We start from the raw sequence: 278,486 nt of genomic DNA, 5'->3' as shown, positions 1-278,486 counted from the left end.
GTTCATTTTTAATGTCATGCTCACTGCTTAGATTAAAAGAAATGTCATCTTTTAAAGTGACCCTGTCAAGTTTCTGACCACTAGGGGTGCTATGGAGCGATCTGAATCCCTCATACAGGGATGCGATACATATTCCTGCCATAGGTTTCAAGTTACTGATGTTTTTAGGTGTCAAGGAAACACACTTGTGGTGAGAAACAAACAGAACTTAAATTGTAGTAGGTCAGACGTCGACAGGGATCATAACTCGTAAACTGTACACTTTGCACTTTACTGCAGTATATGTGACATTGTTCATGGTGAAATCTGGTGAGACCTGGCAGATCTACGTTTCCGTTCTGTAGTATGCATGCAGGATTTTTTTTAATGTAGAAAATGTTTTAATTTACATGAATAAAACGAGTTTGCAAACATAATTCTGGGTGTTTTAAATGTATAAGAAGTGCTTTGTGTCTGACTCTCCTGTGTCCAGCTTTAGTAAATCTGCACATGTCGATCAACCTCCGTCAAGGATTGTTTTCATCAGTGTTTGTTGATTGTTTGCAGGTTTACACAAAATCAGAACTGTTCGTAGTTGGCGAGCGACTCACGTTAAAGTCGGCTTCTAGCAGTTGTCAGGCAGTGTTCATGTGTTTTTGGAGGCGTGAAGGCGGATGGGAGCAAGTGGGATGTAATGAAAGTGAAGCCTGCTCTTGCTTCATTTTCCAGGATCACCAACCCTAGTTTTAACAAAACTTTCTGCAGTTTTATGTTTGGGTCTAGTTTGAAGTTGACACAAGACATAAATCGGCGTGAACTCCTTCTGTACTTGCACATCTTGGCTGTATTAAGTTGCTTTTTCCTGGAGGAGGAGATTATGTCGCTTTTCCTGGTTAACAACTGTCGTCTACCAAAAAAATAAAACCAGTCTGAGAGCAAAAGCCTAAACAAACAGGGTGTGTTCCAAAACTCCAGCCTTTAACACCCGAGGGCAGATTTACAGCATCGGCATCAACATTGTTTCCTCTAAGATAAACCGAGAGCCCCTTTATCCCGGGGATGGAACCAGCACACAAGGGGTCTGTGCACAGGGGGGGTTTCAACAGTTATGCTTTTTTTTACAGACATTTATTCGTTCCCTGCTCCTTCAACCATCTGCACCTTATAACTTACTATTATTAAATCTGCATTGATGCTACAGCTCACAGCTTGTGATGTCCTGAACGTCAGCATCCTGCTTTAAAATACAGAGCTGACACGCGGAGGAAATAACAGACGTGTGTGTGTTTGAGTAAACGTCTCAGTGTGTGCTTCTCTGTGTGTTTTTGACGAGTATATAGAAGCCAGTCTTTTTGACAGACGTCTACTTTTTCGAAATCGACTTGGCAGTTTTAAAACTCTCGGTAACCTTTACAGGTGCGAGAGCTCAGACCTGCCAGTCAGTCAAGCCTCAAAACACAACACAGAGGAAACACACATAAACAGGGAAAAGTGAGACTTGGTGAAAGTCCAGTTCCTGAAGAGTCTCACTAATCTTGAGATCCTGTATATTTTATTTATTCCTGTACCTTCGCTCGTTCAGACACGAGGAACACGAGATGTTTTGTCGGCATCCTGTCAGGCTGCAGGAGAGAAAGACTTGAAAGATTCACCAGATTCTCAAATAATAATCATCTGATGAACATGAGTGATACGAGCCCTGCGGTCCCTCCTGAGGGGCCGTCTGCCGTCGTATGATTCATCCCAGTTGTCTCCTAACAGAACACATCACACACCACAAAATGACTTTGTTAACAGCTTGATTGTAGACTCTGTACTTACAGGGGGTTGGCGGTTAATTCGCTCTCGGTGCAATCCAATTAAAATGTAAATTAAAACTGCACAGACTAATGACATACAGTTTATTTTTTAGTTATTTAGTTATAAACTGAACTGTGGTGCTCTCATAAAAGTTTGCCTTCCACACTGAGGGAAATGAAACATTCAAAGTGACCAGATTGGACTTTGAGTGATTCCCCTCGAAAGTGCCAGATTTAAAACATGGTGGTTTGGATGGATTACACACGAGCGAGAAAGATCCCGAACATAGTGTCCACATGTTCCTGAACTTTTGTTTTCTTCAGTCGGTCTGTTATCTTTTCAAACATGGCCAAGAGAAATTCATTTCAGGGCTGATAATTTGGTTAGAACTGACGCCTCGCGGGCGTAAAGTTCCTGGTTCAAATCCCAGTTTGGTTGGACTCTCTGTGTTGGGTTTGCATGTTCTTGTTTGTGTTTGCGTGGGTCTTCCAGATACTCCAGCTTCCACCCAACGTCTAGATAGATAGAAACTTACTTAATTTATTCCCAGAAACAAATTAAGTTATGATAGTCAGGTATATAAAAATATAGTAAAATACACAAAAAGAGAAAAGAAACTACACAAAGTGCGGTGGGTGCAATGTACACTCTTAAGATACGACAGAATGAGTGATGAAATAACTAAGAAAGTCCTGATACTGGTGTGTAAAGAATAGTGGTGATAACATACTGTTTAAATTATAATAATGCTTCATACTATTAATAATGTACAGTGAAATGGGTTATAAAAATAACAGTATAATATTATGATAGTTACAGCAGTAATAGTACAGTGCCAGCTTCCTGGCGGCTGGCTGCAGTATAGCTCATAAACCCTGCCTCCTCCATGTTAGTGGATGGGGACATGGATGAACCTTAAAAAGTGAAATTAGGCTGCAAATGCATTTTTTTCTCAAAGATAGGTTCTGTCATTTTAGTTATGGCTCTTATCGCACAGATGTGATTCTTTAGATACAGTCTATGTTTTACACAACTTTGAATTAGCCTGACCATAGTGACTTTGTTACATTACTACTATCTATTATAGTAGGATCCTAAAGCAGCTTCTCCAGTGCTTATAAAAAAAAAAAATTAAAAAAAAGCATCAGAGGAATCATATTCCCGTCGTCTGCTGATATTCAAGTTTGGATGAGTTCGTCACCCACTCCACATTTATCCTTCAACTCGGAAGTTGGAAATCTTCCTCCTCCCCCAGATGTTTTATTGCTCTTTTCTTTTATTCCCTCTCTTCCACGTCCCCAATTATCCTCAGGTGACAGTGTGTTCACCGGAGCCCGTTCCCTCCTTCACAGCCCTTCACAGGGAAAGTGGTTCCCAAAGAGACTTTCTCCTGAAAGGGTGATCACAACATCAATAAAGAGCCTCCACTTCTGTGCAGACGTCTCGTCGTCGGCAGGAATGCTGCAGACAGGTTTAATCCTCAAGTGAAAATGAAGCACGTCACCTGCTCGCTGTCGTATGTAAATCTAAGGGATGGGGAGAAGCCTCTATTTTAGTCCGGTTAAAGAAAACACCACGGGGAGTTCAGGAGAGAGGGAGAGAGACATTTATTCTACATGATTTTAGGTAGTGAGGGAGGGGATTCAGTAACTGAGGGTCCACGCAGACAGGGAGGAGAAGGAACCTCTTGATGTGCTGGCATGTTGGATATGAGGTAACTCACAGCACGTGATGGACGGGGTTTCCTTCTAACCACGCTCAAGCTGCCACATACACACACATGTCGTTTGTGGCGTTTACTTGTTTTCCGCTCCAGAGACGTGGAACAGTTAACCTTTTAGAATCTGTCGATGTATTTAAGGTTAAACTGAAAACCGACATGTTCTCTCAGGCTTTTCACCGTCACCTTTCATCCTATTTATTCGAGTAGTGCAGGGTCAGTTCCAAACCGGCCTGTGGTGATGCTGGTTGTGGTTTTCTTGTAACCACAAGAATCTTTTATTTTGAAAAAGGAAAATAGGAGAATAGTTGATTGTTTCAATTTCTTCCGACATTGATTTGTGTGCACTTTAATTTTTACTTTGCCAATAAACAGTTTTCTTAAATATGGTTCTTCCCCAACTGTGCAAATTAGACACTAAAGTCAATAATGTGACTAACATTTGGACGCATGTGCTGATTATGTAAGACTGATTGTGTTTGTGAGCGTATAGAAGGGATAGAAAACCAAAGCCAGAGGGAGTTGTTACCTCCAGATATAGATTCATGTTTTCAGTAGATATTCAGTGATCAAAATAAAGCGACGTTAACAACCAATCTGCCTCGTGTTTCCTTTCCTTTCCAATTTGATCCTCACAGGAGAACACTGGCTCTCATTTCATATTCACTTCAACGATTTGTTTGAGATAACTACGTCTCTCTCCCCCGCTCCTGTCTTTGTAATAGTAATTCTCTCAAATCCCCCTCAAGCAAATGAATTTCAATTGGTTTTATGTGGTCATTCAGCTGAGTATGACACGAGGAGCAGCTAAATGGAAAAGAGTCTCTGCTGAGACTTGTGCTTGTGTAGAGTCGCCCAAATTGAGATGAGCAAATTGCTCCTGAACATTTCCTGATTCCTCTATCCCCGCAGAGGGAGACGAGGTTCGTGTGTCTCGTGGAAAAGGCAATTGTGACTTTATAAACCATTAAAACTGTGATGTAGCAGAATGTAAAATGTATTTGACACATATTATCTGGGAAAGTATCATAATTTAACTGCATTGAACAACTGGTGCAGCTTCTCAAACCAGCTTCAATGGGTCTATGTATCACTGCTGATGATAGGTTTATATGTGTGTGTGTGTGTGTGTGTATATATACATGATACGTGTAAGAAATAATTTATACTGTATATGCTTCGTTATGTCTAATTAGTTCTTGATTCTGACTAATTTGTCTTTTTACTTGATTATTGTCTGATGATTTGGTGAATTCAAATTTTATTTGTGTGTTTTTCATGTTTATTTTTTGTATATTTGCCAAATCATTTTGTATTTATTTGTTTGGTTCATTTTTATTTTTTATTTAAGTTAACAGGCCTTTTTGTATAAACCTGTGGCTTCATTGCCCTTTTAATCACATATAGTTTGATTTAAATTAATAGTATTATGCTGTTGTATGTGTTGCTAATACAATCTAACTGTCAGTCTAACCACCAGACCTCTTGAAATAATAACAAATAATAATAATTGAAATATATTACACAAAACATATTTATAATTAAAAGATATTTTGGACATAGTAATTCCATATGAAGTCTTGTTTTCTTCGAAAAGTGCAGAATCTCCCTGTGCAGTGGAAATGAGCTGTGATGAATTCGCAGTGGCCCTGTTTACTGAGGTCGCTCCACGTCTGACTTTGATAAGGTGTCGACCTCAAACTGCTCAGAAGCAACAGCACAAGATTTATGTTGATCTGAAGAGCTCCCAGACACAGAGTGTGTGGTGTTAAGTGGTCAAAAGAGACACGTCTGCATCAATCTACAGTGAAAGGGTCAGTCGCCCGCTGCCCGGTGCGGTTTAACCCTCTTTGTTGTCATAGCCACATCCATTTGTTCAAAATGTCAACGTGGAAACATAAAGAGCAAGGGGGCAGAAGATGCAGATGAAAAGTGTTGCAGAAGGAAAATGATAAATATTGTGTATACAGTGTGTGGCTGTGATGACTAATACACACGATGCGTAGAACGTTCCTGAGACATTCTATACATTGATGATTCTAACACGGTTTCACTTCAGTTGCACATAATATCATTTACAGGAGACACTTATAGATTTAGTTGCTATGTTTCATTTGAAGCTGCTACTGTTGTTGCTACAGACATGTCTCCATGGTTCTAGTCTTAAGGATTTTAACTTAGCTCCTGTAACGATGAATGAGAACCGCGATTGGAGATCGGATCAGAAACACAACAAGATTCAAGCTTCTGTAAAACAAAAACATCACATTTCTAAACACATGCATGAAGAATTTTTATTTTACCAAAACATAAATAATAGAAGTAGCCTCAGAATTTAAACAAACTCAGGGCTTATAGATTATAGAGGGGAAATACTGATCTATGTAATCTCTGAAGTATAAAATTCTAATTATATACATACAAACGTACCAATGTGAATGAGTTGCCATTTAAATCCTGTTATTCTGAGGTTTAAACATTGATGTAATCTGTAAATTTAATTAGAAAAGCCTCATTTGTATTTTTTGAAAAGAGAAGAAAAATAATTGGAAGCTACAAAGAGATGCACAAAACAAAATTCTAGCTAATTTCATGCAGGAGCCCTTTCACCCCTGTTATTTGTTGCCCTCTGGGTAATTTCAAGCACTGCAGTTCCTCTCATGCCCTGCAGTGGTCCTCGCTTTACGCCTCATCATCACCTGACCTCCACACTCACCTGGGCACCTTGTTTGGAAAGTAGCTGCTCTCAGTTCCCTGATCATCTCCTCAGTAAAGGAGATGCCTGCTTTCCGTCAGTCACCAGAGAGACAGTTTAACCTCAGCACTGCTGTTCGTTCCTGCCTTTTTAAACCTGAAAATACTTTGTATGACTTTTAGTTTGACCCCCCCTCATAGTACAGGTTGTCTGCTCTCATTTTCTCCCTCTTACACAACCACACGTTATCATCCCGAAGCTGAAGAATTATGAAAACACAAGTGCAGCAGGCCCTTTTGACTATTATACTAATTTCAGCTGTTATTTCTAGGGCATGTGAGCAATAACTTTTTTCCTCACTGTCACCTGACGAGTGCCTGGCAGAGAAAAGTATTCAATTTAAACAGGAAACATCAAGGCAGCCCCACAAGGCCTCTGAAGGGAACGCTGTGGGAGGATCGCTGCACTGAGGAATTCGTTTTTCTCCAGTTTTTATTCAGCTCTCTTCAGAGGAAGCCTGCATCACTTTCAGTTATTTCAGCTGCTCGTGGAACAGCGTGCTGATTCTGGGGTCTTTCAGGACCACTCACATCAGCACCTACCACTGTTCAAATGACTGATACTTAGCACTCTGATGTAAATGAGCCTCATTTTAACTTCTGTGTGAAAAACCCCCCTGAGAACTGAAGGAAAGGACAGAAGGAAGTCTGACAGACCTCCTGAACTGGAACCATTGTCGGTAATTTGTTGGAATAATTTTACACAGATTATAGGTTGGTTCAGGTCTTTATGAAGATCGTTATTTTCTCTTAAGGTGTCATGTTCATTTTATATTCAAACTAAAAGACTTTCCCCTCATAAAACCACATTTAAATTCACCAGATTCAGATCAAATTGCACACACTAATAAATACAAGTCCCATAAACATGTCTAACATGAATTATTCTCTGAGAAATGTTGAAAAACACCCAATCTCACTATGTTAAGGAAAAGGAAAAGGGTCATACCCGACTTCTACACATTCTCGAACATAATGAATAATCCTTGTATGTTTGAAGGTCTTCTACACTTGTTTGATGATAAGTTAAAAACCACCAGCAAATTTTAGGGACACACCATCAATTGTGGGCCTTTGCATCATTGGGGCTTTTCAGTCTTTTCCTCACAGGCTTCCCTCTGCTAAGCCTGGCCCACCACAGGCTGATCAGACCTGGGTGTGAGTCCCTAACATCTTGGGGCCCAGTTGGGGTCTTCCCTCCTGATCCTCAGCGATTGGCAGCAGCGTTCCACAGTCCGGATGTTTCTGGGATAGTCTGGAGCCGGGCTTGTCCATGGATTCCAAGATCTTTAAGCAACCTGATGGTGGATGCTGCAGCAAAACCCCTGCAGCCAAACCTCCACAGGGTGGACTAGTGCTCTCCAGCCTCGTTGTTCTGCTTCAGAAAACCATGGGGATAATTTGTGAGGGGGACTGTAAACCACCGGCCGACATCAACCCGCTCCTGGTCAGTGGAGGAGGCCCCCTCTGTCCTGAGGGTCCTCGTTCCCCTGCTTGGACAAATGGAATGATAATCTGGAGGGCAAGGTATTAGTATCAGTTCTATTTGTTTCCATTGTTGTTGCCATGCATTTCAGTGCCTATCCTCCATGTGTACCTTCCAAAACAGAGCCACAGTTCTTCTCCTTTCACGCAGAAGGAGACAAACCTCTCGCTGCTAAAAACAAACGAGCACATGGAGCAGACCTCACTAAACTCTCCTCCTCCATGTCTCTGCCTGCTTTCATCAAGCCGCCGCAGAGAGAGATGTCAGCAGCGGAAAACATGGAAGGAAAGGCAGAAAACCAGAGGAAATAGTAGGGGAAGCAGCAGGAGAGGGGAAGCACGAGCCTAATAATCAGTCGGAGACAGGTGGAGCAAGATGGCGCAGTTGAGAAACAAGAAGACGGAGAGGAGAGGAAGAAGAGAGATGAATCATATTTGAAGTCACAAACATGAGCCACATGGGCTGAACAGCCTGAGCATTTTGATTTCCCTCCAATTCCAGCCGTCAATCTCGCTGTTCTTTTTGTGGAGAGATCCTGGCTCTGGGAAGTGACAGAATCTGAGTGTGAGAGTGAAGCACAGGGCTGATTAGTTCAAATGTGTTGGAGGAGGCAGTCAAACAGTTTTGTTTTTTTTCTCACATATATTGGGATTAGTTTGATGAAGAATCGTTAGAGTGGGATGTACTTGGCACTTTCACGATCCTCGAATCTGTGTTTGTGTGTGTGCAGTGATTAATGCAAAGACGTTGATGGACGACGCACTCGCACGTCTTTATACTTGTAGATTCTTGGTTTCTTAAAGCCATTTTTGAAAAGTATGCATCACAACTCTGTCTTTCATTTCTGTTAAAGCTTTTACTTATATTTTATACTGCGGAACTTCTAATAAATAATATGCTCTCATTGGCTGCTTTTGAATTGACTATAAAATTAAAAGTGGCACATTCAACCCTGAATGGATGGATGGATGGATGAAGGGATGGATGGATGGAGAGATGGATGGATGGATGGATGGAGAGATGGATGGATGGATGGAGGGATGGATGGATGGAGAGATGGATGGATGGATGGAGGGATGGATGATGGATGGAGAATGATGGAGAGATGGATGGATGGATGAAGGGATGGATGGATGGAGAGATGGATGGATGGATGGAGAGTTGGATGGATGCAGTGAGGAATGCAGCACTGAGGAAGAAACTTTGAACGTATATATCCCTCTAAGCTGCGAACTCCTTCAAAATAGAAAACATTGAACTCCAGTAAAGCTGCAGATCCCTGGAGAGAGATACAGCTTTGTTAACAAAAGTTATCCAGAGAAAAGTAGTTCATGAAAAATATTCACCAAGATTTGCAGGTGCATTTGCAGTGTTAAAAAAAAAACTGAGTATATTCCTGTGCAATATCACTAAAATGATAAAAGACTTAAAGCAATGTAATCTTAAACATTGTATTATGTAGGTTTGTATGTGCTTCAGGACATTTTAGGCCATTTTTGTAGTTATGTATAAATTTAAGGTATTTAAACGTCTCTAGAGTATTTACATTTCATGCAACTTCTTCTCCATTACATCTCAGAGGAAAATATCATATAAATACATTTTAATCCACTTAAATTATCTGACAGTGTTACTTACTTCTAAGATTATGATTTATAATTTTGTATCCTAGTAAAAACCAATCAATAAAATATTTGATATTGCTATATATCTGCCCAATGCACACAATCCTATTATCCTATTCCATCTTGAAATAAGTTAGAAATGAATCTGTGATTTGAAAAAATAAAGCCATCCGGAAAAATACAATTTTTAATACAGCTTTCAATTAAGCTTTTTGTTTACTTTTGAGATTGAGATGATATATTTAACATTATTGGAGTATAATGCTACACTTTACCTATTAACCTACATAAAAAAACAAGAAGAAAAGCACATAGAAATCAGTCCTGAAGATTGTTAAGATGACCTTCAAGTCCCGTCGTGCTGTTGAGGAGTCGACACAAGTCTATGAACGAGCTCAGTCGTGAGCGTGATGGAGAAAATCCTGTTGATTTTTCCCACGGTTCGGACCATTATCTCTCGACGTCGGCATCGATCTGTGTCCTTGGCTGCAGTCAAATTCATTAAGAGACGTAAGTGGGAAAAAAAATAAACTCAGGGAAAATAGTTCATAACGCACACAATCCTGTTTGAGGTATTGTTTTCCATTTGCTTGTCAGGGTCAGTGGATTACACAGGGATAATGTGTGGTTCTTTAACGCATGCGTGTACACACTTTCACATGCACACAAACACACAGACATGTATTCGTATGCCAATCAAAGTCTTTCTGAGAAAACAAAAAAGAAATCGACATTTTTTTTTGTCACTCACGCTTTTAAGGATCAAATCTACATCATCAGAAGATGACCTTGATTATTTCCCTGTTCTTCCAATGCTTTGAGTTTTGTTACCTACTTTGGACTTTTGATTCCGTGTTTTGCTGCTCATCTGCCTTGTTGAACATCTATTTATGTTCATGACCTTATTCTACAAGTACAATGTTTGACCTTTGACCTTTGGCCATTCACTAAGTTACCTGAGATCTTAACCCACAACCTCAAACGGTCCTCTGTAGTAACATCATTGTGCTGAGCTCAGCAGCTTCATATATACTGTACAGATAAGAGAGATATACATCTTCTCACGTAATTCTTGGCAAGAAAGCAAATAAACGTATTTCCCAAATTGCAAAAATTATTCTTTTAAAAGCAGAGGAAGCTTGAGCAGAGTTAGTCAAACATATCTATGAAATCCCGAGACCAGCTACAACACATTATTCCTAATTTTGCAACTTGAGACGGCTAAAGACCTGATGATTCCTCCCAGGATCACAACTTACACAGTTTGGCAGCTCTTCAGGAAGTAAATCTGATCATTTCTGCAAATAAAAAACCTGCTGTTACAGATGTTGAAGATATTATATCACGTGCAGGTGCATGCATCTGTGTCCTGTCTGTCTGTGAGTGTGTTAAGTTTCACATTGTGTGTTTGTATCCACATGGTCACATTGTGAGCTGAAGAGGTGAATGTGCATATTTGCATGAAATTGAAGGGGAGGGAACAGCACCAATGAGAAACATCATTTTTCACACACTTGCTTTTGCTTAAATCAGCATGTAAAATGCAGATATGGCAAAAAAAACACATTACCCACTGAGCCGTGGAATTTATATTAACTTGTGATTTCTGCTTATTTTATGAAAATGTACATGTAGTGAATAAACTTGTTATCTGTCCCTTTTCTCTCCGGTTCTCCATCATCACTTGACTTAGTTTTCTGTATGTACACATAATTACTTTCTCTACTGTGTTAATGATTGCATGTAGTATTTGTATTTTGTGTTTCAAGAAATACAGAGTAATCGGTGGTACTTTATTTCATTTCCACAGAGGAAATATTTAATATAATTTAATGAAAATGATATCATGGAACATCGGGAAGTTAAATGAACCAACTTTTTGCACAAAGACACACACATGGTTTTCCTTTTGCAACTGTTCATGTATTTAAATCCTCCTTTTCTATCCTCTTTGCAAACACACACACACACTCACACACTTTGCCTTAACCTGCAGAAACACACACACACACACACGCTTTATGTTCCTGAAGTAACGAAACACATTTAGTGCAGCACTGAGGGTTTTGTAAATTAGGTTGAGAAATCATTACTGGAAGTCTAAGCATGGCAGCGATATTAATCTGCTTTATATAACACACTGCAGACTCACTGTGGGAAGCTCCTCACCTCAGCACTCCGAATGGGATTGTGGATCGATTGAATCTCCATCTAAGATATTAAAGAGGGCTAAAGCACCGTCACCTGGGAGCGTTTCCCCGTCTCGATCGGCCTCTCCTGAGAGCCGGGTTATCTTCACGGCCCTCTAATATCTTGGCTGGTGCTAATAAGTGAGCTGCTGACAGAAACTTGTTAGAGACGGCAGCTTTGCGACTGTTAGTTCATTGTAAATCCTCCGTTTTGTAGACCAGCGTCACTGATGATGACGAGTCTGAAGATAGAATCCTGGACATTCCAAGGTCAGACATGTGCTTGTGCTTTTTTAGCTGTGTTTGCCTTGTGAGCACAGTTGCTCACCTACTGGCTATATGTACTATACATGTGTACATTTACATGTTAAAGGAGTATTCCACCAGAGGGCACCCTGCTGAACTCAAACCATAGACTGTATGTAAAGATGGACGACGTGTGTTCATTTAGCATCAACTAGCTTAATTAAAACCAAACTTACCAGAAACATAAATACAAATATCAGTAATATAAGAACTACCTTCAAATGACAGAAACCACCTTTGAGAAAAACATAGACTTTAACTTTTTCATTTGGTCCATGTCTCACCTGCGAACGGGAAGGAGCTGGTATTTATGACCTGTACTGCAGCCAGCCACCAGGAGGCGACTGAGACGCTTTAGCTTCACTTTCATTTCATTCACCGTCATCTCGTCCAACTTTATAAACAGTCTCATGACTAAAACTGAATAGAACCTAAGGATTTGCGTTCTGAAAATAGAAAACACTTCTGAGATCATGGTATGAGTTGTAGTATGTGAGGCCCTTAAATCAAAGGCTAGATGGTGAGTATCTGCCCCGAGTGTTAAATTCCGGGGTCGTGGACATCCGACACACCAAACGGACACTGGTTATCGTTATACTCTCAATAAGATCTACAGGCAGCAGTTATATGGACGCCATAAACCTCCAGGATAATAACTGTGTGGGGAAAAAGCTAAATGTCACTTCATTTGGCTGCAAACATGTTTTCCATCTTGGCCCAGACCAAGGTTCAGTTCTTCAGTTATTACTTCAGGTTCATTTTCACGCATTGAAATGTGTCCATTAGTTTGTTAAACACAGAGAAATGTGGACGCTTCAGTGTCATTATTTCACTTTTTACCACTGCGTTGAAAGTTAGGACAACTGCTCAGGCCTCAGTCTGTTTCGAGTCACAACACGGAGGCACTTTTAGAGCACAAGCGTTCGCTGTGACCACGGCTTTGCAAAGGACCACACTTTAATATGACAGCAGCTTTCACGCTTATATCGAACAAACCAAAGAGGAAAAGTCTTTAGATCAGTAAAAACTCAGATCTTATCTAAAACTCAGATCCTAAACTTTCATCTTTAAGTAGTGCTTCGGTTAATTACTTGAACTCAGTTGTTGACTGTTGCACAAAGCCCTGATATTTCCAGGCTGGATTTAAATCTTCAAACTTCCGCAGCATGAGAAGAGCCTGGAGTCTGTGGAGAACGTGGATCCAGTCTGAGTTTGTGCTGTTTGTCTTTTTCCTTTTTGTCTTTCTCCGCTTGGCTCTCCCACACACGCCTGTTTCCCCCCCTTTTCCCTCGATGACCTGCTGTGCATATATCCACCCCCCCTCTCCAGAATTATACTGAAGTCCATCCGCTGTGTTCGGCCGTCCGAAAACCAGGCAGAGGGACATCTTTAATTGGCCCAGAAATAGCCGAGGAGACCAGGCTGGATAAGGAGGGGCAAGAAATGGAGGAGGAGGATTTAGCACCAGTGTTCATTTGTATCAGGGATGTAGATGTGCGTTGCTAATACACTAACACGTTATCAATCAAGGTCGCAAATAAATTAGAGGTGCTGCTACTATTTAAAAATGATTATGAAAAGTGAAATATATTTTTTTACTTCACAATCATCTAATTAATCACATATTTTTAACGACCTTTCAGCAAAAACACAGTCACCGAACCTTCCCCTGTTTAGCTTGTTTGAATGTTTTCAAGGACTTTTCTTTGACCTTGATTATTCCGGGAGTATCAGACCTTGTCTATCGCTGGATTTTGATTTTAAAATGTATAAGTTGAGCTACGTGACTCCATCGGAACCACTGGCACCAGTTAGTTTCCGTCTGTGGGGTAAAGGCTGAATGAGGAGTGACTGGTTGGTTGACTCGTCCAACGGCCGCTTCACTAACGAACTAACGGGATCTCGGAGCGACTGAATACCAGACCAGCCGATTAACTACCTGGCTGATGAAATGATCACACATTATCCCGCTGTCAATTTATCCAATCTCGTCTCATGAGCTCATTATTCGGCTAATTTGTTAGCTGCTGCAGACAACCTCTGAAACTACGTACGTCTAATTAGAGAGACAAATGCTACCTGAAGTCTCTTAACAAAGACTGATGAGCACTTTGTCTCCTAATGCTGCGATTGCATGCGTACGGCCACATCCATGCATACACTGTCTGTGTTTGTTTCTCTGTTGTTTGGACCAGTTAAAAACTAAAATGTCAAGGTTTTGTGAGTTTCAGCTGCAACTTATTGTCTTTCTGTTTGACTCTTTTTGATTCACATCTGAATATTCCCAGTATTGTTCCCAATGTGAAACTGGTTTCTGGCAAAGTTCATGCTTAAAAAAGACACAGAATCAAATACTGTTGGTAACAGCTTGAATTAAAGAAAGAATATATAAAAGCTTCTGAGGTTGTGTGTTTGTGTTCTGCTCTAACCTTTTGTGTTTCACTGTACTGATTTCCTACTTAACTCAGAAACACAAGTACCCTCTGTGTCCCCGAGGTACTTCAGTGCGCAGGAGTGCAGACACACACACACACACACATCACACACATCACACACACACACACACACACCAGACAAAATGTCCTGTCCCAGGAGTGTATGTTTCCTGTTGAGTGGGATTACACGAAGCGGTAACCATGCCTCCATATGGAATCCCACCCCCTTCTTTCCCTCACACACACAAACACAAACACACACACACACACACACACACACACACACACACAATCACATGCACACACACATGCATGCACACATACACACACACACACACACACAAAATACCATTCACTGAATATTCATAGCAAGCTGTTGCACCCCTGGTCTCAGCCCAAATCTGTGTGAGTTTGTGTGTGTGTGTGTGTGTGTGTGTGTTGTGTGTGTGTGTGTGTGTGTGTGTGTGTGTGTGTGTGTGTGTGTGTGGTGTGTGTGTGTGTGTGTGTGTGTACGTGTGTTAGAGAGAGAGAAATAAATAAATAAACAGGTAAACTCTCATTCCCCTAATTTCACCCCACTGCCCCTTTATTTGTCTTTCGTTCTCTCACCAACACACATGACAGAACCACATGTGCACACTCTCACACAACTAGAATAGAGGGTTGCGTTCCCTCGTGTGTGTTTATCATGTTAAACACAACAAATGTTCTGCTATTTTAATTTATTTACTCATGTGTGTCTTTCTCTTTCACACACACAAAATAATAGGAGACGGATACAAACACACAAAAAAGCAGATGAGGCGGACTGAAGAAGAAGAAAAAAGAAAGCTCAGTATGTCTGTAAATTATAGAACGTCTTTCTGTGTGTGTCTGTGTTTGTGTATTTGTATGTGTGTGGCATGAGACAGTCCAGTTGGCTTCAGGTGGCAGCTTGCCTGCCACAGCTGTGGAGGTTTAACGGCTCTTACCGGAAGATTACCGCCTCAGTCTGAGCCCGGCGAGCGGCCTTGTCGGCGGCGAACGTGTCACGATGGCAGGCGGGTGACAGAACGGCCTGACTTACTCCAGTAAACATTCACTGAAATCACTGAAACAAATAACTTCCTCCAAATAAGTGTAGGGGAATAAAGAAGTTTCACCACAACCAACTTCTTTGACTCTTTGTCATAAGTTAAGGTGGCGTGTGGAACGTTTATATGTGTTTACTACAATATGTTTACTACTGGGACATTTTTGACATTAAAGATATAGCAACACAGTTGATGGAGGTGAACACTGGTGCCAAAGAGGATCTTCTCTTTACGTTCCTGCATCTGTAGGTACGAAGCATCAGTGTAGTGCTGTGACTCCTGATGACACATCCACCTCCTAACACAAGCCACACCTGAGAATTCTGCACTCAGTGGAATTTGATGCAAGACCTTTATTAGAAATGTGCTGAACACCATAGTTTATAGATATTTTATGAGTAAAAATACTCGATTATGAAAGAAAAACACAGTTAGCCAGTAAACCATTCGTCTGTTTTTTCCTTACACTGGTTGTTTTGGTCACTTCTAATGGATCATAAATATTCATTGCTGTTTGCTGCGTAACATGAATAAAACTTTAATACTTTACCTCGTCCGTAAACATGATTTGCACCTGAGTCGTGTCGGTAACATTTTGGTGGTGAAGACAACAACTCCCATGATCCCTCGTTGCTATATGACATCATCAAACTAGGTTTTTTGTCATTGTTTTGATTGGGAGACCCCTGGTGGCCTAAGTTACATATTGTACATTTACATATACACTTACCTTTGCAATTAAGATAAATTAGAATTATCACCTATAGAACAAAATAATCAAAGTGTTTAAATTCTTTATATTGAAAAGAGTTGAATTATTTTTATTCTTTCATAAGACATTAGCACAAACTTCCCACTGCTCTCCTCCTTCTTAAGTTGGGAGCAGGGCTGGTTTGATACTCGGGTGATGGCGACGACGAGTCAGTGCTGCCGAGCCTGAAGCTGCATCTGTTTGGGCCGGACACCCGGCAGCAGCAGCAGCAGGGACAACTGATTCACTATGAATAGCTGTCTCCATAATGGCAGGTCACCGTAATGCTGATGATAGCTGAGTGACTTTTAGGCTTGATCCCAAATCGGAATTTGTCTCAGTGAGAAACAGACACAGAGAGAGGAATGTATGTTACATGATTCTGTTGTGTCACTGCGGACAAATTGGTAGATGGTGGTGGAAGCTGGGGTTCAGACACAACTTCACATTAAACACACATATACACCGAAACCATCAGATGTAGTTACAAACAAATGAAACACACACATTGATTTTCACATTCAGTCCCTAAATTATGCTTCTGAGAATACTATACCCTGAAGAAACTGCTCTGTCACTACACACACACAAACACACAAACACACACAAACACATACACGCCAAATTGGACTTAAAAAAGCTAACTCTTTAATACTTTATATTTGTGGGTACACTTTGACCCCTATTTCTGTTTCGGCAAACTTTTATCTGATGATACAAACTACTTCCAACTTCCCTTTGACTTACACTATTAACGTCGTAGGATATTCAGCTCCTAATTGTTTCCTTTTGACTGAATCAATACAGACATTCATTAAATAAAAATGAATTAACATTTGAACCAACTTTTTTCAATTACCAAAGTATGAAAAGCTTAAAAATGTTTCAGGTGGAAAACTAAGCAAACAAAGCAACAGACACTAACAGAACATCTGGTGCCTGGCACTTTTATATGGCTGCCTGACGAGGCGTGACCAGACGCCACGGTAACGACAGAGACCAACACCTCGTTAGGCCCTCGTTAAGCTCATTAAAGCCCCGCTCATTATGTTTTCTGCTAATGAGGCTGCTTGGAGGTGACTGAGCCGTGGAGGGATGTGGGAATGTGTCGTGCGGCTTCCAAATGGAACATGGCCTCGGAAGGAGAGAGAGAGGGGGATGAGAAACAGGAAGTCAACGGAGGGTGAGAGGAAGGGACATGAAGTTAGAGGAAGAAGGAAGGATGAGGAAACTGTGAATGAAAAGGAAGAGGGAAGGAGAATGTAATTTGGGTTTTTGGTCCTTTTGAACCTTGAACTAATGCTGTCAAGGTCTTGTCTTGTATTTTCTGTTAAAGACGTGATGAAGAAAATTGTTCCACACAGATGTTTCATGAGAGATGGTTGAATTTCTTCTCAGTTTATTACAACATAGATGTGTCAACAAAGAAGATTTCTGCTCTAATGTAATAATAATAACTTTATTTAAAAGTATTTAAAAGTTATAAAGTCCATTACAAGAGCAGCAAATTAAAACAGACAGCAAAAATGAAAGAAATCGCAAATATTAAAAGACAATATTCATTTAAAAGAACTCTAAAAGACCTAAAATATGAAAAAAAACGTAAAAGATTCTTGCTCTAATATAACTTTCAAATAAAAATATTTTTGTGCCATATGGCAGGGAGCAGATAACAGTCTAAGTCATGTCAAGATTATAATTCTACTAAGAATGGAGACATTCAAATGTAATATATTACAATTCTTCAAGGTCTCTCATCCTCAATATGAAAGTATTGTTTTTTGTCTGATGGTGAACAAACTATATGAACATGAACAAAAAAGTTAAACTTACAGTATGTCAGACTGTTAATATAAGAAAAGTTAATATATTAATAACTCTGTGGATAATAGTTCTCATAAAGAGGCTTCTGCTTTTATTTCTCATGATATACTGAACTGCACTGATACAATAAGAAAGCAAAAGCATCAACACTGTGAGGTTTTGTGTTTGGAATCAAATAATTTGTTGAATTAAACCAAAGCTATGAAAGCATTCGTGTATTAATGATAAACTCACTCTCTTTGTCTTAAACCTTATTTTAAAACCAGAGTAGACAAATAAAATATCTGCTGCTCTTCATTATTTCTCACTTTATTTATTTTGTCCCTGTCAGGACCCTGTAGAAAGGTGACTCAGGTTTTCCAGTGATCTGATTGGTCGGTAGCTGTTTGGGCCGTTAAGCGTCACAGCGTGAGTTACCATGGTGATCTACCTCAGCAGGAAGTGACCTGAAAACTCGGAGTTGAACCCGAAGTATCGCGATAACAACAAGGAAACACCTGTACGAGGGAACAGCGTGTGAACAGGTGACTGACAGGAACCTGCTCTTCACTGACGAGACGGGTTTAGATCAAAGGTCCGTGTTTCTCCTGCACGTGAGAGTCGTCCATCACCTTCCTCTTCCTCCTCAGACAGCTGTGGCTCTTCATCTTCATTTCACAGCTCCCAGTCCCTGGTGGGACATCGTCTGTGGCTGACATGAAGCTACAACAAGGGCAAGTGTTGTCTTTTCCTTTCTAGCTTTTCTTTTCTGTGCTGTGATGAAACGATGACAGCTGATGGTTGTTGCAGGCACTGTGTGTGTGTGTGTGTGTGTGTGTGTGTGTGTGTGTGTGTGTGTGTGTGTGTGTGTGTGTGTGTGTGTGTGTGTGTGTGTGTGTGTGTGTGTGTGTGTGTGTGTGATGGAAACTGTGGCATCGTTGTAGGGTCATCAGGTTTGGTTCATTTATTAAAGATAAGATAAGATACAACTTTATTGATTAAAATATAGACAGTAAAAATATAAAAAGGCATAACTGTTTGTTATTATCGTGTATGTTATGTCATAATTAAAAGGAGATATTGTGATATGCTGAGGACACTAATGTAAGGTGGCTAAGACACTCAGCAAATTTAGAAAACAAGTGCAAATAGAAAAAGCACGTGCAAATTAAGAATACCACGTAATCAATTTGACGACACGTGCACTGCAAAAAGTCACAAAAGCCCAAAAAGTGATGAACCCGGCTGTAGTTCAGTTCTTTGTGACGTTGCATTGAACTACAGCAGGTTCATCACTTTTTTAGGTCCCCTGGAAACCGTTGTCATTTTCGCAATTTGCACGCGTTTCTTTCTATTTGCATGTGTTTTCTTCATTTGCAGTGCGTTGAGCTCCCTCAGCCACCGTACTAATGTGCAAAAGGATATTTTCCTGTAAGAAATAGTGCCAGTCCTATTAAAAGACTGACATGAGAAAAAGCAGTGCAGTATTTCATTCTTCATTGCGGATGGTGTTGTAGAGTCTGGCAGCAGTGGGAATGAGGGACCTGAGGAAGCGTTCCTTCTTGCAGTCTGCTGCTCAAAGAGCGGCTCAGCGCCCCCACAGTGTCGTGTAGGGGGTGAGACACCCACTTCCTCAGTGGAATCCAGAGGGCAGTCCGAGAGCGAGCTGGCTCTCCTAGCCACTTTATTTAGTCTTTTTCTGTCCCTGTGCAGCCTCAGCCCCGGCTGATGAGGGCGTAGAAAACTGCATAAGCCACCACAGTGTCGTAACAGGTCCTTAATAGTGTCCTGCACCCTCAGAAAGACCTCAGTCTCCTCTTGTACAGGACGTCTGTGTTAGAGGAACAGTATTTGGGAGAACTTCAGTTTTTGTTGTGGTTTAGTTGCCGATATGGGTTTCTGTTGTTTACCTGCTGCGTTTGAACATGATCCAGTTTATGTAACTGGCCGAAGGGGAATATACTTCTGTTACAGGCTGTGAATGGGCTGCAGTTTTTTGGGGTTTAAAAAGACTCTGTGAGCTGTTTTGCTGTCTCTTTGATTATTGTTGGTGTTTTTGCTAAAATGAACTTACATGCTGGACCATGTGACTTGACACAACAGGTGTTGGCAGAATAATGCGTCTGCACACCTAAGTGGAAGAGAGCCATTTGCTATATTTGCTATTTTTCTTATAATAAGTATTCATTCATAGTATTGGTTCAAGATGGAACAAAAAAAAAACCTCGACATAAAATACACTAGATTTACAGCAGTAAATTACGAAGCAATTGAAGGAATAAATCAAGATCAAGAAAGACAATAGACCAGTGATTAATCTCGGCAGCTCATCTTAATGGGCTGTGCTAAACAGAAATCATCTATTGATTACACTGCTTCACCAAGGGATGACTTGCAATTGTCAGGAGAGAAGGATAATCTCCATTTCCATTGTGTTCTTTTTCCAAAGTCCTGCTAAGCAGCCATTGTTCTCTTCTGGATTCAGAATGTCAACATTGTCCAAGATCCTCTTTGAATAATTTCCGTACAACAATTGGAGGATAACAAGATTCATCAGCATTGCACAGTGATACATAATCACACAGTAACAAAGTGTTTTGTCTGTGCTGCCAAACAATTGTGTCATGTTTTTAGATATTTCTATTGTGAGGCCTTTTTTGTTTGTGGCGAGTATTAAATTCTGATGAAAACTTACAGAGGTGACGTTGGTGTACATATAAACAGTCGTGCACAAAACTATAAGCAAGTGTCGTGTTGGTCATTTTCATCATCCTCTCCACATGCAAACAAACCACAGGAGCAGAGCCTCAACTACTTTCTGTCTCAGCACAGCACCGTGGTTGTTGATTGCTTTGTATATTAAATTCCTCCACCCCGAGATCTGACGTCCATACAAAACTCAGAAAAGCACTAAATTGTCATATTCAAGAAGCTGAAATCAACGAATGTCAGACACGTTTCAGCTTAACCTTGAATTTCAGATTTGTTTATGATCATCCTCTGGTTTTAGTAGTAGGTATAGTTCTAACTGACTGGACTGAGATATATATATATATATATATATATATATATATATATATATATATATATATATATATATATATATTCACTCTTGGTATATAGGACATCTCAGATTGTGGGTCGAGTGAGTGTAAACAATGACACCCTGGTAAAGACCACTTTCAGTATGTGAGCCGGTGAAGAATCATAAAATCATATATCGAGGAGGTAAACATGGCAAAAGTAAATGTGGACGATTTGATACAGCGGAGAAATTCATCATGCGTCATTTTTCAAAAGGATAAAAAAAATTGAGTTTTGCAGCAGAGATGACACAAAAGGTCTGGTTGTCCTCCAGCGTTTGTGCCAAGTGCTTTGTGGGTAACCATGTGCATACATAGAGAGTTGTGTGTTTGTGCTTCGTTATGTGCATAAATGTGTGTTTCTGTGTGTGTGTGTTTGCCTGCACCTGTGGCATGGGCAAACTGTTTTCATCGGCGGTTATGTGTATCTAAGTGTGTTTTTTGTGTGTGCGCGCCTATGTGTGGGTGAAGCTGAACAAATAAAGCTAGTTTCCTCTTTGATTGTGTTCACAGTGTCAAGCACTCAGTCTGTAATTAGCACACAGACAGCCATCTGTCCAAACAACCAGCTCCAAACAACTCCTGTCCTGCTCACTCTCACTGCTACCCCAGCATCCATCCATCACTAACTCTCTTATTTGCTCACTCGTCTCTCCATCTGCCTGTCTGACTCTATCTATCTGTGTACCTCCATCTCAGTCTGTCTCCTCGACCTTTTTTTTTTTATAGTTTGCTCAATTTCCGACTCCACCTGCCCGTCGTCGTCTTCTTCTTATTTCTCATTTTCCATCTTTCTCTGTTTGTACTGAAAAAGTCTGGACAATTTTATCCAAAACCCTGAACCGTAACGTAGAGGCTCGATCTGTTCCTGTCTGGTGACGGTTCAGTATGCTCCACGGAACTCGGAGGAACTCGCCAAACTGAGACGGGCTGGCGGTAATATAACACAGTGGCATTTATGACTCAGAAGAGTAGTGATGGCAGAGGAGTGAAAACACATTCATGTGGGTTTTTTTCACCATCAGCAATAATAATTTTTCATAAACCCACATCAAACAACATGCTTGCACCACTTATCAACAGTATCAATAGCAGTCGTAAGTCATTCTACAGAACACGCATTATGAGTAAGAGGCTTCCTTAACTTCTAAAGTCTGTGGAGATTGCTTTAAATCATTTTTCAGGAAATGCTGTCGGCACATAGAGACTTCTGTTCCCACCAGTTAATCACCTCGGTCCCATGCTGCAGCAGTCAGCAGAAACATGTCCAGGTATTAGCACTTGTACTTAGTTATTCTAGGTTCAACCCAGAGTGTTTAAGCACGTGATTTGTTACTACATAAAGGGGAATTAAACACTAAGCGCTGCAGCTACCAACAGTTCACAGCTATATACTGAGTAGTTATATACATACAAGCCCAGGCTGTTTGTCTTATTATGATACATAGCGCCCCCTAGCGGCCTTAGTATTATAATAGTATAATATTGGCGGGAACAAAGAGGAGCTGTAGATTGACCAAGAATTAAGAGGAGGTTGGTGATTGAGGGTCAACAAAGCATGGGAGAGCGTCCTCTCGCCCGTTAGCAAACCATCTGTACTGGTGTCTCTCAGCTCGGGGTTGGTTTAATTTTAACATAAACGGACAGAAACTAAACCAGAACACTTTGAGGGTCATCAAGGAATTGAACTATTGGGCAGCACACTTCACTTTGCCCTTCTCTGTCTCTTTATCCTTTCTGCCGTCTTTCTGGTTTCTTGATATATAATAAAACGCCAGAAAAATTAGCCGTGTTTGCAGGGACATTTGTCTCGTCCCACTAATGGACAGGTTCGGGTGAATTGTAGTGGGATTGAGAATTATCTGTGCTCTGGCGTGGGTTTTCAGTAAGCGGGCGGGGGGCCGACAGTCGTATCATTGAAACTCCGAATCATGGAGGTCTCCAGGCCTCCCTGGAGTGCACTTCATGGCATGCTGCACCTATTGTGCACTTGTTTCAACTTGTGTCTTACTTTGTATATCAGTTGGGGGTTTCTAAAAATTGTTTTCAAATAGCATAAGTTCATAAATCATTACTTTGAAATACACACACTTATATATTATTCTGGGATTGCTCTACATTGTTATGGCTTAACTTGAAAACGGTCCAAAGATGCGTATTTGTCAAGTTATTCTAGCTGAAAATTATATAAAGAAAACTCCTCTATGCTTTGCAGCCAACTATGTTCACACTGAGCCACTTTGGATCTTTTATTTTTGTAATACTCATTGTCGTACTTTCTTATCAACAAGATGCATGACTTATAGAAATCAACGTTTCTGATTTATGAGGTATTAAAAAGTGTATATCGCCCATGTATGACTAGCATATGTCTGGAAGAGTAGTTTTTATATGGAGTTGGTATCTTGAACCATATTTATCTATATTTATATGATTATTTTATGGGTTCGTTTATAAATTTTTTCCTCCCCTTGTTTCTGTGGCTTTGTTTCCTTACAGATGTAGAAGAAGATTTTGATTGATTATAGCCGGAGTTTGATACAAGCTGAAACCCAATTTGCTGTAATCTTCCTCACAATTGTATTCTAATGACTTCAAATTAGAAAACAGCCTTTTTAACAAGTCTTTAATTTTTCAAGGGCTTCTCAGTTGCACAGAACACATCATTCTGGGATTGTTACAGCAGTTTAATACATCTACAGTCGGTGCATTCAGAACTCATGTGAGTCACTTTATGTTATTGTAGAAGAAATTTAAATGTCAGTGTGAGAAAACAAAAGTCTTGTTAGAATAACATTGAGTTGCAGCAGTCGCTTGCTTATGCACAGGATAAATGATCCAATATGACAATATCCTTAATTCAGTGTGGTGTGGCCAAATTGGCATCGCCGAGTGTGTGTGTGTTTGTGTGTGTTTGTGCTCCTGTGGGACACAATCACAGGGAAATGAGTGTAATTAAGTTGCCAGTCGCGCCGGGCTTCTGTCGAGAATTAATATTTTATGTGTGTGTGTGTCTGTGTGTAAGAAGAGATATTAGCATCTTCCTGATGAGTCACCTCCCACCACCCCCCCCAACAGGTGGCAAACACTGAGGCCCCCTGGGTAATGTGGCCAGCAAATTGGATGTTTGTTTGAATCACTAGTCTGTGTGTGTGTGTGTGTGTGTGTGTGTGTGTTTGCCTTCGGATAGGTGACATCTATCTAACTGACTGTTTATATCTGTGATAGGTTGAAATGTGTAATTGTCTCTGTTAGTTCATCAGTTCCCCTTTTATCAAATATCTCTGTTTTTTAAATTAGGTGTGTATATATGTGTCCATCATTCTAAAGGGTTGATTACAAAACACACAAAGAAAGCTGTACTCATTCTAAATACTCCATAATTATTGTCAATATTGCCGTAATTGTCACAGAGAAACCACCAACACTTTAATTTTTCGGCATAGAAATTGTCAAACTATGTATTTTTCTGTAGTTTATCAAAAGAATGATCCCAATGTGAACTTCTTATATTCCAGACGTTCAATAGTTTCACACAGCTGCACCACTGTAGGTCTTGCAAGCTTTAAGTTCTGCTCTTATTCTGAAGATCTCGAGTCAGTTTAAGATCATTCAGATAGAGATCAATCTGCAAACATTCAGGCAATTACGCGACTCATCCTCCGCTCCAAACACTCAAAGCTCATTAACAAGGATTAGAGCATGACTGAATGAAGCATGGTTCTGCAACCGCACGGCTTATTACCGCCGTGTATTCTTCCTGCTGGAAATCAACAGTAAACACCAATCGACAACTTTGCAAGTGGTGTCTCATGCAGGTCGAGTCCATGCTGACGTCTCAGTGAAGGGAGGAATCGTCAATCATATTGTACATGCTATTTATAATGACATGTGCCCAAAGACAATTCTTCACTGTTCACAGACATCATTCTGTGAGGCTGGACACTGTTGTGCTGTCGTCACAATCAAGTCTTCACAATTTAAAGTTACTCAATCTTTTCATTGATAGATTTTTAGTATTTGCAGTGTAATATTGTGTAATATTTCTTTGGTGTTACTCTTGGACTTAATAGCACAGAGGGGTTGCTGATATTCTGCCAGTAAACAAAATGTAAGAAATTCACACAATGGTTGGTGGAGCTGCCAGAACGGAGGCCACCGTGCTCCTGGGAACTTTCATTTGAGCTGAAGTTTTTTGGAGCCTTCCCCAGATCTGTGCCTCTTGTTTTGATATGCATGGTCCAATCAAGCTTGTAGAAATGTGCGTTAAATTTAAGATTTCATAGCAGAGGGTCTAAATACTTATGACTATGTGAAAATTCAGTTTCTCCAATGCATAAATTTCCCCAAAAAATCTGTTATTGCTTTATTATCATGGGGTATTGTGTAGATTGATTTAGGGGAAAAGGAATTATAAAAAAATCAAGCACAAGGTATAATGTAAAAAAAAAGTGAAAGGGCGTAAATGCAGTTACCATATATATCAGCTTCTCTAACAATGGCACTTTCTTGGATTGCATCTTAATCTGCGCACACTCTCTCTCTCACCTCACACTCACACTCACTCACACACACACACACACACACACACACATTTAAAAGACAGTTAAAGACAGACAGACAGAGAAGCATTAAGATAAACAGACGTGGATTGAAATCAAACACACATAAAGTTCATGGTGAATATCAACATTTGTTGACAGCAGGGCCTTTGTGCATTTTCTTCAGCATTAGGCAGAGAAATGTCTGTAAAATGGTATCATGAATCTGCAGGGATTGTTCATTGAAGTGGTGAAAAGCTTCTTATAGTGGCGCGCTGCTCCCACTCTCTGTGGTGCCGTCAGGAGCTGACAATAAAAATGCAGAAAGAAAGCAGGGTGCATTTGAGCTGCACTGACATTCATTTCCGAGAGGTGGCCTGGCGCTTGGAGACCTCCTCTCTAAAAGGTTGTGACTCTGGTTTGGAGCCAAGTCATGTGGTCGGGTCGATTTAACAGCCCTTCATTAGTTACTTTAAATTCCTCACACGCCGGTGTTTCATCCTCACAGGTGTTTCTGCCTCACCTTACGTTACCTCTTCTCTGCGCTGAGTGGGAGACAACAGACTAAGCATGATTGACAACCCTTTTTGTACCAGGGAGGATGGGACTCTTTGCATCTTTACCTTTCCCATTTACATACCACTTACCAGCACCTGAATATAAGTGGTGAATAATTTCAGACTGTCGGAGCAGTAGTGGAAAATGCTTTGAATTTAATGCAGCGGACACGAAGGAGGACTTCATCAAAACATCGTAATGGGCTCTCATAAATGCACGCATACAATAAATAGGTTTAAAAGATAAAGAAAAATCATTGGAAGAAGGTTTGATTTGTAATGTAATGGAATATTCGGAAATCAAAATAGTTAAAATTTCAAGTCTATGGGTTTTCAAAGGTTGAATGATTGGCTTACGGAATAAGCGTTGCAGTGGGTGTCAGAGCTGTGAGTTAAAAATCACTCTATGGACGTTATTCAAAATTATAACATGTCAGTGTCTAAATTGTCACGAGAAACATGAAGTTTATGTTACCTCCAGAAAGATGCCTGTGTATGCATAGTGATAATAAAAGGAGTAACTCAAACCAAAGTTGAGTTGTAGATGTAATCAAAGTAAAAGTGCAAATAAAGGAGGTGACAAGTGCATCAGTGGAAACCCCAGAACTGTCAGAAACGGGGTGTGTGTAAACCTGCCATATTGAAACTGTTATACTGTAGATCCTGTGATAATCTGTGAAAACCAGATGTCAACACGGAGTTTGATTGCTGGAAACAAGCCCCTGATTTTGTGTATATGTTGACGACAACAAATAGGGATGTTGAGGGCATTTGTTGTCATGGTTACAACAATAACATGTGGTTAGGACTGTGGAAGGGTCATGGATAAAAGATGTCGATCGTCAGTTTCACATTAGAAATGAACAGAAGTCACCTGTGTGAAAGTCCTGTGCTTTTCCAGCCCACCCACCTCCACCTAACACAGATGACTACATCACCTGACTCTCTCCTTTGCGCCTGTCGTAATTACTAGAGCAGCTAAAGGTCGCCTAACTCTAAAAGTAATTATAGGTCATAATCAGGTGCTTGCATGGACAACCTGTGGGGGTCATTTTATAGAGGAGGACCTTTCCTATTAAACAGCAAATGTGAGAGATGACGAGGTCTAAAAGCTGCACTTTGTGGGGCTAAAACGTGCAAAAACACTAGTTTGGACCATCACATTAAGAATGAAGAGTTTTGTAACGTATAATCTTGTTGCATATTAACGAAAATACATTTGTGAGTACATGTTAAATGAGAGTTTTGTGTATTTTTTCCTTACACCCCATCATTACTATTGCACTCCTCTCCCCTGGATGCCTGGTCACTCAACGGACCCGGGGGGGTCACCTCATTCTTCTCTGCTCCGGCCTCACAGTGGTGAAACCAAACTCACTGAAGTCAGGATGGCAGAGTCACTGGCCATTTTCTGCCAGAGGCTGGGAACCCACCTTTGCACTCGGGGCGCGGTGAGTTGTTTGTTTGTGAGCGATGCACCTTCTGTTGATGCCGTCGAGCTTCAGTTCCTACAAAGAGTTTGAGTTGCATTATGAGCATTCACACTTGCAATTGGTTTAAATAGGCTGATATTTGAATGTTATTGATTAGGACTGCAGAGGAGGAACCGGCATCGACTTTAAGGTGCAAGTGCATGGATGGAGCATTAGTCGGAGCATATATGGGGAAATTATGGGCTACGGACACCAAGCCATCAATCAGTTTGTCCTGTTTTCACAGCTCGGACTTGAAACTGTGAAAATCATCCCTTAACTGTGAGTAAGCAAGTTTGTAGTAAATGGGAAACTTAAGATGCCAAGTAATCCAATGATCGGTAAAAGAATGGCTTAAAACATTAAAAAGCTGAGAAGATCATTAGAAAGATCAACAAAAATATATTTTAGATTTCAGGTAAACAACTCATGGTATATCCTTTAAGATTGGACCGTGGCTCCAGCAGGGGGTGTAGCTGAGGGCGGTGACTGTGACATTATGACATCACAATGTTGCAGAATTCCTGACGCCTCATTTAAGGAGCTGTTTCTGAATATGTGCATACCTCCATTGAATGAATAATTTCATACTTTCACAGTTTTTATATAAAACCTAAATCTGCTTTATTATTTAGAAAAACATGGAAACCTCACTTTCTCCAATACGGGAGGAAGTCCTGTTGCAGTTCTGTGTGTGAGCATGAAGTATTGTTTTGGGGACCTTTGTGTGCCACTGAATATTTTCCAGGCCTCGGCTCACAGACCTTGGTCGGGGCAGAAATAACTTGGACTCAGTTTATGTACAGAAAATAAATCCATCTCTCACTCTTGCTCTGTTCTGCTATCTCCCACCTCCCGTCTCCTCCCTCCTCCTCCTCCTCTGTCCCTCCTCTTGATCTTTCTTCTCCCTTACCAGCCTCCTCTCCATTGTTTCGTGATCCCCCTCTCCCACTATATTCCCCCTGTCGTCCTCCTTTCATCCCTCCTTCTCTCGCCCTCCACTCTCTCTCACAGTAATTGATAGCACCCAACGCTGTTATTTCATCCAAAGGGCCCTGTAAACAAAATTGTCTCTGACAGAACCAATATGGAAATCTCCAGCAGTGGGGCCATGAGTTATGGTGTGTGTGTGTGTGTGTGTGTGTGTGTGTGTGTGTGTGTGTGTGTGTGTGTGTGTGTGTGTGTGTGTGTGTGTGTGTGTGTGTGTGTGTGTGTGTGTGTGTGTGTGTGTGCACTTGCCAGCAAGACTGGAGGATGCTACTCAGTTCTGCGTAATAAACCCGAGAGCAGCTAGTCATTAAGTTGTGTGGTTGTGTGCGTGTATAAGAGAGAGAGAGTGAAAATGTGGCTTTGTGTGTGTGATAGGAAGGGGTCAAGGCCAAATTGACATCAAATGGTCTAAATTAGCCCCACTTGTCTCCATTGATTTACGCTGGGCAAGTAAATTGCATCCGTAGCGGCAGAAGTGGGGAGGGGCGGGGTGGTGGTGGTGGGGTTTCTGTGTAATTGATCTCAGGCCGCTGCTGGTGTGTGTGATCGCGGTGACAGAGGCTGTACAGGAGATCCGGAAGAGGAGCGTGTTGTCATCATGGCTGCAACATTTACATCTAACCTTCTGCTCCCATCGCTGCTCGGTACACGGACACCAGGCGATCTCTGGACACACCTAAGATGTTATTCACCTTTTAAACTCATTTTTAGCCACACAATAAATTTTAAGATTAATTAACAAGGCAAAGAAAGAAAAGAGGGCGTTTTTAAGGTTTTGGGTGGAAATTCTATAAACTGCAGCACAAAGGTTTATTTCATATATTGTAAATATTCAGTGCACATTGACAAGAAAGGTTAAAAGCAAGAACTAAACATGAATGAAATTAACATAATCTGCTTCCTCCACAATAACGGAGGTGTATTACTTATTCCAGTGTGTCTGTTTGCTGTTTAAAATTTCTTCACATGTACATTTTCTTATAAAGCTCATTAAAGGCAAAAATGGTGACCAAAACTGAAGAAGGGTGAGAGGAAGACAGGAAGGAGATGGGCAGAGGAAGAGTAGAAGTTGAAGGAGGAGGGGGAAGTATAGAATAAAGAAGAAAATAATGAAACAAAGAAATAAACCAACCCTAAGATGTCTGGTTGTGTTCTTGGCTGTGTGTCTACAGAAGTCAGTGGAACTCGGTCTTACATGTGTGTGTGCAGTATATATGTTAATGTAACAATTTGTGCTTCTATGACTGTTCATGGTGTGTGTGTGTGTGTGTGTGTGAAGATAAGTGTTAACCCTCCAGCTATATGTGTTCATCTGTGATATCTTTGATAGAAGTATGAGTGCACTTGTGTTTTTTTTATTTGTGTATATGTGTGAGCAGTTGTTTGTCTACCTCCGCTACACACACACACACACACACACACACACATACCGCAGCTCTGATTTACTGTTCCTGACAGTGGTCTTGCTGTGCGTTAATACGGCAACAGAAACCAGTTGGAGTGAGACAGAAAGGCGTCCCCTGTCAGTGACTCAATACACTATGACAGCATGTGTACACACACCACACACACACACACACACACACACACACACACACACACACACACACACACACACACACGCACACACAGTAGGCCATGATTTACACAAAGACTCAAGCTGTCTCCCAAAACTTTGCGCACAGACGTCCCTCCTCACAGTCTGGCTGGGCATAAGCTATCAGACATGATCAACGCACATACACACACGAGCGCGCAAACACACATGGACACACAAACGCACACGACTGCACACTGTAAGCCTGAGCAGTTCTCCTCACCAGCCTTAATTGGATTCTAATGTATTCAGTTTGCTCCACTGAGCAAAGCGATGGCTATGGTTTTCCAACTGCAGGGAGAGACGGGCAGAGGGAGCGAGGGAGAGAAAGTGAGCTGAAAAGAGAGAGGGAGGGAGGAAATTACAAGTAAATAGGGAGGTTTGTCAGTGGCGCTTATCTTCCTCCAGCCTCTGAGTGGAGTGTATGGTCTGAACAAGCTGTCGACAGAATTTCTACAAGAGACATTTGACCCGAGAGAGAGAGAGAGAGAGAGGAGCTCTGCCTGTATCGCTCGCCCCTCTGTCGCCGCCGTTTCTCCCAGCACTCGAATAGAAGGAGGAAAGACGAAGCCACTGCGGCAAACAAACCTCAGCCGCTCACGCACAAGCACTGTTTTGACCGTGAACGTCCAAGGAGCACGATGAGTGTCCTCGCTCAGTCCCGTTGCTCTTCTGTCCCCCTGTGCTTTGAAATGAATGTGGTGTACGTACACTCTGCTGGAGTTAACTATGAGCTCCAGTCAGTGGGATGAAGTATCACAATTAGTTTTCTGAGGGAAGTGGAGTTGCACAGATGCTTCATGATGTTCATGGACTTCTGATGGATACTTTTATCTAAAGCAGTCAGCTCAAATGCATTTGTATGACAGTGTACTACTACAAGTGGAAGTTTAATATCTAAACACACATTAACCCTGTTTTTCTTTATTCATTCTTAGTATGAGGGGAGGAGACAAACAGCTAAACAGCCATGTTTTCTCAGGCTTTGATTCTCATTGTTATTCACTTTTTAGCTTTTTTAACTCCATGTGGTTGTTATTGCACAGCACTTCGGTCAACTCTGGAAGTTTTAATTAGTTTTATAGATAAACTTAATTGACTTGACTCCACTGGAGCTATTCTGTTCTACACTTCCTCTGCCCTTGTCCATATGCCGAATTTAAATATCTGCAATAAGCTAATATTGAGCAAAATGTCTATCTCACTGTTGGAGAGCTGTGGAAGGTGAAGGGCCGAGATTAGTTTGAGGAGTTTGGAGAAAGAACAACAACTTGTATTCTCTGTGTGAAGATGATGTGATTTCATTCTCCGGATTCTATGAAAGCTTTGAGTTTTTTGGCCCAGTTCTTTCGGTTCTGTCCCTGTGCACAGATCATTGGTTCCTGATCAAGAGGAAGCATGTCATATCTGGTGGGCGTGTTGAGTTGTTAAGTTTGGAGTCTTGGGGGAGTCTTTTCCTTCCAGTTGATTGTCTATGGTCCCAAATATCAAGCTATGAAAAACGGTAAACACATTAAGTTGATATCAGCTGCTGCCAAATGAACCATCTGGCTGAGCAGTAAGAATCGGGTGGGGGGTGGGCTGCGTGGACCCCGTGGCAGGTTCTTACAGGACTGCTGACGGCTCGGCTCAGGGTGGAGCACACTTATTATAAGATGGTGGACAAGCTGGTGGCTTTCTGCCTTAAAAGGGCTGAAGGGGGACTATTATGCTCAGTGGGGGGCGATGAATATCAGGTTTTCTTATTTTTAACTGGTCAGTCTGTAGTGTTGGTCTCTTGTTTCTATTTTCTTCTTTGGCAAGTGTATGACACACAGCCATACAGACAAAGAGGCTTGTAAAATCAATACTTTTACTAGGACTTTTATTTTGATATCCCTTAACTTGCGTCTCTGGTTGTCTTACTTCCTGTTTCTGTGATTGTTTGCCCCTCCCTGACACCTGTGTCCAGTTGCCCCCCTACTCCTTCTTCACTTCCCTGCAGTACTGTTGAGTTGGGTCTTGCCTTCAAGACCCATCTAATGGAGACGCTGTAAGTCTTTTTCTTCACATTAGATATTCTGCCTTTGTCCCCTCAACACTTTCTCATGCTCAGCCCCAGTCGGACCTGCTCTGCTTCCTGAGCTCTAAACCCGGAATCACAAGTATTTTTTTACGGCCGTGATAACAACTTTAAGATTAAATACTGTCAATGAATTCAAAGTAAGGAGGGGAATTATGGGCACACACAGCTCTTATATTTTTGGATTTTTAATTTCATAAATCAGTGTCTCTGTGTCTCCTGAGGAAGTTCAAAAAACAAGTCGGCTTCTCACTCACATTTATGTTCACCTGCATGTAGGCACATAACTACAGTGAAGGTTTGTATTCGTCATCAGTTCTTCAGGGGATCTGACTTTGACATTTAAACGCTCGTATAATGAGGGAACTCTGTAGTATTGAAAAACGACTTGACTTTTTCCCCTTCAGCTCTCTCACTACTCCTGGAGTCAATGCATTGTAAAGGCAGCAGTGGCGGAGGAAGTACTCGAAAACTTATTACTGACAAATGTATTCAAGTAAAAGTACCAAAATAACCTTTCTACCTGACAAAAAGTAAGTACTTGCTTTAAAATATACTATATAAGTGTGAAAAGTAAAAGTACTCACTCAGTGTGTTCCTATTCCTTAATGGTGCTGGTCCACTCCTTCATTATGGCTGAGTCTCGGCCATAGAAGGCGGGGTCTAATGTTACCTGCTCGCTGTGATTGGATCAGTACATCAATTCCCCACTTGTTATTGATTAGGTTTAAAAAGTATTAAAACTTTTACTAAAGAAGCTAAATGTACCACTGGAAAAGAGATGTTATCGAGGGAAACCTAAGAAACTGTCGTCTGCACCACTTCAAGTCATCACTTAAAATGTTGACTTTTTATTTTCATCTTCCAAACTCTCAAGACTTGAGCCCTGTCAGACACACCTTCAAATTAGAGCAGCATTTTAAAAATAGGAAACCAAGACAAAGTTCAGCAAGTCCGACAAACACGCCATAAAAAGTGGGACTTGTATATTTAAGGAACTGAGCTTGTGTGGGACTCATCCTGTCTGTGGTCAGCAACGAGCATCTCAGAGCATATTCTTCATTTATCCCATAACATCCATTACAGGTTGTATTTGAAGTTACTCCTCAAAATGACACATGAACAACTTCCTTTTAGTGATGTAATGAAGAATATGCTGCTCCCAGGCTTCCTTTGATAGTGACAAATTACAGAAACTTTCGTCGAGGCTAAAAAATATTTGGAACAAATGTCTGGGATGTCGATATTTATAAAAACAGCAGAATTTTCTTCTCATACTTTGATAATGTAATTTTTTCTGCCTCTAGATACGAGGAGAATTATCTGCAATTCTTCTTATTCTGTGTCAAATTTCCTCTCAACAGCCAGTGGGGCCTCATTGGTATACAGATGCTGTATTTGGACAAATATTACTTTTTTACTGCATGCTTGCTGAACTAATACCTCGCTTTGGCTGAAGCCCCAAGACGAATAGATCAGTTTAAATAAATAAATAAATAAAAAAAGATCTTTCAAGCTTAAGTCACGGGGAACGCTGCGGCTGGCTGAAGGAAAAAGCCATTGAGTGGAAATTAGAATAATAATTTAAAATGTTGCTGATTTGGTTCTGCTTCGTAACGTTGCGGACGGATGGCAGTTGCCCGGACTTTATGGAGGTGTAGTCGGCGTGTGACTGAAATGTGTTTTTTTGTGGGGGTGAGTGGAGGAGGAAAAGGAGCGTGCAGGCTCAGCTGAGTTCACGTGGTGGAATTACAGTGAGAAGAAGAAAGGAATTGACAGAAGAATAAAGAAAAGGATAGATGCACCAAGGAAGGAGGAAACTGGTAATTAGGGACAGATGAGGGATGAATGGATGGAGAGGTGTTCTGTGCATGCCATCACCTCAGTGTCGCTTCTTTGTGACACTAGGGGGTGCTGTCGCTCCTTCTTAGCCTCTTGTGGAGACCCTGGCGTCAGACAGACAGACAGACAGACAGGCGGTGAGGCAGAGGGGCTCACGTCGCATCTCCGGAAACCCTCCATCCCTCCCTCCATCCCTCCATCCCTCCATCCCCCCATCCAGTGACTGATTTGCAATTCAATAAGTCACAATGTCATCTCTTTAGCTTTTACACATTTAGCTGACAAAGGGAAGCAGGCGTGCTGCCTTATGAAATATAGTCCCAAAGAACACACACACACACACACACACACACAGACACACACGTCCTATCAATAGAAAGTGAATGAGTTTTATTACAAGGTGCATCACATCATATTGCAGTTGTACAAGCTGTCACACACCACTGAGTGTGTGTGTGTGTGTGTGTGTGTGTGTGTTTGTGTGTGTGTGTGTGTGTGTGTGTGTAAAGTTGGTGTCTATCGATTACAGAGAGAACAGGTGTAGTGTGTGTCTTTGTATGAATAATGCAGAGAGAGGCTTTGCAAAGATAAACGACATGTGAATGTGCGCACACACACACACACACACACACACCAACCACACGGAGATGTTGGCCTCATTTTACAGCAAATCTTATTTTAAACTTTGAATTTTATTTCAAATCAAGTTTTTTTTTCTCCTGCAGTGCAAACTGAACTATCCATGAAATCAGTTTCTGACGTGAAGGCTTTTTGTTTTCAGTCATTGGTTTTCAATATCCCACATTGGCCTCAGTTTAGATTTTGTTTTTGTGATTTTGTTAATTTCACATTCTTTAAAAATTGCATAGTTGCACAGCTGCTATAGTTGTGTGTTGTATTCTTCTCTAACAGTGAATGAAAGTTTAATAAAATCCGCATAAATAAATCTGAAATTATGAAAGAATTTTTTGTTTTTTTTAAAAGACCAAATAAATTCCTGGACACTTCATTGGCTGCTCAACTGACACTCAAATCCTCAAGTCCCGCCCCCACTCTCCACCCTCCTCAGCCCCACAGCCTCCGCTGCTCTTCCTCCTCCTCCTCTTCCTCCTCCTCCTCCTCCTCTGCCGGCTGGTGCAAGTGTCAGACCTCCTCCTCCTCGGTCCTCTCCTCCCTCCATCCCGCGGACGAGTGGATACAGCCTCTCAAGTTGAGCCCAGACGCGCACATACCTGGCACAGCGAGAGGAGAGACAAGAGAGGCAGGACGGAGAAGAAGAGGAGAAGAGGAGACGGACGGAGCTGCTGCTGCCTTGCGCCTGGAATTTGGATTTTATCCTGAGCCTCAAGTGACAGTTTTTACTCGGGTTGTGTCTCCGAAGTGGACTTTTTGATTCCCCCGGAGGAGCCCTCGGTCCGCTCCGCTGCTTTGGCTTTAAACTTTGGAAGAAAGAAAAGTGCGTTTGAAGGAGAGACACTCGAGTTTCCCCTCAGCCCGAGTCGTCCCGTTTGGATACATTACGCAGAGAGGAGCGCACGGGAGGACGCAGTTGGGGGAACCGCTTCACTCCCCAGCTCTGGTTTGAAGGAGACACACCGCAGACTTTTTTGTTTGTGGTTTAGGTGGGATTAAAAAATCCAGAAGCCACCCTACACTGGAAATGCCCAAAGGAGGAGGGGGGGGGGCTTCTTCTTCTTCATCTTTATTACTGACTCCAGGAGGATTTATAGTTTCACTCCAAAGCTAATCTGCGCGGTGTGTTAGGTCAGCGGGAGCGCGCAGTTCGGTCAAAATGAGATTATTGATGGCACCGACGCGGTAGTGATCTCTCTGGGGAACAGAAGAGGAAAGAGATAAAATATTTAAACACCCCCCTTTATCCATTTTGTGAACAGTCCCGGAGGTTTTAGTTTTTTATTATTTTTTTTTAACCGACAAAGGGATGGAGATGGTTCGGAGACGGCGATGCGCACCGGTGGGATGTCGCCTCTGGAAGACGGTGCTGCTGCTTTTCCTGTGGAAAGGTAAGAGATGCGGATGCCGGCGCTAACTTGTCGCCAGATTTAGACATTGTCACTTCGTTGAATTTTGGGTTATAGAAAAAAATATAGTTTCTTTTTTGTTTTATCCCTTCAAACGCATCATATTGGAAAAAAGCTTTGAGTTGTAGTTGTTGTGTTGTGTTCTTGGCTCGTTTGTGCACTTTGCATTCGGGTGCATGTTGGGAATGTGTCTGCAACAGATGAAGGAACTCGGTTTTATCCAGGATGTGACCGTGCACATTCATCCCAAAAAGTGCCAAACTGCAGCCGGGTTGCATGTGACGCTTTGAGACATCCAGGAGATGTCTGTGCCAGCTGGTGATCACACGCTGCAGCTTGTGCTTTCCAGTAAATTCAAATGAAGCAAGTGGCATTTATTTAAAAGCCAAACGACGATCGATTAGTTCATATTCACCTTGACACCTCTTGCATCCGTGGCATGCGCGTGGAATAATAAGTAATTGACTGAGCCGCAGCTCGGATGACACGCGCGTACTAACCGGTGCCATTTGAGACGCGAGGACCGAGGCTGACCCACCCGCGTGCCCGGCTGAGGTCTCCGGGGAAGAGACCTGGTGGCAGCCCGTCTCCCCCACAGTTGGAACAGAGAGGAAATGAACGAGTGTGTGCTCATGTGGCACCGTCTGCGCGCGTGGAATCCGATTTAGAGATGAGTGTCCCCGCACAGCTGAAAAAGGTGACGTGAAGGATGTTTGAAAAATGATGTTGCGTGACCTTTATAAATGGAAGGAAATCCGTTTGTGTACTTATACCCCGTTGAAATTCTGGGGTGGAGCAGGATCTGAACCCAGTAATCTAGAGATTTTCATCCAATATTTCAAAATAAAAGGATTGGGTTCATTTATCAAATTAAGGTTGCTAAAGGCTGGGTTTCACAATATAAAGCAAAATAAGAGCGAAAAAAGACTTTTCCCTGAACTTTATGATATTAATTTCCGGCAGCAGCAGCAGAGACCTTGACACAAATGAGGCAGCGGCTTTTGTTCACATGTGAACATTCACCAACCCCTGGCCCCTATTGTGTGACAAGTTCTCCGTTTGAACTGTGACAGATGTGAACTGTATGACAAACTGTGTCAACTCCCCCGTCTACCTGATACTCACTTCTCCTTCACCTCTCCAGTTGCTCCCTCAGTCTGTGTCTCATCTGTCTGTCGCACTCCTCTTCTCCTGCTCAGCCTATTAAAAAGAAGGGAAGCAGCATATGCTCCAAAAAAATCTAACTACATGTCAAATTTGGGATTTTACCCCAAACGTATCTAATGTATAAATTTATTTCATACAAGACACCTGAAAACACATCAACCAATGAAAGTATATACGAAAAGGAAATAATGAATGCACGGTTCCGTCCCATAGGGAGTCATCAATTCTCATTATTCCATATGGGCTGACACGACACAGCAGCACTACTGAATGCCAGCTAGAGGCCAGTGTTCAGTGCAGCAACGGACGTACATCAGCTCTGTATCGCTTTTCATCACACGCTGGATTCTGTGCTGTAACAACATCATCTAACCTCATACTTTCTCTCTAGATTGTAGTCGTTAACATTGTTGATCTCTCTTCTGTCGCTCATTGGTCTGTTTTAGCTTGTTAGTCGTTCTCAGACCAGTATCACCTCAATGTGTAAAGACTGAATCGAAGAGTCTTCTTGTCCAGCAAAAGGAGATGACTCTTCAGCCGTGTCTGTTGCCTTCAACCTTTTTTCTTTTTCCATCTATTACTCTCGGTACAGCGCAAACTTCTGCCAAGGTCTGACAGTCCCCTTAAATTCAATCAAGCTGCACCAAATTGCACGGACTCAAGTTATCACTCAATGTGTCTTCTCATCAAGATCCATGAATTATTTCCTAGGAAATTGGGGATAATGTAAGAAAATCTCGTAATGTTGATATGTTAGAAACATCTGCCCCTTTGTCCGGTTCTATGCTAAATTTGAAAGGGTTCTTTCTTGGTCTATGTCCCATAATTCCACCAGGTTTCCTGACAATCTGATCAATAGTTTGTGCGTAATCCGGACAGGGGTGAAAACCTCCTTGTCCGAGGTAGAAAAGCTTCTTTTAGCCTTAACCTTCACGTTCTGCCTCAGTGAGTTGGCTCGCTATAGGTACAACCTGATTCTAACTGGTAACTGGTTCTCGCTCTTTGTGTTTGAAGATGATCTGCTGCACATTTGACACAAAAAGGACCCAAAACGTGTTTGACTAGATCAGGGGGCGGCTGGGGCCGCCTCTGTCACCCAGGCCTAATGGCCCCTGTGGTTGAGGTACAGCCTCACTGGTTTCCCTAAATCAAGTAACTGAAGCAAAAGTATTTTAAGATTGTTTTGAGATTTCTTTTTTTAGTCGAGTTGAAGATCTCTCCGACAGTATACGTCCACCTATGAGAGGCAGAGGCTTCCTTACAGACCTGAATTGTGTGTGAATCCTCTCTAGAACATAATTTAATCAGTCATACAAGCTCAACTGAAGCTACGTTACAATTTGCTTTTATTCCCTGATTATTATTGTGTGCACATGGCCATGCACTGTCAGGCTCAGTTGAATTCAGGTCGGGTAACGCCACCACCCACCTACTCCCGGGAGAAAAGAGGAAGAGGAAGCATACGATGAAGAGGGCTGACAGATATTTGGGGGTTTAAAGCTGAGTGCAGTTTGTTGCCTCAGTTTTCCACACACATGACAGTCCTTCAGCATTAGTATCACACTCCCGTGAGTGCCTTCTGTGTCTGTGTGCACGCTTCTGTGTGTGTGTGTGTGTGTGTATTTTAATCAGCTCCGATCACTCACGGCCCGCTGAGCAGTTAGTCGCTGCGTTGTGCGCTCGGGAGCGCGGTGGTCGCTGTGGCCGCGCCGCACGGCACACCAACAGGAGACCAGAGAGGAAGGGGCGAACAGAGAAACAGCTGTGCCCGGTGAAACGGCTGAGTAACCAAAAGATGAAAGCATCCAAGCTTCTCTCCTCTCCTCCTCTTCTGGGACAGGGACTGTGTATTTTTCGTGTGTGACGGTGCATATTGCTGCTGTTTCACTGTCCCCTCTGCAGTTACGATGGCCAGTAGCATCTCTCTCCCCCTTGCTCTGTGTCATGCTGCGTTTCATTCACCTCAGAAGTTGCAGCTGGAAATGACGTCACACCTGAGTTGACAATAAGTTGGGCTCTTTTTCTTTCCTGGTGGGGAAAGTGTGGTTTGCTGCTGCCAGATTTACCACAGGTGGTTATAATGCAATGAAATCCGACTTTGGGGGGGGGGGGCATCATAGTTGAAATGTACGCGGAACGAACAATACTCACTCTCATGCATGGGGAATGTGTTGGTGTTTGTGCTGACGTCTGTAATCAGACAGGAACTTTCTTCTGGTGCATGTCAACATGTCTGACTCCAGCCTCAGAAAACCCCCACCATAAAACCTTTGCCCATTTCAAAAGTGTGGTGTGAATGCGTTGATCTCAGTCATGAGGAGATCTCTGGGCTGTGCTCATTAGGTCCTACTTGTTTCTGATTGGCTGGCTACTGTTATCTAAAATTTGTACTACAGGAACTCTCGGTCAACAGTTTCGCAGCCGTTGCAAATCAAAGCACATGCGCTGGCATTTACATAAAATGAAACAGATTATCTCGGTGTTCAGTAGGCCACTTAACTGCCTTCAGGTTTGTTGAGGTTGCCCTCCTTTTTTTTTCAGTGCTTTGTGTGTTTCAGTGTGTACTTGTGCGTTTCAGTGTGTCTTTTTTATGACCTGACTTTCACAGATGACAACAAACTGCTCCTTTTTCATCTGTCGTTGCCGGAATAGCCATGTGGTGGAGGTTGTGCTTTATGTGTCAAAGAGATGGGTCTTGCTCTGCTCTAAGTGTGTGTGTGTGTGTGTGTGTGTGTGTGTGTGTGTGTGTGTGTGTGTGTGTGTGTGTGTGTGTGTGGGGGGGGTGTGCGTGCGTTGTCTCTACCTGTTTACTCAAGTGTGTTTTGAACTACACTGTTAACCTGTCGCAGAATGTCAGCTCTATGCACCATTACTCGTGCAATACAGAGCATTAATAATTACTGATGTAAAATCACTGACACAAGAACGCATGCACGCACACATGCACGCACACGCGCACACACACGCACGCATTCACACACTCACACTCATAACGGTCTCGCACACACTGCTCTCTCCCCCCTCTCTCTTTCCTGTCTTATTGTTGGTTTCATTCACTGGCTCGCTGACTCACTCGGGCAAAAACTCTTATGCTTGCACACACATACACACACACACTCACAGACACCTACACAATACACAACCCATTTAAACACACATGCACACAGAGGGAGCCTATTAACTAAAAATAAGTCTAGGACTATAACATTTAATTTAACTGTAATTTTAAACATTTCCGTCTGATTGCAAGAGGAAATGCGCACTGAGTGACGTGAACACGTGAGGCAGCTAAATACCATGCTGTCCAAAAATCACACCCCTTCAAGTGTGAACCTTTTTCTCTCTGCCTCTGTCACACACAAGCACACTCTTCTGGTCTTTTTGTCACGGGGACAGTGAGAGGCCAGAGCACAGAGAGAGTGGAGAAGGTCACAGAGACACCGAGGTACAGAAGTGGGTGGACTGGAACAAGTGGACATGAAACACTCTTCACTGCCTACCTCCCTTTTCCCCCTGTCATGAAATTTTCTGCTTTTTTCACAGTATTGATTTTTGAGTTTATTGTATGTTATGGATCTTGTGTGGTCACAGTGAGGCCACCTGGTTTTTTGAAAAAGAAACTGAAATGACCTGAATGTCCACCACCACCGCACAGCTCTATGGCCACCAGTGCAAACTGGGTGAGAGGCGTGGGTGTCATAGACTGGACACAAAGATGGACGACATGTCTCCACCCTGCTCCCCACTATCAAGAAATTAAGCAAAAATATCCTCTATATGAAAGCTGCCATCTTTCGCATTTGCAACCAGACGCTGTGCAGTAGTTATCGGGGAGTAGAGCAAGGTCCCGACAATACACACCCCCGACCAGTAACTAGTCAGTCCGAGCTGTCAATCATGAGGTTTTTCCCCGTTTATATGACATCAAATTAATAATTAAAATCAAACTTACCGGAAAAACTTACCTCAGTGTGATGAGAACTACCTTTTTGAGACATTTATTTGACTTCTGCTTTGACTTTGGTTCATGTCCCATCCACCAACATGAAGGACTAATACACTATACTGCAGCCAGCTATAGGTGGCGATTGAGACTATGCTAGTCTATGGTAGGTAGACTATACAGATATGAATGTGGCCAGCCTGTCTGTAAAACTTCACTTTAAATTTCATATACATCTTTTTTTAGAGCTGAACATTAACAAAACTGCAAATTAACAATATTCTGTTGATTTCAAATAGAAAAACTTGACACATACTTGTTGAATGTTTTCTCCGGGATTTTAAAAACCGTTGTTCTCTTTCATCTGAGTTGTCAGCACAGCTGTGTCCTTATCATCCACATTTTCCTTCACCTCTCATGAGAACCTCGTCCATCTCACAGGGCCAATAATTTCCAACACGGTGTGGAAAAATACATTGGTTTTTGCCAGCTGGCAATTTTAAGCGTGTTTCATCTTGTCATTTTTCCAAAGTGAAAAGAAAGCACAGATCATCTTAGTGTATCTGGTTTACAGTTGGAGCGCAGGTCTCGTGAGTTGTAGTTTTCTTGTCCCTTTGAGCTCCGTTATTATTACAACTTTTTTCATTGGTTAATGAACCTGTTTAGGTCATTTAGAATATATCCTTATTTTCTCTTTACTGTATCTGTCATGAAAACCTCTAAGTTCCTCCTCTGATGAAATGATTGGTTTCCCATGCTAATCGATGGGCAGAATGTGTGTGTGTGTGTGTGTGTGTGTGTGTGTGTGTGTGTGTGTGTGTGTGTGTGTGTGTGTGTGTGTGTGTGTGTGTGTGTGTGTGTGTGTGTGTGTGTGTGTGTGTGTGTGTGTGTGTGTGTGTGTGTGTGTTTGCATACTGTGACATAAACCCTCGACTCGCTGTATAGCCTTTACCTACACAGACACACACCTCCACACTCAAGGAGCTGGATGATGAGAAAAAGAATTGGCTCTCGTGGATGGAGAGATTGAAGAGGGGATGGATGGGGTGGTTGGAGGAGTATGTTTGTGTGAGATTTTCTCCTCCCTTGAGAGTCTATTCATTCTCTGTGTCTCGTCCTCTTATCAGTAAATCTTATCGAGACAGATCCTGTTTGCTGCAGGGCTCGGACAGATTTACACTGACACACACACTAACTCACATATTCTCTCTCTCTAAAGTACACATTATGAATGCAACAGAAGAGCGTGTTAGGAGTGAGCCGCAATGTAATTATTTACTATGCACACCTTTGTCAAGGCGGCCATTTTGACATGAACGAGCAGGTAAACACATGTTTAAATCCACCTTTTTATTCACATTGTGTTTTGGCCCCTCGTCCACATGCAAATGCTGATTTAAATCCCTTAAAAGGAGGTTTTTACAAATGTTTTCCTTCTGATGGACAGATGTCAATGACAACATAACCAAAAAACTTTGCTTATATCATATTTTTGACACAATTTATCCGATTACGTCAGCTTTTAATTTTCTGAACTCCGATTACATCGGAAACCCGACAGGTTCATCTCCTGTCTGCTTCTCTTTACCTTGTAATGACGGCCACTGCAACTCCTCTGGACCTTGAGTGTAATGAGGAGCGAGTATTAGAAGTGAACATGTTTGAGTTCATTTCTATGAACGGTTTGTCAAGGAGAGCGATGAGGGCCAGAGCTCTGACTCTCCAAAGACTCATTTTACAATCAGAAAAGCCTTGCTGTGCTCTAAGAACCTGATTGAAGACTTTAATTCAGTCAGGAACAGAGAATTCAAGTGTTCTTCTCTGTGTGATACTTCATCATATGAAGTTAAAAGTGAGGAGTGTGAATTCAAGGTTGGGTGAACATGTAGTAGTTGATGTGTGTCAAGGTTTATAACTGATTCAAATGGCCACACTCAGGAGCTGAGAGAGAAATCTGCCAATCATAGCCTCCTTCTTCGCGTATCGCTCTACCTCCCTGATCGCTCTTCAATAACGATCTCCTTTCCATTTTCCTACTGCACCAGATTATTAGATGGTCTCACTCAAAAGCCTTTTTATCCGCCCCCCCCTCCTCATCACTTCCTCTGTTGGATTGGTAGGGGTCGTCTGGTTCTGCACTCTCTGAAACCAAGACGCTGACTTTCAAAACCTCTTAATACAGTGACTGTCCAGCAGGGCCGATGTCAGAGATGAGTCTGGGCTTGAATCTCTTGTTTTCATTCTTCATGCAACAGTTTCTGTCACTTTACACGTGTACAACAGAGTGAAAAGTCACGATTATCTGTCAGAAGAGATCGTCTGCGCACCTCATTCCTCTTCCGCTGCCTCTTCATTCCCCAACTATAAACAGGTTTTGCCCTCAAACGTGTTCACACAACACTTTGTCCAAATCCAGCCTTTATTTTGTGGATTCAGTGATGAATCATACGAAATGTCACAGACCTTCAGACGGCAAAAGCAAAGGACAATCAGTTACACACCTCCTCCAGGATTGAGGTCAGATAGTACACACCAGAGGAGGCTTCTCTTCAGGAGAGTCAGAGTTTTGAGAAGAATGGAATGTGTCTTTGGTTTTTTTAGCGTTTCCTGTTCATTAATCAAATTTATGCATTTCCTTTGTTTTGCAGGTTTAGTTTGCTTCAGACATCTGTTTTATAAACTCAACATTAGATTCTTGCTGTTTACATGTGCTGCTAATAATAGAATCTACGCTCAACTGATTAGTCTTAATGGTTGTGAATAACCCAACTTCTTTGGCACAAGCATGTGTGCGTGTGTGCGTGCGTGCGTGCGTGCATGTGTGAGAGCCTCCATTTCTCTGTATATACTCTGTGACCATGAAGCGGTTGGGGTTCAAAGGCCTGTCGAGAGGTTTAAGGGTCTTGCTAATGAGCAAGTCATTTTCCCTCAGATTAGCCTGAATAGGCGGACTAATTTTGTGTGTGTGTGTGTGTGTGTGTGTGTGTGTGTGTGTGTGTGTGTGACTGCTGCTGTCGGTCTCCAAGGCACGTCAAGGGGTTTAAGGTTGAGCTCATGAGCAACGCATCTCCCCCTTCCATTAGCTCCACTTGGCTGGTTGGACACACACTGTGTGTTTGTGTGTGTGTGTTTCAGCGAGGAGCTGAATGGTCCAATCATTAACACCATGACTCCGTGACTCAGAGGAGACTGAAAACTGATTAACATTAGGTGTTGTTTTTCACATTTAATTGTGATTTAATTCAATTTATTGGTGGGGTGTGCAGTACTAATGTGTGTGTGTGTGTGTGTGTGTGTGTGTCTGTCTGTGTGTGTGTGTGTGTGTGTGTGTGTGTGTGTGTGTGTGTGTGTGTGTGTGTGTGTGTGTGTGTGTGTGTGTGTGTGTGTGTGTGTGTGTGTGTGTGTGTGTGTGTGTAAAAGGTTTAAAAGCTAATCTATAACAGTTGCATATGGCTGGTAGGAAAGTCCGCCTTTTTCTATATTCAGACATGACCTCCGGGTGAAATCCGGAGAATTGGTTATGGACTTTACCCGCAGTCTGCCTTTCACACATGCACACCACAGCGGGGGTTCTCTGCACAGACGCAACAGCAACAGCATCGAATCCTCTGCGTAATTCAGGCCAGAGGTGGAACAGCCGGGTGCAGGCGGCAGATAAAGGAAATGACGCATTAATCACGTGATCACGTCGCAGGTGTCGGCTCTTATCACCACAAACTCTCTAGCCATCTTCATCGGTGTCTTCTATGTGAAAGTCTTATATTTGTTTTCTTTTTATCATTTTTGTGCCTGTCACGGGTAAAAAGTGTCATCAACCCCCCACTCGCTTCAATTGGATTTGTTTCCGAAAGTTTACTTCTATGTGATATTAATTTCGATATATAATTGCACAAGACTTTATTTATATTCATGCTCCAACTCAAATGTTAAACAAATTTTCTTATATTCGTTCCGTAAAAACCAGTCTGGTAAAAATGTCTTTCAAAAGCACAAGTTATAGATTCTTAATTCTGCGTACAAGTGGATAATTTCTTATTTGTTTACGACACATGCGCTGATATCATTTCTTTCTGTAATTTATTTGATACCTACCCCCAGAAAACAAAAGTGATGGTAAATGTCTAAATGCAAGTCTCAGCCGCTTCAGAGTCTCCTCTGTGCCTCCGCTCTCCTCCCCTGCGTTAATGTCTGACTGATAAGATATTTGTTTTTCCTCATCAAAGAGGTAATATTTAACTGCCAGTCCACTGACGTTTTCTTCCTGATGGCTGATAGTTAATTTAATTCTTTCATCACAACATATTTTCTCTCTGTCAAACGTCTGAGCAGCAGTAATAGAGGTTTAATGGGCCAGTACTTAGCAGACACACCAGATAAAGAGACTCTTTTCTTTTGTCTTCCTCGCTCGTTTCCATTTCCTCTTTGCATTCTTTTCCCTCTCTGGCTTTATTGTGACATTTTTGCTGATTTAATCATTCCCACACTGTCATCACTCTTTCACTTAATCTCACCCTTTTTCTCTGCTCGTCTTCCTTTGTCACATTCTTCTTTTTTAGTTTCTCGCTAAAGTGCATATTCTGTCCTCACTATTCTCGTCCCCATATTTTTCTCACTCTATATTTTTTTATCTCCTGTCATCATGTCTTCCATCTTTCTTTTCGTTTCTCAAAAAATTAGATATTTCTCTCTTCTGAGCCCCCATCTTTATCACATTTTCCCCCTCTCGCTGTGTCTTGTCAATATTTTTCCACCTGTCATCTCCTTTTCTTTCCCCTCTTGCCCCCTTGCCCTCCCTCTCCATCTCTCCATCTCTCCCTCTCTTAGCAGCTCTTAACCAGTCCTTTGAGAGTGTGCGAGCTGCTCAGCCTAAATGATTTTCTATTACCGCCGCCTGTTAACAGCGCTCCATTTGATCAAGCTAATGAAATTGAAAACTTTCATCTAAGCCAAATTGATTTCAAACCTGAAACCACACGCGGGTAAATGATAGAAAAGGGGGAGAAAGCGAGAGAGAGCGTTGTGTTAGTGGAGCGCGACATTCACTTTAGACGCACACAGAAATCACTTAGACTGTCTGTCGTTTTATTCTTGTCCTTGGGAGACGGAAGGAGGAGAAGGCCTCGTCTTCCGCTGTGGACTTCAGCATAACACTGGGGCACTATGGGGGACCCCCCCCCCCCCATTGCCACTGGGTATTTCACACACTGGAGATAATCACCATCAGCAGTGAGGCACCAGATAAAGCGCACACCGAGATTTGTTTGGTTTGGAAATGTACTTAATAATGCTTCAACACTGTTTTTAGATATGTGTGTCTGTAGAATAACAACTGACATGTGTGCGTCTTTCCTGACCTGTGTGTAACGGTAATGTCCAGATATTTCCGTAGTGTTTTATATTTTTCCTGCTTGTGCTTGTTTGTGGCTCGAGGTCCGTGAGCCGTGAATCTTGGGCTCAGAGCTGCTGCGAACACTTGATGGCATTAGCTACAGTCTGAGAGAGAGCGAGGGAGAGAGAATAGAAACAGTGGAGGAGAGAGAGTAGCAGAGGGAGACATTAAAAGGCCAGACCAGGCCACGATCCGGGCGCCGTGAAAAAATGGGATCAAGAGATGGAGAGAGTGAGGGAGAGGAAGAGATGAAAAGGGGATGAAAAAAGTGGCAGTGTGAAATGAGACTTTGGGCAGCAGAAGGAATAGGGAGAGATTGGACAGAGATGAGAGGAAGCACAAAACAGAAAAAGGGGGAAGAGGTATAGAAGGAAGGAGAGAGGGAGAAGTGAAGAACGAATTACAGACCATGAGAGGGAATGGACGGAATGGAGGGAAAAGAGCGATCAAGATGAACCGATTTGGGAAAACAAAGGGAGGGGGACGGGTATTTGGTGAAGGAAAAAGCTGGAGCACGAGGGTTAGCAACAGCGAGAGATTTCACATTTCATTCTGTGTTGCTCTTAGCCTGTAGGCCAGCATTAAATTGGAGATTTCCACTATTTACAAAGCTCCCAGTGGCTTCAGGACTCCATCTACATAATGTTTAACATGCTAGACTTGGCTGCGCTCTGTCCGTCAAAAGAAAACGGTGTAAGGAGTTTGGGCATCTTTCCCCGAGGCCTTCCAAGAGGCCAGGGAGGGGGGAGGCTTCGATGCTGTGAAGGCTGAACTCAACCAACAGTAACTGAATAGAAAACATATATAAAATAAAACAGCAGTGTTTGCCTGTTTTGTTTATTGAAGGAACTGGTTTAAAGTTTTTATCTTCTTCTTCTGGAGATAGAAAAATAAAAACGTACGATGTCGTCTCTGTGAGATTTGGCATCGGGCTGCGCTTCAGAAGTGAACGACTAAAGCTGCATCTGTCGTGGAGTCACAGCCCGGTGATTACAGAGAGTGACTCACCAACGGAGACTGTACCCGGCGATTACTGCTCATTCACACGCTAACTTCCTCTGCCTTTGTGTCGAGAACAAGTTTGACCTTTTTCCTCTGTGAGTAATGTGAGTAAATGGTCTGATTATTTTTATCCTCTGCGATGCCTTTGATAAATATTAGAAACGTAATGACATGAAGCCAGTTTTCATAAATGTAGGAAGGATCTAATAAGCTGATCTCTTTCGCCGATATTCGGGGTAATTTGAGCGACTCCTCTATTTTTGAATATTTGGTAAATAAAACGCAATTAATTTCTTGCTCTGACTTTGTTTACTAAACTTGCTAAAGTGGATTTGATACATTTTTTCTCCTTGTGTTTTAATTTTGTACCTCTTTCTATCATGGACACTAATTAGATTTTAACTAAACTTATTGAGTTTGATAATCAAATACGTGATGGAGCTTTTCTTCTTTCATTAAGTCTCTTACCTTTCATTTAGTCGGAGGATCTTATAGGTCACACTCGCATGTCACTCAGTATAAATCCAGATATAATATCTAGATAAGATAGATCTCCATAACTAACAGCCTGTGTTTCATCGTCAATCGGTCTCACTCAGTCGAACTGTTGGGATGTACAACGTGAGTTACTTTGGATGAGTTAGTGTTTTGCATTATTTTCCAATGTTTGTTCAAGTGTTGTTCGGGATGGGGTGAAACGTCATGATTGACCTTGATGCCGCAGATCCACATGATGAAGTGGAGTAATGGAGAATATCAAATGCAGCCCTTGATAGATGTATTCAATCACCTGCTCCCTGTTTGCTTGCATTCTAATGTAACATGAGAATATTAGAAACCTTTAACAGACCCTTGAACTTTCCCTGTGAAGGGGCCATTGTACCTCCCTTGTGAGAAGTGCTCTTGAAAAGCTGCACTCGACCAGCACAGCGCTCTCAGCATTCCTCCCATGTGTTGTCTGCAGGCTCTATGCAAAATATAGATAAATACCAAGTTTCTAATTATAAAGTGTGTAACATATAAATGAGTGGCCTACATGCAGTGGTGCTCAGTTTCATGAAAGATCAGGTTTAAGTCGTGTTGACTAATAACTCAGGTCTGACTTCTTCATTTTGAAACACATATTTTTCCATTGAACATCATACATGAGGGAAGCAAATCCAGTGCAATGTTTGTGTTTGTTTTTTCAATACATTATCAGCCACATTAACAATCAAGGTCTTACGTTCTCTTTTGTCCCATAGTGTGTGTGTGTGCAGGGAACGACACAGTGTTAGCATGTATGCGTTTCCTCACCAAATCTACATGCGTGTGCGTGTCTTCTTTAAACCAGCCTCGCTGCGTGCTCACTGTCTTTTCAGGACTTTCAGACTCCACTCTTTGTTAAAGAGGGAGGCAGCGATTAGCTAACCTCTTAACGAACCCCACTAATGAACCCTGAGGGCAGCTCGGAGACGGCCTCGGCACGCCACGATAATTAGACTGGCAAATAAGAGCTCGTTATGCAAAGGAGTTGGAGTTAATCTGCATATCTTTACCTGAGACACTTACCGTACACTGACAAATGTTTACCCAAAGGCAGAGAGGAGGAAAAGCAGGGGGGGTGGGGGAGAAAGGTTGAGGGAAGACGAAGGAGTTGAATAAAGTTTCTCGTACAAGTTATTGTTTACATGTTGTATGTTTAAACCTGTTGAATCTACCTGTGTAATTCTCTCACATACACCCCAGTCTCAGCCCTTCTAGCCACTGATTGGCCGGTTCAGCTACATGTGAGTCGGGAGATGAGTAAAACACAACCACAGCTGAGGCTGAAGGTTAAATGCCATTAAGTTGTGTAGTTATTTGGTCATTCATCAACCTGATGGTCGGACCAGATGAAATCAGGGGGTTCGTCAAAGTTCATCCTGAAGGGTAAGAAGAATTAAATCTCATATGAATCATTACGTTTAGAAGAATAAAATGATGAATTTTAATCCAAACGTTATTATAAGAATCTGGAATAAAGAACAATAATAGTTCCACTACATCAGGCACTCTGCCAGACACACAGTATTTTAGACCACTGATGGTAAGAGTCTAATATTAGCAAAGTTGCCTCCCAGTACATTTGGGATTGTTTTTGCCTCTTCATAGAATCTGCAGTGACTAGATGGAAAAATGACAATAAAATGATCGGGATTTGGCAACGCGTCGTGGCTGTTTGACACTCGCCGCACTTTGCAGCAGTCGTTTACGAGGCTGGACTGAAACTTTCGCTTTTTTTAATGGACGGGCACATCACCAGTCCAAACTCCACCCTGTCCTTTCCGGCGATTACATATGGTGTGCTGTGAAGCGCGAGAGACCGGTCGTGATTGGTTCTTGGCTGAAGCGCGTATCGTCCCTGGCAGTGGTCTCCGGGGTTGATGGGTTTGACCTCTGCATGGCAGCAGGGCTCCTGATGGATCGCTCACTGCAGCCAACACACCCAGTGGTCTGCCGTGGATATAGATACAGTGTACGGTGTTGTGTGAGCCGTGCCGTCTGCCTGTGTGCAGTGAAATTTTACATGAGTAATTTGAGTGTGTGTGTGTATGTGTGTGTGTGTCATCTGATACTAACTGGCTGTGTTATGAGCAATCAGTCTATTCATGGCAGTAGGTCAGAGAATAAACACTTTTGAGGACTGTGGTCTGTGAGATAGCCCATTAGGTGTGTGTGTGTTTGTGTTTGTGTGTGTGTGTGTGAGAGAGGATGAGTTGCTGGATTTGAGTGTGTGTCTGTTTGGCTCATTAGTGCAGTGATTCAGAGCTGATTATTTATCGTCATGTTGCCCAGCCTGCTGAGTTGTGGCATCGTCAGCAGCCATCTTTATTACACACACACACACATACACACAAACAAACACACATACACACTGAGAGAGACACACACACGCTGAGAGAGGGCTACAGGAGTTGTAGAAGGTATTACATATCCCCCTGTGCTTTGTACATGCACACACACAGAGTCATGAACACACACACACCTTTATACCTTACCTTAAACCCTTTATGCCTAAACACAAACACACTTCCCATTGCACACAGATGCACACACACTCTCTCCAACCAGCACACACACACACACCCACTCCCTGCCTCTCTCTCCCTCTCCTCTACCCCTGACTTTGTCCCTGTGACCTTGGGCGAGCGCGCTTCCAGTGGCTGCTGCTGAGATCTCTGCATAGGGGGTTGGAGGGCGGATGGAGAAAGGCTTGGCCGGGCATCACACAACTTTCGTCCCTCTATCCATCCGTCCGTTTGGCTGATAAATGAGAGAAAACTTTTCCCTCCTCTGTTGACAGATGGCTGTGGAGGTTCCGGTGGGGGGGGGCCTCATGAGGAGTTAATTTATAATGAAGCTCCTCGTTGGATTCCAGCGCCGTAATCATCATCATTTATTCTCAAATTGTGCCTAAATGCAGTTTTCAAAAAGTGACTTTGACTGATCATAGACGAAGCAGCAGTCAGACTTTTAAATTTTTACCATGTGCCCGTTGAAATGATGTCGCGTTTAAGCCCCGTCCTCGTGAAAGAATATTACGGTTACTCGATATTATAAAGTTTTCAAGAAGTTTTTTACTTATCAATCATCAGTCTATCAAATGTAGCACAGACGGGAACAGAACACCAAATGATTTGGGCCGTCTTGGAACATATTCTCAAGTCAAAAGTGTTTTTAAATATTCTATTACACAAAAATTGGTGACAACAAGAACAGAAGAAATCAATAGAGTTAATTTTTGGGGTAATTTCAATTGGAATTAAATCATCGCTGGGAGAACGCAACTGCTTTGTTAGAGTTTCCTGTGGTTCCACCTTTTGGACGAGCTGGCACCATAAAGCTTGCATCGGCACTGGAAATGATTGGAACCAGTTCTAGGTTAGTTGATGGAAAAGGGCAAATGGAAACAAAATTGTATCGACCCAGCTGTCATTGGCTTTTTGAAACATTTATTGTGATTTTGATTTATGGAGACCCTTCAGTTTTTGTGATTGATATCTTATATTAAGTCTTTACATTTTGTATTTATTGTGCATCTCTAATGTTCAGCTAGAGTTTGTGTGGCTGTGGTTTGTGTGGATACTGCTCTTTACCACACGTTTTGATGCTATAAGGCGATTAAGAAGATTTTCAGCCACATGGAAGCCACAAGCCTCATTTTGTTATTTCCGTAAATTTAATGTTTATGATGTATTGATTTAGAAAAACACATACAGCAGCTCACACGTGTGTGTGTGTGTGTGTGTGTGTGTGTGTGTGTGTGTGTGTGTGTGTGTGTGTGTGTGTGTGTGTGTGTGTGTGTGTGTGTGTGTGTGTGTGTGTGTGTGTGTGTGTGTGTGTGTGTGTGCCAGTATCAGTCCCCAGTCGCCGCCTATCAGCCCACACAGCTGATGGCTGCCATTTTGAGGAACAGCTGACATTTGCCTTCACTCTCCATCACATACATTAGTGGGCGTAGGCCTCTGACATTTCTGACTGTGTCTGTGTGTGTGTGTGTGTGTGTGTGTGTGTGTGTGTGTGTGTGAGATGAGTTAATTGTGCGTGCCCCCTGACATTTTATGGGATGCTAATGGTATTCATTGCCGTGGCAGCTGGAGGGGAGGTGGACATTGTTGTCTGTGTGTAAATGGTGCCCGTCGCTCACCTGTAGGCGTGTGCACGTATATCGGCTGAGGCAACTGCGACACCATCGTATGTGTGCAACTGTGTGTATGTTTTGTCTCCACCATATGTGTGTTTGCACTTTACTGGTGTTTTTACCTCTGGGTGTGTAAGTGAGTGTGTATGTGCATGCAGTGTGCATGGGTGTGGGCAGTCAGTGGCCTCATGTCCTTGCGTGCACGTATGTGTGTCTGTGTGTTTGTGTGTGTGTGTCTGGAGGGCTGGGAGATGAAGCCGCCTGTTTTTTTCTGATAAGGACTCCCACCTCCACCTCTCTATCACTCTACTGTTCTATCTCTCTCCTCCCCATCCTCCATCTGGAACTGTAGCAACACCACTGTGTCCTCTTCTCTCCTTGTATTGCTCTACTTACCACATTTTCTTTTTTTCCATCTGTCTTCTTCTGTCCTGCGTTGTGGACACTCTTGTTTAGGCCACGTTGTGAAACTATTCACTTCAAGCACTTTAAGTTTCCTCCTTAGCCAAAACAAATGTTCTCATTTGAGGGTATGAAACACTTTAAATGCTTTTTAAATCACCAGACATCTAATAGAACTTTCATTACATCCAAAGTGTTTTGTAATGCATTTATCTCTTTCTGCTTTTTCTTAATTTTTCCAGCCCTGCACTTTATCTCTCGTTCACTTCTGTGTTTTGATCCAGACTTTTTTCAAAATGCACTTCTTCTCGCACCTGTTGAGGAGAAGTCACCGGGAAAAGAACCATCTCTGCTGGCCACGCTAATACATGTGACATAAAACTGAGCTAACAGTGTTAAAAAGTGCCTCTCACGGTGAAATGCTCCACCATCTGGTTTCCTCTGCTGTTAAAGGACATAAAATGGCTCTAATTGCCATATTGTCACACTTTGCTGATCTCAAGGAGGAATGTGATTCTCGTTTTCCCGTCAGAGGTCCAGATCAGCTGTAGCAGCAGCTGATAAGGGTTCAGTCAGAGACCTCAGTCAAACAGGTGGGTGTGTGAACCGTCTCAACCACGACCCTCCCCTCTAAAGAAGGTCTCCGTGCTCGCTCTTCCATCCTGTTAATAACTGTACATCATACATGTAGGCAGAGCGGCGAGGGATTAGCCTCTAAGTGGTTCTCAGCAGGAAACCAGGCAGAGCTCGAGGCTTTGTGCTCTGATCTCGCTCTTTCTACAATCTCCACTCTTTAGCCCCCTTTCCACTGGTGAAAAAACCCCCATTAACGCACACTGACATTTGGCTTTTGTCTGCAGTGGGAACGGATGCAGACGGAATTCATTCCCGGGTCAAATGACTCTGAAATAGACACAGGTTCTAATCAACCCAGGCTCAGATTGGCAGGGATGGAAACGTCTTTACTTTGGAGTTATTACTTTAAGAGATATTTTTGGATATCAGTTGACTCTCTGCTCATCGCTGGAGGAGAAGAACATCCCTCCGTCTGCACCTCCCCTCTTTCATCCTCTGCCTCCTGCCCTGCAAACACTTATCCTTCTTCTCTTTACCTAGTTTGTTCACTGTTTTAACTGTTATTCCTTCTTATTCATGTGCAATCCATCACTGTGACCTTCTGCTTCCTCTCATTTTCTCATTTCTTTCTTTCTTTCTTTAGTGCTCTCTCTTTCTTTCTCTCACATCTATTTTTTGTTTCCTCGAGTCTCTCCTCCTCCTCTTTCTCCCAGCTGGCTGTTTTAGAGCTGTTTGCCATCTGATGATCCTATGAGAGGTAATTAAAGCCTAAATCACAGACTGTAGGTGTGTGTGTGTGTGTGTGTGTGTGTGTGTGTGTGTGTGTGTGTGTGTGTGTGTGTGTGTGTGTGTGTGTGTGTGTGTGTGTGTGTGTGGAAATTGATTAATTTCATAACACTTGTCTCCAGGCTAGCTAGAAAACTTTTGGGACACTTCCCAAACCCAAAGCTCCACAACCATCACACACTAATTCCATCAAGTGAGCCGGAGCTCATCGTTATCCTGTCAAATTAAGTCCTGCTAACTTTTTACTATTACATATTACTCCCACTTATTACTTCTTAGTGTATGTGGGCACTGATACTAATAATAAAGTCTTAACGTCTGTACCTGTATCAGTTCTTCTTTTTACCAGTTAATCAGCTATAAGGGTTTTCAAACTGTCTCCTCTCTCCTGTTGAGGATACTTATATATGGATTTAAGATGAAACTGCACTTTACATGACACAATGAGAGGTTTGCTAATAAAAGAGAATTCAGTGATATCACGTGTTATTTTTGAGATATGACCTACAAGCGGCCATTTCTGCCAAGAGCGCCTCTGGTAATAATATCACTTTACTACAAGCAGCAGTTGAGTTATTTTTAAATGATATCGTTAACTGGAAACTATAAACACCCTAAAGTACTGTAGCGTCTATACTGCAGAACGCCTCCAATAACTCAGCTGTACTTACGAAAATTGGCCTCAAGCTGCACGTAGGCTACGTCCATTTCTCGTGTATTGCTGTCGTCTATTCTTCTATGACTGTGTCTTTCTATTCGTCTGTCTCTCTTCTCTTTATTTATCCATCTGTATCTCTCTTTCTCTTCCTGCTCTCTCTTGTCTCCCACTTGTTTTCTTGTTTACTCACACGCTTGTCTTTCTGTCATTAGTTCCATTTCAGCCACACCCACACAGCTCCTCTCCTCATTCATCACTCCCCATAGCTGGTTTCCTCTCTGTGTGTGTGTGTGTGTGTGTGTGCGTGTGTGTGTGTGTGTTTGTGTGTGTGTGCGTGCGTGTGTCTGTTTGTGTGTCTGAGAGAGAAACAATGAGTCAGATTAAGACAATGTGTCTGTATTTCTTCTCGCCTCTTGTGTTTCATCTGCTTTATGGGCATTTTATGTTTACTCAGAGATGAGAATGAGTGAGGAAGAAAAGCAGAGAGACAATCACATTAAGCGTGTTTCCCCCATAGGCTGCCCGATGAACTCCGAATGTAAAATTCATTCACTTCTACATTATTTACTCCGAGTTGACACAAGTTGAACACAAGTTAACAAGCTAATTAACTCCTGTTTTGCACCTTATTTTAACTCTCATTCTTTATTGGTTGAATGAGCATTTTCAGCAGCGCTGCACTTGACATTTATCCAATTTCACGTGTTCACACCTGGGAGCAGCCCAGTACAACCAGCCTGTTTGGCTGCTCACCACTGAGCTGCTCCACTGGAACAACTGGGGGTTAAATGCTCCGCTGAAGGAGTTGTCACTGGTAATTGTTCAAAGAGGTAAAGACTGTTTACTCAAGTCAGGTTTTTTTTTTTTTTATAGCTGCTGCTGATTTTCAACAAGCTGATCTCTGCTCACGATCAACTTGCCTCTAAACATGTGGCTCCCTTTCTTACTCTGGATAAAATTACATTTAGATTTTATATAGCAAACCTTCCCTCCCCATCATATAAACACTATTATGGCCTGTACAGGGATCAAACACGTGACCTTGGCCTTATTAGTACCACACTCTAACCAGCTGAGCTAAACGGACATATACGTATATACTGTATTTAGGTTAGAGGAGGACATAGTTTATCTGCTGTTGGATCCAGATTTATTTTTGTGCAACTACTTTTAATTTTAGTGAGAAAGCTGTGTTGATAGATAAGTGATGATACAAATATTATGAGTCCGACATAATTGAGGAATTGGAAGACATAGTGTTTATTAACTGTTGTTTCCCAACACCACAGATGATGCTTTTTAAAGTAAATCTGAAGGAAGCTAATATCAGTGGGAGCGTCTACCCAATGAAAACAGCTCTTCTGGTTTGTTTGTTTCATTTCTTTTCTTTTACTATGAGCCAAGATCGGTGTTTAATAATTAAAAAAATTCTCCTTTCAAAGAATGATGGGAAATCTCATCACTAGCATCATGTTACGTGCACTGTCGGAAAAAAAATGCGATGCAACCAAGCGTCCAGCGTGTTGTACAGTTGAGTCCAAGAACTGTTTTGCCAAGACATTAATGTGCTACTTGGTCTCATCCACAATACAGAACCCAGTGCCCAGACTTTGCTTCTCTGCACAAGACAACAACAACAACACACAGACAAAAGCACAACACCCATCCAACTCTGTGAGGGACACAGAGAAAGTGGGTTACACTTGTCATACGGCCGGCTGAGTCAGTGGCTTCTTTCAAATCCAAGCTTAAACTGCACCTTTATCACATTGACTCTGCTCATTTCATCTGATTATGGTTTTCATTCACTTTGTGTTTTGCCACGTTAACTTTTTATGTGATTCATTTAGAGCTTTTTTTCTCTTATGGCTGTGTTGTAGCTGTGTTTCTCTGTTTGTTGATTGCTATGTAAAGCACTTTGTATGTTTGTTTCAGTAAGTGCTGCATAAATAATGATAATTATAGTCATCATTATTGTATTGAAACATTTAGATTGGGCTTTGAATATGCTTGATGATGTCAGTGATGCTGCTTGAGGTTTTTCGTCAATTCAGAGAAAAAAAATATTGAAAATCTATCTCAATTGTGGTTTAAAAATATAAAAAAAAAAGGTTAAAGTTTTAACGATTCACAAAATAGTGGAAACCATCAGCTGCAATTTGCAAAGCCCGAAGTTGGCCTCAGTTAAAAATCAATAAGAAATCGACTTCCGATGCATTGTGGGAGAAGAGAGGAGAAGAGGGAGGAAGAGGAAGGAATACTTTTATTTAAAGTGCAGAAAAGAGCACATGCTTCCATTTGAAAAATAAGTCAACGACAGAGAAAAGTCAGATATGAGAGACAGGGAGAGGTGAATATCAGAGATTTGGGTTTATTAATTGGGGTTCCTGTACTTTCTGACAGTGGTTGAAGATTGTATCTACCAGAAGAGAGAAGAATCCAATTGTACGAAATCATGTCTCAGAATGAGAGTGGGAGCAGACTGAGAAACGGTGGAAGAAATCGGAGAAGTGAATGGACATGGCAAGGAGTTAGAGGATGAGATGGCTCAGTGAAAAGACAAGGGGACATAAAAAGGAAGAGGGAAAGAGGAAGGGACAAGATGATGATGGAGAAATAGAAGTGGAAGTCTGCAGTGATTCAGTCTTTATCAAAAAACTCTCCTATACAAACACTACCTGTCCTTTTCCCTCTCATGACTTAGTGTTCTATGTAAGTGCCTCCACACATATGTCATCTTTACGTATATTGCAATTGCTGATGTTGTTGCATATTGGCCTTAACGCACACATCCCAGCAGCTCTGCAGGAGGGGAGGCCCAATATTTCCAGTACAATAACACAAAGGATCTCAGGCTCTGTATGAATTAAGCTCCATTAAATACTTTTCACATTATGTTATAGCATTTTCAGAGGCAGTATTAGTTTGATAAGAATAGTTCCAAATGTTGTGCACACACTGTTCGTAAAGTTCTTGCTCCTCCATTGTACCAGGTGTACTCGATGTAGCCACAGCTATTAAATTATTTCTAACTATATGTGTGAGTGTCACAAGTGCTTTAACAGGAGAGGATTGAGAGGAGAGATGACGAGTCGGGCTCGGTAAAGTTTCACTCTCTCCTCAGACTTAAACAGATTTCAGGCTACAGCAGGTTTGAAACTTTCCTGCCACCAGAGTAAAGTCAGCTGACTTCAAATGACAAGACTCAAAGCTATTCAGTCAGAAATGAATAACTTGTAAAACACTCACTAAAAATCAAACCAGGCAGACCTGACTGAGTTGATGTAAATCAACAAGGCGAGACTCAGCTACAGAAACAGATGGAAACACTGACAGGAAAACGAACTGGAGGTTTCTGTGGGGCTGTGTGAACCATGGTGTTCACTACAGAGAGCTCATGATCCCTGCAGTGCTCCCAGGTTCAGCACTCTGGACAGCGACCTGTAGTTAAATCAAGTAAAACTTTCTATATTTAAAAGTAATTGACAACATCTATAAGAATAAAGACAGATTTAACTACATAAACTAAAATTGCTGCTCTATGCCCTGCTGAAAACAGTTGGAGGTTAAATATGAGGTATATGTACAGTTCAGTAACTTCATCATCTTAAAATGTATCACTTCCATTCAATCTTTACACTTAAATACTTTAGCTCAGCCTCCTTCCTTTTATTAGGCTCCCTATTATTTTGGACTCTCTTAAACAACAGGCGTTTGACTTCATGTTTTCTGTGCCACCGTTTTCATTATTCTGAACCACTTTGCGACTTTAAGAGGTATTTCTGCCTGCGTTACTTTCTAACTGAACTGAGATCAGAAACTCTCTTTGCATACGGTTCAATTTTACATGAACTCTTCTTCAAACCACCTTATTTGTTTGTTGTTACATATTGAAATGGACTGTTATGGTTGAGCAAAATCATCTCCGCATATAGTGACTTCATCGTGGCACGGTACTTGTTGCTAAAGCTGCAAAACCATAAATGCAGGTTAGTGTTTGTGCAACCTTTAGTGATGGTGCATAATTTGCCTAATGTGTCTGTGGCTGCGGGAGGCAGCAACTCGGAGGGGGGGCAGACGAAGAGGAGGCTAAAGTTAGAATGAGAAAAGGGAAGGAGGAGTGCGAGGACCGGAAGGAAGTGTGAGTGAGATTAAGTGAGGGTAAAAAAAAATCTGGAGATACACTCGAGAATTGTGCGAGCGATATTAGCCAGGGTGAAAGTGAGGACAAGTACTTTTTCTTTAAAGCCTTCTGTCGTTTACTTGGCAGAGAGGCTCCTCTGATTGTTCCAGTTTGGCAGAATCACTTTGTACTCGAGCTCACTTTTTCCGCTCTCTCTCCAAGTTAATGTGGAAAAAATAAAAGAGCACTTAGTGGCTGAAATTTACGACCAGACAAGAAAACACCTTTTTTCTAAGATTCTGTGCATAGAGAGGTAGTGCCAACCGATATAGTATTACATAATTAATGTAATAAATATGAATATGATGCCTGAATTTAGCTGTACTTGCAGACTTGTGCTTCCAATCCAAATGAGTTCAGCGCCAGGATAGAGATTCTGCTCATTGAGTTTCAGATGGCGACGGCGGACCTACACTTAGATTTGGCATGTGGCACATTGCCATCTCAGCCACTCTGCTATTTTAGAGCTGGAATCACCAGACCTTTGAAAAGTTGCAGGACTAAGTGGTGGCGTCTGAGATATGGTTTGTTGTTGGACGTGAAATGTGAATTAAGGGGCTACAAATTAAAGGTAGGGTTGGTAATTTGTGTCTGAAACACTTTTTATTTCATTTATTGAAATTCTCTTCATGTCCTGATATATAAATAATAAATGAAGTCATCTGAAAGATAAGAAAAGAAGCCAGTGAGGGCTGTAATATACACGACCAATCATTTCATTAAGCAGGAACACTGTACCTGTCTGTCACTAACCGACCTGCCTGCCCGTGCTCTCACTGCGTCCTCACCTGAAGACACAGACAACGTTGAAGCAGAGAGACGATTGATTTACTTTGAGATCTCTATGTATTTTTTATTTATTTATATTTTTCTATGATGTTTCTCTAATTGCTGCGCTCTCGTGTTCTTCTTGTCCAACAGTTGTTGTCCACTTGACCTTGAAATACAACTGCTTATTTGAAATTCACTTTTAAATCAACACATGAACGTGACACATTTAAAATAATCTTACGTGTCTTAATCAAATAATGCGTCTGCAGACTTACGACTCTGTGTATGACTGTGTGTACTTTTGACCTCTGTGGTGATTAACATGTTGTGTCTGTACTCACAGAGGGGTGGTGATACCGTGTGTGTGTGTGTGTGTGTGTGTGGGACCATCGCAGGGCGCTCTGCTGAGAGAACAGCTGTCAAGGGAGGGGTGCTGGTAATGACGGCCATGTATCACTGTGTATGTGTGTGTTTGTTCACATGCATCTACTGTATGTGTGTCAGTCTGGAAAGAGTAACGTGTTTGTGAGCTGCTGTGTGTGTGTGTGTGTCTTTTGGTAGCCTTGAGTCTGACAGTCTGTCAGAAAAGCTTCCTAATTGTGGTTAAAAGATGGCAGGCCAGAGTCAGTCTAATTTGTCATTCACCTCGTACACACACAGACACACACACCACAGTAGCCTATGTGTTTTGGCAGGTTTCTTATAGCTGTTATCAGGCAGAAGACTGGTGTCTGAGGTGTCTGTGTTATATAGAAACACACTATATGTATGTAAATGAGTAGTTATGAGGGCAATTTCACTGGTTTTCTATTTTATTCTGCACACAAAAAAACATGAAGAGAAGAGAAAGGGGAAAAGATAGAAGTGGAAAGGGATGGTGAGACGTGCATAAAGAAAATAGGAGACAGGATGAGAATAAAAAGGGAAGAAGAAGAATGAAGGTAAAAGGGATGTAAGAGGAGACGGTATATAAATGTAAAAGGGATTGTTAAAGAAGACAATAAAGGACAGAGACGAAAATAGGTGGAAGAAGAGGTAGGAGAGAAAGGGAAAGGGTTGAAATAAGAAAGAAAGGGATGAAGGGAGGTTGGAAGAAAGGAGACTCGTATGTGAGAGGCAGAGAGATTTGAGCACAAAAAGAAAAATGAACAATAAAAAGAATAAAAAAGGGTTTTTCTAACTCTTCACTTTCACTCTTTTGTTCTCCTGCCATCCCTTCGTTTCGCTGATTAATTTCTCCTTGTTTGGTTATTACACACACACACACACACACACACACACACACACACACACACACACACACACACACACACACACACACACACCTGAACATGTTTATGGCTTCAGGTGCAGTGATGGCCAGTTTGTGTCTGAGGGTCATCGCTCCACCATGGGTCAAGATTAAAGGATTTCCTTGCAGGAGAGTTGCTCGTGCCCTGGCAGGGAGCGGTGAGAGAGGGAGAGGTTTATGGAAGAGTTACTTTAAAGTCCAGACACTGGAGGGATCCACAGGCCTGTCTGGTACCTGCTGGGGACGGCTAACTCGAGCTGGGCGATAACTAATATCGTGATATTTTTTGGGATATATCACGATACACGCTTTCTCGATATTTTGAAATCTCTAAATCCCTGTTTAAATGTTAGATTTAACCCTTTGATGCACGACACAACACCAGTATGATGATTCAAGTAGACCAGTCTATTTAGTTAATAGTTATTCAGTAAAATGTAACTTACTTTTCATTTAAAACCAGGAAGCTGTACTGAGCTTTTAACAAATATAAAATAAATAATGGCATGTAGGCCTTCCTCCTGTTGACTAGTTCTCAAAGACCCTTAACAAAAACAGCTCAAAGCAAACTCAAAGTGCATTCAACAAGAATCCTTGAGAAAGAGATTTCAAAACCATATAACTAAAGTGCACTTTTTCTGCTTGATCGTGTTTGTAACAAGCGATTATTTTATGAATAAAAATAGCATTGTGTGCAAACCACAGAGGCAGAAGTCCAGGCGTCTGTCCACCCTTTCCGATGAGGAACGGCACACACAGATACTTTTATGCCAAGTTTTTCAGGTTTGGGAACATTTCCTCGTGGTCCTTCCACCACTGCAGGGGATCTGATTCACTGTCGGCACCGACAGACCGCAAGCGGGCAGACAACTCTGTTTTCATCAGCTCTGTGAGTGATGCTGCGGCTGTGGCAGAGGATGTTGTCGCCTTTTTTAAGAAACTTCCGAAGGGTTTTCTTGTTTGGTGGCTCTGATACTGTTGCTGCCTCATGAGGCTGTGAAGCAGCTGACCCCGCTGGGCCCCGGTCACACAGCATCGCCTCCGGCTCCTTCTCCAATATGACTCCGCACTTGATTTCCTTCACCTTTTCTGCAGTAATGTATGTTGTCTTGAACCTGGGATCCACTAACGAAGCCATGTCTAGCAGGGCGTCGGTGGCAGGGTCAGCAGCAGCAGCTCACTCAATGCGGGCGTCTTTCTAGCTTCTCTCTGAAAATAAAAAGAAACTTTTCAAATGTTTTAATAATATGTTGGAAAGAAATCCAACAATTCAGTCACTCGGCCTCAAAACACATTTGGAAATTGTTTTTTTAAAATATATTTTCAGACTGATTTTGAATCCACTTAAACCCAATCTTTTTCTGGCAATATATGCTTTACATATTTTATATAGTTAATACATGCATTGTGTGTCTGTGAATGGCTCATATCGGCCGATGTTTATTCGTCAACCGATAAAATGGACGAGCTCTAACAAGGTAATTTAAAACATTTGCATGCAGCATCATCTCTTTTCAGAATTGTGCACTTTCTGGATCATTTAGAGACTTCTACTGTCAACGGTTTTCATTTGTGTTTGAATTGTACAGTAACAGCCAGATATTGTTTCTGAAAACGACACTCTGCTGTTTATCTTTTATTGCATCTTTTAATATCCATAAAAATAAATAGTCCCTTTTAAATCTGAGTAATGAGGTTGCAGATGAGAGGAGTGTTCCCTACTTGCCTGTTTAAAGCAGGTTGTCATAAGAGAAGACGAGTTCTGCTGTGCTCCCACTTTGAGCAGCCAACATCTGAACCTCTCCAGAGCAGCTTTAAGATGATGCCGCTGAAAGAGCCACAAGATAACAATTTTGAGAATATTCCCATCATGCACCTTATTTTTACAGCTCTTTGGGGATTTACTTGGCAACCTTTTCTCTAAACGTCTCCATCACCCTGTGGTGGATTAAGAGTATAAGGACTATAAGTGAAAAGTGAGCTGGAAGAAGAGCAAGCGATGCCTGTGCAAGAGAGGAGCATGAAGACAGCAGCTGTTCTGGGCAGAGGAGGAAAGAAGTGGAGAGAGAGAGATGGATGAGAAAGGAAGAGAAGAATCTGGTGATGTCAGTCATAGAGGGAATGCCCTGAGGTCGGAAAGAGAGAAGCCAGACAGGGAGAAGAGGTACGAGTGTGTGTGTTGAGCTGAAGATGTCTGTCACTTTTTTTTCCTGCGAGTGTGAGGTTGTGTGTTAGAGGATTGTGGTGCAGGCTATGCCATTGGAGTATTGTGGTTGTGTGTCTTTGCATTTGTGTGTGTGTGTGTGTTTGCGAGAGACCAGGAGAACTGCTGGATATGCCAGTGGACTGTGGTACTTTGCCACCAAAGGAGGTTTACTAATCCCCTGTGTGTGTGTGTGTGTGTGTGTGTGTGTGTGTGTGTGTGTGTGTGTGTGTGTGTGTGTGTGTGTGTGTGTGTGTGTGTGTGTGTGTGTGTGTGTGTGTGTGTGTGTGTGTGTGTGTGTGTGTGTGTGTGTGAGTGAGAGAGACAGGCAGCACTGTAGGGCTTCACCTTGGCAGAGGTATTTAATCTTTTTCATCCTCTCCACAGGCTGTGGGGAGGACCACACACACACACACACACACACACACACACACACACACACACACACACACACACACACACACACACACAGAGTGTAAACACACACATGCATATAACTGCTTTGTAGAATAAACACTATTTTGCATAGCATGATGTACATATAGTCACTCGTCCACACACACTTTTACACACACACACGTACTTCTATCTTAGTGAGGCATTCCTTAGCCCCTTACCTTAACCTTAACCATCCAAACTAAATGCCTTAACCCTAACCCTAATGTAAACCCTTATTCTAACTCTAACCCTTAAACCGAGTACCCCTTAACAGTCCATTGAAAAAGTGAGGACCGGGCAAAATCACCCCACCGTTACAAAAAATATCTTCAGTTTTTAGGGTCTATGCTTAAAATGGTCCTCACAAAGATATAAGTACAGGAACACACACACACACACACACACACACACACACACACACACACACACACACACACACAGTGTCTAACAGTCTACTGGTTTGTAACTTAACATGCTCCCTCGGCTGTCTCTATGTCTGTGAATCATCGTCTCTGACTCACACAGCAAGACACCGGAATTCAAACTGGCATTAACTACATATGTAATGTGAGCTGGGAAATTTGTATCTGGTAGAAAAACGTCTCCCTGGTTGTTTTGTTTTTTTCTTCACATTTTATCAAACTGCCCTCCGGTTGTGTTTTAGTAAACGGATTCACAGATGTAGCCTTTGTAGAAACCCCACAGTTCTCTGGATGCTGGCTGACTTTACCACAACAGTAAAATCCTTTTATTGTTGTTGTTTGGTCTGGTATTCAGTTTAGAAGCAGTGGTTTTAAAATGTGTTTAAATTGCTCCCAGCTATGGTGCATTCGGGTGCTTAAAGATTGTGCTGATGTAACAGTTCTTCATCTAAATGTCTGTCTCTCCCCTATTTAATCAAAGTAACGTAATGCCTGACTCTGCTTTAACTTTCTGACTAAACAACATATTATGAAAGAAAAAGGCACAGTCAGTTGATTTGTCTTTTCCACTTTTATCACAAATATTCACTGCCATGTGCCGCGTAACTGACGAAATCTGTAGCACGTTACCTCATCCGTGAAGATGACTTGTGTCTGAGTCATGTCAGGTAGATTTTCCATCTGCGATGGTAGTGAAGACAACAACTCCCATGATCCCACGCTGCTTCACGGTGTCGTCAAACTAGGTCTTTTGTCAGTGTTTTGATTAAAAGACCCCTGGCAGCCGAAAAAAGAGTTTAAACACAACCAAAAAATAATCGGTGGGACAAGTTTTATAATTGACTTTGCACTTTTCTCCCCAACAACTTTTTGGTAATCGGCAAATAGTGTCCCAGGTTAATAGTAAATTCCTCACGTATATATAAATGCATGACCAACATTCTCCTGGAATATTGTGCATTACCAAAGGACACATCTGTCATGTCCTCTGGATGCAGGGAAAATGAAGCTGCATTTGTTGGCCACAGTTGAAGGACTTCTGAAATGAGACGGGTCATTTTTGGACCATTATGACACTTCCTGTCTGGAAACAACCCCAGTGTTATAGCGTTATTATGGGCTGGTTAGTAATTACAGCTGTTTCTTGCCATTTCATCACAAGCTTGTTCCTTAACCATGGAGCCACAGGTTTCTCTACAGCTCAAATGAATTGGTTTCTTTTTCACACTCTAACATTGATATTTTTGTCACTTTACCCATGAACATTCACACACACTACACATTTCTTTACTGCATCACATCCCACTGTGGCATATACTGTATGACAGTAGGTATAACATCTAGTGTTTGACAAAGAACGTAGAAAATGTGGATTTGTAATTTGTCTGCTGGTTCAGTTTCGGTGAATAATTCTATAAACATGTTGAAACCCATGAAAGTGTCTTGGGAGTGTCTTTTATTTCTGCAAATGCATTTCTGTGCAAGTGCAAAAACCTTGTTGTTGTTTTTGGACTATTTTGACCAAACACCATCTTAAAGGTGAACATGAGTCAGGTGCTTCAAGACAGTGAGGCTCCTCTGTGGTCATGAAAGAATACTGATGGACATGTAACTGTGTGTGTGTGTGTGTGTGTGTGTGTGTGTGTGTGTGTGTGTGTGTGTGTGTGTGTGTGTGTGTGTGTGTGTGTGTGTGTGTGTGTGTGTGTGTGTGTGTGTGAGAGAGTGTGTGTGACCAACCAACATGCTCATAATGTGTCACTTCTTGGATTACTGCTGAAGGTCGGTGTGTGTGAGTGACTTTAAGATGACATGATACTGCAAAGACGCTTAGGCTGGGATTCTGTCTCATATTCACACACATCAAGATTATTCCCAGATACTCAGAGTCTTGTCATCTCTCAGCGCTGGCAGATCATTTTCTGTATTTCTCGCCAAAAAACATAATCAGAAAACTTTGATTCTTCAACTTTTCACTTCTCAAATGAAATCTGGATTGCTTGGTTTCACAGGCCACTGCTGCATCCATTTAACTCCTTGAACTGCTACTAAGTGCAATGCTGAATTCCTCCCTGCTCACTGGTAATCTAGATCCTCTGCAGACTGAATGGATGTACTTTGCCACACAAAAGCAGAAAGTATCCACATTTCTACTTTTGAAATCCACCCGTTTGAGTGCCGTCCTCCTTCCACCACACTTCCACCACATTTCCTGGAGATATCGAGGCTGCGTTGTCAAACCGCCTCCATTCAAGGCAGAGTGCGATAAGTGCGTAGCGCATTTGGCCTTGGGTTCACAACGAAGAAGGTCACACAACGTTTGCCTTTGTTTCTTCACGTTGAAACTGAGGCTGCTGGTCACTACAACCACTCTTTCATAGGAGACTTCCTGAACAAGGTCATTGTCTGAAGGGTGAAAGCTCTGAAAGAAGAAAACACTTCTGAAGGATGGAACTCTCCTGCAGAAGAAAGCTACCAGAAGATGCATGAAACCATGGGGCAAACAAAAGTGTTTGATAATAAGCTTTTTGCAGATTAAAAACATTGTTTTAGTCCAAACAAAACCAAGATGTCCTATTAACAATAACCAATGAACATTTATTGCTTAATCTTTAAATAATAAGATCATAAAAGTCCTTAAATAAGAGTCTTGAATATGGATTTAGTTAACCGACAAAAATAGGTTTCTGCGAGGGATTTACAGGAGTAAACATACAAATTCAGTAAAATGGATATTCACAAGATATTACAGGCAGACCTGTAATACAGTTGGGATGAAAATGCTAAAATGTTAACAATTACTATATACAAAAAGAACAACAGTCACTTATATCTAATTGTTGATTAAGTTGAAAGAGGATGCAATACAATATGTTTCTGGCTGTAGTGTCTTTATATCATCTTCCTGGAAAGTTTGTTTTTAAGCAGTTATTCTCTGTGGCCTCAGGTAGTGTCTGACTGGGTATATTAAGTATGTAGCTGATAAAAATAATCCTGGTCAAAGTGGAGGATTGAGCTTGTTTTTCTGTTGAATCATATAAGGACAGGTGCTTCCATTCTTTTTTTCCAGCCCATTTATATAAATGGAGTAGGATAAATAACAAAGCATTCCTGTCTCCTGGAAACTGTCTTTCTTTGAAAGAACTGAGCTGCAACAGCAAATATGTTTTTCTAGCAAATGTGATTGCTGGCTGGATTATGTTCAGAGGCAACATATTTCTGAACCAATCGAGTAAAGGCTGCTGCACACTGGAGGATAATCGGGCCGATGTTGGACCTGATTTGCCCCTTTCCGACATTCGCGCGGGGGTGGGTGGGGGGGGGTGGCGTTCCTGACTGGAGGTCACTCTGTTGATTATCTGCCCGAATAGTCCTGATGTGTGTGGGGGTTTACAAAATAACCAGGCTCCACACTCCAGTTCAGACGGTGGCGGTAATGCACCTAAAGGTCAACTGCCATAAAAAAACAGAACGATAATAAGAAGATATCACGAGTTTCTGTGACATTTCAAGTCTCTGGAGTCGCTACTGTGAAAATCGTTTCCCACAATCGGCACGTGTGTTGTCTGACGTTCAGGCCAAATTGTCCAGTGTGTGTGTTCAGAAGGTTATAAGATTTAAAATGGGTTAAATCTGTCATAATGCCTGTGGTCTCCCACGTTTTTTAAAACCGGTCAAGAGTTTAAAATAGTGTGCGGCAGACATAACTGCAGCAGAGTCAGCAGGAGGTGGATGGTGCGTGTACAGAGAACATGAGACCAGGGAAAAGTGCTCTGATGAAGATTAGAGAAAGATTGTGGTTTTGGTAAAATATATATGAACGTGTGTCTGAAGTCACTGTGGACAGTTTTATTTATAAATCATTTTTCTGTCTTATTTTTATTCAAGAACGTGGTCTTTTCAGTTTGAGAGCAGGACTTATTGATTTTAAGTTGTTTTGTAATGTTTGTTGTAATTTTAGTTTGTAATGCTTTCACTCAAAACCCTGCGCTCACACTCAAACAGCCCCTGCTTGTGTTTGGATTCGCTCTGCTTACACTCAAACTGTTCTGTGCTCCAGCTTCAGCTCTTCTCCTCACGCTGTCTCCGTGCATGCATGAAAAGTCTCAGATTAGTTTTTGTGCAACAAGTTTGTCATAATTCCTCAACCAATAGAACAGTGTTGACAAATTAAATTATCCTCATTATAAATATTTCCTGCTGCATTGGAATGTCTCAAATGAGATTTGAAGAAATTTATTCATGAGATAAATCAACATTTCCAGCAAATATTAACTGGTTAACCCACCTGGCTGTGGGGTCATTTCTTCAGTTACTATAATATGAATTCTCATCTTGTCCTCCTCTTCATTGTTCTCTCTCTCTCTCTCTCTCCCTCTCTGCTCGGCATCTTTGTCTAATTTTCTCTTCCACTTTTATTAAATTCACCCACTTCTTTCTCACTCTCTCCCTTTCCTTATCTTAATGCCCCTTTCCCTCAGCCCAGGTTTAACAAGTGGGTGTTTGAGAAAGATTAAAAGGTGATTAAGACCACAGTGGACGTGGTTTGGGCGTCAGTCTGCGTTATCAAAGCTGGCCTTCTTGTCTCCTCCTGTCTTCCCTGCTGCGTTTTCTTCTTCCTTCTCATCACTGTTGTTGTTCTCTGTCATCCTCCCCTGTCTTTGCTCATTTCCTTTCCTCTCTTCTTCTCTTCAGTCCCTCTTTTCATTTGGTCTCATTTCCTCTTTTCTCGTTGCCTCCTGTCCTCTGCTTTTCTTTCATCTCTTCTTTTTCTCCTCTCCCCTCCTTTATAGCTCCTCTCTTTCATAATTTCCTCTCAAGCGAGAGGAAAGAGTGGAGGCACAGCCTGTTTATATCTCAGCATGATGAGCTGTGGTTGATGCTGCTGCTCTTCACTTTTGTCTTTCGAAAGCTAATACTGTGAAGTCACTTTGCAAGTAAAACCCAAAGTGCAGAAGAAACAGGTTGGATTGTTTGATTCTTACTCACTAATCACTGTTGTCTTAGGCAGCGCTGAGCCCTTGACACTGTGATGGCCTCTGTCCAACACTGTGTTGAGGAGGAAAATGTTGCTGACTTGGCACATTCAGGTGAAAGCCATCACCTGAATGAATTGTACCAAGGTGCAATCAACCATTTTTAACAGGTTTCCAGCATTTTAGTGCGACAGTAGCCGAACGGCTAATCTAACTGTGATTCCAGGGTTTTGTTGAAACGGATGGGGAGGGAGTCGGCCAAAAATGGAAGCCAATGAAAGGATAATCCCAGCAACAGACCTCCCTGAATAAGAGCGTTTGATCAAGATCATTAGGATTTAGCAGAGCACTCTCACTGGTGTCTACAGTAATAGACGGCCCTGTACTTCTGTGTCAATGTTAAGGGGTAAACTCTGATCCATGTATATGCAAAATATTTATAGGCTAAAAACCTGGTGTAAATGACGCTGTTTCGAGTGGAATTTGATTGATACAGTTTCTTTTGATGAACGGTGAGCAAAGAAAGCTCCACTCGCTGACAAACTCGTTGAGGTGTTCAGAAGAGAATTGGGTCCTGAGAGAGGGACAGATACGTGAATGCAAACACTGAGCAACTTATCTCCAAGCAAAATGCAGATAGAGACAGAAAGTCAGACGGTGGGAGACAGACAGAATCAGATAGGCTCGGAAAGAAATGGCGTGACAGACGCAGGCGAGAGCAACCAAAGCAAAATAAAACAGTTTATAGGAGACAGGAATTCAAGAGGCGTGAGATAAATGAAAAGAGAGAGACCTAATCACTGAGGCATGTTTCTAATGTGTCCTGTATATACAGTGTGCGTGTGTGTGTGTGTGCGTGCGTGTGCGTGTGCGCGCGTGTGTGTGTGTTAAAGTGTGATGGACTGTTGGTGCGTGTGTCCATGCATGTGTTCACATGTATATTTTTAGCTGAGATGATGAAGCTCAGTGCATCTGGTACCCCTAGCCCTAGGGAGGCCAGAACACACACACACACACACACACACACACACACACACACACACACACACACACACACACACACACACACACACACAGTCTTATTTTATTTTTGTCACTTTCCATTTCATCCATTTGTCAAAAACACACACTTGCATACACTCACTAATGGGTAGCCTACACACTTAGATTGATATAATTACACATACGCAAACCACACAATCACTTTCACAAGATCACACATGCACTAGTATTCTCTCTATCACACACACACACACACACACACACACACACACACACACACACACACACACACACACACACACACACACACACACACACACTGTGTCCTGGCTTCACCGTGACAATGCTCTCTAAAGGTGGAGAAGCCTCCCTCTCTCTTTTTTATCCTTTAATTTAGTTTCTGTCGGTCGCCTTTTCATCCGTTGCTCTTTGTTTCTGTCGGCCACTGTTGCTCTTCCTTCTCCTTGTGAGAATACACACAAGTTTGCTTCAAGATCACCTTCACGATTCAGTGCATCATGCATCGGTCCTGTGTAGATCAGCAGATTTCCTAACACAGTCTGCAATCTACAAGTTTTTAGACTGTGGGAAGAAGCTGAAGTTCTCGGATACAACCCACACAAACTTGGGGAAAGCATGTAAATTCCTATCCAGTCAATAATCAAACCAAAGAATGAAAATATAATTGACTTGATGTGAAGAGATTGATATCTTGTCTTTTGCCGAAGGCAGCAATCGTCGCTGTCATTCAAAGCCCTGAAATAAGTATCTGTTCTGTGGTGGTTCTTTCTTTTCTTAATGAACAAGGCATTGTATGTATTTTAACAATCTAGGTAGCACTCAATATAAGTTGAAGGTTTTTCCGATTTACTTCAATAGAGTCGTATTCTTTTTGACTCCAGCATCAACCACCTATGCTTAAAAAGAATATGTCAAAGCACTTCAAGCCGAGAAATGTTTACTTTTCATTTTGCACCGTGGAAAAGTTCCGCCGGTGTCTTTGGAACAAGTTAGACTTTTGGCAAGTTTTTCCCCCAAAAAGACCTTCATGCTTTGATCATAAATACTTGTTAAGCAGGAAGAGACTTGACGCACAACTTTGTGACACTTCAGTGTTTCTCCTCCGTTTCTTATTTTCCTTGAAATAAATCTAAAGAATCCGCACAGCTCTAGTTTACCAGCTACAGCACATTGCCATAAAACCTACATCCTTACACAACATATATCCACCACGCATGTTTATCTCAGTCATGCCAACAAGAAAGGGTGAAGAGAATAAACGGCTCCTTGTATTGCAAAGGAGCAGCAGAGTTCTCCATCTTCATAGAAATATTGTGCACCATCTCAAAGTTTCTCCTCGAGTGACTCCTTCCCTTCCTCTCCTCCTTCTCTTGCCCTTCCACCCCCTCGTTGTCCCTCCTCTCCCTCAGCTTCTCTCAGTTTTAGCTGTTAGCATCGTCCCAAAGGGCGGCGCTGAGTGAGACATGGGAAGAGGAGGTGGTGCTGCTTGGGGGTGTAAAAGCAAACTGTCCCAGAGTGGTCCACACACACACACACACACACACACACACACACACACACACACACACACACACACACACACACACACACACACACACACACACACATGCACACACTTAACCACATACACACACATTTGCTGATTACACTCCTTTCCCCATTGTGCGGTGGGTCAGTTGGTGTTTTAATGGAACTCTGTGGTGACCTTCACATCACAGCTCTCTGAAGTGGCACCTTGGGGGGGTGAACTTCTTCTTTAAGGAACAGAAAATAGAGTCGAGTAGAAATGTGATTTTTAAGAAAGATGTGACAACGCTGTTTAAGACGGTGACTGTGAGGAATAACCAGTTATAACAGCATGTGCTCTGAGGGCTGTCTGGTGACGTGACCGCTCTACAGATGAGTGATGGAAGCTGCCAGATACTTTTACACGACGTGGTAAATTTACTGCATTTATGTTGCACTTTTCTGGATCTTATCGACAACTCGACCCCTTTTTACGCCACAAGTCCCATTCACCCATTCACACACTCATTCACAGGAACAGCCATCGGGGGCAGTTCATGGGGTTCAGTGACTTGGCCAAGGACACTTGCACTAAGACTGGATCAAACCACTCAATGACCTCTGATACAGCAGACATGCAGCAGAACAACAACAACAAAGTCAAATCAATTTAAGTTATATATCCTTATATCACAAATACATACAATTCTTTTGTCTTCATTACGTATAATATATAAATCTGGACAGACATGGATGCAAACTGTGACTTGATTCAATCACAAGGCGGTAATTCTTGTCTTGTCGCCAATAAACCACCTACAGGCTGTGGTTTGGCAACGCCAGCTCATTAAACTCTCTCAGATCTGTGGCACAAAATGAACTGCATGTCGCTGACAGCTCCGCGTCACGTAACCGACCTGCCAGCAAGTATCCGTCCATCGACTTCGCCCACTTCTCCTTCCACATCCTCTTTTCCATTCCTCCTTCCATTCATCATTTGTCCATCCTCGCACCCATCCACACATTTCTATCTTTAATTTACTTCCTCTTTTCAAACCTTTATTGGTTCTTGTGAGTACTTGTATAGGAGCGTATACGAGTGTGTTATTTTTAACCAACACAAGCTCTCATCTGTGTTTAATGGTTTTATACTGCAGAGTACTTAACCGAATAAAAGCCTGTTTAAAGTAAGTGGTGTAAACACTAAACACTTAAACGCTAGAGGTAATAGGCTGAGTACTAAACTGTCTAGGTACAGGAACAAAAACCACACAGGCATGAATCATCACATTACGTTGTTGTGCACTAGTCTCTGAAGTCAACGTATATAGTTCGATTCAGCAGAGCTTAAACACACCCACCTTATTTCACACCTCATCCTGAACTCTCAGAAAGTGTTACCACGTTTGTTAGCGAATCTGTCAGAGATGGTGTATATTCAATATGAACACTAAGCAATAAGGGTGGCTGTCACTTCCAAAAATCAAGTTTGAATGTATTAGAATATCCCCCCCCATCCCTGCGGACGCAGTCAGACCAGGCCTAACAGTCGACTTTGCTCCACTCATCTGTGCTGCCTCCTCCGCTGCCTCATTTTGGTGGAAAGCAAACTCATCAGCACATGGATTTGTTGTCATTGGAGATTAAGGCTGTTGCATGTTTCAAAGTCGACAAACAACCTCACCTTTGTTTGTTACTTTGACGTCTATGGTGAAAAACTCAACACTCGTCCTTACTTTGGTTCTCAGATGCTTCGGTGTCCTGATTGTCTGCTCAGGACGGCCCTGCTTGTTAGGGTTGTTCATTTTATCAGCAAAACGGTCTGTTGCGCTTCCAGACTGTATATATATTTTTTATTTAAGCAAATCATTAAAGCTCAAATAAGAATAGACCTCGCCACGTTCATAAGAATGTTCACATTTCAAAAAATAAAGTGACAGCGTTAGTGTGCGTGCATGGACACGTGTCGACCATCCGATGAATCCATATACTATACATCCAAGTGGTTGAGTCCAGTTGACCTGTTTTTAGCACTTGGATATACAATGACCTGGATGACTGAGAATCTCCACAGACTCTACTCTCATGCAGTTGCGCGTGTGTGCGCGTGTGTGTGTGTGTGTGTGCGTGTGTGCGTGCGTGTGCGTGTGGATATCCAAACATTTGCCTCCAGTTTTTCTTTGCCTGCATGTGTTGTGCTTCTCGTCTGTGTGTGTCGGTGTGTTCATGTTTGTCAGTCTGTTCCGATGAATGTCTCAGCTGGCAAAGCAGAGCAACATCACAGATGAGTCAGACAGGGCTCAGCTCCTCTTGACAGAGGGAGAGGAGACGGGGGTGAGGAGGGAGGGAGCGAGGGAGAGAAATCGCTCAACAGGATGCTGCCCTAAAAAGGCAATCATCAGTGACTTTTCAATTTGTGTGTTTTTCTTTTTTCTTTTTTCTGAAAGGCATTAATGAGCCCAGAGGTGTCGTACTAACAAAACATACTCCAGATTGAAAAAGATCTCTAAAGATATAATATCCACCAAAATTCTTCAGGAGGGACACACACTTGGATGTTGTTTTCAATACATGCAAATTCCTATCAGCCATTCGCCTTTTCCACACTAACGCAGATATTTAGCAAAACTTTTCCTCTGTGTTCGAGCCTCTTGTCCACTTACTCACTAAAACAGATTTTTTTACAAACTCTATTCTTCGTAAAACAGAAAACAAATATTTACAGTAGTGTAGATGAGGATTTAGAAAAATCCCACTTTTGCATTATGCAGCTTAACTCCGGCTGCACTTTGGCTTTATGCCTCTGAGATTGTGCGTCATACATAAAAATATACTGAAAGATGCAAGAGTTTCTTTAAAAAATACCAGCTTGCTCCTGAAGCCAGATGTGGAAGTCTCTTGTTGACTGCACTAATGGAGAGCAGACATGGAATACAATGCGACGGAGCTCGATAATGACTAGTACCTGATGTCAAGGACTTACTTTTTGCATAAAGGCTAAAATAATGTACTAAAATAACAGAATATGTAAATAAATGCCCTCAAGAGTATTCACTGCCTCGGTCAGCCATCCTTACTGCAAGTGCTGATTATTATGCAACCAAAAAATTACAAAACAAAATGCTAAGAAAAAGGAAAAAACGCTTTAAAGTGAAGGGCAAAATTGCTTTGTCCTGTTGACAGAGCTCTGAGGGGAATCCATACACAAAGCTTCCCACCTACGAGAACACACACTGAGTCCAATTTGACCAAATACGTGTGATTTCTCTCTTTCTCAGCTCCACCATCCTTATCCCAGTGCGCCTCCTCCCCAAAGATACATGACATCAGATCCTGGAGGGGGTGCCGGGTCCAATCTGGACCTCATAGTGTGTGTGTCTGTGTGTGAGAGTGAAGGTGGGGGAAGGTATCTGGGGAGGAAGGGGAAGTTTGTCCTCATATCTTCAATGGAAGACGAGAGGGAGCTGCAGATAAAAACACAAATGAATCACTATGGTTTCTGTGGCATCCAAATAATTACATCTCATAAGACAGTACACAAATACATTAGACAAATACACATCCTGATGTAACAGTTGTACTTTTACTTTATGCTGGCAGAGGAGCGCTGCTCTTTATGGAGGCTTAGAGAAAAATCACTGGAAATTGGATAGTAACATGATTGTGTTTGTATCATATTGATGGACAGGATAAATACATGAATAACACAGAAGCCTAGACACACATTTTCACAATTTATAATCGGTCTGGTGGATTAATGTGTATTTTATCAAAGGTGACACTAATGTTTCCAGCAGGGACTTTTAAAAAGTTTAAATGGATCCAATTTCCCTTCAGTCTTTGAAATGAGATGACTCCTAAAGGCTTTTGTAAAACAGGGTTCCCTCAGGAGAAGATATATCTTTATATTTAACTCTTAAATCACCATGTAAAGGCAGAGATTTGGTCAAAATCTCAGGAAATTAACAGAATAAAAACTATAATGAGGTTTTTACAGCATCTGCTTTTGCACAAACTGAATTGTGTGATTTATTTTAATCATTATATCGTTACAGGCTCCTTCATTGGAAACTTTGGTTCAGTTCATGTAAACGCTGACTCTAATTGTTGGCCAATGAATGTGAGTAAACAACTCTGAGGTTAAAGTTCGGTCTACACTGGCCAAGGATCAGTGATGTTGGTTCTGAGGGTTGATTGTGGCGTGGAGCTCAGTCTGATTTAGATGCTAAGTGAGCGGCAGTGGTTCAGATTGCAGGGTTGTTGCAGTGGAAGCGGCTCACCTGACAGAGAGCAGAGCACTTTGACAAATTATATAGGCTGCATTGTCTTGTGTTTCCGCAACATACTGCATCACATGTGAATATAGAAGAAAAGTATAGGCTTCAGTTGTCTCTATCGGATCAGAAGATTTTAGTTTATAGTTATTTCACTGTATTTCAGATCACTACGTCGGCTCTTTGAGTTCAAAGGTGAGTCAAGGTATTTTTAACCAAAAGACGGTGGTTACACTGGGAATCATCCAGGTATGACATCTTTTAAGTAACCAGGTAAAAAAGTTGCATAGTGCTGCTCTAACACACATGTGCAGGTAACTTTTCTCAGATAATGAAAGACAAATGTGATTATTCCTTATACAAACTCTTAATGGTTACTTTACTTTGTCAGGATTGGAGGTTGATATAAGTTGAGGTTGAAAGGAAACACTGGAAATAGATATTTGTGTTTGTTTGTTTGTTAGTTTTTTTTCATTGTATTGACAGTTTGTGTGTGTGTTGAGTTGGAGATGTGCTATAATTGGATGGAGCGTTTGATTCACGGTGGCGAGATGTTTCAGAGGAACTCCCTTTCATCTTTTCATCACTCATCTCTCTCCTCCTTTATTTTCTCTGTCATTCTCATTGTTTTCTCTCACTGTGTTTCTCCCCTCACTCCCCGCCTCCCTTCATTCTCCCCCATCTGCCTTCTCTCTCTCTCTCTCTTTCCCTCCTTGATGCTCTCTCTCTCTCTCTCTCTCTCTCTCTCTCTCTCTCTCTCTCTCTCTCTCTCTCTCTCTCTCTCTCTCTCTCTCTCTCTCTCTCTCTCTCTCTCTCTCTTCTCCATCTTATTCTCCCTTCTCTTTCCCACCTCCGTCTCTCTGTTTGCAGCTTGCCTATCTGCATGTCTGTGTTTTGGCTGTGTGGGCGAGATCCTGTCAAAACCTGCTGTGTGTGCGTGTGCGTGCGTGCGTGCGTGCGTGCGTGCGTGCGTGCGTGCGTGTGTGTACCTCAACAAATGTGTCGGCGTGCGTTTTCATTACTTGTGTATCTGTCGGTCTGTTGGTTGTGTGTGTCTGAGTTGTGGTGGTGGTGGTGGTGTGTGTGTTTGCCGTTGGTAAGTGTGTCAGCATGCATTTGTTCTCAGGTTGTGTTTTTGTGTGAATTCAGTGTGTTTTCATTTCTGCCTTGGCCTGTCGGGCTTCAACAACAAAAAAAATCATTTATTTTCTAAAACTGCTTTTTTTCTCGTTTGGATGAGAGAGAGGAAAAAAGGAGCAGAATAAAGTCATCTTGTTTGATCGATTCCTATCCCAAAGCTCAGCTTTGATTTTACCACGCTTAATCAATGCATCCTTACATGCGTGTGCACACTCACACCCACACACACACATACACAAAGCAAACAGCTTTGAGATTTTCTTAGCTGCGGGTTCAGCTTTTCAGACAGAGACGAGTCAAGAATGTGGCGTCAAGTGCCTCCTCACCCCGCTCCTGTTTCCTCCTCTTCACCGCCGTGAAAAACTTTCTAAGAAGCACTTTTTATATGTCATAACAAAGCTTTGCTCTTGAAGACTTCATGAGAATTTATTTTATTATATATCCACACATTTCCAGCAGGGAGTCTTGTATTTTAAATTGCTCTGTCTCAATCTTTTATGCTCCTAAAAATGATTGGATAATGACTAATGCTACCTTGTTGGATTAATTAATGTGGAATTGGCGCAGCAGTTTTGGTGTTTTAGCTTTTTCATTTCCTTTTTACTGAGAAAATCATTCTGAGAAGCAGAACAACAAGTAGTGGTTCGTGTCCACACTGCTTTACTCCATAAATGTCAGTTTAAAAATCTACCCAAGTGCGAAATTAATGAACAGGAGGTTGTACGCTTGTGCTTGTAGTGTGTGCACAGTGCTGTGTGTGTGTGTGTGTGTGCATGTTTGCCATTGTCCACTAATTGATCAGACAGGGTAAGCATCCGTCTTGGTAAAGAATCTCAATAGGGAACTATGTGGGGGAGTTTCTTATACATATTAAATGTTGGGTCAGTAATTTGTGTGTGACATTGGTGCTCTGACTGTAAATCTTGTGTTTCTCGCTGTGGGTCGGCGGAACAGAGTCGACACTCTCGGCGCTGACAGCCCTCAGTGAGTATATTCTAACCAAACGTGGCCATTTGTTTCTGTCTGCACTCGAAAAACCCATGAGCAGCCATGTTCTGCTCGCAGCTGCCATCTTTAATAAGGGCTGTAGTCACTCATACATATCTGCTTGTCAGTATCACTCAGGGAAGCCGCACACATACAGTCTGCACACCGCATATAATAGCCAACACTTGGATAATTGTTTAAAGATGAGCTGTGTCTGCTCCGATCCTTATGTCCCCGTATGTCAACATAAATGAACGGTACTTTGCTGATATTGTCATGGCAACTGAGCGTGGTACAGTCACTGAGTGGGATACGACCAGTGTCTCGGTGAACAGTGTGATGCTAGAGGTAAAGATGCTGCTGCTGCAAGAGTCCTTTCATTAAATTATTCTGAACTGCAGCTGCACTTTAGTCTCGCCACAAAGCGCATCGGGAGGAATCCGATGTTTCTCTTTCTGAAGCTGCTGTAACCTCCAGGAAGGGATGTGGTGAAGTGCTCTCCAGGGACGCACTCAGAAATGGTGTTTAACCAAACGAAGGTGGTTCTGCACTGAAGGAAACATTTGTCCAGAGCACTGAGACAGCCCTTAGAAATAGCAGCCTCTTTCTTCCTGTGAGGGATGGCAGCGTTTTCCAACCGCAACCAACACTTGACATTGGTTTTGCAAGAGCAAATTAACACCTCAAAATATTGTTCATTAATTGTAATTTTTTTTAAGGGGCAGAGTTAAATCAGAGGATAATTATCACTCCACTGGTTTCCCTCATGCTCTTCTTGTTTGCTTCCTTGTTTTTTGGAAACATTGTTGTGCTTCAGTGCTAAAGTTGCAGTTGCTGCATTTAAAGAGTTTAAGATTCAGCCCAACTCATTTCCCCCCCTTTTGTCTTCAACATCAAGTCACTAGCAACCGATGTAGAAAACAGAAAAACAGTCAGTGAAGGTTTCCTGCTCTTCATCAGATTTATTCACACATCACCAACTTTAAAATCTGCACCAAAAGTAAAACACTAAGCAAAAACGGAGAAATACTATATTTTTTTTAACTTTTGACTATCAGAGACGTGTTGAATACAATATTCTTTTGAATTACATTACAACGGAAGGTACTCATGAAGTTTCTGCTCCTCCATTTTTACAAAACTTAGGTGCACAAAAAAATGCAGCAGTCTGGTTTAGTACCAGCACTAACTTCACTGCCTCAAATTTACTGTTGAATAAAAACAACATAGGGACAGACTAAAATAAAGTTGTGGAAACCATTTTAATTTTAGTAGAATTCATTACAGAGCAGTTGTATTCCATTGTATTCCAATTTTCACAAAATATAAAAGTTCATGGATGCTTTAAAAGTAGTTAGAAATAAACTTTTATGCTGATTTGTGGACAAAACCAGCAACTTTACGTATTGCAGTCAATCCTCAGCAGTCGGTTTGGACCCTTCTCTGCAGCATCGAGTATTCAGTAAGAAAAGTTGAAGACGGAGCTGCGGCTGACCCAGGAGAGAAGCTGTGTGGGGGGGGGGATTCTAGTCCACTGGGGAAACTGACGCATGGGACCTGAGCCACTATCTTTAGACACAGAAGTCCCACTTTAAACAGTGCGCAGGTCGAACAGCTGCTACAGCTCGACCACGTCCTGGAGAGAGGCAACTCCGGTTGGGCTCTTTGTTTTTCTCCCAAAAAAGATGGTCCGTGAAGGACATTTAGTTTAGTGCTACCTTATTTAATTCAGCTCTTTAAAGGCCAGCTTGTCTCGAGTGCAGAACAGATGCATTAGGGCTAATTCTACAAAGGTTAGGGCAGTTTGCGCAGCAACGCATACAGTATGTCCTGAAATTAAAATGACTTAGCTCTCGTCCTCCCCTCTCCTCTCCGAGCAGAATAAGTGGCCACGCTCTCACATCAAAGCATCCAGTGAGAGGATGCATTTCACAAACAACAAACCTTGCAACCTTCTCTCCACCTCTCATCCCTCTTTTTCCTCTCCCGCTCTCATCGGGCTCTCATCTCCTCCACGTGCTTCGCTCACCCACTTTTTGTTCTCTGATAATGTCACCAAAGCTCTTATCCTTTCTCCATCATCCCTTTTTCTGTCTGAAGCCGTCACCACTCTCTCACTCATCTCTCTGTTCATTCTCTCTCCATCCATCCGTTCATCCATCCATCCGTTCATAGTTAAACTTGTATTTCTCATGACTTGAATGACATAAGATTTAAAAACATTTGAGGAATTGATCCCCATTTATTTCACTTGTATTGGATTTGGCTGCAACGCCGTTTACCCCTGAAACTCCAAAAGTGCTTTGTGGTCTCAAACACTTCACCCAAGCACAGTGGTGAGTAGTTCTTGTTCATTCATTTCCTCCATCCAAACAAAACACGCCGACGTCAGACACACACCCATCTACAAACCAATCAACATCGAGTATCGGTACATGCAGCCCACGTAGGCGATGATGTTATGCAAAATTCTTTAGGGCGCTCTCTAAATAACAATTTTAAATCTTACAATTTACAACGTCAAACACCATGTTTACACAACCCGGTCAGACTTATCTCTTTCAACGATAAACATCTAACATGTTCAACAAAGTGCGTTAAGTTGTGGCCGTGTCATCTTCGAGATAAGGGCCAGAGAGAAATGAGAAAAAGAAAAGCAGGATAATGGAAAATGTGATGAGAGGAAACAGAGAAAAAGCCTTGTTCACTCTTTCTTTCTAAATCTCTGAGATAATTGTGCTCAGACATATTAGCATACTCAAGTCAGACTTTGCAACACAAGAGCCAGCGTTTAAAGACAGAGGAGGAGACGGAGATGTGGTATCTGATTGTGAGAGATTAGAGAAAAAGGGACGGAGATGGAATGAAAAACAAGGAGGCAGAAAATGGGGAGTGAAAAAAGTGACACCTGGAAAGGAATGTAAATTTTGAGATTAGGAGAAAATGAAATATGAAGGAAACATGACAAAATAAATTTGTCTTTGATATGAGGACAGACGGAGGAAGAGGACGCAGCATTTAGGAAAAGGCAGGAAGAAATGGGATCCAATTATGAATGACTCTGAGTTTGTCAATTCAAGGACCTGAATGGACAGAGAAATGCTGAGCGGACGGTTTTCACTCAGAATGATGGGGCGAGTTGGTTGGTGGGGAGAGAAAGAGGACAAAATGAAAATGGTGCAAGAGGAAGAATGAGAGTCAGTCACTGAAGAGGAGATGGTGACGGGGGGGTTGGAAGAGATGGATAGCATAGTGAGAGGAGCGAAAGAGAAAAGAGGAACAAGTCAGAGATGTGTCCAACGATTTCTGAAAGACTTTAGGTGTGGAGATGAGAAAGGAAGTAGCACTTTTATTATCGAAAATAAATAATAAAATGGGAAACGTATGAATGATAACAAACTTTTAATGGAGCATCTACATGATGACTCAAGAAGCAGGTTCCTATGCTTTTCTTTAGAAAGGCACATCACCCTTCAATTTGCTGGAAATATGATTACGCATTTACAAACGGTACACATGTCCATAACATAAATTGCTGCACTTCCTGCTGTGAGATTGCAATTTCTGTCTGTGACGCCTATTCAATCCATGCTAGTTAATCCAAAAATGGCCATGACTGTCAATTGGTATTTTAAGAAAGCTACACAAATTGCTCTTCCTTATTCAAACCTCTTCTTTCCGATGCTTTCAAACTGCATTAACTGCTCCTCTAAGGGGAAGAGATTACGGGTACAACTTCCTTTGTTTACCACAATATTTCAGAAGCAGCACTTTGCCTTTTCCTCAAAAGATGAAAACTGGCACTGAAATAGACTGAATAAGAAACAAGGAATTCATGTTCAGAACCAGCACAAATGACAGTTGGGAAGCAGCAGAGAAATATCACCATTTACAAAGATTACGGACGTGTTACTGGTGTGATTTTGATTATGCAATCCTGTTACACACTACATTTGTGTTTGCATAAAAGTAGTTCATGGAAACACAGCACAGATTCACACTTGTTCGTGCCACCTGTTTGAAATGTTGCTTAGATTCCTGCAGACTATTTGATGGCAAAATGACCAAAGAGAAGCAAAGACGGAGAGAATGGGAGGCAGCAGCGTAGAAGGGATGTGGGAGGAAATGCTGTCTGAATCTACTCTTGCAGAAAAAGAGGGCTCCGTCGAGGAAAAAGCAAGGGAATAGAGGAACTGATTAAAACCATCTGAGAGAGAGAGAGAGAGAAAGAAAGAAAGACAGCGTGAGAAATACAAGAAGCTGGCACGAGACCATGGTGGGGGAGCGGACAGAACTCACATTGATCTGTAAAGAAAATGAGGGACGGACGAGTTGTGAGGAAAAGGCCCATGTAATGTGTCGGAGGTACGGACAAGGTGACCATTCAAGCATCACCGCCGCCGCAGACATTATTGGATCACTGGATTTTTTAACAAGTAATAAGGCAGCTGAACCTGGAGAGAAATGGAGCAGAGAGGCCAACACACAGAGATTTTCATGCTTGGCTTGCAGCCGTTCATTAGGAAGGTTCATGTAGTATGATGCAGGACAGACAGACGGGGGGGGCCTTAAGACTCAGTGAATAGGAAACTGTTCCAAATATAATGTTGGTAAAAGTGCAAATGTATATTCACACAATAAAACATTTGCATTTAACCTTTATCTGGTATGAAATATTCATGGAGGGGCTTCAAGGGTCACATGGAGGGGATGTTATCTGATTTCTTAAATTAGACTTTGAAATAGTGAAAATGTGTTTTGGACAAATTCGTTGCCAAATATTTATTTTGTTTAACAATGTTTCCTCGTGGCTAGAATAAATAAGTAATGAATAAATTAATAAAATATAAAAATTCAGCTGATCAGTGATAATTATGTTAATTAAAACAAGACAAAATTATTCGTTGATGACCTATTTTTCAAAACTAGCACAAGGCTACAACTAAATAAAGTGAACTGTGAAAACAATAACTGTGAAAAAATCTATTACTCTTTACAATAATGTGAAAGACACATCTATTACTCTCTGCATGCATCTGTGGCAGCGCACACTGGTATCTGCTGTAAAAATCAATTTTGAGAACGACTCGCCGCACAGTTCACTTCTGTGATGTTAGATCTGAACAACTGGACGAGATTAGATAAGAGTGGTTGTGTTCAAAAAGAGTTTTCAAATGTGGCTTCACTGAGGTGAGCTGAGTGACATGGGCACGTGGCGTGAGACGTCTGTAACCACGGTAACCGCACACAAAGATGGTCACCATTGTTTACATTGAATGCATTTTGAAGAGAATTCAAGAAAATGAGACCAACACGTCAGAAACTACACCAAAGTTACAATTTCCCCTTAGTATTAAATAGCATTGTAGCTTCAGGTGTATGACAGGATTCCATACGATCACTTAGTATAACATTGAAGTCATTTTAAACATTTAGATCAGGAGAGAGACACATTTTGGTCTGGAGAACAGTGTGAATGTTTGACCAGAGCAGCTGAACAACACTCGCTGTTGCTGCATCACTTCTGATGGACAGGAGCCGACTTTAAGCTCGAGGCCAGTGTTAGATCTAATCTACTGTAGATGACTACAGGCTCTTGATCCACTCCACTTCCAGTTACTGCACCTGAGATGAGGCAGACTTGACGAAGAGAGTGAAATGACAACATGGCAGCGGTTCTTTGGTCTGGACATCGGTGCATTATCAAAAACACAGCACACTCACTGTCAAGAATAAAAGTGAAATACATGAAACTAATGAAGTAAGCACTGAGGCAATCCTCAACCTTGTAGTTCATTGTTGATCCCACCGTGCACTATACAAAGTAACACTGGTAAAACATTTAACCACCATCAGACAATGTAATGCTGAACAAAGTGTATCTGCGGTTGTACGTCTGTAGTGAGTCTATTCCTCTTTCACCCTCATTCTTATTGTCTCATTATTTTATCTGACATTTCTTCAAAATTCCGTCTTTTTGAGCTCCTCTCCTGTGACAACAGTAATCCTTGGCTTTTTGTCAAGATTTTCTCTGTGGTTCATTTTTGCAGTTAAGACACCAGGAGACGCTAAGAACTCGTTTTCACTCGTCATTAATTTATTCTCCCTTTGCAGCAGAACCTGTTACAGCAGCTCTCAGAGATTTCTGCAGGTTAAACTGGACCAAAACACTTTTAAAAGTCCAGTGTGTAGGATTTAGGTGAAAGGGATCTATCTATTTACAGAAATTGAATATAAAATAATCTTTGTGACTGCTCTTCTAGTCTTAACTTGAATTTTCCATGTTAACGGCCAGAACAGTAATCTGTCTTTTGGTCAAGCGCGAGAGAAAACTCTGCACAGTTTTTCCGTTTGTTCCCTCAAGTCTTGCTTTAGGGAATTAACCTATGTTTTACAGTCGTGGGGAAAAGCCTGCATGTTGAAATCAGTGATAAACAATGTCTTCTAGTGATGGAGCAAGTTACTGGCTGCATATGTTTCAGCTGCTGTTGTGTTGAATCTGTGATTTGACCAACTGAGTCTGTGATTATTTGTCTCTGGTCAAATATCCGTGACCTCTCCTCTCCCCTCCTCCTCCGTCGTACAGTATGATGGCTGTTTCCTGGTTGTGGTCTGTTAAACTCCTCTTTTTGCTGCTAGCCAAGTGGGAGTCGGGTTCTTTGTCCAGGGACACAGCTCTAGGACATCACAACAGTACACACTCTCAATCTGTCTCACACTCTCTTTACTTAACTCTCTCAAGTTCAAGTATCTCTCATATCTCTGGCTGTTGCCATATTTTTTTTGCTTTTCCCCCCTGTTTTTTTCCCTCTCTCTCTCTCTCCACTTTCTACTTCTCCTCTAAACAAGGACAGAAGTGGCAGCTGGCAGAAAGATGAACAAAGCAAACAGATGAAGCGCAGTAATGGAAAAGAGACGAGGGGGATAAAAGCACATATGAAGTGGGAGGCTAAAAGACGAAACCGGTGAATTATGGTGGATAAAGTGGTCAATAGAGTGCAAACCGTTGTCAGGGCCAAATATTTGCTTCCACCAGATCTGTATAATTATGTGGATCTGCACCAAACTCTAGAAAACCAAAGATCTCAACACCATAAAAACGATCAATACATTATTTTCAAATAAATAAAACCCTATTCCCCCACCATGTTATTAAAGCAAATCGGTTCCGGATCTTTCTGTTGAAAACATAGCATGTTTGTTGGAGGCGACGCGTGTGGTGAAATAGTGTGAAGGGACGACCGCAGAAAGAAGGACAATAGAATATTAGAAGAAAACAGAGAGGTAGAGTTAAGAGGAAAAGAGAACAAGTGGTAAAAAAGTGTTTGAATGGGACGGCTATAAATAGATCCAGCCAGTATGCTTATGAGTCAGTGGGCTCACATTGTATTTATCTACAAGTGTGTATATCCCTCTCTCTCTCTTGCTTTCTGTCTGTGTGTGTGTGTGTGTGTGTGTGTGTGTGTGTGTGTGTGTGTGTGTGTGTGTGTGTGTGTGTGTGTGTGTGTGTGTGTGTGTGTGTGTAAAGGGTGCACATAGAGATGAGATGAGAAGCCTTTAGGAACCATATTAGCAAGTGCCTAGAAAGCCAAGTGGCAGCTTTTATAAAAAACGCACAGACACACACACACACACACACACACACACACAGCGTCCAGACACACTTGCACCCATTAAGCACGCAAGTCAGCTTTAATCACACAGCACTATGGTGTGTGTTTGCTTAATGTTGATAATAACGTCCCCCTCCTCAGTAATAGATCTGTCATTTAGCACAATTAAAGGAACACACACACACTCGCATACATACACTTTGAAGAAGATTTTCTGTATTATATTCCCATAATACACACACACACACACACACACACACACACACATGCACATGCACAAACACACACGGTGAAAAGCCGCATCAATGTGCCATTATCAAGTCATCACGTTTCCAATTTGAGGAGTATGTTTGCAGCGCTGTCACATTTCCTTTTAATTGGCATCGTCAAATTACACACAGTGACACATGCACACACTCACACGCACATTTTCCCTTTGAATTGTGAAAATGTAATGCTTGTATTAAGGATTAGGTCACAAGCTGTCACATTTCCTCCCCAGTTATAATTAAGGGTTATGTAATACAATACTCCCAGACACACTGCGCGGCTCACACACTCATAACCACGTGCACACGAGGGCACGCGCACCCACACGTTTACACAAACCCATGCACATGAACGCACCCGGGAATGGACGTGCTCGTGCAAACCGCACACAAACACACACGTACATGTTGAATAGAGGGAGCGGATGTAATGTACGCTGCTTCTGGGCAAGAGAAGCTTGTGAATTATTGAGATGACGCCCTGAAACAAGTGATCACACACAGCCTTTGCGCACAAACAAAAAACACACACACACATGTACTGTAATAGTAATGGATGCGCGTCCTGGCCTTTTAACACTAGTGAAACAAGCCTCCAGGTAGCGGGGGTGACACAGGCAGTGATGCTGGAATTTCAAATGCACTCATTTACTGTATGAATAATAACATCTTGCCCTCGAGCCGTACAAGTGGGAATTTAGCAAGAATAATCCATTAAAAAAGGCCATGTCATAATCATCTCATGTTCTATGAAGGCACATAATTTGACACATGCAGTACATCACACACACACAAGCATCCCACTAAGACCATAAGTGCCTCGAGCACAGTTACTTCACTTTACCAGTTTGTGACGATCAGCCCAAAACTTTTATTTTCCTGAGACATTAAGTCACAAAGTAATTGTTTCCATTATATGTGAATATGAAAACGTAAAACAGCAAACCTAAATCTAAACCTATAAAAATTGGCAAAAGATTAAACCGGTTAAGTACAAGTGTTTGACTAACGGCAGAAATTCGGCTACTGTGATTTAATTTTTTAGAACTTCAGACAAACTATCAGGCGCCAAATCTATAAGATGGCATTTTTCACAGTAACTGTAAATGTATGATGACAGATAGAATCTTATACATTTCAGAGCTACAGAGCAATTTCAAAAATTTTTTAGAACGGAACTGTTTGTCTTTGATGAACTTTTTCATTTGTTCACACTGTGAATCATCCGTCTATCATTTTACATTTAAACAAGACGTCTTATGTTCATATCCCCCGAATTACACACATGTTAGGTATCGTGACGTCATGTGACATCGTAATGATTCTGAAGCAGCAGTTGGTCGACTGACGAGGGGTTTCACGAACTATAGGAGCATAAACACCTTTATAACACACAAGAGGAAACACAAACTGAATAAACAAAATAAAAGTGTCTTTTGGTTGCTGAGATATTGCAGCAGTGGTGGTTTGCAGATCAGAGTGTGATAAATTAACGCTGTGGCCTCGATAGTCGCAGTGTAACTAACAGTCGTGCATAATGACAGCTGCTCTGATGCTGTTGAAGAACCTTGGCGCTACAACACAGGCGGGGAAATTGCACCTCTTTGTTGCCGGTCTTCTCACAGGTCTAATGAGCGGTGGAGCAGCCACGAGTATCTGTACGCAAACAGATGTATCCATTTATGTTTAACTGTGGGAGTGAAAATGGGCCTGAGGTGCATGTGCGCCCATTTCCACAATGATTCAGATTTATAAAGCAGAACCAGGCGTATACACGTGGCTTTATAAATCTGACAAAAACATAATTCCTCTGCATATTTCTGTGTGTACGCATATACACACAGTTTTAATGGTGATCTGCAGAGAGATTTATGCATCTGGCCCCGGTGCATGAGCAACTGATACTGAGAGCTCTACCGATTGCTACCAAGCCAATGGGAGCTTTTCAGAACCAGACAATCTTTGCTATCGGTCTTATTTCCTTCTTTTGATTTTATAGAAGTATCAAAATCAACATTGTCACATGTAAATACACTTGTTTTAAAGTTAAGAAATAAAATGCAGTGTGGTGCAGAGGTCATGTGGGTTAAGCGGATGAATGGCTTTTGACTTTATTCTAAGCTGTAGGTGTAAGAGAGGAAGGTGTAAAAGTCAAAGAAAAAGGAGTAAGAAAGAGAAAATGAGCGAAAAAACAACCAGGAATTGTCGTAAAATTATACAGAGACACATTTTATAAGAAGCAATCATATCAAGGGCCAATGATGCAGCAGTTTGGGGCTCACCTTCATCACTGTTCTGCCCATATTCAACTGATCGGTGCAAAAATGTCAAATTCCTCAAACTTGTATTGAAGTGTGACTCTTAATGTTTCTGAGACACACAGGGCAGCCTCTACATCTCCCTGTTCATCGCAGTGAGATCTTTGAGAGTGGAGCCAAAGATGGATGGGTGTGAAGATAAATAGATAACTTGGCTTTCAGACAGCGGGGCGAGGGGAGACAGAAATGTGGGGTTTGGGAACGAGGGGGGGGGAAAGAGAGATAGATGGACAAATAAATGGGATTTCAGTCGAGATCCAAGCCATGGGAATATGAAGGAACGGAAGAAAAAAAGATGGAATGAGACAGACATGGAAATAGAAGGAGACACGGACAGATAGATGATAATGGGGTTTTCGCCTGGTTCAAAACCACGGCACTGACAGTGAGAGAGAGAGAGACAGTGAGAGAGAAAGATGGATATGGATAGATAGATGATAATGGGATTTCTGCCGAGTTGTAAGCCATGGGACTAAGCTTCACGTTTGTTGTGTACTGACTGACTGAAAGCTGCTTATGGTGCAATACACTGCGCTAAGCCCAATGCTACATTAGTTATTTACAGTAAGCCTGCATATCATTGTGCCACCGCAGTGTAATAAGTAATCTGACATGTGATGCAGAATTGATAAACTTTTACGGCTTCCGTCAAATCTTCTGCATCATCTGATATCACATCTAATATCTGAAACACATTCATAGGCGTGAGTCTCCCACACATGCACGCTCTGATCCTTCATATGTAAACAACCTTCTTACCGACTTACTGACTTACTTTCCCCTGTTTGCATTTTTACGTGTGTTTTATTTGGAGGTAGAACCAAAGGTAATCCAATGAAAATCTGTCCGTCAAACAAAAAACATCCTGTAAGTCATTCTAATGAGAAACTTTCCACAGGTAACGACTTAATATCTCACAATAATGGATCTAATGGTTTGTAATAACAAGCCTAGGCCAAAATATTAAATACATTTCCCATTTCTGAGAAACTAATTCATTACTTTGACAGAGTTTGGTGTGATAATGACTTACAGGAGTTTTTTGGCTTCCATATTTTTCTCCCAAGGTGTGGAATGAAACTATTTTTGACTGTAAATGACCTTCCACTCGCTCACTATATGTGCACACACGCACACACACACACACACACACACACACACACACACACACACACACACACACACACACACACACACACACACACACACACACACACACACACAGGCTCACATTGTTTTTGTGTTTGTGTCCTACTAGTCCTATTCATATTCTGTTACTCTGTGAGGTCACAGGCAAGGCAAAGAGGTCTTCACTTACACACACACACACACACACACACTCGGAAAGGCAGAATCTTTGTTCGTTCCAGAATTCATGGCTTGTGTGTGTGTGTGATCTGTAGAGGTCACAAGGACGGCCAATATCAACACTCCAGGAGGACGGCCACACACACAGTCCTGCAGCTGTAACCATTAAAGAGCTCTACTTCAAAATGTATTCAACTTGTATTAATTGAGTTATCGTAGCCCTGCTTTGATGGGGGATGCAAGTTCATCACCACTGACACACACACACACACACAGAGTAGTTTTTAGTTTACATGAGGGACAGTAAAACACTGAGAGCGACGACTCTTCCCGTCTCTGTCTGCCTCTCCACAAAAGAGAAATAAATTGCTTTTGAATCATTTAGCAGAAACAATGGCAAACCTTCCCTTTCTGTCTCTCCTCTCTCAGATCCTTGCTGTTAATAATTTAACATTATCTCTGTGTGTGTGTGTGTGTGTGTGTGTGTGTGTGTGTGTGTGTGTGTGTGTGTGTGTGTGTGTGTGTGTGTGTGTGTGTGTGTGTGTACAGTACATCTGCGTCTGCGTGTGTGTGTGTGTGTATTTGCGAGGCGCTCGCTTACTGTCACTGATCGAGTTATAAAGCAGATTTTTAAGTTGATGAAAGGATCTGTTTTTCTGCGCGTCTGTTCTGTTTAAAGTCGGTGAAAGTAAAATGTTGTGAATAATTGATGCGGATGATTTCAGATATTCATACATGAGACGGACCCGCTGTCACCTTCCAGAGAAGATTTGTTTTGATAAAGTCAAAATAATAACTTTCCTCTGTAAGCCTCAAAAACACAGTTCTCACCTCTGCAGAGGAGGTTATGGTTTCATCGCTGTTTGTCTGTTTGTCAGCAGGAAACGACTGAAACGCTTTTATTGAAAGTTGGAGGAAGGGTGGGGTTTGTTCCAGGGAAGAACCCGATAGCTTTGGGAGTGGGTTTGATTATGTGGGCAGATCCAGGATTTCTTTTCACTTTCTTTAACATTGTGATATAACGCTCTAGGTTTGGTGGAGGTTTGCACTCTCTGAATGCCTTTCTAGTTGTATAGGGTCATTTTTTATTTTTATTAAAGGAGAAAATCAGGCTGGTTTATAAGCATTATGCCGATATATATTGAACCTTTGGTATATTGCTGAAAACTATATTGTAATAATTTTTTGTTTTGATGCTCAGCCTCATCAACAAGTAGGATTGAAACATTTTGATCTAGTCAATCTTTTAAAAATGTTGTCCCTTGTTGAAAAGTGAGCCTGGTCCAACTAACTTTGCCTCACCTGAACTTCTGCATCGTCCAAATGGAGTCAGGTCTTAAGTGAACAAATGTTCAGGCTAAATGGTTCAGACACAAGGAAACTTGAATTGAATTGGATTAAACAAGGAGAAATACTATATCCAACTTCCACACACACACACACACACACACACACACACACACACACACACACACACACACACACACACACACACACACACACACACACACACACACACACACGCTTTAATTTGTTGTTGGCAGTCTCACGTTACCTTAATTAATCGTAGCTAGTTTCCTGTGTCCGACAACAAAAGGGCTCATATCTTATCAGACATCATGTTGCTTCCGAACATCTGATCACTTACAAACACACTGTATATGTACCGTGTGTGTATTTGTGTGCTCGGGTCCTTGTGTTAGTGCCTCTTTGCATGGGTGTGAGTATGTGTTGTTGTTGTGACAGCATCTGACTGTTTATTTGTGTTTATTTCTTTATTTTGCCCCTGCGTGCAGGAATGTGTTTCTGTTAAATGTGCGTGTGTGCATGTGCGTGAAAGGAAAGTTACAGGTTTACCAGCTTGCTGTCGCGAGATAGGGCAGGATTACTTGGGAGCGGAGCAGGGGAAGGAGGAGAGCAAAGGCATGAGGTGTGACAGGAGCTGAAATAAAGAAACAAAGAGATAGACGGCGCAGCAGCGAGTGGGAGGAAGTAAAGTTGAAACTAAAGTTATCGAGACATTAGAAACTAAATAAGACGCTGAAGAGAGAACCCTGAAAAGGGGAAGAGTAAGAGGGAGACGCGGGTCGAGGCAGGTGAAAGTGGCATGTTATCCTCAGAAGATGCCTAATGTGGGATAAAACATGAAAGTGGAACTCTGCAGTGATGCTCACCTCAGGAAATATAGCTGAACAGTAGATAACAGCTGAGGAAGTGCTCATCTTGTTTCCTAAAGCTGATATAATCAAGAGGCAGAGTGTGGTCTCTAGCTTAGCTCTTATTTAATGAACTCCATGTAACCAACACTGAGGTGTGGCTGTGAATTAGATTATCGGTGTTTACACACGGCCTGTGTCGCATCTTCAGAGTCACTTTTGGACTCACTGTAATTAGGACGAGTGACAGGAAAGTGGTAGCGTGTAACAAAAAACCTGCTCCTCTCCGCTGAAACGAAAAAACAAGGGGGGAGGAAGTGGTTGTGCATCAGCCCTGGGCACGCACGACACAGTGGGCGCACATTAAACAACTGACCCATGGTTTGCTTGAAAAAAATACAGGAGTAACAGTTTTCTAAGTGAGTTCCAATGTGGTGTGTTGCTTTTAAGAATTCAGCTCCAACTGTAAATATTATCCTGAATATTTGGAAGAGGAAGAAGATTCAGATCAAACAAATTTAAAGTTCATCAAAAGTACAACACAAACATTCTTGATTCCCTGGCCACAAATTTGAGCAAATGAAAACATGTGTACACAAATTGTACACAAACTTAAAGTGACCAAGCGTTTCAGACAGAGGCTGAAAGAGGAGCTGCAGCAATGGACGGCACAAATTACAATTATGAACCTGAACATGAGCAGAATATGTTTCCTTTGGCAAAAACCATGTGATCCACCATACTTTGAATATCATCGTCTGCTGTGATGTAACTTAGAAATATCTCTTCAAGTATAAAATTCAAAAGTCTGTTGCTGCAAAAGGTCAACGTTAATATATGGAGATATTAAATGGATAGAAACTCTGCTCTGAAGAGAAATATGGATAACTGAATCACATGTGACATATCGACCACTCGGCTTCTCTCTCTGTAATATCATGGATTTTCTCATGGCTTCACACAGAATCCTTCTCTTCTCTTGCAGAACATTTAGGTTATATTAGCATGAATGGATTTGAATAAGGTTATTTAGATTTTTTCAGTTTTTAGGATTTTTCAATTAGACACGTTGGCCTTCCTCTGTGCCAGTATCAGTTTGCAGTCACACTCCATCACTCACTCTGCTCCAGTATGAATATCGTTGGGAAGAGCAGCAGAGAAGGGCGTTATTAAAATAGGGTTTATTTTTTTATTTTTAAGCCTTTGGGTTAATAATGTTTGTTTATATTTGGCTCCAAACTGGCGTCTGTCTGGGTGAAATGAATGCACAGGGAAGCAATAAAGGTGGAGACGGCTGGTTTCCTGAGCATTATGCTAATCACCCATCACTTATACATTCAACACAATGCCACTGTCTGCTCAATGTCACCCCCCCCCCAACACACACACACACACATACACAAGCTCGCTGTGTCTATTGTACCTCAATGTCTCAATATTTATCTCTATTTCTGTTTGTCCTTCATTTATTTATCATTTATTGTAATACAACCGTTTTTGAGTGTCAATCCATTTAACCAATAGGTTTATCAGTCATACTGCAGCACATAACTGAGAGGTCACCTCACCACTCAGTCTTGAGACAGTTGTTTTATTATTGAGATTATTAATATCACTAAATAAAGAATGTGTTCCCAAATCATTTTCAAGTAAAAGCAAATAGTTTGTTAGTCTGATCAATAATCCAGCATTAACAAGACTCAAACACCTGCTGTGATATCCAGCGAGTCTCACTTCTCAAGAGATTTCAGGCACCTGGCAGACACACACACACACACACACACACACACACACACACACACACACACACACACACACACACACACACACACACACACACACACACACACACACACACACACACACACACACACACACACTCAGAGTTACACTTACTATCCAAACAGCTGTTTCCTGGATGTGACAACATCACACCTGCAGGTGAGACACACAGGTGACAAGTGAGAGTGATCTCTGTCTCTGAAGAGGTGAGATTGTAGAAAGAGCATCGTGCGATTGGAACGTGCACTTTGTTAATGCACTTGTGGCTGTGAGGGTATGAAGTTGTGTTTGTCTCCATGTTTGCACCTTTATTTTTGATTGTGTGTTTTTGTCTTGGAGGAGTAGGTTAGCTTTTTTTTATATGAAGAGTCTTAACCTGCAGCAGCAGTTTTCCAGTTGTGCGTGTTGCTCATCTACATGTCACAGTGTCTGATTGTATCAGTGTAAAATACATTCACACACAGCCAGTGTCAGACAGGATTACAATGTTTTGGCACATCCTCACTTTACTAAGACCTTTATCGGCTTCCTTTAAAAAAAAAAAATATATAGTTTTTATAAAAATGTATCACATCACTGTACAATCCCACAGCTTCATAAATGATTGGCTTAAATATTTGAACAGTGTAAAGGTCAAAGATGCAGATGTTGCTCAGTAAACACCTGCTCTAGTTAACTGCTGTAACCACGCAGCGATGCAGCAGCCCTGTGTTGTTCTGTTAGCGTATGGCACTGTATATGCATTAATGTGAATGTCTGTGTGCTGACTACACTAAAGCACAAGTGGCACCCCATCCTTCACACTGACCTCCCCCCAGCACACACACACACATGCACACCCCTCTGTGTAAGCACCAACTGTCTCTATAATGAAGTTTAATGAGTGTAATGCTGGGCCAACACGGAGAGGGCGGGGGGGGGGTTGGCATAAGGTACAACAGCATTAGCTGCCTGAGACTCAAAAAAATGGTCGTGTATACAGGAAATAATAAAGTTTGCAAACTACAGCACCTCATGAAACTGTGTCTCTCGGCCTTGCAGCAGATATTAGTGGGAGGAAACTATAAATTGCAGCAGAAGTAGATGATATCAGCTGAAGCAACCGAAAAGTTATTTACATCCCTTTATGAAACATTACTGCAATACAATTAAGACTTTCTTTGAACTCGGTTACCGTACGATTTTACAGACAGGTTCATAATTAGTTACGTCTCATTCAATAATGTCTAATGTCACCATCAATCTCGGCAATGGGCAGAACGGTCCCCCCTGGGTTGACATTGCACAATCAGCAGTGCACCAATAACAATATCTTAGTCAGCTAAATTACTGAAAGGTGAGCGCCACGACGGGGCGCTTGCTTTTCATGTGTTTCTGCACAGTGGTACAAGAACGGAAGAGGAGGATGAAGAATCCACGCAGTAGCGTTCTGCCACAACCTACAGTAATACAAATGAGCCTCAATTAACCAGTTAATTAAAAACCATGTGTAACATACAAGGTGATTGTATTCAAAGGTTTACATTTAGTAGTCTCAGTGATAATACAAGCGTTTGTTTTCAGAGCTAGTCCCACTGCTTGCTCTTCAAAAGTGAAAATGTAGGTGAGAGAAAACCCAGGAGCAATAAATAAAAAGGAAAATAATAAACTGCAAAAGGGCAAATTCATGCAAAGATCCACAAAACACAGAACAACTGACTGGGTTAGCACACTACTGGAGTCGAGCAGAGCTGAGTCCAAAATGCCACCGGTGTGGCAGCAACAAGCTCCAGTCGAGCGGCTGGAAAAAACATTGCAAGTTTTCGAAATTGGCTTCGACTTTAGGAAGGGACGACAAAAGCTGCATCTATTTCATATCATATCAGCCAGTGACAGACGACAGAGGTCACGATTTGTATTCCAGCCCATGATGTTTTGAATAAATGCATAGGTATGACTTCTTTAAGTGTGTGTGTGTGTGCGTGAGTGTGTGAGTCAGTCAATCCCTCTGAATGATTGAGGCACAACGACAGGTAGCAACGATGGAGATGGATGAATTACTCGATTGAGAGACTGTTAACTAATTTCTGTCAAACTGGTCGACCTCAGATAATGAGTTCATTTAAACTTATTAAAAATATTATTATGTTTGCAGAGTTAACTCTAAAGTAGCTTGAGGAGGAAGCGATCATGTTTTCCAGTTCACTGCTCTCAGATTTTTGGCCAGCAGGGCATCGTGTCTGCGTGTTTCAACCTGAGGGACAGGACAATGACAGCGTGTCCTGAAACACTGTTTTAATCATTAATGATTATGATAATTATTTAACCCATCATTTGCCACAATGGAGGTTTTTCTGTTCCATTGTGATATGATCTGTGTTGTTATGTGCACTGAAAACTGCTTTAAAAACAGGATTTGTTTGGAACAATAGGAGTTTGTTCAGGTTTGTCTACACACAATCCCTGTTGAGGGATAGAGATTAAGAGAAACAGGTGTGAGACAAAGCCAGCAAGATGTGCAGTGTGAGACAAAAAACAAAAGAAGGATAAAAACGAGAAATGTTATTCATATCCTTCTTTTCACCAGTCCTGGTTGGCGGCTGCTTCAGGGGCCTGCAAGGTCCATTTTTGCATACCTGCCCTCAAAAACCTCAATAATCAGACAGAACTCATGGCCTCCTTGTCCTCCTTGTCCGCCTTGTCCTCCCGTTGTGGTGGTTGAGTTGTGGAAAAGTATCGCCGCAGCACCTGCATGTGCTCCTGCAGCGATCAGTGTGTTTCCTCAGCGAAGACGTGCCTAGCTTGTGGCCATCAAAAGCTCTGTGGCAGTTATTTGAGAGGAGGAGAAGAGGAATCCCTGTGGCATTCAGGTGACGCTTCGTAGAAGTTGGTTTAGCTTTTTGATGCCCACCTGCGTGTTTTTAGATTTTTGCCCGTACCATTTATATCAATAAATGTTTACACATTGCAAAACTTTTTGCAAGTTACACAGTGTGTGGCAGCTTGTGACTTCGGCCAATGAGGTTATGTTTTTGTGTTGATTGTCTGTTGGTTAGCAGGGCTACACAAAACCTACCGGACAGATTACCACAAACCTTAGTAGAGGGGTACGATATGGTTGAGGAAAGAAAGCTGCCGATTGGGGAACAAATCCAGGACATTTTTAAACTTAGTTTAACTTAGTGAGATGAAAAATGTTTTTTGATTTTGAAGCGTAATTCATCGATCTTGATTTAAAAAAAATAATACAAGGTGCAGCTCCAAAGAAACTGAGTGCCCTTGTCGTGGTTGATATTCGGAGATATCTTCTCTCATTCTTCTCTGTTTTCATTCTCTCCATCCGTCCCCTTTCTCCATCTGTTTCTTGTCCAACAGTGAGCTCACATCTTTGCCTACAGGCTCCAGCGACTGGCCGAGTCCGGTCTTGAGCCAGCCACTTACACAGTTTCATCTCCGCACACATACCATCTTCAAATGATGTTTGGCTTCCTCCCAGGGTGGCTGGTGCAGCAGGCAGACTTATTTACAGCCACATCTCACCAGCACCTGGTGGGTGTTAGCTTCCAACCTCGACGGCTGATTAACATCACAAAGTGGGGCTCAGAAACTTGTGTAATAATAAAAAGTGTGTCGTGAGTGTTTGTTTCAAATTCTCACCTATTGTTCCTACAGCCTTAGAAACCTTTTTCCTTTTGTATCAAATCAAAACCGCTCATGCTGAGAGAGAAATGAGTTGTTTAGATTTGCTTTGGTAGGAACACATCACAAAATAAAGTACAAAGCCACATCATCATCATTTAACACATCACACCTCCTCACTCAAGAGGAGAATATTAGTTGCTCATTGTGGTTTAACTGCATTATTTCACATAGAAAGCTAATTACTGTGCAGATAAATGAGTGTTTTTATTGATGAATGCATGGATTTTCCTATGTCCCAGACCACAGTTGGTCAATGTTCGCAGTCCATGTCAGCACAATGTAAAAAATCAACCTGCAGAAACCTTGAACCTGTTTGAATAGAGCATTTGTCTCACTTTATAAATCAACCGTAAAACATATATATATATATATATATATATGGAAGACTAGAATGCTACTCCTCCAAATCCACTGGATCAGAATTTAGTTTTAGACCTGCCCCAAAATTCACAAACTGAAAGATGTTAGTGAAGTGAAAATGATTCCCTGGGAAAATTGGGAAAAATAATAGACTCCTGGATCTGCCCCTTTTTACAGATCCGTGCAAAACAAGTAATGGATTCTTTCTTCGCTCATGTCCCATCCTTCCACCAGGTTTTGTGGCAATCCGTTTAGCTGACCAAAAAACAAACAGACAGGAGTGAAAACATAACCTCCTCGATGGAGCTAATAACGCAGCTGAACCTGGGAATCTGCTGCTAAATAATCTACTTTTTTTGTGGAAAAAAGCTACAAAACACACATCTTTCTATCTTCACGGTTCATGACACAGCTATAAAACTATAATCTAGAAAATATTGGAGCCAATATAAACTATAGAGAATCTGCTCCACAGAAAATACATGCCAGAAACCAGTCTGGTCCTTTATATCCCTTGCTCTATCTTTTATAGTTGACCCCGTGATAACTTGTGACCTCGGTCTGTACCGTCCCTCTCTTATAGCTCTCCGTCCGCAGCTGTACAAATGCTGCACCTCATATTCAGAAGGTTGACCTTAGAATCTCAATCTGACGCTCATTTTATGGCTTTTCTGCTTTATGGGGACTGTTATGAGAAATATTGGGATCAGATGAATAGAGGGAGAGGGGGAAGACGAGAGTGAAAGACGAGGGGGGTGGGGCTCAGAGAGAGGCGGGTTGATGAGAGGACTGAAAGTCAAATGGTGGTGAGGACACAATATGTCCCGGTCATAAAAATTCCCCAATGAAAAACCTCATCTCTGACTTTTAATGAATTTATTTATGTTTTATTTGATATTGCTGTGAGTTATAACTGCTGCAGAGGTTATGACCGTTTATGTCACTTCAGTGTTTCTCCAATACATCTTTTTACAGTGTGCTGTCTGTAATAATTTGTTGGAAAGTTGCCTTTTTTCATGATTATAAGTGACCCTGTTAATACAAATATGAAGCTCTCAAAGTTGTCACGTGCATCATTCAGCTAATTATATCCATTGCCTGTATTTTCACTTATGCAGTAAACAAGAGCCGATAAGAATTGTAGTAAGTAAACTGTACAAGTGAGAAAATGCGACATGTAACATTGGGACATTTAAACATCTGCCTTTCTAAGAAATAAAGGCAGATGTTGACTTGAAAATGTGAGACTAGGAGACCAAGAGGGACGAGCAGTGAGACAGATGGTCACCAGGAGACAGGCTAATGTGAAATGTTAGTTCACACCTCTGCTTAAAGAAGTCGCACATTGACGCAGCTGCGTGTTTGATAGATGACCTTCGAGGAAGTGATGATGAAGACTGAAGTGTGAACATGCGATGTGTGTGTGTGTGTGTGTCGTGCGTGCGTGCGTGCGTGCGGCGTGCGTCGTGCGTGCGCATGATCTCACAAGAGTAAAAAGGTGAGAACAGTGAGGATTCATCATCAGCTCTATAAAGGTTTATTTTAACGTTAGGGCTGATTAAATGTTGTCGACGTTAGAGGACTGTGTGTGTGTGTGTGCCTGTGACCTGACCTTCTCCGACACCCTCCCGTTGCACACACGCTTACAAAATGTCGAAGTTGAACAAGGGAACAATTAGCACTAATGATTTTCACCCAAAAGTGCAGAATCTATCAATAAAAAAAGGAACACAAGGTTTAAATTGACTTTGAGTGTGTGTGTGTGTGTGTGTGTGTGTGTGTGGATGGGTGTGGATGTTTTCACTTGCATTTGCGTGAGTGGGTGTGTTCCAGATGCCGCGATAAAAATACCTGCACTTGTCAGACTTAATTAAGTTTGTGTTCATGTGGCATCTGCGGCAATCGATAGCAATAAGACGGAGAATGTGGCTGATAAACAGGGAGTGAGAGACTGATGACAGCAGAGGGAGGCGAGACAGAGAGGGACGAGTGCAGATAAAGAGCGGAAGACCGATAAGGAGTCGCAGACAAACAGAGCTAAGAGATGCCGACAAAACTGAGAATGAATGAGATAAAAAGTGACGGAGATACAGGCTGAATGGAATGAATGAATGGAGAGAGAGAGAGAGAGAGAGAGAGAGAGAGAGAGAGAGAGAGAGAGAGAGAGAGAGAGAGTGTGCGCCTGTCAACTGTTTGATAATCCTTCTCTCATTAGTGCATCAATCAGATTACTCACACCAGATTCTGGCAATTAGCTGTTGAACATTAATCAGATTGGCCTAACCAGATTAGAGTTGTAAACAGATTAGAGAGGGATTACTACAGCATTCTGTACAATCCTGGGAATTCTTTCACTCTGTATTGTACTGAGCTGCAGTGTCTGGTCTTGTCTTCAGAGTCTAAAGGCTGCTGCTGCACACTAGAATATAATCGGGCTGATTTTAGACTCGATTTGCTCCTTCCAACAATCAGCTGGGCGTTTCCGACTGGAGGTCAGTCAGTGCAGATTATCTGAGTTTACAAAATAATCGTAATTCTACAGATTGACTCGGAGCCTCCCCGATCGCGAGGCGGCTCCAACAGAAACTCGCAATAGCAAATGAGAGCGAGCTGACCGGGAAGCGTCACCAACCAGATGTTGCGTACAGCTGCAACTTAAAACAATAATAATAATACATTTTCAACTCACGCTGTTGTTGATGTCTAAGCCAATGCTCAACACTCCAGTTCAGAAGGTGGCAGTAATGAACCTAAACGTTGTTTGCCAACCGCCACTTTCTTTTTCACTGTTTGAAAGCAAATTGCTGTTTGTGTTTTGTGTGACGACATGTTCAACTTGTGTGTAGCGCATTGATTCACTTAGACACTTGCACACACTGTTTAGTCAGCAGCAGAAATTATGTGCGTATTCATTTACATATAGAGCAGGGAGGTCACAGGAGACACATTCATTGTAATGCCGGTAGTGAACAGACAAATTTGGAGCGGTCCACTTGTGATTGAATTTCTCAAGACGGAGTTTAATACCAGGGCTGAACAAGAGCAAGGTGTTTGAGATAAAGAGATACAGCTGCACGTTGTTCCATGAAAACTAAAGAATATTATAAATTCAGTCAAATCAAATTTAGGTAACCTTGGGTTGTAGACTCTGACCAGCCCCAACCCCATTTAGCCGACTGACTGATTGGAACAATACTGGAACGTCAAATTAAAAAAATGTGCTTGCTTCTGTTACTGTAAAGTAGCTTCATCAATGTTAAGGCAACACTTAAGTGTTCTTCAACCTTTTAAAAAGAGCCTCATAATAACAGCCTTTAGGAGCGCTGGCATTTTGTCTAGGCGGAAATCAATGGCTGCAATTAGAAGGTCGATGCTGAATGGTCTTTACTGTAACAACATGTAACATTATTGATGTAATTATAATACTTTAAACGTAACCTGCATAGTTTTCATTGCAAATTGCATTTTGTCCCAACAAACACGCCCAGTGAAAATGCAGCATTAACGGTATTTATAATTTCTCAAATGCTTTGAAATTATCCTTGATTGCATTTGCTTCTTCGTCCTTTTCGACTGACACATGCTAAATGTCAATATGGATAACCATGTGGTGTAGTGTGTAGGATGTGCATCAAAACATTGCTCTTGAGTTACACTAGTGGCAAAAATCTCCACAGGGTACCTTTACGATTGGTGCTAGATGAGTATGTCCTATTCCGAAGTACCCACAACCATTTACGAACATTTACACACCTTTGAAGTACTTGAGACACGTAGGCATGGACACACACACTCATCACATCTAATTTACGCGTGTTTTTTTTTCCTTTCCCCTCCCTTAACTTGGTTTTCTGGTTCCATCCTTGTCTCTTCACTTCTTCCCTCAGCTCTTCTCTTTACATTTATCTCCATTAGCTCATGTCTTTTCCTCCCCTGTTTGCTCTCCTCACTCATCCTCCTCTCCTCCTGCACTTCCTTGTCCTCCCCTCCCCTGCCCATCTCTTGCTTGCCGTCCTCCCGTCATGCTTGTCCATCCTTCACTGTCCTGCCTCCTTTCTCTCTCTGACTTTACTTTTCTCCTTCTTTCTGTCATGACCTATTCTCCTCGAAAGAAGCACATCTTACACATCATCATCCACCATTTTCTCCTCTTTCCTCCCTACCTCACTTTCTGTTGGTCCATTGAGTCAGTTGAAGTTCCTTTAGCTCCTTCATAAGCAGATTTTTACAAGTTGGCTGCGGACCACTGAAGGATAGAATTGAAAGGCACCAAGGCCCGATGGTCTTATCCCTTCCATCCAGGAGATCCTGACCCAACACACACACAGAGGCTTTTCTTCACCGCTCTGGTCTAACTTTATTTTTAAAATTCTCAAATATTCACATATCGGTTTATGATCTTCATGCCGTTCATGTGCCCTGTGGGATCAAACATGTGACACACTCAAAACTGTTTCTGATGCACGCTCCCGGCAAACTTTCATTCAGCAACACAACATCGATGTGTTAACTTTTGCTGCACGCTACTCCTCCATATCTGCCCGTGCTGCTCGACTTCCTTTCTGACGTCTTCCCTTTTTTTTGTGTCACTCTCAGTGGAATGGTGAATTTCTCTTTACACTTCCTTGCATCTGCTGCCACAAAAACACACACTTGCACACACACACACACACACACACACTCCGACATAAATCACTGTCAAAAAAATTCACATCCACAATTCCCAACATCCTTTTCCTGCCATCGTATCCTTCCATCATTGGATCTTTCAGTCAGTCAATTGGGGCTCCATTCTCTAACCCTGCAAAAGAAAATCTATTTAAATTGTAGAGAGGTGATATTTAATTTTGGAAAAGGGGGAAAATAAATGGTCTAGAAAAGTATTTTGCAAACTGTAAAAAAATAGGCACTCTCCCACTAACAGTCCTGGATCTGGACCCAAATTGAAACGGTTCTTCCCTGAGGCTTATCACATCCTTCCACCAAGTTTCGCGGTCATCCATCCATGAGTTTTTGCACAAAACATAGCCTCCTTGGTGGAGGTAATAAGACTCAAATTGTGTCTGTCAGCCCTTGGAATTGTTACAAAAACCCAGCGTGATAGGAGTCATCTTGTGATGTCACTGATGTCAGGCCATCGTCAAAATCACTGATGATGACATGTCTCCTTGTCTGCTGGTTAAATTACCTCTATGGAAAGGTGCATTGACAAAAAAACAGAGTGAAACAGAATGAGAGAGGATAAAGACGGAGTGGAGGTAATACGGAGCGGCATGGAGGGAGAGATTGAGAAAAAGAGGCAGACGGATAGAAAGAGAAAGGGGGATATTGGGTCCGAGCAAGTTGGGCTGGGGGTGTTGGTGGCAGAGGAGAGACGGTGGTCCGACCATATCTGGGGAAATGTGACTCCGCTGACCCGATGACGGGGACATCAATCAACAAGTGGTGCGTGGATGTGTGTGGGTGTGGGAGTATTGGGGATTATTCTACCAGGGGGAGAGAAAACTTGGTAAACACCCCATGGACAAGGACAAACTCAGAGATAACTTAATCACAATTACAAAAACTGCTACAACGGTTTGCCTTGTTAGGGCGAATTCCAATTAGCAGGATTAGTCGGCGATTAACGAGGCCCGGCAGTCACCACATTGATATGCAAGACTTTAAGGCAAAATCCAACAACTTAGAGTTTTAAAGAAAACTGTTGAAGAAATGGTCCAAAAAAAGGCCAGGAACACCTTGTGTTTTAAACATTATGTCAAAACCATGGTCTTCAAAGTTTTTAAGATACGATACGATAATCCTTTATTAAGCTTTATTGAGCTTGAATGATGATCCTGTGACACAGGGCGTTTTCACATCTGAAAGTCGGGAGCATGGTCCAAACCAAGGTTAATGTCTTGGTTATATTGTTTACATTTGATCCAGTTACTTTTAGTTTCACATTGATATTTAGGGAGATGACTAAAGACTTGTATGACATCGTATCTCCTCGTTATCGCCTACGTAAACTGCGTCCACCTGTAACTATACTCTACTGTTGAAAGGTTGGCTTTGGCTTTTTGTCAGTTTTATTTTTTGAATATAGTGCATAAAAAAAGGTGGCTGTCTGTTTGAATGTAGAAAATTACTTAATAAATTTGGTTGCTTTTGTTAGAGGCTAAGATTGCAAGGAATTCTGCGACCCACTTATTTTATTGTTTAAATCTGTTTCTTATTGTATTGGACTGAGACCACCTCTTTGTGTTGGACAAAATTGGACCCCCCCCCCCTCCACAGTCTCGACTAATTAATCCAATATAACATTTTCTTGTAACCAGTGTTTTGGAGGGTTACTGCACAAAGTTTCATAATAATGTAATGTTTTTTTAATTGGCTTTGTCCAGCCCCTCTTCAGCTAATTGACATCAATCTACTTTAAATCTCTGCCAGTTGTGTTTTCAACCAAAACACGGAAAGCTTTTAAGAGACTGGCTCAATTGACTGGTCACCCAAAATGTCTTGAAACATCCCAGAGTTAGTGGTGGAAACCACTTTACTTACTTTGGCCTCAGAAATTCAGTGATACATCTGTCTAAGCTCTAGCACACAGCCATTGATAAACATCCTCCAGAGATGAATTGACATTTATGTCACCTTTAATATTGTTACAATTTTAACATTAAGTAAACATAGATGGTGCAAATTGAGGGATGGAGACAGACAGAGAGAAAAGGCAGAGAGGAGGAGAGAGAGACCGAATCCACCAAAGTAAACTCATTGCTCGTGATGAATGCTCTGCTCCGAAATAGAAACCTCATTCCTCTCCTGCTCTTCATCCTCTCTCACCCTGTTATCACTCCTCCTCACCAGTCCTCCCTTACTTTTTTCCACATCTCACACCATCTCAGTCCATATATCTGTCTTTATGCATCTCTCTCTCTCTCTCTCTCTCTCTCTCTCTCTCTCTCTCTCTCTCTCTCTCTCTCTCTCTCTCTCTCTCGTGGTGGTGGTGGTGGTGTGCCATCTGTGTGATCAATGGAATTCATTCTTTCCAGAAAATTCACCCGTGATGGATTTTTCTCTTTTTGTACCGAGACTATGATTCTAATTCCTTTTTTGTGTGGAGGGGATGTAATTTGCGCCTTTGGCTCAACAGTTGCCTCAAGAAAAAAGAAGTTTGCATGTAAGCAATGTTGTGTTCGATGCTGCGATGCAATACTTCAGTTTCAAGCTTATTAAAGGAAGTAATTGTTGTGTATTCCAAGATATATATTTGTGTTCCCCTTCAGTTATGACTGTTCAAAGTAGATAATAAAAGACGTTTTATGGCTTTAGTATTTGTTTTTCAAAGGGTTCAACCTGACTCATGCAGGACAACAATGATGGCAATCATCATACAGCTGTTAAAATACATTGTGTAATATAGTTTTTTTAAATACACTGCTCAGTATCGGTATCTTACTGATCAGTATCAGTAAGTCCAAGTATTGGAATCTGTATCAGGAATGTAAAACAGCTATCGGAACATCCTTAGCAACACAACTTAAATGTAAAATGCAGTTGAAATGAAATGGAACTATGGATTTCGTGCGTAGACACATTTGTGTTTAAATTCATCTTTCTGTGTAATGATTTCCTGTTGCAGACAATGGCAGCACAGCGTGTCTTTCACTGAGTTTGTCAAAAATCACTCACTAGCAGACAGATACTCGACTCTGATATGAAAGATAACGACAATTGTGTGTGTGTGTGTGTGTGTGTGTGTGTGTGTGTGTGTGTGTGTGTGTGTGTGTGTGTGTGTGTGTGTGTGTGTGTGTGTGTGTGTGTGTGTGTGTGTGTGTGTGTGTGTGTGTGTGTGTGTGTGCGCGCGCATGGCTATGTAATTAAATGAAAAAAAAAATCTGTGTCAATATTTAACAAACACAATATCAAGCAGCACTGATACCATTATCACATCTTGGTATCTCTCCCTCTCTTGTACCCATCTGGCTTTGCTTGTCGCTGTCTTTCCTATCTCTTTCTTCCTGTCCTACACGCTCCACTGTGTTCTGATTATTGGCTGTTTGTGTGGGTGTGTTTGTGTGTTTGTTTTTGTGTGTCTGCGTGAAATAGAGCAGGATGTGCATTTTTTGGGGGGGGGATCACAGATGGGCTTTGTCAAATCTCTGTACATCTGGCGTTGTTCCTGTTACAATTCTCACACACTCACCCACACGTGTATGTACAGTATGGGATATAATTTCCCTCGGTCATCATCACATTTACACATGAAGCACTTGTGCACGACACAGACTCACCAGAGCAGTCATAGATTTTACACACTTATAGTTTTGCTCTCTCTCACACGTGCACACATTGTGCAGCAGGACACAGCGGGTACGGACGCCTGTTGTGGTTGGTGGTTGCCAAAGTAATCATGCCAGGGAATCTGGACCATGCCAGGTTTAATGGCAGCCAATGGCACACCACTATTAAAATGCCAGATTTCAAAGGGCGAAGCCTGACTTGTTGTATAGCGCCACCCATCGAGCGGAGATTGGCGTGACTTGCATGTCTGAGAAATATGTTTTGTATTCGCGCTTCTTCACAGATTATAAACAGTTGCATTTACTAATTATGTGATTTCCAGATGATGCTGTTACAAAAAAATGTACAATGTCAAAAGTGGAAGCTTCAAGGTTTAACCGCAAGTTAATCAAAGATCAAACAAAATATTACACATTTTAAACAATGATAATGGATAAAGATATAAAAAACGGATATAAAAGTATAAAATAAAAACATATTTTTCCTATTTGTATCATATGATGTTAATTATTACATCCAAGGGTCAACATTTGCCTGCATGAGCGAGCTCTACCCGTGTGTGTGCTTGTCTCTGTGTGTTAGTGTGTGTTAGTGTGTCAGCTGTTCGAGGTCCCTGTCCAGGATCGGGACATATGCTTCAAAAGACTCCCGTGGACTCACACAGACACACACACACATGCAGGCCTTTGCAACCCAAAGACGCCCCTGAAAAAAGAAAAAGAAAAACTCAGCTAACTGACTTTAATGGTCGGATGTGGGATTTTGTTTTTAAATGTTGGCACTAAATTAATAACTTTTATACAGTGTTTTATTTTATAAAAATCACTGATGAAGTCAAAGATGCTATAGCCTATATTTGAAGGACCGATAAATTAGATTTTTCTTATTGTGAAAGTTTTCTTGTGACAAGCACACAATACTCTAAATAAACATAGTTTAAACATAGAAAAAGTTCATTTCCTTCAGCATTTCTCTTTAGCAGGTAGACACGTGATCTTGTGTAATATAAAAATCTCCAATCATTCATATTGTTCATAGAATTTATTTTTCATATTTTCCCCTTTTTTCCATTTTTATCTCACTTTCTTTTGTTTTCATATTTCTCTGCTTCATTCTTTTTTTCCTTTATTCCAATTCTCTCCCTCTTTCCCTCTCTCTCTCGCTCTTTTTCTCAGCTGTCTCATTCACTCTTATCTTATCCCTACGTGCCCACACACCATAACCAAACCAGCCTGCTTATTCATGTTGCACAGAGGTATCACTTTATTTCTCTGCTATTATTTTTTTGTGAAGTCGCCTCAGTATGACTCGCCCCAGACAGCGCTTTGCTGTCCCACCCTCATTATATTTTCACACTCTGCTGCCCTACGACACACACACACACACACACACACACACACACACACACACACACACACACACACACACACACACACACACACACACACACACAAACCCCTCTGTATTTGTGTCTTTTCTTTGTCCCACTGGTCCAAATCTACTCCTCTATCCTCATCCTTTTGTAATGACAAATGCTAATTTATAATTACTGTGGTATTTTTTGTTTTGTATTTTACAGCACATTGTTTCAAATATCTACATTACAGTTGAATTTAAGAACAAATAAACAGATTATATATCCTATAGGGCACCAAACAAATGTATATAAAGGTTATATCTGGTAGACAAGGTTAAATATGAAGTCTTTTGCTGGAAAGTTAAATGGTCACGACTGAATTATGAGCAATCAAAGCAAAAATGTATCACAGAAACACGGAATGCATATTAAGGGAAATAGGACGTTTAATAACCAGTGAGCAAACAACCCAACAACTGTAACTTTACTCTGATGGAAATGTTGCTAAATCCTGATTGGTTCCATTTTAGCCACTTCAAACCAGTTGCTTAGCATATGGGAACAAATATAAAAGTGTAAAATAACCAGAAACATAATAACTAATAGAGTAATAATATAGTGTTAATATAGAATTACATCACTATAACTGAAGCTGAATAAGAAAATAAGTTTTCAGGACTTTTACAAATATTACTTTTTTCTATCAAAAGTACCACTCTCATTGAACTGTACTCACCTCACCTCATGTCAGCATTCAGTTCTAAGTCACATAAGTGATCTTTGTGGTTGTTCTGTACCTTGCACAATATAAAGCTGCCAACACAAGCTGTGGGTTTGAGTGATGGAGGATCAGAACTCCCTCCCATCACAGCACAGTCAGTGAAACCCTGGGTCCTCTTTGGAAATGAGAGACTGAACCATAACCCCCAGTAAATCCCAGGCTTCAAGATCCCAGTGTTTTTGAAATGCCTGGTATACAACTCAATGTAAATTTATGGAATTAAACTACCGAAGAGCAATATATCCTTTTGGATGTATGCATGTGTGGTGTAATGCTAAGATTACAAAAAAAGTGACGCATTATTGTCGAGCCTCTTGAGTGTATGAGACTTGTGTTCACAACACGGGGCCGATGTGTTTATGCGCATGTGGGGAAACCGTTAAAACACAGTGTGCTGTGGTGTATGTTGTGTCAGCGGGTTGTAATCCATGTGTGAATTTATGTGGAAAAGCTGATAGATATGAGCATGTGTTTAAATCATGGTGTTATACCATGAAAATGCATTTCACAAGTCAATGAGTCTGAGATTTACACGCTGCTGTCGTGATTTTAATTGATGATTAGCTGCATTGTGTCTGTTATCAGTTTTTATGAATGGATGCTTTTATTATCGTAACACAGCTAATCATTTTCTTTATTTCCTCCCCTGCCGTCCATCTGTCTCTGTTCCATCTTTCTTTCCTCTATTCAGTGTCCGACAGCCCAGCAGGAGCAGCAGGCGGCGGACCAGGGGGAGGGTCCGACTCATCCCAGCCCCGCTTCTCATCCTCGCTCCCCACATACCTCCCCGTCCAATGCCAGCTAAGTGGTGCTGACTCCGCCTTCTTCCTGCGGGAAGCCAATCAGGAGGTGATGCGAAACGGCAGCCTGTCGTTGCGGACCGAGCCCTTCTTCCTCCACCAGCTGGAGCCAGGCGTCGCCGCCCCGCACGCCCTGCCCAGCGTCAACTGCAGCTACGGAAACCTGAGCATTGAGCAGCCAATCCCAGTGGAGCTGCTGCAGGGTCCACCGCAGCACGTGCTACCGTCAACCAACCAGGTGACCCTGAACTGGAAGGTCAAAGGTCAAGTGGTGGTGCCCAGAGTAGGGTCAACCCGGCCCTGGATACAGGTATTGGCAGTTTTAACGTCACCTTAATCTTCTAATGCAATAAAACGCGTACTTTATATGCAAACCCCATAAAAGAAGCAGGATCCAAATCAAAGAAACATTAAAAGATTCCATCTGTAAGTTAATGTTTGTCTTTCTGCTCATGGAACCACTTTGACAAGTGAAGGAAAAGATAAAGACATTGTGACAGGAAGTTCTTTTTTCCCACGTAAACCCTCAATATGATCTGAAATGTGTTTGTTTTGTTCTTAGGTTCTGTTTTACTTAGTAGGGCGGCGTTGGGATGAGCCTGACCCGCCTCCTCCATCCCTCCTGCCATGTGTCAGAGCTGTGGCCGTCCGGGACACCAGCGAAGCAGCACCATCGGCTGGCTGCCGGCTCGTGGGACCATCTGGCATCTGTGTTGTCCGTCTGGAGATTCCCCCAGCTTGGTTTACACCACCGCAAGTGAGAAAGAGACCTCCTGAGGTGACTCTACCATCAGTGGATGTGTATTACTCGATCGTACCACTAGAAGGGGCTGATCAAGAGTGTCCCTTCATCGTCAACGAGCCATGGAGAAGCCCAAGTGCCAACGTTGGGCCTCTCGGAGGCCTGGGCATGGGCCTTGGGGGGCAGTGGAGCCCCCTAGTGGATGGGGGTCTTCAAGACATGTTGAAAGCTGGTTCTGTTGTAATGACCACGGGTCCAGTTTCTGCCAAAGGACAAAGACTGAGACTGGATGAAAACGTGGAGGTTCTGGTGCCACCCAGCCCGGTTCGGCTCGGCAAGACGGTGGCGTTTGGTGTCTACATGAAGACGGAGTCCCACACGGAGCAGTTTACACTGAGGTAGGAACACAAGCATTTTCTTTGGTTTCTCTCTGATTCTTATTTCTATCATAACCACTCGGTCCTTTCCTGCTCACCCACACTCTCTCGTCTCAACACTGCCGTCACCTTTGTATACTGAGCCTCTTTCAGGAGCCAGCAGTGCAAAAAAAACTCATGAATATTCGTGACTGATCCAAAGAGAATCGAGGGAAGGAAAGGGTGACTTAAAGGGACTGAGGTTTGAGGAATGTGAGAGAAAAGGCATAAAATCCGAGGCTCAGTCTGGCATGGACTTCCCTCCTGTGTGATCCGATCACAAGTGGACAGCTATAAGTGCATCAGATCACACGTTGCATTAGCATGCGTATCCACGTGCATCTCCAGTGACCACGTGTAATCAGATCTCACGTCCCCCGCTCCATATGCAAATAAACACATAAATCATTTGTGTTTGCAAAGACCAAATGTATTGTTGTTTTTAGCCTGTCGGACTTTGACAGAGGGGGCTGTTGTCGAGAGAGAGAGAGAGAGAGAGAGAGAGAGAGAGAGAGAGAGAGAGAGAGAGAGAGAGGCAAGGAAATGCTGATCAAATCAATGTGCTGCTCACACTGAAGGAATTTCATATTCATTTCAAATAGTAAAACGAAAAATAAACAGTTAACACAACTGTTTGAGGTCACAGGTGTATTCACTTATTCTGGCTTCTCCTTGGTGTGAAGGTGGCAGAATTGGAACTTGGACTAATGGTTCATTTCTCCGACTCTTAACAGCTGCAACTAAGCTAGGGGAGTCAATCAGGCAGTGTCTGTAATAAGTGAAGTGAAGTGGAGTGTAAGCTGTGGTCGCTCACAGGCAGACAGATAAAGCAGAGAATGAGAAGGTAAATCCCCAAAACAGGTCGAAAACGCTCCGAAGCTGCAGCGTGGTTCAGAGAATTGGGAAGAGGAGGAGTCAGCAGGACCATCGGGGGGGTTACTCCCGGGCACGAGGGCGTGGCAGGCTCTGTGAAGAAAGGAGAGTTAGTAAAATGGCAAAGGCAGAAAAGAGAATGAATGAATGCATGAATGAGCTGTGACACTTTCATTGCAGAACATTGCGAAGTATAAGTAACGTAGCGTGACGCACAGCATCACATCACCAGACTAACTTCTTTCATATGAAATGACTGGAGCTCCGTGTGGCAGCAGTAAACTTAGACTTGAGTCATTGATGGGTGATTTGATTCTGTGTTGCACTGCGGACAGGATATTTGAAATTCAAGGAAGCAGACAGGAGCGACGGCAGTGAATGGGCGATTGTGATAAGACACTCAAGGCACCAGTGCCTATAAAGTATCGAAACACCTTTATTGGCCTGATTTAATCTGTTTGGTTTCCTACATTTCTATCAAAAGAGAGAAAAAGACATAGAATCACAGCTGTTTGCTTCTCTGTGCTCAATCCTTCCTGCGGTCATTTGAGGACACTTGAGAAAAAAGGAACAAGTGGCACCGCACCTTGTCCTGCTACCTGCTGACACACACACACACACACACACACACACACACACACACACACACACACACACACACACACACACACACACACACACACACACACACACACACACACACACACACACACAACAGCCAGAGGAAATAAATACTCCACCGACATCCTGCGCTCACTATTTCTCTCTGCCATGTGCACACACATACTTCACCGGTGTGCATGCACACACCCTGACAGTGCCCTGAGTGTGTATTGAGTATACACACACACACACAGACACACACACTGAGAGGTGTCCTCTCTGTTTCTCCCTACAGACACTTTGCCTTTGTCTTTATTGTACAACTCCCCTGCTGTGTGTGTGTTTGTGTGTGCGCACATATATTTGTGTGGCATTGCCATACTTTTTATGGCATAGTTTATGGCAGCTGTTGTTCAGTTGTTTAAGTGATGTGTCCAGCTGTTTCTGTTCTTAAGAATGTCCCATTCAAAAGCTCTTTCTGCTCGCATTTCAGTTGAGTGTGTGTGTGTGCATGTGTGTGTATGCATACGTGCGTGTGTGTGTTTGTGTCCATCCCCCCTACCTGCAGCTATTGCCCTCTACCCCAGCGCACAGTCCCGTGGATAATCTCCCATGTAAGAAGCACAGTGAATACATGTAATAAGGCTTAAGTGGATGTCGTTCCTGTTCGTGAGCGTGCACATGCATGTGTGTGTGCGTGTGACACATAATAAGCCCTAAGTGTGCTCCATCACACTGAGGTGATGTGATTATGATAAACTGCTGAGGAGATGGGGGGACATGGAGGGAGGACGAGTCAGAGACGGACAGTGACGGAAGGGGAAGGACAGAGAAGAAATGACAGAAGAAAATAGGAGGTTCTAAGAGGAGGATGGATAAACAAACTCAAAGAGGGACAGAGAAACGCTTCCTTCTCTTGCATGTCTTCCTCACTCTGAGACGGAAGGACGGAGGAATGGAGGAAACACACACTTGCCAAATTGGATGGGTCGTCCTGGCTGGATCCCCTGTCACTGGGCTTGTAGTGTCATGTAACCATACATGATTCTGTCACTCAGTAATTGGACTGCTCCTCTGCAGGGAGTAAACTGAGACCTAGGATGTGGAAGAGCCATCACGTACTGATAAACTTAAACTGCAAACTCTTTTACTCCGATCATTCTAAAAATAAGAAATAAAAAACTCCCCATAATTTCATTTATTATATATTTTGAATTCTGCATTTGTTTAAAAGTTGTCACCACACTCCCAGTGATCATTTCTTGTTATTCATTTGTATATGCCTAATTGGCTTTATTAGCAATTAAAACAATTAAAGTCAGTTTAAGAGCATTTTTACTCTCAAGGGCCACCCCCGCATTTTACATATAAAATCCTCTAGAACTTCTACTAGAAAAGACGATTTTCAGGACAAATACAATTTCAACTAAATATATCTTGCGAAAAAACTATTATTTGCTATATTCATAGTTCAGGGTGATGAGAATATGGATAAATGGATAATGAAGAAAGAAAATAGAAATAAAAACAACTAATGTGTTTCTCTAACTCCCTGATGTACAGTAACTGCTGCAGGACCTGTTCTAGACGATGTGCCAATGTCACAGTGTGAGACTGATACCAAGAGACAATTAAACATAATGGCCAGACCACAGCAGACACGTGTGAGGTGCTGGATGTGCATGTAATTGGTTTTTGACACTGGTACTCAAGCCCTGAAGATAATGGGCCAGTGCTCCACTCTGTGTTCCTTAAGGAAAAGAGGAGAACATGAAAAGGGAGAGATTTTTTTTTCATGAATTCAAAAGCAAAGAAAGGAGTCAAAGTGTTTTTTGTGCTTTTATTAAGATCACACTGGAGAATCTAATTTAAACTGGATTGTCATGTGGGTTGAAATGGTTTTGCTTCTTATATCTTTCAGTTGCATCATTAAATCATTTTCAATGCAGAGGTCACAGCATTGTTTGTTGTGTCGTGTCTTCTGCAAAAACATCATGCATGACTCATTTCCCCTTCTGCTCTTTTCTTACATGCACTTAAGTTATTTTTTACCAAGCAGACCTATGCTGAAGTGTCTTTGCTCCTTAAAGCCACTCTCATCCTTTGTCTCATACTTCAGTTCTATCTGATCAGTTCAAGTGTTACTTGGTTCATCCTGGACCTATTTAGATCTCACCATTCGTTACATGTCATTTGGTGGATGCTATTATCCAAAGCGACTTACAATTACTGCGTTCAACATCTATTCAGTATCTTGCCCAAGAACACTTCGGCATGCAGATGGGGATCGAACCCCCGACCTTCCGGTTGAAGGACGACCACTCTACCACCCACAGCCGCCACCATAAATACAATAAACATCTCTTCCAGGGCCAAATGCTTTTATGAACTGGGCTGATTCCCGACTAAAGAGTTTTTTCTTTCATCCTTCATAAAAGTCAATGCAAAGAAGCTCTAATATCTGTAATGTTCATCCTGCACCACATTTGCTGATGACTATAATCAACTGAGAAACGTCTGATTTCTGCTTAATGTTGTCGAGACAACAGGCCGCAATTCTGCACACAGTTTTGCCTTGAAATGACGTACTTGTCTATAATGATAATGTAGGAAAGGAGGAAATTGAGCATAGAGCGGCAACATGTGGATCCTTTATCTTCAGCCTTGTTTCTTCTCGCTCTTTTGCTTTCTGCTCCGATGCTGTAGACGAATAAACTCCTGAGGCAAATGGGATTCAATCAATCAATCAAACTTTATTTTTATAGACCAAATTCACAAATCACAATTTGCCTCATAGGGCTCGACAACGTGTAATGTCCTCTGCACCTCTGTCAGTAAAGTGGGTGTTCCATGTGTGGAATGGACTAAATTATCAAAGCACATTTACTTTGAAAACCCTAATGCACACAGTTGTTCAGGCATTTTCTCTTGGAACATCTTACATGTTATATTTACCTCAGGACTTCCCCTCTGTGCATTAATCCTAACCCAGTACAGCAGATGTCGAGTTCTGTGCAGCTGCAGTTCAGTGAGCGTTCACTAACAAGTCATTAATACAGAGTCTGAACCAGTGGAAACCTCTTCCCATGTACGTTAAATACTTTAAATTATGCATTTGTTAGCATTGGAACATTTTTCAGCAGTGGGGATGTTGACAGACTGAGGGTCAAAGTGATTAGTATCTCCCTCATTAAGAAGCTGTCATCTTGAACTGTGTGTTATCGTTGTTGGGCTGGTTAATTAGTGAGATGATTACTGATGAGGGGGGAAATGCTGTGTGTGTGTGTGTGTGTGTGTGAGAAATAGACAGACGGAGACAGACTGAGACGGCAATTATCAAACGGCAAACAAGTATTTCTCTCTGCTCGTTTTTTCTCAGTTTTATTTCTTTCTATCTGTTTTTATGGGACTTGTTAGAATAGTCATTTGTTTGTGAATGGAATTTATCATCCCCACCCATTATTTCTGTGTGTGTGTGTGTGTGTGTGTGTGTGTGTGTGTGTGTGTGTGTGTGTGTGTGTGTGTGTGTGTGTGTGTGTGTGTGTGTGTGTGTGTGTGTGTGTGTGTGTGTGTGTGTGGATTAGTGGATTTTTTTCTAGGATCAGAGGGGAGATGTTCTTCTAAGGACCAGCTAGTCCTCTCTCGTGGCTTCAACACACACACACACACAAGCCCAGGATACCTTTATTTCACAAAGCTCCACCATCGATTTCACCTCACATGCCCTTTCACCAGCGAGGAGCCAGAATTGATTGTTTTTTGCGCCCCTGTGTGTGTGTGTGTGTGTGTGTGTGTGTGTGTGTGTGTGTGTGTGTGTGTGTGTGTGTGTGTGTGTGTGTGTGTGTGTGTGTGTGTGTGTGTGTGTGTGTGTGTGTGTGTGTGTGTGTGTTTCCGTGGCCTTAAGTTAACACATTGCATATGCTTGTTTGTATGATTGTGTTCATGCACATTTGCTGTGGTATCCCTCCGTGTTGTTTGTGTATCACATGTGACGTGCGTATACTTTCTGTTGAGTCAGAGTGTGAGTGTCATGGGCTGATGGGATTCTCATTGTCTTCGTTTGCCTCTCTGTTCTCTTCCCTCGCTCTTTATTTGTGTTTTTTGTGTTTTTTGTGTCGGCGCCTTTCAACTCACAAATTCATTCTGTGCAGTCTTGAAAAGGCACAAAAGATAAAAAAAAACGAGAACTAGATTAATTTCTTTCATTTGGGATGAAATAATTACGCTTCCGGGGTGTTATGAAAAAAAAAATGCACACTACCAACAAATTGGAAAGTATTACATTCACAAAGTGATTGTATTGCAGGACTTGCTTTTGTTGTTTGGTTTCATTAATTTAAATATTTCATGTCCTACTTTTTTTCATCTGGAACTGAAAAGTTTTTAGTTAGCACATTATTTTATACACATTATAAACTATCTTTTTTCTTCCAAGTCACTCTTCCCTTCCAGGAGTATTGTATATTAATGTTTTTCTAACCGATGCCTGTTAACCAAATATTAACCTATTAACAAATGAGATTAAAATGTCATATAATGGAGTAAAGTAAAGTGTCTGACACATAAATAATTACATTGCATTTTAACAAGGTTTTACATGTGCAAACAGCAGCATTATCATTAGAAAATGAGGATTCACTTGTCATCCCACTGCAGCACTGCTACGCTCTCTCACACACACACGCACGCACGCACGCACGCACGCACGCACGCACGCACACACACACACCACATACCTATATGTCACAATCAGGAGAAATCCAGTCACTACTGTGGCCCGGTAGACCGTAAAAACATCCGTGGTTCAAAGTTTTTAGGGTTTTAGGCAGGCAGACGTTGGCATTAACTTTCTGCTTTCGCTTTGCACATTCTCAAGGCCACGACGGGCATCCAGCCACTCTGATGCACATGAGAGTAAACTGCGGACATGTTCAGTGGGTAATCTCCAGAAATCATCCCTCATTATCAGGCCAGGCAGTTCTCCGCAGACAGCAGTTCTACTAGTTTTTATTCAGAAATAGCAACATGCTGTGAGGTCAGTGTAGTATCTAGTGCACAGTCTGGTAACTGAGACCCACAGCTGAGAACACCTGCTCAGATGGTTTGATTTCTTCTAACAGATTCACCAACAGTACAAATCGGTCAAAATTGTTATTGCAGATCAACTGTTCAATGGTTAATGATGTTGTGTTCATAGTAAACTGTTTGGAGCTGAAAATCACTGTGCAGAGGGAGAACATGTGGTGGTAGGCGTAGTTTAAACTGTGGCCACATGAAACACTGAGTTAATTATGTTTTAACATCCACAACAACCATTACTTATGTTTTCTTATTAAAATACAGACATCTTTTACCACCCATGACACAGTAGCTTTAAGTGCCAGAGAAACAATGGGGAAACATTGATTATTTGTGTATCATCACCTAAACGATGACTCTCTACAGAACTATACTCAACTTAATGTTGCTTTTTTTTATCCCAGTCGACGTCTTTTCCAGGCAGCATCTCTATTACTATGTTTCTTTATGTCTGGGACTTCCTGCTTCCATTTATCATGTTTTCTAAAGGAAATCTTTCATGTTCTCTGGATCAGAGATCATTTCTTTGTCTCTTCCCTATTGCAGTCTCTGCTTCTTCAGCAGCAGCACTCTAAATAATCACCAGAGTCATTAAATTGGACTCAACACGGTATGTACTCATGCTCGACTACATACATTTCTGCAGCCTGCTGTCCTCTCGCAGCTCCATTATTCTCATAAAATTGCCACTTACCTATTGCTTTAACATTCATCCATACTGTGATGAAGGAGTAAGGTGTATGGGTGTTATATTCAAACAAAACCCTGCAGAAGGGGTTGGTAGGCTAATTCTATATATGATAAAGAGACTGAGAAAGAGAGTAAGGAAGACTAATTTGAACAAAGTCCTATTTAAAACAAATCCGTTATATAGAGAAATAAATGACTAATAGAAAAGGAGAAACTTTTGAATCATAAATGTTCTGTATGTTAGTGACCTTAGATAAAAACTGACACTCCTCTTCATATCCTTGGTGCTGAAACTGGCCTGGCAGACGTGAAAGCTGCATTAAGTCATATTTACTATGTTAGCATTGAAGCAAATGACTCTGAGCGAGAGCTGTAGTGAAAATCTAGAGCATTTTGGAGCTTATAGCCACTTAAGGTCAATGTCTGTTCAGTAAAGGCAAATATTTTTGTATAGATTCAAAAGACATTCACTATTGATTAAAAACTTTAATACTTGTTATACCTTTCCAAGGGGTCAATTCTTTCATTCATTTTGAGGGTTTCACCTCGATTCATATCAAGGTGAATGGTGTGATTTTCGATTTTTCTATCCTCCCAGTCACCTAAAAAGAATCAGTGGTGATTTGCGTTGAGTTGGTGGAGTAAGAAACAAAAAGGTTCCATGGTAGAAAATGAAGTGAGATCGTTTCTAAGAGCTAAAACACTTGTGTGGATGTAGTTTTTGACAACGTTTTGAAATTAAAACATTGCCCCAGATGCGTAGGCAGTTGTTCTCAACACAATGTAGATGACCCATGGCCAGTGTGAGTCCACCAAGGATTTGCCACCAAGATAAAGAAGGGTAGAGCTGAGCAAAGCCTTCAGACAAATGTTATCATCTGGGCTCCTGGATGAAGAACAAGTAAAAACACTTCAGATTTACAGGAGCAGGTATTATGGGGTTAAAGAGGCTCTACCTGCTCATACATTCACAATGAGGGGCCAATTCTGTCATGTGGTCAAGCTTATGGAATATGTCGGCCTTTAAAGCCCGATAAAAAAATTCCTGAGACAGTGGGATATCCAAATTAAGTTGAATTATTAATTTGACACTTAAATGCACCATACTGTGCATCTGTTGGCCTTGTTAAGTGTCCTACTCGCTATCTGCAGTGGGTTGTTAATTCTTATCCATTTAGTTTAGTTCACAGTATTTCTGATCATCCTGAAATCCTTCACTCTTTCAAAGGATGATTAGATCGTGTTTCTAGTCACTAGTGTGAAGCAAAGGTTCAAGAGGTCATGTCTATGAATATCTTAACAAAAGTCAGGGATTACGGTGATACGGAGCCACGTGCACACACATACTACATGGAGCATATATGTTTTGGAATTAGATACACACACATACACAGTCCGACACAGACACACACTCACCTTTGCTCCTGATGAAACCAGATACAATTGTTATCGGAAAACTCATTTTCACATTTTCATAAATGAAAGCGATCATTCACATATATGACAACAATGGAGGTTTATAGCTTTATTTATTAGTGAGTGAATGTCGCAGCATGTCTCCTCCGGTATCAGCTGACACACACGATAGGTGGTGGACGTGTGAAACTGCTTCTCTGTTTCCTAGTGGCGGGAGACGCTCTGTGGAAATCCTGCTGAGTCGAGGAGGTCAGACTAGAGCCCAGAGTCGGTGGTGTTGTGGTTTATCAGAAAGAATTTCTCGTAGTCAGCAGCAGCCTGTCTGTACCTCTGTGAACTACACTAAAGCAAACCATGATTACATGTGAAGTACAAGGCTGTAGCTGTCTTCTCTGTTATTTGTAGTGACTGTCGCCGTTTTGGGAACGAGAGTAGGATCATCTCAGTATGTTTGGAAAACTCCTGAAAAACTGGATGACCCAAAAGTGAGGCCAAATTGTGGTTAGCTGCAGTATAGGTCATAAACCCCGCCTCCTCCATGCTGGTGGATGGGACATGGACCAAACTGCAAAGTCAAATACATTTATTCAAAGAGGGTTTTTGTTCATTGTTAATTTTTTCTGGAAAGTTTGGTTTGAATTGGTTATTTGACGCTATTGAAACAAGGGGAAATGTCGTGATTGAAAGCTGAGACTTAGTCGCAAGTGATCGAGCAGGTGTACGCGTACAAACAGTATCATGACTGTACAGAGTCTGAACCCTAACTTTTTTATAACGTGACGAAGCGGAGAGTAGTTTTCCATCTTTATATACAGTCTATGATTAGACCTACATTTTTATTATATATGATTTTGATCATTTGATGGTGGTTTGCCAGCCACATATTACCTCCCCTTGGAAAAGTGCATTAAGGCGCTGTGTTTTAACAACTTGTAATTTCTGTCACTTCATTTGTGACATGATGACTCAGGCTCGCGGCGCCAAAAGAATTAAAAACGAAGGGGAAAAGTTAATTGAGTTTGTAGTTAAAAGGTTAATGGAATTCACATGACGCTGGAGGTTGTGAGTACAGAATAACTAAGAAGTTAGTGTTTTATGTAAAAAAAAAAAAATAAACTGGAGGAGGAGCAGAAGGCAGATAAATTCGATAATTCAAACGTATATTGTGTCGTGGTTTGTTCAAGCACATCAACTTTGCTGCCATTGCATTTAGAAAAATCTAGGATAAATGTATGTACTGAAATATACACGGACAAAGATAGCATTACTTAAAACCATGTGAATAAAACAATATTGCATGTTGTACCAATAATCGAGTGTATTTCATATTGCAGAATAGGGACATGTTATTTTCATGTTACAGTTATACCAGGCTCATCAACCAGAGCTTTTAAACGGTTGGACCTGAAGTTCAAAGTTATTTCTGTTTTAAGCACATGAGGTATGTTTCCCTTTCCCTCCCTGGTATTGACTTGCTCCGGCAGTGAAACCAGTCACTAGCATGTTATGATGAACTAGTTATCTCTGTCGGACTGAACACATGAAAGCTGCACACATCAACACCCACTCTGTTTCTCTCTTCAACCCACACAGTCATTCAGTGGGCCTATCTGTTTATTCCCTTAATCCAGTCTGCACTATCATGCTGTCTACAGCGCTCTCCCTCTACTTTCTACTCTCCGTACCCTTCAATTTCCCTGTCACCTCCTCCCATTCTTTTCTTCTCCTCCTGTTTTCTCCCTCGCTCTCTCTTTCCATCTCAAATCAGTCATGAATATTCACGAGGGTGTTATTTGCATTGCTGGCTCCTGAAAGAGGCTGAGTACACAAAGGTGACAGCCATCAACCTCGGCATAGCGCCGCTGTTTGTGTTTTGGGTGCTCTGCGTGTGTGTGTGTGTGTGTGTGTGTGTGTGTGTGTGTGTGTGTGTGTGTGTGTGTGTGTGAGGGCGAGAAAGAAATAGACAGAGGTAGACACAGAGGAGGAAAACCAGGAGCGGGTGAAAGAGAGTCAGAGGAGAGGAGTGGGGCTTGTGTGTGTGTGTTTGGCTGCCATGTCACTGGCAAAATGACTGACGTTATCACTGAAATTCTAATTAATATGTCTCTGAGTACGAGTGTGTTTGGATTGAATTTGAAACATTTTTGCTTTTTGAACTCGGTTATTGATATGACAGTGATCCTCTTGGCGCGTGCAGGGCTGCGTATGTGCTCACATGTTCACTTCGCTGTCGCTTCAGATAAAATTCCCCATCTTTCCCGGTCTTTTGACTGCTGACACTCTTCTGTCGCTTCTCCGGTTTTTTTCTCTCCTTCGCACGCCTCCATCGCTCTTTGAGTCTGGATCTGCCAACGCCGGTTTGAGGAGGCTTGAAATGAAAATGCCTGGACGGTGATTGTGTTTTGTTTACTGTTGGTGCCACTCTTGTTTGCAGGATAGAAGAGCCCCATTTAGATTGCTCCTGAATCCTGGGGACGCACCACACGCTCGTAGTAATGCATTTTAAACAGAGTCGTGTATGCGTGTGTCTTCCTGTGTGTTTGAGCATTTACCTCTCGGTTACCCCGGGAGTTCTAAAAAGGAGTTTGGGGATAAGTTTGTTTATATTTTAACAAGCTGAGGGGAAAACAGTTGATATTTTTACTAACTGAGAGAAATCCCCTCTTGCAGCTTTCCACCCTGAAATAACACTTTTATTTTCTAGGGCCTGGGACCCGGGCTCATGAAAACACGTTGTGAGCTTTATTATTCTGGGAGCCACTTGAAATAACCTACAGATGTTCGTATTGTACAATTCCCATATTTACTGTGCGCTGCCTGAACTGCAGCGGCACTGTCGCTCAGGCTCCAGAGGTGGATCCTCTGGAAGTTACGAGACACTGCGTGTTTTTCTTTAAAGAGAATCCATCTTGTTTTGGGACATAATCGTGGGTGTAAATGCAGGACAGATGCTTGATAATGCAGCTTGGGATGTGATGATGTGATTTTTTATTTTAAAAAATACCTGAGGAATGTCTTGGACAGAGACGTCTTTATTGAGCAAGTGTCACTGAACATAAAGTTCACTGGTTGCTGTAGCGACTGGGTTATACTGGTGTGGGGGGAGCAGATGCTGGACGATGAGCTTCAGGTGTGTCAGTTGAGTTGGGTGGGATAGAACCAAGTAGCTAAACCCAGCTACACACACGCACACGCACACACACACACACACACACACACACACACACACACACACACACACACACACACACACACATTGAGCCAATTTTACAAAACCTAACTCTGTTCATAATAGTGGAATATTTTGGAAACAAAATTGTCAACAGCTGGTTCACTTTTCTTACGTCAAAGTTTTTCTTGTAGTGAGCAGCAAAGACGAGGAGAATATAAAAAAAAAAGTACAGTAAGCAACAATTGGTGATTTATAAGAAATCTCATTGTGTACTGTTTCAATTTAAAAGTTAAATTGAAGAATTATAATGACGTTTAATTTGGAGTTAAAATGCTGATAAAACAAAAGTAGACTGTAGACAAGTAATATATATATATAGATATAGTGGTCGATAACGATACCATGACATTTTCACGGTACCCAGTTCGATACCACGGCCAAAAACAAAACAATAAATCCCATTTACTTCAACACACAATCCTTTGTAAATATAAGAATATACAAAACGGCTGCACACGCAATGTACTAACACACACATACACACCTATATACTCAAGTGCAAGGCTGCTGTATGTGTGTATGAATGTACTGTATGTAAGCATGTTTATTTATATATATGTAAAAACACACAAACAGATATTTATATGTGTAGAACTATAAGATGTATAGAATTTGTGTAGATCTCAAAAACATCTTCAGAACTAAATCATTTACAGGTAAAAATAAAAAAGCGAGTCCTGACTGTTTTCTCCACACAGAAAAGTCTTATTTGTGCTCGATCAAGTGTGACCGTCTCTCTCTTCCCTTTCAGTCGCAATTCAGCTGTGGAATGGCTGTAGCATTTACCCACTGGGCCAGTGAACAGCATCACAATTGCACAGAATTTGTTTTTCTGTGTTGTTGCAGAAAACGCAGGTCCCCCACAGAGGACAAGAAAAATAAAAATTCAGCCTGTAGAAACTTATTTTTCAGTTTCTTGGTTGTAGTAGCGTCTGTTAAGATTTCCTTTCAGCCCTGCTCACCCATGTGTAAGAGTTTGGTTCTGAGCTGTGTAATCTCAGGCTGTTGTTCCTCATACCAGACACGTTACATCCCCGTAGATTAGTTACAGTTTGTTGGACCTTTTAAACATAAATTCACAAATCGTTCACGGACTTCTTCAAGGATCCCACCAGCGCCTCACAGCAATTTCCTTTTTTTTCTCCTTTTCTTTTCTGTCACAGGACGCCGTTGCCTGTGAAATCTCTCGGCCGCTTGTAATGTTGCGATGTGAGAAATTCAAGCTCGCTCCACGTTTTGCGCTCGTTCTCCGGTCGCGCTGGATAAGAGCCTCACCTAAGGAGCCTGAAACTTTAATGATGGAGTTAATTATTAATGAAGGAATTGAAGAACCCCTGGAATCCTTTCAGATTTCACGGTGTGTAAGTGGTTATTGATGCCTCGGTCGGACCGCGTCTCACTGGATACCCATCTGCAAAGTATCCAGAACACTTTCAGTTAGTCCTTTTAAAGATGCAACACATGTTCAGAGGGAATGCGACGCCTTTTCCTCCGATTGTGATAGCGAGTCTCTCCGGAGCTTTCTGTGGCTTGTGTTTTCATAACAGTGAGTTTTTCTGCTGTTATCTCACCGTCTTTAAAGTATCTCTCATCCTGTCGGCTTCATTTTGTTTCTCTACAACTTTTTGTGTGTGTTTTGATGTTATATTGGTAATTATTTTAACGTACCCTCCTGTTTTACCTGTGCTTATCATCATCAAGTTTATTGTGAGGTGTTTTTGTCCGTGAGGTGCAGTTAATTGTCTGGTGTGCGTGAATACAAATCTCATTTAGAACAGATGCTCCAGGATGCTGGGGAACGGTATGAAAACACCATCGCCTCCGTGATTGACCGCCGTGCTTCATGTTTGCTCGTTTGTCAGTGCTAGTTTGCCCAGTTAATCTCCCCATTAAGCTCAGCGAGAACATTAGCCTCGCAAATTAGCACTGATGAATGAGCCATTATTCATCACATGATCTCCACTTTGACTCGGCTCGTCATTGTTTTTTTTGTTGTCTCCTAACACGACCCCAAATCTTTACGTTTTCATCTTTCCTGCTGTCACTGTCGTTTCCAACAGCGAGACATGACGAATTGGTGAAGACCATTATATCACAAGACGCAGAATTAAGAAAATCAACGTCAAAAGAGGTGAAGATGCAGGATGAATACACGAAAAGGGAAGTTCGACTGTTGCTAACAGCTTGTGCCACGAGTAGGAGTTCGGTTTAACATTTGGAACTGAGTTATTGGTTGAGCAGCTTGTTGGGAAAACAAAGGCATCACCGCAGCCTCTGGTCTATTTTTTACTGTCTTTTCTTCTCCCCTCCTCTCCACTATTCTAATCTTAGCAGGTCTTAACAATTATTGTGCCAGCATTCACACACACACACACACACACACACACACACACACACACACACTCACACTCACACACACACACACAACCTCTATCACACACATCCACACACTGGGAATCGTCTAAAGTAGCATGTGATAAGCGGCTTGATCCCTCTCTTGTTCTTTGCTTCTAAAGGTATCGTCTCAATTCTGTTTTACATTCCACAGAGGAAAAGCCACTCATACGTGTGTGTGTGTGTGTGCATCTCTAAAGAACATGTAAATGGCACACAGCCACGTATATATTGGGTACACGCGGAGACAAAAGAAGAAACGTGTACACGGTGGAGTCTCTACGTGAACATGCACAGAGCTCCTGGGCCTGCAAAGCTTTTTGTCTGCTAGTATCTGAATCCCACAGAGAGAAAGAGAAAAAAGAGAGAATTCTTAGGAGAGAAAGAACGAGCAACAGAGAGAAAAGGATGATGTGCATGTGTGGAAGAGAAAGTGGAGGAGTTGGAACAGGTGAGAGAGGAACAGAGGAGGGGATTTGGGAAGTGAGAGCAGTATCCATCTCCTTCATTTCTCTGTTTTCACTCAATCTGTTACTGACACTGTTTTTTTTTTCCTCCTCCCTTTTGTCTTATTATATCCATTCCCCTGCTTTCTCATAATTCTCTTTGTTTATTGTCTATCTCACGTTCTCTGTGCCCTCTCCATTTCTCCCTAATTAGTATTTATTATGGGTGCAGAAAATTCAGCTAATTAATTGAAGTAGTCATCTCGTGATTAGCGTCAGAACATCCTCGTGGAGAGAATCCTCTTCATGCAACACGATCCAAAAAGATTCGTTACACTGGCACACAAGGCCAACGCCCCGGCAGCAACAGACACTACTTCCTCTCCGGGCCGTCTGCGGAGGCGTCACTGACACTGACACTGGGCCCCGTCTTCAACCGGACTGGATGGACGTGCTGGACTGCTTATTGTTTTCATTGTGTTTTTCCGACAGCATTAAGCTGCTCAAGTTGTTTGGAAGCATTTAAAGGGTCAGTTCACCAAAATGACCAAAAAGCCAGACAAAATGCACACAGTGTTTTCACAAGGAAACAACTTTCTTGTGATATGATCAAAACCCTGGAACAATCACAGACTTTTCTTCGGTCACTTTTTTGCCAAAATAGATGAGAAGTCCTTGGTGTTCGTCACATTTTCCCAACCGTGACGACTGATAAACTCTGTCTGCTGATGAATATCATGTGATATGATCTTGATCTCAGTACCCCTATAATTACTTTAGACCCATGTGGATTTCAGCAGCTTTACTCTTTGAGATATTGATGTACGCCTTCTTGTCCTCTTTGAGGCGATGGGTTGGGTTGTACCATGGGAACAAAGGGACATACACCATCTTTACTGAGTGCTGGTCGGCTTGTAATGCACGTTATTTAAGACTGAGCGAGAATGGCACTCAGTAGAGCACATACCTCCGCCAAGGCTAAACAATCCTACACATGATTGTCTAGTTCTAGGAAGTGGAAGGAAAGACAACCTGAATTGTTTATTTGTCATAAAACAAACTGACAGAGAGTGAGAAAAAGAAAAAGAAAAAATATCCTAGATCACACTAAAATGTAATGGATTCTTCCAAGGCCCCATCCCTCCACCAAGGCTGAATAATCCCACACATGATTGTCTATGAAAGAAAAAAAGTAGTAGCATCTAGTAATGGACGCAAAATAAGATTTCTATTTAAGAGTGTGTGTGGTACACATTTGTCTTGTTGTATACACCGCTACACAAACTGTTTACATTCCCATGACCTGTTTTCAAAATAAAGTTAGTTCTGAGCCAACAGCAGTGTGATTAAGAACATTATTAGGTTTGATTTACCTGTTTTAATTTTGTGGCCGATCAGTGATCTTCTCACAACAAATAACAACATAGGGGGAGCAGCACATTTGAGAGTGAGTGAGAAAAACAGTGGGTAGTAAAAAACAAAACAAAAAAAGACTGCTTGAGTCCAATGAATCTGCTGTTTGGCTGATGCAAAGTCACTGTGCTTGATCTGTGCCAGCATGAAGTAAAGGCCTGATATAATGCAAGTTAATTGATTTAGGTGAGAGTGAACACACCAAACCGAGAGCTGAAGTCGTGGCTGTGAAATCCCCACGTCGAGGAGCGAAGGGAAGGCCAGCAGGAGCTGAGGGGAGTGCAAATAGAACTGTAGAGCTGCAGACTTTTATTCTAGAGCAAGGAAAATACAAGGGGAGAAGATAATTGAATAAGTAAAGGAGGACTTGAGGAGGCTTCTGCAAATATGTCAATGTACCATGGGGCAACATGTGGGGGTAGAAAGTAAATCTGAATTGGTGATTAAAATTCGATTCAATGACTGTAGTCTCTCTGGAAAAGTTTATTTTCTAGTTCACTGGTAATGTAACCTGTGGGTGTTTGGAGCATTTCGGTATCACACAGCCTCCTCCAGGCAGCCGACGGGTCATGAATACTGATCACGAGTCCAAGTGGTCTATGTGGTCTACCCTCTTGATGGCATCTGTCCTGCTGCATTTTCTGCGAGGGTCTTCCTGGTGGATTTCTTCCTCTGACGCCAAGGAGCTTGAAGACCCTGCAGAAGGTCTGGCAAAGCGTCTGCAGCCAGGTTCAATGGGCACGTAATGCACTTAGCATCCTTGGCTTCCAGCACTCGTCGATGCCGCCTGCGTTCTTGGCTCTCTTTCTCTCTGAGTTCTCCTCTGAGACCGCCAATTCCGGCAGGACCACTTTCCTTGCCACTTGGACACCAGGTTAATCTTTGGTCTCAGCCTCTATGACGGTGTTTGGAAACTCAAACTGCCTCTAAGGAAACTATCTGATCTTTTTGGGTGCTACTGGCTTCTCCTGCCTCTCGACAGAATCCAACTACCCTCAATGTCTTGTGCAGATGTTACCAAAGGTGATATAGTTTGCAGTTGTGTGCAGGTGTCACAGACACAGACATATAATCACAGATATGATAGATGTAGAAACATGAAGCCTGTTACCATTTCTGAAAATCAGTATTTACTGAATTTTGAGTTCGATCAAACGGCAGCTGAAACAGGGTTTTTGTTCTTGATGTAAAACCAAGAACAGAAATCCCTTTGCAGCGTGTGTGTGTGTGTTTGTGTGTGCGTGTGTGTGTGTGTGTGTGTGTGCGTGTGCGTGTGCGTGTGCGTGCTCGTTATTAGAGAGAGATTAAGATATAAAAGAACAGAGGGTGCGAGAAAGCGAGAAGTTGGGGACGGAGAGACAGTAATGAGTACTCCAGTGGAGAGTGATAAGAGAGACGGAGGGAGAGTTGGTCTGCATAATGAGTCCTCCAGCATGGAGGTGGCATGTGGGAGGGATGGAGCGAAGGGAGGGAGGCAGGGACGAGCAGGACTATTCCAGTGGAGAATAGAGAAAAGCAATAGAGGCATTTATTCTGATTCACAGGGAACGGTCGCTATAATGAGTTTTCCAAGGGACAGTTAGCAAGGTGGAAGACATGGAGGGGGCACAAAATGATGCAAATTTTAATGCCATTATGGCCATTGTATATAAAAAAAAACTGAAAATGAGTATCCAGAGACGAGAAACATCAACGATAAACAAGTGTAAGGTCTCAGCCGCATGTTTAAGAAGCCATCGCACACAAGTCACTTAAAAAGACAGAAACATCTTTGGTAGCAAATGCAACAGTTCCCAGACATCATTTTTCTTTCCCCCAGTGTGTCCAGTACTGTGAATATAGTATCGTTGCTGAAAATAACTGCCCACCTCTTCTCATTTACACGGAAACAAACAACTGCCAACACACGGTGCATCAGGCTAATGAGCTCAAGAGTAGATGTGTCCAGCAGAATTCACCAGATTTCATTAGAATTGATCAGGTTTTCTCAGGCAAAAATGTATTTCATCAGGGTGATTTGAAAAATATTATGAACAATCCTTAAAATATGGGCTTTAAATAATCGTCTTTCTCAATGGCTCCTATTGAGATTTAAAATTTAGGACTGAAAGGTTTAGAGCACCAGCTAGCTCACCTGTTAGCATGGGCCCCCCCGATTGGAGGCTGGAGTCTTGCAGCAGCAGCCGTCCTCCCTGCTGTCTTTCCATTTCACACTTGTTCTATCAACCGAGGCAGAATGCCCAAAAAATATATTTTAAAAAAGTTTTTAAAAAAAGATATCTGTCACTCAAGAGTTTTGCTATAAGTGTCAGGAAATTGAAATTTTGTCTGACAAAACACTAACTGTCTAATTCTGTAATTGCCTACTTCAAGAAAATCAAAATCAAGAAAAATGTCTGACTTCAATATTGATCACCATTTTGTTCTTGTGCTGTCTTTGACTTCTAGGACACTTGTCAGCACAATGTGTGTGTGTGTGTGACTGACGTGTGATTGACAGCAAACATGCATAAACACACACTCACTCTCGCACGCAGCCGCACGATCTCTGTTTCACACGCAACGTCAGTTTTAACAGATAGTGTAAACTCAGCTGCCAGGATCCCGATGACGCTTTAAGAATTAAACCTCGGGGGTTTGATGCCATAACTTGCTGTGCTTGTTTGTGTGTTTGTTCCCGGGAGCTGTCATTCTGTGATCAGCAGTGGGTGGCATGAGAGGAGACCAGTGAAGAGGATAGGAAAAAAACAAATACACTGCATGCATGTGCATTCACACACAGATTTTCAATATGTAGACGTTCCTTAATTAGTCAACCTCCTCCTTCACTCGTAGAAAGAAGCAGTGGAAAAGTTGGGAAAGGATTGTGTGCACCATGCAGAGTGACCGGAAAGCTGCTGATAAAACACACAAACACGCACAAACACATTGGGAGTGTCAGTTTTCCTACAGATGCACGCATGCAGTGAGCCAGACAGATAGACAGCTATCCAATCATCAGCTTCCTAGCCAACCTGTCAGTCAGTTTGTCAGCGATCCAGTCATCCAGTCAAACAATCTCCCCATCCATCTCTCCAGTCAACCAGGCAGTTATCTCCCCATTCAACCAGTTTGATGCACAGCCAGAGATGCAGGCAGCCATTTTGGTGACTATTCCTACAACAACAATCAGACGAGCACAAGACGCAGGCGGCACGGAGGATTACAGAGGTTTCGCGACAGAGCTGCGGTGGAGATGAGAGTGGGTGACACCTATAGAGTTGGGTGAGGAGTTACATAAGAGCTTCAGTCGTCAGAGTCTAATGGGAGAGAGGGAGATATCGAGGTAGGAGCACCAGAGGGAGGAAGAAACGAGGGAGTTTGATGGAAACGTGTGGGAAGGAAGTGTGAGGAGGATGAGAGGAACGAGTAGGTGTTGTTGATAGGAATTAAACGTAAGAAGGTGACACAGGCGAGATGGAAGTAGATAAAAGAAGTTGAGGAGAGGATGAGAGGAGAAGGTGGCAGGAAGTGTGACCGTGGAGAGGAAACACGAAGCTCGGTGATCGTCAGAGTTGAACAAGTTACTTGAAAACTCAAACTAATTGTCAAAGTAATGTTTTTAGTAGCTTGCGTCCCTGCTCTCAGCTCGGTCTGAGGCACCTTCACAGAACTCACAAAACAAGACATGGCACTGAACAAAAGTAGACAGACCATCCTGCAGCCAGTTTGAGCTGTGTCCCAGTTTAAAGGCTGCCTCCTTTGGAGAATGCAGTCAATGAAGGAGGAGGCCTTCGTAGACCACAAAGACATGACATCTGTTTTCTATATGTTGGTCACTGTGAGCGATTTATTCTCAGTGTCAGAATCCAGCGACGATGCAAGTCACATCCAGATTAATAACTGTTTCTGTAGTGTTTCTAAATTCGGAGCAAGACGAGATATAACAGCTCCAGGGGCTGCTCAACAGGGCAGGCTAAGCAGCTAATTGCCCCCAAACTTGGCTTATTGCTTTAGTCCACAGCAACAACAGTTTTGTGAGAACCCTGTTAATTGCTATGATTGTCTATGTACATGAGACTGCAATGACACCCCCCATACAAGGCCCCATGTGAAAAGCTTTCTGCAAAAGTTTGGTAATTTAAGAGGTTTGGTTGAAGCAGAGAATGTCTAAATGTGTGTGTACGGTGAGCCGGGAGGGTCGTGGGGGCTTGCACTTGAACTTTACTGTGGAGGTGGGGGGTCTGTTTGGTTTGATGTTGGAGCCCCCCCTACGCCCCTTTTGCCCAGGGCCCGTAAAATCCCTTGAGGCGCTCCTGAACATTTCCTATGGTTCTGCTCCATATGAATCCCTGAGCCTGATCTGGAACAGAGGGAAAAGTAGAAGTACATTTAATTTATGTAACTCTATTTGTCTTCTGTGTGCATCTGCCTTCTTTATATATATACTTTTACACTCGTTTTTATTTTTTTCCTCTGCTCTACTTCTGCTTCCCTCCCTCGCTTTTCTCCTCCCTGATCGCTTCACCAGAAATGTCTGCTCCCGACAGGGGAGGAGAGGAGGAGGATGAGACCAGGCTTTATCCATCATGGTAAAAAACATACAAATGGGTGGAGAGGGGGAGTTGGTGAGTGAGCGCTGCCGACTGAAGACCACTGACTGAAGCGGGGAACACAACAGACGGGAGATAGGGTGTGACAGTTTGACATGCAGTTTGTGAACAATCAGTTAAGGCTCTCCAGAGACTCTCAGAGGTTCAGCTGTGCAGCAGCTTTCTGCGAGCGATTTGTTTATATATTTCTGGTGAGTCATGCAGGAACATGTGCATATTTAATATTCACTGCTTCCCAAACCTCCACCATCACTATGACTTACTAATACCACCCTTAACTTCAAAATAACATTAAGTACAGTCCCCACTGTGGAAGTCGACCTTAATGTGAACATATGATGTCAAATATTAAAGATCTGTTTGTTATTAAAATAGACGTGTCTGTGTTAGGATCGATCACTTTTTCTATGACACACTTGAAACTTTGAGGGTGAATTTAGTCATATTAATTTAAATATTTCATTATGTTTGATCTAATTATGAGGTTGAATTGTTTTAATATGCAATGAATATGAGCTATTTATATTAATAGGGCTAATACGTAGAGTTTTTAGTTTTTTTTCCTGCAATCATTTGGCTGAGGCGATTTCAGTCAACCAAAATTTTCTTTGGTTGACTACAGCCCTTCATGATTATTCTGCTTTCTTTCTCACAAACATTTGCAAATCTAAATTTTAAGTCTGAAGACTTCTTCTTCTTCTTGGAGAAGTGATTTGGCAGACACTTTTATTCAGGGTATACAATATGTTATGTGGCCTTGCTCTAAAAGTTGTCTGTTGTCTTTGTCTTTACACATCAAACGCTAACAGCGTTTCTTTGCCTCTATTACACGTTTCTTCAACTCAAAGAAACGCTGAGCACAACTTCAGCAGCAACTCTTTTTCACACTTATTTCCTTGCAAACATTCCCACTTGGGATCTGCTCAGCACAACATTAGTCCTGTGTTGCTCTGCAGCTGGCAGGCCTGACGCCTCAGCATCAGCAGCCGTAGCTGTTAAAGAAGAGAAAAGACCCGTTTCGCTCAGTCTCCCTCACTCTCCTCTGAGCGGACTCTCCTCCTCCTCAGGAGTCATCAGGAGCACGTGGCGCTGCCGCCAGCAGCTCAGTTCTCTCACCATTAGGCCTCCGCCACCTCTCTTTGTCATTTCCGATGTTAACTTCATATCGCTGCGTAGATGAGTCAACTGTGGCGAAATAAATTCACAGCGCTCGCTGAATGAGCTCCTGAAAGTCTACACTGGCTGTTATTGTTGAACGAGTTCCAAAGAGCTGACTCTCGGAGCGGAAACAAGCTTTCCGTCGGTGGCACGTTGAATTAGTAGACTTAGGCAGGCCGGGAGGGAGGAGGGGAGGGGAGGGGGGCGGAGCTGTTATCACACTGCAGCACCTGGACCAGAGACGGGGTGGGACAGAGACGTCTGTCAAACACACAAACGCACCGAGCCCGAGACACACATACACAAAGTGAAAGTGGAGCAGAAGAATACGCAGACAGACACACTGTGAACTGTATTTGTTTATCAATTCCTCTTCTACTCCTAAAGGTCATTGTGGCCGTCCTGTCATTTCTTTTCCCCTCTTAATTCATCTCTCTGTCACCCCCCCCCTCCCTGCCCTCTCCCTCTCTTCTTCTTTCTCACCCTGTACTATCCCTCTCTTTTTGTCATACAGCCTCTTACTTCCCATCATTTGCTGCCTTGTCTACTTTCTCTGACTCTTGACGTCTTTCTCTCCTGACTCTCTTTATCTATTTTCATTTGCATGAGCTTCATCAGGGTGTGATATGTATGTTGCTGTTTGTTCGTCGTACAAACTTGTCATTTTGCACTAATTTTGCATCAAGGTATCGGTGAAGTTATAACGTTATCTGGTATTAGACGCTGTTGACACAAAGGAGTTTAGAGCCTTAAGTTTAGTTATTTAAAAGAGGACACTGAGCAGAGCTGAGGTTTGACCAAAAAGCAGCAACCTCCATGTGTAGATTTGATTTGATCCAACATGCCTCCTCTCTGAATATCAATTATCTTACTAATGAACCAAATGCATTTCATCAAGTGAAGAAACAAAGCAAGCAAATGAGACCATAACATCTTGTGACAAAAATGTGTTGAAAGAATATTTGGGTAATTATTGTTATTGAGCTGTTCTGAAATCAGAATAAGTTAAGTACTTTCACACTGAGTGTTTCTGTTTGATTGATCTTGGCGTCAATATAGAATGAAGGACTGGTCGAGTCAGCTGGAGTTGAACATGACTTGTTTTACATTAATTAAATGTTCATGTTTGAAAAGATAACTACCACAGTGCCCGTTCTACACCAGTCTGTTTGAAATGGGCTGTTTACTCTGCCTGTGGTGTCACTGGTTGCAGCTTTTCTTTCTGATATATATAGAATTTGTCACTGCAAATCCTTGGGCCCTTAACGATATGAGCTATATATCAGTTTATGATAAGATGAGAACAGTTCTCAAGATAAAATAGCCTCCGACAAACAGAGATTTCTGGATGTTTAGATCAAGCTTTGTATTCAGATGGTTTGTATAACTCAAGCTAAAATTGAATTAAACATTCACTTTAGAAAAAGCTTCAAATCTAACAATCACATATTAAACATACTCAAATGTCCTTTTGCTCCATCCTCATTTCCCATGTTGTTCTGCACCTCATTGTTATTCCCTGTGCCTCACAGTTCCTGCTGTTTCTGTCTCAACCTCCATGTTTTTAAATCTATTCTTGTTTTCCTTCTCTTTCAAATGCCGGAATTACACACACAGGCTTTTTCCTGGCCGCAAAATAGGCGGGGGTGGCACTGAGCCGTATTATCGCTATAATTGTATTTTATTTAACAAACTAGTACAGTCACTAAACAGTGTCAACGGACACATGTTTGAACTCAGACTGGGTAAAACACAACAGAATTTGTAAACTGAGACAAAGTATGAATGGCTGGAGGAGATGGTTTGGCTGGGTACAGTTGGCAGTGCACACCGTAGATGTTAGAGACACCGAGAGGAGCAGTAAATTACTGACAGAGACGGTAAAAACTGTAAAAAATAAACTCTTACGGTCCAAACGTGTATGAAAAGACCCAATTACGACGCAGATACGATTCTGTCCCAAGCTTTTATCCATACAAACTCTTGATCAATGTATCCGGTTTCCACTGTAATTTTTTTCTGTGAAAACAATTACTAGAATTTTGTCAGGAGGCGGAGGCGGCACGAAATTGGACAGAGGCGGCCACCGCGCAATTCTCTGTGCAGGACAAAAAACCTGCACACAGGCAAAGACATTTATGCAAAAATAGATGCAATGAAAAGCACCATTACCGCCACCTGCTAAGCACCGGCTCTGTGTGGATGAGTGATTCTGCGCCTTACAAGTGTTACTGAAGCTCTGCAGAAAGAGCAGGGTTTTAAGTGCACCTCTGCTGCGGTTTTTAATTGTGGAAACAGTAATGGAACCCCAAGGTGCTGCATCTCTCACCCAGCATGCAACTGTTTTATTTCCATTCAGCTCGGTTTAAGATTAGCTGTAGAGCGACTGAAATCTGGATATACTGAGGATCTTTTCAAAGTCAGTTGTAAACTAGCTTCACTCTTATCGCAGATGGAATAATAAACCACGATTATTTTAGTAAATGGACTGTAGTTTGAAATATATATTTTCCAGTCTTCCACCACTCAAAGTTCTTTAACAGAACTTTTTCCATCACTTTCATCCACACTGATGGCACGGTCGTCAGGAGCAATTTCAGGTTCAGTATCTTTCCCAAAGACAATTGTAGACTGGTAGAGCCTGGGATCAAACCCCCGACCTTCTGGTTAGCCCTCTCTACCTCCTGAGCCACAGCCACCCACATGTTTCGGTACTTGTAATATTATCTGTTTCGGTTCCTTTCCTTTTCTTTACTACGCACGTGGCTCAACCCTGCGTCATTACCAGTAGTAGTTGGACAAAACCAACGTCTAGACAATAATTTAACTGCTGCACCTGAGCTCTAATTTCTCATTTTCACTATAATGTGTGAATCACCGTGTTGCTGAGATCATTGACTATTTGCAAAGCTTCCTTGTTGAGTCAAGACATTCTGACATTCAAGATCTGAGATTCTCTCATTTATTCCAAGGTACAGACTGATTTGAAACACGTTGTTATTGTTCGTCTCCCGGCTGTGAGGTTTATGAATACAAGGCTTGTTTGTCGACATGATGCTGAATGTTTCAATGGAGCATCAAAATACTCGCTATTAGATAAGATCAACTTTATTAATCCCACGCTTCACTTGTTGCAGCAGCAGATAGTCAAAGAGAGGTAGACAAAAGTGATAAGAACATAATGGAAATAAAAATGGGCAATGGAATAAAATATATAGAAATACAAATATATGAAAATAATGTACCCTTTTAACTACAGACAGATATTATGGGTTTATGAACCTCCGTTACCATGTGAAGGAGATGTGACCTTGAATTCCCTTGAAATGAAATTCATGGCCTAAAGCAAACACATCTTATTGACTGTTATATATATTTTGCCGTGCACATAAATGTCGACCATTGTGTATGCAGTGTGTTTTTGGGGTCTCCTGCTAGGCTCAACAGGGGCTGTACTTCCTCTCTCTCTCTGTGTGTGTGTGTGTGTGTGTGTGTGTGTGTGTGTGTGTGTGTGTGTGTGTGTGTGTGTGTGTGTGTGTGTGTGTGTGTGTGTGTGTGTGTGTGTGTGTGTGTGTGTGTGTGTGTGTGTGTGTGTGTGTGTGTGTCCTGCCAGCTCACATACCAACTGCGACGATCCAGCTCCACAAACCAATAGACCTAAAGCTCCCGTCCACTTCACCTGTTCACGCTGATCTGTGTGTTTGAGTCTCTGCTCCCAGCTGTCTTTGTTGATGTAACCTGCTGTTTGCTGGTTTTGCCGTCATGTTTATTTGTTTGTTTGGTCTGCCAGCCGGTGCCTTGGTTACCATTGTTATAGCCCACTGGGCGATTCTCTTGCCGGGCTGAGGCAACACATGTGTGTTTGTGTTTGTGTGTGCAAACTTTTAAACGCTTGAGTGTAATTATAGCATTCACAATAGGGTTAGGTATTTAGTTGTGATGGTTAATTCCAGGGTTAGGGTCTAGGGAATGTATCATGTCAATGAGGTCCCCCATAACTATTGAAAGACTAAATAGTATAAGTATAATATAACAAAAACAGCAGAAACCATTGATAGTAACAAAGATGCTGATAATAATGACAGTTGAGTAGTTGTGGCAGATCTGGATCCTGCAGCTCTGGATTCATAAATACCTGCGGGCTGAGGACAGAGAGGAAAAGCTCAAACTCTGGGAGAGAGACAAAATAATGTAATGACATGCAGAAGTCTGATATAGATGCACAGGGCACAGAGAAAGGAAGAGAGAGAGATGATTATCTTCTCATTTCATCCCCTCACTTGGAAGGTATGAGGTCATTTTGGATCTCATCCACTCATAATAAATGAGAAGTCTTGGCTTAAATTTGTATCTTTTCATCACATTGAACTGCCTGGAGAAGTGTTGCAGATGATGGAGAGATGGATCAATGTGCATTGGGCTTTCATCTGTTCTGAAAACTTTTACTCAAACTTTTTTTGACACTACTTCTGTACTTTACAAGGACGCATACCTACTGACAACAGCCACCTTTCAAACCTGAAGAATGTACATTTTGATAACGATAAATGTTTGTCTGTTTGTCTAATAGATTTAAGTTTGAATATCTTAATTCACTGAAAGATGTAAAAAAGCAAAACAGATTAGTATAATAATAATACATGTGTGTAGTTATTTATATAGTACATGAGTTGGTAAAATAATGCGTTTCTTGTTAAAGGTCATTAAGGAAGTATTCTCCCAAGTACATAGAAACAATAGAAACAACACAGAAGTATTTATGTCGGCGTCAACAGTAGCTGTGTTTCGTCTCATCTTACAAAACAGAAATCAAAACTGTCTTGTAATATTAGAAAATGAAACAAAAAACAAAAACAAAACCCATTAATGCTGCAACAATTAAGTATCATGCAAATCACAAGACTCTCCCTGTCAGATGTGATCTCTTCCTGCTTTGTTGTGTTCCAGTCTCCTCCTGCTCAAAGTGATCTGCGGTGAAGTCGCTGGTTGCCTCTCTGTTAATCTGGGACCTCAGCCCAGAGGACTAGCTCAAAGCTACTGCAGCAGCCAGCAACCCACCGCTATTGTCTCCGTCTTTGTTTACAGAGAAATGTGTCGTTCTAATCCCATGTGTGGTGGGAAGTGGAGTGGGTGGTTTTATTCCATGTGTGTGTGTGTGAGAATTTTTTATTTTTTTTTATTTGAAAGGGTTCCAGTATCCAAACATCAAGCTGTGAAGATTACATTACCGGTTGTCCTGCTTAAGAAACGTGTACAGAAGTAGCAGTTGTAAAAGTCCCACGCGTCACAGCGAGCGAGCTGAACTGCTGCTGCACCTCAGCTTCCTCCGCCGAGAGGAGAGAGAACACGGAGGAAGGGTCAGGAAGAAGTTTGGTGCTTTTCTTTTTTTTTACAAACAACACATTGTGGGCCAGTCGCAAAACCTTTCAGGATGAATTACTGGACTCGCGGCGCTAATGTGGCACTGATGAAGGGTGATGACTCAGACTTTTATTAAGGTACATCAGTTATAATCACTGAAGAAGTACAACTGACTTTTATTACGCAACCGTTCACAGCTTTATGTCAATGATTTGTTGTTCCGTTCCTGCTGATTTTTCTATTTTCACGACGGTGCCCTGGGCCAAATTTATCTTAAAGTTAATCAGTGAGGATTGTAACTCATGCGTTGAATCTCTATTTACAGTCATTCTTTTACAACCGTCGGTATATTTAATTTTGATTTTTAAGGACCTTTGTAATATAATTTGATCTTTTCTATCTATTTATGGAGGTTGTCTCTGTCATTACCAGTTTGTCATAGGGGATGAAGAGCCGGATGTACAGCAGAAATACACGTTATCCTGTTTTTTATTATAGCATACAGTAATGGATTTACACTTGAGGACTCAGGCACTTGACATGAAACTTGTATGTCTCACAGAGTATTCACCTGCCAAGAAAACCTGTGCAGATGCAAAGAAAATATGTTATGGTTACTCACACATGCGCCCCAAATGTTTCAAAAATTTCAGGCTGTATTATAGCATTCATTGCATTTGCTTTATATCAGCGTTTTTTAACATGGATGTGAATGTTTAGGTGATATAATCTGAGGAATACCAAAGTATATTGCACAAAACAGATCTTGAACATATGTGTCCTGGACCATGCAGCTCACGTGGTGACACAGGATGAATCTATTCTAAAGGTACGGATTTGCTAAACTCGTTTGGAATTAAGAAACGAACAAACTGTCTGAGGATCATGCAGCTCACACCCACTCTGGTCCCGTGAAGAGCACGTTTGTTGCTCTGCAGGACAGATGTAGGTTGGATGCATGAGCAGCGGCTGCTATCTCGGCTCCTGCTGCGGGGCTGGTGGTGCCGAGGCCTGTTTTGAGCAGCAGCGTGAAACAAAGACAAGTCTGGGGCAGAAGGCAAATGATGGCATTTTCCTCACTCATGCATAATTAACAGAGCAGAGGCCAACATATGTGCACATTGGAGCGTTTAGTGTCAAGGCATTTGGATATTTACTTCACGGACTGTACGCTGAGTCAAGCACGCACACAAACATACCCCTGTTCTCCAGCAGCTTTCATCATTATTACACAGTAGATATTTTGCAGTTATGTAACTTGTATAACTGGATGAGCCGGCTGCTCACAGAGCGAGAGAGAGTGTCTGTGGCAAAGAGATTATTGTGTGTGTGTGTGGTTATGTATGTAAATTATTACGGGGCACTTCCCCGGTATTGTATTATTTTCACATATTGTGAGAAACTTAGATGTTTGCTCAGATGTTTCTATCAGTCCCAAAATATGAGGCAACTATTTGGTATTGTCACCATGGTGATCAAGATAAGGAGCAACAACACCGTGATACTGATGTCGTTGCTCCATCACTTGTCAATTGTTAGGATTTTATCCAAATGAAGCATAGATTTTCGATGAATTTCCCAAAAATTTACTGAAGAAAATGTGAATTATTGCGTCCTCCGTTAAAAACATTAAAAACCTGACTATTGACCCCATCAGCCTTGAATAGTTAGCTTTATTTAGGGGGCAAAGTTTATTTAAAGTTTGGGTAATTTTTGTATTTTTGGTCAAAAGGAATTTTGAGTTGACAGATGATATGACGGACTCACATGCTTTGTTGAGTCATCCATGCTCGGGTCAGGGTTAAAGTTTGGCTGTTAGATGATCTCGCTATAAAAAACATGAGGAGGTTGGTTATTGTGCGTTTCAACACGCGACAAAATGTCTCGACAAAGGTAAAATAACCCCAAAAAGTTATTTCCTGACCATTCATCACTCAAGCTTAGTGTTGCTGCGACTGACAGACGCTGCTCTGGGGAGATTTTTTTTTTTTGTGCGCTATTATGTTTGAGTTACAGGAGGAGATGGAGTGACAGAGAATAATGTTTAAGAAGAAAGAAAGATGAGCGTGAAAGACAGCTTTAAATGAGCCAGACATAAAAAAGGTAATGTAAGAGTGGGCAGAGGGACAAAAAAAAAATGAAAGGCGGGATGAAAGAACAACAAAGTGAAAGCGACCACAGGAAAAGAACAAGTGAAGGCCTTCAAAAGAAAAGAGTGAGAACGGCAGAGGGATTCAAAGTCGACGTAGAGAAACAGATTCTGGGCCGCACGGTAAAACAGATGTTCTCACAGAGAGACAGCTTTGACCTGTGACCAACATAACTCAGCTCTTTTACATCCGTGTTTCAAATGTTTAACAACAGTTTATTTTAAACTTCCAAACTTACAGCTCCCCATCTGTCTCAACCCGGCTTAAAAAAAACACACAAGCCCACCTGTTCATTGTGAAAATTCTAATCTGTTGTCGCGCTCCAGTCTGTCCGTCACTCCAACTGCAGAGGAAGAAAAAGATGAAGCTCGAAACTGTGACTCTGGCAAGAAATGATCAAATATAAAAAAAAACAATCAGCAATATGACCAGAAAAAGTGTATCATCATAAAAGTATTTAAATATTTTAAGTCTAAATACAACTGCATATGTCTGTTATATTTTACATGACTGTATTTTAGAGTGCACATTATGAATGTTACCCGTCATCAAAGAGTTGCACTGACTGTGATCTAACGAGCCAATTCTTCTGAACGTTATAATCACAGCAGATCATTTCACGTCTCCTCTCTGGAGAAGCGAAGGGAGCAGAGAACCCGATGTCGGCAGCCTCTTCAGATTGTGTTGCCGGTGAAGCAGGTGCTGTGGTGAATTGTTTTTTGGAGCATCTGTCTGCGCTTTGGAAGCTTTGCAGTCGTTTGACTTACTGTTACCGGCTTGTGCTGTTTCTTAATGTCACAAATTCGTAACGTTGGCAATTTTTCCATCATGCAATATACTGCATATCTATAGAATCATAATTTTCCAACTTTATATTGCTTCCTCTTTGCTGTGTTTTACATATACAGATGTTGACTACACATCCGGATAGGAATTTTCTTGCCTCCATGATTTCTTAAATTGTACGTGGTGGGATTATTCCTTGCTAGGGTGATCCCTTCTGTTGGGGTGTGGGTGGGAATGTGTATCTTAAGATATTTGCAAATATATGGATTTTGAAAATTTAACAAGGGAGAGGTGGATGTAATAAAATTAAAAACATGAGAGTTGATTTTGGTGGTGCAGTGGCTACCAATGTTACCGAAAGACGTTTTCTGGTTTGGTCGGTGTCTTTCTGTGTGAAGTTGACATGTTCTGCCTGTGTCTTTGTGGATTTCCTTTGGCCTCCATGCAGATTGTAGTCAGGCTAATTGAAGACTCTAAATTGTCCGTAAGTGGGAATGCGCGTGTGAGTGATTTTGTCTCCTCCCAAGACCCTGAAAGGATGAGCAGGATAGATAATAGATGGATGGAATATTTTATGATTTAATGTTATTCATCCCCTAAAAGTTTTGGTGACACCAAAGCCCAAATAGTCTTGCCCCTAAAATAAAGAAATTCCAAGTGTGCTACTAGAAAAAATGCTTTAGCTTCCACAGCAGTATTCATGTAGAAAGGTACGATACTAATAGGCATCGAGAGACAACAAATTTTAACAAAATATTCCATCTTGTCAGAATTTTGGTCGTACTCTGCTTTATTTACGGAAGTGATGGATGGTTTCAGTTTGGATACAGGATGCACACATCTGGATTTCTAACGGGCCCTTTTTACCGCATCTTTCCAAAGTGTCTCCTCTCAGAACATCTGCTCCAACAACAACTTCAGACAAACAATATGTCTTCTTTCACTTTTTTTTGTCTCTCAGTCACATCTGCTGCTGAACACGCAGCATATGGCTCCGGGTCTGCTCCATTGTTCTGGGAAGAATGCCTTTTGGCTCCGCAGTTACATTTCAGGCATTTAGCTGATGCTTTCATTCAGAGTTCAGTCAGAGCTTAAATACCTTTAACATTAGAGTCGAAGGGCTCACTGTAAAACCTGGAATAATGGATGTCATCCACCATGAATTTACTGAATGGAAGTGAGCTTGAAGAACCAATGATGCCGACACAGGGAACTTTTTGCCATGTGATCCCCTCTGAATGTTTTAAGTCGACTTTGTAGATTTTTTTTTCAGAAAGACCAGAAACATAAATGGCTATTTCTGATATGTTGCATTTAGATATAATAACCACACTTAAAGATTATAATTCACCATCATTTCCAGTAGGGACTCAGTAACTCATCTCACAGTGTGACGGCAAGAATGTGGTTCTACCTTTGGGCCGGAGTTCTCCACATGAGGTTGATGTGTTACGTGACGAATAAGTTTCATGAACCCGTTAAACAAGTTCCTTATTTTGTTTCAGAGTTTCAAAACCAAAAGTGTGAGAGAGGTAAAGGGGAAAAATAAAAGATCAACACCCACGTTTCTTCTTCCACCTGGAGCACCTCATGAGTTCAGCCTTTGTAGATCTACATCAGCAGCCATCATGGATTAGAGCGCACTGCTTGTAAAGTCATCTCCGGCAAATTGGGAATCGACTTGAAGGCTTTTTTGTGGATCTTTTTTCCTTTTCACCAGAAACTTTGAAAACCTTGAAACATTTCGACTAATCAGCTGCAGAATCACTCATAAAAAACTAAGAGGGTAAAAGGTAAAAGTACATAAAAATAATGTTAACAAGAGGAGCACATGAACCTGAAGGCTTAACATCCTCTTTTTTTTCCATTCTAAACCATTGTTTACCAACTTGAAGCTTGTTGGAGCAACACATCCAAATCACTTTTAAGCCTTGGTAGACACTCTAAGCCCTTTGGGTTGAGTTCCTGACTTACTGAAGAGATCTGTCAGTTTTTAGCCTTTTAAGCCCCACAGGCTCTAAACACACGCTTTTGAAGGAATACGGGTTTATGCTATGATGAGCGGCTCCCCGGAGTCTATGAATTTACCACACATCAGGCATTCGCAGAGGTTACCTTGGTGTAGATACAAAGACTTTCACAGAATAAAGTATTTAATGAGGCCACGAGAACCTGAGTAGAGGCCACAGTGGGCACTTATAACATGCTTTTATCATTCACCTACCCTTCAGCGGATTTCCACTCATTCCTTGTCATTTCTCGCTGTAGTCGATTAGCACACACCAACTGAGTTTTTGTTCAATTTTCAGACAATGTGAACTGTATTCGTGGTGATAAATCAAGGTCCCAGCTTTGCACATAGCTCTAAGGTTACTTGGAACATTTAATTTATGTTTTCTCAAAAGATCAGCTGTTTCAGAAGACTTTGATATTCACGACAAAGGTCTAACTAGATATGGGTGTAACAGGTGGATTCCCCCCAAAGGTTTTCAACCCTTTAACCACTTGCTAACCCCCTAATGATCAATGTCACTGCTTCTTTGTTGGGTATCATGATTAGTTATATGTATGTGTGTGTGTCAGAGTGTCGCTGGGGCCTCAATTTTCTGTGCTAACCCTTCTTAGCCTGAGTTAAAACTAACTGAGCAGGCATTCGGCTTTTTGACTCAGAACCCGAGTCTGATGTTTTCCCGGATTACTGGCATGTGCAGCATAAAAAAATCGAAGTATCCAACATGTCCGAAACTGTCCTAGCACATAGAAATCTAAGAACGTGATAGTTATTCTGTTTATTGTGTTCGAACCCGACCCGAGACGGATGTTTTCTATAATAATAGACAAGTCTTGTGTATAAAAAACAAGAAGATAGCCCAACGTGACTGACACTTACCCGTACCTGAAAACCCTGATGGGTCCCGACAGGCCCATCTTTTTAGAAGAACAATCTGTTTCCTTTCAACCTCTTTACATATTGGTTACTTTCCTGGGTCAGTGGTCCTGGTTGGAAGAGCTAAGCTATAAATATGCATCGCTTCATTCACATTCCCCTGTTTCCTTCTCTCCATTCAACTGTTTTCTCGCTAGAAAACACAACTTAATGCTTCGGTGTTACTTATGGGAGCAGAAGTGGAAAACTGAGGTTAAAATAAACAAAAAATCAGTTGAAATAAATGAGTTGATTATTGATATCTGGTCATGTTTCTTCAAATCTGATCCCAGGAGACCTATTACACAAACTGGCATTTTTTGGCATAATTATCCATTGTCTCTGACCATAATCTGCCAGCAGCTGAAAATGGAGCAAAACTTGAATAAAAAAAAAAATGCATCTCTTTGAGGAAAAGCCAAACTGCAGCAGAACTACAATCTGCAGAAAGCGAGGTAAAGAGACGCTCTGGGGCTTATAAATAAGAGTCCCAGAAAGAAAAAGAGACCTCATCGTGTTGACAGAAACACACGGTGCATTTTAAACGTACAACTGTGATTTAAAAGAGCAAAGGGGAAACTTAATTCACAGTGTAGCTTTTTGGCATAATGCCCAATTACTTTTCTCCCCACACTTACTCTTTATTTTTTTTCTCTCACTTGGAAAACTAGTGTTGAGGTGCCTATAAACAAGGCACCGCTCCAGGAACAAAGAAAAAGGAAATCGATTGTAATGCTCGGCGAGGTTCACAATGGCCGGCAGGAGCAGACTGTCTTCACTGCTGTGAATGTGTGTAATGTACGACTGTCACCCGGGGAACAGGCAAAGGAAAAGGTGCTCAGTTCATATTTTTCCGGTGTAAATAAAAGTTTAAATGTATTGCACTAACATTTTTGTGCTCGTTATGCCAGAATCATCTCAAATTATTTTTTAGATGAAGCAGTTTTTTAGTTTCAGAGGAAAACGAGTAGCACCTACACCGTATTGATTCTCTCCATATTATCTCTGCTACACATTATTAGTTTAGATACAGGTCTGTTGTCCGATTTGTTACCATGCAGCGGACACACACACACACACACACACACACACACACACACACACACACACACCACACACGCACACACACAATCCAACAATTGTTTGGCCTATACTGGGAAGTTGGTGAAAATGTGCAAATATGCCCTGTTTCACACTGTGGAAAAAGATCCTGGATCAGATTCATGGAATGTAATTGGTTCTTTCTTGTTCGTTTCTTCAGGTTTTGTGGAAACCTGTCCAGTAGTTTTTGCGTCAACCTGACAGAAATCTGACAAACAGACAAAAAAACACGACTTCCTTGCTGGAGAGGTGATTAGACAGCAAAGGCAGCAATTGTTTCAATAAATACAGTTTTAGATGTTGAGGATTGTCAGACAGGATGTGTTACAGATCACTGTCCCAGCCGAGCAGTACCGCTGACTTGAGGAATAAAACAAGGGTCAGTAAATACAGAGAGATTTGAAAGAATACAGGGAGAAGTTGTGCTTGTCTTTCTGCATTACCCTTAAAAAGCAGACGGACAGACAAAGAACGACACACAGACACTTGTCAAGCTCTTTTGCTGTGTACAGATCTGACAGAGGCAGCTCAGGGATGCAGCTTTGTCCATCATCCTGCTTGTTGACAGACACACACACACACACACACACACACACACACACACACACACACACACACACACACACACACACACACACACACACACACACACACACACACACACACACACATATCAAAGTCCTGACAGATGCACCTTGGGACAGTTGTGTTTCTGTGTTGGTGACATACTGACTGTGAGTGTTTTTGTGTCTTCATCCGTCCCAGTCCAGACAAGCAGACTCTACTTGTTCCCACACACATCATGTCTGATTTTAACGGATAAACTGACAACCCCTCACAAACAGGGGTGGAACCTCCAGCCTCCGGGCCGTCTACACACAAACACACAAACACACACACACACAAACAAACAAAATTCTCATGACAGCATTTTGAATCCCTCTGAGTCTGTTATAAAAGAAAACAACATAAATAGGAGATTAACGTGTCCTTCATGGTGGTCCCTTCTGGCTGTACGTCTGTCAGGTCACGATCAGGGTGAAGGAAACACTCACACCGTCTTGTGTACGCTCACAAGCATCTTGGAGAATGTCAAGAAAAGAAGTGCAGATGTGGAACGTTGAGCTTTCCAAGAGAAACGAATAAAAATCCAGACAAGACAAGCTCAGTTTGTGGTGTAGTGTGTACCAGGGTATGTTTGCACCCCTGTCTGAACCTATCTCCAGGAAACTTGTTGGACAGATGCAGTATGGGTCAATGAAGAATCCATTAAATGTTGGTGCTGATCCGCATCAGGGGGCAGATCCAGGAACTAATGAGACATATTTAGGTGACTGGTATTTACGAGTGTGTGCAATTTGGTGACAGTTTGGTTGAATTTAAAAGGGACTGTTGGGTCTTAGAGGAAGTTTGCGCTCGACTGAGTTCTAGTTACTGTAAATGCAGCAATGAGTTTTGAGGACAAGCACACTTGGATACACTTAACACTCCTCGTGGAGTTTGTGTGTCCCCATGAGCTACTTTCACTAAACCACATTCTGATAGAGACAGTGTTATCCACACAAGTTTTCAGAAGGAGAGTTTGTGCAGCAGTGACGTTTTGCCGCTGTGGAGCTGCTGGAACCGGACAAAGCTAAATTGTGCATCCTTTGCAAACACTGTATTATACAAGATTAAAAGCCTATGAGATAAAAACATACAAGAGAGTTTGCAAAACTCCTTCAGGCATTCGGTGAGAGGTTTCCAGACATGAAAAATAAATATAAGGACATATTTGTTGAGTGGTTTAATGTGGAACCAGTGGGTTTGCCTGACAATACAACACAAAATCATTGAGCTGAAAAGCAACGACAAGCTCAGAGCAACATGGGACATCCTCCTTCTGCTCTGCATGTACTTCCTGAGCATCCCCTCACGCTGAGGAGACAACACTGAGACCTGTTCTTCTCCAAACTCGCTCTCGCAACGACTGACTGACCCAAACCTGGAACATCATCACTACCATCAGACACCATGCCAGAGAGAAGCTGTTCACACCGTCACATTAGAGAAGTCCGTGTGATAAATGTGCTCAGTAATTTATTTTGGTCCCTGAAGGATGTTATAAAAACTGAAATAGTCCTTGATAGGAAAATGTTTCCCACCCCATGACTTAAAGCATCATACTCTCTTTTAACAGAAAGCCCCATTGTGTTTTGAATTCATGTTTTTTTTTCTCCTTTTGACTGAATCAATGTTATTCTGATATTTGACTGGAGGGTTCTGGACCCTTGGCGGCACATTGTGATGAGATTTTTTTATAGAATGTCAACATTTCTGATAAATCTCTGTTTTGTGAAGTAAAGGATAATTTCAGAAAGTTTGGAAGTATACATACAATATATATTGGTCTTTTATATCAATGGCTATATTATTAACCATATGTTTATGCCTCTGCATCAGTGATACCCAGTGGACTGAAGCCTGTGAACACAATATCTCAAGAAAGCCTTGAGGACATTTTTGTTTCAAATTTGGTACAAATATTAACTCGGACTCCCGGATGAACTTATTGGAATTTGTTGGTCAGATGTCAATGGTCAAGGTCACGAGCCTCCGGAACATGGTGTCTCTCGTCCGTCTTTAGGGAATTAGACTTTGGCTTAAAGATGTGCCGATCAAATCACTGTGGTCAAGCAGACTCTGGCTTAAAGATGCTTTCTATACCTGTGATAATCCTCATTACTTATCACAGTGACAAACCAGTTTCATATGAGCGTAGGTATTTTATACAACACCTTCCCCCCCCCACTGCAAATGGTCACTCATCAGGAAAATCTAGCTGATGTAATCACTGGCAGAGTCAAAATGTGTCCGGTGACAGGCCTCGACTTTCTGTAAAAGTGGAAACTTGCAGTTTTACACCTGTCACATATTTGATCCTTTGGCTGTGCTGTTGGAATGCAGCTCTAGGAAAGTGCAGTATTTGATACCACAATAACAAGAAGGAGGTTTGTGTTCTCACATGCTGAGGTAGTTGTATTGATTCTGTTCTTTTTCCAATATGTGTTATAGATGATTTTACTTTGCAACAACCCTGTTATCTAAGAATCTCTGGAATGAGTTTTCTCAGGCACACTTTTCTGTTGCCTTTCACACTGTTCCTCTCAGTCTGTCACCTCCTGTTTAAGTGTTTTGTTTTTTCCGAACTCATTGCTTCCCTTTACATACTTTTGTCGCCACAGCCTGGCTGCAGTAAATTTCCTTTTGAAGTGGATTATCTTAAACTCTGAGTTGTTTTAGGATGACTGAATAGGAGAGAGAGAGCGAGAGAGGAGGGCGAGGTTGGGACATGGTGGAGACAGAGGCTCCGTACACACCTGGTAATAACATGTGGTTTTTCTGATCCGATCACAAGTGGACGGCTCTGCCTGCCTTTAAAATGTGGCCCCACATATAATTGAATCAATCTAAGGGAAGTATTTATCGTTATGTGGTGATCAGTGTCGATATTGTAGCGATATTGTAACATGTGAATACCAGGTGTGTACGGGGCCAGGAAGACAGAGGGATGGAGAGAGAGGAACAGAGGAAGCAGAACAATGATGATTTGATTGGAATTGCTCCAGTAGATCGACTTTGATGGAAGCCGCGACAGTGGCTACAATGTAATATTAAGGGGCAACTGCAATTGTGCTCGAAATGTTCACCAAAAGTGGGTTATTTTCGCCAATAACCGGTTCAAATTTTTATTTTGGGTCTTTGCTCAGAGTCTGGCAAGATTACACACGTCTTGCTCAACAAGAAAGATTTTATTCCTACCAGTCATTTATACACCCACTTTTACAAACATCAGGCCGAGGTCTGGAAGAATCTTACTGATAAAAATTGTCCACCTTTGTTTTCATCCACTGCAAAATTAATTGGTTCCTTCTTGGCTCATGTTCCATCCTTCCAGTTGGAAGTTGTGAAAATCTTTGTTTCGTAGTTTTTTGCATAATCCTACTGACAAACAAACAAACAACAAACCGACAGGGGTGAAAACGTAACCTCTTTAGTTTCGGGGGGTAACAATATGTAAACTAAAACTTTCAGAGTCAAACAATAAATAAAAAAAAGTGGGTTATCGCTCGAGGGTAGTTTCCCTCTGCCAAACACCAGGAAGCCTCTTAATTAGTATACACAGGTGGAACATACTAACGTCAGGGGACAGATATGACACATTTGTTGGCAGTTTTGGCAAAACATGAAACAAACATGAGAAAATAATAATGAGAGAGAAGACAAAGAGGATTGGCATTTGTTTTTTTCCCCTTCTCTTTAGAGGAAATGTTGGAGAATATGTCTGTGTTGTTATATGTTGTTTGCCAGAGATTATTGTCTGAGCGCTGAAGAGAAAAGCAGTAAACAAGCTAGTGTGCATGCATGCCTGTAAAGTGTGTTAATAAACTGAGGGAGGGTCTCGACTCGGTGATAAATAGAACAAAACACACGGGGATGGATTAGCGTGAGAGGGGGGGGGCAAATAAAGAGATTAACTGTAGGTTGTCTTGAGATTGAAGGATGGAGGAGGGACAGAGGAAGGTGAATGAAGGGAGGGTCATTGAGGGATGGATAAAAAGCAGAGGCAGAGCTGAGGAAGGAGGTGAGGAAGAGGGGGATGAGAGATGAAAGAGGAGACGATGAGTAGAAACAAGGAGGGGAAAGACAGAGGAGATTGGAAGGAAAGACTAAAGCAAATATGGAAGTCAGGAGAGTTGAAGCCGAGAGAGATGGGGGAGGAAATGAGGAGAAGGATGAAGAAGAGGGGGGAAACAAGAAAGACAATACTGAAAGAGAGAGTGATAAAGTGGGAATAAGGAAGTTGAGTGGAGCGGAAATCTGGCAGGTATCCATAATGTATATGTGATATAATATACATTTGTGCAAAGTAGTGATGAAACGGTGAAAATAAATATTTGACGAGAAAAAGGGAAAAGGGGCTGAACAAGGTGCAGATAATAAAAACAACAAACCAACAAAATCTCTAATCATATCATTTGTTGAAGTTAAAACTCACTTTTTTGTGTATTTCATATAATCTTTCACATAACTTTCATAAGAGCTTCTCCTGTCACTACTTTGTCTTTTCCCACCAAAGTGTGCCGTGGGAGGTGGCACCATGCTGCATGAATCGATTGTAAAAGACATTTTAGACAAAGAGACTAGGGGGCGCGTATCAGGGATTAAAGAAAATCAGCCAGAAAATCAGGGCAGGGAAAATTCCAAGCAAAGCAAATTCAATTCTAAGCAAATTCCCCTCTAACTGTCACTCTTTCCCCTTTTGTTTGTGATGTTTGTTTGTTTTTTTTCAGCTTAACCTAAGCTTTCTCACACGTCTTCCCTCATCCCTCTCTCTGCAGGGTGTGGTTCCAGTCAGGCATCAACTTCCTGGCTGTGAAACCCAGCAACCTTGTCGCGTGGGAGATCAAACAGGAAATGGCACCGGGAAGCAGTTCGTTGGCGGTGATGTGTCAGAGAAAGGCCTCCTCCACAGCAGAGAGGTAGGACTGAAGCTCACATATCTACTTTCTACCTTTTTCTTTTTTTTTTCCTGCGCTCCTTCATCTTTCACACAGCAGCTAGTTATCCTATTCCTGTTGTACTGAGTATTTGTGGGCGCAGCATAAATGTCTGAAAAGGTCTTTGATTATTCGACTTCAAGAGCGTAAAACTGCTAAAGCCCCCGCGCTCGGTAATAAGAGATCCTGGCCTTTTTCACACCGACCGGTTCCAAGATGTAAAAAGCTGTCATTTCATTGAAAAATGGCTAATTATGTGATGAGATAACTGCAGCGTGACAGAATATTTAATATTTATAATCCGAGTATCGTCTGTAGTGGATTTGTAAAGATTCCTATGATTTATCGTTAATCCAGATTCAGAAACTATTGAACACTGCGGAGAGAATGGAACTGACAGTGGGATGAAGAAAAGCTCATTGTCTGGTGATTAGCTGTGGGTCTAACCTTTGAACTCAAGCCTTCATCAAAGACCCTTGAGGCGTGCGTACGTGCGTGCGTGCGTGCGTGCGTGCGTGCGTGTGCATGTGTGTGTGTGTGTGTGCGCGCGCGTGCGTGCGTGTGTGTGGATGCAGATTGATAGACTCAGAATGACATTGAGTTACGAGTGGTTATTAAATCCTCTGTACACACATGTATGTGGTACACAAACGCTCACAGGGTGGGGGTCAGGGTGGGGGTGATACCTGTTAACCTGCAGTAATTTCAAGCTCAGAATTTAACGGCTCATTCCAACAATCAATAAAACATACTGTACATTTTATTTAACCAGGGACGTGTCACTGAGTGCTGCTCTTTTTCCGTCACGCCGGCTTCACACTCATGCATTCACACCTGGAAGTTGCTCAGTACAACCAGTCTGATCTGAATACACACATTCATAGACAGTGCTGGGTGTGAAATAACAGGATTCAAGATTGAGCATGTCGGCCTCGATGTAGCCAAATATAAAATACTGTATATACTGTATATTCTGTGTGTACTATATATACTGTAAGTGTTTGTGTCAGTGTCTGACAAAGTCAACTGGAAACCGTGTGAGCCGTGAATGAATGGAAAGTGATTTGTTTCGAGGATGTATGTTGTCTCCTTTCTTTCTATGTCTCTGTTTTTATTCTTCTCTTTTCGCTTTCTCTCTCCATTCTTTCCATGTGTCTTCACTGCCAGTCTCTCCTCTCCTTCTCCTCCTCTCTCCCTTTCTCCTCTCCCTTGTTTCCTGTCTTTCTCCGCCGTCCTGATGAATGACTTCCCATCGCACAAAACTATTATTGCTGGGCCCCGGCTCAATTAGCACCACTTAGCTAGCCGTTAGCCACGTTCAGCCTTGACTGATGGACAGCAGCGGCGGCAATGAACAATCCGAATGTGCCATGGGAGGAAATAAAAGTGATGACACAACAGCTTTTGAACTTTCAAATTAGGAGCATGGGACAATTAAAAGTTTTCATGGGATGCTTTTAAAACTTTGAACCCAGGTGTGTTTTGTAGAGAGTGTCTACTGATGTGCTTTCTCACCTTGGAAAGTAGCATTTAATCACTAGTTACAAAAACACTTAGTTTATCACTTTTCTGAGCTTGTGTTTTCGGTTATGAAAAAGCTCAAAACAACACCATCCTCCGAACTCTTTAAATATCAACGATGGCTCTTACTTCAGTCCCAAACTCGCTGCTGTGGCCTGTATAGGTGGATACTTGACGGGGCTGCTGACCCGACTTATGAAGCTATGACTGAAAGACTGTTTGTGGGAAAATTTGTCCAGATTGGAGTGAAGTGGATTCCATGGACTGTATGTCCTCATTAAAATAGTTCATTTAAACCAAACTCTCAAGCTCGTGAACAAACACTTTTTACTTTTGTAAAAGTTTGGACCACGTCCCATCCACTCACATGGAGGAGGAAGGATGTATGATCTATATTTATGTATGAGATGTTTTGACATCACTCTTTGGCAGCTGTCATGTTGTTCATCTTTATATACAGTCCATGGTGATAATAGTATAGATGCTATGCTAAGATGCTAGCACAATTGAAGTCCCTCTTGAATGAAGTACTCCTGGAGTCGTACTCCAGTGATGGCTGGTGAAACACTCAAGTCTGAATGCTGCCACTGTGGCCTTGAGGCAGAGAAATACACTTCCTGGCCCGTTGTCTCTCATCAGGATGGTGTTGTTGAGTTGAATTCTTGATTCCAAACATCTGCTTCTTCTTTTTTCTCCGAGCATTGGCATGTAACCATGTGTGGTAGAGTTTTATTTTTCTCTCTCTCTCTCGTTCTTTCCTGCCCTGAAGGAAGAACTCATCAAAGTGGCATCAGTGTCAACACAGAAAGTGACGCTTCAGAAACCAGATTATGATTTTGCTCACACACACAGACATGCACAGGGAACCACAGATACCAGCACACACACTCATTCACATCCACTTACGCACATCACTCTCTTGCCATCTTCAAAGTGATACTGTAAACAAAAGAGGTGCCTCTGAGCTCAGATTATGACGTGGCCAGCATAAATATATGATGTATAACGTGCATGGACCAACATGGGCACAACACACAAACACACACACACACACACACACACACACACACACACACACACACACACACACACACACACACACACACACACACACACACACACACACACATCAAGTGGGGCCTTTTCATGCAGTAGTGCTGTTACTTCCTTAAAGGGATAGTTCACCCAAAAATGAAAATTCACTGATTATCTACTCACCACTGTGCCGGTGGAGGTCCACAAAACACTTTTGGAGTTTCAGGGGTAAACTACGACTCAAAACGGCATCTTTGACACCGTGAACATGGCTTCAGAGGAGGATAACAGACAACATTTAGGCTAAAAACATGGTGTGAATGAGGCAGTTTCGAGTCAAATTTGAATGTCGGGGCTTACAGACACTTGGATGACACCACAGGAGCAGTATGGTGGAATTTTATGTTTTTATTCTTTGTTTTTTTAATTTTGAAGAAGTGATCCCCAGTTACTTCAATTGTATTGGATTTGGCTGCAACGTTGTTTACCCCTGAATCTCGTAAAGTGTTTTGTGGACTCAAACACTTCACCCACCACCTCCATCGGCACAGTGGTGAGTACATAATGAGTGAATTTTTCTTTTGGGTGAACTATCCCTTTAATGATGCCGAGCTGTGAAGATCGGAGCTGATATTTTCTACTACAGGGACGACACTAACGCCAACACGCGTTCAGTTTATACAGCGCACAACGAGCGGCATCGCAGGCTTTTATCAGCAGTTGTGTGGGCGGAGTGGCTAATTAAAAGAGCTGATCTGCATTAATCTCTAATGAGATATTAGTGGTGGAGACATGACACAGTGAGCGGGCTGGCCTTTTTTATGAATGAGAGGGCGGGAATGATTACTATGTCTGACTAATAATCCTACGAACTGATTCCCGTTACCTATTGTGATTCTACAACATGATATGATCTGACATGGTACGGTGTATAATAGGGAACGCACTGTGACTGGCTGCAGTAATTAGAACCGGAGCGTGGGCTTTATAGGTGCTTTTAGAAGTGTGGTTGTGTAGGTACTATATGCTCATGTGTGCCTATTAGGTAGGTGTATTCATGCTGTTTTACATATACAGGGTATACATGCATGTAGGTTGGCAGTAATCTGAGACCGAAAAAGAAACCAATAGTTGATCATGATGACTGTAATTACTGCTCCACCATCACGTGTCCCAGGAGGCCTCGGCTATTTTTCCATCTAAGCAGCGCTGAATTCACACAGAGGTTTGGATCAAAGCTCTCATACAGCTCTCGTATGTGTCTTTATTGATTTTGATTATACGGTAATTATTTATATGTGTGTATTTGATATCGTTTAGCTGTAATTACAGAGCTCTGTCATACAGTTTTATTGACACTCTACTTAGCTCTGCTTCCCGGCCCTTCCGCTGTACCAGTGCTTTTAGGCATAAAAATAGAAATGTTTGAAAAAAATGAAATAAACCAAAGCACTCTTCCTATGGATTTATTTTTAAAAGCCTTTATTAGTGTGACTAATGCATGGCAGAGATAGAAAAAAACACTGACGCACATCAGGAGCGATCAACCAGCAGTGAAGAATAGACCAGACAAATTGGCCTGGGAATGATATGTCACTGCAGCTCATTATCATTGAGCCGGTGACTCAAATGAGTGGAAAATACCCACAATTAACACAATGAAAGATCCAGCAAAATGTGTCTGTACATGTCTGTGCCTCCTCTCCTTTTGGAAAACATAGAAAACGGCATTGAGACTCCCGTCTGCAAGATTTATTTCAGTTTAGTTTTCATTTCTTTAAGTTATTATTAATAATCGCCTCCCTGGTATAATCCTGCTTTGTGTGTTTTATTTGAGCTAGTTTCCTGGATTCATTCTGTCATTTTCTACTAATGTTGCATATATATATATATATATATATATACGCATTGACCTTGGTGAGTTTCCAGTGTTCTTACAGATATTGTTCGTCATTTCCGCAGCCTCACGGGAGTTTTGTCTCACTTGTAAAAAATTACTTTCTCTTGTCCTCCAGCTCCGTTTGCTGTATTTTATTACTTTGCATGTTCATTAAATTAAACCTCACAAGAAATGGAACAGGCTCAAAATGACCCCACTTCTGTGTGGTGGGTTATCTGAGGAAAATGTGCCGTGGTTTACGAGTGTGGCTGATGCAGCTCGAATGGGAGCAGCGCTCTATTTCATGATCATGATTAGATCTATAGATTAACACTGCTAATGGGCCCCGTTCAATACCAGAACTGGGGTAATGCACTATCTACACTACATACAGTGACATGCTATTTATCTGCTTGTGTGCACGTGTGTGTGTGCATGTGTGTGTGCATGTGCTCTATAGTGTTCAACTTTTTCATCATCCTGAGCCATTTGCTTGCAGAGGCAGCCGCAGGAATAAAAAATGTTCCATATAATGATTTTTCAGTATTTTCTGCAGCAGCTGAGCCGACCCTGTGTATATAGTAATATATTGCATGTACCGTAAAATTTTATTATTTAGTTCACTTCAGCAATAATGAATTATGTTGCAGATATTAGTTTTTATAATGTCCCACGCAGTTAGTTTATGAGGTCATTATGGACAGCTTTGAAAAAGTCTGTTTTCACAATGCCAGTGTTTAAAGGATGAATGACACACTCACTAGGGAGTCAACAAATTCTTCCTTAAAATAGTTTGAACTCAACAAATGTTTAAATATCAAGTGACAGTTGTTTAACACTATAAGGTTTTTAAGTCTGTTTTTTTCTGGAGTGAACATGAGAGCTAAACTTTCACCTCCTCATAGTTTATACTTAAAAAAAACAGCAAGTCATGAACAAACCAACTCAGTGTTTAGACTTCACGATATTGATTGCAAATATTTAACATATTCTGATGATGATTGAATTCATATTTTAAAATCTAAAATCAGGACAGAAAACATTTTTTCCTCTTTGGTTTACTGAGTCAATCACTTTGTCTTTTTTTACCTCTGCCAAGGAGGTTATGTTTTCACCCCAGTTCTTTGTTGGTTTCTAAGCAAGATTACACAAATACTACAGGATGGATTATGACAAAACTTGGTGGAAATGTGCCGTATGGTTCAGGGAAGAACTCATTGTGCGGATCCAGGAATTATTTTCCCCTTTCTTTAACATTGCGAGATAGGGCGTCTTTCAACGCTCAGAGAATAATTCATGAATCTTGATTTTTTTTTTATCTGCCAACATGTGGGGACTGATGTTTATGAGTGTGTGCAACTTGGTGCAGGTCCAAATAAAAGTCCAGACCTAGTGAATGTAAATGTGATTTCATAAGCAGACTGCTGTCTGCACTTCACTGAGCGCCACTCACATGTAACATATAAAGTAACCATGTATGCAAGCTCCCAGATTTGCTCGTGCTTGTGTATGATAAATAGTGTTGACACTTTTGACAGGCATGTAGTAGAGTGTGAAATCCCCAACAAGCTCACACACGCACACACAAACAGACGTATGCACAACATTTACATACATACAGGCTACATACACTTATGCAAAAACATACATACATACAACACAGAAAGTAAATAGATATTAGCATATGCATACAAACATACCGACACACATGTTGCTGCATACATCGTTGCATGTCTGAACACATAAGCTAATGCACAACATGAGTTTTTCATCAGCCTTGGTCATATGTTTCATAAAAGTTATATAAACTAGTCATAAGTTATTCAAACACAAGCAGTGGTGTGTGTGTGTGTGTGTGTGTGTGTGTGTGTGTGTGTGTGTGTGTGTGTGTGTGTGTGTGTGTGTGTGTGTGTGTGTGTGTGTGTGTGTGTGTTGATTTTGATTGAAATGAACATATGCAGACATGATTGTTCACGCAATCAAATGTGGTATGGTTTTTATTTTCACAAATGTAACTGTCATAAACGCTTGGAGCCTGTGCTCATCTGAAGGATGCTTTTACTTCTGACACTCCTTGAAAACAGGATTCCACACACACACACCAGTTGCTTTTAATGTTTGAACTGGTTTGAATCCACATTAGAAGAGGGGACGATGCAGGGGGCACAGGGTTAAGTGTTGTATGGTGTTAGTCGTTTGTAAAGACAAACTAACTGAACAGAGAGCTTTTGTTTGAGCTGGCAGTCTCCCTGGGATACACACACACACGCACACACACACACACACACACACACACACACACACACACACACACATTCATTCCCATAGAGAGCATAGACGTGAGGCCAAGATGTCTGCAGTCTCTGTTGGCACACATGGGGATTAAAAACACAGCAACAGGGAGGAAGGATGGGAAGAGAGGGGGGATCTCTGCCAGTGAGCGAGAGAGGGCATAAAGGGAGCGAGAGGAAGAGAAGGAGAGAGAGGAAGAAAGGGGGAGTGACTATGGGAGAGTTAAAGCGTTTGAGAAGGAATCGGAGAAATAAAACAGGAAAAATGAGAAATGAAATGGCCCTGAAAGCGTGACACTACTGCTGTTAGGGTTTGTCCCTGGGGAGAGGAAAATGGAGAATTCCCTTCAGACGTTTGATTCATTGCGGTGTGTGTCTGTGTGTGTGTGTGTCTGTGTGTGTGTGTGTGAAAGAAAGAGAGAGAGAAATATATTTATACATTGCATTTATGCACGTAGAATCAATTTGTGTGTGTCTGTGTGTGTGTTCTTGTATTCAACACTCGTCTGTGCCCAATCAGTGTAACCGGGGCCAAGAACTTTATCATACAGGAACACCCCCCCTGGTACTGCATAAGTAAAACACACACACACTGAATACGTCTCCTCATTAATGCCTTTTACTGACTACATTATCTGCTCATCTGCTCTGGACCTGTATTAAACTCTATCCCTGGCATCAACCACGCGTGGAGTTTTGCTCATTTAATTCATTCAGCTTTTGAGGCGACTCTCCCTGAGCTCTTCCCGTTATCCGAGTCGGGCGAAATCAATTTTTATTTACAAGCACGTATGAAGCAAATGCATCTATGAACTCCACACAAATTAATTCCAGTCGTCACCAAAACAGGAAGGAACTGGATCACACAACCACCAACGTTTTAACAGTTTACCTATGGACGGTTTATTGGGTGCGAATAAAAAACTGTAGAAATAGAAGTTTGTGATTTGACAAGAAAATCACCAAGTGTTGTAAAAACAAAACAAAAGACATTTTAAAGTTGGTGACCTCTTTGTATCTCTACAGCAGCTGCTCTAACCACAACTAAATAAGACTCAAACTTTGTCCAACCGGACCTAACCGGAGGTAAATGAGAGCACTCAATGTGGTGTGCTGACCTTTGACGTATTTCGTAACTGTAAAACAATTTCACAAACCAAAAAAAGGCTTTGAAGTCGAGCGGCTTTCATCACTTGGCAGAACCCTAGAAACACACGATTCATTTTATCAACAGCCTCGTACATTTTCACTTTGACATTCCCCCAGTTTGCTTTGTGCTTCAACTCTCTGTTTCGACACCTCAACTTCTGAATATAGATTACTCACACAGGGATGTAATGCAAAAAGCACACACAAACACACACACACACACACACGCATACACAAAGAGTGTGAGTGCTTCCTTTAACAAAGACAAAATGACATGACCGCCCTGGTGGTAATAGTCTTTCCTACCTTCCCTCCTCTTCTTCCCTTTTCACTTGATTGCACAGCACAAAATTGTGTTGCAAAGCATCGCTAAAGGTACATACACATACACTCAAACAATATGTGATTTCTATTTCTATTTTCCTCACCTCCCCATTATCCGTTGGTCCCCATCTCCTCCTAGATTGCTTACAGATCAACTCTTCTGTTTTCTATGGACACATTTTCTATTTCAATTCCACTCAAAGATGTTTGGTTTGCAGAAGGTCAACAATGGCGTACCATCATTCTGTCCGACACTGTTTCTTTTTTCAAACCAAAAAAACTGTTTGATCCCAAACAAACATTTTGTTTTCTCCTAGTGAGCGTTTTTTCTCCCTTGTAGTCGGAGCTGAGTTGGTGGGTGAGAGCTGTGCAGATCTGCTGGTTTTAAAGCCGATAAGCATCAACAGGGCTTTGACAAGAAAGGTGAAGGAAGGAGGAACTCTGAGAGGATCATGTGGGTGAGCGTGGAATGAGAGAAGACAGAGAAGGATGGGGAGGGAGGAGAAAGTATGGCAGGAGGAGGAGGAGATTAGGGAGGGACGATATAAAAGCATAGACAGACTTATAAGTTGGAGGTGGACGGCACAAAGGGCTGGAAAAAGTTGGAAGGGCAAAGTAGAGAATAAGGTTTAGTTGAGTATTTGAAACTTAATTACACGTCAACACATGTAAGTTTTCTTTGGTTCAAACCACCATGGGGGAAAACGCAGCTTTCTGGCGCCATCGTTCACACTGACACTGCAGCTGAACCAACTACCTGCAGGTGAATAAAGCTCAAAATAAACCTGTCATCCTGCAAGGTAAGACTTTGGGGAGCAGGGGGGTCATCGGTATGAATTTTATTTAAGTCCTTGTAACTTAAGCTTGGATCCATCAGCTTGTCTCCAAGCTCCGCCGTAATTTACCTCCTCTCGAGTTCCCGCCGTCGTCCAATTAAGTATGTTGACCCATGTGACAGTCAGCCTGAAACAGCATTTACGGAGTTTCGGTCTAGAAAGTGCATCGTTAAACTGACACCTCTACAAAAGGATCCTGTGATATTCCACTTCACGACACATTCTATGTATGAGGAGGAACGTCTCAGCTGTCAATTACAGGGAAAGGGACACGAAGACAGTCGGGATGAAGTGGGATTCGGCGAGATATAGGGAAGCAATTGTGTTCATTACGTGTGATGGCGAGCGCTCCTGTGCTCCACCACTCTGTCATCGCCTTGAGCGATGACCCAGGCCGGCTAATTAGGCCTCGCAAATATGGATGGGCTTTATGTGTACGGCCTCAGCTAGCATCATTCTGTCACTCACCTGAGCATACTCAATCACCAGGCCCGATATGTATACATGTATGCAAGAGTGGATGCACACAGACACACACATGCAAACACACACATGCTGAATTTATTAAATAAGCTGTGCGGGATCACAGGGTTCATCCTGAAATACACGTGCACGCTGTAGGTCCCATTTCATGCATCCACTCATACCTGAACACATAAACACTCATGCAAATACACACACTGTACTCCTCCGAATGTCTTTGTAGGCCACGCTTTAAATAACCTTCCAATCCCATTGGCTTATTCCCCTTACTCTAATACCCATTTCTTCTCTGCTCCCACTCCCGTTCCTCACCCTCCCTTCTGCCTCCCCTGTCCTTGGTCTCCACACTCTCCATCCCCCTGTTAAACCCCCTAGGGGCCCTGCGTAGCAGGATGTGTGGCTAATTAAGGCGACCTACGTAGACCCCGTGCGTTCGAATCCCTCTCCTTGGAGATGTACAGTGTCATAGAGCGAGCGGCGGTGCCGATGCTAACACTAACTCGCCGTCCCTGGTGTGGTTGAGTGTGTGTACGTGTTTATGTGTATTGGCGATGAGGTGTCAAACGTTGGACATATCCAAGTCCCTTTTCGCTCTTTTTTTCCCCTCCTTCTCTCTCTGTTCACTCCCTTATTCCCATTCCCTCCCTCCCAGTGTCCCGCATGTCCGCCCTCCCTCTTTCAAGCCATACAACTTATCCTCCTTTCCTGTTTGTTCTCACCCAGCCCTCCTCTTTTTCCTCTTGTCCTTCCTGTCCCTCCGTTTTCCAGTCAGCACCATTCTTTCATTCTGCCCTCCTGCTTTCACCTCCCTCCCCTCCCTCGATGGCGAGCACCCCAGGGTCCCATTGCTACTTTTTAATTAATTCTTTTGATCGTGTAAATCAAAAACCAAGCTTGTGTCCTTGACTTGAGCGCTCTAAAGCACGCTCGAGCAAACGAACGACACAAACAAACTGAGGGGACTGGGCGCCTCTGTCTCCCAGGAGGAGACTAAAAGAATCTACTGAAAGACAAAAATGAAAGGAGAAAACTTTAAGAAAAACTACTTTGTTAGAATATGGGACAGAGGATTGTCTTTTAACGAGCAGGGAGGGGTTAGTGGAGATTGGGAAAGGATGTTTGGAGAACTGTATTCTTGGCTTGTGGCAAGCTGGTGAATCCTGGTGTTCTGAGAAAGGGACTAAAGGCACCGACAGAGAAGAAATCAATATCAGTGGTCTCAGCGAATTCTTAAAAACTGTTTATGGGAAAGTGGCCAAAATTGTAGAGGCCATAGAAATGTAGACACTTGTCTGTGAACAGCGAAGGAGTAAATAGAATGACATTGTTACAGAGCTTCAAAGAGGATTGGAACAGTTGGATCGGGGGTCTCACCACAAGAGGAAATGGAAGTCGCTGATTGTTCACTGACAGTACTCAATGGTTTCTTTTAAACATGATCACAATCAATTTCTAACCTTAGCCACTAAACCTTTATCAAACCACGACTGTGTCAGATCACAACAACTTTAGAAGTGCTGGAAATTGGCAAACTCGCTGCTTTTAACTCCGCCATTGAGTCCAAAGAAGAACACATCGAATCATGGAGCAGATCTGGACAATCAAGGGGGATTCTGGGATTTTAAACATTCTTTAACATGGTGAGATTTGCACTCTGTGAGTCTTCTAGTTGCCTCGAAAGAGAAATAAAACTGAAGATGAAACTCAGCGCTGGACTATTTGCTATTGCAATTACAAAATATTGAAAATCCCTTTAAACTGAGGATATAGAGACGACATAAGGGAGGCAGAGAAAAAATATCTTTAAAGAAGGAAGGGGGATGTTGAAAACTGAGATGTGTGCAGACAGAGCAAGGAGGGGAGGATCGACATCTTTGCTTTGACTGAGTGTTTTTTTTTTTACTTTAACAGCCGGCTTATATAGCAGAGGAGAGGAGTGGGAAGGAGAGGGAGGGAGAGACCGAATGTGAAGACAGCAATTTTGACATCCTTTTTCTTCATGGGTCTGGTGAATGCTCGTATTTTTAGCAATGGGAAGGAGGAGGGGCGAGTGAAGCTGAATCCTTTGCCTGGTCATCTTTTTTCAATGCTTAGACACCGAGGTAAGAGAAGGATGGTGGAGGACGGGACAATGTTTTTCTCTTTGAGGCTCCTGTTAACACGTGTCCTTTTAACATCCAGCCAACAGTGGTAGAATGATGCAAAGAGAAAAGTGGACAGGACGGAGGGAATGACAAAGGTTAAGAGTCAATGTATTGTGGTTTGCTCTAAGGTTGGTAGATTCCTAAAGGGACTGGGAAGGGACTGAGATAGGATCAGCTTCAAGGTTGTATCTTAAAATCCATTTATTTAATGCTCCCAGGAGAAGGCTTGCCAATCAAATGTCCTCACAGCATCATGTCTCCTGGGCTTTGTTTTTGATAAGATTACGTTTCTCGTTTTTCATCCATAGAGATACTGACCCACTTTTTCTTTTCATTTATTTCAAACACTTTTCTTGCTACGGCCCCAAAAACACATCACTTACTGTTTTTTTCTCCGTTCTTTTTTGTTTTTCGCAAAAAAAGTTAGCAAGAAGCAATTCACACCTTGGTTTGTTACTTAATGCAAATTTACACCCAGTGCACCAGCTATAAAACTGAGTCCAGTCTTGGCATCGCACCATCATTCGGTTTTATTCTGGAAATTGCAAACAGCTCGGCAGCTAACTTCAACTGACTTCAACAAAGTTTCAATTTTAGCAAGTACAGGTGTCAAAGGACGTTCACGGCCTCTCACTGAATGTCAACTGATTGGCTCCAGCCCCCCCCCACCATCAGTGGAAAAAGCAGTGTAGCTGATGGATGAAATAAACATGTTAGAAGTTTAGAGGGAATAATCCATGTTTTTTAAAAATTCAACAATAGTAAGAAGATAAATGAGGAAATTATAAATGATTAAAATGAAATAAAAAATTAAATAACAATAGATAAATAAAATCAATACAAAAAAAATCAAGTGAAGGCTAAAAAGAAAGCTCAAAAGGTTTGTTCTGTAACTCCCTCAGCTCCTGGAGCTGTTTCCGAGGACAGGACCATAGACATGAAAAGCTTCTCTCTAATTCATTGTCTTCACCCTGGGAACAAGGAACAGGCCGGTGTCAGAGCACCTGAGTGATCTAGAGAGAGAAAACCTTAAGAGCGTTTCTGATAAGTATTCAGGTGCTACTCCACTGTGTGATTTGAACACCAATAAAAGGATCAATTCTAAAAGTGACAGGCAACCAATGAAGGGACTTTAGGACAAGAGAGATGTGCGCTCTCCTCCGGGTCCTGGCTGGTGCACAAGCTGCTGCATTCTGAGTGATCTGGGGCTTATTTATAGCTTTCTTAGGTAGAACAGAGGAGACAACTCGTTTGTAAAAGCAGAGAAATAGTTACACTTTGGTAAAACCAGTCCTAGATGAACATTACACAGCATAACTAGTACTTGAGTAATTGTACTAAGTTACTTTTCCACCCTTTCCTTCATCTAGAAAGATTACTTTCTACCCAGCACTCCATCTTGAAGAGTAGTTTAACATTATTTAACATTTATATTTCTCGAAGTTTATCTATTTTTGTTCACATCTCCTCATGTTAAAAAGAAAATGACTCATCATTTGTTCATTGTTGGTGATCGGAAAGTTTTCTTTGATTAGTAGAAGGTCCTTACCCATAATTTACTAATTGAATTGTCTAGACACAGTCCAAGTTGCTCCATTTGTCCCTGCTTTGTTTTCCTCAGTCGATCAGACACGGTACCAAACATCTCAAGCCAAGCTTTATTGTCAATTCTGTCATTTGTACAGAACTGGATTGAATTGCAGTTTCTCTCTAATCCCCGATGTAAACATTTACATATAGTGAACAGTCAAAAGACGCAGGGTAGATGTGAGAAGTGCAAAATACTTCATAGAAAATAATATATATCCACAGCACGAGTAAAACATCAGTTGTATCCTGAGGGTATGATATATGTACTATATTCTAAACTGGTCTTCATCAAAGACTTGATATGTAATTAACACTATTCCATGAATTTGTCACTTAACTGTGTTTTTGAACATAAAGTTTTGGGCAAACTTCCTGCCATGTCTTCTTTTTATATCCTCCATCAACCCTGGCAGGTAATCAAGGACGACTTGGTGTATTTTTGGTAATACTGAGATAAAAACCTATTTCTCCCTAAAGAAATACATTGTTGGGATTCAGCCCTGTGCTCTCTGGGGCCTCCGCTCTCACTCACACTAGTTGGCTCCCCATCACATCCTCTGAGGGGAATATCAGGTGTTTGAAAATAAAATAAAAAACAACAGTGTTTTTACCATATGTTTGTTTGTGCTTCCTGGTGTGACAGTGGAAAACTTCCCTCCCTTCAAGCTGTCAGTAATTGGTTCCTCCTGCTAATAAAAAGGTTTACATGTTTTTCAAAGCACATGACAACAGCACCTGTTCTCACATCTGATGCCTCCCCTTCTCTCTTTTCTTTCTCACCCACCCCCCATCCTTCCGTCATTCTCAAGCTTTCTCTTATTCTGAAACATTGGTGCCATTTTTTTCTCCCCATTATTTATTTCAGTTTATTTGTGGCTCTTTCTACTTGTCCTGTCTCCATCTCCATTCCAGTTTCTTAACAAGCAGCTTCCTGTCTGCCACAGCTGCTGATTACCTAATTACCTTGCCTCACACACACACACACACAAACACATACATGCACGTGCACATGCACAAACACACATACACACACAGATGAATACACAAACAGAGGAAGATTTTGCTGGGGCTAAATCTTTTGTTTGCAATCAATCATAAAGGCTTTTAACTGTGTGTGTATTATAAGACGGGATCTTGAAAGCCAGGATAAAGTATACAGGGTAAAATTCTATACAGTAAAATATATATATACTTTTGTCAGCAATAACAAACTTCTGTTTTCATTATTAAATCCCACAGTGGCCTCTGGGTCCACCTCTTTCGTTTGCTTTGCTCAGAGATTATGTTTTATGGTTTATTTAATTTGCATGAACAAATGGCAAAAACCCTGGAAAAAAACTGTGGATTTACAATATGTGCAGGTGAGACATAAAAACCCCAACTGGTGTTGCAAAAAATAACTCACCCCGAGAAGAAAAATAAAAAAGAGCACGCACATAAAATTAAACGAAACACAGCAGAGAAATTACAAACAACAGACTCCATAAATAGTCTGTGGGGACAATTAAATAACGTCGCCCCGAGGCAGAGAGTGATAATGTTTTAATGACAGAAAGTATGTGAAGGAAAAAAGAGGTAATATTTTCCGGATCTGTGATTGTGTGCTCGTTTGTGTGCTTTTATTATACGTCAGAAACCTGTCTCAGATACTGTGGAATCAAACTGGCATATTTGCCCATGTTTACAGATATTGGTTTAGAATGCAACAATAGATAATACTTATGAGAATTGTTTTTCACATCGGATATTCCCTTAAGGATTTAACTTGAGCCTGGTGGTGACGCCACCAGTCACAACAAATAAAATCCGTTTCCATCCCTCTGTCTCTTCTCCTCTTCCTCCATGTAATTAAAGTCAACGGCGTCTGGTCTTTTCTCTCTCGTTTTGGCGTGAGATGGGGGGGGTGCACACATGTGCTCATCACCGAAGAAAATACAACAAATACCGTTTGAAATAGGTCACCTATTAAATGCAATGTCGGCTCTGTCCCATTTCACCCTCTCACACCCTCCCTTTCAACAACTATTGACTTCTCAAGCTCTCTCTCTCTCTCTCTCTCACTCTCTCGCTCTCTCGCTCTCGCTCCTCGCCGCCTCACTTCAGCATCAGTGGAAACCTCTTTTTTCCTCTTTTCCTCTTTTCCTCAGTCCATCTCTTTCTCTGTGATTAACGGCTCTGATTATGTGTGCCAGGATACCCATTAGCTTGGACACATGCAAAGGCCTCTGCCCTCTTTTCCATTACACACACACACACACACACACACACACACACACACACACACACACACACAGTTAGAGCTATGTTTTCACAATAACCTACAAACATACTCGCAGACCCACATTCACACGTGCTTACACGCATGTGTAGTCTTTAACATAGAGGCACTGATGCTCCTGAGACTAATTATCAGTCAGGTGCATCATCTTATATTTATTTGGGCCAGTGAGGTGATAACAAGCGTTTCTCTTTCCTCTCTTCACTATTTTGTCTCTTTTGCCATCTGTCTGCCTCTTTCATTCTCCTCTATCTTCTCCCTCGTTATTTCCCTCTCTCTCTCTCTCTCTCTCTCTCTCTCTCTCTCTCTCTCTCTCACAGTTTTGCTGCCTCCCACCCGACATTGCTGAGGCAAGGTTTTTACAGGTTGTGTTCGGTGTCAGATCCAGTGAAGAACTGCCAGAGACAGGGAGGTGAAAAGGAAGCGCTATGCTGCATTAAAAAACTAGACAGAAACAAAGGTGTGGGGGTGTCGGGCAATTACTGCAAGTTTGACTCATAGAGAATGCACTGTGCAGTCTAGCTGTAGTGTCTGTGATGAAGTGGAACACAGAAACATGTGGGAACTATGACCTCCAGCTTGTGGCGCTCACTAGACAAATAACCACCTGAAGTCCAATATAAACAAAACCTTAAGTGTATTCCTTGAATGCGAGGCCACACCTCAAGGCTTTGTGACATGAAGCTCTGATCTTTATTCCACTGACCCTCATTCACACCTGGTGTTAAAGGGATAGTTCACCTAAAAACGATAATTCCCTCATTATCTACTCATCACTATGCCGATGAGGTGGTGGGTGAAGTGTTAGAGTCCTCAAAACGCTTTTGGGGAGTTTGAGGGGTAAACAGCGTTGCAGACAAAGTGACCCCTTCTTCAGACGTAATAAAACAGGAAGAAACACAACATGCCTCCATACTGCTCGTGTTATTTTATGTTTGATTAAGTGGTCACCATTTACTTCAATTTTATTGGATTCCGCTGCAACAGAAATTACGTTTTTTGCAGATAGAGGTGTGATCGGTGCCGCTGATGGGGCAAGGTTTTACAGGAAGGGGTTTAATGTCGCTGCTAGGCAACCACTTAATCATCTGTTGGTCTCTCGTGTGCCGGCGTTAGTGTCACCGACATCGATCAACCGCAGCTACTTACTTATCTTAACAGAGTTTAATCTCAGAAGGATCTTTCTGGGCATCACACCGACGGCTGTAAAGTCTGGCTCAACATTTGGAGCTGTCATTTAAAGCAAAGTGGACGGACTATCATGGGAACCAGGAGAAACCCATCAGGATGATGCTGATATGATTGCAAGCATGATATGACTGTTGGCTCTGTGGTGTTGTAGTTGCCCAGAGGAAGGAGGTTTCCTTAGGTTCTTTAAAATGTGTTGGCACAATTAAGGTCAGTGAGGATTTTTCTGTAATTAAAATCATAACTGCGACCACCATAACTTATATAGGTTGGTGCCTAATTTCATCTTTGAAAGTAGCACCTTACACACTCTGAATGGTTTGAGGTGAATCATCTAAGTTTTCCTAAAATTGAATTTCCTGACAAAGAACAATATATTTTAATCAACTTGATTTCCTAATCAAATATAGAAACAAAGTCATGATCATCATTGTTTTTACCTGTTATTTCTTTTATTACAATTTCCAGTTGCAGAGGCCTGTTTATCACGCACATTTAACAATATAATCATATGTTAAAAACCAAAATGTCTCTCAACCACCTGGTGAGAAGGCGTCATTTCTGCTCGATTGAGCTTCACGAGGAATTGTGCATTTCCATTCCCCCGTTTTCCTCCAAATGTAGTAGCTTTGCCTGCATGTTAATAAATTGCACATTTGTTTATGTGATTACCATCTTAACAGACTCGTTTATATAGAGGCCCATCATTCTCCGAGTCGTAAGAGTAGCTGCTCTTTCTGGGGTTCTGTTATACCTCAATAACAGCGTATACGATAAAACACGTCCATAACTCACAATACATAGCACAAGCAGTACGACGACAAACAACACTAAACCTCTCAATTTCATTTCATCTCTTAGTTAACAAATAAAAGAGGGATGGACGGCTCCCTACATCTATGTCACAGCTTCAGGAAAATAAATCATGTTTTACTTTATGATGTCAGGAGACTTAGGTGGTGAATTCCATGTTTTCATTGCTCAGTAATGATCTAGTTCTACATGGAGGCAACAGAAAGTGACCCTCTGATGTCTGTCATGATGAATAACATCCGTCTGAAAGAAATGATCGCTTACCATAAAGTATTTGGGGGTTTAAATCATGATATTTCTAATAAAGCACAGTAGAGAATGAAGCAGAATGATTATTGATTGTACTTAGTCTTGATCAATTTGAGAAGTGAGGAGCGATACTTTCTACTTTATTCAGAGCGAACTGTTCAGATCTCCGTCTTTTGGGTTAATAATCTAACAGGGATAACACTAATACTGGTTAAATAGCTAGGAGTGAATCTTCCATAATATTTAATAGCCGCCATTCTCTGCTCAGTTTTTATACTGTCTGATAAATTTGACTGTTCCAAGTCATGTTACTACTAACTGCTCTATCTCCTATAGAGTATTTTAATGAATATTTTGACCCAAATATAATGGTGTTCTTTGTTTAATTAAGAACCAATTTCATTAACTAGTCCCCATCATTTAATTTACTGAATTTAAAACCACACTAAGTTCTCCAGGTGTGTGTGTGCTGATGCAGATATTGTGAAATATGTCAAACCGCACCCCGGAGCCATCTTTGTGGTTGACCTCTCTTGAATTGTAGCACACGTGGATCCATGTTCTACCCACATGCATTGAGACTTCAGTACATGCATGTAGGGACTAAACAGATGTGTAGGCAGGCATCATAATGTGCCCTCACATGCATGCATGATGGATAAGCATGTTTCATAAGCAGACGTAAACCTGCAGCAGAGGGAGCGAGCTGCCACTGTTCACCTCTTTTCTTCTACTACAATACAGTATTCTGTACATCACGACTTTTGTACGTAACATTTGCACATTGTGTATTTTACTGTACAACGTCTGTAAATGTGCCTGTAACAGCTGGAAACCCCCATTGTATTGACACAATGTAGTAGGTAATTTAATTAGATGCATTGTGTTCAAACCTCAAACTGTGAAACTTGATTATTTAAAAGGGTTGACAGTTAAGTGCTAAGATATTCGGTCTAGGTCATAAAAGCGCTGTGATTTGGTGACCGACAGTGAAATTGGCTTCATTCTCTGTAAAAGATTGGTCGACCTTGTGCTTTCTGCCTTTTACTTCTGTGTTAGAAACGCAAAAAGTGATTGATTAAAAAAAGTGTAACTTCCATAGGCTTTTAAAAATTCAGTCTTAAATGATACGCCGGTGATGTCCTTCAAATAGAGTCTCTTGAATTCGTCAAACAGAAGAACACTTGAAAGCACCTTGACTTCGATCTCTGGCTGCACCGCTCTGCACCACCTGAACTACCTAATGGTTTGTGTGAAGCTGATGTTAATCTGCATCTATAGATTTCTTGCAAAACACATAGAATATGAAAGTCAAGGTACCGTCCCCTTAAGTGACCTGTGTTTCTGTGTGTGCGTGTGCATGTGTGTGTGTTGGGTGGCAGGTCCTGAGCCAAAACTTAACCCCCCCTAAGGCTAAACATTTCTTCCGCTCTAATTAGCAGATTAGCATGTCCCTCCAATTGGCCAGGGACATTAGCATGGAATGCTAACCTAAAAAAGGGTATCGACCCGGATGTTTTATGCCGGTTCATTGTTAATCGATGCTATGCTAAATCGAGGTAAGTGGCTAATAATGTGCTTTTAGTGAGAGTGGGCCGGGAGGGAGGAAGTGAAAATGAAACAGGGCTTCTATTAGAATCTGACTTCGGGGGTTGTCCGAAGAGGGGAGGGAGGTCAACATGAACATGAAAGTTTCCTTTCTATGTTTATTGTTTAATACAACTTTAACACACACTCATTAATAATGGATGTGCTTTGATTCTAATCTGCTAATTTGCTGCCGCCTTTTTATGTCTTTGCCATTAACAAGGATAAAGTTTTGCTCCTTGGAGTTTTTTGAGATGGAAAAAAAAAAAACTTGTACAAGACTAGAGAGCGAGGAGAGAAAGAAACAATGGCGTCTCTGCTCTTTTAATGCCGACACAGTTTAAGGTTTTTGTGATGAAAAGGGGATTTAGGTTGATGCTTTTAATCCGTCATGCCAATGTGTTGGGTTGCTATGCCCTCGAGCAAGGCATATGCCTGGGATTAATCACATGGGATCCTCACAGACAGCCACTGACTCGCTCGCTCTCTCGCTTTCCTCTCATGCATACTCTGTGTGTGTGTGTGTGTGTGTGTGTGTGTGTGTGACATGTGCACATACTCACACACACACACACACACAGTCAGACTTATGCACAAGCACGCACTTGTTCCACCTTTGTACTTAAAGGTTCATGGAAGATTTATCCTCCAACCCACACACACACACACACACTTATTCAACCTTTAAAATCTGTACTTATAAGTTCATGGCAGATTCATTTCCCTATTTTTTTTCTGTCACACACACCAGGGCTTCCTTTTAACTTCCTCTGTCGCCCCTTTTATGCCGCTTAACAAAAACCTACACACATAGATAATTATATGTACATCCAGTGAGTGTTAGCACAATAATTCACAGATACTTAGATAGGGCAAATAATATATATATATATATGTTACAAGTCTTCCAAGTTGGATTCATCAATACGTCAATGCTTGATGTAAATTTACTCTTTTCAGGCTGATGAACACGACCTTAATAAAAAGGTGCACAGTGACATTCGATTCACTGTTTTTCAGTTTTTAACACCTCTAAAATCGCCACTTAACACCTCAATCTTTTCAAATTATGCATGTATAAAAATTCACTTGTATTAAAAAGTGCATGTATAAAAATGTCATATGAGAGTGAAAAGAAGAAATTCAAAACAGCTGTGAAGTGTAACGGAAACATAGAGAATAGTAAAGGCCGCATTAAGGTAATTGCTAAAAAAAACCAAAAACATTTCTCTAAAGCAAAGCTGTCAATAAATAATATCAGATATAAAGATACTGAGATGTTTCTGTGACTTCAGTAGAAGTTACTCTTTCATTGCACCAGAGGATAAACCTCAGGATGGCAGCGAGGGGGCTGAGCGATGTTAGTGGACTGTACTTATATCACACTTTTACAGTCTTATCACTCAAAGTGCTTTACACCAGGAGGAAAACCCAGCGCCTCTCTACACAGCACTTTTTCTATCACCCACCAACACTGTTGGCACAGCAAGGGGCAATTTGGGGATCAGTGCCTTGCCCAAGGACACTCTAGACTGCAGCCGGGGGCAGACAGGGGTCGACTCTATGGGTAGTGGACGACCCGCCCATAGGCTCCTGTGACAAAATATCTAAAAAGAACAAAACTAACTTTCTTATTAAATTGTCCATCCACATCAAGGATGATAGGGGAAGAGAATATACACTTTGCTTTAACTTAAATTAGATTTAAAAAAATATATAGGAAAGTATTATCTATACTGCTTATCCTTATAGGGAGACGGAGCTGGACCCAATCCAAGTTTATATAAATACATTTATATTGAATTTAAATAGATATTTGTTTGTGAAATCAATTTCAGTTCATTGTTCTAATATATGAACCAAACAGGAAATTCTGGGAGGACATTGGTGAACATCACAAATTCTCTTCAGTTGCCCACACGTGCCTCTTAGGAATTAAACTGTTTTGTGTTAGATACATTAGTAGCGATCAACGCTGCACTGGAGAGAGCTGAGAGGGTTTTTAAAGAAAGTTATAGCTCTGCTGATTCCTCCTGAAGAAATGAAGGTAAAGTTCTCAAACAGGTTCCTGAGTCTCTGGAAAGGTTCCCTCAGTGGAAATCAGCGATCCCACACAAACAGTGGAAGGATGGATACACACATAGAGATACACACTGTATGATGTAGGTACATCTGCTATGAATTACAGCGGACGTGTATATGACACCTTTTCCTATTCAGTCTCTAACTCTGAGCCTCGATCTGTGTCTCTCTCTCTCGACATCTTTTATTGTCACTGCCTCTCTCTCTTTCTCTCCCTCTCTCACTACAACCAAGTCCCTTCTCTTCTTGGCTCTCTCTCATCTATCTCTCCCTCTCTCTCTCTCTCTCTCTCTCTCTCTCTCTCTCTCTCTCTCTATCACACACACACAGATTTGCAAAGAGCTCTCTGTTCCTTCTCCTAATTTTCTCTTCTTCCCTCGTGCTCCCTCCGCCCCCGCACTCCGCTCTCCTCACTCTCCCTTCTCTCTCGCTGTCTTCCTGCCTGCCCTCGTTTTTCATCAGTAACTAATAGCGCTGGACTCACCACTTAGGCTCAGCAAAGGTGTGTGTGTGTGTGTTCGTTTGTGTTTGCATTTCATATTTGTGCTTCAAAATTATTTTTTTCTCCCCTAAAAAACAAATGTTGTCTTTTTGGATGCTAAGCTTCAGACGAGTCAGTCATACCACACATACATTTTGTCTTTCTTGACATGGAACTTGCTTCTTCAGCACAGGCTGGACGCTACAGTGACTCTGCAGCTAACTGTTTAGAGTGGTAACTTCCGTAGAAGAAATGAACTGCTTCTTTTTCATTTATGTTTCAATGCTAGATTTATACGTTGATATATACAGCACATACTAAACAAATCACACTGCTGGACCAATGGGCTGATTGGGAACCAAAACAGACCCAATCAATACAGTGTGCAGAGACCTTACACCTGGTACTTCTAGGTTGTTTTGCCCCAATCCTGGAGCAACAAAGACTTTCAGGACACATACAATTTAGAAACTCATTATGGAGCCAGGTACCTGTGTCATCCAGTTGGTACGAGGGGCGTGTTAATGGGGAGAATGGTGAATATACCACAAATTATGAAAGATTCAAAATAAAAGACTTTTCCTGCTGCTGCTGCTTTTCACTCCTGCTAATTCTGCAGAGGAAGTCAATTTATAGTAAATTTACAGCTTCCAACATGCGCTTTTCTGTTCACTGTGTGTGTGTGTCTGTGTCTGTCTGTGTGTGTGTGTGTGTGTGTGTGTGTGTGTGTGCGGCATTGATCTAAAGAAGCAGCTCCTATAAATTCAATCAGTCCTATCCATTCTCCAGCTGTTGACTTTTAGCTGCCCGGCTCCCACCTTGAGAAGCTCAGCTACTTTTATGGAGATCGGCCGTTCATTCTCCTCCCTCTCTCTCTCTCTCTCTTTCTCTCTCTCTTTCCCTCTGTATTCCTTCTTTCTCTCCTTTGCTCTTGCACATTGACTTTTCATTCTCTGCCTGCCTCTGTGTGTCTCTGACTTTTTGAGTTTGTATCTGTCGGAGGGCTCCGTTAATGGAGCACACCACCATGTGGTAGCTCACAATTCCAAATCATCAGCTTTATGTGTCTCCTTTTTAAAAACTCCATGACGAAGCTTCGAAAAGTGACTTGTGTTGTGTGTGTGTGTACAAAACAAAGGCATTTGTATTAATAGTTAATGAGGGATTAAACAAAAACTGCCAGATGGCTAATAGAGTGTACTGGAAGGCACCGGTGCCATTAAAACACTTGAATAAGGCCTAAGAGTACATCAGTGGACATAGTCATATGGTCAATGCACTGAATCGTAAGTGCACCGAGGTTCAGCCTCTAACTTAATGCTGCGTGATGCACGTGCAACACACACACTCATGCACAGACACACACAATGCATGCACTATTTTAAATTCGCAGACGGAGTTTGGATCAATACGATTGTATACTTCTGTGAAAGATTGGTGTCTCCCCTCTGTCTCCTTTCTTCTCTCCATCCCCCCCACACATACACACACACACACATGCATGGACACGCACGCACACACACTTTCCTCAATGTGATAAGGAAACGCCTCACTGCTTTCTCCCTCTTTCCTCCGCAACCACAATAACAACATTCAATCACTGTCTGCGTCTCTGCCGCTCTCCCTCTCTCCTGCTCCTTTCTTCATCTTTTCTCACCTTCTCATTTATTCCCCTCATCACCCACTACCTTCATTGTTCCCCCCCCCCTCCTCTCTCTATCATCAATGCTCCTGCAAAGTCCCGTTGCCCTGCTCTGATCTGCTCCACTTAGCTTTTGATGTATGTTGAAACATTCCATCAGTATTTCACTGTTTGTAGTCATGTTGTAGATTTTCACACGCAGGGATATTATTAGTTTGTAATATTTTATAGTATTTTCATTAAAATAATTTGTGTGTGTAGAGGGGTGTTAATTGAGGAACTGAGCGTTAAGACAGAGAAATCAATACCATATGAAAATATTACCACTTCCAGGCACCAGAACTTTACATCCAGCTCTGTTTCTGGGTCAAGTACACGCTGGTGTGGATGTAAGTTTTTGTAAGTTTGACTGATTTATGAGTTGTTGGGGTATTTTGAGAAGTTCATCAGTAGGCATCTACTTGCCTGAGTTTAACCTTTCAAGCATTATCCAGGGAAGCCTGGGCACACACACACCACACACACACACACACACACACACACACACACACACACACACACACTCCTCTGAACAACAGCCTGCATAATATTTACACACTTAGACGGACACACACACGTGAGCTGCTTCATAACAGCAACTGTTCAGCATCGAGTCCTGAGGCAGTTTGGGTTCATGTGAGCATCTCTGTGGAAGAGGTGAGAGAACAATTAGTGTCGTTATGTACGATGTGTCATCCCACAGATTATATTCACAAATTATGTCGTTAACTAGTTCAGGAGATAAATAATAAGGGATTCTACACAACACATGACATTTATTTTAACTAATCTGACCATACGCATGTTATTAGAATGACAGCACGTACCTCTGCCCAATAGTCCACTGAAATTCAATCAAGCCAAATTTCACAAGCAGAGATATTAGTCCTCTGAACACCTGATGTTTTTATGCCTCTGTGCTGGAAACAGTCAGTGGCCAGCGTTGGGTTTTCAGGTTGTCCTGTCGTTCGTTCCTGTTTTTGTGAACAAAATATCTCATGAACATCTTGATTTCATACAAACATTCATTTGGATTCAAGGATTGAACTGATTCGATTTTGGTGGTCGACGGTTAAGGTTACTGTGACTTCCTAAAACACAGTTTTTGATTTGTGAATGCAATATCTCAGAGACACCTTGAGGGAATCTTTTCAAATTTGGTACAAATGTTCACTCAAAGATAATCTGACTAGATTTCTGTGGTCGAAGGTTAAGTTCAGGGAGAGTTTACTAGCTTGTGAATGTGACATATGAGGAACACTCATTGGCATTTTAATTATATCGGATACAAATGTTCCCTTGGGATTTGAGGTCAAAGGTCAAGGTCAATGTGACCTTACAAAACCCTTTTTTGCCTCTTGAACACATTATCTTAAGAACAACTCAAAAGAATCCTTCTAAATTGGGCAGAAATATTCACTTGGACTCATGTGTGAACTGATCAGAATTTGGTGGTCAAAGGTAAAAGGTCAAACAAGTTGTTTGCTTCCATACTAATCAAGTATCTATTTCAAGTCCTCCTTTAGGGAATTTCTTTCAAATTTGACCAGTTGTCACATGGACTCAAATATCCACTGATCAGATTATTACAGTCAAAGTTCATGGACGTGTGAGAAATTGTATGTTGTGTTTACCTTTTGCCTGCCAACATTGTGTTTGACTGTATCTTTGAAAACCAAACGCAGTACTACGCTGTAGTTGAAAAAAAAAATATTTCCCTGAAAGTGTTTTTTTTTTTTTGCCGCTTTCGGGCTTTTCAGTATCTAGAAAAACAAGTACGATCCCCGCAGAAACAAGTGAGCGCTGCGTCTCCCTTGTGGCAGACATGACGGCAATATTTAATTTTCGCTATCTGAAGACTTGAGGATGAATGTGTCGAAGTCGTGAATGTTTGGGGGCCGAGGGACGCACAGAGGGAGAAGATGATCTGGCTGTTTGTGTTTGAATTCAATGTGGGTCAGTGGAAGCATTGAAGAGTTTTGGTATTCACAGCTGCTTTTTCCTCCCATCGGTTATATGTGTCTGACTTACTCTTCTACTGTGAGACGTCTCATCCAGGAATATCAAGTCTGAACACCCCCGCCCCGCCCCGCCACTGTCTCCTTTATCTCTGTCTCTCACTGTCTCCTCCATAAAGTGACCTGCCTGCCCGCCGCTCTAATCGACAGTAAGTGTTCTAATGCCAGAGGTGTCAACACACACAAAGTGTCCCAGCATTTACTTGGCAATTGACTCCAAGAACACTGTGTGTGTGTGTGTGTGTGTGCGTGTGCGTGTGCAAAGACCTTTCAAAAAGCCGAACTCTGCCCTGTACAGGACAAACAACGTTGGCAGGAGCTGTGATTTGAGATGCATGAATGCAAACACACAGAAGAATGCACCCGCAATGGGGCATTCTGCGTTTTCACACGTTTTACACGTTTTCTATCAAACTCTTTGCATATTTCTGTTACCTCACCTTTTCTCCCCCTTCCCCCCCTACTCCTTTCTTCTTTTTACTCCGTCCTGTTGCCTCTTTCTTCTCCTTCCCCTCGTTCTCTCTCTCTCTCTCTCTCTCTCTCTCTCTCTCTCTCTCTCTCTCTCTCTCTCTCTCTCTTCTGACCCTGGTAGTTTGATTGACGGGGTCACTGGTGTGTGCAGGGGATTTGAACCCGTGGGCTTGTTTCACTCTGTGGCCAGACCACTTAACATCTGACACTGGAGGCTTCGGGGCACGGTGGCCCTTTAAGACGCACACTCACAGATACACACAAACACATGCATGTGCAGTGTAAACCCACACCTACACGTACATTCCTATAAGTGAATAGAAACTCTCCTCTGCAGTGACGGACTGTCAGTGAACCCTCTACCCTTGATGGCAATTGGATGTACAGTAACCCTCCTCCTCTCTCTCTCTCTCTCTCTCTCTCTCTCGCTCTCTCCGTCCATCCGTCCGTCTGTCCTCCAGACTCCTAACTCTCCCAACGCCTGTTCAACCTTTCTGTCACTCTATCACTCTGATTTTCCCTCCTTCTCCCCGAGCCGAGCCTTCCTACACACGCGTCATCACCCCACCCCCCTCTGAGCTGTCAGGGAGAGAAGGCGCAGAGGCGAAGAGCTCAGCCTTCTGGGAGTTGGTGTTTTTTTTGTGTGTGTGTGTTTTTAAAGGCCTGAGTGGGCCCTCGGTCTGCACGGCTGACAGGCTGGATTTGATACCTGGCCTGATTCAGTCACTCTCTCGGCACAGCCCAGCACATCATGGCACAGCTCAGATGCCCCTGTGCACATTATTAGTGGCTAAATATACGCAATGGCACAATCCCAGAAGTGGAGCTGCATTGGAGAGAGCGCTGTGTGCAAAGAGGAGGGCATCGGACTGTGTTAACTGGTCTCATGTGGGCCATCACCATATCTGAGAGCTTTATCAATATATTGTAAATGATCATTAAGTCTTAATGAAGCTGTTCTGCAACAGTAATTCGGAGGCTGCTCCGCCATTACACTTTTTCGAACATCTTCCACCTGTAGTCATTGTTCCTCCTGCTTCTATGAGAGAAGGTGAAAAACATTGAATTACTTCTAATTACATAGATTTTTGAGTTGAACATGTTTTTCACAACAGAAAAGTAGCCTCAGAAATTATTGTACAAGAAAATACTTACCAGTAACCAAAATGAGGTGCCGACCTGAACCTGCAAACACACACACTCATTATTCAGGTTCATTGCACATTTTAATTATGGCACTTTGGGGACCAGGTCATTAACTCCATGGACATAAGGTGCTTTTACTCCAGTTATCGCACCCTAGAAGGATTTTACTTCCAGAGGGATTGACTGCTCGCTCACCTCCTCAAATAGGAAAGGGAGGATGCGACTCAGCCACCATGAAACCTGCCTCGTCATTTCCTCTGCATTTCATCAGGCTCGATCAGGTCTGACTGCAAAATAAAAAGAATCACAACCCCGTAAGTCAAACATAAGTTCAGAGAAACATCCACGGCTAAACTAAAAAGCAGATATTGCTCAAATTCCTACCAAAACTGAATATGCTAGAAGCTACTTCAACTTTTCAAACTAATTAGGATGACACTTTCTGCTCGAGTCCCATGAACCAGTCCATGATGGAAAAACTAATTATAGCTGAACATAACACAACATGTCACCAAACCTTAAATGGCACAGATGCAAAGTAAGAACCTTTTTTTTTTAGGTGTTTCCAGACATAAACTCCAGAGAGCGAGCGGACAATTCGGTCTGGATGCAGCAGGAGAGCGGCAGGACACCGGCGTCGGCCCTCATCACCAAAAGCTGTCAAATCTCGTTGTCTTTCCAAATCGACATCTTCGTCAGACTCTTCTTCGCGTGTTGCTCTGGTTTTTCCTCAGAAGATATCATCAACACAACCACTCGCTCGGTGTTAAATTCTCCGGCCACTATCCTGATTTCTCACATGGGCTCGTTCGGACATTCTCGGGAAATTTTACTCGGGGGGGCTGGCAGGAAAAATCTCTAACACAGATATTTGCATTCTCACTTACAGCCTCTTCACAAAATGTCCGGAGCACGTGTGATAATAGTCGATATATAAGTTTAGTTTGACACGTTTTATGCTTGTTAGAGGTGCATGTGTTGCCCTGTAAACCCAGTTTCAGGGGGCAGGGGGGAGTTGTTATTGGGGCTGTTGTTTCCCCTGAGCTTCTCTTAATTCGCTACGTCCCACTCTCCTTTTACCCTTCCTCTCGACTCCTTATCCCTGCATCTTCTTACCATATTTTAATAGCGGAGCGATTGCAGAGGGGTGGCCTTTTATCTCGTGCCCCCTCTTTTTTCCCTCTCTCTCTCTCCTCTCCTCTCTCTTCTCCTCTAACCAGTGTTCTTCACTCTATTTGTTGTGATAAATGACTGTTAGATGTGATTTCCCCAGGATCATATCTCTCTCAGGGCCCCACACCATAATTAGACGGTGTGATTAATAATTCATTCTCTCTCTCTCTGTTTGTGTGTGTGTGTGTGTACGTGCACGATGGTGTGTGTGTGTGTGTGTGTGTGTGTGTGTGTGTGTGTGTGTGTGTGTGTGTGTGTGTGTGTGTGTGTGTGTGCAGAAATACATCATTCAGTCTAAATCCAACAATTGAGTCATTTTGTCTCTATACTGCCAACATAATAAAAAAGTTATGATGAAAACAATGAAAATAAATTCACTGTAGAGACACAAGAAGAAACAATTACAGCAATGACAACACAGAGGAGTTCCCCTAAACACACACACACACACACACACACACACACACACACACACACACGCTCTGCAGGATCAAATCTGATTCATCGAAATGAGAAGAAATTTAAGAGATATCTCTTGTCCAGCTTTTTCTTTTTTCATTTTATTAAAAGTTTCAGTTTTGTTATTTTATTATCCCAGATGGGAAAGTTGGCTCGCAGTCAGGTGCAGGGTATAAAAGACGACAACACAAAACAAGAAGATCAACACAAATATATAACCAACATAAATGCTTAGAGAACATTTTATATATATTTTTTGAAACTTCTTTTTTATGTGTTTTATTGAGTCAGCTTTTCTTTCTTTTTTATTGAAATAACATTAAAATTCTTAAAATCAGAAATAAGACTGGCTGAGAGAAAATTGGGGGAAATTGTATTTATTTGTAAAAAAAATTAATAAAAAAGCCTAAGAGGATGTTTTAATATACTTTAGCTTTATTCTGCTTGATTTGGACTTTTTTAAATCATTTTTTTAATTTGGAAAAGAAATTTCGCAGGACCATGTAAATTCTTAATATTGGCAGGCACCTTGAAATAAGCCTTGAGCATAAATCTGTGAAGGCATTTTTGTACCGTGAATAATCGGAGTTTAATGAGATGAGGCTGGATCTTAAACCCCCTTTTTTTATTATATAGTTTTTATATGAACTAAAAGTTAACACCCATTACTCTTTCTTTTTTAATCTACTTTCACGATATTGGTACAGATTTTCTTTTACCAGTGTGTGGAACATAATAACTAAACACAACTGGTCATTAAACAGTGGGGAAGTTTATAGCCATGTTTCATTTAGCACCATCACAAACAAAATTAGAAAAACAGATTTTAGAAAGGCTTTTCTTCGTTAATGTTCGCTGTGGGAGTTGAGTCCTATTCAAGTAAAAAAGCCACAAGATGCAGATTAGTTGAAACCCTCTTGGCTCCTCTACCTCTGCGTAAATCACAGTGTGAAGTGGATTATTGCTTTTTATGAAACACGCCACTGAGCCCAAATATCTACATTTTAATTTTGTTTCCACGGTACCTAGTTAGGGAAACAGAAACAGTTTTAGGTTACAGCGACGGTATTTAAATGTTACCGTAATGATGATAATAGCTGTGTCTCCCATCAGACACACACACCCTGAACAAAGCAGAGAAATCCAGACACTGCTCCAAGGTGCTGAGTGTGACCTCTGATCTCTGGTAAATAAAAAGAAAAGGGTATCAAATGAAAGCATAATGCACCCAAGAAGAAATACCATGATAATATTCTGGAGGTACAATGGTCGGGATCCTTGCTCACCTTGCTACAAACAGCCTGGCATTATTCTTTATTTATTTCCCTCCAAGAGAAATGGTCTCTGCTCAAATAAATTAAAGAAAGAAATCTCATTTTTGTCCCGACAGGGCCGGGTAGCCCATATCTCAAAAGGCGTGTCTTCGCCTCCACGGACAAATATCATAAAGGCACAGAAATATCGGAGAAGGTGGAGAAAAGCAGAGATGGATGTGATACCTAGTGCTGCATTAAATCAATATCTGATTACAGATGCTGAGGAAAGGTTAGAGTGTGTGTCCGTCAGTGTGTGAGGGAGCAAGACAGAGCCAGACAGGTTATGAAGTTCGGGATGGAGGGTACGACACGGCGTCAAATGTAACGTGTGTGATGTGCGGGGGCTTTTCTTCATCGTGTGTGTGTGTGTTCATTTGTGGTGTTGTGGGTTGCTGTCACTCTGCTCCTGCAGCAAAGCCCCCACAGAGCCGCAGTGTGCGACTGTGTGTGTCTACATGTGTGTGAGGAGGGGGATTTAAGCTTTTCATGGTTTACAGCCAGGTGATTTATGTCAGCTTCTCTTTTTTTGAGGCAGCCTTGTAGAGGAAAAAAGATTTAGTGAAAACTTTCTCTTGTCTTTTGTCAGAGTCCTGCACTCGTCCTTTCTTGCAAACCGCCCCCCACCTCCAAGGCTCTGAATACCAGACCCCACCCGTTACCCCCAATTATCACCATGTCAAAGCCAAACCCACCTAGACCTGTTAACGTATGTCCCACATGACTTAATAACTTAATATCTGATTTCTCCAGAAAAGAAACACAGGCTACTTGAGTTCTCACCTGCTGGACGCACATGTGTAGTTAGATTTTACCCGTACATGTTAATTTATAGATATATAGTTAGATAGATAGATAAGAATAATAAAAAGTCAATTTTAAGTACACATACTTTCCAGTGAGAGGAAAGTTCAGCCAGCAAAACTACTACAAAGCCTTCACTGTAAAGAAGTATGTACTAATGGAGATATTGAGTATAAGGATTGAGTACAAGATGGTGGAAGTTTTAAGGTGAGAGAAGTAGAATAAGGTAACATAATTAATTGTGCTGAAACCAAATATAAATACAGATTTAAAGATAAATAAATGAAACGATACAAAAGTTGTGCGTTAGACTAACAGCCTGTAAATGATGGTATAGCAGATGTAAAGTGTATTAAAAAATAGCTAAAATAGTGCGAGAAAAACTTCAAATATAGAACAAGAGATGTAAAGATGTCTGCCACTGAATGTACTCAGTATTTTCCATATATATAAATATGCTTTCTGCCAGTTCCTTTTTTTGCGGGTACCTGACCCAGATGCATTTTGTCTGAGCCTCATGGTCTATTTTCACCTCCATTTCGTGGAGAAAAAGACGTATTATCCATTTTCCCCCACCAGCAATTCAAAGCTAATATGTTGAGTAACACAAACCAAGAAACCCGCTGAGCCTCTTCTCGTTGTTTTGAGAGGTCGTCTTGCTCTATAAGCAGACACTTCCCATCCTTGTTTTCACATCGTAGACAGATGATTACAGGTAATGACGGAAGAGAGCTGGTATTATCTGCTCAAAGGGAAAAGGTTGTCATTAGCGGATGGGGATGCAGAATCTTCCTGCATTATAGTGAATGGAGGGAAAGTCAAAGTGTTGTTGTGGTCCAGTAATTCTCTTCATTTTTGATTTTTGTTTTGGCTGCAAAAGGTGAAACATTTCAGGTTTTCACAGTTTCTTAGTCTGTTCATGAATATTTAAGTAAACGTAACCTATAATTCACAGGAGCCTGATTTTCTTTGAGTCGAGACTTAAATAAAATACCAGGTGTTTTTTTTCCTGACATTTTAAAATCACCTTTAAAGATGTGGTGCAGCGTATTTGTCGTTTTATTAAAGTTGGGGTTGTTTATATGAGAGGAGATTACATGAGGTAACTGAGTGGGAGGAGATGTGTCAAACTTAATGAGATCTTCAGAGATATGTGGAAATGAACGCGGGGAATTCACTTGTTAATGGCGCATCATCGGAATCTCATCCCAGTGATTATTCATATCTTGTTATTTTGCAGCAATTAGACAAACTAGAACAGTCCTAATGGACTTTAATGATGGGAACCTTGCTGAGATGTAAAATCTTCCTCTGCTTATCGTTCTTTCGTTCTCTTCTCTGTCGCTCGTCTTCTGCCTCAGTCCTGTTTTTCTCTTTCTGTGTTTCTGTGTCTCGCTCGTCCCGTCCCTCTCTTCCTCTCTGCGGCGTCTTCTTCTCATTTGTCTCCTGATATCTCTCTTTCTTTTTCCTCTCGTCCGCCTCCTCTCTCAGACTCGACATCGCCCCTTCTTCTTTTTTCTCTTTCCCTCAGAGACGTTTGTGTATTTAAATGTTTTAAAATGACACAAAGTGCAAAGCAAGGGGACAAATTATAAATCATTAATTTTTGCCATCATGCAGTCACAGAAACAGTCACAATACATTAACATATGGCTTGCAACCGGTTATCTATAGTCTTGCGATGGAGTAAACTATGATAACTTCCTGCATCCTTGTCGGATCCAAATCCAGCTTTGATTTGAGAGAAACAGAAATTGCCTTTCTTATTTCCTATTACACATCGAATGATCTGCTTTACTATCACAAAACGTAGCATATTTTCAGTGAGCCCCCTTTGAGCTTGAGATATAAGTGATCACATGTAAATGCCATCACCGTCTTGAATCTCTTCAGGCCCTGTCCCATCATCCCTAACTCGTTCTGCCATATGCCCCCAAAAAACAAAGCATTACATCCATAAAAATTCACTGAAAAGCTAAAAAGGATCAAACACGACACCTGGGAGACCATTTAAGTATGCAAGCCCACACACACACACAGGTGCAGACACACACTTGTGTCCCTTTGCTGAGCGTCTCTTAAAAGCATTTGCATGTCGCATATTCGCACGGATCCAGGTGGGGGGTATGTGGTTACCTCTCTGTGTGTGTGTGTGTGTGTGTGTGTGTGTGTTTGTCACATTTTCAGAAAGATAAAAGTAGAGAGTGTGTGTGTAGTATATTTGTACGTGTCTGGCAGTGTAAGTTAGACAGAGAGAGAGGAGACTATTTGGTTGTCGAGGCAGGGGGTAGGTATGAACGAGAGAGAGAACAAGAAGATGAGATGGAAGGTCCGTGTGTGTGTGTGTGTGTGTGTGTGTGTGTGTGTGTGTGTGTGTGTGTGTGTGTGTGTGTGTGTGTGTGTGTGTGTGTGTGTGTGTGTGTGTGTGTGTGTGTGTGTGTTTATAGGTGCTTGATAGGGGGCCTGTGCATGTCGGAGAAGGGCCTGGGTGCAATCAGACAACCACGATGCCAAATAAACAGCCCATTACTTACCACCCCAACATAGCAGTTTGAATGTGTGTGAGAGAGAGAGGAACATTGTGTGCCTCCAGGCACACACACACACACACACACACACGCACACGCACACACAGGACAACATCCAACAACAAAAGATGGAGGGAGAGAGAAATGGGAACGAGACACACGCTGTGTCTCAAATCGGATTCTTCAGTCAGTATATTCATACACTCACAGGCAGCACACTGTGGACACACTACACTCACTGCTGTAGTGTGTGAATTCCAACAGGGCCGTGTTGTCTTAAATCAAACATGGCTGTTTCACACTCTACGGGAACATGGCGATCGCAAGATGTGACCACGAATGTCACCTGCTGAAATATCTGCTTTAGGCACTTGTCTTTGTATTACTTTTTTTGTATGTGTACCCCCTGTGTCCTCTGTCCTCTGTCGTCTGTCCTCTGTCCTCACTCACAAGTTTGATATCCATTGGTGATTTATTCTTTCTGCTACGTGGCCAATGAGGCAGCCATTAAACGAGAGATGTGTCCATTGTTCCACAGTCAGCTTTTAGATTTTCTAAGTGCATCATGTGGTTACATATACGCTTATACTTCACAGTGTAAACAAACATTGTGTGAGTGTGGAGGTACAGAACAAAGTAACAGAGAGAAACATAAAGGTTGAGTAAACAAAGTCTCAACAAGGGATTAAAAAACATACACGTGCATAATCACAGGAATATAAACACATATTACAGAAGAGAGGAACACACAATAACTCCCCAGACAACACACACACACACACACACACACACAGGAGTGGCATAATTGGAGCAAAACAGTAACATTAACAACAACAGGGGGAGACCACAGAAACTTGTGTATTTACTGTCAAAACATTTACCATTGTTAAATAAAATTGCAAAGACACCTACATTTTATAATTTTACTTTTGGGTAAAGGTTTATCAAGAAAGTTTTTATTTACTGTTTGTACTGAATGTAAGAAATACATGTAGTTCAAGCTTGTCTCCTACAAAATAAATTCACATCCTTTTAGATCTGGCATCATCATGATAACCTGAATTCATTGGGAGGAGATTCAGGTGAATGACAACAACACAAAGCACAACACATTTAACACCAACGTACAAGATTCATGTTCGGGCCTGATTGTGTTTTTGTTTAACATATAATTTCAGTATATTAATATAATACATCAAGATCATCACATACTCTATAACAATATACGGTTGCAGGTACATAAATATTTGCACTTTTCTTGGTAATGTCTAATGAAAATTGGTTCTATAGTCACATCATTTTGCAGAAATATAGTGTTGGTTGTTTCACAAACTTGTATTTTATTTACTGTAGCACAATTGAAGATAAATAGTCAAGAGATAAATATAGTCTGAATAAATAAATAATGTTCAAAGACTGAGACTGAAACATTAATTATAGAATCTAATGGAAGATAAAAAGTGAAAATGTCATGGAATTGTAGTAGAGTGGATGTATAAAGTTGTTCGAATAGAGAATAACCTCAGTGCTGTATACGCTGCTTGGGTTAATACTTAAATGAACAATGATCGTCACACACACACACACACACACACACACACACACACACACACACACACAGCTCTAAAGTGAGTGAGGTTATAACAAAGATAACCACTTTGCCAGTGTGTGTGTGTGTGTGTGTGCGCGTGCGTGCGTGCGTGGCCTTAGCCTCTCACATCTATTGATTTCACATCCTCTCACCTTGAGAGTGTGCGTCAGTGTGTCACATGCACACGTCTTAATGAACAGCTCATGACAGGACTGGGGTGTATGCAAATGTTCTCACTGTGTCACAACACAGTTTGAACTGCAGCTTAAAATGAAGCTAGTGTGTGTGTGTTTCAACCTGTACGTGTCCACAGAACAATATTAGGGTGGTTGTGTGTGTGTGTGTGTGTCTGTGTGTGTGTGTGTGTGTGTGTGTGTGTGTGTGTGTGTGTGTGTGTCTGTGTGTGTCCTTTGTTTCTGCAAACTCATTCCCCTGGAGTCCGTTCAGTGACAACCTGACTGTATTCTTGACAGCTAGCGCAAACATCCTCTCTCTTACAGACACACACACACACACACACACACACACACACACAGAATCTTGTCTTGTTTCGACGAAAAAGGTGCAAATCAAAAATGAGGAATAGTTTATCGACCCTTTAACATTCATAATGTTTGTCAGTTTGACTCAAAGACGGACAAAAAAGTGGAATTAAAGTCGAGCTTGGTGCAACACTGTGCTACGATCCTTTCAAACCTGAGCAGAGAACCGCTCGTCCAAAAAACTTCACAGTCTGCAGAGTTTGAATTCGTGTTGGTTGGAAAAAATATAAATCCAGACAAACAGAAAAACAGACAGTCAGTTATTGCTCCGTGTAGTTGAATAAAAGATGGACAAATGTTAAATCAATAAATACAGGAAACTGAAGAGCAACACGACTTAACAAGACTTCAACAGTTCAAGTCAAATTTAAAAACATGTAACCCTCTATTGATTTATTAATTAAATAACAAATACATTTTACCATTTTACGAAAAACATCAAACTGTATTTGATGCTAAGAATTAAAGGTTAACTTACCCCATATAGTCTTACAGTTCTTGTCTTGAAAGAATTTTGCTTGATTAATTAATTAAATAATTCATCCATTTTAGTTTCCCCCCAGGTAACGTCTCCAGTTTCTCATGTCCAGACAACAAGAGATGCAAACAGGATTTCCTGGTCATGTGTTTCAAAGTAAAAGACATTTTCGTCTAAACTAAACAGTAAAATGTGGATTTTTTTTATTGCTGCCTTTCATCAAAATTGAGATAAAGTAAACGTTTTTCTAAACAGCAATAATAGAACACAATCAATGGTTAAATGATTTGATTGTGCTTGGAGTGATGGCAAAGCAGAAAAGGAGGAAAATAAACATGACAAATGATGGTGTTAAATTCAGCAGCTTGTCCTTTTTTTTAAAATCACCCGATTTCCTTCTCCCTCTCTAAATCATCTTTTTATATTGGGCTTTTACGATGGGGGTTTGGTAACCGATGGCAACCTAGATCTGACAGCGAGTCAGTAGAGGCTAAAGCAGGTTGAGAGGACTAAGCAGGGGTTTGTGTGGGTGTGTGTCTGTGTGTGTGTGTGGGTGTGTTGGATAGATTGATGGTTGCCTGTGTGCGACCAAGTGCACATTGAGGTGTTGAAATTGAGTGTGAATGGCTGGTAGACTGGGCAGGTTAGAGTGAAATACACACACACAAAAACACACGTAATGATATGCAGCCCTACACAAAGACTCGAACACAAACACACACACACATGGTTCGGGGTTGTCTTAAGCCAAACTGACAGGGATTGTCTGCGATGTTGCGTTGCATCTCTGCATCCAGCTGTCACACACACACACACACACACACACACAGAGTGAAGGTGATGGCTGCTGCAGTATGTTGTTGGCCTGTGTTTCTGCCTGGTGTTGTCTTGCTTTAACTTCTGTCTTTCTCTGTCTCTCTGGTGCAGCTAATACATCTCTGACAGCTGTGTGTGTGTGTGTGTGTGTGTGTGTGTGTGTGTGTGTGTGTGTGTGTGTGTGTGTGTGTGTGTGTGTGTGTGTGGTTGTGTGTGTGTGTGTGTGTGGGAGGGAGCATGCACGTGTATGTGTGCATGTGTGTGCACTCACGGGAGGGAGTGTGCACGTGTGTGTTTGTTACTACCTGTTACCATATGAGGCATTGAATCACAGTCTCTCTTTATAACATATCATTTATTTTTGCTTTCCACATGCATCTATATATCTGATATTTTTCTGTTAAACCTCCTGTGTTTTACACACACACACACACACACACACACACACACACACACACACACACACACACACACACACACACACACACACACACACACACACACATACAGACAGACATGTCCCACTGGCAAGAGGAGAGGAAACATCCCCTGGGAGAAAACAAGGCAGGAAAGAAAAGATAGAAAAGGGAGAAGAACAAGAAAAAAGGCGAAGGAACAATTTTTCTCTTTTTGCTCAGAGGAAGTTGTCACTTACAGCGTTTCCCCTCAGCAGCTACACAACCAGTGGCTGGCAGGTGTGTGTGTGTGTGTGTGTGTGTGTGTGTGTGTGTGTGTGTGTGTGTGTGTGTGTGTGTGTGTGTGTGTGTGTGTGTGTGTGTGTGTGTGTGTGTGTGTGTGTGTGTTCTCTATTGTCCTTTGAATTTCCCCTGAGACCACCACTTCCCTAGACTACACTTTGATAAGACAACCTGTCCTCACTGCACTTGCCTCACTTTGTCTGTCTGACTTTGTGTTCATGTGTATGTGTGTGTGTGTGTGTGTGTGTGTGTGTTTTATGGATCTAATGTATATATTTCCTGAAACTTTGAGGATGACCTAAAGAGAGAGATATTCCTTTAGCTCATAAATGTTTCTGTTTTTGTAGAAGACAACAGCCACAGGTTGATCTTGATGATGTTGTTGAGATGTCAAACCTCAAGAATTTCTAACTGGTGGAGGCACTCCAGACAATCTAGATCACCAAAGTCAGTAGGATTCGTCTTCTGGGGACCATGAATGTCCTTAAATTAAATAATGAAATCGTAAATAAGTAGTTCTTGGGATAAATGACTTGGACGGATCAACATTGTGTTCCAGAGCCACACCCCCATCATGGGTTATATTTTAATGGGGAAACAAAAAGGTGACTCAGAGTAACCAGGCCAGAATCAGGGAAGCTGAAGATTTGATCTCAGCTGTAACTAAATCCTTTAATTGACGGCTAAATAGATAAACATAGAGAGAGAGAAAAAAAGATCCACCATCCCCGGTAATCAGCTCGGAGACGCCACAAGGGCCAAAGCAGTTACACACGAGTGTAAGAAGTGAGTCCAGGCGGCGTCTCTCAAGACGCTCACTGCTGCCAGAAGTATATCTTTTTATCTTGGTTTATAGGCTAAGCCAGGCCGGCCTCCCAAGGCAGGGGAACATTCCCTATCAAAAAGATGTGTATCTGTCTGTCTCGCTGTGTATTATGCTGTCTGTGTCTTTGTCTGGCTTCGCAGGTGTGACTCAGGAATACAAGTCCACCTTCAGATGTTCTAACTCTTTGAAACGTTCAAAGACTTGTGTTGTAATGGATTGTTTTAATTTTCTGTTTTGCAGTGAAACTACTTTTCTTCTTCTTGCCTCTTTTACTTTTGCCTCAGATCAGATAAAACCGGAATTCATTTCCTTATATTTTCTTCTTTTCTGCAACAGCACATGTGCAGGAAGCAGAACTGCAACATAATGAAGACAATTCTTTTGCCATGATGAGGATTTGTTAATAATTTATGTACTGGATAGTGAACATATCCATAAAGAATTCACAGTGATAGATTATATTATTACATCTGTAAAGCAAGTTATGTTTTCATGAAATAATCCATAACATTCTTAGCGGATCTGTATCAGGGGGCAGATCCAGGAATATGTTTTCACTTTCTTTAACATTGCGAGATGGGGAGTTTTTAAAATGTTTATTGGATTGATATTTATGAGGGTGTGCAAATTGTGCGAATCCAAATAAAAATCTGGATCTAGTGACATAAAATGTGGTTTCTTAAGGGGACTGTTGGGCCTTGGTGGAGGTATTTTATTTTTATTTTTAATGATCTACGTTTAGGAGATAGACAGTTTAAAGAAAATTTGCAGTGACTTCAGACGCAGGTGATTATTTATATTTCTGAGAAAAAGCTTTTGGTACCAACACCAACTGTCTGGTGTATCTGCACTTTGCAGGTCTTCAGCATCTCAACCACCTCCTAATGACTCCACAGCCTTTTTATAAATGTCTCTTCAACAAAGCCATGCGTTGTCCAAAGTGCATAGAATCATTCCTTAGAAAGAAGGTTGGAAAACCATGGGATGTTAATGCACTCAGACCACAACTCACATGTGAGAAAGAATAATGTTTGGGTGTGTGTGTGCGTGCACGTGCAAGTGTGCGTGTGCACGTGCGTGTGCGTGTGCGTGCATACACCAGAGGACAGTGTAATATTGTTTTGGTGCCTTGTGGTTGGGACGGAGCTAACACCTGAGTGAACCTGTCACTGCAGACACATTGCTTTTTCAGCTCCAGTGATTACACTGCACCCAAACACACTCTCAACATTTCCTGGGTGGTTCTGTGTGTGTGTGTGTGTGTGTGTGTGTGTGTGTGTGTGTGTGTGCGTGTGCGTGTGTGTGTGCAGGTATGTGTGAAACACAGAGGGAAGTGTGTTGCTGGTGCATCGTCTGCGTGCATGTGTCTGCGAGTGTGAGAGAGTCAGGAACAGAGTGTGAGAGTGACAGAGCATTGCTTCTTTGTGTGTATGTGTCTAAATCTCTGCTGTATTCAAATTCCTTCCTGGAAAATAGGAAATGGGGTTACTGATACAATGTCCTTCGAGGTAAAACATCACTTTGTGCTGATAGGTACGGACACACACACACACACACACACACACACACACACACACACATAGGTCAGGGTGAACCTCAATTGAAATACAATCTATTAAGACATAATAGATGTAATGCTACATTCATGTCATTTGATTTCCCATAATTACCAGTTTCAGATGTTTAAATAGCATCACATCAACATCCAAGGTTTAATTATGACTGGGAAACTCCAGCTCTTATAAACCAGCTCTGTCTATACAACTTTAACAACAGTAACAGGGAAAAAACATTTACGTAGGAAGCGCTATTGTTTTCTATAAATGATACATTTGGTGAAATGGTGTTTTCTTATTAAATGTATCAGTTTGCAAAGCACGAAAACATATGGATGATGGATGGATGGATGTATAGATAAAAAGAAAGAAGAATGGATGGATGCATGACTTCATTAATCTCCAAAGCAAAATGTATTTGTCATAGCAGCAGTTACAGAGATGCAGAAACACAGATCAATAAAATACACAGTTAAATAATGAGCAGCCCTGACACAGTTAACCAAGCTGCAGTATGAAGTAAAGAATAAAATCAATCAAATAGAAGTAAAAGGTAAGTAGTGTGCTTGTCTCATGTACGGGGGGGGGGTGCAAAGTTTCTATGTCCACGGTGCTGAGAAATGATTCATTGAGTTCAGCTCTGGTGGAGGTGAATTAAAAAAGTCTGATTTCAGTCGGCAGGAACGACCTCCTGTACGGTTTCCAGTGATCCAATCACATTTCACCACAATCTCCTTCAGCCAATCAGGTTGTTGCTGTTGACTCTCTTCTCCTCTCGCTCGCTGTCAGCTGTCATTTCATCGTGACCCCCTCCTCCAACCCCAATCACCTCCAGTCTTCATATCCAAAGCTCCGGTCGAGCCCAGCAGGGTCCATCCATCATCCTCTTCAGACCCTCAGCATCCCAACCACCACCAGTGTCTGGACCCCCGGGGGTGGGGGGGGGGTTTCGTGCTCTATACGCACAGCCTCACCCCGTCTCTGACATCACAACACACTCTCATCTATATCACATCATCATCTCCTCTGCTGTGCCTGGCGATAAAAATATACTATCAATTAAAGTCTCTCCTAAGTGAAACATCCACAGCTTGATTACACTTTATAATGGCTGTGTTGTTGATGTTAACCATAGGCTGTTTATAAAGATGGACGACGTGACAGGCTGGCTGTGGCAGAGGCTCGTCTCCTCCATGTTACTGGAATGGACATGAACTGAACTACTAGGGAAACTGCACGTTGAATTAATTTTGCTCAAAGACGGTTTCTGTCATTTTAGTTAGTTCTTATCACACAGGTTTTTTTACACGTGTTTATTATTGTCGTACATTTGTTTTTTTATTTATCTGACGCTATAAAGCACCGAGTTCAGATGTGACGTCCTCGGTGCACGACGGCAGTGTTGAATACTTCAGCGATCACACGACTTCTTTTCTTTGAGCTGAAAATCTACTATTTGATGAATATCAGCAACCTGCACGTTTAATAAACCCTTTGAGTTTGGGTCCAGTCTGAGCTGTGTTTAATTTCAGGATTTGGTTGAGTTCACTTGGTCATTTTCAAAATCCTATTAAGGAATTGGACTTTCGCTCTCTCTGCGGATCTCCCTCTGTCACTCTGTGCCAATAGAATGGAGCGGCTGGTCACAGCTCACTAATGGACAGTAATGCATGAAATAAAGCAAAGACTTGCTAAAGCTGAGCCACTGGGAGGACGCCTGCGTTTGAGGAGCATAATGACCTTCTGTGATGGCAGCGCTCTGAAATATGAAAGTGTGAATGGTCAAGTACGGCTGTAAAAAAAAAAGGTTGTGGGTTTATCTGGCACCGATTATAAGAAGCTTGGCATGGACTTAAATAAAAAGCTGATGTTTTGTGAGATGATAAAGTATCAGTGACTGGTAGTTTGGTAAAAGACAGAAACAGAGAGAGGCAGACAGATGGGTCGAGACGGACTGAGGAAAAAAGAGAAGGTCAAGGGAAGCTGACATCCATCAGTTCTCTGTCCTTAATCTATCCGAGCAACGCGGAGCTCAGCCCATTTCTCCCTTGACACAGTCACTCACACACAGAGACACACCAGATATCACAGACCCTCAGCCATTGGCTTTGTCGTGGCCTTTAACCCCATAAACCCGAGTCTGTGTGTGTGTGCGTTCGCCTGCGTGTCTGTAAAACCGAGCTGTAAAACTCGAAAATCAATTTACAGCTGCTAATGTTCTCCTTCTTTCTTTCTAACTCATATTCCACCAGCTGCTGTGTGTGTTTGTGTGTGTGTGTGTGTGTGTGTGTGTGTGTGTGTGTGTGTGTGTGTGTGTGTGTGTGTGTGTGTGTGTGTGTGTGTGTGTGTGTGTGTGTGTGTGTTTACTTCTTCAGATATCTTTGAGAATAGAGAAAAGTGAGGACATTTCATTGGCCTTTTTGAAAAGGCGGTCAGATGGTCTTGCTTTTATATCTTTGGGGTGGATGTATTTGAAAAATCTCACTCGCTTAAATAAGCGAGTGGATTCAGACATTTTTCAGTTGCTAAACTATATCTAAATAGTTTTCAGAGCTCCTTTATTGATGCTGTGAAACAGTCGTCTGTTTATCTCTAGAATCTCACCCAGGAGACCTTCTGCGTTGCACTTAATATGAATTGTGAGTGTGTGTGTTTCGCTGCTATCTGCTGTCACATTTCAGAAGTTCAGAGAATGGGTTTTATCTAAGACATCCTGTGTTTCTTTTGCGTCACGTCCATTAATTTGAAGTGGCACAAACACAACATTTTAGTGCTTTAAGTGAAAATTTAAGTTTTAATGTGATGACTCCAGTCATTTATTCTGAATCTGATCACAATCTTCACTTTCGGGGGCTCGACGTCCAGATTTAGCAGCAACTCCAACGATAACGCTGCTGTCTCAAGTGTGGGAAAAGGAAATGTAAAGAATTTCCCGTGGTGATAAATGATAGAATGGGATGTGATTCACAGATGGAATCAGGATGCCTGACAGGCAGAGAGGCAAAGCAGGTAATGACAGTCTGCAGAGTTGTGAGGGCACAATGTGCAGCAGGAATCCAAGATGTCAAAATGACAGACAACTTCCTGTATATGGGGATCAGAATATGAGAATAGAGGTTAGTTAGAAGTTACAGTAGTTTTCAAGATAGAAAGTTTGACTGAATGTGAAAGTGGTTTCTAGAGATGTCACCTACTGATTATTTATATATGTGTGTTTCTATGATTCAGTATTTCCTTGCAACCTCTTCGAACAAGTTAGAGTCACTGGCTTATTATTACGTGGTTGAGACTCACCCAAAAAAGATGGAAAAAGCCCAGTGACATAAGTCATAATGCTAAGCTAAGCAATCTGTATCTTTTTATTACTGGAAAATAGAGCCCGTCTCCGAAAAATTTTGAGAATCTTGTCTGTGACAAAGAGCAAAATGTGCAATATAAACATGAATAACATGATATTAGACTCACATAAAATCAAATGAGAGAAGGAGAGAGATGCAAACAACAACTCATAAAGCAGCATAATGCTGATTAACTGATTCTTATTTATTAAAATATCTAATTCCAAAATATATCATTTTTTTGTCGGGATTAAAATCCATTTGCAAGTCTTAAAATGTGAGTTTACGTTTCGTTTTGTGGCACAGAAAACTTCTCTCTTCAATCTTTCTAGTTATTATGTCTGAATGCTTTTCTGAAATAACAAATATCTGTTGTTCCTCCTTGTCCTGAATGTCAGCAAATGTTTTTCTTGTTGTTGTATTAGATTCTATTTTTTATAATAACCACATTGTGTTACCTTATTAGTTGTTTACAGTCGGCATTATAAATATCACGTACATCTGTTTTTGCAGATTGGAGAGTCCATCCTACGAGGTGATGCAGCTGTTCTTTGAGGTGGACAACGTGATCAACCTGGTGCCGACCCAGACTCTCCACTGGAACGTCGAGTACCCAGCCGGCTCCCAGACGACTTCCAGGCAAACGGAGAAAGTGTCACACCTCTACATCAGCAACGCTGACATACAGGGCATCGTACCGCTGGCTGAGGTAAGTGATGACTTGAGAGATGAGCCCAGATACAGATATCTGCCAGCGTAGATGCTGACATACTGAAATGTGCACTGCTGGGTATCAGCAAATATTCCTTATCCTGGAATAGACACCATTTTCCCCTCCATTTCCCTCCTCGCTCTAACCTTCTTGCTGACACGCCCAACCCCCTTCCTTCAGGGTGATCAAAGCTGTAAAGGTCAGCTTGTTTACCCCCCCCCTTGCTACAGGCCTCCTGGTCACACACACACAGCAGGTTTCATAACAAGCAGCCTCGCAAATTTGTTCTCACAGCCACGCAGGTACAGGACATATAAATATGCATGTAAATCTACAGTCGCTCAAATCACATGCAAATGCCAACACACGGGTTCACATTTACAACAGCGACCATCCACTAACATTCACATACACACCTTCACTCGTGCTCAAACTCGTCTCCTGTGTGTTTGTGGCGCTGACAGGTGTCATTCCTGCTGAGACTCAAACACATTTGCCCCTAAAGGTCTTAAAAGGCTGTTTTCCATATAGAACCAAATCCTGTATTTTTCCCTTTGTTCAGTGACTGAGCCTAAAAGCACAAAAACCTCAGTAAAAATTGTTTAGTGCACAACAGAAGGAATTAAAATATGAAATGAAGTTGTTTTTTTTGCATATGTGGAATAGAAAAGGGCATCAAGTGATAAACAACGTCAGAGGAGCGATTCATTCATTAATCTCCAAGTGCATGGCATGTACTATATAAACAATAGTCTATAAGTCCAGCAGATAGAAAGCATCTAATGTTCTGTAATAATGAAACACATGTTTTGGTTCTTTATCTTTGCTTTAGCCTACACCTTTGCTATTAGAGCAAACAAATCACTTTAATTAAACTGGAAACATTTAATTTTTCATTTAATGGAACAAGGCGACAGCATATGGAAGTAAAACAACTATCAAGTAAAATAAACATGTAATTTTATAAAGTTCAGGAAGTTGAATTTAGAGCTGTCTGATTGGAAAACAGAACAAACCATAACAATCATGTCCAGGTCTTCATGATGCTGTAAAGTTTCTAATCGGTTAAAACTCCACCATCATTTTGTACGATCACAAAGCAGAGCGGAAACATCCGTAAACAGAGCAACCTGCAGGCTACAAAGGGAGGAGGAGGAGGGAGGGAGGGAGGGAGGAGGTGGATGCTTTTCAAAATGCTCCCTGTTCCATTACCACTGGGGTAGAGCCATTGATAGCCCTCCTTCAAACAGCAAAGCCCCAGTGAGAAAACTCAATTTTGTTCAGGGCTTGTGCAGCTTCCGTCTCTTTCACCCACTGCAGAGAGCAGCCATCATTTCAAACCGCGCTGCTGTGGGGATTCTGCTTCTTTTCAAGGGGGCAGCGTGAACGGAGCCGAGGGACGAGTGATGCTAACATCTCACTCCCCTGCATTCTGCACACCAATACAATTAGTTAAAGGGACTTTTCAGTTATTTGCTCTTTGATATTTGTTTTCTGGAGGTAAATACAATAAAATCACTAATTTAAGTGTGAGCCTTGAGTTTTGGATTTATTCATTTGTAGTTAATTTAGCTGCTGTTACCAGTGCGTTTTCTCTCCTGTGTGTTTCTTTGTTGGTTGGTTTGTCCGCAAGATGATGCAAAAAATATCGGACAGATTTCCACAGAACTTGGTGGAAGGGTGAGGTGGGGCTCAGGGAAGAATACGTTCAATTTAGGTGCGGATCCAGATCAGGGGGCTGATCCAGGATTATTTTCTTCACATGTAGTTTTCTCAAGAAATCATTTATGGCTCTTGATGAAAAAAAATCCACCATGTTTAGGCGACTGATATTTATGAGATAAAATAAAAATCCAGATGTAGTGAATTTAAAAGTGGTTTCACATGGGGAGTGTTGGGCCTTGTTGGAGGTATGTTCTCCACTGAGTCAAATACAAATACATTTTAAACATGTTGCAAGAACATTGAAAGTTACTTCTTGTAAAGTTGAACGCCACTCGGCCAATTTTTTCTTTCAAAACACATTTGTTGTTTTATATAAACATAATTTAAAGGTGCCATCTATTCTGCTACTTCTAAAGCCATGCACACACAGAAACACACACACGTACATGGAAATGTCTTTATATACACACAGCAAAACACCCAGACTCACTTTGTCTGCCTCCATCTCTTTTTTTTGCCTCCTCTTTGGGTAAAAGCATCCGAAAATGGCTGCTATTACAAGCTATTTGGGCTTCCTGATTTGTTTACCAGAACTACTGACCAGGTGTCGCTGACAGAGGTCTCTGTGATAAGTCGCTGAGATGAAAGCTCCGGCTCCTCAGGGTTTTTATGTGAGAATAACGAAAAAAAGGAGTGAAATTATGAGCGAGCATCTTCAAAGAGCGCTGGATGTGAAAGCTTTCACAAAGTCCTGCTCCTTCTCGAGCAAATTCCTCAATTGGCGACTGGAACAAAAGTGCAACATCACAAGTGCCACCATGTTACAAAAATGCGGGAACTTCGCAGCTTTTACATATTTAAACGGCCTAAAAAAACCAAGCAGCATCCGGAGCACTCGGCTTTGAAACGTAATCCCTCTGTCTGATCTGTCTGAGTGATTTTAGCTCCGTCTCAGCCCATCATCCACCATCTCCCAAATCAAAAGTCAGCTTATCAACAGCACTGATGTGGCAGTGCAATAGGTCTTCTCTCTATTTTACGAGGCAAAAATGAAAAACCAGAACACGCCTGTCATTACCAAGGCCTCGCTGACATTTTCCTCCTAATTCGGCACATCCATTAAGGTGCTGGTCTCTTGGCTGAACGGGAAAGAAAGAGGCCCTCTTCAGGAAACGAGGGATTATTAGCAGTAATTTGTCTCATGTGGGGGCTGAAAAATTGGTTTAATCTTGTGGAGGAGAGGAGAGGAGAGGAGAGGAGAGGAGAGGAGAGGAGAGGAGGAAGAGGAGAGGTGGAAGAGGAGGGGAGGGAGAGGAGAGGAGAGGGAGAGGAGAGGAGAGGGAGAGGAGAGAGAGGAGAAGAGAAGTGGAAGAGAAGTGGAAGAGAAGTGGAAGAGAAGTGGAAGAGAAGTGGGGGAGGTAGGAGAGGGAGAGGGAGGAGAGGAGAAGTGGAAGAGGGGAGGTAGGAGAGGAGAGGAGAGGGGAGGAGAGGAGAAGTGGAAGAGGGGAGGTAGGAGAGGAGAAGTGGAAGAGGGGAGGTAGGAGAGGAGAGGAGAGGGGAGGAGAGGAGAAGTGGAAGAGGGGAGGTAGGAGGGAGTAGGAATAGGGGATTTGAAATTAGATTAAAATGAATCATTGACTGTGTTCTGTATGTTTTCATGTGCATTGTCCTAATTTATATGAAGTCAGTGTCACTATAATACATCTTGTCCATAAAATTCCCATAAGAAACTACTTGCTAAGTGATGTATGACCACAGATTCTAACCCTCAACCACCAAAATAAACAGAAATGTAATTGTAACAGATGTCCTGTCACTTCCTCCCAAGACAGAGGTTTTGTTGCAGAGGAAGTTTTGAATCTTTCAGATTGGTGAAGCTCTCCACTCTGAAAAGTGGACTGGGAGTCAGTGTGTGAGTGGCAGCAGCTCGTCACTGAACAGAATTGATTCAGCTCCTGCTTTTCACAGTGAGAAGCTTCCTTCTTATTTAACTCAGACAAACCTTCTCAAATGTAATCCTGTGTTCGTTTCACACAGGAAACAAACAGCGTTCTTCAGTGAGAAAATGTTTTGTCGACACATCCATCCGGGCCACAGGGCTTCAACAAAAAGTTCATATCTCACACTTAAAGGGGACATAGCTTGCCCATTTTACCACAAGTTGATATGGTTCCTTGGGGTCTTAATGAAATGTCTGTAACATACTTTGGTCAAAATACCACAAGGATCATTTCAAACAGCACCCTTTTTACCCTGTCTAAAACAGCCCTCCACAGAGTGACCTGTTTTGACTGCCTGTTCCTTTAAATGCTAATGAGCCAGCTCCCCCCTCCCCCCTCTCCCCCCATGATTTTAAACGATATAAATTACATATTTTATATGATATAAATTATCAAATATGCATCCCATACTTTGTATTCCCCTTCTGTTGTCCTGGAGTTTTAATTTTCCCAATCACATAATTAAATGTCCCCCTCTGCCCATCCACTACAAGCACACAAGCAGACAGACAGAGAGAGAAAGAGAGGGGTGGGGGGCTATGAAGACCATCATTTACCCCCGAACCCCGACATTCAACGGGTACAACAACAAGCGGAGAAAGCAGAATCGCGGGCTGACCTTATATATACAGTCTATGGGGCTGACCAGCGGAGAAATGCTCGTCCCGTGTGAACAGCCAGGCGGCTGCGCGCTTGAGAACGGCGCTGCGCTGCCTCGCAGCGGCGCTTCCGCGTCCGGTGTAAACCCGGCGTAACAAGTGGGGGGGCTCTGTGTGCGAGTGTTTTTTTTCCCAGAGTTTTTGGGTTGGTAGACATGCCAGATACCCACATTAACCTGTAGAAGCACTAACAAAGTGGAATTTGCATGCTATGTCCCCTTTAAGGCTGATGTCTAACTATCTGTAGACATTGATCCCATTGGCAAAATTCAGCAAAGTTCAGCTTTATATAAAGATGAACTTTGTATAACTTTATATAAAGATGGACGACATGACAGCTGTGTGTAAACAGCAACTTCCTCCATGTTAGCAGAGGGGACATGGACCAAATAAAACGTAAATATCTAATAATCTTTTCCTAGATAGCATTTATCACACTGATGTACATTGAGGGGATTTGGTTTAAACATCCCTGGGTCCACATCATCACTGCTGTTTGACTCAGCAGCCGTGTTTTGGATATTTTAGCTTAATTCTTGTACAACAGGAGGAAGTGGAGACGCATCTTTATATTCAGTCTATGGTTGAAAGTGTCCGAGCTTCAGCACCATGGACAGCGACACATGTGTTCTCTCTTCAGAATCTTGTTGTGTTTGTGTTAATGTTGTGATTATTTGACAATGAAAAAGGTTCTGTGTATGAATCTCGGACTGGTTTACAGGAAGATGCATCTCTGGTCTGTAACTGAAGAGAAAACACGAGAGGAAAGTAATGGAGGCAGATGAAAAGAGAAAGAGGGATAGAACCACCGATCTTTATTAGCCTGGGGAGAGCAGGATGAAAAGGGAGGTCAGAAATGGACTTTCTATACTTTCCCTCCTCTCAGAGATATTTTAGCAGCTGATAAATTGGATCAGTAATAATGTTGTTTTAAATTCTATTCAAGCGCCATTACACACCTCTGGAACAAGGCTGTTTCCCTCCCTCCCTGAGCGAAGAAGAGAGAAGAGAGCGACAGACACAGAAATATAATTTCTGCTTTTGTATTGAATCAGCAGCATTATAGTACATTAGATTGTAACACCTTATATTGTAATTGAATATATTATTATGGATATATTGGATATGATATTGAACCTGTGACCATTTTTCTTCATCTTTGCAATTTTTTGTGTATATTCTCATCTTCTGCTGTGGAAAATGGGAGATGAGGAAGACAAAGGAAAATAACTTATTTTCTTCCTCTTCATCTTGTTCTTGTCTCGACTGTTTTAAAATTGAATTGATTTTTTTGGGGGCTTATTTTTTATCAGTCTGGCCTCCTGTTTGGTTTTTGCTCATTCTCATCATCTTTTCACCGCTTTCACTCATTTTTGAGTCCTCCCCCCCTTCTCGCTGTAAATTCTCCTCTCCTCTCCCTCCTCTTCTCCTCTCTGTCTCCTCCTCTCTCTCTCTCTCTCTCTCTCTCTCTCTCCTTCATCCCTCCCCCCTCTTTCCTCTGTTTCACCTCTCTGAGGCTTTGCTCTGTAATTAATTCTTAATTGGAACACTTGTTTATCTTTGTTGCTTGAAGATGCCTATGAATTTCCTCCTCTCGGTGTGTGTGTGTGTGTGTGTGTGTGTGTGTGTGTGTGTGTGTGTGTGTGTGTGTGTGTGTGTGTGTGTGTGTGTGTGTTATGCTAAGTGAGTCCTTTTTCTGCCTCCTCTGATTGTTTTTTGTAGAAGGAAGTCAATGTGTAGGAAGAGGAAACTAAATAGTTAATAATCTCTTGAGGGGAGTGCACATACACACACACACACACACACAGTTTTCGAGCTCAATTTACCATTTTCACGGTCTGGGTCTTTATTAAAAACTTAATTTTCTTCCTCTACCATTTTTTTCCTTTTTAATCTTTATGTCTCGATCTTTTATTTTCGGAATTCCCCTATTTGCTTCATGTGTGTGCTTGTGCACGTGTGTGTGTGTGCATGTCGCCACTTGTCTAAATACCTGAGCCTGCTGATTTACTGATATTAAGCAGGACACTGTGGAATCGATCCGACAAACACTCTCCCCAGGTTGTCTCAGTTTGTTTTAACACCGTCTGTGAGCAGCATTTGTCTTTTAAAGGAAATTAGTGAACATAGACGGATCAGCCACAACAATGGAATCAATAACTCGCATATATAAAGTTAACAAATTTGATTAGACTGCTTCAATAGCTTTCATAATTTTCATTCAGAGGACACACATGGAGGAAATCTTCCCTGTGGGCCCTTTCCTGTAATGATTCCTTGACATCTTTTAACCACTTAAACCCTGTTACTCTGGTAATTAACCTGCAGGTCTCCTCTTTACTCACCACTTTATTCATCTTTACAGTTTGCAGAAAAAACAGCAAGTTTTCATCCTCGCTTTTTTTCACCCGGGCCCCTACTTCTCTTCACTTTTAGTATTTGCTTGTTACCGGCCTTCGAATGCCAAGTTAATCAACACACATGACACATCCCCCGGTGTGTGTGTGTGTGTGTGTGTGTGTGTGTGTGTGTGTGTGTGTGTGTGTGTGTGTGTGTGTGTGTGTGTGTGTGTGTGAGAATGTATTTGGGTCACTGAGAACTTGCGTGTCCTGGGCTGCAGGTTCATTTCCATACCAAGCGACTGTGGTTTGCTCCAATCAGTCAACAGCAATAGGGAGAAAAAGGGAGATGCAGGGGGGGGGTGTTTAAAGCGAGAAAAATAAGTTTAGAAGTAAGTAAGAAGATGACAAAAGCTATAAGGCTGAAGGAAGGCACCATACTTTCTAAGTAAATGTTAAAAAAAGGCAGTAGATTCATGCAAAGTCAATGAGACAAGCAAGATAAAGGCACATTTGCTGTGGGCGCAGTGTATTGAGAGGAATAAGCTTTGGCTCCTCTTTAAACTTTTAAGTTGTACAAGACATTTGCCTGATTTAATGCAAATGCCAGTCAGCTTCAAGCATCCTCCTTGTCACTCATTGTATATTTAGCGATGCAAAAAAAAAACTCTACTTCTTTGTAGCCGTAACAATAACATACGTAACAAAATAGTCGTGAAAAGTACATATCCAACGGCTCACAGAACTTTGTGAGGAAAACACTGGTGGTTGGCAGTACTGGATAAAAATGCAATTTCTATCTTCTTTGTTATGTTAAATATCCTGTATCAGCGCACAACTACTGTTTATTTTGTACATGAGGCAGGAATTCAAGTTTTTCCAAAAGTGGGATAGAAGAAAACTAGATGCTTCAGTATGTAAGCAGTTGTTCCAACATTGTCTGTCTGACTTTACACAATGAAAACTTAATCTTCTTTGCTGTCTCTGTCTTGTCGAGTTAAAAAAACAAACGTGTTCTGTGAATCAAAGTAGATTTTTAGGTTCTTCGGGTTCCAAAGGGTCAACCAGCAAAAGCAAAGTGTTTCCATTTCAAATTCTATTACTATCGAAAATGTTATCAGTACATAAACAGTGAGGGAGAACTATTCCTGAGCCACAGACTGGTTAATATATGCAGGTTTTTAATCCAAACAAAACAAAAGTTAATTTTGAGGGAGAAAACTAAAAACAGTGGAATCACCCACTTTAGTTTCCGGTTTCGATGCCAATTTACATGAAACCGATGATGCTGCATGAAAATGAAAGAAGCACCAGAGCTTGAGGAGAGATAAACTAAGACAAAATGACAAGTGGAGGGAGACTAAATACTCATCTTCTGACAAGATTTACTGATTTGACTTTTGCTTCTTTTTTTTTTTTACTTGAACTAAATCACAAAGTGAGAACAGCCTCCTTCATGCTCAGTTACACTTAATCCCACCCGGGAGCTGCTTAGTCCAACCACAGTGTCCTCGTGGGCCGTGAAGCAGCTGTGGTGCAGCTGGAGACTGGAGTGCTGTTCTCAAGTGTACGTGAAGAGCTAAAGGGGAGCGGGGAGTCGTGCCACCGGGGTAATGGCTCCGAGTTAAGACTAGCAACTGTTTATGGTCCCAGCGTTTTACAGCATTTGGGTCAACAGCCATCTCACAAATTAATCAAATGATAAAAACTGGAAGTAGAAAGGCACAGTAGAGCCCAAACCTCCGCCAAGGCCCAGCAGTCCCCATATGAAACCATATTTAAATGCACTAGATCCAGATTTTTGTTTGGATCGGGACCAAATTGCACACTCTCTTAGAAGTCAGTCCCATAAATATGCTATCAAACTATCAAAAAACACCCTATCTCACGAAGAAAGTGAAAATTCTGCATCTAACCCTTTATCCAGATTCTTTCTTTGCCCATTTCCAACCCTTCCACCAAGTTCTGTGGAAATCCGTTCAGTAGTTTTTTTGTAATTGTACTGACAAACAAAAGGAAGGAGGTGAAAACACAAACCTCCTTTTCAGAGGTAATAAATAAGAAGGTGAGGTTGATGGGAAAATAAAACAAACTCCAAACAGAGCAGGAGATGGATCGAGATGGTAAACAGGAAATGTCACTCTAACCCAGTTGAAGCTGAAAACCTGCTTTATGTGAAATCAGCCTCGTTACAAAGGAAAGACGTGGGTGAGAAACAGACAGAGAGACGGACGACAAGAAAGAGGGATATTGGGGAGAAAGAAAAATTTGACTGGTTTAAAATAGGCAGGATGGGGGGGTAAGAAGAAAGGGGAAAGGGAGGGTGTTAAATTGATAGACTTAGGAAGGAAAGAGAATAGACAGAGAAGAGAAGGATAGGTCTGACTAATTGATAGAAGCGAGAAGGGGAAGTCAAAGGGAGAGAAGGATGGAAAAATAAAGAGAGGGGGAGCACGAGAAGGAGGAAATTAGACAAGCTAAGATGGTACAAGTGGACACAGAAGGGCAAGAGAGAGAGAGGGGGAGAGGCCGGCGAAGGTGCAGAGCAGCATGTAATAGTCCCCTGGACGTCCTGGGCCGCACAGAGGAGGAGAGAGAGGAGTCGAGAGCAGGGCAGTTCTAATGCAATTAGGGGTCTTGAAATTGAAAGTACAATTCTCCCTGGGATCTTAGCAAGAGTGGTGTGTGTGTGTGTGTGTGTGTGTGTGTGTGTGTGTGTGTGTGTGTGTGTGTGTGTGTGTGTGTGTGTGTGTGTGTGTGTGTGTGTGTGTGTGTGTGTGTGTGTGTGTGTGTGTGTGTGGGCGTGCGTGCGTGCGTGTGTGTGTGTGGATGGGCTGTTAGCTTTCATATCTACCAAACGTCTTCATCCCTCCTCCCTCGTGTTTTATCTCTTCATCTCTCCCTCTCACTTTGACTGTTCAAAATGACTCCCTCCTTTTACTGTCCCCTCCCTCATTCAATTTCTTGTTTTTTTAATCTCTGGTCCCTCCCTCGCTCGCTTGCTCCTCTCTGGCTCCATTCATCCATTTCTGTTCCTCTCTTTCTGTTTCCCTCTGCTTTTTGAATGCATTTCCTTAATTTGTGACGAGAAAAAACTAAATGTCAGCTTCTTTTTACATTTACCTTTGGTAATTCAATCAATAAACACTGAAGAAGACGAGTAATGAATTCATTTGGATCCCATTGGAAATAAATATTTTCATCAGATGATAAATATAACAAATTTGTTGAGATACTGTAAACTTAATTTTATGCAATTGTATGATGAATGCATACTTCAAAACAAATATAATAATATAATACCACTTTAATTAAACATTGGGTAAGTACTTCCATTGTCAAGCTTTGACCATTTTGCAGGTTAACTTTAATAAAACACTAAGAATTCTTTATTCTTTAATATAAAAACTTTGATTACAAGGTAACAACAGTAAATGACTGTGTTTGTGTCTAGAAAACACAACAAAGTATTGGTTATTGCTGATCTGATTATTTAAAGTCAGTCACAAAACCTTGCAACTACACGTGTTTATACAAGTACACATACACATGCAACATACACCTGCTTACTTGTGCAGTTTTCCATCGAGCCAATGTGGCAGTGGAGCAATTAAAAAGATCCGGTCAAGAGCTGCAGTTAATCAAACATTAGACTGGGTGAATACATGTGATCTCAGTGGTTCTGAATGTGGCACGTGGGATAGAGACCAGACTGGTCTGATGAATCTCGATTTCTGCCCGAGGCTGCAGATGGAAGGGTCAGAACTTGACTTGACCGCTGTGTCAACAGTCCAGGCTGCTGCTGATGTACTGTGTGAATGTGGGGAAGTGCTTCATGGCACACTGGGCCCAATAACACTAATCAGACACAGTTTAAAAGCTGTGCAGGAGTTTTGTTGTTGACCATTTGTATCCATTTATGTCCAGAATGTACCATCCTGATAATGCATCAGGACCTCTGTGGTCTCCCCAGTCACCTGATCTGAATCCAATAGATCCAATAGACCTTTGGGATTTGGTATAACAAGGGATTGTGAGCATGGATGTGCTGCAGACGAATCAGCAGCAATTATGTGATTCAAACATGTGAACGTGGAGCCGAATCTCAAAGGGATGTTTCCAGCAGCGTCTGGAATCAATGCCACAAACAACAATCAGGCTGATTTGTGAGCAAAGTTTGGCCCAATCCGGTATTTGTCTGTTGTTCCTAATAAACTGCTCACCCAGTGTACATACACACAAAGACTAAATATCATTTACACCTATATTTTCCTTGATAATTGGTGTTAGAGGAAAGGCTCAAACAATGCCAGTCTCTCTGGCTAATCACTTGCTCTAATTAGCAGTGTGCATAATTACCACTGGCGAACTGGAACGCCGTCCCCAAGAACACTTATCCATTTGGCCCCGTTACCACTTGTGTCCACAGGTGTGTTTGTGCGCACAATAGCCTTTTTGCGTGTGTGTTTGTCAGTCGATTCAACCTTTGATTATCCTGCTGGCAGCGAGACAGGAAGGAAGTAGGTTAGCCGAGCGATAATTGCCCCAGCAACAGGGTGATTGACTCCCAGATACCCCCACAGGCTCGTTAGCATCTCGTTAGCAGCAGCAATTAGGATCATGACAGACAGGCAGGTGGGACGGCGAGGGAGAGCACGACATTGGCGGTAGAGGTGAAGAGGTTTAGAATACATTAGAGCCACTAAAGAGAGAGAGAGACACAGAGAGGCTGTGAAAACTCAGGATAAGTGACTGACGGGTGGGATTTGATCAACAGTTTATTTAACAACTTTCAGCCGATCAGTTCGAACCCTCTTTTCCTGGATAACTCCACAGAAATATGTTTCTGAAAAATAACAGTAGAGCAAACATTTTAAACTTAGCAATAACATTCTGTCAAATAGAAGATTACAAAATGTATTCAAGTAGCAGTAAATGTTGTAATTGGTCTGTTAAGTCATTTGTGGAGCTTTAATTTGTTTGCTTTAATCTTTGCTTAATATTTCCTCTAAATAACAGTTAAAGCCCAGATTAAAATGAGATGAAATGCAGATGGAGAGATGGTGCATTTTATTTTGAATAAAACTCTGCTATGCATGCAGACATGGGGACAGGAAGTGGGTCAGATTTGTCCGTATACATTGTTAACAGTCTGCTGCTCGTTCTGTAAGTGAAATTTAAAAATACATACACGTTTCAAGTTATACTCTAGTATTCATGTGTTATCCCTTGATATGCTCCATTTAAAATCATACTTAAAATATTTAAAATGCATCTCATCCGTCATTATAAAATTCCAAATGTTATCATCTGTCTGAATAAGTGCTCAATCAAATGGGATTTGAGGACTAGTCAAAGTTAAAATCCTAAAATTAAATGTACTTAGAAAATAAACGAGAAGGATAAACTAGAAAACTTGAACTTTCATCTATGTCATAAGAGCTTTGTAAAATGACTGAAATCATCTTTTCGAAAAACGTATTAAACACGTACTTGGCCTTTTATTTTTGGTCCGTGTCCCATCCACTAACATGGAGCAAGAATAGTTTATGTGTCTTATCTTTTTGATTTTAAGTTACAGAGCAGCTGCTGTTTGTAGAAAAAGCCGTTAGTGTATCAGCACTTTTTAACGGAGTCAGTGTGAGGAAAGTTAAATGAGCATAAACACTCTTTTTGAGTAATATCCTGCTTCCGACCTGAAACAATCACGGCCTCACAGTGTTGTCCGCCCACCAGCTGCATGTTTATTACCTTGAAGTCATCAATTGGACATGTTTCATCACAGAGTGTGTGGTTGAATTAGTCACACAAGGATCAAGTGTAGCTTCAAAAAAACGCCTTCCCGTCCTCGTCTCATCAAACCTGTACTCCTCCACATATTACACAGCGCATTGTTCTTACAGATACGCCAAGTGGAATACTTGTTTAAACACAAAACAACTGTTATATTTAAAATGAAGCTGTTGTCTGCTTGATATTTGCAGTGTGATGAAACAGCACACAATTCTCTGGTGGAGGACTTACCTTGAGAGAACCATGGATGCTAGAATGGAAGTCAAACGTCTACATACATATGCAGGGGTGTGAGATGCAGGCAGGTACATTGTACATTAAACACCATAACTGAGTGGCTGGTACAGGAACATGTTCCCAGAGTATTAGCTGGAACCCTTCAAAGGGGGAGTAGAATGGCCGAGCTAAGATCCTGTGGTACGTCCAAAACCAGACGTAAACTCGAGATGGCTAACCCACTGAATGTTGTTGTGATAGATGTAGTGATCCCAAGCGACAGCAGCATCAAGAAGTAACATGAGAGGCTTGAAACCTGCCGAGGAACTAAAAGAGGAGCTGGAGAAGATGTGGAAGGTGAAGGCAGCACCAGGGGCTGTAACCTTCACACTGGGAACAACATGTGAGACCTCTGCCCAGAAGAGGAACAGCTAAGATACTGCACAGAACCCTCACACATATTTTTTTCTGTACTTATACGTGGCAAATATACATTCCTATACATGTTGTGCATTTAAACTGCACACAATGCAACTCTAAGGTGTGATTGTGCGATGAAAGCAGATCGAAGCTCAATCAATGTCTTTCCCAAGAAAATGTGGGAACAGAAAATCGTGGATACGTTGCATTAATAATCTCTAAAATCCACAGGGACAGCGGCACGGCTTATAAAAGTCTTAAAATAACTCTGAGTGAAAGAGTGGGAATTTGGCACAGGCTCGGTTAGTAATGATTAGTCTGAAGTCTTATAGATCACAAGAAACATTTCAGCGTTTGGCCGGAGCCTGAAGTAATTACTCTGTCTAACAAATAGATTTGATACTATTACACACACAAACACACGCACACACACACACTTATATACTCACTAGTATAAAAAATGGCGTAGACACACACACACACACACTATAGCACACACCCCCAGACACACAACTCTGTTGCAGCCAAATAAATGAGCCGACACTCCTCGGGCCTAATAGTCTGGCTGTAATTAACATTGTCATAGTGATAATAGCCATTTATCCCTGACATATCACACACACACACACACACACACTAACACACACACACACACACACACTAACACACACACACACACACACACACACACACACACACACACACACACACACACACACACACACACACACACACAGAGAGAGAGTCCAAACCTCTATCTTGTCTAGGCAGCTCGCCCAGCTGTCATCTCCCTCATCTGTCTCCCTCCCTCCCACCTCCTCGTCCTCCTCCTCCTCCTCAGTATTCAGACCTCATGATCCTTCTTTTCCTGTTTTCACATTCCCTCTTTTCCTCAGTCATTCCCTTCTCCCTCCTCCTATCTCCTCGTCCTTATATTTCTAACATTTTGCTCCTCTCATGTCTCTTTCCTTTATCTACTTGCATTTCAATATTCAAACCCCCTGCATTCTTCTCACCATTTTGCCTCTCTCTCTCTCTCCCCTCTCTCTCTCTCTCTCTCTCTCTCTCTCTCTCTCTCTCCTCTCTCTCTCTCTTCAACCATCTCTTTAGTCAGTCCTTCCTTTGGCCAGTCACATGACGACTCCCTGTCTCTTTGGCAGGCTGCAGCAGAACAGAGTCAGCAGGACACCAAGTGTTTGTTGTTTTCTTTCAGAGAAGTAGAGAATTGTTCTCATTTGTTGAGTCGAAAACAAGTTTTCATCCACCTCAGCAACAAAGAGTGGTGCAGCTCTAGCAGACAGGGCACTGGATGCACACGGAGAATCAACAGGCAGGGCAGGTTAAGAGGCTCCTCACCAGTTGATCCTCAGGGCGTCAGATTGCTACAAGCGGCGCATTAATCAGGTGAACAAACAGAAGCAGCGGGACCTCCACTGTGTCTTTGCCTGGTTCAGGCTGACGCAGCTCTTTTTCCCATCCAGTCATAGTTCATATGGGAAATGCACTTGCTCCCATCTAAGCACCCACGGGTGTGTTAAAGGTTCAGTGTGTAAGAAGAAGGTGAAAGGGAATCTATTGGCAGAAACTGAATATAAAATAATCCTAGTGATGTTTTCCCTAGTGTGTTTCATCTAAGTTGTAGTTTTCTTTATCCTAGAATTGTCCCTTTATATTTAAATACTTTATATTTACATCAGGAGCGGGTCCTCTCTAGGGAGGCTGCCATGTTTTTCACATTAGCCCAAACTGGACAAACTAAACACTTTTGAGTTTGTATGACAACTGAAGACAACCACAGGTTCTCCTTCATGTTTGGAAGAGGAGGGTGAGGTAAGGGGTGTTCAGCTGCAACATGCAACCTCACCACTAGATGTCACTAAATTCTACACACTGGAACTTTAACTGCAGAGGAAAGCAACTGAGCGTTGGACTAACAAAACCCTGGTCTGAAATAAGTGCTGGAGCATTTCCCTGTGATTTTAAGGCTGCATTATTACTATGACATGGGGAGCGGCTCCGTGCACATACACTTGTCACTCACAGAAAAGAGAAGCTTTCTCTCTGACTACCTTTCAAATGTGCCCTTATAATAACCATCCACCAAGGTGCTAGTGCCTGACTTTTACAGGGAATGGGGGGTGGCACTCTGAGTGGTTTATTGCATGTTTCACTAGCTAAGTGGTTTCGGACACATGCTAAATGCACTTGTGCCATATGCTTAATATTAGATCATTGAAATAGAGAACTTGATGTCATCAATATCATTTTTATAAGCAGTTACCATGGCAGCAGTTTGTGTTGAGTGTGGTGGTTGAAATCCAGTTTTTTAGGAAGTTGGTATAAAATGTGCTGCATCAGACACACACACTACACTTTGTTATGCCTCTACATACCCACTTTTTAATGTCTCTTCACCTTGACATGTTAATACAACCACAAAGTATGATACACTGTCTGTGTTCATAGACATCAGGGATTGATGTGATATTGATGATACTATAGTTTGCGCATTAGAAAGGCAGGCTCTAATTATTTTAGTAAACAGTATTGACTTTTCGTGGCACCGGGCGGCTGCTCTGCTGAATCACAATATCAGTTCGAGTCGAGGTTCATTTACTTCAACATGACCCAAAACACAAACAAGCCGTTTCGAGGTCCTCTGTGAAAGACTCTGTCCAAGAAGAGAGAGGAATGGAAAAACAACCCACGTGTGTCAAATCAAGGCCTCTAGGTGATGCTGAGCCACACGACAACAATCAGCCATCGGTAAAGTGAAGGCTGAAGCTACAGTGAAGGTTTGATTGTTGAACTTCTGGATTCAAGAAGTCGCCAAACAGCTATTTTTCCTTTTTTTTCTTAATTTTAATCACTCGCCTCTGGGATTTGGGCAAAGTTAATTTCCTGTTGTCTGCAACAAAAATACTTGACTTAGTGGAGCATGAAGAAAATCACAGTGTAATCTTTTAAAAATGTTCACAGTAGGAAGAGTCATTATTATTATTATAATAATTATTGTTGTTGTTATTGTTATTATTATACAACCAACTAATCTTTGGTTATGTAGGAGACGAGGGTTCACAGTAAATAAATGGGTTTCTTTTGCGTTTCCTGAGAATACTTCACATGTCATACGACTTTCTGTTTCTTAATTCTTTACATGGAATATGTCTATTACAGAGGATAATGATCACACTGATTCTGTTACACACTCACACACACATTTATAAATATACTTTTCAATAATTACTTTCCACTCCAGTAAAACTCTGGCACACACAGAGTTTACATCCTATCTCCTCCCATCAGTGGATTATTTTTTAGTCATGTAGCTTTAGCAATTAGTGCTATTTAACTTCTGTTTAGAAATTGTTAGAAACTGTATGAGCGACAGAAGAGTTTCTCTAAATTGACCGTCAGAGCTACAGAGACCAGTAACTTTTGGTGAGAAATAAAAAGGCACATTTCATTTCATTCTTGTATTTTGTGTAGAGACTGTGAATAACAATACCGGTTCTAATCAAACTATGATAATTGAATAAAAAACAACATTAGGTAACACAACAGGAAGCAACAACGATGAACTTAGAAAACTGGAGGTGTAATGAGTTGTTTGAAATAAATCACTATTTTGATTAATTAACAGTCTGAGCCTAGAGGCTTTTTATTCCACCTGTCTCCCGGTTTGTGTATTGATTAATTTTTGATTATGCATAAAATGATTTGACTTTAAAACAGTTGGGAGGTAAACTATTACAATTTGGTGGAGTTGTTATAGTCAGCATGGGCAGTGCATTAGGTTTAATCTAATACGTACCATGGCAACACACAGACACACACACACACACACACACACACACACACACACACACACACACACACACACACACACACACATTTTACTCACATACATGTGAGGAGACGACAAGATAAGATTTTCACAAGTCAAGGGACAGTTATCTAAGTAAGGTATTTTATATATTTACACACACACACACCTCATCTGTGCTTTCATGTGCTAAATAAGCTTTAAGTGATGGTTCTATATGCTCTATATGTGGTTTGTATCATCTTTTGTTGGAACTTAATTGACACTGAAGCACTCTGGTTCTTTTCTCTTGAGTCTTAATCATTTAATTCTATTCCATTCTATTCTATCCACTGCTTCACCAAGCATATCTTTGCACATACAGCATATGCGATCTACATGTGCTGTTAAATTGGTCGGGCTAACACCTTTACAAAGTACATAAACTAAGTTTATAACTGTGCGGCGAGATAAGCAGACTTCAAACACCCTCAATTAATGTGTTAGCTCAGCTGTAAAAATTGAATCAGAGCAGTAACAGGCTGAACATTTGATTTGCAAACATTCACATCTTCCCTGACTTTATTACTTAATTAATGTTATATATAATGCAATAAACAAGGTGTAGGAACGCGTGGCCTGTAATTTTCTTTTCAGCTTTCTGCTGCAGCCTCTCAGTACAGACGTGTAAATGCATGTTTCAATGCTAGTGTAATTGTTTGTCCTCCTCTCGATCTTTCCCCCTGTCAAACATGTTTTTTTCTGTATGTCCTCTTGTATCCGCTCACTCTTACAGTCTTTTCATTCTTTCCTGAAATCAGGGACACAAAAACCATCACATAATAAGCCTCCATTATAATTCTGCCCTCTTCTCTCCTGTGTTGCACTCATACACTCAGAAGAACACACTATAAGTATTTTACAGCGTTGACCCTGATCAAACATTGAATAATCATCCTATTACACTGCTCTTTCTTAAACAGTTTTTAAACCACCATGTCCATTTGCACCCTCTTATCCTTTTTTTCTTTTCTTTTATATATTTCTGCAATTTCTTTGCACTTTTTTTCTGTATGTAGCAATGGTTTTAGTGTAGAAATCCTACAATGTCTACAAAGATGGACGATGAGTCTCAGTATTAGGGATGTGAACACTGCCCTCTTGCACGTGTGTGTGTGTGTTTGTGCATTTACTAGAAACACAGCTACAGATTAGATGGCGGAACTCTCATATTGACAGGAAGAGATTCCTGGGTTTGTGTGTGTGTGTCAGTGTGAGAGAGAGAGAGAGAAAGAGAGAGAGACTGAAAGAGAACTGCTTACATATTATTATTGTAAGTCACAGTAAGAATTGAATTTGTACAGAAGAGCAAAAGCTCCAGTTTTTCACTGTGTCAACTCTTTTACAACACTGGCTTTATGCTCGACATCGTGCGTGCTTATGTGTGTGCACATGTGTGTATGTGTGTATTTGTTGTGTGCCATTTTGTGTGGTCTCGCTCTAGTTGCTTCACTTTAAATCGCCGACACCTTACACACAAACACACCCAGTCTTGTCTCCATGACTTCGGGGGACGTGACATTGACTTACATTTATTTTCTGGGAACTCACTCTAACCTTAACCTTAACCTCAGCATAACCCTAAAACATGTCAACCTTTAACTTCCGTCCCCACATGGAAGACAAGTCCATATAACAGATTTAGGTCCCCACAGCATGAGTAACACCTGGAGCATTTACACACACACACACACACACACACACACACACACACACACACACACACACACACACACACACACACTGTACATGCATGGCTAAACTTCACAGAGGAGCAAGGCCGTTCCCTTGACTTAATTTCTCTCTACAACACAAACATATTTGTCAGTACATGCCAGATGCATACGTGCACGCACACATTTATTCTTTCTGTTGCTCTCTCTTTTCTTCTCACATCTCTTTTCTCTCTCTTTCCACACACACACACACACACACACACACACACACACACACACACACACACAGACTTACACCTGTGCAGGAGCCTCCATGCATACGTCCATTAATACATCCTCACACTTGACACACAAGACCTCAGCACACACACACACACACACGCGCTGGCAGCCACACTCCCTCTGAGCTTATCTCGGTGCAGTGTGGAGCAGCTTTTGAAGGCAGTAGGGAGCCAGTTGTTGACGAGCCACTTAATAATTCCCTTGGACAGGCATGAAATTCTTTCCTTTTTCTCCCTCTGTCTCTCTTTCTGTCTCCTTTGCTCTCGCTCTAATATTCCTTTTCCTGCTGTGTTTGTATCTGTTGTTTTTATTGACTTTCTCTATTTCAGTCATTTTGCTGCGTTTCATTTTTTTTCTCTCTCCTCTGGTCCTTTCTCTGTTTGTCAGTCTGCTCTCTCTCTTTTTTCTTTCCTTTGCGGCTCTCTCTCTGTGATCAATCTTGAAAGCTCAAGTTGTTAACATGAAGGTTAATAAGGCACTTGTAATTACATCCTTCCTGTTGAATAAAGTAGAGCTGATAAGGCAGTTTTTTTGCAGCAGTCAACCTGCATAGACTGTAAATAAAGAAGTAAAACATGTCTCCTCTTACTGCTGTGCATTGTACAGAAATGAAACAGGTCCAGGTGCAGCCATCCTGCGCTCTTGATGACATTTGGAACCGTGGTCTGCGCAGTAGATACACGTGCTTAACCAATCACGAGTCAGTCTCAGCTCGCAATTATGACGTTTCACCGCTTTTCATAACATCAAATAACTAATCAAAACCAAACTCTTCAGAAACACAAACACTTGAACAAACATCAGTGCAATAAGAACGACCAACACTGACAGAAACCAACTTTGGGAAACATCGTCAACGTGTATTTGGACTTTTTAATGTGGTCCATGTCCCAACCACTAACATAGAGGAAGAGGGGTTTATTACGTATGCTGCAGCCAGCCACTAGGGGGTGATCAAGATGATTTGGCTTCACTTTTTGGGACCTGTCATGTCGTTTTACAGAAGTCCATGCATTGGACCTACACCACCATTACTGAAGAATCATGTGAAACTTATTTTTATACTATTAGCAAATAAATGTATGATTTGGTTTGAGGACAGGCTGCAGATACATTGACATATGATGTAGAAATGCACTGCAAAGACAGAAGAGACACACAGAATCCACCAAAGTGACTGTGATGTCTGCTAAGATCTGTGATGCACTAAATAAGCTGAGAATGATTTTTAGTTTTTAGAAGAAGATGTCAGTTGTGCTTTAATTCCCTCAGAAGATGTTTTCTCTCTTTTTTTTGTGCCTGTGGTAAAGATAGCAGAGATGTAAACATGATCTTATCGGTGGCGTTTCTATGGCTTCTACGAGATTAGTGCCCCGGGATCCACACACACTCAGTTTATCAGTACAGTATAGATACTGTATAGGCTGCATACTAACGCAAACACACAGCAAACACATCTCTCACCTTTATCTCTTGTCATCTTTCTCTTCTTCATCTTTGATTTCTTTATCCCTCCATCTGCTCTCCTCCCCTCAAGGTGGAGGGATAATCTTCTCGTTAATTTGTTATTTTTTCCTTCTGCACGTCTGTTTTCTTTGTGCCCTTCACATCACCCTCTCTTTCTCTCCCTCCTATCGTCTTTTTCTGTTCATCCCGTTTGCCCCCACTTCTCCTCGTCCTCTTCCTCACCTGTTTGTCTCTTTCAATCCGCAGCTGTCTCCCGTCATGTTACGTACATTAACATGTGGGTGCTATGGGCTTCTGATTTCAGGTCAGTTTGAGCAGAGAGTAAGAACGAGGGGAAACTATAGAGTAACGGATTACGAAAGTGTGTGTGTGTGTGTGTGTGTGTGTGTGTGTGTGTGTGTGTGAGAGAGAGAGAGAGAGAGATCTCATTAAGTAAAGGTCACATTGCCGTGTGTGGCAGAGAAGGATACAGGGCGTTCAGCGACTTGTCACCAGTCACATGTGCTTAAACTCTTGAGTGTGTGTGTTCCAGTGTTTGTGTGTGTGTGTGTGTGTGTGTGTGTGTGTGTGTGTTGTCTTCCATCTTTATACAGGTTTTTACATAAAGTGCAAACAATGTCTGTAAATGTCAAAATGCATATTCTATGGACATGTTTGTGAGTTTTAATGTCAGCTGCACATGTTCTTGTGTTTGTTTGTGTCATTGCTGACGTCCTGCATCATCCTGTCGCCTGTCAATCAAAGTTAAAGTGTGTTTCAGTTTACATCACAGACTCAGACGTGTTGGACTCTTCTACTCGTGCTGGTGCAGCAGCTGGTCCATTAATCGTGTAGTTGGTGGTTTGAAGAAGCTGAATGATCAAACTCTACATAACAGCTCTGTTACTGTTAGTGTGAGAGCATATGTTGGTGAAATTGGAATTTCTCATGTTTTCTGATTAAAAAAGGTTGAATGTAATGAAGTTGATTTAATAGAGGTAACTGTTACTGACTCTCACAATGTCCCGCGTCTCAGGGGGAAGACATTACAATTCATGTTGGATGTTTTTGCAACGCTTTTGCAGTAGTAAGATCATTTTTTGGTAAGTTTTGTTGTTGTAGTCAAGCTTTTACATTGTGTTTCTGAGACTTTATTTCCATAAACGTTTTTTAGGACGTATAGATCTGAGTGCAGAAGCTTCTCTCACGGTGATTTATCTTGGTCTTTTTTGTTTCTGTGTGTTTCAGCCATTGTCTGGGTGTAGAAAAGGGTTTTTCAATTGATGACTTTGGTTTGATCCACCTCAATGTTGCATTCTCTAGAAAACAATTGACCCCCACTTTCCTGCAGAACATCAGGGAATTGCCTTGCTCAGTCTTTCAATAAGACTTTTTTCCAATGGGTTTGTTAACTTTTGTTGTTTTGTGCAGTTGTGCAATATTCTGGTACATTGCTACACTCCATGTGTGTAGTGCCTCTGCAGGACACATAAATGTGATGGATGTGTGTTTAGTTTAAACTGTTTTTATTCAACATGGACTCAGTCTTTCTCTCGTGCTGATGTAACAGCTGAATTTCATCAATGTGGATCAATAGAGTTTACTCTTGTCATCTATAGCCTATTTATTCCATATTTCTTCTCCATACGTTCTGTTGGCACCTTGAATGCCCTGAATTCCACTGTAGAGACAAATAGCATGCAGCTCTCTGAGGTGTGTGTGTGGGAATGTGTATGTGCTGGTGTGTTTGTTTGTGCTATTTTTGTAGGAAGGATCTAATCAAATGTAATCATGCTGATTATAATTATTGTGAGGTTTATAATCAACCTTTTTTTCCCTTCTCTCTCTTCCTTTAAAACTCCCCCTGGTCTCTGTAACTTGTTTTCCAGTCTCTGATGCTCCTGCATCTTTCACAAACATCGCTTGTGTCTTTTCCTCTAATGCACAATAATGTTATGTTTCTGTTAGCTTACCTGCATGTTTCTAAATAGAAACAACAGAACTGTTTTCTGTGCTTCAAATGTTAAATGTAGAGGGGAAAGAAAATTATTAGAAAATGAGAAAACAACATTTTTAATCTGTTATTCAAAATATTATAAATACCCGTGTTCTTTTTTGTATTCTTCTTAGCAACTACAGCTTTTTCCATGTTTAAAACAAATCTAAATCGCGCCAGTGCCCAAGCAGAGTATTATTTAATTTCGTGCCAAAATTAACAATTCAAAACAACAATGTTCTTTTCCTTTAAAACACATTTTTGTTTGTTTTGTCTCTTTTCAGGACACAGAGGTGGTGAACACAGCCATTCTTAGTGGTCGGCGCATCGCCATGCCCATCAAACTGGTTACCGTGGAAACGGACGGGCAGGTGAGGGAGGTGGACGACTCGGTCACCTGCAGCTCGACAGACGTGGACGTGCTCAAGGTGCGTGTTGAAAGGACACACACAGGGACACACATCAACACATTAAAAGTTAATGAAGAATATACCAAACCTGCACACAGACTTAAACTAGAACGTTTGGCGGTTGGAGCCGTCGGTTTGTGATTGTGCCAAAGTAGAACGTGAGCTCAGGCTATTCACAAAAAGGTCTTGAGTCACGGTTGCCAGGTATGTGGAATATGGAAGAAGAAATTATTTTCGCAAGAGCTTGAGAGAAACACAACACAAGAGTGAGCGTGACACAACAACGTGAGGAGGTAAAGTGAAGGTATTTTACACAGCAAGAAATCCATCACGGAGCATCAGTGTAATTTAAAAGATTTGTGTTGTTCTCTAATTCACTTTGTGCAACAGGGTGTACTATAATCATACACTTATCTCAGTGGGCAGGCTGGGTTTTTAATCTCACTCTCTGATTCGCTGAATGATGTATATGAAAATGATTCAAAAAAAGTTCCTAATTTGTGACGAACGTATTTGTCCAAAAAGCAACTTTTGCTATTGTTTTAGGTTCAATGCCATGAATGACCTGTGATGAACAGATGAACAGATTTGGCCTCTTTGGGTGATTAGTATTTTTGGAGACCACAACATCCCAGAGAAATGCTGAAACACACAGTTCACCAAACGTCTACAGCAAGTAAAACCTTTTTTAGCCACAAAATTATGTAATTATCTAATGAAACCAATGTTAAAGGTGCTTTTTGCACAAAACTCTGATTTCTAAACCGTTGATGCAAGACCCTTAGCATTTCTCTTTACTTTTCACTTAAGCCCAAGACTGTCAGAGGTCAGAGGTCAAGGTCAGCTCAGGCAGGTTCCATAGACCTGGCAGGATCCAGTGTCTCTCTAAAGTCGTCTTAAGCAGGACGGCTGTTCACTTTAGTTTGAACCCAGTGGAAGGACAAGCTCAAGTGCTGAACCTCTCTGCCCCATAAAATAACAGCAGAACTACTGTACTAATTATTAATAAAGCAGAAACACCTTCAAAAACAATACTGTTACAGGAACAAGCCGGGGACTGAAGATTGATTCCTCTTGTGCTACGTTCCCTGTGCCCTGAGGGCCTGGAATGAAACGCACCCTTGCTGTGACAGTTTCAATATGAAGCCAATTTCCTGCAACAAGCCAACAGGAGTGGTGCTGTTTAAGTACGATCAATAACAACACAGTGAAAATGGAAGGAACTAATTCAGATAGATGTAACGTGAGTGTGCTGTGTGTGCGCTTTGTGTGTGAGTGCATGTATAGAAAATGAACAAAGGGTTCTTGGCAAGGATCGCTGGCTCGTGTGTATGTATCTGTTTGTGTTGGTGCCTTTACATCGTACAAAGTAAAGTCATACATCTTTGGTTTAAGTGCTAACTTTTTAGTCAAGTTGAAATATGTTCAGCTCATCAGCGTTTTGGCTCCGACTCTCACCACATTGATCAAACCCAGTTCTTTAAATGCCTCTAAAATCCACTACATGGTCAATGCGCCTTAAAGAACAGCTGCAGTCAGTGGCTGAAATAACGCAGGTACTTGTTTTCTTCAATGTAAATTAGAAAGTCCGGGTGCATCCATCAATCCATGAATTATCTATACTGTTTATCCTATAAGGGTTGTCGGGGGGGGGGAGCTGGAGCCAATCCCAGCTGTCATTGGGCGAGAGATGCAGACCGCAAGAGCTGTGATTGGTCCAACAGTCCGACAGACTCGCCAACATGTTTGATTTAAGTTGTAGGAACGAACACGGACGACGTCTTTGTTGCTCTTCAACATCTATTAACTCCAACATGATCCACTCGTCATTGTTCTGACGTAAACACGCCAGAGAGGTTGAAACTAAGCGAATCAGAAACAGGAAGAAACTCAACACCAGCATAGAAACTCTACCGCCACTACTCGCACACACCTACGCACAACTAGGAACGCTCGACCCAGTACGTAGGCTACGTGCGTATCTACAGCGTAGCTTCGACACAAAAAGTTTGTTGAGATTTCTCTCTCGTATCTTGTGGCCGTCTTGCTTGAACTATTACCAACACTGCCGACCTTCCCAGGATTACCAGTGGTACTGCTCCGTTTTGTCTGTTTCATCGGTATCCATAGGCTTTTAGAAGATGCTCACAAATTAATGCAGAATATGGACAGAAGCAGGTGTGAAACTCATCCTCAGAGAGTTGCTTCCAGACCCCATCACGATATCAGACAGGATGCCCTCTGTCCGACTGGCTCACTCTGGGCTACTGTTTGGTATATTCTCTGTTAGAGGTGTATTTCCCCTCAGTCGACAGAAGGATGTTGCCCTCCAGCATAGTTCTTGAACAGCAGCTCTTGAAAGGTCTCTGGGTTCGACTTCATATAAAGCAACACTGTGACGAGCCAGTCCTCCTGTAGCAATACGTCTTTCTTACTGAAAGTAAATACATGTGCTTTGAACAGTAGCATGAATCAAATGAAGATGTATCTCTTTGCCACAAAGTGAAAAGAAAAATCAACCAATTGAGATAAATTGAGGTAAAGTTAAGGACGGCTCATTGTTTCCATGGTATGAGGCAGCAGAGGACACACTGCTGTGTAGGGATAAGCTGTTTAGAAACCTTAAGTCCTTCTTTCTGCTGATTGTGTCTGTGTGACAAAGACACTGTGCATCTGACGACTGATTGTTAGCAAACTGTTGTTATTTGTTGACATCTAATCTGACATGCTGTGTATTCCCTCATGTGCACGAGTCAGCGTGCACACACACACACACACACACACACACACACACACACACACAGCTTCAGCACAGACAGCTGTTTGACAATGGCGCCCATGGGGTACAACTCCAGGTAGCTGTAGCTGTCAGCGAGTCACCGTGGCTGCTGTAATGTACAATCCAGAGAGCCTACGTATCACACACAGGGGCCGGTCGGGCCTGGAGCTGTGGCTCTGAGGCAGCACCGCCTCACACACATCAAACCAAATGTGTCTCTTTTGCCAGAGTGGGCAGAGCTAAAATACTACAGGTCTCAAACTCGGAGCACAAAACATGTCGATTCAGATGTGAAGTACATGATTACAAACATTTGTTGTAAAACGTTCTAAAAGCGGAGTTAAAGGGGAATTATTGTATTTGTCGACCTGGGCCCTAAATTTGTAAATGTGTAAAACTAAAACTTTTGGAATTGGTCGAGTAGATCTCCTCCACTGGCGGCTGTGTCACAACAACAGTGGCTACAATATAATCTTATGAGGCAACTAGAACACCAAATGTCAATTAAAAGTTTAGTTCCACCAATAAAAAACTTAAATTGTTATTGTGGACACATTACACATTTATAAACTTAGGGCCCAGGTTGAAAGATTCTGGCCTTATTGCTTCTGTTGTTTACATCCTGGCAGTGACCTTTTTATTGGTCCAGGTTTTGGTAAATACAACTTTGAAATGTGCTCATTTTCTGACTGCACTCGCTGACCAGGACTAAGTTCATCTGCAGTGAACATGGTTCAGTATAAATTCTGACCAAGTTGTGTTAAGATGTCTTTTGTGGTTAAGTAGGTCTGGGGATGACCTCTGTAGCTTTTACATTTCCTGTAAAAGATGTCAGACGTGGAAGAACCTTTTTTCCTATCAAGGGTTATTTAAATTTTTAAACATCCCTCTAGGGCCATACTAAATTATTAAATACATATATCACACTAACCTCCCTAATGCGATGGCTGGAGCCGCTTCTCTTTGTCTTGGTGTCTGATGTCAGATGATAATGCTAATGATGCTACTGTCAGCTGGTTTTCAAGGTTTGGGTCAGTCGGTCTTGAGAGAAACTTTGCAAAGGTTTCAGAAAAACCCTGAAGGAGTTTTGCTCAGTCATCAGCATATTCACGTGTCACAGTGGTCTTTTCTTCTTGCCCCTCAGCAGTTACACTTGACACAGCTTTGATTTCACTTCAAATGACTTCACATTTGAAAGCAGAGAGCTGAGAAGCTGGTTGGGACTTCAGAGTTCCAGGTTTACCTCTGATTCTTACTCCATCATGAAGGCCAAATCACACAGCCACTTGCTGTCACTGACAGGTTTTCCTTCATCTTCATGAGTTGTTCTGCCTCTTTTCTTAGTTTGTGACATATTTGCATGGGATCATATTTGTACAACTCAACGGTTGTAAATCATAGTTGAAAACCTGATCTCCACACTCACAGCTCATTCAGTCGCTTCTTGAACTAGCAGCTCTGCTTTTGATAAAATGTATGGCTGAAACAGAAACACTGAATCAGTTGGATCAAGACTGAGATGAGTCATTTCTTCTTTTTGACTGATGAACATTATCCCTTTTCTTCCCTTGACTTTTCACATAGTCGTTTAATTTTGTTGTTCAAAACAAATCTCCACCTTTGCTAGTGCCATGCACGGCGTACAAAGACAGCAATTCCACCCTCGCATCAAACAAGGAAGTAATCACACACCCTCAAAATTTTGAGTTGGGTGGTATTTCTCAATTTTTTCATCACAGGCCAGAGAGAAAAGCAAAATTTCGTGCCATGTCCTTGAGTTATTTCACTATCGTCTGCTTTATCAGTTATCTGCTCTGAAATGGTTCTTCAACACAAACTGATACTTTGGGGCTGTTTTGCTTTGTTTGGTTCTAGCGACTCTGCAGAAACAACGAGGCAAACGTTCATGATCTCTCTGTCTCAATTGGGTTTCAGCTTCTTCGCTCACCACAGGAATGTCTTGTAAAAAGCTTCTTGTTGGAAACACAGAGTCCATAGAAGAGCTTCAACTTTACCCAGCTGCATTTCCCCTTGCATGTCATTCAGTTTAGCCTGTTTCATCTGTTCAGTCATCACTGAGAGCACCGCCCTGAAACCTAGACCTACTGGCTTGTCTTTGACTTTAACTAAAGCATTCATTTGTCCATTTCTAATGTGAACAGTCTGCATACACTTTTCTTTTCTGAACAGTCGTCACGATGCTCGTCAACAATAACACGTAACATCTACATGCGTGTTTCATTCACCCTGAGCGGGACCTGACAGGCATACAGCCAGGGGGACCACACTTCTGGACATGTTTATCTATTATTATATGTTGTTCTCTTTTTTCCCAGAAACATAAATTCTAAGACACTGTTTTTGTATTTGTGAATTTTCTTGACTGGATCAAACTGTGTCACAGGACGTCCACCCAGCCCTGCTTCTCAGGTCGCTCCACAGTTGAAAAGCATTAAGCCAGGAGGGATAATTCATGAATGAATCAAGGAATGACTGCAATTTCCTTCACAATTATTTTAACTGTCACAGTCCACTTTTTTTTTACTTGAGCAACTGCTCCACTTTGGCTTCATTCTTCAACTTGTAAGAATGAAAAATAAACTCATTAGGGGCTAAATAGTTCTTTGTTCTAGCGGCTGTAAGTTACAAGCAACAGTCTGAGGAGGACTTGTACGAATAGTGTGAGGACGATTGGAGTTCTCATTTGGTTCCACATTGTATTCCATTAACCAACCTTTTCTTTAATTACTCACGGTGGATAAATGTTTGCAAGGGGAATTGCAGAGCGCTTTCCCTGCCCTGCTAATGAAAGTACGGGTGGAAATAAGTGGCCGACCTGTTGTTCACGGGCTGCGCTGCACTGCTGTAGATTTCACTGATGCACTCCTTTTTGTTCGGTTTAGCCCATTTATCCTTGACAACAACATAAGCAGCAGTGATGTACTACACAGATAATAACTTCCCTCCTCTTCCTCGGCCCTGCCTCCCGATCCTTTCATTCTGTCCGTGTAAACCATCTTGTTGCGCTCCCTTGAGGTGCTGTCATTTGTGATGTGTGTATGTGCTGCTGTTGTTGACACAGCAGTATGTGTAGGTCAGCGATGTCAATGCTAGAAGGGGACAGACAGGGGACGGGCACACGCGTACACACAAATTAGAAGCATTATCCTGGCCTCACGGAGAGGAGAGGAGAGGAGAGGAGAGGAGAGGAGAGGAGGGGAGGGGAGGGAGGTACAAAACAACTTAGATGAGCAAATATGAGGAAAAGAAAGGAGGGAAACTGATTAATAGAAATGTAGAAAAAGACAGTTTATACTGATCGGATTTCCATGAAACTTGGCTCAGACACAGAATAAAGAAAGAAGCTGTTCAATTTTGGGGTGGACCCAAAAAAGGGGCGGATCCAGGATTTTTGTCACTGTCTCTATAGCAAGATTTATTTATTTATTTTGTCAATTTCCTCGTGAATAATTCATGGATCTTGATATAAAAAATCAGGCATGTTAAGGAGACTGATACTGATACTGCGCAAAATTTAGCACAGCTTGATTGAATGTAAAGGGACTATTGGGTGAAGATATGTTCTACTGAGCGTCATTCTAGTTGGAAAGAGAGTTTTAGAGTTTGAACAAATGCGACACAATATCAAAACAGCTCAACACCAGGATCCCTGAATAGAAACGGAGACAAAGTCCAACTCACGTTACCAGCATTAGCTTAATTAGCTACCTGATTACAGCTCATTCAAATCTGCTGGAGACAGTTCTCATTTCAGGCGGCTTTTGTCTGAGCTCCATCTGAAATCAAGAACCCATTGTTTAAAAATGTCAATAGACAAATTGTCACCATTACGACTGCTCACTGCATGTCGCTTGAGAGGCAAAGCTTATTGGATGGTTGAACACACAACATGGAACATTCATGGTTGATGCCACAGCGAACAGAGCGCGCTGTTGTCCTTGTCTTTCTCCCCCACACTGGACACACACACACTCACACGCACACGTACACTATCATGTTTCACTGTTCACATACAGACACACGCAAAGATCATCTCACAGACACACCCTGGAGGTTTGAGCGGTAATTGGTTCGTGTGGAGATTCCTTTAGTGATGTCGTCAGTAATTGAATTTGACAAGGAGGAAGAGACGAAGAGACACGGAAGTGATGGAGGGCGGCGCGTGTGTGAGTGAGTGTATTTGCGTGAGTGTATTTGTGTGTGTGTGTGTGTGTGTGTGTGTGAGGGTGATTTCCGGTGTGTGTTTCTGCATGTGTTAGGACAAATACAAAGCAGATTAAGAATTGATCTGTGCGGCGTTTAAAAACCAGTCGCTGAGTCCGACACGCACCGACGTGATCCCACTCTCTTCTCTCTGTCCTTGGAATGTACAGTGCGTCTCTGTCGGGACACTAAAGTGTGTTTGATGAGACATTTAAAAAAAAGTATCCTTCACATTTCAAACAAAGGTGGCAGACATTTCTCATTGATGTGTTCTGCCTCCATTTAACCCTCCCTTTTCAAATCAAATTACACCGCAATTAGCAGCTTGTCCTCAGAGCTCGGCTTAGGGATGCTTCAGTGCTTCCATGTAAATTGATGAACACACAAACTGCTGTGAAACTTGTAACCATTTGATTGCAACTATCTACTCATTTCACACGGTGGTTTATTGTTTGTTATTTTGTGGCTTTGGTTGGATTAAAGTTTTCTGAATGAAATCCTGCAGTTTCTGTGCACATGTGGAACTGTGGTTAGAAAGTGTGCGTCATCCTAGTTTAAGGGAAGCGGACATCAATCAGCTGGATGCAGGTTTCTAAAGGTCACGAAGATACATTCTTGTCACATTTAATACAAGAAAAGACCTTTTTTAAGAAGGTGATGCTGTCACGGCAGTTATATATATAATAGAGAGAGGAGCCACCAGGGGGCAGAATGAATGGGATCAGTAAGTTCATCAATGAGTTTGTGACTGAATGTTTTTCAGAATCTGTGTCTTTGAGTCTGCAGAGAGATGCACATACTCCCAGTGAAGGTTGAGCTTTACAGGAAGCAGCTGTGAAATCTTTACCAAATGAAACACAACAAATGTATTGATAGTAATTACATATTAAGAAAGGGACCTTAAGTTACATGAAATAAATTCAGTCATGAGAAATCTTGAATTACAAAATAATAGATTCAATGCCTCAATGATTATTCACATTTGTACCATGCCAGAGTATCACCATTGACTTGTAATAGGAATGGATTATAAAACATCATAAAATAAAATCCCAAAATGTAGAAAGTTACGCTAAAATAACGGCCACCAGTTTTAATGATTTCAAGTTTATCTCAGTAAAAATCCTGCTTGTAAGTTTGACTTAGTGTGTGACTCTGCATATGAAAATATAAATATCTTGGTTTGTTTTGGGACAGGAAGCCAGTGATGAGATCGAAGCAGTAGTGAGTTCAAGACGTTGCAGTTTTAAACCAAATATATCACCGATCATCGCAGAATATATTTAAAATATTACAAAGAATCAGAAGATGAAATCGTTTAAGATGCTGATTTCAACATTCAGAACAACAGAAGTTTAAACTCTACGTGTCTTCCAAAAATGCATCTTAATCCTTAAGTGCTCCAGCTGTGGTGCTGCGTTCACACCAAATATGAAGCAGAATAAGAATTTATGTTTACTTATGCACGTAAACACAACCTGCAAATATTTACCTGGTCTGCTCAGCAAAAGAGGAGAGGAGGATTACTGATGTAACTTCTAGTTGTTGTGTTGCACCTGCAGTGGAAATGCACAATGAATATCATTATCACTGTCACACTAATCTCACTGGAATGTCACATCTATCACGTCGTGTCATTAATCTCATCACAGGATATTTCGCTTTGTGTTTGGTCTGAACACACATTGAGAACTCTGTCTATGAGGAAAATGCTGGAACCCATTGTTTCCCCACTTCACTCTTCTATAGTGAACAAAGAGCTGGTCCCCACAATCTATTGTTAGTGTCATGCTTTAAGGCAAGAGCATGTAACAATCATGGGTAAGCCTCCTATAATAATAATAATTATAATCAACATGAGTCCTCACAAGTGTCAAAAACATTGTTTTCATGCTGAGGTAACAAGTTTACGTTCCTTTAATATATAAAATGCATTTTAGAGTTAAGCAACAGAACACCATTTCAAAGAAATCGTATCAGGCTATCATCAGGGTTGATGAGGCACCTTTTTTCCTCTTACTGGCCTTTTCAAAATATGTGCATTCAAAGGAATCATTAATGTCTTAGTCAGCACAGACTCCGTATCAAATTTAGTTAGACAACCAAAAACTAAATTGAAAAGCAAAGTTTTGTGAAACCGAATCCCTCATCTCCCCTTTGGGTTTAACAATAATACTATTACTGTAACTTCTGTTCAGCTCATTTCCAGTTACTGTTTGACTCAATGACGCACATCGGGTCTTGTGAGCTAAATGCATCTCATCAAAACTGATGTATTCCAACTGAAATGATTACATCTTTGCACATTTCTTCTATACCTATCCACTGATTTCTATCCCTCTCTATAGCTGCAGTCTTTCAGTGCCAGAGTGGGCTATAAAATTGTATACAGTGTGTAATACATGTGGGGTGATATATGTACAGTACGGTATAATGCTCTGTCCTCTTGCACTGAATCTGAAGTCAATCTATCACAGGTCCCATTCTGTACTTCACTGTAAGTCGCTGTGGGAGTCTGTGTACATGCATCAAAGTCACAAGGACAATTTCCTGCACATTTATTGCTCTTGGCAAATAAATTGATTCTTAGTGCTTCGCCACAGCATTAAAGGTTTGGAGCTGCTGCCCAGCTGCTGATTAAAACAGATAAAACTTGATTCAAAAATTAATCATGTCTGGGATGTTTAAACTCCTTTGCCAGGTGTATATACAGTCCATTTCGTACACACTTAGTCGATAAGTAAGCATTCTCCTCTGGCAACAGCATGAAATTCAGAAGACCGTCTATTTACCACCTTTTAGTCTTATGAAAGGATATGAATAAATGATCATTACACTGTGGCTATTTTTTTTTTTCTTCAGGTCGGAACTCAGTGGTACTGTATAATTCTGTGAGTAATGCAGAACGTTACAACGTGATCATTGCATTGTGAGTTATGTGGCAACTAAGTGGTGTATTTAATTTCCTTTTTTCCAAATTAACTAATCAAGTAAATCAAGTAAATCAAGTTTAAGCTATAAAACCTATTTGCTGCTTGTTGCCACCGAACAACAAACAGCAACTACAGCAAATGTAAAAGTATGGTTAGAGTTTAAATCATGATGAATATCAAACACAAGGTTGTATTCAATAAAGAAGAAAGAATGTGTGATGAAGAAGAGGAGAAGTGACCAAAGGATGATGGGAAAGAGGAGGAGAGTAACACAACATGCCAGGTGCCCTGGGTCACTTGAAAGCCCAAAAAGGAAATGAATGGTAAAGTGGATTAAAGATAGAGGTCACACACACGCTCTCACACACACACACACACACACACACACACACACACACACACACACACACACACACACACACCTAAACTCACCTCAACTCACACATTTTCCATTTAGCAGTAACAGGCTTATAGGAAATAGCCAGTGATTTGAAGTGCACAGCATCGGGCCGGACCATTAGCAGCAGCCAAAGCCACACAGCCCCTTGTATCTGTGGGAGCTGCAACCTTGAAGGGCTCTGAAACTATTTTTTGAAACCCCCAACTGATCCAGAAAGAGATTCAGAGAAGCCCTGGATGTGCCTCTGCTCAGGCCTCCCCGGTGACTGTTTAGCCGATTAGTGACGGAAACCTCCAGGAAGTAAAAAGTTAAATACTTTAGTGTTAATGAAGTAAGACTCCAGACATCTACCTTCATACATTTCTCTTGCATCCATCTTGCATCAGAACTGGTTTGATATTAGAATTCATTCAGATTGAATTATTTAGAGCTCAGTTGTTTATCTACAAATGTTAAATCAGACACTTTACATTACCTGCAGTCAAACAAACTGTAGATCGCACTGTACCAGGACAAAATTGAGTTATGAGTTGAATTCTCCACATTGTCTTTACTACTCTATTACTCTATAACATGAATGTATGATTAAATGCTAATATATTATCATCAATATGATATCATGCAAAATACATAAAAAACAACACAAAAAGTTGTGTCTAAAATGTTTGTTTTTTAAATTCTTCCTAACAAATTAACAAAAGAGACATGTTGTCACTCTATTCCATTCATAAAAAGCATTGTCAATGTTTTGTACTTTTGCACTTGGAGGTAACGGTCGACTTTCTAGTGTCACGATTGATTTGACCCTCGTCTAAAATGGAGAAGCTTCAAGACCTTAATTACTTTTTTAAGTATTTCATAAAGTGAAGTGAGTAAAAAATGTCAAGTCACTAGTGTAAAGAGAATTGAAGTGAGTGAGACATGAGTGAAAGAGAGGGGGGGAGGTGTTTGTGTGTGTGTGCATGCAGCACAGGGTAAATTATGGCTGAGGTGTTATACTGTGCCCCATGTCACACTCGTGCTCTCACCTCCATAAAATATACTGGCCTCAATCGATAACTAATTAGCTGCTAATCACCATGCTAAAATACACAGCGGCAATCACATAAACACACAAACATCCACATATTGATAACTTAAGTAGGGTGGTGCCACGTGTTACACCTCCGAGCACACACACACACACACACACACACACACACAGGCCTTCACTCAGGGCTTCGTCATTCGATTCAAGTCAAAAGGTCAAAAAGACAGTTTGACAACCACAGACCAAGCAACAAAAAGTAAAATCTACACAAAGTAACACAACTGTAACTTTGAACCACGATGGATGATATGCGTGGCTGAGATGGAGTCACAGAAGTTACCGACGGAGGAAACAAGCTTTCATTGCATTATGGCAATTGACGCTAGAAGACCAGTATCTTACTGGGTGTTGTGTTTACATCACAGCCAATAGAGCTGGAGCTAATTAACACCACTGACTACTCTCATTTGACTCTGGAATGACTGCTGATTTTACCATTTGCACTTAAGACAAAAGTCAAACATCACTGCGTGTTATTTTTCTTTTACAACAAAATTTGCGGTTATACACAGGTTGTTGTTTTTTTAAAAAGGCGATTGGCTCCTCACTGTCTTGCCAGTGTCTCGTCTGACATGAAATGAAGAAGAAAGTCGCCATTGCATGCTGTTCCCAAGATGTACAACACAATAAGTGCACAAACGTTTGTGGCTATTTAAGCTAACGCCCCCAAGTTCAGTGCACGTCATAAGAGTCATTATCTAGGCTGCCCAAAATAAAGAGGAGGAGGAAGAGAACGCATTCACCCATGTGAAAAGTTTCCATCAGTGTGGATCTCAGCTGGAGCCAATAAAATCCTGTGTTTACTGCAGGGTTATTTTACCCGGGAGTTAAAACGGCGATTGTACCCATTCCCATTGCAGATGTTAGTGGGTGTGAATGGGTTGTTTCACCAGTGGAAACGGGGCTTGAGTGTGTTTTTAGTCCAGTGTGTGAGGGGCTTCGGTCGCCCTCCCTCCTCATCAGTCTCCACCTCCACTCTTGCTCTCTCTCACCCTGACATTTTGGCAGCTGTTGCCATGCCTCCATTTTGCCTTCCCTCTGGGAGCCATGTTGTTCGGTGTGTGTGTGTGTGTGTATGTATGTGTGTAAGATTTCGTCCTACACTGTGCGTGACTTGCCTATCTTTGTAATGATGGAGTGTTCTTGATAGGAAGTTCGATCAGTGTTGTCCCTCCACGATATAAGTAGCATCTTTGTGTGTGTGTAGGTGTAAGTGTGTATATCTGCACTTTGGTTGACACAGGTTGGTGAGAGAAAGATGAACAACAGATTGATTTATAATAATCTGTCTTTCACTAACCCTTTTTCCGCTCTTCTAGGTAGTGATGTCGTCATTTAGCTCTTTAATACCAACTTTTATACCAAAATTTGTTTACTTTCATAAGTGGTTCGTGAAAATAGACAATTTGCTCTTGCCAGAATGTTTCACTTCACTGATCCTGACTGAGGTCGTTCCAGTCCGACTCCAGCAGAAGTCGGTCTTTACGAAGGTCCAGACCTCAGCCAAAACCCAAAGGTCAAGGCTTAAGGACAGGCCCATTTCTTGATATGGTCCTTGGGTCTTAATAATGTCTGTAACATACTCAAATACCCAGGATCATAAAACAGCTTTTAAAGCCCTGTTTGCCTGTTTAATGTAATGGCCGCCCTCTCCCCATGATTTAAACGTATAATAATATTTATATGATATAAATTATCAAATATGCATCATACTTTGTATTCCCTGTTGTCCTGGAGTTTTAATTTCAATCACATAAATGTCCGCCCCCATACAGCACAGCAGACAGACAGAGAGAAGAGGGGGAGACATCATTACCCCAACCCATTCACGGGTACACAACAAGCGGAGAGGAATCGGGCTGACTATATAGTCGGCGACCACGAATGCCGGAACAGCCAGGGCGCGCGGCGCTGCTGCCTCGCGGCCCGGTCGGAACTACTGTAACCGAACTACTAGCGAACTACTAACCAACAGTAAGGAGCAGTCTTCCACACAGCTGGCAGTGGGAGGCGCGCCGGCTGTCGACGAGATTTGGTCAGCGCTGTATATGGTCAGCCGGTTCTGCTTTTCCGCTTTGTTACCTTGTCGGGGCGTAGCGCTGAACACTAGTCTCACACTGTGCTGTGTGGCGTGACACAAATTCAGTCACCACGGAGGTCGCTCGAGCAGCTGCTCCCCCGGTCCCAGATCCAGACAAACCAGAGTGAATCGCGACCAGGGAGAAATGGACAGCCCGCCGGGGGGGCGCTGCTGCCCTCAACCCGAGTAAGGGGAGACCATGAGTAGTGTTACGACACAAACAGGCGCAGTCGCTCACATGACGTTTGACTTAGAACTTAACAAAGTGTTTCCCATTTTGACATGCCAGATACCATTAACTAAGCAAAGAATTTGCATCATGTCCAATATTTCAACATGGACATACACACACACTCATTCAGGTGTTACACTGGTCTGAGTGCAGACTGCTATTGTCAGCTTCCTATTTATCCATCATCACCAGGTTATTCTCATATGTGGCATCTATTCAAATTTCAAATTTCCCACCCAAACCAGAACTCACATGTTTCACATGTAAAGTGAGTGCATTGCCTCTCAGGAGTCACAGACCTTCTTTACTCTTTCACGATCCGAAATTCACCACATAGCAAAGTTAAACCGTCCTTTTACAGATTCGTACCCGTGCCATCCCTTGTTCAGTGCATCTGAAAAATTGCACGTGATCTATTTTCTCTTGTGGGTGGCGTTAAAACTTTGGTGGTTAATGCTGCTCAGGTAAAACTGGGTAAAGGCCCCAGGGTTTAACTGCTTTTAGAGTCACGCTGCTGCAAACATCTAGAGGCACTAGTGACACTTTGCATTTCCTGGAGCATCACTGGATATTTTCCACATGAATGAATACTAAAAGAAAAATATACTCGGAAGCCATTTAGAAATCTATTTTAAATGTTACGGGTTTAAATGATAAGTTTTTAACGGATTTCCTTATATGTGCTGTTCTATTCCGTTCTATACACTAATATATATACAAACACAAACACACACGCACATAAAGTGACAAAGGGGATGTACAAAATGTGACCTGATGTGTGTGTGTGGGTGGGTGTTTGGGGGGGGGCTGGGTGTTTGCGTGTGTGTGTTGGAGAGAGAGAGGTTATAAGATGATGAAAAACTTTGAAAGAGCAAAAAATAATAGTGTTGACTACAAAAAGGAAGAGACACTGACACATGATAGATTGTTAATATGCATAAATGATGAAAGGGGGCATACGACCTCACATCATAAAACATAAATATATTCATTTCAACATCCCTCATCAATAAAACATAATTTTTAAATGTTTTTTTACTTTAGACCTATGAAACATTAGGTTCTGTCTCTTCTCTGTGCAGGGACACATTGGTCCATTGATACATTGCTCGCCACTCATGCAGTGCAGCTTGAGGTTACAGGAACAGCAGAGCAGCCCAGATGTGCTCTTTGCCTCCCCATGTCCTCCAGTTTCTCCTGGGGGACGATGAGGCCGCCTCACGCTGATCGGCATGTACGATCTCGCCAGCGTTTTTTTCCTGGGTCTGCCCCGGGGTCTCCTCCTCTCAGTCAGACTGGCTCCGCGGGGAGGAGGCTGTCCAGGAGGCATCCTGATCAGATGCCTCAACGGTTTGATGCTGTTTCTGCTTCCTAAATTGCCTCTGCAGTTATTTTCTTTCTCTGTCCTCCTTTGTCTCGCTCATACCACATCTTTCACATTTAGCCTATTTAGAAGTTGAGCAGCACAAACACAGAGAAGAAAGAGCACAAGAGAGAGAGAAAGAAAGAGAGAAAGCTGCATTTCTAAACTAAAAACTAAATATTACTGTATCATGTCTTGTAATATTGAAAAAGATAAACTGGCAAAGCACAAGCAGGTGTGATTGGCACCAGGTTGAACAAATAACCAGCTGTGATTTTCAGCCCAAATCTCCTGTCGTCAACGACTTTTGGAAGCGGCAGACAAATGCTCCAGATTGGAGCCAAATCAGTGTCAGCAGTCATTGTGTGTGAACTGTTCAGGTGTGTTTAGAGAGGCTCGCTGACACGTCGCAGGCTTTCTAACAGGCTCAATATCTACACAATATTGCCTGTAGAAGTGCAGGAGGAGATGAAGGTGGTGACGGCACATGCAGAGGCGAGATTTCTAAAAGCTGCCTATGTCTGTAATTGTGGAAAAAAGCCGAATGGACATGGTAACACATGTGCAGCTTACGTTAACTGCATCGGGCTTGGGTCAGGTTAGGACAGGAAAAAAAACACACTGCCTGTCGGGTTCGGGGTCGAGCTCCGTTAGTTTTCTCTTGGGCTCGGACAGAAAAGTGCATCCCGAGCTGCTCTCTATTCTTTACAACCGTGATGTCCACTGATGCGTTTCAACTCTCCTCCGGCCTGACGTGTCGTTCTGTGAGCAGCTTGACACACACGAGCAGGAGGATGATTCAGACTCGGCGTCTCTTCTCACGTGGGTTTTTGTGATCAAATGTTCGGAGACCAGACATTAATAGTCAGTGGTCTCTCCTGGTTAAAGATTGTGTGACCACAACAAGTCATGAAGTGTGAACTGCACAGAGCTCCTATGTCTTTCAACTTAACCTAACTCTGTCCTCAGGTGGACTGGGTGTATCTCACATATTTCCCACAATTCAAGCATTTGTTTATAAATGATTTTTGTTTTGGCAAAGGAATTAATTCAACAGAAGTTGTTTTTTAACATTCAACTATGGTAAACTGATTTCTAGGACAGTCTTACCTTTTATAAAAAATGCTACTTGGACCGACTTGGACCGACAGCCGTTATCACGTAAACGGACCAATTTCTGTTCCTTCAACATTTGTTGGCTTCTTTCCCACAATCTCAACCTTTCCACGGCACATTTAGACAATAAGAGCGTCTGTGCACTGGCTCAGGTTGGACCTATCGTGTTCAGGAGCTGCCAGTCAGCACCACCGTACATTACATTCATTCATTCCAGTCAAACTTTCTTTGAGAAAAAAGGGCCTATTTTGTACCACATTAATATCTCCTTCATGCAGAAAAAAAGATAGGGTAGAAGTACAAATGCAGACACCTAAGAAAGCACCCTTCACACACACACACACACACACACACACACACACACACACACACACACACACACACACACACCACACACACAGGCCACAATAGGGCCATACGGACAGACATATTGGGGCCAGTGTTGACTTATATCCCTATGCTAATAAGCATACTAATTCACATAGGGCCTAGGAACTTTCTAGAAAAAAAAGAAACCGGTATCCGCAACACACACACACAGACACAAATACAAACGCACACTGATGAAAACCCTCCTGCCTTTTCATAAAGCTCTGCAGACCTCAAAGAGTCAAAGAGAGAACGTCTTTGAAGGGAGATTTTAAAAACTTCTTTATTGTCTTTGTGGGGAGAGAAGGAAAAAGAGGAGAGGAAGAAAGGCTCCTATAAACAACATAGTTTTAATTAAATAAAATAAGAACGCTTAGAGTAAACTTTTGAATGTGTATCAACTGACCAGGCTGTGGAATTTCTACCTGCATGGCAGAAGCTGCCAATTTGTTTAATTATAGTGGTTTTACTATAATCGCAGGAGAAAGCCACCTCTTCGGTCTCTCTGATTGCTGTTGTGTTACGTTGCTATTGATTGACAGATACAGTTACTGAGACATGGAGTTTATATTCCCTGAATCCAGAATATCATCAAGAGACAGAATGTAGTGATGAAAACAGGCTGCAGGATTAAACAACGGAGCATAAATCTATCAGTGGTTTAAGAACAGAAACACAAGTAAACTGGATTCATTCTCTTCTTTATTGTAGTGATTCAACTATAAGTGGAATGTGATCTCATATACTTTTCTTTGGTTCTATTCAATTGTCCAAGAAATTACAAATAAGACCAGTTAATGGTAAAATAACTGCACTTAATTACTCTAAAAGTACCAAAATCTTCTAACAACCAAGAACGAGTGGGTAATGAAACATGTATTATTACGTTCAAGTGGCAGCGCCCTCTAGTGGCTTTAGGAGCTTTGACAAGCTCAAAGGAGATCGTCTGTTAAGGAGGTCGGGTCGACCCAGAATCAGACATTGATCCTCAAGATTGGTGTTTTCCCATTACCCAGCAGCCCAGGTTTCTTGTGAGCCTGATGACAATCGGTAAGTCACCTTAGCTTACGATTTATTATTGCAGCCCATAATCTTCCCAAATAAGCTATTATACCCAAACCCATATGCTAATCTTAACTTAACTATTTCAACTCAAATTAAGATGTTAACCTTAACTTAGCTACGGAATTGTTTCAACTCAAAATGTGGCCTTTACCTTCAAAAATTGTTTTGTCTCTAAATATAACAAAACCATAACACAAGTGTTACAAAATAGATTTATTTGGTAATAAGATTCACACATATTCTGATACATGATGTCCATCTGCTGTTCGAGGTGTCGGGTCAGAAAACACTTCAGAACTTGTTGCTTTGTCACCGTCTTATTTCTTTATAACTCCCCTTCTTTCTCTTTTCATCTCATTACTGTACATTTCATCCATTCTGTGTATATTTCCCTTTCACCCCATCTCTTATCTCTCTCCCTCTCTCTCCCTCTCTCTCTCTCTCTCTCTCTCTCTCTCTCTCTCTCTCTCTCTCTCTCTCTCTCTCTCTCTCTGTCCCTCTCTCTGTCTCTCTTGATTAAACATTTTTACTGTGGAGAAAAGCAGAGTGCAAATGGCCATTAGAGAACATTTTACACCCCACTCTTCCAAATTCTAAATGACAGCCCCAGTGATATGCTGCTAACATGTTTGTGTATGTGTGTGTGCACCTTCCAACTGCTTTCTCCATCAGCTGTCTATTATCCGACCCAAATCAGAATAATATATGGGGCCACCGCCTGCTAATGGGTGCACTCCTGTGCATGTGCGTGCACTCGTCTGCAGAGAGCGAAGCCCTATGACAGCCATATGAAACTATGTGCAGAGGCAATTGGCCTAGTGTGGGTTTTCTTAAATGACAGACAGGTGGGAGGTCTAATCCCATCAGAGAGTTTGTTAGTCTGTCCCTCAGGGCCCGCCCCTGTCTACTGAGTGGGCTCTGATTGGATGATCTGATTCTTAAAGTCAGATGGATTGTATCGCCCGAGGCCAAGAACAACTTCAATGGGCAGAGAGGGAAGGAGGGAGAGTGTGAAACACACCGAGAAAAAGATTGTGAGATGAAATCTGAGAGACTGAGAGATGAATGGATGGTGTTGCACTGAGAAAATATACATCTGAGAGAGACTAATAGAGAAAACCTGAGACAGTAAGAGATAGAGGCAAGACAGAGGAAAGTGACTGTAAATTCAGACAGATCACTTGGCTTGAAGGGAGATGAATATGGATGTAAATAAATGACTTGGCCTGCGGAGAGAGCCGCTAAATGGGGAGTGAGTGGGCGGTTGAGTTTGGGGACTCCTGAACAGGCTGTAGAGGAATGAACAAAAAGGGGTGTAAAAAGCTCAAAGCTCATCCTGCAGTCTGAGTATTAGTTCATGCAGTGGCACAGACCAGGAGATTGTGAGAGAGCTCAATAAAACCTGGATGAATCCGACCTGGAGCACTCAGTTGTTGTTAAAGTCCTCGGTAAGAAGTATCCGCGGTGCACAGTGCTGCAGCTTACTGTGTTTAAAACTATAATCAGTTGATTTCTGATTTGACACATGTGCATAGAATTCTGCCCTATATCAATTTCACGGAAATCCATCCCACCTAAACACCACAGACAGTATTAATATCATAAAAGATTATTCAAGACCCCTGACATTCAAAGAACTTTCCTCACCCGCAGGGGTTCAACAAGTGCAGAGGAACAAGTGGGATTGTTACAAAGGCAACACGCATCATATTAGGACACGACCGGCAAGTGACCTCTACACAATAGAAGTTGTCACTTCCTCTGAAACATTTCTGAGCTTCCTCTATGAATAATATATTATTCTAAGTGTAGACAGATTCATTATAAGTCAAAGTAAGTAATTGTGAAATAAAACTTCAGATGATTTTTACCACAGAAAAAGCAAAAGCAGAAATGAAAAATTGCTTTCATAAAAACAAAGTAGAATACGAACCAGTTTCCAGTGTGTGTGTGTGTGTGTGTGTGTTGGATCTGTATAATACTACAAATCATTTTGCTAGTCAAATTAGATTTGGCTGTTCAGGCAAATTTTTCAAAGGGATTCTTCAGGATGCTTCCTTGTGACATTAACGCTAACTTCACTAATGACAGGTCAGAAATGTGCTAGAATGTTTTTTCGTGGACACTAGATGTCAAACGAAAGTGATTTTGTTATATTATATCAAGTATCCAGTTGGTGTGAGCTGTAAATTCACCACTTTTAAACCCATCGCTCTTCACTATGTGATCAGGAGGACTTTGACGTAGCTGAATGATTTTCCCCTGTAGAGCATCGTGAAAAGGAGGAGCGCTCGCTCAGCAGTTAATTCTGAAGACTACAATATCCTAACTGACTAAAAAAAAATCCTGACTTGAAGAATCATAGGCGACTGAGGGTTCTCGACTTTTAGGCCTCAGCCTTGTGTGTCTGTGTGTCTGTGTGTGTCTCTGTGTGTGTCAGCCACAGTGCACACAAGAGTCGAGCTGTGTTTTTACTTGAATTGTTGCTGAGACGTAGGTAAAGTTTTCAGCAGTTTTCTGACGCAGGTCTCTCTACACTGTTGTGGTGTTTGTGGTATTTGATGAAGGTGAAGACAGTTTTTCTGGCCTTTGTGTTTTCAACAAGTCTCAACTGCTGAGATCCACACTTTTACTTTCTCTCGCCGCCTTCTGTTTTTTTTTTTCTGCTTCCTTTTCCCTCTCATTCCAGCTCCTGTGTGTCCTGCTCGGTCTCTCTCTCTCTGTCTTCCGCTAAAACACAGAGATTAAAATCCATTCTTCAGTGTCCTCAAACCCCAAACTCAGCTCTTTACTTGCAAAAACACAAACACACTTGTTCTGTGTGTGTGTTTGTGTTTGTCAGGATTTGCGTCTTTGTGTGACTGTGGTCAGTGTTCTGTGTGTGTGTGTGTGTTTCTAAGGATAAAAACCTTTTTTATTTATTTCATGAATCTTGATTTATCTAAAATCTTTTTTTTAACTTGCAGGATAATCTTTCTCCAAACCAAATGTGACTGGTCTCTCACATTCAAAGGTTTCTTCAGACTCTATCGGGACAAAATAACGTCTTTTGTTAACGTTTCAATTTTGTTCTGCTCTGTTTTTCTTTGAAAACCATTAAAGTGTAATCAAAAACCCCACGGTGACAGAAGGAGAACACAAGCTGATGTATAAAACCATCTAAACAGAAAAGCTTTTACCACCAAAGTCAATATGTTGGTGGTTTTCTGTTCATGTTTTTGACTAAATAAATGAATAAATCACTTCAGTTTATGATTATTATAATTCTTAAATCATAATCTTAGAATTAGAAACACATGGATGTTGTTTATTGTTTTCCCATTAATAGAGAAAAGGTGCCTATATAATGGTATATCATCTTTTTACAACGTTCTTAAAAATGTAATATAACAAAAAACAAAATCATAATTTGTGCGTGCGTTTGTTTGTTCTCGTATCCAGACAGCAATTCTTTCTTTGTGCCTCCATCTCCGCATCATGTGTCTGGAATCTCTCAGTCTATTTTCCAATTTCCATGTTTCTTTTACAAGCTGTGGCATGTAGTCACACACACACACACACACACACACACACACACACACACACACACACACACACACACAAAAACAATACAAAGTTAAAGTAGAATTGAACTGGACCAAAAAGAAGAGGATGGAAGGGAGAATTTAATTCTTTCTTGTTTTAAACCTTTAATAACAGATTTTTGACCACTTGGTGACACAAACAAACTGTGATCACAATATTGTATCAGTTTTAATGAGGAACTGGTTTGAAAATACATCCAGTTGATATGGAGCAATCATTTTGAGTTATGTTTCTGTCAACCTGATGAATGTAAGTTCATCTGTCACAGTTGTTAGTCTCCATTATCTCCTGAGAGAAAAAATCTTCATCTCCTAAATGCTCCAGTTTCACCAGCTGGTTGATTTATATTGTCCATCAGCCGTCTTGTGCTGGCAAAACCAAATCAATGACCTGAAAGGTGCTAAAATGCACTGAGCTGAGCAGTCAGGTGATAATTAGTCTGTAGGTTTTTCACTTTGAATGAAACTTTGAACATTACGAATCCTCATTCTGTCCATTAGTGTTAACATATTGGTTTTGGTCATTCTGAATAGTATTTCTTTGCATAATTTGTCATTTTAAGAATAATGAAATATAGAGAAACAATTAAAATGTCAATCCATTAACACATACTGTATAAACTATGAATCGTCATGCATTTCCCTTGCATTGGTTATTTTATTAGTAATTCAGAATTCATCGTTGCAGCAGAAATATATATATTTTTTGAAACTTTTTGTTAACTGTCTTTCTGAACTGAAAAGTTTAAAGACAATTTCCTCAAACTTTGTAAACGCTGACAAAATGAACTCAAACTTGATTTTTCTCAAATGTCCCCCGAGGCCATTCAGCCAACGAGCAGAAATAATTCAGCGAATGTGTTGTTAAAATGACAGACCTGGGCAATGGCTACCGCGCCAGTTCAAGCAGAACCATTGTGCATTCCTCAGACCTCTGCTGTCTTATACCTTCAATGGAAACTGAACCCGAGCACAGTTTTCACACTGATTTACACCTGGAATATAAACATGATTTGGAGAAATAGTTTGAGGCACCAACAGTCTAACATCCCTTTGATGTTAACAAGCGGTAAATCAGGTTTTAGAGAGAGAGGAAGATGAAGAGGGAGACTGCAATGAGAGCGGGAGGGCGGGGTGGAGACAAAGGGAGAAGAGGGGGTCAAGAGAGGGAAATGGTGAATGTTGAGGGAGATGTAAGAGAAGTTAAAGGCAGGGAAAGAAAAAAAAAGGAGAATTGAAAATAGCAAGTATGGAGGAGAAGGACCGGGCACCTTTCCTTTTATGTTTGAAGAGCGGCAGCGAAAAGAAGAAAGTAGAAAGGAAAGAAAATTAAAAGGTGAGAAGAGATAGAGAGGAAACAGTTTAGCTCTGATGTACAAAATGTTAACCTCTTTTCAGATCAAAGGGTTTTCTGAGGAAGCCGGAAAAAATGTCACATCACACAAAGTGTGAAGTGTGTGTTGCTCTTGTGTGTTGATTTATATGTATCACAAAAAATAAGAGCGTCTCTTCTGAGCTTGATCCGGCCTGAGGGCAAAAAACGATTCACAGGGAATGTGACGCAAAACATGAATTACATATTTCATAATCCAAATGTTTACTCAAAATCTAAATAAACGTAAACACCGCTATTAATACCACTTATCGTTTGAGGGTTGCAGGGGGCGCTGGAGAGTCGGGGTACCCTCCGCACATGTTCCCAGCCTATCACAGAGCATATGAAGACAAGCAACCATTCTTACTCACATTCACAATTTAGACGGGAAATTTAGAGCCTCCAATTAAACTAAGCTGTATTTCTTTGAACTCTGGAAGGAAGCTGGAGCAGCTGGGGAGTACATGCAAAATCCACTTAGTAACTGTACTGCACTTCTCGCCATAGTATGTGGTCAGAAAGAGCACAAAACAAAGAAGTCAATTGGTCTTTACTCCGCTTGCAGACGGAGAACATCCCAATTGAGTCATGTTTTTTTACGCGAGTCCAAAATTCACTCAAGTATTTGATCTGTTTTCATTTCCACCAAACCTGAGTCTTCCTCTAAGGGATTGGAGAGCTTACATGGTTGGAACCTGAGAGAGACTGAACTAAAACAATCAGATAAAATGGGAAAGAGACAGAGGAGAATTCAAATCTTGGAAAATCTAAAATTGCTCATATTTGCCTTTTAGTTTTCTGAACACTCCAACATGTCAGTTCCCTATGTTGCCATTCACAAATAAAATAATATGGTTCAAGGTTAAAATACAAAAATAATGAATAAAATCCATCGACATACTTTTACTAATTGTCAATAAATGTAGATTCCAGAATTTTAAAGATAATTATTTTGGGAAAATATGAAAAGTTTTTAGGAAATACCCACATGCTATGATTTTCCAAAAAAACAAGGCTGGTGACTGTCTTGCATGAATGTGATATAACTGGGAGAGATAACAGGCAGAGACAGTCTGACTATATACGAGTCGGAGGAAGTCTGACAAAAGGAGAGAATGTTAAAACGTGAAGCTGAAAATGATATAGGAAGAAGGAGGAGGGGAAGAAAAGAGTGTGTTCAGGCTAAGTGTGGCGTGAAGAGATGAAAGAGGAAAAAGGGATAAAACAGAAAGGGAGGATAAGTGTAGGGTAAAGAAGGAGTGGGGGTAAGTTATATACAGTGCACGCCACAAATGGATGAATGACTGTGAAGATAAGAAGGGAATCAGAAATAAGGGGGAGGGGCAGAGAGAGACGGAAATGACAATAAATACATTCAACACATGTAATATTATATTTTCTCTCTTAATTGGTTTGTTGCTTTTACACTAAGTGGGTTTTTCTTGTCCTTTTATAACTTTTCCCGTTTATTTCTGTTTGACCTTATGATTTAAAGTAAGCAGGAGTCATGATGTTGTCGCGCAGGTACATAATTTCTGCATTTAGCTCCATCACCATCTCAATGTCCTCACATTGGGTCCTGATCAGTTTCATCCGTCCTCCATTGTTGATGAAATGTGGGACAATTTGTCCAGAAGACGTCGACTGGATCAGTCACACGGTCGGGACGAGTGAGGAGGGTGGAAATGAAAGTGACTGTAATCCAGGCTTTTTCAATTGTTCTGCCTGTCACATGGACTGTAAGGCTGCTGTCCACTTCCTGAGATGCAGCCATAATAATCCAGTGTCTACACTCATTCTTTACACTTCACTATCAACTTTATTTGAATAATACTGTTGGAAAACCACATTTCCATGATTATGGAAATAGAAAACATGCGATGGGGCTTTTAAGGACATTAAGTGTTTAAGTCATTTAGGTTGACGAGGAAAAGATCATAAGGACATTTAATGTTCAAACCGGTACAGTCTGCAGTGTTTTGGTAAAAGACAATCTACATGGTTATGATAATCACAATTCACAATCCAAGTGTCTTAAAGCCAGGGTTGGTAATCGTGTATAAAATAAGAAGGGGCAGGCTCCATTTTGAAATAATTCAACAGCTACATCCCATAACATCCCACCTCCTCTCGTCAAAACTACGCCCCACGAATCGGACTTTTCCTCTCTGCTTCAGCAGCTTGTGTCTCTGCGGCTGGAGACTCTGGTTATGTGCAGTGAGAGCAGGGTGAACGCAGACAGGCAGGTCCATGAAAGCTTTTTCTCTTTTATCACACAACTTTATTTAGTTTATGTGAAGAGGATTTTAACAAATGAGAAAAAAGTGTTCCAGAAACACATTACCAACCCTAACCCTTTAAATTTCTCCCTACTAGTTCAGAAAGAGCTGTGGCTGTCGTATAATTTAATGGGCTGTTAAATATCTCATTTCATAACCATAAAACTGAGTCTGTCTCTAACCTTAACCAGAATGTCTCTGTTAATACGACTGCCTTCAATATCAAGAGAATCATTTTGTTTTACAGTTCCTCTCACAGAGGTTTGGTCTCTTCATATTTAACAACAGGTCTTTACTTAGATCCACTGGCATATATTTCACCTGCAGAGCAACGGCTTGGAGAATTCTCCTAGGTGCTTTTATCTGGTGAAAGTAATTATACTCTGGTCTTAAAATTAATGTTATTTCCTTTTTTTTGTTACACTCAGGATGTTGTTTGTTGCAAATCTGCAGAAGCATATTATTAACCCGCATCTGTTTCTGCAGAAATAGCTGATGTGTGTCTGTTATAAATATCCTAAACTCAACCAAACTCATTTCCCCCATTTTGTGCTCTTTTCCTCAGGTGTCTCCGAACTGCGACCAGGTCTTGGTGAACGGTAAAGAAATGCGCGGCCGTCAGTCGTTGGCAGTGAACTTCACCTACCTGCACCTGTCTGCTCAGCTGCAGCTCGACGTCTGGGTTCCCAAGCTGCCTCTGCAGATCGATGTGTCCGACACCGAGCTGAGCCAGGTCAAAGGCTGGAGGGTCCCAATCATCACTAACAAGAGGTAACGCACCTGAGGGAGCGAGGGAAGGGAACAAGGTTAGGAGCATTTAAATCAGACATTACAGTCATCAAATGATCTGGAAAACAACATACTGATTTCACGGAGTCGATGGCTTTTGAGCATCAGAAACTACAACACAATGGACAGATGTAAAGATATCGTTGGTCTCATGTGAAAAGAAATCTTGTAAGATTTTGGCTTTACATGACCTGATTCCAAAGAACATTGTAAGTAAGACAACTATTTTATGTGCAGTAAACCTGCAGTGAATGGCTGAATCAAATCTGCATATTTACCAATGAGGAAATTATAAATGTTCGAATCTGTGAACCTAAAAGCTGAACGTAGGTACAAGGGATCAAATCTAGTTTTACTGTGGAAATGAGGGTTCTGCCAGAGAAAGACTGAATATAAAGAGCGAGTTGCAGTTTGAAGGACGGAGCCAGAGAGGGTCAATCTGTGAGCCGGGTTGGACGACCGGTCAGTCGACTGGAGAACGAGCAGAGACGGGGAACAGAAGCTGGGCAGAGAGCCGGGCAGCCTGAGAGGCCAGCGGGCAGGAGAATGAGCTGGGGACGAGGCTGAGGAGGCAGGAGGTGGAGTGAAGCTGGAGACCGGTGGAGATGAGCTAGTTATGGAGAGGTGTGCTCTGTGTTGAGTGGAGCGGGGAAACATGCAAATACAAGTTACTACCTTAAACATTATGAAACTAAAGTTTACAATTACAAATCCTCTTTCAATAGCTCGTAGATGAATCCTGTCATTGCGTTTTAGTCATTAATGCGCAAAATCTTAAAAGGTTTATGTGTCTATTTTTGAAAAAGAGAGAAAAGGAAGAATGAAGCAGGACTAAGTGTGAATGTGTGTGTGTGTCTGTCGTTGTGTGTGTGTGCACGTGTACGTGTGATATATTGCTTAGTGAATGGACCAGTAGAGAGCAAACGTCGTTCCAGCCAGTCAATAATCTCCTATGAGGTCAAGGCCCGCCTGGCTTTACTGATGACAACTATTATGGCTTTAGCATCATTGCCAGAGAATTACACACACACACACACACACACACACACACACACACACACACACACACACACACACACACACACACACACACACACACACACACACACACACACACACACTTTGTCAAACGGGAGATAATGAAAGTAGGTGGGTCTGTTACACATGATGGTATGTGAGGGTCATGCGTGACTGCTGTTCTGTGTAGTTTGTGTGTGTGTGGTAAAAGGAGAAAGGTAAAATATAACAATGTCAAAAGAAAGACAGAACATAGGACAGAAAATAAACAGGAACATGAAAACTTGTCATGTGCATTCAGAGCGCTCATCTTTTATCCGACCTGCAGTACAACGTTTCAGTTTGTAATCCAGATGAATGCTGCACCGTGTAAACTAATTATTGTTATACAAGTGTTTCTAAATCAACTCCTCTGAAAAACCTAGTTTGTTTTGTCTTTTTAATTTCAGTGAGAGAATAAATGATTAGTGGTATGAGCTGCTCATTGAGGAATTACTTCACATTACAACACGAAAGTACTTGAATAAAAATGTATATGTTTCCATGCATTTTAGCTTCCAAAGTATATTTATACAATAAAAGATTAAGAGGATAATTGAGTCTTTACAGAAGGTTGTTCCTTCTGTGCTTACATCATTTTTCTCCCTGTACGCGGATGCAGGTGCATCAGTAAACACATCAATAGATCTCAACTCATGTGATGAATATCTAATATGTATCTACAGTGGTTTGTGCTCAGCTTGTTACAGAATTAAGAGTGTTTACAGTTTATTTTTTTAAATATGGAGGAAGGAAAAGGTGACGTCGTTTAGATTCACAGCTTCGTACTCGGTTCAATTCAGAGTCACAATAGTGAACTTTTTTTTCAGGCTCGGATTTGAATAAATACCAACACTTATTAACTTGCAACGTATTCACTCAGTTTAATATCAGCTGAAATATGCTTATACCCTTTCTTTCTCAGGTTATAGAAAAATATTACTTGTCTGTTGTGTTTTCTTTGTGCATGTATCCCTCTGTATACGCTTCTGTGCTGCCATGTTTAAATCTGCATTTGCGTGCGTGTGAAAGATTGATCTTCAACTAGTGAGTAAGGAGAGAGAGATTGTTTAGTTTTTTGGGGGGTGATAATTCATTCTGCTCAGCTCAAGAATTACAAAGTAATATCTTTATTAATTTTATTATATTTAAGGAAAATAAATCAAATTAATCAGTCTCATAACATTTAGAAACAGCAGCTTCTAGATTCCATGATCTCAAGATAATGATACTATAATAGATAATAACACATAATAATATAATTGATAACAATCAGGGATCATGGAGGATATTTACTAAAGCAAAATGCTTGTAAATAATCCCATGAATGAGGCAAATAATCGTGAACACACAACAAAGAGGTCAAACTCAAACAAATCAGTGAAATTGAAATGAGCAGCGTGAAGATATATATTTTTTCCAGAGAAAGGGAATAGGATGCAATCGTAAAAGTCAGTTTCTCTGAGAATCACATGTGATGGTTAATCTGACATCAGGGCTTGTCGTGCACAGCAGAAAAGTTTATTCAGTTCACTTTTACAGGATTGTCTCAGTGCTGGTGTCCTCTGACGTGATGCTTCCTCGGATTGAAGGGGCCCGAGTAACAAGCGTCTGATAGCAGACTGATCCACTGGTCTGACTGCCTCAGGATGAGACGTTATCATTACTGTGCTCAAATAGGATTTTCATATATGCGTCCAGTTTAAAATTTCATAATTTGGTTAGTTGTTGTACAAATTTTCATTAAAGACGTTGCTGTATGTGTAAATATGTACATACGTCAGTCACAGCTGGATAAATACAGAAGTCTCTCTTCTTTGAGTGAGAGATTATACTGTAGATTACCGGGAGCTGAGTATAAAAGTGACATTTAATTACCAGATAATCTCATCCTCTGTACTCTCATCCTCTGCTCTCCATAGACCCACCAGAGACAGTGAAGATGATGAGGACGACGAGAGGAAGGGCAAAGGTTGCACCCTACAGGTATTATGTGATTGATATTCATATCATATTTAAAGTCCTTTCTAATTAACGTTTGATCTCATGTTTAGCTTCACTTGGTTTAACCGTCTGTGCAGGGTCATTGTATTTGTTGGTTTCTGATAAAAGGGTCTAACTTGCCTTTCTCTTGACTCTCCAGTACCAGTACGCCTTGGTGCGCGTCCTCACCCACTTTGTGGCAGAACCCTCTGATCCAGGAGGGGAGATGGTTTACATGTTGGGAGCAGACTGGCAAGCTGATATCACCCACTTGGTGCTGGACCAGCTAAAGGTATCCGTACTCTAACACGGACATATGTTCACACACTGTTCTTGAAGGAATAATATTCTTAAGAAAAAGATTTCTCTCCTGACGTAGGTGAGAAGTTTTGTTTTGAATCTCAAGTCTCTGGGTGATCTCTGAGGGGATTAGCTTAACTTCTAATGATTAATAAAGGAGGGGGTAAAGATCATCTGGGCTCTCTGAACCTTAGGAATCACCACTGTTTAAACAAAGACAAAACTGGACAATTTTAAAGAACCATTCAGCTGGAGCTAATCCCAGTTGACATTGGTTGAGAGGTAGGGTACATGTGGTCAGTCCAACATACGGAGACAAATATTCATGCTCTCATTCACACCTACGACCAATTTAGGTTGTTCAGTTTACCTAAGTGCCTTTGGACTGAGGACCAAAAGAAAACCCAAGACACAGGGAGAACCTGCTAACTCCACACAGAAAGGTCCTGGTCGGCCATTAGGTTCGAACCCAGAGCCTTTGAGCTGTGAGGCCACAGTGTTTACCACTGCACCACTGTGCCACCCAGTCTTAAGATTAGTTATAGATGTGATTAAACTATCAGCTCTCTCTGTGCTCCACAGGTGGAAGATCCTCGTATTGCCAGACTGATAGATGGACGCATTTTGATAGGGCGGGACTTGGGGATCACCACTATACAGGTATGATGAAGTTCTGCTCTCCAGTCTGTTCTTGAACACATGAAAGCAAACAAGCAGTGCGTATTCTCCCTTATATCCCAACCTGAGATGTAAAACATAACATGTATAATGAAAAAGTCTTTGATATAACTTTGAATCTGACGTTAGGAAACTGACCCCCTCTGGTGTTAAACCATTTATAAAAACACTTTAGAATCAGTGTTTGAATTGCATTTGAATTATTCAGACAACACACAACATCGACAAGGCACGATGTTGGACAACAAGCGCGGAGAAAGACGATTGAAAATGTATGATTATGTGAAGCGCGGGGTAATTTGGCAACCGCGGCCGCAGCCATAAGCACTCCAGCGACGTAAACATTATCCGCTCTCGCTTCCTCTCCTCTTCCTCTCTTGCAGTTTTAAGCCTCGCCTGCCAGCTTGTAACACAATTAGCCACAATTAACTGTCGGATTTGGCCCCGACATCTCAGCGTGGCGTTGAGCAATTACGCACAGACACACACTCGCACTGGCACACAGTGAACACACTTGTGCACTTGCTGAATTCCAATAAGCCGGCCCATTGTGGCTGAGTGTGACAGCGTTGGACGGTCCTGTAGCTCACATTACTGGTGCACCGTGATGTAGCCGAGCCAAACGAAATCCACTGGATATGCCACAGTCATAGTCAATATACTTTTAGTTATACGCTATCATATTATTTTACATCCCCCCATCTTCCATGTAACAATATCTAAAATGTAGGTATTTATGATTCAGCATAGAATTTTAGTACAAGTGCTTACATTGCATGATTGCTATGTAGTGTGTGTGTGTGTGTGTGTGTGTGTGTGTGTGTGTGTGTGTGTGTGTGTGTGTGTGTGTGTGTGTGTGTGTGTGTTAGAAATAAATTGGCATTGAGTTCAGTGCAGCAGGGGCGAGGAGGAAATTGGGGAACAGCTGAATGTGTGTTTGCATCCCACTGACTGGGCACTTCTGCGCACACACACACACACACACACACACACACACACACACACAGGCGATGCGTGCATACGGACAGCTGTGCTCTGTTTGGGTGCAAGGGGACAGAATTTACCCAGCATTCCTATCGAGACGGCAGAGTCGACAGCCGTCATTTGATAGTTTGACATTTCAATTTTATCCCCCAGCTCTGTCTCCCTGAGTCTTGCCTCTTCCTCTCCTCCCCTTCTCTCCCTCCTTTCACCCCCTGCAAGTCTCTCTCTCTCTCTCTATCGCCCTCTTACTCTGAGTCTTGAAGAGCAATCCCACAGCCGTCAATCACCACGTTTTGTTACCTCGCTAACGGTGGGATTGAGTTTGACGCGCCGATCCGTTCGCTGAGAGATTTTCTTTGTACACCAATCAGATCTGTCTGTCGTCCTGTCGCCGGGCGGAGTAGTACACTACTACACAAGGCTCCTAATCTCTATCACTGTCTGTCTGCTGCTCCCTCTCTCCATCAGAGGCCCAATCTCTTCTGCGCTCCGTCTTTCTGGCCCCTCTCCCTTTCTGTCCTCTTCTATTTGTCATCGTCTCTCTCTTCGACACCTACTTCATTTAGTCCTCTCTCGCCATTTCTCACGCTCCCATTGACTGTTTTACGCCCGTAGCTTTGTTTATGCTAAGTTGTGTTAGTTGGTCGTAGTTGAGTGACACAGCGGAGCACAGCTGGGAGGCAGACGGGCACTTAGTGTGTGTCTGTGTGTGTGTTACCATTATGTAAAAAGACAGCAGCAGTGGATAACATCCTGTGCCGACTGTAGACAGAACTCACTCCAGCCTGTGTCTTATTTGTGCTGATTTTTTCTGAGTATGAGGCTTAGTGCACTGCGCTGACCTACCCCCGTCCGTGTTAAACACTACACTCTCTCCTCAATCACTGAGACAACAGAAGCTTTTTTCATCTACCTCGATCCCGTATTGAGTCATAGAGGCAGAGAGAGGCATCCGCTAACCACAGGGTTGGTGGTTCCATCCCCCGCTCCGCATCCCAAATTACCCCAATGCGGTATAAAGGGTGTGTATTAGAAAAAGCACTGTGTATGGAAGTGCTCTATGAATGTGTGTGTGAATGCAACTTGTACTGTCAACCCATTTGATTGGTCACAATTACCTGTAATTCATAATTCCCTCTACTTCATGCAGCAGGCCCCTAAACATCTTGTCGTTACATCAACTGTCCAACAACCAGCTTCCCCATTATACAATATGTTGGATTTTTCAGCTGCAGAAAACATGTTACATTTTGTGTGTTTTTACCTAAAACCTAAGATATACAAATCTGTAGCTGTATACAAACTATATATAATAAGAATAAATATTTTTTATGGCACATTCCTCAGCACCTTTCAATACATCAGATGTAAACAAATTAAATGTACAAAGATTATAATCAAAACTGTCCATTTAAACAACAAAAAAAAGAAATTAATTGCTTTAGTTGGTGAAATTTTCATTTGAATTTTAACTTTTTCTCAATGTTTCTCTGCAGGTTCTGTCCCCGCTGTCTGACTCCATCCTTGCAGAGAAAACTGTGACCGTGTTGGATGACAAGGTAAAATAGCATGCTGCTTCATTTTATGTGTTTTTTTACGAGATATAGGTCCATTTTATCGGCGTGTATTAGGGTTCATGGTATAAATCCCACCTTGCAGATCACTGGTTATACTAGGGGAACATATTGAGCTTAATGGCCTAAAACTGAAAGGGAGGAACATGCAAAGTGAGTCACAGAGCAAGTAAACACATGGTTATGATGGTGGTCCCTGTGAATACTGAACCAAAAGTAGTCTGAGCGTCACAGTATCAGGCAGATAAGGCACAAAAAAGGTCATGTGATTTGATAGCATTTAAAAGATTATGGTTCCATTTAGTGTCTTAAAAATGTCAGCTTTAAATATATGTCATTCTATACGTCCATTTTATAGCCACTGCACTATACTGTACAACATTCAATCATACTTCAGATGGTGCCGGATCTATCACACCTTAAAAGTGATTTACTTTCAGTTCTCTTTACGTTTGTGTTCATCTCTTGAGTCCTCGTCCCTTTCTCGTTCTGTTAAACTACTTAAATGGGAACAAGAAAGTTGAAGAAAAACTTTGACTTGAGTCGTTACACTATTGTTTTTGGTCTAGGTCACCATCACAGACCTGGGAGTCCAGCTGGTTGCATCTCTGTCCCTCGGTATGACAGCAAGTCCTGGAAATTATCAGGCAATCCAGCTCACGACCACAGCCACAGACCTGCTCCACACACCTAAACAGGTAAGTGATTATATAGGTGCACGTACATTTACACACACACACAAACACACACACACAGATCAAAATATCTACACCTCCGCAATATATCATATCCTCTGGGGATGTTGTAATTATCCTATTTTAAGGATGTAGCTTGCACAGGCAGACACATGATTCTGTGCATAAACACCTCACTGCCTTTAGGTTTGTCTTTGACACACACACACACACACACTCACACACACACACTGATGGCAACATCTTAAGCTGCTCTTGTCTCTACAGTAATACCCCCGAGGTTGTAATCATAGATCTTAAACAGTAATTCTTTGCTGCGGACATCATATCGCTGCGGTCTCTTCCATAATCAGTTTAATTAGCAGTGTGTAACTTCCAGGCTACAGCACTACTTAACTACAGTTACAACCACCTGAAGGTCTTTTTAATGACAGTCTAGGCTTAATATACACTCCAATAAAGAGAAATACTTAAAGCCAATTTGTTTTTTCAGTTAGTTTTGTAAAGAAGTTCAATTAAAAATCACAATTCAAGCAATACAGTTAGTACAGCTTAACAGTCTAATCTAAATAAATACATTTGAATAATGTAATTATAATCACAATAAATGCAATATTTAATATGCTTTTTCAATTTGTTTGATCCAATACCGACAGAAACACAATTCTTAAAACTACACACACTCACATGCATCATACACTGCTAAGCTAAAATATTACAAGCTGTTTTTCACTCTCTGGTAACATTGTCAATATTTATTTTTATCACACCATCTCAAGCTATTATCCCTCACACTCTCCTCTCCCCTGGCATTCCTTCTCCCTGTTTTTACTTCTACTATTTTTGTATCAAACAATACCCCAAATTATAATTTTCATCCAGGGGCTAATTGGACGAGAAGCAGCTCATCATGATGGAAATCTAGATCTGATCCTGCATTTAATTCAAAAATGTATTTATTTTTTCTTTTCCCACTTGTCTGCTTTTATCAACATCATTCACTGTGGAGAGAGGATGTAATATGGAGAGGGAAAGTAAGGAGGAGAAACAAATAGTATTAAAAGAGTTGAAAAACAGAAGACTGGAAGAAAAGAGGGAGATTAGGGAACAGAGGAAGCAAGTAAAAAATGACAATTAATGTGAGAATAAAGGGAAGGAAATAAATAAAGTGTTGTTCCTCACATTAGAGCTTAATTGTTTTTGTTTTACCAACACAATCGTCTGTGTTCTGATTAAAGAAAGCAGTGGGTTTAATAGAAAGGAAATTAGTGGCACAGGATCCCATGCAGGGAAAAATACATTCTGTTTTTATTTATAGAAAAGCCGCTGAATGGTCTTTTTGCTCATTATACTGGAGGACGTGGACAATGGAGAAGGAGACAAGGAGTGTGTGTCTGGATAGAACAAAGTGTTAATTCTCTCTTTGTGTATAGTGTAACAACACACTGTTTTTGTTTGGAATGCAAACAGGCGAATCATTCAGAAACATGAACAAGGCCAGCACCACTGAATAACTGCACATATTACACTCTCAGAACAGCAGGTTTGGACAATAATCGCTGTGGGTCCATGAGAATTAAAATCCTGAAGGAAATGGATCCGTCAGTGAGAAGTTGTTATTGCTTCATTGTTTTTTGTTCTGGTTTCATTCAGGAAGCTGTGGTCAGCGCGTGGATCCAGTACAGTGACGGTTCAGTCACACCACTTGATATCTATGATTCCAAGGACTTCCTCCTCTCAGCTGTCTCATTGGACGAGAGAGTCATCTCCATAACCAATCAGGTACTTGCAGCATCCAACTTGATCGGATATGTAAAGTTAAAGATATGTAAAAGATCCCAAAGGTCTAACCATCAACATTTTTACAGATGATAGGAAATTTATATTTGTAGATAACTGTCCAAAGCCTAACTCGACCATCTTCACATTGCCCCGGTCATTTAGGAACAGCACTGGCCCATTGTGGTCGCAGAAGGCGACGGACAAGGGCCACTGGTTCGTGTGGAGATGGTCATCTCTGAGACCTGTCAGAAGTCCAAAAGGAAGAGCGTCTTGGCATCAGGGATCGGCAACGTGTTGGTGAAGTTTGGGGCAAAGAGTGAGGACAGGGGTGAGATGGGAAGAGGAGCCCAGGAGGACGGAGGAGGGATGGACAACAGCACCAGCGAGCACCGAACAAAGGACGGAGGAGAGTGGAAGTTCAACGGTGCAGCAGTGGATCGAGAGGAGGGAGCCATGAGGAAGGTGAGAGGAAGATTTATTTCGCTTTTTTTGAACATTTTAAATAAAACGCACTTTGAATGAAAGTTAAACATGTTCGTGTGTTATTTTCCCCTCCCCAGGTCAGCACAACAACCAAGAGCACGGTGATCCATCGTGTTTCAGGTGGTAAAGCCGCCAGCGGAGGAAGCAGCAGCAGCCGAGGCAGCGGTCCAAACCAAGCCGGGGACCACAGCACCTACCCAGCACAGGTGGAAGTGCCAGGGGGTGGAGACAGTGAGCTGAGCCACACCAGCAGAGGCCTGTCAGACCTGGAGATTGGGATGTATGCCCTACTGGGAGTGTTCTGTCTGGCGATACTGGTCTTTCTCATTAACTGTGTCAGCTTTGCTTTCAGGTAAAACATAGGAAAAATTCAGGACTTGTTTTTTAATAGCTGTGTTGCTGGGTTATATAGAAAGGCCTTCACCCAGTTACACCATGGTTTAGAAACATTTTGTGATCTACACACCAAGCACCCCACGTTTATACACATTATGTTTATTGGTTAAATCTCCATCTATTGTTGTTTCCCATGTGGCTATTTAACAGAGAATTTGGGTTATTTTCATTTGCAAATTCTATTTAATATTTATGTATTAAAAATTTTGTCCAACCATATATTGCATTGAGCTTTTAGAACATAAAAATAATTTTACACACACAATTAAAACTGTCAACTCAACTAGTATTCTTAAATCTTTTCATAAATTAGTTTTTGAAGTTACAAAAATATTTTGCAGGTGAGAGTGTGATGACATCTTGTCAGATTCAAAATTCTCTCTCTGCTCTGCTGTCTTTTACTGTCTATTATCTAAACTGATGGATGTTGACTGTAAATGTTAAAAAAGCAGCTTAGCCTGGTCTTGCACTTGACCACAATTTTACTTTAATTAATTAAGACTTAATTATTGTCCTTTCTCTACAGATATCGTCACAAGCAAGTCCCCGTTCTGGAGACAGGGGGCAACATGAACCACGCCCATGACTGGGTGTGGCTTGGCAACGAGGCCGACCTTTTAGCAGCCCACCCTGACCAGTGCCAGGGTGGGCTGCCAGATGAGTGCACCACCATTATTGACCGGAACGAAGGAGGGTATGAGGAGAGCAAGTATCTGCTGAACGGGGCCGGCAACACCTTGGTGATGGGCGTGGGCACAGGCATGGGCACCATTAGCAGGAGTGGTGGCACAGGTGGACACCGGGGCATCACCCACGGACAAACCTTACCCCGATCTGTCCCGGAGCCACATCAGTGCCTTTCAGCAATCACTACCGGTGGCAAGGATGCCACTGGCCAAGCGGAGCACCTGAATAATTCACCCAGAGCCACGGCAGCAGCTGCAGTCGCGGCCGCCAAACGCAAACGCGTCAAGTTCACGTCTTTCGCCACAGTTCTGCCCAATGATAATTCGGGCGGGGGTGGCCCGTACACCAACTCCTCAGTCCTGATGACCAATGGGAGCGAGGATGACATCAAGTGGGTGTGTCAGGATATGGACCTGGGTCAGTCTGAAATCAGAACCTACATGGAGAGGCTACAAGACAATCTGTGACCGATGGGAAAGACTCTGTGGAATGGAGGGGCATAGGATGAATGCAGGCGGGGGAGGAAGGACAATGAGTACAATTCACCTGTAATGCCTTTGCAATGGATGAAGGGAGGAAGGATGGGATGAACAAGTAGAAGGAACACAAAGTTGGGCGAGGATTATTGAACAGAGTGTAGGGGGTGCTTAGCTTCAGCTCCCTGAGGCTACGAGAAACATACTGTCATCACTAGCTTACACTGAAATCAATGGTAGCAAACAATAAATAACATTATGAATTCATTTTATATTATTTATTGTGAAAGTATTAGTGTAAAATCAATAATTACTCCACTATTGGTTATGAATGTTAATTTTCAGAATAACAGTAAACCATTGTGCTATACAGTCAATTCAGGGTATGTTGCTGGATTAACATTATGAAGCCACTATACATTTAAAAAAAAGGTGACAAGAACTTCCCTCATCAGTCTTTTTTACTCATGTGGTATATTGCCAACATTGACTGTGGCTGTTGATTAATTATTGAGAGATCTAGTTTTAATATACAAACGTGTCATTTACCTGCTGATGCTGTTGAATTCGTACATAATGAATCACTGATGTGCAGCAAAGATACAGTCTGTTCTTGTTCTATTATGTGACCCTTCTCCTTTTTCGCATTGCTCATAAGTAAAATGTAATGTGAAAAAAATATATATATATCCCAAGTACTCAACTACAAATTCAGGCACTTTGCAGTCACCAGTGGGAGTTGCCATTCAGCGCAGTGTTCGGGCAATCTCGCTTCTTTCCCCCCAAACGGTACGTGCCAAGAGCTGGAAAATGAAATGTCACACAAAAGACTGTTTCTCCCTTGGATCCAAGACAGAGGCATTTAATCTTGCACAATTCCAAACAGGAAAGGACATTAGCCATATTTGAGGCTCTCTAACTGTATTCAGAAGCAGTCCAGTCGTCCCCTGCCCCCCCCTCTGTGTCTGTGACTGGACAGCAGCAGAAACTTTATGAACTAAAGTGCACAGTGAAATACTGTGAAACACCATCTATAAACTAAAAATGGGACCGACTGAGGTGTCTCCTATAAAAAGAGGAGGTGGCCTGGGGTTTGCAAAGCCCTGACGGAACACTTAATAATGAGGATTATTTAAAACAGAAGTCACGTGGGCTTCGACACAGACCTACAGTGTTATACATGGAGCTAACAGGATATTCTGAATGACAATACAATACAAGTGAAAATGGAGTGACTCTCTTCAACATCTAACTGACAGACATGTGTTCATGAAAACATGTTTGTTCTTTCTGAACTCTATTATATAGATGTTTTTTTCCCCCCTTTGTTCTTTTCTTAAAATAGAATGTTTTTTTTATTATGTTTTTCCTCATTATTTAATTCCTTAGTTGGGAGGATATTAATCGTAGCTTTTTATTTCAGAGGTTTATTAAGATTTTAAGGATATATGATTGTTTTTTTTCTTCTTCTAGAGATCTATTTATTTAAATTAACAATTGAGAGGGTGGGGAAGGGAAGAAAAGCCAAAGGGCAAAGGTTGAAAACAATAGAGCTGCTGGCGAATGATAGCACACACTGACGGAGACTCCGTGAAAGGACGGAGAGAGAACAGGCAGAGGTCGCCTCACCTTCGTTAAGCTCAGGTGAAGAGTCATAAAGAACCGACAATAAAAAAAAAGGAGAACTGTAAGATTGTCAAGATTGCAATATTTATTTATAGTTGTGTTGCTGTTTCAGAGTACACTGTATGTTGTAAATAAATAAACATGCTTCAAAGTGCTTGTGAATACGATTGCAGGTCACTAGCCGACAACATGGTGATATTTTGTACATTTTAGGGTGCAAATATGGTACACAATACTATCTACCACCACAATGTGAAAGTGATTATTATTGGTTCTTATTGGTTCCTTTTTCTAAAGATGTTCCTGTCTTTGTTTAAAGTATTGGATGAGCTCTTGTTTTTGTACAGGGTATAGGAATCAGTTCACCTCCAAAATGAGATGTAAAACTGGAGGCAATCCATCTTGTAACACAACTCAAAAGTGCTTGAGGAACGGTGAGTCGGAGAGAGATCCATTTCAGAGAGAAAACCAAATCACATGTTTGGATGTTTTCTGGTGGGCTAGTCCAAGGGAAAACAGAGGCAGCGTCTGGATTACTGCCGAAACTAAGCATCTCTTTTTTCAATCATTCGTCTAACGAGAGACATAGGGAACGTGCACATTGAAATCACAACCCAAACGGTTGGGTCTGAAACAGAAAGAAGAAAGGATGGAAGGGAAAAAGGAGCTCGGATAGATGAGAGTTAAAACACCTGAGCTGAGTCCAAAATGGAGGAACTAAACAGGCTGTGCAGCCTCCACCAAAGCAATAGATATTTTTGACGACTGATTGCGACTATACTGTTTGTTTTGGACATATACACATTGCTCTGCTGTGAACGAGGAGCTCAACAGGTTCAAAAGTTGCTTGAGATAAACGTGTAGCAATGTTTTTAAGATGCATATAACTGAGTTAAATCGTACTCAACAGTCTACGTGAGACCTATTCTACCTGGAAAGCTCTGGAAATAATACAACGTTGGTTTTGAGAGAATCTTAAGGGAATATTTTGGCTTTAATTTGGTACAAGGGAAAGACAAAACTACCATATGAAGACATTTTGGAAAGTGCTGCAAATTACTGCATTCTTCAGGGACTACAGCTGAACTTTGGCACCATTCCCGAGAGGAATTATTTCAAAAGCATAACTGTTTGGCATCTTTGCATCTGTTAGAGTGTTATGCATAAAGGACAGCTGTTAGCAACGAAAGGGTAGAACATTGGTATTATTAATTTATAACATTTAGCAGGTTAGTTCCAATAAAGAGGTACAGAGATTTTGTATTAAATATGCTCCCAAGAAAATTAAAACTAATTTAACTCAAAACAGTTTGATAGGAACACGAGTCTGACGAGAAGGCTTCACATCTGGATGCACCTCAGCCTTGTTATGTGTTTCTCAGCCGTTTATCTAATCTAATATGATGCTGTCTTATTTTTCTGAGAGAAACACGTAAGCCTAACTTTCAGAGGGAGGTTTTACATTAGCTGCTGTGGATGTCTCCTCAAACACAACATACTGCAATAACACTCCAGTGAATTATACGTTTTCTGAGATCCACAATTGTTCTGTATTCTGTAACACACATGTCTAAAACTACTTGTTTTCAGACCAGTGCTGTAACGTCTAATGGTGGAAACAAAAAGCATATTTCGAAAAATATTCCTCTTGGACGAAGCCAACGCACAGCTGTGGTTCACCAAACAGGAAAGCAATAAAAAAATGTTACTTCTACAGTGGAGACAAGACAAATATATATTCTCTTAAGCAAAAATGTGTTCAGTTGTGTAGTTACATTGAGGGGTACACATGAGCAGCAACTGACTGGCTACAGGTAGAATAGGTGCTGGCAGACACGAGCCCTGAAGGTGATTTGTTCAATTTTTTGGTTTCTTTTTGCTATTGTCATTGTTTAAACATGGTTCTTGGAGGCCAATAAAGATCCATAACCAAAAACGTGACAGCCTGTTCATTTGTCTTTTAATACTGTCTTATTGTTTAATCCACTTGAGTCGTAATAAAAGTAATAAAAGTCAGGTTTCTGTTGTGATTGTCTGGAAAGTACTGATCAGCCATGTTTTAATCACCAGCTGTAAGTGACCTGCTGCTTGGAGGCCCAGCTGGAGACTCACTGAGAGACGCATTTACTTCAAAAGTGGATTAAGATAATGCTTTGCAGCCCACCGCATTGCCAGGAAGAGGTATAGAATGACATATCCATGGTAGAGTTAAAGCTGAACTCAAATCATCCTCTGGCATACTGCCCATTGTCTCTTAGAAAGGGAGCAGCAGCAGGTAGCATACAGTATGTTGTCTCTACATACTGACTTATATCGTCTCTAATGAGATGCATTACAGTTGTTGGGTTGCGGTCAGTCAATGTCCTCTTGAACCACTTTCATCGACTTGACCGGGCCTAAACAAATGAATGGGAAATGCTACAGACTGTAACTGCTGTGCTGAGATTCTTGTCTTTTATTCAGAAACACCTCTTGAGCTTTCACCTCGAGTTTGCCAAAAACCTGCCGTGGCTTGACTCCTCTATCTAAAACTCAAAGGCATTTGAAAAACTTCTCATTATCGGTGAAGAAACATGGGACAAGTGGGTTTTGACGAGCAAAGAAAATAAATGCCCACTTGTGGTGCAGTTACAGTGGAGCTAAAATTAAAAAAAGCTTTTCTTAAGCTCCCATGATGGACCAATGAAAGTCAGATGTTTGTGGCCTGTACTGTTCCTACTCTCCACACGGTCTTGAGGAATTGTATGTACAAATTGATCTGTCGACAACGTTCATCTTAACGGCCTCAACTAAGCCTCGACACAGTGACACAAGATATTCCTCTTGTTTCTGGAAGCACTGGAACAAATGCCTGTAATCTAATTATCTGGGATTTGTGAGCTGCTATGTTTTTATATGTTTTTTGTATTTTATTTGATTTCATTTTAGATATGGGCCTTTGTATGTCCAATAAAGCTGAAATATATAAGAAAAAGAACAGCCATGAAACTGCAGAACATTGATGATATATAACTTATATCAACACTAAGAGACCTCTTAACTACTTTATTTACTTTTAGGCATGTCCTGTCATTTTCATTGACAGTCTGTGCTCTCTTTAGTTCTGTAATAATCTGGCATTCGTTTTATTATGTTATTTTCCAAATCTTTTTTTAATAAAAATAATAAAAATAACATTTTCAAAGTGGCCATTTAGAGATGGATGACAGGAGCTCTTCATCTCCATGGAGGGAAGAAGATGGAGCCAAGTACCAGTGAGTGTTTCTATCTGTGTCTCCTCTTCCTTGCTGTGTGTTGACCTGGATGTTAATGAGCCCACATTAGCAATGGAGGCTACTGGACTGTTGCTGTTGTCCAACAACCTTAAGGGTATGAGGCTTGTTATGGGTATCACAGTATAAGATGTTGTGGTTCTATGTTTGTTAAAGAACACGTTGGAAGGTTCCCCGACAGGTTTGTTATATTTCACTAAACTGGAACCAGGCTGCAGATCTGTCTTTCTTAGCTTTCTTGGTAAAAACCTAATTTTTAAACCAAACCCAATTCCTCAAATCTGGTGCCATCTCCTCAAGGGGTGTCATGATGAATATCAAATCAAATATGCTTTATTGTCCCCATGGGGACATTTTTCTTCGGCCAAAGTGCTTCAGCAGCTGCGGAAAAATACATTGTGCAACAAAAAAACGTACACAAGGACATATCGTGTAAGACCCAGAATAATAATGCTGAATAAAAGTGAGTTGAATATTGCATTTGCCCTCAGACACTTTAAAAGATAAAACACTAAAAGGATATACAATATGGAGAAAAAACTCTCTTTGAAACCTATAAACCAGAGTTTAAAATGTGCCAGACAAAGTTTTAGATTTTAGCTGGACCCTATATGGGAGAAGAACTGGGCAGTAAAACAACCTCAGTACCATAACACACAGTTGATCTATCTCAGATTTGAATAATGTTTTGCTCCGTCTGTCTTTATCACCTGCAGGAGCAGAACAATCTTTAAGTATTTAAACTTACAGGTAATGATATTGTAACATTAATATAATATATAATTGTCTAGCCCTAAATCAGAGCAGTCACCAGAGGACAGGAATATTAAGATAGAACAGAATCTTTGTTCACATTTAAGTGAAAGACAAAGTGGTCTCAGGTTGTTGGACTTCACTGCGTAAGTACATTAAATGCAGTATTGTTTGGGCTCCAGTTTGTAGTCGTGGTCACAATAACCTAATTTAATGTCTCATGCCAAAACAACACTGACAACTGGGACCGGTCGGGCCCTTGTTGTTTAAATGAGCCAGAGCGAGCTGCGGGGGAAATTGACTTGCATGTGAGGGACTAACTGTATGAATGAACTGTGACTTCATGTCTTTATATTGTTGGTGAATCAACAGCCTTCCGCTTTTTGGATTGCGCTGTCGGGGCAGACAATAAATAGAGCAGTTATCTGAAAATGGCTTCAGATAGGACTGAGGTGAGACGGGACAGAATAAGTGACTTGATACCAGTAATACTCGCTACTACTGCATCAGAGGCACGCAGCATTAATCCCCCTGCTTACGTCATCTTGAGAAATGCACTTTCTCTCCTTTATGTATACGCACACATTCCATATTTATGAATGTTTTTGTTTTGTAAATATATTCTTCCTTTAAACACAAAGAGAAAACTGTTTCATTCCTGTCTAAACTGCAGACGTCATGTAGTTTCAGCCTGTTTGTAAGATGGTGAAATATTGCTGCAAAGCACAAGTTGTTGTTTAGCCTTCGCACATTCAGCTGAACAGAGGACAGTCAAATATCTCAGGGGACGGCATCAGCACATTGAATTACACTTATCGAGTGCTTAAGAAGAAACACCACACTTACTCTCTTTTCTCTCAACAAGGCCTCAGTTCATCATGACATGGATTCTACAAAATGTTGAATAGTCTGGTCCATGATGACATGATTGCATCACACGATTTCTACTAGAGACACATTTTTCTTTGTGACCTCGTCCACTATCATGCTGGATGAATTGTATCCATAAAGAGATGCACACGGTCAGCTACAGTACAGTACAGATGATTGACTGGTATTAAGGGCTGCCAAGAAAACATATACCAGTCTGTTGTACCACCAACACCAGCATGGACTGTCGACACAAGGCAGGTTGGGTTCATTAATTCATTTTATTGATGCTACCATCTGTGTGCCTGAGAATTTACATTTTTCTAGTCTTTACCTGGTGAGACTCAGGTTTCTTTTTTTCTGGCAACTCAATGTGGTCTCCTGCTGTTGTAACATTGTTTTTTTAACTTTAATACTCCCAGCAACTGGTTACTGGATCGCTGCAATTCTCATTTTTGATGTGTTACGGCCATGAATCAAATTAATACCTCCAACTTACAACTTACTTACTAACTGTCCAATTTTGCTTATGTGCCTCAATTTGGGCAACCTGAGTTTACTGGTGTGACCCATGAACATCCTGCACCGAAATGTATTTTTTACGCCCCAGTGAGAATGCAGCTATTGACAGAAGCCAGACTCATGAGGGAAAACAGAAGCAGCAGTCCAAAACTACATCTTTATTACACTTTATGAGTAGTAAGGGTCACATAGAACATTTCAGGCCATTTCCCCCCATATCACCTCATTTCCCTCTATCACACACCACAACGCTGATGTGAAATTGATTCTGTGCGCGTGTGTTTTTTGTGGGTGTATTGGTATTTCTGTCCTTTATGTCGACCAACTTGTCCTCCAACGTTTATTTAGCACATTTTTTTAAGATTTAGGATTATATTAGTTGTCTTGTTATGGCTTATCATTTGGTTAAGGGGTGGCCTACAAATGGATTCAAATACAGTGATGCCCTGTGTAAATGTAGTGAAGCTGGGTCATAGAAAGCTGGTTGCACAGTCTACCTATGGGCTTTATTGTTTATAGAACTGTTTGTAGTTTCAGTGGCTACTTAAGTTTAATATCTGGTGTTGTAGCTTTTTTTTTTTATACTTTGTGCATTTTTGGAAATCAGCAACAAGCTTTAGGTGCTGTTACTTCCATTTTCTGGAGTGTATATGCATATGTGTGATTCATATGTTTAATTAAGCGATACCAGACACTTTTTTAATAGGGCCCAAGCTGACACAGTGTTTAGTTTTGCCCTCTCTTTAACCAAACCTCACTGGCTTAGTTCTGTATCTCTAGCTTTTCTTATTCTCTGCCTCTCAGTTTCTTGCACTTGCACTTATCTCCTTTCCACACACTTGTATACTATACCTGTCCACTCAGGTAAACACAATCTTGAATGCATCCACTTTGTCTTTTTTACTGTTTCACAAACAGGATCTTTCTGGTACTTTGACCCTCCCAGTGCTTGACCGTCTGTCTTGCTCTCATACAGCCTCCCCCTCCCTCTCTCTCCTCCCCCTCTCTCTGTCTCACTCGCTCATGTATACAGTATTCCCCTCCAATTTATCGCTGCTTTCCATTAACATGTGTTTTGTCCGTCCCTGCAGGCTCTGCTCTGCTACACTAGTTGATTTACAGCTCTTATCAAATACATATTGCCAAGCGAGTGAGACATGCAACCTTTCATTTGCACGCCGCCGCCCTGCAAATTCGACACACTACATTAACAAGAAAAATGAGTGTTGCTATGCATGCCAAGAGCGCGTGTGTGTGTGTGTGTGTGTCTGTGTGTGTGTGTGTGTGTGTGTGTGTGTGTGTGTGTGTGTTAGAGAGAGGGTGAGACAGAAAGATGTAAGGAATAAAAAGTGCCCCAGAAGGAAATACTGTACAGTAAGTGTTCAAAAGTTTGAGCTTTACCATCTGTGCTGGTGAGAGAGCAAGGGAGAGTATGTATATTTTGAATAGTGTAATTTATGGGTGCAAGTAAGTACAGATTTAACAGTGATGGAGGATGTGTGTGTGTGTATGTTTCTGTAAGAGAGAGTTGTGCCAAACTGGCCATATCTACCATCAGGGTATCCAAGGGATGCCAATGTGGAAAGAAAAAAAGACTAATATTAGTTCTGCGGTTAAGTGAACCGAGTGTGGTCCAAAAACACCAAAAACAACACCCTTTGTAATTTGTAACTCCCAAATCCATCATCAAAAAAGGTGCATTAAAAATTAATAGATTAAATAGCAGTTTTATTACATTTGTGCCATAATAATAGATCCTTTAAAAATACATGTTTTCTCATTAATCTTTCCACTGCCACTGTGTTTTCTAAAATCTAGGATTAGTTGATCAGGCATGTACACACACACACGACACACACAAGCAGTGTCATGGGACATATATTAAAACTCAGACTGGGTAAAAACAACAGAATTTGTAAATTTAGACATGTATGGAGGAGAGGGCAGGGTGTGCTTGGTTTGGCTTGATTCGGTTGGCAGTGTGCAGCGCGGATCATTGAGACTATAAAGCGTAACTTTTTTTACGGTCCAAACGAGTATGAAAAGACCCCAAATGATCACAGTGAGTGGACTTAGTGGAGCTGTGCACGGCTCCCTGGGTGTCTGCACCGGAGCTGTGGCCGGGCTGTGCACCCTCTCCCTCGGGCTGGGGAGCCGTCCGGGGTCCCTGCTTCCATAGCCAGGTGGAATTCTTTCAATAAAAAACCTTGTGGTTGGAATGGAAATAATGCATTTCATTTTTTTCAGTGTCTCTATAGACCACTTACTGTATGGGGTCTATGTTAGCATTGAACCCAAAGCAGAAAGAATTAAAAAAGTTTTCATGACTTAGTTGTTGACTCATAAATTACACACGCACAGAAGCTATTAAATGTTATTCTACAAATTGTGGCATTATTCACTGTTTACCCAAACATATTTCCTCAGGCATAAGCACAGAAAACATGCACATACTTACCAAAGAGACAACTAAATTACACTGTGTGTCAGTGCTGTACTAATGGTCTCATTAAATCCCACATACAGACAATTCATGGAATCCCATTCGCAGATTCAAGCTAAAACGTATCCACTCAGAGGCTCTTTCATAAGCGCCGGCTGCCGACCCAAAAAGCCGACAACTTCTTGAAGTCCAACGAGCTACTCTGCCTGAGACAAACAAATCACTAGACCCATGGACAGTGAATCACGTCAGCAGCACAGGGGGGAGGACAGATGATTGAAGACTAAAGGACCGTGGACAGGAGGACAGTGGAGTTAGAACTGAGGAGAGGAGGAACCACTGATGCTTGGATACAGATGCTCCAAATCCTGTTTATAAAAATATAAGATGAAGATGTAATGGAACCTCCTGCAGTTACATGCATGATATCAAAGTAAATTTTGTAATTCACCTTAACAGAAATCTACCAGTTAACAATCGGGTAGGTGAACTCATTAGCATATGCAATTAAGATCGGCGTAGAAGAACGAATGGTGGCATTAGAATGAACCAGATGCCACCAAATTTGGGCTTTAGTGGGGTTGGCATTCCCTCAGTCCCTGTGGACCCCTGTGGTTGGCTGATTTTTCCCACTGACTCCATATCCCTGACTCACAAAATCCCCCCACCCAGTACACACATTCACATGTGACTATTTCTCTGCAATTAAATCCACTGGCTCACCTCCTGGATTCACAATACACAAAATCAGGACAGAGGTCAGACTGCAAGGTGAGCTGCACAACCTTATTATTTATATACTGCTACACACACACACACACACACACACACACACACACACACACACACAAGGCACGACCAAGGTCTTTGACTGTTTATCATTGACTTGTCTCAAACCAGCAAACTGGCAAAAGCGAGCCACAAGCTCAGTCCTGCAGCTATTAAGCTAATACACACACACACACACACACACACACACACACACACACACACACACACACACACACACACACACACACACACACACACACACACACACACACACACACACACACAATTAATCTTAAACACAAACACACGTCAGCTTCAGGTATTTGCCTGTTCAGCCGACCCACCTCCCCTAGTCCGCCATGATTTACGAGTGTCTGTGTGTGTGTGTGTGTGTGTGTGTGTGTGTGTGCACTATTAAGCTATGTGAACACGGTATGTGTGCGTGTGTGAACGACCACATACAGTTTATATGAGTGTAGGAGTGTGATATATGATTCAGTCACATGCTGAGCCTCAAATGGCTCTTCATCCGTTCAACTCTCCTCTTTTTAATGACAACTGGAGTTTCAATGAAAGACAGAGAAATACAAAGAAGTCAATTGAGGCGCAAATAAACGGAGGAGAAAAACAAAAAGCTATGGAGTAAAGTTTTACACTCAACACACTGGCTTACTCTGCAGAACATATACCTTATTAAGGTCAAGGTTGTTTTCTAGCTCCTGGGGAATACAAATGTAAAAAACAAACATGATCATTTTATGTAAGGGAATTCATGGTCGTATAGTTTTAATCTAAAAGTGTAAAATAACAAAAGCTAACATGCTCTGCCATGTGCCAAGAGAAATATCAGAGTTTGGCAATTTGCTCAGAGCCAGGTTGATGAGGTCTCAGACTGGGCATTGAGTTGGCCAGAAGGTAATTCACTTGGCATTTATTAGTAAAAGCCTGATGCCATGTGGTTGGGGTACATTCCACAGAGGTATTATGATAATTTACTGATCATGTGCGATGTGCTCATGATTTTCTGAATACTCTAGGATGAATACTCTAGGATGAATACTCTAGGATGAATACTCTAGGATGAATTATCATGAAATGGTGGAAGGATGAGGTATCGATCTAGGAGGAACCCATTCTATTTAGTTATTTCACTTTCTTTAACATTACAAGTTTGATTCTGACGTTTTCATCAATTTCCTTGAATAACGGTCTAGATCAAAATAAATCAGGCATATTCAGGGCACTGATATGAGAGTGTACAAATTCCTTGATTGATTTTAAGGGGACTGTTGTGCCTTGGCTGAAGTATGTGCTCTTTACTTGCTGTCATGTTCAGTTTAATGTTAAACAAATTAGGTTTTAGAAGAAAGTAACTAACAAATTCTAGAGACTGAAATCTTTTATTTTTATGTCTTCACATCTTGGAACTAGATGTTGTTGTAAAGTGTTTGTGTTGTGTGCGTGACCTTAGAGAGTAGTATACACAGTTTAGACAAGGAATATAATGGGTCCAGGAGGGAAGTGTGTGAAGTGTCTGAACGGTATTTCTGGTCATTGCTGATGGATCGATTGTTTCAACATCAAATAGCTCTGATGTCTACCCTTGGTTTCAGCCTCAGGTTTCACCTGAGAAGACTGAATCTGTCGAAGGCTGGAGACCTGAATGTGGGAGAAAAACAAGTCATTTAGAAAGCCGAGAAAAGGGTGAAAATCGATCAGACCAACTGCTCAAACTTTGGTCATAGCTGATACAACAATTTGAAACGTCCCGGAAAGGAAAGTAACCACCGGTGTACTGAGTGACTGACACTGCACAGTTCAGCCGAGGATAACGACAACAGAGGATGTCGGAAACATTGTGAGGGCTATAACGAAGAACCCCAAAAAACAACTTTACCAAACGACTTTATCAGGAGGAAGAAAGTTTAGACCGAGTCAATCACCAGACCTTAACCCAACAGAGTGTTCATTTCATCACCTAAGATGAGACAGATGAGAGAAACCCTCAAAACATACAAACACTGATCACTCATCACAAATGAAGAATGCACAACATCATCATGTTTTGTGTGTTATGTAGTGTTATTGCTTCTTCCTTCTTTGACACATCTACATGTAAATACCAGTTACTTCAGTGTATCACAAAATAAATGTCCTTTGGTTATTGCAATAGTTTTCAAGTGGACAGTATGTTTAACAAATGTGTGTTTGAGTGATAGAGTGTTATGTGCATGTGTGTTGTATGAAATGACAAATAGACATGGGGTCACATTGTAATTAAACAAGCTGTAACGTGAAGATTTGTATTGTTGGATTTGTCACTGTTCAGAAAGGGAAAGGGAGAGAGAGTAACAGCAAGAGAGGAGCACACAAAGATTTAAGGACATTTGATACATGTGAAATAACAAGCAGCACTTTGGGGAAGAATTTTTGTTTGTAATTTGTGCAGCTTTGTATTCAGATGTCATATTAGATCATATTAATGTTTAAGAAATGTGCTATATTGGCTATATGTCTGTTGCTCGTATTATTTTATCACCACTTTGTCTCAGGAAAATCTGAATAATACTGCAGAAGAATAATTACAACCCAGCATGCAGCCGTCCCCCTTTTTATGCTGGATCTAAAACAAGAGGAAAGAAAAGTGTTGACTAAATATGAAGCTGACCCCTGACACTATCTTGTTAGGCCATCCTGCCATCTACCACTGCCTCCACCATCCATCTCCTTCCCCCTGCTTGTCACTTTACAGCTCCGGCACCATTCCCTCCTCCTCTGTGTTGCACCTCTGCCACTTAGCCTCCGTGATGTATCTCTACTTTGATTCACAACTTACTGTGGTCTTGTTCTCTCCTTTGCTGAAGTCACAGAGGTTCGCTGTTCAGGAGCTGCAGGCGTGTGTTGATTCTCTTAATGTCAGTTTGTGGATTAATCTGTGTCTGTTTGACTTGATAACATTTTGCAGTTGTGATATCTTGTGTGTGTGTGTGTGTGTGTGTGTGTGTGTGTGTGTGTGTGTGTGTGTGTGTGTGTGTGTGTGTGTGTGTGTGTGTGTGTGTGTGTGTGTGCTAGGCATTTAGTTGTGATAATTAAGATGAGGGTAAGGGGCTGGCAAATGCATCATGCCAATGAGCATCCTCACTAAGATAGAAGTACAAGAATGTGTGTGTGTGTGTTTTGCAGGTGCATATGTTTGTGTATCTGTGCTGCAGGCACATTCTGTTGGTGTGTGTGTGCAGTGATATCAATGCCTGCTCGCCTCTCTGTTTCCACATTTGTGTGTGTGTGTGTGTGTGTGTGTGTGTGTGTGTGTGTGTGTGTGTGTGTGTTTGTACCCATATCTCTGGTGGTCCCACAAATAGCTGAAACAAATTACATCCCAGCATCAGCCCTCTATCTGTACCTGCGTGTGTGTGTGTGTGTGTGTATTTGTGTGTGTGTCATCCCTACATGACCATTCTTGGTGAAAACTACTTTTCTTTGCTTCGCTTGACGTTTCTCTGCACTCAGATTTTTCCTCTTTCATCTCTCCTTCAGGTTTGCTCTGTCTCTCGGTACTGTAAGCCTTATTTACATTCACAGCCCGGCTGAGTCCCACGGGAGTCCCATAGTCGTCCAGCATCCAGCCTTGACAGAGACAAGCGGTTCTTTGTGAGGCTGGCCTATCCCAGCTCTCTCTTTGGCTCAGTTTGTCTTCTTCTCTTTCTGGGTCGCAGTCTCTCTCCTTCTTCATCCCTCTGTACTGTCTCTCTTTTTGCTGAGTAACTTGGACATTACATCACCCGGTGATTGTTGAAGTCTTAGTTGGTTTAAAAAAAACATCTGCTGTTGTTTTGACTTTTCTTCCAAAAATCAATGATTTAAAAATATATATTTATAAGAATTTCCTGTAGAGCCACAGTCAGATAGAGGTGATGCCTCTTCATAGATCCCTTTGTCCTAGAAATTACAATTATATACAACTAATGTGCAACAGGAATGATGTTTTAAGGGAAACGTAATGGCCACATAACGAGAAATGTCACAAAATGTTATTGCTAGCTCCTTTTTTTTTTTGTATCTGTCCATCTGCCTCTGATCCTCTCTTCCAAAACTGCAAGACCCAGAAACTCCATTGACAGTAAAATTATGGCACAGTAATTGCAGTGGTGCTGGGTTTGGTCCTGGGATACCATCCGTCTCAAGGCAGCCAAAGTACTTTTCAGGAAGCAACCACTGGAACTGATTTACCCCCAAATTTATTTGAGGCACCACTCTGCTGCACTTCTTTCTTTCTTTCTTTCATTTGAGCTTCATTTTGGCTTTTAGATGTGATCCTATTGAATAAGTGGTAAAGTTAGTTTACAGCTCTATTATAGCTGCTGAGACTGACCTGCTCTTTGCTTTAACTAATTAAGTTGTAGATAGGTAGCATCAATTCCAGGTACAAAATCATTGAAACATAAAAAAGTTTTTTGTGTGTTTTAAGGTGAAGATAAAAAAAATCTCCTGATTGTGGAGGATAAAGAAATGCTTTGGAAATGTAAAATAACAGGTGGATGGTGTTATCTGATTCTGTGCATATGTGAGATATTATTGTCTTCAGGTGTGAGATTGTTTATGTGTGTGTTTCAGTGGTTTGCGTTTATGGCTCCACCTTTGGAGCGGCTAATGGGATGTAAGGTTCCATTTTAGGAGGCAGCCATGCTTATAAATCGCCTGATGTTGTTTTGCTGCAGCAGAGAGGAAACATGTACAAGAGACGAAAACAGTTTGGAAATGAAGACAAAATGAATGACAAAAGGTGAAAGCGGGGTGAACACGTATCTCTTTTCTTGCCCTCTCCCTTTCTTTCTCCACCTGAGTGACTGGCTTCCTGATGTTTTTCGATTGTGCAGAGAAGCTACACATCTTTCTTTCCTTGTCCATTTCCATCTGAGAATTATTTCTTAAATTGGCAGATCAGAGGGAAGAATTTCCTTCTTTTGCAACAGACAAGTGCATCAACATTTTTTTTTAACAAAATCTTTTACACCTAAGTGAAAGGTTGTTGGGTTGACTATCACAGGAAGATAAATTCTTATATTTTACAGGCGGAGAGTACTCACACTATCAAATAGGCAAGAAGGAAACAAATGTTTTTTCCTGGTAACTATTCTTTGCTCATTTTGCATTGTGCTAATTTAGTGTAACAATGTATATAACCTAACTAAATCAAACACTGTAAATAGAGATGGGTGACAAATGTCCACTTCCTCTCACAATTCAAAAATGAAGCCAAATTATCCTGGATATGAAAGCTGCCATCTTGTGCCAGGGACATCATTTGGAGCCAGAGTCTGTGCACTGGGGGATGAAGCCCTGCAATCAACGCACATGCTGGATCATTAACCAGTCAGTCTTAAATGTCAATCATGAACTCTTTATCCCAATTTTATGATATCAAATAAGTAGTTACAACCGAAATTTATCTGAAAAATGAGCACCTGCACATACCTCAGTGTGTCTGATCGGCCTTTATAGAGATAGCCATCAAACTAATTGGAGGAATTCCTATCGGTGGCCGATCAAACCAAGCTGTGTGTGTTTTGCCCCTTGTGTGAACCATTTGTTTTCTCACTGAGAAAGACTTTCAGGTTAAGATGGATTTTAAGATCAGATTTCAATGGGGACTGAGTGATTATTAACATCTGTGATTTGCCTGTAAAAAGCTTCCTCTCATCAGACTTCTCAGGTCCTGCTGGTGAATGCTGTCTCATTCCTGTGGGGCTGTGTTTCTATATAATTGTGTATTCTGCACCACATTTGTTCAGGTCTGTGGAATAATTATGTGACCTCTGCTAACCTTTGGTGTAGGAGTATATCTACATGAGGAATATTATTTGTCTCGTATGTCCAGGTCTGATTATTTATTAATATTATGTAAACAATAGTTTTAAAATGTATAACTTCCACCTTTATTTAGAAATTCCTGCAGTGAAAAATGTGTGAGGCCACATTGTTGGTCGACCTTTTAGGATTTTGGTGGGATTTAATGGCAGAAATGCAATAATATTGGTAAATATGATTTAGTCCTTGTTGTTTGGTTGGTTTGTTTGTTTGTCTGCAGAGCTACGCAAGAATTAATGCATTTCCATTGAATTTGGTGAACGGATAGGACATTAGCCAAGACTGGGAAAACCTGACAGTTTGTGAAATGCACGCATTGGGTAAAGTATTAACCGAATTAACAGAAATGAGCAAGAGGTGGTTGGTAAGAGGTTAGAAATTTTGGTTTTATTTCAGGCTTATTTTGTGTGTTTGTGTGTGTGTGTGTGTTACAGTTTATATCTGGGAGAGTGAAAAGGAGAGAGCATTGGATTTTTGTGGCAAGGATGCAAATATAATAAACCTTCTATACATCCTGACAAATGCGGTGTAATTTTCCTGACATCTGGCTGCTCGCTACATTTAACATCAGGGCCTAGAAAGGTGGGAGGTTTGACAAGCATGATTTTCTTTCCTCCTTCCATGGATCCATTCAACATAAAATCTGATCATTCTTCTGGGCCCTCAGGAGATGTAGAAAACCAAATGATGTATTTTAGCAGGTGGTGACTATTTAAAACAAATGCTATTAGATTTGTTAATACATTTTTGTAGGTAAAATAATGCTGCTAGGTATGTTAAAAAAAAATCTGCTAACATGGAAACAATATTGAATGTTTTACAATATTTAATCCTGTCAACAAAAGCATACTTAATCCTTTTATTATTAGAAACATCCACGTTTGGGACAGAACAGCCTTATTGCCGGTAGTTACATCCACACTACATACCAAGGATTTATGACTTTTAAAAAAGTATTGTGTAAGATGGACAGAGAATGTGGAGATATGGGCGGTAAACCACTGTGCCGTGCCTCCGATTTTGATGCAGAGTTAGATTTCTGTCGCAGACCTGCCATTAACCTTTGCTTCTCTTTTTATTAGCAACAGCCACAAGCTTCCTGTGGTCTTAAAGAGTCATTTCTCACCAGAGAAAAAACAAAGCTGCCCTGTCCTCAATGGTTTGAAAGGTACATTATAATCCTGCTCACAGCATCACAGCAGGATGTGGTAACCTGTGGTCTGTACTACTTGTGACTACACTCAGCTCTGATGTAGCTTGGTCCAATAGTGTCACGCAATGCCACAAGACATGTTCACATGGACATTCTAATATCATTCAGATTAAGACAAAAGAGCCTTTTCTGACGACCTTATTCCAAACACCGTCGTACAATTGTTTAAGTTGCTTTGCTAAGTTTGGCCTACAATGTAGGGCTAAGCTGGGCTAACGTGGTGTTTCTGATACTTGACATGACAAACAATTCATCACAACCCTTCTCTGTCAGTGTCATTCGGTCATTTGGCAAACCAGATTATCAGATATTGTAACAGACAGGCTTCATTTAAGATTCATCAATCACGAGAGCAGGTGGGCAAAAAGTTAGTTTTCTGTTTGTTCTCCTCTCTCTCTTCTCTTTCCATCTTTATCTCTCATCCTCTGTCTTCTTTCTCTTTACCCACAAATTCCCTCCTGTCTCTAATCTCTGCCCAGGTGAGTAATGTCATGTAGGAACAATGGGCTATTGTGTTTTATTGAGCTGCCAACATCCTACGCTCTCTCTCTCTCTCTCTCTCTCTCTCTCTCTCTCTCTCTCTCTCTCTCCTCTCTCTCTCTCTCTCGTTCAGTATGCCCTCGACTCCTTTCTCACTCTTTTCCTTTTTTCCCTCCATCTCTTGAAGGTTTTTTTTCTCACTTTCTAAGAGATTGTAAGGGAGGATGAGGATGGATAGATGAATGAAGTCAGAGAGGGCTGCGTGGGTTGAGTAAATAAATGGAGAGAATAATAGAGAGGACAAAAGGGGGGGTGGTGGAAGTGTGCAGGTAGCGCAAAAAAAGATTAAAAGGATCAGATGGACAGAGGGGTGAATGGATAGTTGAAAGAAGGAATTAATGACAAATAGTGGGAGGAAAGTAGAGGAGAAGGATGAGGGGTGGATGTGTGTTTTACATTTTATCAATGAGAAATAAAAAATTCAAGGAAGGAATGGATGGTAAGAAGGAAAAAGTGACAATGCAGGATGGCAGTTTGGAGGTGGGACAGAAAGTGAGCAGGTGAATGGAAATGGAAACGATAGAGGAACGGAGAGGAAAGAACGAATAGAAGAAAGGATGTTGTGAGTAATGGCTGGTGAGTGGTAAGGCCTTAATCAATGCTTGATTAATATTAATTCGTTTAGCCCTGGCAGTGAGGCGGGGCTAACCCAACACTTTCTGCTTAGATTGATTGTCGAGAGGGCACCAAGGGCGTGCTAAGATTGCAGCACACACATTTACCTCTCTCTCTCTCTCTCTCTCTCTCTCTCTCTCTCTCTCTCTCTCTCTCTCTCCTCTCTCTCTCTCTCTCACACACACTCGCAGAATCACTCATGCATCCTTTGTGCTGACATTGTGTATGAACTTTCAAGACCTCAGCTTGTGAAGCATCCTGCATCTTAACCTTACACACACACACACACACACACACACACACACACACACACACACACACACACACACACACACACAGAGGAGAGAGCGAGAGAGAGAAAACTGTGATGCAGCCTGTTCAAGCAGAACTCTAATTTTACCTTTCTGGTGGCTCACTCAGTTAGTAGCATACACATGGGGCCATATTTGATTTTTATTTCTGCCTAAAAAAAACTGTCTCCAGAAAAAGAGCAGAGAGTTTCTCCAAAAGTCACTGAAGTAAGACTCACTCCTGAGAGGACTTTCATGATGGATGAAATGTTTAGATTTAGTTTGGTTTCTTACTTTTTTTACTCAAACAGGCAGCATGGATGGATTCAACATGAATCAATAGTAAAATTTTGAATGCAATTGAAAATAAGTTATACCTACATACTGATGAAATGTCATCACATTGAATGTCGGCTACAAATCATCATTTATTCCACAGAGAAGTCTTATTTTGAGAGATACAGTACAGGGGGCAGTGGTTTGAGCGTTTCCTCATTGATTGTATAAGTGTTATTATCATTCATTTATTTATTTAAAATTGATTCAGTGATTTGAGTATTTGGAATAGTTGATGGTGCTTTGCTTTGTGCTTACACCCTTCTTACACTCACTATCTAGCAGTTTGATTTTACTCTTTGTATTCTGTTGTTTTTGCCACCTCTCTCTTCTCAAGCCGGCCTGATCAAGGGCTGGTAGTGACCTTCAAGAATAGTGACACGTGCATGTCCATGCACTTGCACACGCACACGCACACACACACACACACACACACACACACACACACACACACACACACACACACACACACACACACACACGTGATGACCTTGGCGGGCAGTGAAAGACAGCATTTGAAGACTTGGGGATGGCCATACCTTTTTACTTCCTTGAGGCTGTATTTAATAGAGCCCTTTTATTGGGCGGACTGCTCCTTTACAGCTTATAGGCCTAACACTGATAGAGAGAGACAGCTGGACTGGCAGAACAAACAGATACTGCGAGAGGATAGGAAGGGAGGCAGTGTACAGTAATTTGTGAGAATGAAGGGGGAATTGACTGAGAGCTCGAGTCGAAGGCAGGTAGATGGAAGGTCAAACTGTTTAAGAGCCTTTTGGCCTCATATGAGCGAGATTTCATTAAAGCTGCTGGGTTTAGGGGTAAAATTCCCTTTGTAGGAAAACCTTTGAAAGAGTCTTGATTTAAGCGTTAGTAGCTAGGACGTCTTAGACACACATACACAGAGACACACACCGACCCAGCTGGCGTCTCTGACCAGCCACAGTTTGAACTTCGATTTTTTTTTAAAAATGACCGCAACAAACTCAACACTGATCACCACATAATGATGGATACTTTCTTAAATGAGTAAAATTCATCTTCATAGCTGCGCCTGCATTTGATAATTCATGTTGTCCTGACTCCGCTCGCTCTCTTCCTCTCTCTCGCGCACTGACATGCATTCACACACACCAACACACTAACTCACATTCACAGTGTCATTAGACACATATGTAAACTCAGACTCTGTAAAAGCAACAGAATTTGTAAACTTAAGCAATGTACGGAGAGCCGGAGGAGATGGCGGAGCGCACTCGGTTTGGCACGACTCGATTGGTAGTGATTAGCGCAAATGATGGACATCGAGAGGAGCAATAAAATACTAACAAGACTGTAAGCGGACTACTTGATCGCTATAACCGACTTATTTAAACAGCATTTGTATGGGAACAATTCCTCCCACCTTTTTGATCCATATAAATCCATTTTTTCCCTACGCTATAGTAGACACTGGAATTATAGTCTGTGTGTGGCAGGCTGCACACCTCTTTCAGTGGTGAAAAAGGCGGTTTCACAATGTTGCCTTCAAATCGTCAGAGTGTAGCTGTAAACTGAGCGACACTTTTCTCATGAGATGATATGTTTCTGTTTGAGACGTATGTATCTGAGTCAATTTGTGTACTTTGGCATTTCTCTGTCTGTTTATTGTACTGCCTGCCTCTGTTTTGTTTTATTGTCACTCTTTGTCCTCCTCTATCTGTTTGTTGCCCGGCCTTTCCTCCTTCATAACCTCCTTTCAATCTATGGCATCTCCTTTTCGTGTCATCTCATTCTATTTTATCCTCTCTGCCTGTCTTCCTTTTTACTCTCACTACATCTCTCCCCTTTTAGTATCTCTTACATCGGATCCCTTCCTCCCCTTTTCTCCTCCCTTCCATATTCACTTTAATTTTTCTTTTCACGGCTGAATTCCTTTGCCCCTCTATAAATCTCTCTGAATGTGCTGAAGCTAATAATAGACTAACAATTCTAGTCTTTCGTGTCTTTGTAGAATATATCCCTTAAACATTCACACTGGTAGAAAAAATAAATGGGGCCTCGGATAAAATAACTAGTCAAAACCTCTTTTGGCCAAAAGGTGGTTGTGGATCAGACCTTCACAATGTTCAGGAGTAAATTCTGACCTTTCACTGACCTGATGTTCTATGCTCAGTTATATTCTTAGTACATCTCTGTGGAGATCATTGCTGCATCACTGATCTTCGTCTGATCACTCAACCACCCTGACATTATCCTGTAAGATACAGAAAATTGTTCGAATATGTTTATGTTGGTATGGTGCGTCTTTTTTAAGCCCATACAAAGTGCTCCATCCTCTTCCCTCAACAATTCAACCTCAGTTTCATCAGTTCAAGAAACATTTCACCTGTGGTATTGAGTTATTGAGTCTCAATGTAAAACTACCTCAGCAAACCCCGGGGCATCTGTAATGTTTGTGTTGGACAACAGCACCTCCATGGTGTGTGCATACCTTATGTAAATGTGTCTGCAAATTAAGTTTGGTATTTCTCAGTGCACGGACAATTTTTAAGCTAAATAATGTGAGCCTGTTTGCCACATAAATCACCAGAGCAGAGATAAAAATGAAAACCTCACCAAGATCTAAAGGAGAGCACTGTGCAGGACATCATTTTAATACAGTTGTATTAGTGTGCACGTGTGGATCTGTGTGCCTACTGTATATGTGTGTGTGTAGGGAGGTGTTTAAACATGGGTGAGCTCTGCTGTGAGAGACTGTCTCTTTTCTAGCCTTATCTGTCTTTCTGCCAGGAACACATGATCAGACCTGATGCTTCTTTTATTTGAACAACACCTGTTGGTGATTCAGTTTTATTCTCCTGGAGAGTAATATTCTTACCAGTGTTCCCTAAATCCATTTTCTCCGTGGGACAGATTAGCTTCAGAAACAGCAAGTAGGCAATGTGACAATATACCACAAAATGAGCCACATGGATAGCTGTGGATTTTACCAGATTAGTTTTCTGCTCAAACCGCTAGGATTGTGAATTCAGACAAGCTGTTTTTAATGCACAAGCCTAAAAACCCTTAAATGTATGTTAGCAGCTAGTTAAATAAGAATGTATAATTATACATTTGATCCATAAAAGGCAAATGAGGCAAAGCATTAAAGAACTTATATGGTATTGTCGTCAAAAACAACAATAATGCTTTGTCATGTTTGCTAACTTAAACAGACCCTCGTCCAGAAACCTCCATTGTAGTCTCTGAACCTCAATATCAGGCACAGGATATGTGTTGTTCCTGTGTCCACTTAAAATCAATTCAGGTAGGATGACACAATTTGATCTTATGAAGCAGAAAAACTCAGACATTATACAACAAATAAAATCCTCCTCCTGCTGCCTCGGTGTTCTGCCTACGGACTTTTTCAAAAATCAACACACCTCTTGTGTTTCTTATTTTTCTAATTGTGGTGCTTATGGTATATTTCTACTGCCTTTGCTAAAGAGGTTAGCCAAGTTAAAAAAGTCTTCTATTAGCTTGTATACTTTTAGTAAACACAACTTAACTAACCTATAAATATTGGATTTAGAAATTTGTCGTTGCTCATAACTTTCAGTTGTCAGTCGACCATTTCTCATTTTCTGTGAGATAAGTCAGGCTGATCTACAGATGTACTACAGAGAGAAACAAATCTAATTCAACCTTTGAACTTCAGTTTTACAATGAAATCCTTTTTATTCTCATGATGAAAAACGTATTCTCATGTGACCTGATGACCCCTCAGTCAAAGCAATTCTCCTTTAGATTGTACTTCTACTTTTGTATCTATTTCCCACATTTTACTGCCAGCCAAGTCAACATTAGAGTGGTGCTATGAATGGTTGGGTACATTTTTTTTGAGACGTACTGCTGCTTTCCCAAACACAGCCTTCTCTCCTAGAATGCAAAATTTAATTCAGGTGAAGTTTTGCAGACAGTTTAATGCTGTGAGGCAGATAAGAAGCTTTGATGTGTGTGATAAGATAGTTTGTCTCTCTAGGCTTCCATCCTCAACATACATAATCTCCCATCATTCTGAGATTAAATTTAAATCCCCAGCTATTCGGCTAGGAAGTTGTGTTTTGTCGGCAGCCACAGTTTGTTGATTTATTGAGAGAAAATCATTCAGCAGATTGAATATTAAATGTATGACTTCCTGTGTAAAGAATTGATCAAATGACATTTTTTCTTAAAGCCAGAAATCAACTCCCTTGAAGAACCAAAGAACAGAAAGTCACTCTTTCTTTGGAGGATATTTTGTTATCCCTTCATCCCTGTGGATCTCTCCAAAAGCTGTTACACCAGGCAGGTGGTCGCAGATTTCATGTCTGTGATGCCTGTTGTTATTTCATTGATGCTGTTAGAGAAATTGACTTTATGACTGCCAATTGCACCAGGCGTCCCCACAACAGCAACATGTAGTGACAATTATCAAACTCCCAAATTAACCAATGATTCTGTCATATGGTGGGCGATTACACAACGACAAGACATTAGACTCTTCTGCCAATAGCAACAGAGGGAGAGACAGAGAGAGCGAGAGAGATGGAGAGAGTAGTAAAAAGCTCATAAAATATAGCCTAAAGCAAATTAATGACAAAGGGAAGTCATTTAATAAAGTGACAGAGAATATGAAGTGAATTGTCATCCTATTATCAACAGCAAACTGTAACTGACGGAAGAGTAAGCTGAATTCATCACATGGAGCATTTTCTCAGAAATAAATGTTTGGCACGTCAGTGATAAAACACCCTGTTGATATTTCACAAGATTTTTTAGAACAGTATACTTAAGAAACATTAGATGTGATCAAAAGCATGCTTAAAAGTGCATACAACTTTTATCTGGAAAACTACTGATGATGATGATGCACAAAGAATTACTATTTCTTACATGTGCAGAGGAGGAGAGAGGAGCTGAAGTGTCATAACAGCACAATAGCAGTCATCATGATGTAGCTGTTTAATAACAAAGGAATATCATCATCATTTCATGTACTGTGGTTTTTCATGAGTATATTTAAATTCTAGGAAATCTAAGCTTAACTTCTGATTTTGTGTCTCAAAATGTCAGTTGCGGTTGCTCTCAGTGGTCGATAAGAATGATTGGATTGTCTTGCCTATTCCAATTGTGCTGTATTTTTATTTACACACGCACACACACGCACACACACGCACAAAGCCTATTTATTTGTATCTATATTTGTCGATATTTACTTTCAAAAATCAATAACATCCTCAGGCCCCCAAATCCAGTGTCGGTCAGGCCACCTTGTCTCTTCACTGTGGACTTTCATACATCGCTGCTGTTTTCCATATTTATGCTTATTGCTTCTGTTTAATTTTTTTTATCTCTTTGGGGTTCTCATAAAAAAAGTGGAGTAAGTAAAGTAAGAAAATGAAATTATTTGCAGAGTATAAGGATTGCTCCCTCAAAGCATACACCCAGATATGCAGTTGCCATTACATAATGCTCACTTTATTGGTTTTCTTTACCTGCTGAACTGGGGATTGGCTCTATCCCCAAGAAAAACCTTCTCTGTGTTCTGTTAATATTTCAACACACAATCTTTCAGTGTAATTTGAGCGACCGATAGATGCAAGAAGCAGTAACATTTGTGTCTATCAGAAAAAGTCGTGGAACTTTAACTTAAATTTTCACTTTGTCTTTTTTACACGTACGAGAATGATTTTTTTAGTTTTTAACAAAAAAAGGGTGAGTGTGAGAAACATAAGGTTATGATTCCTTTCAACATTAAGCTCCGCCATCGTCTCCATGGAAACAATTCTCTCCATCACGACAGCGACGGATAAACCTTTTATCTTTGCCACGTGGATCAAAACAGAAGAGATGGCATAAGAATAAATTGAATTTACATTATGATATGCTAAAGCTGTCTCAAAGGAGGAAATTGGGGTTAATGACAGTGCAGATTATCATAACGGGACTGGTAAATGGTTTATCCACCTCAGAGAGCTTGTTACATGTTGTCTTGATACATGTGCACACACACATACACTCAAACACACACGCTGCAGGGTCAGTGAGACCATCTGCCAAAAATGCTTTGGTAAATTCATAACATGCCTATGACATTAAATAAGTGGGTGACAAATGTAGAACCCTCTTAACATCACCCTGTTGACATTTTTGTTGTGTAGTCACATGTGAATGTCACAATTGTCTCCAGCAAATGGCTTTCTATA

General features: G+C 41.5%; 1 protein-coding gene across 1 annotated transcript; it reads left to right on the top strand.

Moving 5' to 3' along the window:
• The first annotated feature begins 35,641 nt into the window (after nt 1-35,641).
• Nucleotides 35,642-253,192, top strand: si:dkey-215k6.1 (transmembrane protein 132C). Its single transcript, XM_047341077.1, has 16 exons — nt 35,642-36,089; nt 108,510-108,928; nt 109,181-109,758; nt 149,378-149,518; nt 193,418-193,613; nt 216,258-216,401; nt 241,838-242,043; nt 245,040-245,103; nt 245,261-245,392; nt 245,983-246,060; nt 248,559-248,621; nt 249,206-249,334; nt 250,985-251,113; nt 251,276-251,575; nt 251,674-251,948; nt 252,519-253,192. The coding sequence occupies exons 1-16, from the start codon at nt 36,008-36,010 to the stop codon at nt 253,144-253,146; spliced, it is 3,564 nt and encodes a 1,187-aa protein (XP_047197033.1). The 5' UTR covers nt 35,642-36,007; the 3' UTR covers nt 253,147-253,192.
• Nucleotides 253,193-278,486: the final 25,294 nt, after the last annotated feature.

Source organism: Hippoglossus stenolepis, chromosome 9 (assembly GCF_022539355.2).
Source record: "Hippoglossus stenolepis isolate QCI-W04-F060 chromosome 9, HSTE1.2, whole genome shotgun sequence".
In the NCBI taxonomy this organism is placed as follows: Eukaryota; Metazoa; Chordata; class Actinopteri; order Pleuronectiformes; family Pleuronectidae; genus Hippoglossus; species Hippoglossus stenolepis.
This window is presented reverse-complemented; position numbering and strand designations above follow the sequence as displayed.

Bases quoted from the DNA above. Each gene is read 5' to 3' on its own strand.
- si:dkey-215k6.1 (XM_047341077.1), top strand. From the start codon at position 36,008: ATGGAGATGGTTCGGAGACGGCGATGCGCACCGGTGGGATGTCGCCTC. The intron at 245,393-245,982 runs GTATCCGTACTC...TGTGCTCCACAG, and splicing joins TGGTGCTGGACCAGCTAAAG to GTGGAAGATCCTCGTATTGC. The intron at 249,335-250,984 runs GTAAGTGATTAT...GGTTTCATTCAG, and splicing joins TGCTCCACACACCTAAACAG to GAAGCTGTGGTCAGCGCGTG.